At 40.7% G+C, this 243,793-nt stretch overlaps 2 protein-coding genes across 6 annotated transcripts; both read right to left on the bottom strand.

The window, feature by feature from the left end:
• Positions 1–3,094: 3,094 nt before the first annotated feature.
• LOC134340248 (spermatogenesis-associated serine-rich protein 2-like) lies at positions 3,095–129,266 on the bottom strand. Of its 5 annotated transcripts, none has more exons than XM_063037254.1 (13): positions 128,754–129,266; positions 128,373–128,549; positions 67,166–67,245; positions 62,983–63,091; positions 59,262–59,311; positions 52,235–52,496; positions 49,923–50,132; positions 44,086–44,221; positions 30,096–30,154; positions 23,530–23,639; positions 15,324–15,426; positions 8,651–8,871; positions 3,095–5,386 (listed from the first exon to the last, which is right to left on the bottom strand). In XM_063037254.1, exons 2-13 carry the CDS (start codon positions 128,395–128,397, stop codon positions 5,075–5,077), a joined length of 1,677 nt encoding a protein of 558 aa, XP_062893324.1. In that variant the 5' UTR covers positions 128,398–128,549; positions 128,754–129,266; the 3' UTR covers positions 3,095–5,074. The 5 variants fall into 5 exon arrangements, with proteins under 5 accessions (XP_062893324.1, XP_062893326.1, XP_062893325.1 ...); XM_063037256.1 differs by having other exon boundaries at positions 52,244–52,496; XM_063037255.1 differs by having other exon boundaries at positions 129,108–129,253.
• A 40,331-nt stretch (positions 129,267–169,597) lies between these two features.
• On the bottom strand, positions 169,598–175,679 carry dnajc22 (DnaJ (Hsp40) homolog, subfamily C, member 22). The gene is made up of 3 exons (XM_063037285.1): positions 175,629–175,679; positions 173,287–174,285; positions 169,598–170,532 (listed from the first exon to the last, which is right to left on the bottom strand). Exons 2-3 carry the CDS (start codon positions 174,127–174,129, stop codon positions 170,347–170,349), a joined length of 1,029 nt encoding a protein of 342 aa, XP_062893355.1. The 5' UTR covers positions 174,130–174,285; positions 175,629–175,679; the 3' UTR covers positions 169,598–170,346.
• Between the last annotated feature and the right edge of the window lie 68,114 nt (positions 175,680–243,793).

Here is a 243,793-nt window from a genome sequence, read left to right as displayed (position 1 = left end):
CTCTCTGGACATCCAAGGTTCTCTATCTTTCCATCCCCATCCTTCCTTCTAACAGGAGCATACCCCTCCTGTACTTGGTGCAATTGATCTTTAAACACCCTCCACGTTTGATATGGACTGCCAGAGAAAAGGTGTTCCCAATTAACTCTTCTTAACAATTTAAAACTCTCCCACAAAAACCACACCTATCATCATCTATAGCTAACCTGAAGGTTAAGGAGTTGTGGTTACTGTTCCGTAACTGTTCACTCACCGCAAGGCTGGTCACCTGGCCAGGCTCATTACCCAGGACCAGGTCCAGTATGGCCCCTCCTCTCATTGGACCATCCACATATTGATTTAAGAAACTTCCTGGATACACTTGACAATTTTTGCCCCATCTAAACCCCTTGCACTAAGAAGGTCCCAGTTTGTATTAGGGAAGTTGAAATCTCCCATGACAACAACCCTATTATTTTTACACATTTCCTTAATCTGATTACATATCCATTCCTCAATGTCCAGCTGGCTATATCGATTTTGCCTTTCAGTACTTTCCATCACATCTACCTGTCCAATCATTCCCTTACTGGCCTGCGGCTCCATTTCCCAGTTCCTTGAAAATCTAGTTTAAACTCTCCCACATAGCATCAGCAACTCCTAGCCACAATATTGGTTCCCCACCAGTTCAGGTGCAACCTGTTCCTCTTGTACAGATCACCCTTCCCCAGAAAAAATTCCAATGATTCATGAATTTGAAACATTACCCCCTGCACCATCTCCACAGTCACTCATTCATCCGTGTCATCACCACATTCCTACCTGCATGACCCTGTGGCACAGGGAGTAATCCAGAGATTACAACCTTGGAGGTCCGTCTCTTCAGCCTCTTTTCTAACTCTATATACTCACTGCATAGGATCTCTTCCCCTTTTCTGCCAATGTCATCAGTGCCAATATGCACCACGACTTCTGGCTGTTCCCCTTCTCCCTTGTGAATATCCTGCAGCTGCTCTGATACATCATGTACTGCAGCACCCAGGAGGCAACACCCCATCCTGGTGTCTCTCCTGTGGCCACAGAATCTTTCTGTCCCTGTAACTATCGAGTCCCCTATAACCACCACATTTACCTGACTTTACTGTCAATCCTCCATTCCCTCCAGCACTTGCAGAATTTCTTGTGTAAATAACAGATGAAACCCAAGTTTTTCCAGCAATTGGTGCTGTGAGGTGAATACCACCCTTAAGTGGCTCTTACCAGCTTCTGAAACCTAAAATATGCATTGCAATTCAGTCTTGATAATGTAGCTCAAACTCTGGAAGCAAAGTAACCACCTTTTCCCTACTCCCCATTAAAACAAATGCAAAGAGTGGGAATTTAAAAAGAAAGTGATCACGGTCATAATATTCTCCTCTAATAGTCACTGCAAGGTCCTGACATCCTTTCTGAATGATAACACTCAGAAATAGCCAGCCAGTGTCTAACCAGTGATTTATACAAGTTCACTAAAACTTGCTTGCTTTCGTATTCTATGCTTCCCTGTATAAAGTCAAGAAACAATTATTTTTTAAAAAAAATAGCATTATATACCACTTTCAAATACAATCCTGCAAGATCTCAATTTCTGCTCTCAAAGTTGAATCAATTAGTTTATAATGAGCCAGATCAAGGTAGTTTTGGTCAGCTGCTCTGAGGTAGGTCTGTGAATCTCAGGTAGATTTCCTAGCCAGATCTGGGAAAGAAAACATCAACTTAGTCAGAGATGTATAACATGGAAACAGACCCTTTGGCCCAACTCATCCATGCTAACTGTGTTTTTAAATGTTGCTAATATGCTTGACTCAACCACCATTTCTGGCAGCTCATTCCAAATACCCTTTGTGTGAGGCTGCCCTGATGTCCCTTTTAAATCCCTCCCCTCTAATGCCCTCTGGTTTTTAGCACCCCTCACTCCCAGGGGGGAAAAAACCTACGTGGTTTCTCCCAACGGCACCATGGTAGCGTACCAGTTAGTGCGATGTTATTGCAGCTTGGGGCAATGGAGTTTGGAGATCAGTCCTGGCATCCTCTGTAAATGCATGGGTTTTCTCTGGGTGCTCTGGTTTCCTCCCACAGTCCAAAGACATACCAGGTAGGTTAATTGGTCATTGTAAATTGTCCCATGATTGGTTAGGGTTAAATCAGGAATGTGGAGATGGGGGGTGGGGGGGAAAGAGGGAGAGCTGGTTCCTGTACAGTGCAGTTCAAAGGGCTGAAGGAGCCTATTCTGCACTGTATCTCTAAATAAAATATAATCATGATCCTAAATACCACTATCAGATCACCCCTCAACCCCCTAGGTTCCAGGAGAAAAAAGTCCTAATCTATGCAACCTCTCCTTGTAACTTAGGCTCCCAAGTCCAGGCAACATCCTGGTAAATCTTTAAGATTCTTTCTAGTGTAATTAACATCTTTCTTGTTACAGGGTGGCTAAAACTATACACAATACTTCAAGTGCATCTTCACTGCCTGAAGCCACCTTGCTAAACACCTTCACCACCCCAAGTTGCCACTTTCAGCTAACTGTACATGCACTCCTAGGTCCCTGTTCCATTACATTCCCCAGGGCCCCATCTTTCATTGATCTGAATGAGGATTCTTAGTGCTGTATAACAGGATAGGGCAAGGCAATCCAGTTTAAAAAAAATTATTTGTGGTTTTAATATTCCATTCATTCTAAATAAAAATGAAAACATTAAGTTCAAATATCCCTGAATACAATTTCTGATAAAAACTTTAACAGGAGGAGAGGCCCTGCCTCAGCCATGTCCCTGTCAAAGGCAGTCAAGTGTTCTGGGCATGACCCAAGGCCTTGCAACATCTTCCAGCTTATGGGAGCAGTTGCGGTCACTTTGGTCCTCCACATCTAGCAAGGGGGAAAGCTGTATGTAAAATACAAGATTAAGTTATCCCATTGATTCTTCTATAGCACACCCTTCCATTAAATGTCATCTGACATCATATTTAAAGATAACAGTGAAACACTGTGTTGAGTCATGTTTGTTCCCAACCCACCCCAAAGATTGTATAAAACTAATGAAAAGGACGAAAAGAGCACAGTTGCACAACAAGATTAGTTTAGAATACAGCTTCTTTATTCATTAATTAAATTTTAAATACATGACACATGTCAAGAAGAGACTGGCACTAAGAGGGAGCAGCAATTCCACTGCCTGAAATGCAACCTTTATGTACTAACATTCCATAAATTGGAGGATTCGGATTCAAACATGTAAATTGGAATCAAGTTTAAGAAAAATAATTTCCAGAGCTGCAACTGCACTCTCAATTATTGGTCTGGTCCCAGGTAAACAGCATTACATTGCTGAAATACTAGAAACAAAATGCTCCCAATGAATCTGTGGCATGATCCCTTGCTTTAACACCAATGTAGAGGTTAATCATAATAATTACACTTAAACTAGCTAATTCACACTTTAGAACGACTTCTATTCATTTGATACAAATTTAATTTGAAAAACTTAGGCTCTTGTTTTTCTTGCCATTATTCGGAAATCAACATTACTTGTCTGAAGAAATGAATTGACACCAACTCAATTTGAAAGATACATTTTAACATAGCTCTCAATTTAAAAAATATGAATTAATTCCTGTGCTTCACATTTCAACCTCAATTAGTCTGCATTACAGGCATAGAACGGGGACAGTCTTAATCACCCCTCATGACTAATATAAAGCTAATCAAAGCAATCAGGCTACATTTCTTTTGTTATATCACCTGTTTCTGAGAAATAAAAGGAGGATTTTTAAAAAAAAAAACAAGCAAAATAAAATCTTCTGGATAGGTCAGTACTCCAAGGACATCCATTCGTGAGGTTGCCTGTTTTATGCTTTTTAATTTACTGGTGGTAATGGAGTTTGGAATTTGAGATGATGTTGCTCATGATCAGATTTCCCTCACACTTGGGTCTTAGTGGTTCAAGGGCATCTCAGACCTGCAGCAGTTTATTCTTCAAGGGTGCATGATAAATGTTTAGCAGCATCACACACACTCCTGCTACCCTGACATACAAATTACATTTTGGGAGGAAATTCTGGATCACTTCAGATGTATAGTGCCAAAAGTGGACTTAAACTTGTCAGAGGCAGATGCATTTCTATTCTGGAAGAACTACAGAAACACTATGCAACAGAACAGTGGCCAATACAAGTTAATAACAACAGATACAACAAACTTTCTATCAATTCTTCTGTTCACACAAGTTTCAACTACAGTGGTAAGTAGTTTTGCCTTTACATCCACACTAAATTTGTGGGACAGAAATTTAACATTATGGCAGGAACTGCTCCTGAAAGGTAACATAGTGCGTCTGTCATATGCCATCCTCTGCTACCTAGCAGCAAGGCCCTGGCTCAGAATTCAGCCTTTCAACTACAACGTAAGTGTAAAGGGAATTCACTTTGCATCTATGTCTATAGTGACAGAGTGAATACTAATGTGAATAGGAAGGGATGCTGATCTGGCATCCTCTGGCATGTTGTCTTCAGCACACAAAATACACAGTTCAGAATGTTCACTAAAACAGTTTTATCCAAATACATCACCATTATCTGAAATAAGACAAAACAATCATATGCCCTGCTTCAATCAGTGATTTCTATAGACCTATGGCAGCAAAGTTTGAAGGTCTTTGGTCCTTTGTTTTGTAATTGTGGCCTGGAAAATTAAGCGGCTGTGACAAATACTCAAGGTCCAAGGCACTTTCATTCTGAACAGTTTGAGGTACAGTGATTTATTGGGGATGAGAAAGCATGAGCATGTGAAGTAAAGCGAACCAATCTGGCAATGACAGATCAAGCAACAATGTCTTAAAGAACATATCTAAGGTACAGCTAAGTGCTGCTCCCTCTTCCAGAGGAGATTAACAACTTCAAGACATTATCAATTCAAAAACTTGGTGAACATTTGGAAAATTTAATCTAGAGAGAAATAGATCAAGATAAATTCAAAAGGTGGCAAACACAAGGTAAATGTAAACTCATTTTTGGGGGTTAATCTGGATGGTGATTTGTTAGTAGATATCAGAATTCTTCATGAGTTCGCAGGAGCTTCATTTCCACTTGACCTTGGCCTACGTTGAGGGAGGGCATTGGCAGGAGCAGGAGGTAAAGAGGGCTGCCTGGAGGCAGAAGCCATAGCTGTGCCATTTGGAGCAGTAGAATCCGCTTGGGTCTTCTCAGTATTAAAGCTCTGACGTGTGGGATGACGATTGTAGTGAGTCTTGGAGTAATTCCTGGGTCCATTGCGGTACTGTTTCTTATTATCATTTCTTCCATTGTGGCTTTGGCCACTTACTCCATTCTCTCTAGATCGGTAACCTGATCTCCTGTTTCCATGAGGCACCTATAAGGGCAAAACACTTCAATTAATCGATACACTTCGTATTTTAATCCCTCCTAATATCTCCTGGTGCCTCTTTGTATGTTTACTGTTAGTCAATTTAACTCATATGTCCATGGATATTATTGTCTACCCAAATGTGGAATGCATTTCCAGCAAGTCATCTGCAATCTCAAGAACACCAACAAATGTTTGCATTGGGAAGGGAAACAATGGCAGATAACAGAATGTTTCATATTCAGTGCAGTAAATACAAAGATTATAGCATTGCCCCACTCTGTTTTGGGTTCCATGTATACCAGCTAAAGTACAATACTGCTCAGGTGGATATTCCTCATCTACCTTCCTAAGTATAACTGTAAGATATACTTCTAAATGTGGAATAAAGTCCACTACCCTGTGCCCTACAACTAACTGCTATGCCCTAACCACAAAAATAACTTACATTTATGACCTTTAACATGTACAAAGGCTTAAGTGCTTCAAAGATGTAATCAGAAATTAATGTATGCTTAAAAGAAAGTTCTCGAGTCTCAATCCAACAGACGTGCGGAAAACTGAGCTGTTATAGAGTCCATAGCCTCAGCCTCATTAATGTTGTCAGTCTAATATATCTGAGCATTATCCCAGCTGGTTATCTTAAATAATCCAGGTTTGTTTGGATGAATTTGTGAACAAATGAACAATCGAATTCCTGAACTGAAACAGTTTTGTAGATCACGAAGTTTTAAACAGAGTTCTTCACATTTCAGCTGATTTTTTTTTTTAAAAACACAGATAACTCACTGGAATAAAATGTGTGGTGCATTTTCCAGTTTAATTCCAACATTTGGCAAGTTAGACAGAGTTTACACACTAGAGCTGCAGAGGGAAGCAACCAGAGTGCCAGGGCTGATAGTGGACTGGTTGTGGGGAAAGATGTTATTAAGCCTACATACAAAGACTAATGTTTGAGCTGTGTCTATTTCAATACAAGGAGTATTACAGGAAAAATGAATGAGCTCAGTGCACAGATCAGTATGTGGAATTATGACATTGTAGCCATTAGTGAGAATTGGTTGCAGGAGGGGCAGGACTAGCAGCTCAGTGATCCAGGGTTCTGTTGTTTTCGATATGATAGGGTGGGAGGGATTAAAGGGGGAGGGATGGCGTTACTAGTCAGAGAAAATGTCACGGCAGTGCTCCATCAGGATAGACTGGAGAACTCGACTAGTGAGGCTTTATGGGTGGAACTGGGTAATGAGAAAAGTATGAACACGTTAATGGGGTTATATTATCGACCACCTTAGTCTGCAGGATTTAGGGGAACAAGTTTGTAGAGAGATTGCAGACTGTTGCAAGAAACACAAGGTTGTTATAGTAGGTGATTTTAACTTTCCACATTTGACTGGGACTCCCATACTGTAAAAAGACTAGATGGGATAGAGTTTGTAAATTATGTTCAGGAAGGTTTCCTTAATCAATATGTAGAAGTCCCAACTTCAGAATGTGCAATACTAGATCTCCTATTGGGGAATGAATCAGGCAGGTGACAGAAGTTTGTGTAGGAAACACTTTGCATCCAGTGATCATAATGCCATTAGTTTCAAGGTAATTATGGAAAAGGATAGGTCTGGTCCTCGAGTTGAGATTATAAATTGGAGAAAGGCCAATTTTGATGGTATCAGAAAGGATCTGGCAAGTGTGGATTGGGACAGGCTGTTTTCTGGCAAAGGTGTGCTTGGTAAGTGGGAGGGATTCAAAAGTAAAATTTTCCAGAGTACAAAGTTTATACGCTCCTGTCAGAGTAAAAGACATATAGACAAGATTTAGAGAACCTTCGTTTTCAAGAGATATTGAGGCCATGGTTAAGGAGGCCTGTGACTAGTGGTGTGCCGCAGGGATCGGTGCAGGGTCCTTTGGTGTTTGTCATCTATATCAATCATCTGGATGATAATATGGTAAACTGGATCGGCAAATTTGTGGATGACACCAAGACTGGGGTGTAGTGGACAGTGAGGAAGCCTATCATGGCTTGCAGAAGGATTTCGATCAGCTGGAAAAATGGGCTGAAAAATGGCAGATGGAATTTAATGCAGACAAGTGTGAGATGTTGCACTTTGGGAGGACAAACTAGGGTAGGCCTTACACAGTGAATGGTAGGGCACTGAGGAGTGTGGTGGAATAAAGGGATCCGGCAATACAGGTTCATAATTTATTGAAAGTGGTGTCACAGGTTGATATGGTCGTAAAGAAAGCTTTTGGCATATTGGCCTTCATAAATCAAAGTACGAGTACAGGAGTTGAGATGTTACGTTAAAGTTGTACAAGACCTTGATGAAGTCAAATTTCACCTACCTACAGGGAGGATATCAATAAGGTTGAATGAGTACAGAGAAAATATACCAGGATGTTGCTGGGACTTGAGGACCTGAGTTAATAGGGAAAGGTTGAATAGGGAGGACTTTAATCCCTGGAGTGTAGGAGAATAAGGGGAGATTTGATGGAAATATACAAAATTATGAGGAGTATAGATAGGGTAAATGCAAGCAGGCTTTTTCCAGTGAGGTTGGGTGAGACTAGAACTAGAGGTCACGGATTATGGGTGAAGGGTGAAATGTTTAAGGGGAACTTCTTTGCTCAGAGGGTGGTGAGAGTGAGGAACAAGCTGCCAGCAGAAATGGTGGATGCGGGTTTGACTTCAACATTGGGAGGGGTATGATGGCTATGGTCCAGGTACAGGTTGATTGGAGTAGGCAGCACAGACTAGATGGGCCTGTTTTTGTGCTGTAGTATTCTACAGGCAACTGAAAATGAACAATTATATATTACATTGTAGCAATATGAAAACATTTTTTGAAATCATGAAAGTGGTGGTAAATTAATATTTTAGTCTATTCATTTCACTTTTTGATAAAGCATTTGAACGAATATTGTTCACAGAGGAATTCAATATCTCTCTAAAGTTTTAAGAGACCTTTTCATTATCCTATAGCCAACCAAGACTGACAGATTAGGTACTTCCCTTGAGTTCTCTAAATTCACCCGTAGACCCACGATAGTGGTTTTAAATTTGCGCTGCCGTTTTGGAAATTAAGTTCACTTCAGCTCGATGTCCTTTTGCACTACTTGAAATTGCTGAACTGAGAACTAACAACCCCATCACCATGTTCTTGAGTGATTCATAACAATGCACCAACTCAAAACAATGCAATTACAATTATATATGGCTCTATGTGAGATGGGCATGGAGAAATCAAAGACTGGCAGAACACCAGCAGTATGTACCGATCGATTTGATGGGAAAATCTGGTTTCCATAGTTTGTTGCGGCAGTGGAACCATCCCCCGCACCATTTCCTGAAGACTGGTTGTTCTTTGCCGTTTTAGTAAAAGTAGGGTCTGCTGAACAGTCAGTTGTAGCTGATGTATCACTCCGATTTGTTAAAGACACAGATGACACAGAGCCACATCTTGATCTGGCAGAGTAATTATTCTTGGGATGAGATACTGTAACAAAACAGAACACACATTAGAAAAACTAATCTTTAGTTTAAAAAAGCCTTGAGCTGAAATATGGTTGGAATCCAAACAATTGGTTCACATTTACCAGCCTTAACTGCCCAAATATTACCTCCTGCCCATTCACTTCCACCTTTTCTCTCCAATCTTTTGCCTCCTTCCCACCTACCCACAGCAAATATCCAAAATTTGAGATCCACCATTGGAAAACTCCGTACCTCCCAATCCCAGAGAGGGAGGATATTGAATGGTGTGGAGGAATCAAGAGACCTTAGAGTGTTTGTGCCCAGATCCTTAAGAGTAGAACAAGTTGATAAGGTGTTTAAAAAGACATGCAGAACGCTTTCATTCATCAGCCGAGGCACAGAATAAATGAGTAGGATGGTTATACTATAAACAGCCCAAGTTAGATAACAGCTTCAGTGCAGTTCATTGTTCTGGTCTCCATGCTACAGGAAAAACATGATTGCATCGGAGAGGGTGCAAAGAAGATTACAAATGGGATTCCAAGACTGGGAAATTACAGGCATGAGGAAAGACTGTACAAACTGGTGTTTCCTTACAAACAGAGGAGGCTGAGGGGGACATTAATTGAAGTGTGCAAAATTCTGGGGAAGCAACCTATAGTAAATAGGAAGAACAGTTTCCCTTTGCGGCAGGGATCCAAAAAAAAAGCAGCAAAACAAGGGGGCAGAGACTTAAAGTAATTGGTGGAGGATTAGAGGGAAAACTGGTCGAGTTCTTGAACTTACTGCTTGAAAGGGTTGACAGAAACAGAAACCCTCACTACATTTAAACAGTCCTTCGATGCATACTTGAAAAGAAACCAGGTACACATACTGAAAATCAAATCTTTTCCTTCTGATAAAATGTGCCAGTGATAAACAAAGTTATTCAGAATGCTAGATATGCAGAATTCTATATATTACGATTCCTCTCCTTCTAAATCAGTAAAGAACCATTCTTCAGGAAATGTTTCCACTGCCAAAATTTCCACCTAACTAGTCCTCGAGTCACCAAATGCTCTCTACAAGCATTCTCTGCATATAATCTCATGAAAGATCAGTGACCTAGTGTTAATTGCTTGATTGTCCATGAATGATGCCTGATTTATTGGGAGTTCCAGCATTTGGCCTATTACGCTTCTAATTCTTATTGCCGATTTTCAGAATCTTCAGCATTTTTATTTATGAAAGTACCACTTTTATGATAAAACCCAATCTGAAAAATTTTTAAATAGAATATTACCCTGCAGTCGGATTTACAAATTTTAATTGGTCTTTTGCTGGCTTTTTGTATTTTTTGTACAGCTGTGAAATTATACCCATAGGCAAACAGCCAGTGAGTGATACATAGATGTTAACTAGTGGTCATGCTGAGATCAGTGTGTTGAGTTGCAGGTACTTACTGCTGACTGAAAACATAATAGTATAAAACCAAAGCATTTGACCGGATAACCCCTTCAGGCCAACCAAGGATGCTCTGCAAACTGCCCACTGTGCACACTCAACTGCACGATTAAGTGCCCTTGTGATTGGTTTATGATCAAGCAAAAATGTATGATTTAAAAATCTAGAGCCACAGAATAATGCAAAGCACTTGAAATGAACTGAACACTCGGGACGGTGCCCACAAACAATAATGCAATTAATGGCCAGTCAATGCTTTTATTGTTTTTTTTTCAGGTAGAAATATTGGCCAGAACATAGTTTACTCTTCAGATTGGATGACTGGATCTTTTCATTCAGATGAGCAGACAAAGGTGGCTCCTAACACTCACTGCTGCACTGAAGTGTCAGCATATATTACACATCCAAGTCCTTTTGACTCTACTTGGCTAGACAGCTATTGCTAAATTAAATGCAGTACAAATTTTCACTAGGAGGCATCTTAAGTTTACAGCAAAATACTGAAGTCACTGTTTCAGATCCTGTCCTGTTTTTGATCTGGTACTTCAATATTACCGTGAATTTACTTTGCATGATACAGGACCATAGTATTTTAAGACTTTTTTTGTCTCATACTACAGCTGTTTTGTGTAAAGTTACATTTACAGCATGGGAATATCAGTGTTTGCTTGCCAGTCTTGCCCTCAGACTAAATTTTTGAGGTATTTCCACACATTTGTTCAGTTTTGAACACTTGTCAGTGCTTGGAACACGCATCGTTTTAAGCATTCAGCATTTGTTTACTGCAGAATATTGCGCTTTTCTGCGCATGCAGAATTTGTGCGTCACTGTGCGATCGAGTAGCTTCCGCTGCTGGCTTGAGATAAAATTGCATGATGCCAAATAATTGCTTCCTATCTTTAGGCAGAGATGCACTGCAGATATTGTTCAACTAAATTATACTAAAGCATAATATAAAAGCATAGATACAGAATCAGGGAGCAAGAAAGGGAAGAAAGGCCAGACTCCATAACAGTTCCAGGAGTAAGCAATTCATTTCAGGAATTGCCAGCCTGAGGCTGCTGAATTAAGCAAGGCGAATCCTAGTAATTCTGAAGACTGGAGAGAAATCAATCACCAGGTTTGTTTGTTTTTTTTTTAAAAGTAAATGTAACACGCACAACAGATTCTTTGATAGATTCTTTGTGAGAGCAGGTTTCTCACTGAGTAAATTCTCACTCTGCAAACTATGGGAAGTGCAGTGATTTTGCCGCATGTGCACACTGGAGAGAGCTTTAAATCTTTCAAAACTCATGTCCCATGAAGCTGGCACTCTGAAAACTAAATCTTGGACTTCACGTGACATGATATCTGATATCCATGAAAAAAAATAGATGAACCATTAATTGAATATACCATTCTCACTCTCTTCAAGTATCTTGAACAGGGAATTGCCTCAAATTTGTGCCCATTCCATGTTTTAACCCCTCCAAACAGTATTCTACTGCTCCCACAAAAAATGCGCAGTCACAAATGACATCTTATGTAACTGTCACACCTTGTCTTCCTTAACTCATTGACAACCATGAGTTTAGATGCCCTCAACATTCTCCTCCACCATCATTATTTTATCCTGCTGGCTAGCACCACACTTGGCTGTTTTCAATATCTATACACTTATCCACAGTGGCTTCTCTTGCCCTGTGTCACCACAGGCAGTGTCCTTGACCTTCTATTTCTTGCCCACACCTTTGTCAACACCATCCCAAAATATCGTGCCAGAAGACAGACAACTCCATTTCACCACCTCAACCCTGACTTATTCACCATCTTCATATCGAGAGGCTGCTTATCTGAAGTCCAGGATAATCTTAAATGATCAAGGTGACTAGAAGTAGTGATCTTTGGCTTCAAAAACTCTTTTTGCCAACCATTCCAAACACCTCCCTGGCAACTGCCTGAGGCTTAACTAGACTATTTGCCACCTTAGAGCCACACTGACCCTGGATGAGCCAAAGATTATGTATCTCCACCATTAAGACCATCTATTTCAATTTCCATAACGTTGCCAGTCTTTGCCCATGAGGGATCATACCTGGAGAAAGTGAGCAATTTCAAGCTCCTGAGTGTCAACATCTCAAGGATTTATCCTGGGCCCAACATATCGACGCAGCTACAAAGGTGGCATAAAAGCTGCTATATTCCATTAGGAGTTTGAGGAGATTTAGTATGTCACCAAAGAGACTTGCAAATTTCTAAAGCTGTACCGTGGAGAGCATTCTAACTAACTGCATCACTGTCTGGCATGGGTGGGTACTGCACAGGATTGAAAGAAGCTACAGAGGTTATAAACTTAGTCAGCTCCATCATGGGCACTAGCTTCCGTAGTATCCAGGATATCTTCAAGGAGTGATGCCACAAAAAAGCACATCCATCAATAAAGACTCCTGTCACTGAAGACATGCCCGCTCCTCACTGTTACCATCAGGTAGGAGGTACAGAAGCCTGAAGGGACACTCAATGATTCAGGAACAGCTTCTTTCCCTCTGCCAACCGATTCCTAAATCGACATTGAACCCATGAACACTACTTCACTACTTTTAAATAAAAAAAATATATACACATACGGTAATTCAGTTTTTTCCTCTACGTATTGCAATGTACTTCTGCCACAAAAACAACACGTTTCACAACATGCCAGTGATATTAAACCTGATTCTGATGTCTCAGCTAATTTGTTGCTGAAATTCCACTATCTATAAATTTGAAGTCATCCCAAACTTTCCGGCCTACTTTGTCAATTAGTACCAAGTCTTGTTTACCAACTCTCTCATGCCTGTTAATCTGCATTGGCTCCCTGTTTTAACGATGCCTCAGGCTTAAAATTCTCATTTTCAAATCTGTCAATTGTCTCATTCAAATTCTTATTTCTGTAATTACCTCGAGTCTTAGAACTTGAGATATCTGCGCCCTTCCAATTCTTGCCTCTTGTTCATCTCCAGTTTTATTACCATGCCCCAGTTCCTGCTAAAGCCGTAAAATGCAATTTTCCCACAATCTCTTTCCCTCTCCAACCTCAAATGGCCAAGCTTTCTGCCAGTGTGCCTTGGTATCAATTTTAATTTAAAAAATTCACCAAGTTTTGTTTTATTGATCAATACAACCTGTTGCAGGGAACTCTTGCTAGCTTCCAGCTTCAATTTGGACACATTCATTTAGGGTAATGCAAAGCAAATAATGAAGGGCATCACTGTCAAGTACTACACAAAATGCTGGAGGAACTCAACAGGACCTACTGAGTTCCTTCAGCATTTTGTGTGTTGCTGCTTTGGATTTCCAGCATTTGCAGAATTTCTCATGTTACCGTCAGATCCCATACTGGCACTCAGTTTTTAATACATGTATTTTTTTTCCCTTGCCCTTAAACACTTGAAACAAGCAAGGAGTGCAACAAAAATTAACATTCACTTATTATCCCCGAATGTTTCATCTTTTGTCCTTCAGATTATTTTATCTTTACAAGCCATAACCCGCTAAAAGTCAAGGATGACAACCACACACTGCTACTTATTTGTTCCTTCTGATGGTCAAACATGATCAAATGTAACTTTTGAAATTACAATGAACTAGTTGTATATGGCTCCGTAGCTTTTCTGGAAGGAATTATTTGTGGCTGCAAAAACACTGAGTAGCTTCCAAGATTACCATATCAGAAATATAATTATCTATGCTATGCTTGAAGAAATGTTACTTTGTTTTTCCTTCTGAAGCTGTCAGCACCTTTCAGAAACATCCAAGGTCCAACAGCAAGTAATATTTCTCATCAATTTAGCTGTTCTGCAAGATCTATACATATTAGGCTCTCTTGCAGATTTTAACAAGGTCATGTCTCACTGCACTCTGCGAAGACTTACCAACAAAAGTACAGCATATAGCCTCTCACACACACAGCACACAAACTGAGGCTTGGTCAAAGAGATGGGTCATATGAAGCACCTTTGAAGATAGAAAGATGGAGGAACTCAGGGAAAATCAAGGACTTTGCAAGCTATAGGCTCTGATGCCACTTGTGATTAAAATTGTGGTGATGATAGAAACTATAGGAGGATAGGATAATATGAGAATTTTAAATTGCTTTTGGTGAAGCAAAGCCTTAGTGTTGTGCACAAAGCAATGCATTGCAATACTGAAGCTTCAAACGCAACAAAAGCATGGATGAGAGCTTCAGCAGTAGATAGGCTGAGACTTGGACACAATTCATTCACTAGCTTAGAGGATAAGCTAGTGATATGGAGTCTAAAGCTCATTATGGGTAAATATGACAAGAAGGTTTCAACCTGTATTGCTTAGCCTCAGGTATCAGGCATAGGGAGTTGGCCAGAGGAGACAGATTGTGACAGGGAAATTAAGAAAGTGACTTAATTATTCGCAATGAGTTAGAGGATACTGCTATTCTCTTAGTACTGAATGCTGGACAAGTTGTTTGATAGCTTGGGGCCAGTGAAGGGTAGAAGCACTGAGGGAGAGTTGACTGTTATCACCCTATGCATGGAAAATCAATGCAGTGGCATGCATGAAGTGAGGACCACAGCTTGGGAAATACCAGAGGTAAAGAAATGTGCATGGGAACTATGGCAATGCTGGCGATTCTCTGGGTACAGCAGGTAAGAATGTAACCAGCCAAATGCCCCACCCAAAGAAACCAGTCGAGAAGGAGAAGATGGCATGGTCAACCACAAAGATTGAAGACAATGAGAATCACAGTTATACAAGACCATTAGTATCCTCGATGAGCTCTAAAATTGGAGAACTTTGGCATCATAAACTGAAGAGTCAGCAATTCAACCTCAGTTAAAAAAAAAAGCCTACAAAGTTGGCCCAACTCAGAAACCACAGAAATCTGATGCTTGTAATCAGTTCTAGTCATTTATTCCAGCGGCTTCAGAATGAACTATACAGATTAGAAATGCTCGATGTCCCACCTGCAAGATAGATTTAAATATCAAATATTATTTAAATAACTAGATGTCATATGACCAAGCCTCAGCTTACCTTGTCCAAAGGCTTGGATACTTGCTTTCAGTTCTTCCACATCACAGGTGAACTGTGCACAGCGGCCCAGGTCTTCATCGTATTTTCGTTCACTAACGAAGTGCTAGAATAATACATTTAAAAACACTCTTGCAGACAAAGTCCAGGCATATGGCAGCTTAGCTTTTTAAAATTACATAATAATTCTGACTTGTGCTATTAGCAATTTGAATTAATAGACTAGTGTACATTTCTTGACAAATATTTAAAAAATGAGCCACCACTGTTTCATGCAGCTGTCAATTCCATTTCAGAATACTAAGTAAACAAAAAAGGTAAATCAAAGACAAATTCAGTGTTTATCACATCCTAGCCCTGTTTAATTAAGTGCCCACATTTATACCATATACAGTACAAACACCTTTTGTTTAATGCTTCTGAAAGGTGCAGACAGCAGGTAGTTGGTGACACCAAGAAAGTTTAAGGGTGGGACAGGGGCTGCAGGACTCCCCCATGACCATTCCCCTCACTAACAAGCATCTTGTTTTAGATACCATTGGGAGGTGGTGGGGCAGTGGTTCGGCAGGCCTGTGGTACAGTGACTGGCTCTGATGCACAGCAGGGAAGGTTGAGACAAAGAGCTGGAGACTTGCAATAGGAGACTTGATGGTCAGGGGACAGGAAACTATGTGGCAGTGACCAAGACTCCAGGATGGTGAGTTGCTTCCCAGGTGCTAGGAATAGGGATGTTTCTGAGCAGTTGCAGAACATTTTCAAGGGGGAGACTGAGCACCCAGGAAGTCATTGTACAAGGGTACCAACAACACGGGAAAAAAAAAGTGATGAGATCCTGCAGAGTGACTATTGGTAGTTAGGTAGAGGATAAAAGCAGGACCTCAAAGACAGTAATCTCTGGATTACTGCCAGTCCTACACAGTCGTGAGGGTAGGAAGAAGAGGAGGATAGAGCAGGAATAAGAAGATGGGACAGGAATAGGAGAATAGGGCAGATAAATGCGTGGCTGAGGAGCTGGTTTAAGAGTGAGGGATTCAGGCTTTTGGACCTTTGAGATCTCTTCTAGAGCAAAGATGACCTGTACAAAAGGCACCTGAATGGAAGATGGAGCAAAATTCCAGCGCAGAGATTTGCTATTACTGCTTGGGATGATTTATACTTGTCTGGCATGGGGGTGGGAGGAAACAGCACTGTGGCAGATGAGAAAGTAGAGTCAAATCTGAAAGTTAAAGTAGCCAGTATGCAGGATAAAGAGAGGAAGTCTGATAGGTTAAACTTGATTTACTTTAATGCAAGAAGGCTGACAAGTAAAGCAGGTGAACTCAGTATGGACAGGCAAATGGGACTGAGGTTCTACAGATATTACAGAAACATGAGGGATGAGCAGGACTGGCAGTTCACTGTCCCCGGGTACAGAAGGCTACAGACACAAGAGAGGTGGACGTAAAGAGGGAGAACTGCATTTATGATTAGGGAAAACATCATGATCTTAGAGAGAATATTCCTGGGGAATTATCTAGTGAGGCTATATGGGTAGAAATTGAAAATAAAAAGGGGATGATCATCGTGATGAAATTGTTCTACAAGCTCCCTCAATAGTCAGTGGGAATTGGAGGTGCAAATATGTAAGGAGATTGCAGATAGCTGTGGGAACAACAGGGTTATAAGAGTTGATGATTTTAAACTTCCCTTAATATTGACTGAGACTGCCATAGCGCTGAGGATTGGATGGGCAGAATTTGTTAGATATGTCCAGGAAAAGTTTTTACAAGCAATATGTAGAAGGCCCTACTAGAGAAGGGGCAACATAACCACCTCCTGGGGGATGAGTCTGGTAAGTGGCTGAAGCAATGGTGGGGGAGCACTTTGGGATCAGTGACCATAATTCTATTAGTCTTTAGATAATCATGGAAAAAGATAGGACTGGTCCTCAAGTTAAAATCTTTAATTGCGACAAGGCTAATTTTGATGGCATTAGACAGGAATTTGCAAAAGTTGATTGGGAGAGTGTTTACAGATAAAGGAACAGCTGGCAAATGGGATGCTTTTAAAAACAAGATACAGAGAGTTTAGGGCCAGCATGTCCCCATCAGTGTGAAGGCGAGGCTAGCAGGATTAGGGAAACTGAATGGTTCCTTATTGTTTAACCCAATTAGGGACGAGAGATTTGACCAGGGAAAGGAATGTTCAAAGTAATATATACCACCATATACAACTCAGATTCATTTTCTTGTGAACGTACACAATAAATCCAAAAAAGAAACAATACAATGAAAGACTGCACCCAACAGGACAGACAACCAATGTTCAAAAGACAACAAACTGTAAAATACAAAAGAGGAAAATAAACAAATAAACAATAAACATCAAGAACATGAGATGAAGAGTCCTTGAAAGTGAGTCCATAGGTTATGGGAACAGTTCAGTGATTGGGCGAGTGAACCCCTCTGGTTCAAGAGCCTAATGGTTGAGGGGTAATTACTGATCCCGAACCTGGTGGTGAGAGTCCTGAGGCTCCTGGACCTTCTTCCTGATGTCAGCAGTGAGAAGAGAGCATGGCCTGGGTCGTGGGGGCCCTGAGACATTGAGTGAAAGTTTTACTTGGTGTCATTGGTAGGATATGGCATGTGCTCAGGGAGTGGACTGGGAAGCACTTTCCTCAATATTGACTTTAGGGCTTGCCTCAATGCCACAAATATCTGGCCAGAGCAGGTGGTCAAAGGACTTCACTCAGCGTCTTTATCAGGTGTGGATGTCACAACTGAAGCAATGCAAATGCCTCCAGATCAGATTAAGATGGACAATGAAATAGTTAATAGTTAAGTCTGGGTTGACTCGATTGCCTTTGGGTTGGATTTTAATATGCCGAAGCAGACTTTACTTTCATAAGGTAACACATAAAAGATTAATAAGATTAAGAGGAGGGGAAGTCTGTTTATATTTAGTAGAAATGATTAGCTGGGCAAACTTGAAGACAAAGGAAAAGGGTATCGAGCATGTGAGTTGCATAAAGATTAGTTCTGTATCACTGTTGGTCACAATGATTTTTAAGACTCTGGAATAAAAATTAAAACTTATAAATTTGCAGGTATCAAATGGGGAAAGAGTCCACAATGAGATAAATGTCCATTATTTATTAAATTAAACAAAAACCTTAGAAATGGAAAAGAATTTAACTTCTGGTAACATGGCAACAAAATCAAAAAGGGTGATGATACAGGACTGAAGGAGTTATATTTGAATGGACGCAGAATAAGGTAGATGATCTTGCAGCACAGTTAGAGATTGATAGGTATGACGTCCTGGGCATCACTGACTGGCAGCTGAAAGAAGATAGTTGGGAGTTTAACATCCAAGGATACAAAATGTATCGAAAGGACAGGTGGTAGACAAAGAAGGTTGCGTGGCTCTGTTGGTTAAAAAAAAAATGAAATCAAATCCTTTGAAAGAGGTGACACAGGATCAGAAGATGTAAAATCCTTGTGGGTAGAGTTAAGGAACTGCAAAGGTTAAAAAGTTCCAGATGTGAGTTATATACAGGTCTCCGAACTGTAGCCAGGATGTGGTCTACAAATTACAACTGGAGATAGAAAAGACATGTAAAAGGGGCAATGTTACAATAGTCATGGGGAATTTCAATATGCAGGTGGCTGACAAGGGAAGTCAAAGCAAAAGAGAGCATATAATATAGCAAATATTAGTGGGAAGCTAGAGGATTGGGAAGCCTTTAAAAAACAACAGAAGGCAACTACAAAAGCCATAAGGAGAAAAAAAAATCTAGCCAATAATATAAAAGAGGATACCAGAAGTGCCCCCTGCCCCCAGATATACAAAGAGTGAAAGAGAGGAGACAGTAGATATCAGACCGCTGGAAAATGACACTGGAGAGGTAGTAATGGGGGACAAACTTAATGAGCACTTTGTGTCAGTCTTGTGGAAGACACCAGCCAGAAATTTGAGAACGCTGGGGGGGAGTTGTTGAAAGTGCTTGGGAAGCTGAAAGGTCTGAAGTCACCTGGACCAGATGGACTCCAGGGTTCCGAAAGAGTTAGCTGATGAGATTATGGCGGAATTAGCAATGATTTTTGAAGAATCAATAGATTCTGGCATGGTTCCAAATTGCAAATGTCAATCCACTTTTCAAGAAAAAGGGAGGCAGGAGGAAATTAGCCTAACCTCTGTGGTTAGGAAGATGTTGGAGTCAATTGTTAAGGATGAGGCCTCAGGGTACTTGGACACACGGTAAAATAAGCTGTAGTCAGCACGGTTTCCTTAAGGGAAAATCTTGCTTGACACATCTGTTGGAATTCATTGAAGAAATTCTAGGCAGGATAGACAAAGGAGTCGGTGGATACTGTTTACTTGGATTTTTGAAGGCCTCTGAGAAGGTACCGCATATGAGCCTGCTGAACAAAATATGAACCCATAATATTATAGGAAAGATACTTGCATGGATAGAGCATTGGCTGACTGGCAGGAGGCAAAAAGTGGGGATAAAGGCAGCCTTTTCTGATTGGCTGCTGGTGACTAGTGGCATTCTGCAGGGGTCAGTATTGGGACCGATTCTTTTCATGTTATATGTAAATGATTTGGATGACAGATGTGATAACTTTGTGGCCAAGTTTGTGCATGATACAAAGATGGAGGAGTACGAAGTCTGCATAAAGACTTAGATTCGGAGAACAGGCAAAGTGGCAGATGGAATACAGTAAGGTCATGCACTTTGGTAGAAGAAATAAAGGTACACATTATTTTCTAAACAGGATGCAAATTCAAAAATCAGAAGTGCAGAGGGACTTGAGTCCTCATGCAGGATTCCTAAAGGTTAGCTTGCAAGTTGAATAAGTGGTAAGGCAAATGCAATATTAGAATTCATTGAGAGAACTAGAATATAAAAGCAAGGATGTAGTGCTGAGGCTTGAAAAGGCACTGTTGAGAACCTCACTTGGGACTATTGAGAGCAGCTTTGGGCCCTTTATCCAAGAAAGAATGTGCTGACATTGGAGAGGGTCCAGAAGAGGTTCACGAGTATGATCCCAGGAATCAAAAGGTTAACCTATGAGTGTCTGGTGGCTCTGGGCCTGTACTTACTGGAGTTTTTTTGGGGGTTGGGGGGGAATCTCATTGAAATCTACTGAATATTGAAAGGCCTAAATCAAGTAGACATGGACAGGATGTTTCCTACAGAGGGGGAGTCTAGGACCAGAGGGCACAGCCTCAGAATAGAAGGATTTCCCTTCAGAACAGAGATGAGAAGGAATTTCTTTAGCCAGAGGGTGGTGAATCCGTGGAATTCATTGCCACAGATGGCTGTGGAAGCCAAGTCATTGGGTATATTTAAAGTGGAGGCTGATAGGCACTTAATAGTAAGGATGTCAAAGGTCATGGGGAAAAGGCAGGAGAATGGGGTTGACAGGGATAATAAATCAGGCATGGTGGAATGGTGGAGCAGACTCAATGAGCAGAATGGCCTAATTCCACTCTCATGCCTCATGGTCTTTTGGTCTAAATTATGACATTAATAGACGAGATTGGGCATATAGTTAGCAAATGTATTTTAGCAGTTAAGTTTGCAACAATACATATTGATAGGTGGAATATGGTTAAATATTACCTGAAAATGAGAATCTAAATGGGTAAAGGAACAAGTGATAATAGATGATAAATACACAAATCATTAAACGTAGCAAGGTTACTAAAACAATCAAACCACACAGAAGCACTTATTTCTCAAAAGATAGGATTGAAAAGTAGAGAGATAGTTAATTTTTTAAAAATTGAACATTGGTTAGATGACACTTGAAGTACTATGTACAATTCTGGTCACCAGCGGGTGGAAAATGGATTTGCAAAGATCATACCATCTAGGTGCAATTACATCCATCATTACAAGAATAAATTAGGTCTCTTTACTCACAAAAGAATGTGGTGAGGTGATCCAGTAAGTTTTAAAAATTAGTCTGTTTTGTTGCTACCAAGAACAAAGCCGAGAGTTTCAAAGAAATCAAATAGGTCATTTATTCAGAGAGTGAAAAGAATGCTACCACAGGAAGTAATTGAGGAACCAGGATACATTTAAGACACAAGCAGAGGATGGACAAGAGATGATTTTGCTGCAAACTCAGAAGCATGAGAGATGGATGTGGATGTGGACTGGTTAGACCAAATGGCCTATATCTATACTTTATCCCCTATTTTTAAGAAAATCTAATTTCCTCAGCATGGTCATCCTATACCTTAATGAGGACCATTTATTACAGTGAAAACTGCAGTTTTCGTTTACAACCTTGATACCTCGATGAAATTTGTTTTAACTTCTATTTAAAGTGTGCCTTACCAAGTCCTTCACACCATCCCAAAGTAGTCAACATACATTTTTAATGTGCAGTCATTTTTGCTGAGAAAAGCAAATGCAGCAGCGATTTTGCGCACAGCAAAGTTTCTCCAAACAGCAACGGAATGAGCGGTTAACTTACTCTTGGAGGAATTGATCCTGGAAGAAACTTTGGGCAGAATAGTGGCTACCTTCAAACAAGGTGTTATTTAACATTCATCTTAACAGGCAGATAAGTACTTTTTGAAGGATACTGCCTCAGCCAGCACAGCACTCCTAAATCCTGTATTGAAATGTCCATCTAGACCAGATTAATACACTCATGTCCTAGAAAGAGATTAGAACCCACAAACTTCAGTTGAAGATGAAAGTGCAAGCAGGGATAAGTCTATAGTTCAGATTGATTTTGATGTTCAAAAATGATGCCATTTAGACTAGGAGCTGCGTGCCTTTTATAAGACATTTTATAAGACAATTATTGGATGATAATTGCTTTCCAGTTGCATTTCTTCCATCAGGTAAGGACTCCAACATTACCACAAAGCACCAAGCACAGCAGCAGAAGAAGAAAAAACACAAAGCCACAGAGAATGCTTTTGTGCACTGTCTAAATTTTGGATGTTTTCAACTGTCTAGGAGCTTATTGCAAATAAGCTAGCACATGCTAAGCAAGTAGTGTTTAAGAGCAATCTCTTTAGAATATTATAATAAACCTATCGAATGTTGAAAGGCCTTGATAGAGTGGACGTGGAGAGGATGTTTCCTATGGTGAGAGCGTCCAAGACCAGAAGACACAGCCTCAGAATAGAGAGGGTATCCTTTCCGGATGGAGATGAGAAGGAATTTCTTTAGCCAGAGAGTGGTGAATCTGTGTAATTCTTTGCCACAGGCAACTGTAGAGGCCAAGTCTTTATGTGTATTTAAGGCAGAGATTCATAGATTCTTGATTGGTCAGGGCATGAAGAGATACAGGGAAAAGGCAGGAGATTGGGGCCGAGAAGAAAACTGGATGAGCCATGATGAAGTGGTGGAGCTGACTTGATGGGCCAAATGGTCCAATTCTGCTCCTATATCTTATGGTCTTATAATATAGTAAAGGAAGCTATATTTATGACTTTGATTGTGGGAAGCTATTTATAGAATTGTTTTTGTATGTGACAAATAATAGCCATGTTGTCTTGAGACAGTACCATAATCGATCCACCATCCCCATGGCTAACAGTAAACAAAATTTAGCAAGGTGCCTAATACTTGCTATTTAACTACAGAATATTGTGCAAGATTAGATGATGGAATGACAAGATTTGGATTCACAAGGACGATATGAAATCCAGCCAATAGTTAAAATATGAAAAACCAAAAGATCAGGTTAATTAATCCTCAATAAGGGCAAAATTGGTAAAATTACGTTTTACATACATGAAATTGATAAATATTCAATCAAACAGAACTTAAATTGGCCTGTGGCCCATCATGAAGATAGGGTAGAAATGACTCAAGTCACTGAGAAGCAGTAAGTGCTCAGAATAGAATACAAGAGTACAAGGAGTGCAAAGGAGGCTTGAGGATTGTCAGTTTTATTCAGCGCAACAGTTCCACATTTTTCAATGGGTTATTATGAGAATACAGGAAAACCAGAGAAAAACTAGGTCTAAACAGAAACTGCTTCACAGCTAAGTTCAAATAATAAAAGGGCAATTACTTGGCTAGTCCATATTCTGTATCCATGAAAGGTTGACTATATGGATTTCAAATTGGAGTGTAATGATTAAAGATAGTTATTGGCATAAAGGCAATAAAATAATATACAAAGCTTGAAAAATGTTGCGTATTTGTGAAGCTTTATCATGATGCTTGACTAAAATACAATAAGTTTACCTTAATATCGGCTCTGAGTTCCACAAGCTGCTCCTCTGACATGCGGACTGCATTGTCAGTCAGTCTCTTTAATGCTTCAGCTCTCTTCTGGCGGCTGTCCAGGATTTCAACTAAGGGGAAGCAAGAGCACATTATTTCGTGGAGGCTCCCACTAAAGGGAACTAATCCACCTACAGTACATCAGGACCAAGGCAGAGTTAGAAAATACCTGATTTAATAAACAAATTATTAACAAAGCAGGTCACATCTCAGTGGAAACTACATGCCTTTAAATGGCTTAAAACAAGGCTTTTGTAAACAGCAGTTCTAAATTTGGGTAGAGGTGCTTCACCATCTCAATAAATAGTATTTGATTTATTGTTCAAAAGTTATTCAACAGCAACTGAACTCATCACATCTATCACCTCAACTTGGCCTCACAAAAATCTTATAAGGTGCGCATTAGAACAGGGATGGCAGAGGAGTGCGCTCATTCTCCATCCTGGCTCCAAGAGAACCAAAGATAACTTCATAAAAAATATTAATTTACAGGTAGTGGATATTGATGTGAAGGTCGGTATTTATTGCCCACAAGCTAGAGGTTTCCAATCATTTTTATGTCATGGACCAACACCATTAAGGGGTCCGTGGACCCCAGTTTGGGAACTCCTGCAATAAGCTAACAGCTCTCAAGGTCACGATGGTCAATAACTTTCTCGAATCACCGCAGTTACAGGATTTTGATCGTGATGGTATTTCCATATCAGGATGGCGTGGACTTGCGAGAAGCGGAGGTGCTTGTGTACCCATTGCCCTTATGGAAGGATTGCAACTGGGAGAGGTGCTGCCAGAGTACCCAGGCTAGTAACTGCAGTGCACTTGCAGACAGTACATGCTACAACAGCGACGGAGTGAATGTATACGTAGACATTTGGACCAAGTTTTTAGAATTAATGTAAACAGATGATAGCGATGTGGTTCATCAACCATAGGCACTGTAGGGTGCTCTGACATGGTGGCAATAAATAAGATCCATTCAATAACCTCAAATGGATGCTGGTGTTTAAAAATCTGATTAGCAAATAGTAAGGTGAAACTGAAAGCCACTTAGGCAGGTGGAAAAGTTTCTTTCAACCTGGTCATCTACTTCAACTGTTTATAATGTTTACATCTTTACATCAGTCTCAGGAAGAAAATATGTTTTGCCACTTTGGAAGTAACACTACCATCTGCTTAAGCTGGTAGAAATCAATGCCAATAAAAATCTGATAATCAGGCATCCTTGGGTCCTTGTTGGTGCCAGATTAGCAGATTTTCTAGATTATGGCATTTTATTGCAATTAATACTCCAGCACACTTATAATACATTTTTAAAAAAGTGTTGCTGATATGCAAGTTATCAAAGGCAAAAAACATGGCTGCAGTCACCGAGCACCTGAGTGTAAGGGTGTTTGTTAGGTGCGTCAAAAATCAAACTTACAAAAATTAGCGAAAACAGTGAAAAGAAAACTGCCAATATTTACAAAATGTTTTCTACTAGAAAACACAATAATAGCTGTAAATAATTCAGAAGATGTGCAGCTTTGGTGGCTGATGGCTGGGTGGAGCTGTTCTCTGATCCTGGCAATTTTCTTGCAAACATTTTGTCACCAAGCGAGGAGACATCATCAATGCTCTGTTAATTGTGCTGCGTCCTCCAAATGCATGGCCTTTATATAACTTGCAATCAGCCGATTTCTGAAGTCATTTCAGAAACTCAATTGCAATGTGATGACGAAACCTCGTTATTGGTTGCATGACAAACTCTGTGTTGTGGTCTGGAATTTTGCCCACATTGGCTCATAAGTAGCATTGAGGTCTATGTTTTTGATTACAGAATCGTCTGCGGAAAACTACCCTTCCAGGAATTCTCTCGCATGCCGCATGTTTGCTTGCGGCATGACTTTTACCGATGCCCAGTCAAATTTGTGCCACTCTCAATGTTTACAGCCAGTTGATGTCCATGGATCCTTGTGGATAGTTTTCTCCCAGTTTGGCCAATGTAATATTTGTTGAGGTCCCCACACTGGATTTGTAGACCACATTGGTCTTATCTAACAGCTTGGTTTATTCTTTTGGTCTGCAAAATACTCTCAACATTGCTATTGCCTTATATGTTACTGAAATTCAGTCTTGGAGCAGTCAGAGCTGTCATTTCTGAGATATTTCGAATGTACGGAAGGAGAAACTGTTTGACTGCTTCTTGGTTGGAGCTTTGTCGACCTCATATGAAGTTCCGCGGGTAACCCTTTCGTGCGACACAGCGAACAATCAAATGCACAAGACAAGCTGTATCTAAACTTTGTTCTGAAGATCGGAGATCCGCCGAGGCATGGCAGAACTTAAGGATTAAGAGGAGAAACATCTTTTTAAAGTATTTTCACGAAACAAATACCTGCGCAACTTCATAAGATGCCTACTAGGTTGACAATGCACCAAACAAGAAGCGGCCAAACAGCTGTCCTTCCATACATACAAAACACCTGAGAAATGCTGGCCTGACTGCTCCAAAAACAGAAATTCAACTGCACACAAGCCAACAGCTTGAGGAGAGTACTTTGCAGACCAAAAGAACAAACCAAGCTATTAGACAAGACCAATGTGGTTTACAAAATCCAATGCAGGGACCTCAGCAGATATTACGTCAGCCAAAATGGGAGAAAATTCCACAGGGATCCATGAACATCAACTGGCTGTAAAGCAGTGTGACCAACTCTGCCTCATCTCTACCCATGAAGATCAAGAGGGACATCTGGCCATCAGTGAAAGTCATGGAGAAAGCGAACACATGGTATGCAAGAGAATTGTTAGAAGCGTGCTTTTCACAAACAATTCTGTAAACAAACACGTAGACCTCCCCCGTCTTACTTATGAACCAATGCAGGCAAAATTCCAGACCACAATGCACGAAGCTCGTCACACAGCCAATCAGTGACGAGATTTCCTCCCCACATCATAACTGAGTTTCCAAAATGAGGTCACATCAGCTGATTGAAAAGTATATAAAGGCCAAGCATTCAGCGGAGGCACCAGCACACTTATATGATATCTCCTCGTATGGTGATGAATCGTTTGCAAGTAAGTTGCCAAGATCGGAGAACAAAACCCAACCACAATAATAGCTCCATATTTTGTCCAGTGTGAACTCCTGGTAGTTTTGTACAATCTGTTGTACTGAGAACAATGAGCCCTGCTTTTTTTTTGGCAACAGAACATGTCATCTTTAATTACCCACAAAGTTAACTTAAGACTACACACAAATCAGAATATGATGCATCTCACAATGTAGTTACAATCACATTATAAAACAGAAGTATCTAAATACAGAATACAAGTACACATTTACATATCCCCATTACGAAAGAAATGGAATTTTCACCGCGTATGCTGGGAAAGGCACCTTAAAGCCAACCTGAGCACATCAGTTCGGTTTAAGATCCATTTTGAGAATATACCGGGCATTGAAGCGTGTACAGTCAGCGCAGTGACAGTAGAAGTGCGTGTGTCAAAATGTGTGAGTAAGAGTGTGTACACCGAGCGCTCTCTGTTACAGTTGTATTTTAGTATAATACATTTTAGTGAACAATGCGCAGGCAGGAATCAGGGCCGTGAGTTGGAAAGGAATGCTGGTAACAAACAAGTCGGCTGGTCGCGCAGTGAGATCAGTGCCGGGCTTGAGAATGGAGGTTCCCGAGTTCGATCCAGTGAGAGACCACCCCCGAGCGCGCTTTCCATCCGTGCCGGGTTGATCGACCCCGCAACACGGCCTCATAAAGTAATACTGCGGAATGTCTATGCGAGGAGTGGTGCCCCACACAGCCTTCTGACTTGCGCCTTGTAAGGCATGAAAATGCCCGATGCTGGCCTCTCAGGCCTGAGTCAATATCATAGAAACATAGAAAATAGGTGCAGGAGTAGGCCATTCGGCCCTTTGAGACTGCACTGCCATTCAGTATGATCATGGCTGATCATCCAACTCAGAACCCTGTACCTGCCTTCTCTCCATACCCCCTGATCCCTTTAGCCACAAGGGCCATATCTAACTCCCTCTTAAATATAGCCAATGAACTGACCCCAACTGTTTCCTGTGGCAGAGAATTCCACAGATTCACCACTCTCTGTGTGAAGAAGTTTTTCCTAATCTCAGTACTAAAAGGATTCCCCTTTATCCTCAAACTGTGACCCCTCGTTCTGGACTTCCCCAACATCGGGAACAATCTTCCTGCATCTAGCCTGTCCAATCCCTTTAGGATTTTATACGTTTCAATAAAATCCCCCCTCAATCTTCTAAATTCCAACAAGTATAAGCCTAGTCGATCCAGCCTTTCATCATATGAAAGTCCTGCCATCCCAGGGATCAATCTGGTGAACCTTCTTTGTACTCCCTCTGTGGCAAGAATGTCTTTCCTCAGATTAGGGGACCAAAACTGCACACAATACTCCAGGTGTGGTCTCACCAAGGCCTTGTACAACTGCAGTAGTACCTCCCTGCTCCTGTACTCGAATCCTCTCGCTATAAATGCCAGCATACCATTCGCCTTTTTCACCGCCTGCTGTACCTGCATGCCCACTTTCAATGACTGGTGTATAATGACACCCAGGTCTCGTTGCACCTCCCCTTTTCCTAATCGGCCACCATTCAGATAATAATCTGTTTTCCTATTTTTGCCACCAAAGTGGATAACTTCACATTTATCCACATTAAATTGCATCTGCCATGAGTTTGCCCACTCACCCAACCTATCCAAGTCACTCTGCATCCTCTTAGCATCCTCCTCACAGCTAACACTGCCGCCCAGCTTCGTGTCATCCGCAAACTTGGAGATGCTGCATTTAATTCCCTCGTCTAAGTCATTAATATATATTGTAAACAACTGGGGTCCCAGCACTGAGCCTTGCAGTACCCCACTAGTCACTGCCTGCCATTCTGAAAAGGTCCCGTTTATTCCCACTCTTTGCTTCCCGTCTGCCAACCAATTCTCTATCCACCTCAATACCTTACCCCCAATACCATGTGCTTTAAGTTTGCACACTAATCTCCTGTGTGGGACCTTGTCAAAAGCCTTTTGAAAATCCAAATGTACCACATCCACTGGTTCTCCCCTATCCACTCTACTAGTTACATCCTCAAAAAATTCTATGAGATTCGTCAGACATGATTTTCCTTTCACAAATCCATGTTGACTTTGTCCGATGATTTCACCGCTTTCCAAATGTGCTGTTATCACATCTTTGATAACTGACTCCAGCAGTTTCCCCACCACCGACGTTAGGCTAACCGGTCTATAATTCCCCGGTTTCTCTCTCCCTCCTTTTTTAAAAAGTGGGGTTACATTAGCCACCCTCCAATCCTCAGGAACTCGTCATCACCATTATCATGAGGTCCTACAGAGCACAAGAATGGGGCCTGGCAAAGCAGCCGCTATTGTGATTGCCAAACAGTTATAAAGTAGATTACCAGAGTTTTACTGTGGTTTCAAATCCAGATTAACATCTTTTCCTTCTATTTCTATCAACTTAAGATAAACTGTTTAGAACTATAGTCACCGATCCAGGCTATAAGAAAAAAATGAAATTGTAGCCATAATTATACTCCTTGGGCCGATGACCGTAATATTAACCATGGGACTCTTGCACACCATTAAGGTTATTGGTTTACAAAGAAAAATTAAAAATCATCACTTGATACTGATCACAATAGCAAGAAACAGACAACTACCAAGACTGAACTAAGCTTCAGGAAGGGAGCCAGCCTACGCCCCACGCTCACAAGGGAAAACAAATGATGGAAAATACTGCACAATTCATTGCAGTACTGTACTCCCTTTACCCCCTATTATGTAATCCCATTTATAATCTCAAATGATCAGCATTATCTCCCATCACTGAGTTTCAATTTACTGCTTGAAACCTGCCCAGCAGCAAAATACTGCCATAAATCCCATGTAAAAATTTAAATAATTATTTGAAGTCTATCTGTGAGCTAATTTAGTCATTTCAAGATGAATGATGTTTACCCCCGACTGAAATGCTCCAGCTGGAGGCTTAGCAAAAACTCAAGAGTCTGGCATGAGATGAATTAATAAATCACTCAAGTGAGGTTTCTGTTGAGTATTTGTTCTAATAAGGTAGCAAACATGGTTCTACTTTCTTAATTCTAAATTGGTTAGGATCTGCAATCAATTGAAAATAATGTTCACTTATTAATATAGATTGCGTACAAACTGAAAACACTTGCTCTTTAATAGCACCTTTTACACCCCTTTATGGATGCTGAAAATCAATTTCCAGCTGACGAATTACAAGAAAAACCAGAAACATCATCCTTATACGCATACACATTGAAATATTGAAACTTAAATGGAATATAGTACACTTTACTATGCCTTAGGAAACTGGTCTGCATTGATTTGAAAGGAGCCACTTCATACAGCTTTAACTAGATTATAGATCAGAGTTTAACAGACCAGAGGTATTGAGTACTACAAACTACCAGAGTGATGATACTCCTGAAAAGCGATACTATATACTGTAAAATAGTCACTTACGTGCTGCTGCTTTGACTTTATCCATTTCCCCAAGAAGTGCCACCTCTCTGTCCATAAAACTGCAAAGAAAGGAAACAAGACTTATTTACAAACTTTTCTATTTATTACAGAAGTCAGACCTCACTGGGATGCAGTTCCTAACCACTGGGATCAGACCTCAGCGCCATTCTGAATATTTGAAAAGGACCAACCAGATTTTTAAAAAATGTTTAAGGATAGGACAATTTGCTAACTGAGTGTTTATTTCTTTTTTTTTGTTGTGACAATGAAAACAATTTTAAATTTTTGATGTGAAGTAGTTTAACTTTTTTTTGTGTTTGTGCTATACAATGAAAATAGAATTCATATCAATGGTGATAGTGCTAATAGCCCAATTTTCCCATTTTACCTAAAGGTTACAATGATTCAAGTGGTAGTTGTCCTGCTCAAAATACAGACAATTGATTTCATTCCTACTTGTGTGCAGCTTGAACCCATTCCTCAGATAACTGAAGGCAAACAAAGGTGTTTGGTGATGAGTATTAATCAGAGCTGGCTATGCAGAAGGACAGCCAGCCGGAAAAGGGAAATAATTTGCACTTTCAAAACAACACAGCAGAACATTGATCCATCCAGGAAAGGGAGAGGATATTCAAATACCGTTTGTTTCATCAACGTGGGCTTGATTTATCTAAACCTCACTTTTGAATTTGATAAAAAGAATGGTTGAAACTGTTTCAAAACCTTGGATTGTTGATAAAACCACAAACAAAATTTCAATCATGAATGGATTCATAGTATGTCTGGTATACAACAAAACATTTACCAGAGAGATTATTTCAAGGTTTTAATAAAACTGTTTACTTCAGCTGCTGTTTGAATGCAATTCCAGTAATCACATTCCTTGTTGATCAATTTAAATGTAATGCATGTGACTCCTCTTAAAAGATGAAAAACATATTTCATTATTTTTGCTCCTATCACAGTAGATCAACCACTATCACTGTGCAAGAACAGAAAATAGCCCCATAATACTACGGAATCTTAGATTTACAATTTTCATGAATCAAAAATAAATCAACAATTCATAAGGAATTTGAAGCAAATATTTGAACAAATTTGTCTTTCATAGCACCAATGAGATACAAATCAGAGCATTACAAATACAGCTACAGAAATCGCCTTTATTATCTTGTTTGTGTGAAGGGGTGTTTTACTATTGGAAAAACACTCATCCCCATTTTTAGCTCCTAGATTCAAGCATTTGCAGGTAGGTGAATACAACTGAATGAAAAGTAAAGCTCCCTCATCCCCGCACCAACACTTTGCACGATGTTTTTCCATTTCCCATACCAATTTACTTCATTGATTGGAATGCTACTATGTTAATTGAAGTTTGTTTCGCCTTGAACCCGTGCCCATGGGGAACTGGTTTGGTTATCTGAATTAATTAAGAGTTAGGAAGATTTTGCATTCTCTTCCAACAACACCTGTGGCAGCTCCTAATGGATATGTTGTAAGTTCTGGGCTCTGTCAAGCTGCTCTGTAATTTGTTAATGTCAATGTTTTCTTCTCCTTTCTTTGAAGCGGTTATGGATTGGGGTGCATGAGTGAAGGTGCCAACCATGAACTAAAAAAACTGACGCTGGAGTTATTTGCTTTTCAGGTTGTGGGAAACATTGACTCTCAGCTTCACCTGCAAACGTCACCCACGCACACAGGGACTAGGATTGTGTCTACATTACTGGTTCCTTTTCTGGAAGCATTGGAGCTTTTATTCAATTTCACCCCACGTTGCTATTCCAGTAACTTAGACATTAGGTAGGCTACGACCCCAATCATGCACATAACTGATGCGCCATCACTTAATGTACCATGGGAAGCACACATTTCAGAACAGACTAACCATGGTATTTGGCTAGGGTCCCTTAGAATATGTAAAAAGCTTGTATTTCTAACTCATCTAATGGATATAAAGTGTAATATGATCATTGCAGAAGACCTGTCACACTTGCTATTTTTCTCCCCCAAGAACAAGTCTCCACTTGACTAGCCCGTCAACATCTTACAGATTTTTCTCATTTTGCTCCATGTCAGCAGCAAGACAATTTGCTGAAGGTGGTGAAAAACACATTGGCTGGTATCAAACACAAAAATCAACAATTACAATTAAGGGAAGGGACAGAAGCTGTTTTTCGTTTGAGAGAAGAGACTCACTTGCATAAAACACCATTCACCCTTTGGTGTATTCAGTCTTTGTTACTTACATGCTAAATAGTTGTAATCTCATCCACATGGGAAATAAATCCGGCTAAGTGCAAATAATGTCAAGAATTAATCTGCAATTAGGAATTCTGGGATTCTCAATTATAATACTCAAACAATGACAAAATATTAATTTGTGTGTTTTGAATGGATAAAAATGTGTAGTTGTATGGATTAGAAAGTTGAAGTAGTACTTAGGTAAACATGCAGTTGGTGCTTTTGTAAGATTACTCCTTTCTCTGAATTTACAAAATGTTAAATACATTTTCCAATGAAAAGTCTCAACACAAAGCCGAGAAGCAGGAAACAAAACAAAAATGGCTTACAAATAGGTTAACAGGATTCTTTCTAGATGATTGTTCCTCTCCCCGTGATTAATGAGACCTACACAAAATATGTAAGCACTAGAATATTTGCTTTAAGTTACCGAATAAGAGTTACTATTGATGGAGTGACCTGTAAAAACAAGTAGACTTAAATTTTAAATGTCACTTATACTGCAAGATCTGTCACTTTGCTACTTTGATTGCAAGATAATTATTGGTTTCCATCCATCGAAGACTTTCTTCAGCTGATCTAAATATCAAAGGATTTTAATATATCCCCCATCATGTCTTCCTAAAAGGTGCCATTTTACAGTGCAGCAATGCCTCATTATTGTGCTCGAATATCAAGGATTCATACCCTTACAGTCAAGATATACAAAACTTGCATACACACCGACTACTTTATCTGCTAATTCATGTTCCTGTATTTGGTTCTGGTATTGTCCGCTCAATATTGTTTCTCTCTTTGATCCCCCACCCACCTTCAACTTTCCTTCTCTCATCTCCACATATAATGCCCTCCCTGCATCTGGCAATTCAGAGCTTAAAATAACTTTAGGATGATGCGCCCAAGAATAGAACTTCTGGAACCCAAATGAACAGACATTACTTGGGGCATCCTACCCAACTCCACAATGTCCGGCAGGCCAACACTGCAAATTGTTAGATAGTTTGGCTCAACAATTATCAGATAGTTCTTCTGCAGATACCCCTTGGGGATCCTAAGTACCAGCCACTTCAACATGCCCGAGCTATCTGCAGTAGTTAAGATGGGGCTCATTGCTGTATGGATGAATTTCAAAATTGACATTGGACAAAAGTTGCCCACAAATGGTCTGCCATTTGGGCACACAGAGGAGTGGCCACGACATACATGAATTTTGCAGATGACAAAAAACTGGTGTTGTGGGTAGGTACAAGACTCTCAGGACTCACACCAGCAGGTTCAGGAACAGTTATTACCAGAGGGAATTACCGGAAGTTGGAGAATTCAATATTCATCCCTCCCCCTCCCTGCCCCTATCCCAGTTTCACTCTGCCCCCTCCCCCAGCTGCCTACTACCTCCCTTATGGTTCCGCCTCCTTCTACTACCCATTGTGTTTCCCCCATTCCTTCTTCACCTTTCCTGCCTATCCCCGCCCTGCTTCCCCTCCGCCACCCCTTTACCTTTCCCCTTACTGGTTTTTCACCTGGCACCTACCAGCCTTCTCCTTCCCACCCTCCCCCCACCTTCTTTATAGGGCCCCTGCCCCTTCCCTCTTCAGTCCTGACGAAGGGTTCCGGCCCAAAATGTTGACTGATCGTTTCCACGGATGCTGCCTGACCTGCTGAGTTCCTCCAGCGTGTTGTGAGTGTTGCTTTGATCCCAGCATCTGCAGAATATTTTGTGAATACATAGTATAGTTTTCTAAATACTAGTGAGGAATCATCTGGAACATGTGCTGTTTTGGTCATTTCAGAAAAGAAAGGACAGGATTATTCCAGAGAAGTTGAAGAGGAGATTCACCAGGATGTCACTTATGGAGTCTCAGTTGGCATAGAGGCTGAGGGGTTTGGTTCTAATAGAGGTACTCTATACAAATGTCTTCTGTGATTAGATTACAGCCTTCAATTTGTGCCCTCTAATTCATTTAATTGCAGTAGCTTTAGCTATCAATCACAGAAGTGATGCAAATTTAACTGAAATAATATGAAAAATATGGAACAGTAAGACTTTAATCAACACAAGTATTAACCTAACAGAATACAAGTGATTGACAGACAGCAGTAAACTCTGTCCATAGCAGAAAATGTTTATAACCAGAGGGCATTGATTTAAAGTAAGCAGAAAGTAGTTTAAGGGGATACAAGGAATCTTTTATCCTCATCTACAGCATGGTTAGAATCTGGAACATGCTTCCTGAGGGGGTGGTCAAGGGTAGAGACTCAACATTTTAATGTCTGCATGAGGACTTGAATTATCAAGACATGGAAAGTTACAGACCAAGTATGAGGCAAGTATAGACGTGTACATTGGTCAGCATGGACATGTAGGCTAAATGGTCTGCTTTTGAGCTAAGTGACTTATATCAGAAAACACTGAGGTCTTGAGGTATGGCGGGGGGGGGGGAGAACACCCTCTTAGTCCGCAGGATTTAAGAGGAACAATGTAGAAAGATCGCGATTGTTGCAAGAAAGAAAGTGGTGATAGTAGGTGATTTTTAACTTTCTACATAATGACTGGGACTCCATTACTGTAAAAGGACTAGATGGGATAGAGTGTGCCAAATGTGTTCAGGGAAGTTTCCTTAATCAATACATAGAAGTCACAATGAGAGAGAGTGTAATACTGGATCTCCTATTAGGGAATAGTGCAGGTGACAGAAGTTTGTGCAAGGGAACACTTTGCATAATGCCATCAGTTTCAAGGTAATTATGGAAAAGGGCAGGTCAGGTCTGCAGGTAGACCTGAAAGGCTAATTTTGATGGTATCAGAAAGGATCTGGCAAGTGTGGATTGGGACAGGTTGTTTTCTGGCAAAGGTGTGCTTGGTAAGTGGGAGGCCTTCAAAAGTGAAATTTCCAGAGCACAGAGTTTGTATGTTCCTGTCAGAATAAAAGGCAAGTATACAAGGTTTAGGGAACCTTGGTTTTAAAGAGATATTGAGGCCCTGGTTAAGAAGGAAGTCAACAGCAGGTATAGGTAGGTAGGAAACAAATGATGCACTTGAATACAAGAAATACAAGATAACACTGAAGGAGGAAATCAGGAGGGCTAGAAGGCAGCATGAGGTTGCTCTAGTAGACAATGTGAAGGAGAATCCCAAGAGCTTCTACAGATATATTAAGAGCAAAAGGATTGAAAGGGATAAAATTAGTCCTCAAAGATCAGAATGATAATCTCTGCATGGAGCCAGAAGAGGATTGGGGTGGGGGGAGGGGGAGAGAAAGAGATCTTAAATGGATTTTTTTACATCTGTATTTACTCAGGAGATGGACACAGAGTCTATGCCTTGAAACTGAAAATCCCACAAAAGGTAGTGGATTTAGCCATACATCATGGGTAAAGCCCATGCAACCACTGAGCACATCTACATGAAATGCTGCCTAGAAAAGCAGCATCCATCAAAGATCCTCACCACCCAGGCCATGCTCTTTTCTCACTGCTGCCATCAGGTAGAAGGTACAGGAGTCTCAGGACTCGCACCACCAGGTTCAACAGTTACTACCCCTCAATCATCAGGCTCTTGAATAAAAGAGGATAACTACACTCATTCCATTTCAGGTGTTCTCACAACCAATGGTCTCACTTTAATGACCCTTTATCTTGTTATTTCATTCCCATTTATTGCTATTTATTTATATTTGCATTTGCACAGTTTGTTGTTCATTGATCCTGTTTACAGTTACTGTTCTATAGATTTGCTAAGTATGCCAGCAGGAAAAAGAATCTCAGGGTTGTACATGGTGACGTGTGTGTACTCTGATAATACATTTTACTTTGACTTTGAGATGGAAGTGAGACAAAGCAGCGGCGAGATCATGGACCCTATACAGATTACAGAGGAGGTATTTGCTGTCGAGGCATATCAGCGGATAAATCTCTAGAGCCAGACAAGGTGTTCCCTCAGACCCTATGGGAGGCAAGTCTAGAAACTGCAGGGACCCTAGCAGAGATGTTTAGATCATCCTTACTGGAAGACTAGCTAATGTTGTTCCGCTGTTTAAGACAGGCTCTAAGATAAACCAGGAAATTATAGGCCGGTGAGCTTGACATCAGTACACATATTTGGACAGACAGGGATTGATCAGAGATGGTCAGCATATCTTTGTGCAAGGTAGGTCGTGAGTAACCAATCTTATAGTGTTTTTGGACGAGATTACAAGGAAAGCTGATGAAGGTAAGGCGGTGGATGTTGTCTACATGGACTTCAGCAAGGTCTTGCGTTGGATGCTGGTCAAGAAGGTTGAGTTGCTTGGCATTCAGGGTGAGGTAGTAAATTGGATTAGACATTGGCTTTGTGGGAGAAGCCAGAGAGTGATAGTATAAGGTTGCCTCTCTGACTGGAGGCCCATGAGTAGTGGTGTGCTGCAGGGATTGGTGCTGGGTCTTTTGTTGTTTGTCAGAAAAAGGGCTGGATGATAATGCGGTTTAATGGATAAGCAAATTTGCGGATGACACCAAGATAGGGGGTGTAGTGGACAGCAAAGTTTACAAGCGGGATCTGGACTTGCTGGAAAAATAGGCTGAAAAATGGCAGATGGAATTTAATGCAGACAAGTGTGAGGCGTTGCACTTTTGGGAGGATCAACCAGGGTAGGCATTACACTGTGAATGGTAGGCCACTGAGGAGTGCTGTAGAAGAGGGATCGGGGAATACAGGTCCATAATTCATTGGAAGTGGTGGCACAAGTCATAAAGGCGGCTTTTGGCACATTGGCCTTCATAGATCAAAGTATTGAATACAGGAATTGGGATGTTATGTTGGCGTTGTACAAGATATTGTTTAGGCTTAATCTGGAATACTGTGTTGAGTTTGGTCACCTATCCACAGCAAAGATGTAAATAAGATTGAAAGAGTACAGAGAAAATTTACAGGGATGTTGCCAGAACTTGAGGACCTGAGCTACAAGGAAAGATTGAATAGGTTAGAACTTTATTCCCTAGAAGTAGAAGTTTGAGGGGAGATTTGATAAAAGGTATGCAAAATTATGAGGGGTATAGGTGGGGTAAAACACAAGCATGCTTTATCTACTGACGTCATGGGTTAAGGGTGAAAGTGTGGTGAGTATGTGGAATGAGCTGCTAGCACAAATAGTGGATACAATTTTGATTTCAACGTTTAAGAGAAGTTCAGATAGGTATGTGGACAGGAGGGGTACAGAGAGCTATGGTCTGGGTGCAGGTCGACAAGACTAAGCAGATTAAATGGTTCAGCATGGACCAGATGGGCTAAAGGGACTGTTTCTGTGCTGTAGGTTTCTATGACTCTGTGTAGCCAGATATGGACTAACAGACTCTTCAAATGTATGTGACAAAACAAAAATCAGTAACTTCACAAAAAAGCACACACCACAACCTTTCTTTTAAAAAAAAGCTCACTGAATATTTAACATGAATATGCAGGAATGCAGATCTGTTAAAGTCACTTGCCATTCAGACAACTTTCAGATCCTACAACCTACAAATGTACGATTTCCTCTCTAAAATCTATCCCACTAGGCTTCTACTGTCTTGCAGTTGACTTGGATTTACTGCACAACTGTTACCCTTGGTGAGTGAACCTGTTGGATCAACCAGAGAGATTGTGTTACAATTCTGTGGAAAAAGAAAGAACAACAAATGGTAAAAGTGTCTATCTAAATATTAATACTAAGGGATAAAATAAAATCAATAGCGAGCTGGCTGGTTTGGACATCTATCATTGCATAACTATATAAAAGGGAAGATTACTGAAATATCCACAAAACAATTTATTTTATCTGACAGGTATCATAATTCTTTTGTTAACTGGATAAAATGGCTTCTAACTGTTGGCAGGTCACTAAATGTCTGTTTTGCCAGTGTTCTATGTTTCAATAAACTTTCAATTAAATTTCCTTTGTGTGTAATAGATATGTAAAGATACTACAGTAAAATGGATTACAAATGTAGAAGGTGCAATTTCAAGGGGAAATCTCATCATAGAAAGCAATTGGGGCAGTTTTGATATTATTGAGACCGACAAATAAAATGCAGTTGATTACAAATAAATGCATATTCACTCTGGAATCAAAGGTACAACATCAAGGGAGTTTATACATTAAACTATTTTTCAAGGATGAAACAGTCTGGGAATAACATGCTTATTATACATTCTAAATGGAAATTGAAACCATCAAACTGAACTGTCAAACTATTTAAATTTACAGCAAGTAGATTTACTGAACCTATGGGAAAGTTAACCAATTGCTTTGGTAACTGAATAAGAGTAGAGCACATCACAAATAGATTAACTGCCCATTTTAAATTTGATTTTCATAATTGTTCAGTGATGGATCGCTAGATTAATACATAACGTGAAGATAGTAGAAATCAAATGCTTTTACAATAAGGAAGCGGGAAAAATACCAGTGGCATAAGAAAATCCAAAACAGAGGAATTATATAATTGAGAAATAGTATCTTAGCTGGATTTGTCATTGGTGGATTTAAGCAGTTGGTTTTCTTTTGAGAACGTCACTAGCAGGAAAGATAGTGGTGGGTCCATTAATGTTGTCTAAAAGGGCTTCCCCAAGTTATCTGATTAGTCTCTGCATAACATATTATAATTATAATCATAAATTAGTGTGATTTTAGGAACAGTTGTGACATATTGGTTAGAAAGTGGTAGATGGCAGGGCTTGGCCAAAGATGCGATCAGTGGAACTTTCAGATTTTCATCAGGTACATCAATTACCTAGATGAAGGAAAAGTAAACTATCTAATTATGCAAGTGACATGGAAGGAAGCATTAATCATTTATGCAATGTTATAAAGAAATACAAATCCAATTACTGTGCAAATTACTGTCATGGCTGGAGGTCAGTATGCACAACGGCAAAGTTTGAATCCAAAAATGACAGAATGTTTTCTTGTGTTAAGAGCTTAGTGACTGGAGTATGCTGGTGAACATACTCATATCACCAAAATGAAAAATAACAGGTACAAAAAGGTGAATAGATTTTTGGCTTTTAGGTCAATAGGGAGAAATGTTTCTGTTCAGCAGTCTTGGCCAGATGCAGTCCTACAGTTTTAAGCACTTTCATTCATATTGATATGAGGAAGTGATGGAACAGATTCCTTTGACAGAAATTTGCATAAACTTGTGGCAGATGATCATAAAAAGTAGTACCTAGCCCACTCTACATGCAATTCTAGTTGGCCCAGCAAACAGAAGCACAAAGGTGAAGAGAACATTGGGACAAACTGACTAATTGAGGTGCCTAGAATGGCATCACAGTACCAAAATAAGGCGTCAACCAATCAGGATGGACAAGGAGAAACTTCTTCACCATGATCCTGACGAACCTTCGGCATTTTCTACCCAAGAACGCTGTAAAGACTCAGCCAATAAGAGAATTAAGGAAACGGGATTAGTGCAGGAAAGCGGAGCTGATGTAATCGATCAGCCATAACAGCCATAAACGAAATGGTACAATAGACACAAGGGACCAAATGGCTACTCAGGTTATTTTGACTGCTCTTATTGAAGAGAAAACATGTATTATTTGATCAATTGCTGACGAGATAAGCAGTATTGATAACCATGCATTGGCATTTACCCTGTACATCTACAGTTTTGGCTCCTAGTCACAAGGTATTTTCTGCTCTTCTTCGTCTTCCCACAAAGCAAAAAGATTTATTCTGCCAATGTATCATATTAAAGAAAAGCACTCCGTGCAACAGAAACAAAAAATGTTGTGTACCAATAGGAAATTCTACAGGATATACATTTTACTTTTATTGTTGTCCCGTCTGATTTCCGCACATTTGGCACATCACAAGGCTGATGATTAGCTTCCAAATATCTGGCAACATCATTAAGTTAATGCCTGCTGGGACTGGAGCATCTAGTTACAAAACTGACTCCCCTTTCTCTGAATCCCATTGCTCTGTAAAACTGAAGCTGCAGTATTAAAGTTCACAAACGTTTAGTCACAACACGTCAAGCAATATATCCAGTGTGGGGCCCGCCCTTCCACTGGATTTAAGTTTCATTTTAATGGAAATCACATGACATTTGTGGAACAGGTTGGTTGAATCAAGTTGTTGCTTGGCAGATAGGCACAGATTACAGGTATCTTGAAGACTAATATAACAAAGCAAACAATCCCACATGGAATGATGAACTACAATAACCATTAAATATGGAAAACATTGAAAAGAATGACACATGTAATCTGCCTGTCACTGTTATATCTTATTAAAAATTGAATGCTTCAATTTCTTGAGTGAGATTTAATAGCCAAGTGTTGGCTTTTGATTTTATTATTATGGTGTGGGTTATTATTACCTTGTCCTAGGAGTATGAAGGACTGCAGAACGCTTTTGTTCTACAGGATACAACTTCAGTTTCCATTTTTTCACATGACATGGGGTGGGGGGGGGGACGTGGGGAGCCATATGCCCCAATCAACTTTATGCTGACTCTCAAGAGTAATCCCATTAATCCCTCTTCTCATTGCTACCATCAGGGAGGAGGTACAGAAACCTGAAGGCACACACTCAATGATTCAGAAACAGCTTCTTCCCCTCTGTCATACGATTCCTACATGGACATTGAACCCATGAGCATTACCTCACTACTTTTTATTTGTTTTTGAACTACTTATTTCAACTTAACTATTTACTAGGCATGTATATACTTGCAGTAGTTCAGTTTTCTCTATATTATCATGTATTGCATTGTACTGCTACTGTAAAACTAACAAATTTCACAGCATATACCGATGATAATAGAGCTGATTAATCACATTGCCCCAATTATTCCCCAACACTCAACTACCCACAAACCTTCAGAGGGTAGTTTGCAGTAACCAATTAACCTAGCAATCAGTGTCTTTGGGGTGTTGAAGGAAACCAGCAATCCACAGGGTCACAGGAAAAATGCGAAACTTCACACAGACCGCAGACGTCAGGACTGAACTCAGGTGACTGGAGCTGTGCAGCAGCAGCTCCTCTTCTAGTTGCACCACTGTGCCTCCCAAATACCCAATTCCTCTGGGTTGCCTCTTAGCCAGTGCAACAAACCAATGGCATGTAAACAAATAATCCTTTTATCAAGTATCTGTTGCAACATTAGAGAATAAAAGTGACACCTAACTGCAGTCATCTTTGCAGGGCAAATTTAGAAATAGGTACTTCTTTCCGGTTATAATTATATACATTTTAAATTGAATCCATAACAAATGCAGTTGATTTTCACAAAATTCACATGGTAATCGTTTTCAACACCAGGAAAACTTTACTAATTTTCGTAAAAAGGATAAGTTAGAGGGCAATATTTCACTTCAGGATCACACTGGGTTTTTCCTGTACAATTCACTCAAGCTGTCAGGCAACAGCTTATGGTCTTACTGCATCCAGAATGACCAAAGGGAATTTGTTGAAGTTCTAAAGTAATTTTCCCATGTTTTGTTTGAAGATTTTTTTTCATGAAACAGAAAGTACTTAAGTCCCATCTATGACAAGGTTAGGTGAAAGTGGGAAAATGATTAGTTACAGACTACCCTCATACACCACCATGAAAATAGACCACAGAGGTTTATCTTATGACATAGCATTTATTTAACATTCTTATTGTTCAAGGAACTTCCATTAAAGAATCAAAGCTCTGAGATTTACTTGGCCAAATCTTATAGTGAGAACATTATACAGTGTTATTCAATTTATCTGAAGATTTCATGTAGTATATGGTGATATAGCTTCATAGCATGCCTCTAAAGTACCAGTGCACTCTGCCTTTGATAAGATCTTGTGTCTGGCAGATTCACCTATTGGGGGAGGGTTCACTGATCTATCATCATTTTAAACAATGGGCTGGGCAGTGCTAATTGGTAATAGGTATAGTCAAGTGTAGACTTAGGGTCTTGAATGTCTCAAAAAGCCAAATTTAATGGACATCCTTTGTATAAATATTTGAACGACTAATAGTTATAAAAAGCACATCAAGAGTAAAATTAAAATTAGGATTGGGAAGAAAAAGAGCAGTGCAATCCCACAACATTTGGAATCAGAATGCTCTCCCGCAGCTCTCCTTTTGACATCTCAAATTGCAGTACAATTGTTGAGATCACTAATTCACAACTTAATACATAAATACCAGCAACAAGTCACGAGCCCTGGACAAGAGGCATGTAAAAATCTTGCAAAGCTTTTTTAAAAACAGATAAACACCAAACACCAGCTTGTAAAAGAGTGGGTAGTGAACAATTCATTTGTCATGAACACATTCCAGAAATGAGTCGACAGTCTGTGCAGGTTTAATTTTAAATAAGACGGTGGTTGGTTCATGACAAATTGGTTTAGATGCAAATGAGCTGGACAGAAACAGGATATGCTGGATTTTCTTTCCATTGGGACGAGGAGGCTGAAGGAGAGAATCTAATAAAAATTGAGGGGCATAGATGGGGTGAATAGTGAGATAGTTTCCCTTCTAACAGATGTCTAAAACCAGAGGGCACAGGTTTAGGTTGAGTAAGAGGTGTAGAGGGGATAGGAGGAACACACAGTCTGAGAGTGGAGTTAGGTAGTCTCAAAACGTTTAAAAAAAAAATCAAGATCAGCACTTGAATCACCAAGCCATAGAAGACTATTGAGCAAGTCCTGGTAAAAGATGAGCAGAGATGGGGATTGAACAGTCAGCATAGGCAATGTGCAAAAGTGCTTGTTTCTCTGCTGTTTGATGCCAAAACTTGAATGGCCATTATTTTCCTTCCAGAATCTTTTCTGGCAACTATTGCTAGAAAATATTTATAAAGAAAAGTCAGGAAGGTTTTCAGTAATTGGAATGCCTCACATAGCTGGCAGCCTGTTAGCGCTAAATGTTAAAGGTCACATGAACTGTCTCTCAGGAATTCAGGGCAGGCGTGAGAATAAGAATTGTGAGGCGGTGCTGATATACTAAAATTAAACTATACAGGATCATGGCTTTAAAATCTTGGGAAAGGGAGTTCCTTCTGGTGCTCCACAAGTGTAATTTTGTTTACACTTGCTGAAAAGTCTATTTATCCAGGTGTGGTCTGACAACAGGATATGATTAAACATAAGCACCCATCAAGGATGTATGTTGCAAAGACCCGAGGAAATCAAGATCTTTATATTTATACAATGCCTTTGATATTACACTTTCCTTGAACATCCAGATGCTGCTCAGCACACAGTTATCTTACTTTGGGCAGTTTATGAGGCTATTCCAAGCTGGAGTCCATAAAAGCAGAGGGGCATCTGATAACATGAGAAGATCCTTAAAGGATGAATTCTTTCACTGAGGCAAGTTAAAAAAACACATCAAAAATACAAACAAATCTAATACATTGGCAGTAACTCAATAAGATCAATTCAGCAGCCTCAAGCAAAGTATTGAGAACACCAGAAAACTAAACAGTACATTGGTAGAATGCAGACTTTGTTATTAATATCATTTAAAGACATTTCTTAATGAGGATCCCTTCACCTTGCTGAACGAGATGTGACTTGAATTTAGCAAAGAACCTGTTAAACATGTAAACTGTTTACTGTTCTTTAAATGTCACAGATCCAACCCTCTTCCATTCCAATCAACAATGAAACAAAATACGTCAAAAAAAACCTTCACAATTCAGGAGATTACCCGATTAGTTAATTGTAATAATATTTTACTTCTATCCTTTTAATACATTGCAGCCTAACAAGCAAGGCAAAAATCATGATTGACTTACCAGTTCTGTATTTCAGCAAATGCCACTTTCATTTTCTTTATAGAAACATCTATTTCCTCTTTAATAACTGTCCGATATCTGGCTAGGGATACAGTGCATCGCTGAAGGTCTTTTGCTGACTTTTCTATATTTGTACCTTAAGAAAACAAATGAAAAATTAATTCTAACAATCTATATAAGCAAAGTACTTCAGAATCTGAGAATACAGAAAACAAAAATGCAAGAACTCTTCAGCCCTTCTAAGTATAACTGCTTCTATCAACATACCATCAAAAGATAAAGGGTGGGGAACTTTAAAAAACACATTGCTAACATGGGAGAAACAGTTCCTACGAGAGTTCCCACAAACAGTAATGTGGCAATGACCAGATAATTTGTTTGTGATGCAGGTTGAGGGACTTTGGCCAGTATGTCACGAGTTCCCTTCTTGATCTTTTACATTTAGAGCCTTGTAACATTTATCTTCTACTTTTAGAGCCTTGATTTCGAAAGACAGAATTCCTGATGGTGCACCACTTCCTCAGCTTTGCACCAAGGAGATTTCTGGTTGCTTAACATATTCTACTGGGAAAGCACAAAAGATACTTATTTTCAATTGACAGGACTTTCCCCATGCAAGGTCGCTTGAGCAAGGAATAATAGACACCAAAACAAAAATTAAATCAAACCCCAAAAAACCATAGATGCACTTGGATCTACCAGATACCATAAAGTCTGACAAGCAGCATGAACCAGTTCTACAAGATAAATAGATTACAAGATTCTCTATGGGCCTGGTCATTGGATAAATGCAATTTTGTGTTAGGCAGCACAACAGATTGTAAGTGGAATAAAGATGTCTAAAGCTTGAACTAAATAACCATTGAGAAAAAAGCCTTTGGGAAATAGTACCAAAGAGAACTTGTGGGGGCAGATAGTGAAGATGTGGGATAGAGGAGAAAAAAACAACTAATTATGCCTATGCAAGGTTTCCAAAACTAAATATGTTAAAATGATCTTGCTTTAGAAATCATGACTGTTTTTGCAGACAAATATTTGCAAATAAGGGCATGTCCAGGGGAAGATACTGTCTGGATCCTCTCCCGAGTGTAGCTGTGGTTGAAGCTCCAGTTTAGAAATCCATTATAGATTGTCTGTTTCTCTACAAAACATGAGTTACAATCACAATACTTTGCGTACCTGAAATAAACTCAGGCCATAATAAACTGTAGTCATGAACAGGACTGACAACCTGAACAGATGTGCTCAGTGTTGTAGAGGCTAGATTCTGGTATGGAGTATACCACCTATGTTAAACCCACTGGTCTGCATGCCATTACAATGTATCAAATCCAACAGCAAGAGCTATAGCATTCCACCAACAGGTAAATACAGAATTTACGGACATTAAAGGCATGTAAAACATTGGTGTTTAAACATTAAAGCCAAATATTGAAATTCTTTAGTTATTTGCTAAAGAATTTATCAGAACATTACTTAAGCATGCAGCTTTCAACCTTTACTCCAAAAACAAACAAAATGCATCTATTTAAGCTCCCAAATAACAGATTGGTGTATGTCTGAACACACAGGAACACTAGGATCCGGGCACAAACAAATTTGACAAATAGGTTTTTCTATTCAGCATTTGTCAACCATGGTTAACAGCTGGTCAACAACTTGTGAATAAGTCATGGGCACAAAAAAAATTTTAGAAGTCAGTTCTTGAAAAGTGAATTTCAATAAATTCACTAATGAAATATTCAGCAAAATAATTGGCCTCAGTTTTACACATTGAGACTAATTGAATTACCCAAAAGAATGTGATCTCAGTTTTGTTTCTGAATGAATAAAGTAGCTATCAATCAAAAACAAATAATTTTGCTCAATTTACTGTTGCTGCTGCGACGTAGAAGGGCAGTGTAAATCAAACATTTTCCAGCTGCTGTTACTTCCCATTCAGTGCCTCTGCTCAAAATAAAACCTGCGCTGTTAAAATTGTTACTCAGATAATTCAATTAGAATAAAGTAGCCGGCACCATGTCAGGCAAAATATGACCAATGTAAGTTAATTTTCTCTTCTGGAACATAATGGAGAAAAAAAATTGCTGTGGCATGAATTACACAAAGGGAGTACCATCAATTCCCAACTTCTTTACTTATTTGCTTATGAAACTGATCACCATGTATTTCTTTTTCAGTGACCAGAAAATATGCCCATTTTCTTTCAATAAATAAGATGGAGATTTCAACTTGAATGATTTTTTTTTAACGAGTTGAGCTTTAATAAGTTCAAACAACCCAGCAATGGTGTTGCACCTCAGATCAATCCAGCAGAAATAGTAATTTCAGAAGTACAGGACAATGATTACTTTAAAAAGAAAATAAAACAGCCTGTACAGTTCTTTTGTTAGTCATAATTCAGAAGATAATAGGCAGGCCAAGATGAAAAGCAACTGACAGATCAGGAAATGTATGACATGAATAGGGACCTACACCCTATATTTTACAAAATTTATAGTACTGTGTAATACAAACCTGATAGCTCCGGTTGCATAAACTTAGCCAGCAGCTTAATGGTCCAGTAATATCAAATAATAAACTTGGCAATTTCACACCTCACAAAATCTGTATAACATGCACAGTTTTTTCCTCTTTAGGATCAAGACACAATGCTAGTTTTGGATGGAATTGTTTGACAGTATTTGAAACCTGGATATAAACTATTGACAGGAAGGACACACTTACGTTGATGTTTAGGGCAAAGTTGTGTGCTTGGAATAGACCAGATGGAAAATTTACTTCTGGTGGCATTCTCACAATTACTCAAAATTGATGCATTACTTTTTCTTTTGAGAATCAACCTTCCAAATTTTCCATGAAGAGTCTATTTGTAAACAGGGGGAATTTGTACAATCTAGTACATTAAGGGGAGCTTGGTTACTATCTCTATTTGATGCTAAACATTGGAATGAGTCCGAAGTCGGGGAGGCAGTTTGTTTTATGACTATTTAAAGTGATCAATGTGCAAACATGACTACAATTGGTTATATACATACCACTGTGATATAAAATCTTAGCACAGACCTTTAATCCTTTGGTTAAACTATTTCGTGCAAACTGGGAAAGATTTTAGCAAGTTATCACAGAAGAAACAAACTTTATGCATGTTGCCTTGCCAGTTAAGGCTTTTGGGTATTTAATTAACATTGGAAAAATTAACCAGCGATCAACTCAAATTAGGGAAGTCAATTCTCAGTGCATTATATCTAGGTAAACTTATTTGTAGACTCTCTAACAACTAATTGTGCTTCTAATATTAACAGACTATTGTTTAAATGGCAGATTGAAAATATCTAATCAATTTCAAGTCATGTGCAGAAGCCTGGAAGTACTGCATGTCTGAAATTTAATTGACATACAAATTGACAATAAGCGATGATTTACCATGTGTTTTTGAGATGTACAGCATGGGTAGTACCCACAAAATGTTGGGAGGAACTCAACAGGCCAAACAGCATTTATGGAAAAAAGTACAGTTGACATTTTGGGTCAAAAACCTTCAGCAGTCTTGCCAAAGAGGTTTGGCCCGAAATGTCGACTGTACTTTGTTCCCCCATAGATGCTGCCTGGCTTGCTGAGTTCCTCCAGCATTTTGTGCGTTGCTTGGATTTCCAGCATCTGCAGGTTTTCTCTTGGGTAGTTTTCATACACAATAAAACAAGAATCCAAATAAATCTCAGGATGATCACAAGCAATTTGTTAGAATACTGCACACAATGGACATGTACTGTCAAACTAATTAACAGTGGATATGGGTTTGAAACAAAAATGCTCCACAATCTAAAAATCCCCAAGGTAGCAAAACTACCTTGCAAAAGATACTTTACAAAAGTTCAAATGTGTGATTAATGAGGTTAGAGGTAATATAGCTTGTTTAAAAACAGGGACATTTAACCTGCAGCTGAAATATAACTAATTAACCTGGAAGTGCTTAGTGCCAACAAGAGTGGCAAAACTGGGATAGTCATGATATCTACACCAAAAATATTCCAGGAGTTAAAATATATGGCAATATAAAAATGGAGCACAAAGCTGCAAAACGTTGTCATGAATTAACAACTTTACCTGTGATGGTATATGATGTATTCCTGTTTTCAGTCTTAGCACTGAAGTAGAGGTGCAAGGAAACAGTGAAAAAGCCAGGACAGGATTATATCAAATATTCAGATGATATGTCAAGGTAATCACGTATCTCATGGTTAAAAGGAGATACTGTCAGAGCACACGTGGCGCAAACACAACAGATGCTGCAATTGCATCTTCTGGTCTTGCACGAATCCAACAGACAACATAACCCTTGGCTTCCCACAATCCTTCAGTTAAATGTTGAATTCACCCAAGAAAAAGTTGCTCTCAGAATGCTGCCATTTTTATTCAAAGATAGATCTTAACAAAACTGGACTGCTTTAGGAGTGCAAGATCAAGAGGGGAAACAAAAAGGTGCGGAAAAGACCTACATCAAAACTGAAGTTAAACCCACCAAGGAAAGATGAAAAGGCTGGGTTTCCACACTTTCCCTTAAACCTGGTCATCCAAAACACATTATGCCCCAAACTGCACCAAATCCCACCCACTGATCATCCCTCTGCTTTCCACCCATGGTTAAGCAGAGCCTCGATTCTCATTTTTATTTTCAACGCCTTCAACAACTTCACTTCTTTCTGTAGCTGCATCCAGCTGTAGATCTCTTCAAGAAATCAATCTCCCTCCCTGAACCTCTGCACTTTTGTTCTCCTGTGTAGGACGTTCCTGAAATCTTGACACTTTTTGACCAACATTTTCTTTATTAGCCCAACTTGATAACATTCTTCTGAAAATCATGGATGCTTATTATGTTAAAGGCATTTTACAAATACAAGACAGCAATAAAAAAAATCATCGAAAATTTAAACAGGAGGCCACTCAGCCTGTCATGTCTGTGTTAACTGAAGAGCTAAGGGCCACAGGGCTGAAGGTCACAGTTCAAAATCACATCCAAGGACTATAGGTGTGGGGGGAGAATTTCTGCTTCTACAATACAAATTCCAGGACCTCCAATCTGACTAGGTGATAAACTATTTTCCTCATCTCCCCTCTAACCATTCTTCCAATTACTTTAAATCTATGTGCTCCTCTAAAGGGAAACTAGTCCCTCCATTTTGCTCCCAACCATTCCCGATTAATTTTATACATTTTCATAAAATCTCCATCCAGCTTTCTTTATTCCACCTCACCATCCAAGGAAAATAATCTTAGCTTATCCTATTTTTAGTAAGGCATTCGACAAGGTTCCCCAAGGTAGGCTCATCCAGAAAGTCAGAAGGCATGGGATCCATGGGAACTCCTGGTTTTGTTCTTTCCCACACATGCAAACACCTTGCCCAGTTTTTCAAAGCATTTGTGAGAAAGAACAAAACTAGGAGACTATGAGTAAGATCGACAGCAAGGAAAAAATAAAGTGGTAAGAATGCAGAACTGACTTATGGTGTACTTGAGAGACAGACATTTAAGCAAAAGCTATGAGGGAGAAGCATTACACAGAGGATGGATGGACAAGGGCTCAACTAAAGTGTAAATATAAGGCAAGGACTGGTGGTGCTGAATGCACCACTTCTCTGATGTATATTTCATGTTATTTTATAAAAAGCAAACACTACACTTGAAGGCTACACAAGTTTTCTCATACACATCTTGATTCAACACACCCAATGACTGGATACCTTGATACAACGAACATTTTTGTTTCCAAATTGGCCCTTAAGTAGTAACAGAACTAAATTTAAGTACTTTAAGCCACTTTTGCAAATACCCCTTACCTATTTTTTTATTTTTAGGTGGCACAAATCCACTGTCACCTGGCATGACCACGGGGAGGGAGGCAGAGGACAGTGATCCTGAAGAAACATACGATCTGGACTTGGCTGCGTTGCTCTGTCGCTGTATTCTAGAAGAATGAGAACTATGGGACTGTTGATTAGGTTGGAACTTTGATTCTGCTTTACACTTCTCATTCTCTACTGCAGATTCTGAAAAAGATTAGTTAAAAGAATTGTCAAGGTGAATGTCGTAGACCAAAACATACATTTTCCGAGTCAAATATTTTGAATTTCAAAAATCAAAATCATAGAGTTTTGAATTTTTCTCATCATTAGGTTATAGATACAAATCATTTAAAAACTCAAAGATTTAGTCTTTTCAATACAGGCTATAGCAAATATCGTGACTTTTTAAGCAAGAAAACCACGCCCTTCAAAAATTTACCTGAAAGAGCTGCTTCTTTTTTAAAAAAAAACTAAGATGGATTTTAGTCTAAATGAAATGTACAGGGAGCAATACACAAGCAAGCAGTTTTCTCCCCTTCAAAGGGAAAAACTTGAGGGCGCCTGAAGTTTAAGCAGATACAACAGTTAAGACTACACATTCAGACATACCACCTTATTGATACAGTAGCAAAAATAATTGGCCTATATGTTAGATGACAGTAAGTTGCATAGTAATAAAATTCACAAAATCAAACCTTCACAAATGATTTGCAAAAGGTTAATTCACTGTTGATGTTGATGTTTTAAAAATTTGTTCAGGCAGTCTCCAGATTACAATAGAGCTCCATTTGTAACCCGAACAGTTTGTAATTTGAATTTGAACAAAAACAGTGCTGGAGAGGATCAGAGGGAAAAGCTGTGGTGAGAGCTTTGGTGAGCAGCCAGCCAGCCAGCCAGACTCCCCAGCTCAGAGTGTGCCAATGAGTCTGCTCAGTGCTCCCAGTTCTGCTCAGCTTGACTCAGCCCCATTTGTTGTACTTGGAAGTGGGGTATAGGGGGTGGGTGGCGAGAGAAAGCCCCGATTCCATCTGGCAGAAGATGCCAACAGCCCTATGGCAGCTAATAAGCACATTCTATATCAGTCACCCAAACACTCGTTTGTACACGAAGTGTTTTTATGTCCGGTATTTACAACCTGACATATAATCGCACATGTACAAAGACGCTTTAAGATGTATTAACTTTCAATTTCTGCACTATCTTGTGATAAGAATATTTAGGAATTTAAATATCATCAACATTCATTAGTTATTATTGATGAGAACCTGGGAGACCAAAAAAACATCATAAAGCTATTATTAAATTTTGTTTTGCAGTGGATTGGTGAGAAATAAACTACAGAATATACATTAAAATGTTAAAATTAAAATGAAATTTACTTGAGGTTTCATAACAAAACCAACACTCGGCACATACAGCACACTTATGTACAGGATCTTTCTTTTTTGTTAAATTTAAAATGGCTTCTTTGTTATGTTATACTGGGGAATGCTGAGAAAGTCTCTAACTAGACAGTTGCTTGGGTTATTAGAGATAGCAGGGTGCTATTAGCCAGTGGGTGATCATGTATCGTTTTGTTTTCGGATATAATGCTGTATCATATGACTGTGGACGGCTTTTTGGCGGGGAGTGGGAGGAGAGACGGGGAGGACGGCGGACGTGTGGAAAGGCTCTGGTCGATCACTTCGGGTGGTCCTGAGCCGTGAGTCGACGGGATCCGGGTGGTCGTCCGGATTCGATTGAGCTCCAACGGTTGCACACGAAGAACTTGGACTTTGATAAGTGTTGGCGCCTTTTTTTTCCATTACTTCCCTTTCTGTATCGAATTTATATTAATGTCATAGAATTAGTAATATCTATAAAGTGTACTTGTTAAAATTTACTGGGTGTGCTGGCTGATGATTGATGTTTGGGCTTGATTCGGGCGGCAACCGACCCTGTGGGGTGCGTTGAGGCGGGTGCTGGGTGGGATTTCCCCTAGACATATACGAGCCAATGTAACTGAGAGTTACACTTATAAGAAAAAAAAGCTATTTTGTTAGCGCTATTGTTTATTGCATGCAGGTGCTGGAATAGTGAAGCCAGAGTGCACCATCATTAACAAGTTTCAGTGTTATATTTAGTTCAGTTTGTGCGGAGTAGAACATACTTTCATATTAGAGTTAACCCACTACCAAAAAACAAATCTGGATTCTTAAATTTATTTGTGAGAGATCAAGAATAACAAAACATTGAAGAACGAACTTAAAAATGGGCACAGAAGGAAATATAATTAATCAATTAGAGTGACATTCAGATGCATCGACCTATTATACCATTAATTTCAGGAGTCAATGACTCAGACTCGTCCAGCTCTTGGGCATCCACTGAGAAAGTCTCCAGGTGCTCACTGAGAGAATCCACTGACCCATCTTCATTCACAGATCCATTGATGTGATAACCGTTTATTTCCTCCTTCTCCGAAGAAGCTGCAGATAATTCACCACCACTAGCTGCATTTTTTTCTGGCTGCAGTGGTTCTGGTTCTGCTTCGACTTTTGGCTTTGGTTTAACCTTCTTCTTTTTGTTCTAAGTATTTGTTAAAAAAAAAGCAGATACTTAAAATACTTACAACTTTTAAGACTTCAAATCCTTAAGAGAATTCTTTTTTTGACATCACAACTAGCTACGGCAAGTTTTCACGAAAGCCTTTGCTACACGTGAAATATGTTTTCTTTTCTCTGCATCTAGTGTCAATATAAAAAGTGCCTTTGCTGTATAGGGATCAGGTGCAAGACCAGATATCTCCTTGCCTGGCCCCCAGACTCACTCATTAAATGTCATTCCTTCAACATTTCCATTGTGTGCACCATTACATAGTTGTTAACAGACTACCCAGTTTAAAGCAAGATTATATTTATAGCCTCTGTCTCATTTCAACATTGTCAGATCATAGACCCACTTCAACTAGATCTCTTTGATGATATATTGAAAAGATCAAATTTGCTGGATGTGAATCTAGATTGCAGAGGTGAAAGGTCTTTATTAATTCCAAGGGTGAAATACTTTAAATTGCTGCTTTTCCCGTGAAGGAACTTCCAAAGTTCTTCATGCAGCAATAGATTTCTGAGTCAGAGTAGTATGCAGATTGGAGAGGAACCTGCAGGTGCTGGAACTTCAATGAACCTAGAGCACATGCTCTTTTTAGTGGTAGAGGTTATGGGTTTGTGGGTTGTTGTCAAGATAGCCTAGGCTTTGGAAATGATACATATCATGGCCACGATGCAGTAGTTGTGCAGGGAGTGAATATTTAGAGTGGTAAATGGGGTGCTTTGTTCTGGATGGTTTTCAAGCTTTTTTACAAAAAGACTGATTTTATTTCTTTGCACTCATCCAGGGAAGAGGAAAGTACTCCATTAGGTTTCTGATTTGTTTCTTGCTAATGCTGGAAGAGCTTTGGGATTTTAGGTTACTTACCACAGGATACCCAGCCCTTGACCAAGTACGTACTTTGCTGGTCGAGTTGAGACTCCAGTTAATGGCGGTATCCTGACATTGATGCTACACAGACTTGGCAATGATGCCATTGATTATTAGCCTTGTAAAGTTAAACACTTTTGGTGGGGTATGGTCACTGTCTTGTATTTATTTATGTTACACTCATGTTACTTGCTATTTATCAGTCCATGCCTGTCTAGATTTTGCCAGATGTAGGCACAGGTGGACTCATTTATTGAGAAGGAACCAAAATAGCCAAATCCATATGGATAGAGAAATTTTCATGAACTAATTGCATATTGGTTAGAATTAAACACATACAAGTGAAGTGACCAAGTGGGACAAGATATTTTATTTGCAGGTCTCTTAAAGGGCAAATATTCAATTCCAGCATCTGTCACAGGACAAATACATAGATGCTAGCTGGAGAGAAGCACTGGAACAAGAGGCTTGCTTGCTCATGTATGTGCAAAAGTTATACAAAATGAAAAGATCAAAGGTTATTGGAAACAGTATCAGGCAAAAATAACAGCAAGATTTAATGAAGGGCATAATTCAACAAATCTTCTTGTGGTTGGTAGGTGGGGAGGCTGTTGGTTAAGGCAAATGGTGTGATGAATTAAAGTTGCCTTTACATCTTGAAACTTTGTACTTGAATCTAACCCATAAATCCACTAAGGTAGGAGCCTTCTCTTACGCTATCTGGAAAAATTAAACACAGTAAACTTAATCAAGTTCCTACTTTACTTAACTCCACAGCACCAATTTAATTTGGTATATAAAAAATAATTTAAGCAGGAAAAGAAAAAGGTGGCCAGTAAATTAAATACATATTGAGATACTGAATAAAAGCTCATACAACTTGGGTAATATTTGTAGATATTAAACTGAATTTTCTTTCAAAAAAGTGAAGAGTTGAGTGCAAATGAATTACAAGACACAAACTCTGCACAGGAGTCTAGTCAAGATCAAGGCAATTCCAATAATAAAAGGGAATTGTCATTACTAAATTTCTTAATAATTAATAGGATTCACTCAATGCCACATTCTATACAGCATTACTAGAACTCTTGTTTCATTCAAAAGATGTGGGTGACACTGCAAGAGTGTCATTTACTGCCCATCCTTAATTGTACTTGAGATGTTGGCAGGAGAGTTTTTGAACTGTTGAAGGCCAAGGTATTCCCACATATTACTAAGTAGTGACTTCCAAAGTTTAAATCTAGCAATGTCAAACAAACAAGTATTTCCAAATTAAGACAAGTACAAGCTGCATAGAAGGGGGAAAGAGATGGAGAACAAAGGGTATATCTTGATGCAGAGATGGAAACGGAGAAAATTAATTAGATTCAAGATTCGAAATTGTTTCATGTCATTTCTAGTGCACAAGTGTAAAGGAGAGCAAAATAATTGTTACTCTGGCTCGGATGCAGCACAATAAAAACAGTAAGAACACAATAACAAAAACATAATAAATATAAACAGCTTTATACATAGATTAATTACATGTCCATAAAATGATGTTGGGCACGAATATCTGCACATAAGGTGACAGACAGGAAATGATAAATAGTGGTGGCTGGGGTGTGGAATAGTGGGATAGTTGGAGGTGTTGATAAGCCTTACTGTTTGGGGAAAAGGTATTGTTTTTAAGTCTGGTGGTCCTGGCGTGGATGCGATGTAGCCTCCTCCCTAATGGGTGTGGGACAAACAGACCATGAACAGGGTGAGTGGGATCTTTCATAACGTTAAGCAAATTAATGGCAGCAAAGAGGGAGTTGCGAAGGTTTGTTCATGGTAGCTAAACTGCCAGAAACTAATAGGAGAGAACTTAGAACTGAAGAAAGAACAAAACAAAAACAAACCATATTGCAACTGAGATAGCAGTTTGTGGAAATCTGAAATAAAGGAGAATGCTGGAAAAGCCCAGAAGGCCAGGCAGTGTCTGTAGAGAAAGAAAAGCCAAGTTATTGTTACAAGTCAGTGACTTTATATCAAAACTGGTCAGAAATTGAAAAGCATAAAAATAACAGATGCTCAAAATCTGAAAAGAAACCCCAGAAAGCTTCAATGACCAAAAAATTATAAAACAAGAGAAGCAGGAGAATAAACTGCAGATATACAAGTGTAACTAAAGTAAGCATTGGCCCCTTAGATGTGAGTGAGGAATTAAAACAAGTAGAGAAATGACAGATTCTAAGTAATTATTTTGAACCAGTCTTCATGGTAGCCAAACCATCCAAAGAATGATAGATAATCAAGGGGCTACAGGGAGATAAGAATTTAAAAATAATCAGTCACTTGGACAGTACTAGGTAAACTAATGGGAGCTAAAAGCTGACAATCTCTTGTAGCTGATGGCATCCTAGTGGCTTAAAGAAAGTGGTTACAAAGATAGTGGATGTATTGGGTGCAATCTACCAAAATTCCTCTCGATTCCAGAGGGGTCCCAGAGAATTGGAAAACAGACTTAATGCTGCCTTTGGACAAAAAATGAGACTGAAAGCTGGAATTTATTGGCTAGTTAGCCTAATGTCTGTCATTGGGAAAATGCTAGAATTCATTGAGGAAATAACAAGGCATTTAGAAAATCTAAAGGCAATCCAGTAACGTGGTCTTATAAAAGGGAAATAATGCTTGATGAGTTTTATTCCTGTTCCTTGAGAATGCAATAAATGTTGTTTTAGATTAAAAGTCAATAACCAGTGGAATGCCACAGAGTTTAGTCCTATACCTAGACTTTGCAAGGAAAGATGATAAAGCTAATTGTTATTAAAATGGAGTGAGCCTATAAAATTGGATACAAAGGCGTCTCGGAGTTCTGTGCATTAACATAAAGGGTTGACATGTAGGTGCAACAAGGGATTGAAACAGCCATTATCATATTGAATAGTAGAGCAGGACCAGAGGCTAGTTGATCTACTCATACTCCTGTTTCGTATGCTCTTATGAGCAAGTTCTGCCAAACAGTGCTATCAAAGGCACAGATCACACACACAGTGGCATGCAAAAGTTTGGGCACCCTGGTCAAAATTTCTGTTACTGTGAATAGCTAAGCGAGTAAAAGATGACCTACTTCCAAAAGGCATAAAGTTAAAGATGACACATTTCTTTATTATTTTAAGCAAGATTACTGTTTTATTTTCATCTTTTACAGTTTCAAAATAACAAAAAAGGAAAAGGGCCCGAAGCAAAAGTTTGGGCACCCTGCATGGTCAGTACTTAGTAACACCCCCTTTGGCAAGTATCACAGCTTGTAAGTACTTTCTGTAGCCAGCTAAGAGTCTTTCAATTCTTGTTTGGGGGATTTTCGCCCATTCTTCCTTGCAAAAGGCTTCTAGTTCTGTGAGATTCTTGGGCTGTCTTGCATGCACTGCTCTTTTGAGGTCTATTCAGACTGTGAGGGCTGCGGCAAAGCCTTCAGCTTGCGCCTCTTGAGGTAGTCCATTGTGGATTTTGAGGTGTGTTTAGGTTCATTATCTTGTTGTAGAAGCCATCCTCTTTTCATCTTCAGCTTGCTTTTTTTTAAAACAGATGGTGTGACATTTGCTTCCAGAATTTGCTGCAATTTAATTGAATTCATTTTTCCCTCTACCAGTGAAATGTTCCCCATGCCACTGGCTGCAACACAAGCCCAAAGCATGATCGATCCACCCCCGTGCTTAACAGTTGGAGAAGTGTTCTTTTCATGAAATTCTGCACCCTTTTTTCTCCAAACATACCTTTGCTCATTGCGGCCAAAAAGTTCTATTTTAACTTCATCAGTCCACAGGACTTGTTTCCAAAATGCATCAGGTTTGTTTAGATGTTCCTTTGCAAACCTCTGACGCTGAATTTTGTGGTGAGGATGCAGGAAAAGTTTTCTTCTGATGACTCTTCCATGAAGGTCATATTTGTGCAGGTGTCTCTGCACAGTAGAACAGTGCACCACCAGTCCAGAGTCTGCTAAATCTTCCTGAAGGTCTTTTACAGTCATGGGGGTTTTGATTTGCCTTTCTAGCAATCCTACGAGCAGTTCTCTCGGAAAGTTTTCTTGGTCTTCCAGACCTCAACTTGACCTCCACCGTTCCTGCTAACTGTCATTTCTTAATTACATTACGAACTGAGGAAACGGCTACCTGAAAATGCTTTGTTATCTTCTTATAGCCTTCTCCTGCTTTGTGGGCATCATTTATTTTAATTTTCAGAGTGCTAGGCAGCTGCTTAGAGGAGCCCATGGCTGCTGATTGTTAGGACAAGGTTTGAGGAGTCAGGATATTTATAAAGCTTTGAAATTTGCAACACCTGGCCTTTCCCAACAATGACTGTGAACAAGCCATAGCCCTAACAAGCTAATTAAGGTCTGAGACCTTGGTAAAAGTTATCTGAGAGCTCAAATCTCTTGGGGTGGCCAAACTTTTGAATGGTGCTCCTTTCCCTTTTTTCCCCTCCCACTCTAAAATTGTACAAAACAAAAATAATACACTAATCTTGCTTAAAATGTTGAAAAGAATGTTTCATCTTTAACTTTATGACTTTTGGAGATCAGTTTATCTTCTACTCATTTAACTATTCACAGAAACAGAAATTTTGACCAGGGGTGCCCAAACTTTTGCATGCCATTGTAATTGGTAAATTTTCCACACTGAATCTAATCGGAATCCATGCCATTTTATGTGGTATCAATGTCACATGTATTAAGTGTGAGGACAGGACTTGCTTTCCACATGGGATTTGCAGTAGTTACAATTAATACTGTCCTCAATCCTTTTTTGTTACTAGCATCACTGGAACATACACAAAAGACAAAGTATGAAAAATTACTTTTTCATTAACAAAATTACATTTGCAAACATGAGCCACCTTCATAAAATATTGATTCTTCACAATTGGAGTACTGTATTCAGTTCTAGGCAATTCACTTTAGGAAATGTGCAACATCTTTGGAGGGGGTGTAGAAAAAATTTACAAAGATGATTCCAGGAAAGAGGGATTTCAATTACAGGGAGAGTCTTAAGAAACTGGTACTATACCTCTCAGAAGAGAGGGGGCTGTGAGGGGGATCTGTCTGAAGTATATAAAATTATTAAGGGCATAGACTGAAGAGTCAAACTGATCCCACTGATAAAAGAGCCAGGAGAGGAGCAACGTGGTAGTGCAGTGGTTAGCACAATGCTTCAAAGTACAGGTGACCTGGGTTCAATTCCCGCTGCTACCTATAAGGAGTTTGTAGGTTTTCCCCGTGACTACATGGGTTTCCTCCTACAGTCCAAAGACATACTGGTTGGTAGGTTGATTGGTCATTGTAAGTGAACCTGTGATTAGGGTTGAATTAAATCGGGGGATTGCTGGGCAGCTTGGCTCGAAGGGCCTATTCCATGCTGTATCTCAATAAAAATAGAGCAGTGGAAACTGAATGGGGGTCACTGGTAAAATAATTGAGATGAGGTAACACTTTCACACGAGTAGTTTGGGTCTGAAATGTCCTAAGGTAGCACCAGAGCTAATAGCGGAAAAAGATTCAACCGTGGCTTTCAAAAGAAGGAATAGTACTTGCAGGTATATAGGAAGAGCACATGGTGCTGAAACACTTAGTAAGAATTGGTGTGGACTCCAAGGGTTTAATTACTTCCTGCATTGCAACCATTTTGCAATCTTATTCCACTACAACAGTTGGTTGCTTTAACCACTGCTTACAACTTTCCAATTAGAAAGTTTAAAGATAATTGAAAATTAATTGGGAGGCAGGGAATTGAATTGAGATTTGATTGGCAAGATGCAACATGGGTCTGAAGTACAGATCAACCATAATGATTCAAATAGAATGGCAGAGGAGCTTAAAAGCTAAGTGGTTTGCTGTTTTTATATGTTCCTTACCTTCTTTTTCCCTGTTACATTCCATTCTTTTAAAACCTCTGTAGCATAACCTTGAATAAATAAAAACACAAATCATTAAGTTACAATTATTCAAAAGTAGCATCACCAACTGCATTGTGAAATCTTTGAATTAACAAAAATTTATTTGAATTGTTATCTTATTGGCACAACCACAATTTGTACTATGTATTTTTTTTGCTGGTGATGTTGATTTGGTGTTTTAGAATTGCGTAAATGCTTTCACATTTGGCAAAACCACAAAATGATTATTAAAAAAATTATTAAATTCACACACCGCAGATATTTGCAACACATCTGAATCAAAAGGATTTAGTTGAAGAAAATAGGATGCTGATTTGGGCTCTTCATTGGTAACCACTATCTGTTCTAGTTAAGGCTTCCAAAAAAATGACAATCCAAGAACAACAGAAAAATTGTTCTGCTTTTTCAAGGACAAAATGTTATGCTTTTTCTGTTGAAGCAGATAAATCAATTACTGAAATGAATAATATTCTGGGAAAAAAAGTTTCTAATATCTTTCTGAAGAGCTGTCATGGAACAGAAGATGGAGGGAGTTGGATGTTAGTCTTTGATTTCCAATACTTGAATTCAAATCCAACCCAAATTAACAAAAAGTAGAAACCTTTGTCTGTTTGCCTCTAAATTGCTAAGTATAGTAAGATTCAATGTCTTTCTAGTGGAAGCAGACACTAAGCATCAAACCATCCTGTTTCAGTATCAACAGAAAACGCTGGAGACACACAGGTGGTCAGTCAGCATCAACGGAGAGAAATAAAATAAATTTTCAGATTAATGACACTTCATTGGAACTCAAAAATTGAGAAAACAATTGTGCTTTAAATTGCAGAGGGGGAAAGAGTGGAAGGAACAAAAGGGATGTCTGAGAAGAGTGAAGACCAAAGTTGTCAAAAGTAATCCTACTTTTAATACTAATGGAGACAGAGAAAGGCAAAACAAAAAAATGAAAATGAAAGGTAAAATAAGGTGCTGTTCCTTGAGCTTACATCAAGCTTCAATGGTAACACAGGAAGCCAAAGGTAGAGGGAAAGGTCAGAATGGAAACAGGGCAGAGAACTAGCACCTAGTGGCTCAAGGTTACCCATTCAGATTGAACAGAGGCTTTCTGGAAAGCAATCATTCTTCAACTTCAACCTGACACATTGACTCTACTTTTCTATCCATGGTTGCCACCTGATCTGCTGAGCATTTCCATCTTTTCCTGCCTCATTTCCAATTACCAGCATCTTTTATGTACTTCTACCGCAGAAGCTTCCACAGATAACCAATCTTCCATAACTTCTGCCATCTTAAACACGCCACAGCCTGGCACACCTTCCCTTCCATTCCATGTTCAGCATTCCAAAGGGACAGTTTCCTCTGCAACTCGCGAGTTCACTCCTATATCCCTACCAACCACTCCTCAGCGCCTTTCCATGCCATGGCAAGAGATGCCCTTTTTCTCTTCTTGCCATCCGGAGATCAAAAGTCCTTCCAGGTGAAGCAACAGTTCTCTTTTATTTCTTCCAATTTAGTGTATTGCATTTAGTGCTCACAATGTGTGTGTGTGTGTTTTTTTTTACAGTGGAGAAACAAAATGCAAGTTGGGTGACTGTTTTGAAGAACACCACTGCTTAGTCTGCAAGGATGACTGATGTTCCAGTCAACTGTCAATTTAATTTTCGGTCATACTACCTGCCTAAACTGTTGCAACGATGCCTAAAGCAAACTTGAGAAACAGCACCTCACCTTCCTTAGGACTCACCATTGGGCACCCGCTCCCCCCGCCACCAAATATATTGTCGTAGCTTTCAGTTTTAATTTGTTCCTTGCGTTCTTTTCTCGGGCAAGAGTTCCCAACTTGGGGTCCAAGGACCACGTGCTTAATGGTATTGGTCCATGGCATAAAAAAAGATTGCAAGTCCCTGCTCTTCAGTAATGTTTGCTTTGACAACTTTGGTCTCCATTTTTTGCAGGAATTCTGCTTCACCCTGCCCCATGCTTACAACTTAAAATATGTTTGCTTTCTCACTTTCAGTTCCAAGGAAGGGTCATTGACTCGAAGCACTGGCCATTTCTCTGCTTCATGCTACCTGACTTGCACCATTGTCTACTTTTGTTCATTCTGCATCTCCAGTTTCTGCAGTTTTTTTTGCTTCCATTTCAGCATTATTTGGCAGATCAGGCACAAGGACAGTGAGTGTAGGAAAGGGAAATACCACAGCAGTCTGTAATGTCAAAACTTCTATATAGAAATAAGGGAAAGTGGTCTGAATAGGTCATTCCAGTTTGGATCTCTGGTTAGTATCCAAGATAATGTATGGATTTTAGCTTGAAAATGTAGCTATGATTTATGTTCAACATCTTTTTTGACCTTTGTTCAAACCTTAAGCAAAGTTTTTTTGGGGGGGGGGGAAGGATTATTAGCTGGGAAAAGAAAGCAAAGCACAGAAATTTTTGTTCATAAATCACTGACAGCCCACTAGGAAATATTCTGACAGGAGGAATTCTATAATAGTACAGTGAATAGGAAATAACCCTTTGTGATGGTTGGCTGTTTCATAGCAGAATTAATTATGATGTTCACAGAAAACAACACTTAGTGAGAAAATGAAATTTGAAATAATGAACATAAATTCTGAAATTTTAATGCCAGTTTATCTGGGTAAGGCGAGTTTGCAGTTACATTCAGTACAAGTACCTAGAATCAACTGCTGATTTAGACCAGTGGTTCTGAACCTTTTCTGCTCGTGGACCACATGTGACTTCATTTATCTCTGTGGCCCCCACTCTCCACAGTCTCCGTTAGTCGATAAAGTTTTTTTTTGGTCATCTGTATTAATTATTCTAATATAGTCAACATTTGTTTTAACCAGTTATAGGTATATGTTAAATATGTTACAGGTGTATAGAGTTGACGTGGATAGGCTGCTTCCATTGAGAGTAGGGGAGATTCAAACAAGAGGACACGAGTTGAGAGTTAGGGGGCAAAAGTTTAGGGGTAACATGAGGGGGAACTTCTTTACTCAGAGAGTGGGAGCTGTGTGGAATGAGCTTCCAGCAGAAGTGGTTGAGGCAGGTTTGATGTTGTCGTTTAAAGTTAAATTGGATAGCTATATGGACAAGAAAGGAATGGAGGGTTATGGGCTGAGTGCAGGTCGGTGGGACTAGGTGAGGGTAAGAGTTCGGCACCGACTAGAAGGGCCGAGATGGCCTGTTTCTGTGCTGAAATTGTTATATGGTTATAAAAATAAAGCTATTTCAAATCTCTGAACAGAATACTTTATATTTGCCCATTCATTTCATTCAGGGTTCCAATTAAATTATTGTATATAAATCAAAAAGAAATGAGTATGTAAACATCATCAGAAACTCGTGCCTCCCAATTTCTGATTTTAGAACACAGCTTCAGATTACGGGTTGGAGCTAATGTGGGACAGAACCCATTCTAATTCTACATTAGCTAAAGGATGATTACTATTCAAAATACTAATTGTGTCTTATTGGGTTTAATGTGTCTTTTAGTTTTAACCAGCAATTGAAGTTTGCTTGCAACCCAAAGAATCACTTAACACTGATGCTTTACACATCTTAGTTCTAAGCTTTCGCTCTCTTTATGCTTAATTTCAATAGGTATTGTCTACGTGCTTAGAGCAAGATTGAAGTTAGTTGCATATTCAGTATGTGGGGAAAAAAGGCTTACCTTCCATAAAAGCTTGCACAGCTTTGTCTACACAATTGTCATAATGTTGCAATACCAAAATGATCTCATTGTTACTCCTGTTAGGAACTATTGCACGAACAGCAGTAATCTGAGCAATAAAGTACAAACACATAACAAATTATATCAAAAGATTGTCTAAAAACAATTCTAGACAACATTGCATAAAAAGACAACCATTCATTTTAATCTCTGCTGCAGTACACAATGACTTGAAAGTATTTACTTAAATTTGTAAGGTGGCAAGATACAAACTCTTATTCTGATGTGAACAATGGCATCAAGGACATTCAACAGATATAAAATTAACTTCAGTACAATCGAGCCAATAGAGCATTGGCAGCATGGACTTCACTCTATTTAAATCATTCAGGGCCCCAACAGTCCTTCCAGGTGAGGCCACACTTTACCTGTGAGTCGGCTGGGGTGATATACTGCATCCTGTGCTCCCGATGTGGCCTTTTATATATTGGCGAGACCCGACGCAGACTGGGAGACCGCTTTGCTGAACACCTACGCTCTGTCCGCCAGAGAAAGCAGGATCTCCCAGTGGCCACACATTTTAATTCCACATCCCATTCCCATTCTGACATGTCTATCCACGGCCTCCTCTACTGTAAAGATGAAGCCACACTCAGGTTGGAGGAACAACACCTTATATTCCGTCTGGGTAGCCTCCAACCTGATGGCATGAACATTGACTTCTCTAACTTCCGCTAAGGCCCCACCTCCCCCTTGTACCCCATCTGTTACTTATTTTTATACACACATTCTTTCTCTCACTCTCCTTTTTCTCCCTCTGTCCCTCTGAATATACCCCTTGCCCATCCTCTGGGTCCCCACCCCCCCGCCTCCTTGTCTTTCTTCCCGGACCTCCTGTCCCATGATCCTCTCGTATCCCTTTTGCCTGTCACCTGTCCAGCTCTTGGCTCCATCCCTCCCCCTCCTGTCTTCTCCTATCATTTTGGATCTCCCCCTCCCCCTCCAACTTTCAAATCCCTTACTCACTCTTCCTTCAGTTAGTCCTGACGAAGGGTCTCGGCCTGAAACTTCGACTGCACCTCTTCCTAGAGATGCTGCCTGGCCTGCTGCGTTCACCAGCAACTTTTATGTGTGTTGCTCTATTTAAATGTTCATTTCCATCCAGCTTTGTGCTACTGCCCATAAATTACATCTCCTTTACTTCTAAATTACATATTATAAGCAATGATTTGTTTAAACATTATCACCAGTATTGGGGATCCATTCAAATGGCATAATAATTACCTCAAAAGATAAAATTGTAATAAAAAAAAATCCCATCATGTTTCAAAGTTTGGAGAAAACCAACCCCAGAGTGGAAGAGTAAAATTGAATAGCTGTCTTAGTGATCTAGAAATATCTGAATTAAAGATTTTGGGAGGATGGTAAAAGGAAATAATGTAATCATAAATGAAGCACTAAACTGTTGAATAGCTGGCAGTGATTTATATCCTTAATTCCTAAAAAGAGCATTACAGTTTCTAGTAAAAAAAAATGTTATTGCTTCATGGGGCTTGTTGAAAGGACATCAAGAAAATGTGGACAGGAGTTACCTGAATGGACATGAGGAATGGAAACATGTTTTCTGAGACTGAAATACAGATTGGTTTTAAAATTACTTTGCATGTGAAAAGGAAAACAGATTTCAGAGAAGCAAACCTTCTTGAAAGTTGTACGTGATGCGTTTTAAAAAAACATACGAGCCTGCCTGTTAATATTTTATTACTTGCTATTGATATAATTAATCCAGTTGAATGCGATAACACGAGTGGAAAATGAAGAAAGATTGGAGATGAGACTTACTGAGGTAGGCCATATTACAAGGGGAGAATAAAAACTAATCAACCCATTTGCTTCACAAACAAGAGAAAATCTGCAGATGCTGGAGATCCAAGCAAGACACATAAAATGCTGAAGGAACTCAGCAGGTCAGGCAGCATCTATGGGAAAAGGAGAGTCGACATTTCAGCCCTTGTTTCAGCCCGAAATATCAACTGTGCTTCCCCTTCTCCCCCCACCGCCCCAATAGATGCTGCCTGGCCTGCTGAGTTCCTCCAGCATTTTGGTTTTGTGTGTGTGTTGAACCCATTTGCTTAGTACAGGGGCTAATAACTGAGGGAGTATAGAGGAAAGAGGAGGAAAACTAACATTATCTAAAGGCAGGAGGGTTCCAGAGCCCACTGTTTAAATAGGAGTTTGGGGCAGAATTCCTTGTCTGATTTAAAATTTACAGGGCTGTAGATATGCTGAGAGGTTGTGTTAGGTTGGGTTGCACTTTTTTATTGAGGTGCACAGGCACAATGGGCTGAATGGTCCTACCCAGCATCACACATCTTTGTCATCTTTGACCAGAATGGTCTGATAATTTGGGACGAGATTTATCAACTTATCCAAGCTTTTGAAGTGTCAGAATATGGATCGCCATGCCTTTCATTTCATACACCCCTTTTAAAATTGTACCAGTTTGTCATATTCCTCTTCATTTTTCCAAAATGCACAAGCCAATCTTCATTGCTGTTCAGCATCAGGACTGCATCAGTGATGGATTTCCAGCAAAACTGCCTTCCTATTTTCAGCAGCAAGGTCACATTAAAGCTGGCAGCAAGTCAATTTTATTTCATTCAAGAGACTGAAAACTTTTCTTTGGAAGAAGAATAAGCATCTAAATCCAATAAAGTTTCACAAAGTAAAGCTGAGGACTGCAACAGAATGCAAATTGAAACGGAGTCCTGGAAACACTCAGCAGGCTAGGTAGCATCTGTTGAGTGGTTCCAGCACTTTATTCTTTTTTCAGATTTTTACCACCTGGAGTTTTTCAACTGATTATACATATTTATTTCAGTTCACTTTAGTCTACTTTATGAATTGCTGATGGTACTGCTGAGAAAAACACAGAAAGAGTAAGTGAGCTTAACGATGCAAGGAGAGGACCAACATCAGGCCCATCAGAGTGCTTAAATGGTGATATAGTTTTAAAAAAAAAAGGGCACTTTTTAAAGAATTGCTGTTACAAACCAAAAGGAATTGCTATAGCACTAGATATCCTGAATGTTTTTGGGGTCCTACATAACTCACATTTCCTAAGTTGTTGTTCATCAGCCCAAGTACATACAAAAACAATTACATGGAATTTAGCTCATTTTTTTGGCATGTTTAAAAGATGTAAAAGTATAATATATGACTCTTAATATAGATTTAAGCAAATAAATACAGGGCTTAAAGACGTGTTATTCCAACAAGTTGCATTTCTAGGTCGACACAAAATGTAGTCTTAATTTCCACCCAATGTACAGACAATTCTCATCCTTGAGTTAAACAAAATATACATCATTCATCTACATTAAATAGTCTTGGAGTTCCAACCAGAAAAAAATGTTATAGGAACACCACAACATGACAATGATCCATCTTCATTGTTTAAACCATGGTGGACACTCTCAGGCTCACATTGTTCTAAGCTAGCAAGCTTGAAAGCAATATGCTTTCAGTTCGAAAAGCACTCTAGACAAGCATTTCCCAAAAAAAAAGTGCCACATAAATTTATAACTGAAATAAATTTAGATCTAGAGCAATGTATAAAAAAATTAAAATTTGTTTAATAGTACTGTTAAATATTTTTGCACTATAAGGTTCAGAAGGGCTGTTAACAACCATGGACAGGTCAATATGCCCATCATGGCTTAAAAAGCTTAATTAAATTTAGTGCAAGTAGTAAGCAAAATTCTAAAATTTCACAATAATGTAAAGGACATTTAACCAAACATGGGTTATGAAATGTTATGAAGCATCATGGCATTTTGTTAAACATGATATATAAATATGTATTGTATTCAATGTCATGGTGCAGTCTCCCTTACACTGAAGAAACCAAATGCAGCTTGTCTAAATAGTTTGTAGACTGCCTTCTTTCAGTAGGTAAGATGAACTCACTCACTTTTTATTTTAATTGTTCACCTCACTTCCACTCTGAACCTTCCCACGTCTGGCTCCTACATTGCTCCAAGCACCAAGGAGAGCTCAAGGAACAGCACGTTCTCTTCCAAAAGCATTTTTACTTTGTTTCTGATTTCCAACACTTCCAGTTTTATGTTGCTCCAATAAATGCAAGCTGTTGTTTGAAGCTAGATACATGAAATACCATTACCTTTTCCTTTATCTTGTCATTGGATCCGCCCTGGGCCATCACAGCTTTGGACCGTGTGTCAAACACAACTCCAGTGGGATCTGTTCAGGAAAGGTTCACAGAATTATGGATTTTCTTCTATCTATTTCACTTCTGTATGATCTCGCTGCAATTCTAACACACTCAAACAGACAGATACAGTGGATTCTGGTTAATTAGGCCATCAGTTAATCAGAGCAGCTGCTTATTTGGGACAACACGCAAAAGAACAAAAACTAATTGATTAAGTAGCTAGGAGTCCCTTCATTTATTTGGGATACTATGCTGCTTAATTTGGGCAGGAGACTTGCTGAACAGTTTCTAACTAGCATCATTTGTGTATAGTGGTGGGGCCATTACACACTATACTGTGGTTTTAAAATAGCATCAGGTGTGAGTGTGAGTGTGAGTGTGAGTGTGAGTGTGAGTGAGAGAGATAGAGATATATATATATATATCTATCTATCTATCTCCATTTGGGCCAATGGACACAGATTCAAAAAGCAATTTTTGATAATTGATTTTTTAAAATCTTGACTAAAACATTTCAGACTCTTGCCAAGATAACACTAGCTGAAAAAATTTTACCCACTGGGCCAAATTAAAAAGGTATCAACAATCATTTTGAATGTTATAATGAAATTGAAAATTTAGAGGGTGCATTCGCCGAAAGCATTGTATCAAAACAACAAGGTGGGAAATATGAAGATGACACACCTAAACTTCAGCTAGTGACTACACAGGATGCCAGGAAATTTATTGTTGGATTATTCTGTTACTTCATGCAAGAAGGCTATGAAGGCAGTCCATTATCTGCACTAGGTGTCTGTGCTGATTTTGTTCATTTACAGTCAATCAAAAGAACACGGCAGCATGCACTGGATGAATTCCTCCATGGGTAATTATTGGAAATATACAGTTTAATAGTACTGATATTGGAAGTATTCTAATTTGTTCTGTACTTCATTTAAATACATAATTTGTTACTTACTCCATTAAATGCTAACTGGCTGCATTACAGTCTGGTATGGGAACACTAATACCTTTGAGTGGAAAATCCTAATAAAGGTAGTGGATTACCCAGTACATCACGGGTAAAACCTCCCAAACATTGAGTACATCTAGATGAAATATTGCTGTAGAAAAGCAGTATTCATCAAAGATCCTCACCACCCAGGCCATGTTCTTTTCTCATTGCTGCCATCAGGTAGAAGGTACAGGAGCCTCAGGACTCACACCACCAGGTTCAAGAACAGTTCCTACCCCTTAACCATCAGGCTCTGGAACAAAAGGGGATAACTACACTCATTCTATTTCTGGTGTTCCCACAACTGATGATTCACTTTAAGGACTCTTTATCTTGTTATTTCATGCTCTTGTTATTTACTGCTATTTATTTACATTTGCACTTGCAGTTTGTTAATCCTGTTTACAGTTACTGTTCTATAGACTTGTTAATACAGAAAATGAATCTCAGAGTTGTATGTAGTGACATGCATGTACTCAGATAATAAATTTTACTTTGAACTTTTAAATGGCAGTTGGTCTTTTTAAAAACTCTCTCTTTAACTACTTCCATGAAACTTTGGCTAATTGGGGCAGTCACTTAATTGGTTCCAAAGTGTCCCAATTAACCGGACTCCACTGTACTTGGTATAAACAATGAAGAAACAAAATTAGCTGCTCTGTATTCAAACTTAAATATCAGAGAGAAAGCGACATTATTTTCTTACTCAGACACAGTAACGGAACTCTGTTCTGTGGTGACACAGACGTCCCTTATTGAAACACCACTATTTGCTGAAGGATGAAAAGCTTTGAAATAAATAAAAGGATCTTTTTAAAAGTACATTTGTCCCTTGTTAAATGATGCCAGGGCAATACAGTCCTTCATGTGGGAAATAATGAAGTTTGGCAAATATTGGCAGATCAATTCAATCAATTACCAGGAAAAGGTGGCTTCATTTTTAGATCCTTCCATGGTCTTGTTTGAACTTGAACTCTATTGTGAAGGCCAAGAGAAACAGCTGGTACTTCTGAAAAGCTTGACCTTTTGCTCAAGCCGTTTTATAAATGCACCATTCCTTGTTTAAAAAAAAATTCTTAAACCTTTTTACCCCCTAGTTGTACCTTAAGTTCCTTCGTAAATGGAGATGCAACACATCAGGGATTATGACTCTACAGGTTGAATTAGATTATTTCAGACAATAGGGTATTGAAAACAATTATGAAAAGTCTCCTAATCTCAATTTCCAACAAACAATCTGCCACATGGAGCTGTTTTTGTATCTTATCAAAAGCACAGCACCCAGTAATTTTCATCTGTTCTTTATATTGTTTTCCTACCTGGCCAATGACATACTTTGAGTTGTCCTGAAGTACTAATACATTCCTTAAAGAAAAATTACAACGTGCATATTTTTATCAACAAAAATTCTAAATGTGCAGCTTTAAATTTGAAAGAACACATGACAGAACACATTGGCCCTTAATGTAATAATCTTGTCGACTGTAACAGAAGTTGCAACACAGACATCGAATGAATAAATAGAAAAGTTACTTTGCAGTGATGCAGAGTACAGAACGTGCTTGGTAATGTGAACATTCAGCTGAAGAAAAATTTTGTAAGGTTAACCTATCTTTACCCAAGACCACAGGAAAGTTGGGTTTCGATCAGCTTAGTCTGAAGCTATTTTTCTTTTAAAGTTGATTGGTTTTAGACAGTTATATAGTACAGAAGGATTCCATTGGAGGAAATTATCTGAAATTTGGCAAGTGGCAGGATGGCACACTGATGTACCTATATCAATACTTGTAGTGTGCTCTCAGCGAAGGAGGGGAGGCAAATATCAATGATTCAAGTAGCGGGAATCTTCTTAGAATAGAAATATGTCAGTATAACATAAATTATAGTTTCTGCTCCCTACTCAAGGGTGCAGTAGCTTCTATTACAAGGAAGACTCCAGAAAGGTGAAAACTATTGGAAACCATTTGCAGTCGATACAAAAGTAGGTGGAAGGGCAGGTAGTGTTGAGGAAACCGGGTGTCTGCAGAAGAACTTGGACAGATTGCAGGAATAGACAAAGAAGTGGCAGATGGAATATAGTCCAGAGAAGTGTGAGATTATGCACTTTGGTAGAAGGAATAAAGGCATGGACTATTTTGTAAATGGGGAGAAAATTCAAAAATCAGAGGTGCAGAGGGACTTGGGAGTCTTCATGCAGGATTCCCTAAAGATGAACTTGCAGGTTAAGTCAATAGTAAGGAGCAAATGTAATGTTAGCATTCATTTCGAGAGACCGGGTATATAAAGACAGGGATGTAACGCTGAGGATTTATAAGGGATTGATCAGTCCGCACTTGAGAGCAGTTCTGGGCCCCTTATCTAAGAAAGGATGTGCTGGCATTGGTGGGGATCCAGAGGAGGTTCACATGATCACAAGAATGAAAGGGTTAACACAGGAGCAGCATTTGATGGCTCTGGGCCTGTACTCTGAGTTTAGAATGGGGGGGGGGGAGGGGGAGAGAGGAGGAAGAATCTCATTGAAACCTATTGAATATTGAAAGGCCTGGATAAAGTGGATGTGGAGAGAATGTTTACTACAGTGAGGGAGTCTAGGGCCACAGGGCACAGCCTCAGAATTGAGGGATGTTCATTTAGAACAGGACGAGGAGAAAATTTCTTTAGCTGGAGGGTAGTGAATCTGTGGAATTCTTTACCACAGACGGCTGCGCAGGCCAAGTCATTGGGTGTATTTAAGCCAAAGGTTGATAGGTTCTTGATTAATCAGGGCGCCATAGGTTACAAGGAGAAGGCAAGAGAATGGGGTTGAGAGGGATTCTAATTAGCCATGATGGAATGGCGTAGCAGACTTGGTGTGGCAAATGACCTTGGTCTACTCCTAGGTCTTATGGAACCTTACTGATATAATAGCTGCTTTATACAAGGTCATGCAGCATCACAGGGCTTGGGAAGGAGAATGGGGCTGGGAAACTTGCATTTTCAGTAATTATGAGATCTTACAAGAGGTGCCACAGTTTTTGTCCTTGTGAAATTGTAGGTTATAGATTATTGGACCTTATTAGCTTGCGCTAACCAGCTCCAAGGCCATGTATGAAGAAATTAGTAATTCAAGAAAATATTAAGTGCTTTAAAAGAAATGAACTTCCCAATTTGAATTCCAGGGTAAAACACAGCAAAAACACACAACTCACTTTAGTCAGAAGAGTGTTGGGAGGGGAACATTGCATGGGAGGAAAACAGAAATAGAGACTCACATTTGGGCTTTAAAAATATTTAAGATGTTTTAATAAGAAAATCAAACACAGAAGATACTAGTGGATGCTGCATTTATGAATCACATTCATCCATCCTGATTTGCTTTCTGCCTTCCTGAATAATGAATTGCCCATAATAAACAAAACTGACTTCAAAGTTTAAAACTTAAAATTACAGACTGTATACAAATGCAAGCAATAAGTTCAAAGTAGATATGCATCTGAGTGTAGACTTCAGAAAGGGTAGGATGAGGGAACACATACCAATTTCATAGATGGGTCAGAAATGGAGAGCATGAGCAATTTCAAGTTCCAGTGTGTTAATATTTTTGAGCACCTAACCTGATCCGAACATAGCGATACAGCTATAAAGAAGGCAAGACAGTGGTTGTATTTCATTAGGAGTTTGATAAGATTTGGTGTCACCTAAAACATTCACAAATTTCCTCAGATGTACTATGGAGAGCATTTTGACAGGCCGCATCACCATCTGGTATGGGCGGGGGGGGGGAGGGGGCTACTGCACAAGATCGAAGTAAGCTGCAGAGAGTTGTAAAATTAGTCAGCTCCATTATAGGCATTAGGCTCCGTAGTATCCAGGACATCTTCAAGCAGCGGTGCCTCAAAAAGGCAGAGTTCATCATGAAGGAGGTACAGAAGCCTGAAGACACACACGCAATGATTCAGGAACAGCTTCTCTCCCCTCTGCCATCCGATTTTGCAATGGACATTGAACCCATGAACACTACCTCACTACTTTATTTTATTTCATTTCTGATTTTGCACTACTTATTTAATTTAACTAATTTAACTACATATACTTATTCATATTTGTAGACACACAGATGCGCATGCACAGACACACACCCTTGTATTCTGAGGCTGGACTGCCCCACTATAGGATATGACCTGTCCACATCCACTCTATCGAGGCCTTTCAATATCACCCACACCACCCCCCCCCCAAATTCTTTTAAGGACCAGAGCCATCAAACGCTCTTCATACATTAATCCTTTCATTTCTGGAAGCTCTCCAAAGTCAGCAGATCCTTTCTTAGATAGGAGGCCCAAATCTGTGCAAAAAACTCCAAGAGCAGTCTGATTAATGCTTTATAAAGCCTCAGCATCACATCCTTGCTTTTATATTGAAGGCCTCTTAAAATGAATGTTAACATTATGTTTGCCTTTGTTACCACTGACTCAACTTGGAGTGAAGCTCAGTAGGACTAGTGAGAATAAGCGTTCGGCACGGACTAGAAGGGCTGAGATGGCCTGCTTCCGTGCTGTAATTATTATATGGTTATATGAAATTGGTAAGGGCACACTTTATGTGCTTAGTAGCTCCATAAGTATATGGCATACACCCAGTGGACCGTGTTATCCAGATATTCAGAACCAAAAAAAAAGAGATACAAATCAAAGACTCACAGACCAGTAATGCAGAGAATGCTTAAAGTTTTACAAGATGCTATTATTTTTCATCTGAAGTGACGTCAGTATGGTTTCAATAATAAGTTATTTCAGAGGTACAAAATAAAATGCGATTTAAGAAACATATCTTCACTGGAGACATTGCTCTATATTCAGAAAATACTGAATTTTTGCATTGATATTAAAGAGGAATTTCCATGGAATGATCAACAAAATAGTTATATTGAAAACAAATCTTTCCCGGTTCTAATTTAAACAAAACATCACTAACGTGACATTGAAATACACTTGTATTCTCTCACTCCCCTCACGTTGCCTGATGTGGCCATTCCCAGTGCATTTTAAATTCTGCATTTGCTGGCTTTAACAATGGTGATTAGATGACAGACAAAAACATTTGAGCATCAGATGGAGAAATATGCAAATTTTTCTCAAAATCCAAATTTACTATTGCCTTAAGAAATGCCTCATCTTTTCATGTGCTTTTGACTAAACGGATCACTGAAAAGCAACCCATGGACAATATCACACAACTAATTCAGAAATACAAAGCAACTTATGCTGACAGAGGTGCATGCCTACAGAGATGTGCTATGAAGTCAATTGGTTACTTCAGGGTTTGGGTGAAGAATAAAATAAGCTTGCTAATGACCAATCTACAAAGTACACAAAATGAACAAGATCTATTCTAAATAAGACCATAAGATATAGGAGCAGAAGTAGGCCATTCAGCCCATTGAGTCTGCTCTGCCATTCAATCATGGGCTGATCCAATTCTTCCAGTCATCCCTACTCCCCTGCCTTCTCCCCATACCCTTTGATGCCCTGGCTAATTAAGAACCTAGCTATCTCATGACACAAAGACATAGTGATTCCAAAATGATTTTTATCTTTGAACATTCACTTGTTAAAGATTTAATAGCAAGGCACTTAGAAAAATTTGTGATAATCAGGCAAAAATCAACATGGGAAATCACACTTGACCAAGTTATTGCCAGTCCTTGAAGTTTTGGACTGCAAATTGCAGGGGACTGTTTGATATTCTATGCTTAGATTTCCAGAAGGCATTTGATAAGGTGCCACATCTAAGGTAATCATGCAATTTAAAAACTCACGGCATAGTAGATAATAATTGGCATAGACTCAAAATGAGCTGGTTAACAGGAAAAAGACAGTGGGCATAAACCCTTTTCCTGGTTGGCAAGATGAATCAAATGGTGCAGGGGCTTCAAATTTTTTTTTACAATTTATACTTAGATGAAGGTATAGAGGCTGAATTCACGAAAAACAAAGATAGGTAAGAAACTGAAGGATATAAAAAGCTACTAAAAGATAGATCATGAGTGGGTACAGATCCGGTGAAGAGGATTCTGCAGAAACAGCATTACTGGCATTTTTCCAGTGCCATGAGGTATTTGTTTTAGGTAGCCCAGGCCTCATAAGCAGTAAAAATGAATATAAATTAATACAGTTAAATAAAATTGTAGGTATCAAGAATGTTTTTACTATTTATTATATTTCTTGGTCACCCAAGAGTTTAGAGGCATATTTCTGGTTATTTGGTCTTAATGAATAACAGCACAGTACAGGCCCTTCAGGCCACGATGTTGTACTCATTTTTTAACCTATACCAAGATCACTAACATTTCCCTCCACATAGCCTTCATGTTTCTTTCATCCATTTGCCCATCAAAGTGTCTTAGATGTTCCTGATGGATCTACTTCCACCCCTGGCAGTGCACTCCACACTGCCACCATGTAAAAAAATCAGCCTCCAACCCCACCCCCCCCCATAGTTTTCTCCAATCACCATTATGCTGTCCATACTATCTATGCCTTTTTAATCAACTTACACACTGCTCATCCTCCTTTGTTCCAAAGAGGAATTCCCCAGCTTGCTCAACCTATCCTCATAAGACATGCTGTCTAATCCAGACAGCATTCTGGTACATCTCTTCTGCACCCTCTCTAAAGCTTCCACATCCTTCTTATAATGAGGTGACCAGAACTGAGCACAATACTCCAAGTATGGTCTACCAGAGTTTTACAGAGCTGCAACATTTCCTCGCAGCTCTTGAATTCAATACCCTGAATAATGCAAGTCAACATATCATACGCCTTCTTTTGAGGGATCTATGGACGTGGACCCCAAGATCCCTCTATTCTTCCACAATGCTCAGAATCCTGCTATTCACCATGTATTCTGCCTTCAAGTTTGACCTTCCAAAGTGCATCACTTCACACTTTTCCGGATTGAACTCCATCTGCTATTTCTCAGCCCAGCTCTGCATCCCATCAATGTCCTGTTGTAACCTATGACAACCCTCTGTACTATCCACAACACCACCAACCTTTGTCATTTGCAAACTTACTAACTCACTCTTCCATTTCCTGATACAAGTCATTTATAAAGTTCATAAAGAGCAGGGGTCCTCGAACAGACCACTGCAGAACACCACTGGTCACTGATCTCCAGCCAGAAAATGACCCATCTGCGATCTTGTCTTCTGTAGGCAAGTGAATTCTGAAGCCGCACATTCAAGTTTCCCTGGCTCCCATGCCTCCTGACTTTCTCAATGTGCATATCTACCATGGGGAACCTTGTCAAATGCCTTACTAAAATCCATATACAACACATCCTCAGCTCTACATTCAGTTTGTTTCGTCACTTCCTTGAAGAATTCAATCAGGCTTGTGAGGCACAACCAGCCCTTCACAAAGCTATGCTGGCTATCCTAAATCAGACCAAGCTTCTCCAAATACTCGCAAATCCTGTCTCTAAAAATCTTCTCCAAAAGTTTTCCCACCACTGATGTAAGACTCACTGGTCTCTATATCTATGACCTTTCTTGAACAAAGGAATAACATTTGCCACTTTCCAATCTTCTGCTACTACACCTGGAACAAAGATCACCAAAGGCACATCTCTTCTCTTGTCGTGATACATGTTGGTACCAACAACATAGGCAGGAAGAGGGATGAGGTCCTGAAATGTGAGTTTCGGCAACAAGGCAGAAGACTGTAGAACAGGACCTCAAGGGTGGTGTTCTCAGGATTGCTGCCAGTGCTACGTGATAGTGATGGTAAGAATTAGAGGAGATGGCAGTTGAATGCGTGGCTGAGGAGTTGGTGCAGGGGGCAGGGTTTTAGATTTTTGGATCATTGGGATCTCTTCTGGGGAAGGTGGGACCTGTACAGATTGGATGGGTTGCACCTTAACTCTAAGGGGAGCAATATCCTTGCAGGTAGGTTTACTAGCATGGTTTGGGAGGGTTTAAACTAATTTGCAAGGGGGATGGGACCCGGAGCGATAGAGCAGTGAAAGAAGTGCATGGAGTAAAGCCAGATCTAACATACAGAGAGGCTTTGAGGAAAGAGAAACAGAATAAACGGTGTAAAGACAGTAAGGTAGAAGGGCTGAAATGTGTGTACCTCAATGCAAGAAGCATCAGGAACAAAGGTGATGAACTGAGAGCTTTGATACACACATGGAATTATGATGTAGTGGCCTTTACAGAGACTTGGCTGGCACCAGGGCAGGAATGGATTCTCAATATTCCTGGATTTCAGTGCTTTAAAAGGAATGGGGGGGGGGGAGGAGGGGTGGCATTACTAGTCAGGGATACTACTACAGCTACAGAAAGGGTGGGTAATGTAGCAGGATCCTCTTTTGAGTCAGTATGGGTGGAAGTCAGGAACAGGAAGGGAGCAGTTACTCTATTGGGGGTATTCTATAGGCCCCCTGGTAGCAGCAGAGATACCGAGGAGCAGATTGGGAGGCAGATTTTGGAAAGATGCAAAAATAACAGGGCTGTTATCATGGGTGACTTTAATTCCCTAATATTGACTGGTACCTGATTAGTTCCAACGGTTTAGACAGGGCAGAGTCTGTTAAGTGTGTCCAGGACGGATCCCTGTCACAGTATGTTGACAGGCCGACTAGGGGGAATGCCATACTAGATCTAGTACTTGGTAATGAACCGGGTCAGGTCAGATCTCTCAGTGGGTGAGCATCTGGGGGACAGTGACCACCGCTCCCTGGCCTTTAGCATTATCATGGAAAAGGACAGAATCAGAGGGGACAGGAAAATTTTTAATTGGGGAAGGGCAAATTATGAGGCTATAAGGTGGGTGTGAATTGGGATGATGTTTTTGCAGAGAAATGTACTATGGACATGCGGTCGATGTTTAGGGATCTCTTGCAGGATGTTAGGGATAAATTTGGCCCAGCAAGGAAGATAAAGAATGGTAGGGTGAAGGAACCATGGGTGACAAGTGAGGTGGAAAATCTAGTCAGGTGGAAGAAAGCAGCATACATGAGGTTTAGGAAGCAAGGATCAGATGGGTCTATTGAGGAATATAAGGAAGCAAGAAAGGAGCTTAAGAAGGGGCTGAGGAGAGCAAGAAGGGGGCATGAGAAGGCCTTGGCGAGTAGGGTAAAGGAAAACTCCAAGGCATTCTTCAATTATGTGAAGAACAAAAGGATGACAGGAGTGAAGGTAGGACCAATTAGAGATAAAGGTAGGAAGATGTGCCTGGAGGCTGTGGAAGTGAGCGAGGCCCTCAATACTTCTCTTCGGTATTCACCAATGAGAGGGAACTTGATGATGGTGAGGACAATATGAGTGAGGTTGATGTTCTGGAGCATGCTGATATTAAGGAAGAGGAGGTGTTGGAGTTGTTAAAATACATTAGGACAGATAAGTCCCCGGGGCCTGACGGAATATTCCCCAGGCTGCTCCGAGGCGAGGGAAGAGATTGCTCAGCCTCTGGCTAGGATCTTTATGTCCTTGTTGTCCATGGGAATGGTACTGGAGGATTGGAGGGAGGCGAATGTTGTCCCCTTGTTCAAAAACGTAGTAGGGATAGTCCAGGTAATTATAGACCAGTGAGCCTTACGTCTGTGGTGGGAAAACTGTTGGAAAAGATTCTCAGAGATAGGATCTACGGGCATTTAGAGAATCATGGTCTGATCAGGGACAGTCAGCATGGCTTTGTGAAGGGCAGATCATGTCTAACAAGCCTAATAGAGTTCTTTGAGGAGGTGACCAGGCATATAGATGAGGGTAGTGCAGTGGATGTGATCTACACGGATTTTCGTAAGGCATTTGACAAGGTTCCACACAGTAGGCTTATTCAGAAAGTCAGAAGGCATGGGATCCAAGGAAGTTTGTCCAAGTGGATTCAGAATTGGCTTGCCTGCAGAAGGTAGAGGGTCGTGGTAGAGGGAGCACATTCCGATTGGAGGGTTGTAAATGGCAGGATACTTGGTAGTGTGGAGGAGCAGAGGGATCTGGGGGTACATGTCCACAGATCCCTGAAAGTTGCCTCACAGGTAGATAAGGTAGTTAAGAAAGCTTATGGGGTGTTAGCTTTCATAAGTCGAGGGATAGAGTTTAAGAGTCGCGATGTAATGATGCAGCTCTATAAAACTCTGGTTAGGCCACACTTGGAGTACTGTGTCCAGTTCTGGTTGCCTCACTATAGGAAGGATGTGGAAGCATTGGAAAGGGTACAGAGGAGATTTACCAGGATGCTGCCTGGTTTAGAGAGTATGCATTATGATCAGAGATTAAGGGAGTTAGGGCTTTACTCTTTGGAGAGAAGGAGGATGAGAGGAGACATGATAGGGGTATACAAGATATTAAGAGGAATAGATAGAGTGGATAGCCAGCGCCTCTTCCCCAGGGCACCACTGCTCAATACAAGAGGACATGGCTTTAAGGTAAGGGGTGGGAAGTTCAAGGGGGATATTAGAGGAAGGTTTTTTACTCAGAGAGTGGTTGGTGTGTGGAATGCACTGCCTGAGTCAGTGGTGAAGGCAGATACAACTAGTGAAATTTAGAGACAGGTATATGGGAGGCAGGGTTTGAGGGTCGGCACAACATTGTGGGGCGAAGGGCCTCTACTGTGCTGTACTATTCTATGTTCTATAATCTAATTCTATAGCTCTAGCAAAACTGCCTGCAAAGACATTGGTCACTTGAGGTCAGGTGTAAACCATCCCTTTTGTACAAGTCATAACTTTCCCAGAAGAGAGCTCAATGATCCACAAATCTGAAACCCAGCCCCCTACACCATTTCTTCAGCCACACATTCATCTGTCAAATCACCCTCACTGGCATGTGGCACAGGCAGCAACCCAGAGATTACTACCCTGGAGGTCCTGTTTTTAGCTTCCTACCTATGTCGCTGCTACCAATGTGTACCACAACTCCTGGCTGCTTACCCTCCCCTTAAGGAGGCTGTGGGCCTGATCTGAGATGCCCCTGACCCTAGCACTTGAAAGGCAACATACCACCTTGGAGTTTCTTTCATGGTGACAAAATGTCTTGTCTGTCCCCCTAACTACTGAATCCCCAATCACAACTGCTCTCTTGCAGCTTTCACACTGCACTGTCTATTCCCTTTCCCTCTTCTACTAGTTACCCAGCTACCTACCTCCTGCAACTTAGGGCTGACTGTCTTCCTGTAGCTCCCACCTATCAACTTCTCATTCTCTCAGCTTCAGTTCCAGTTCCCTATCATCATCTGAAAGGAGCTGCACCCAGATGCATTTATCACAGATGCAGCCATCAGGTCTCCCAGATCTCCCACATCTTGCAAGAGGAGCACACCACTGCTGTATGATCTATTGTTGCTGCTCTAACTGGGTACTAGTAAAGAAACAGAAATTTGACAGAAACCTCAATCTATCCGCCACTTCTTCTCACCAAAGCCTCGGTTCCCCACAAACTGCCCTATTCCCACATTCGCTGCTCAGCTTACACCCAATTCTATTTATTGATCCCTGGCAATTACCTACTAACCCAAAAGGCATCACGTCTAGCAGAAAATTCCAAAAGTCTTCTTCAGGAATTTACAATACAAAGTATCTCACAGCCCAATGGAAGGGTAACACTTTTGAAATCACTACCCCTGCACACTATGCAAAAAGAATTTATTACAGGCTGTACCCACACTCCTTAGCAATGGTCAAGGGTGCTCCACAATGTGATTAAGCTGCACTATGGTCAAATAACAGGAGTAAAACTTGCAGCCAATGTAAAACCTTTGTCACCTGGAAAGTGAACATTAAATAAAAGATGGCAATGGAGAAAATAAATCCTCAGCAGTACAAGTTCTGGAATAAATAAGCTTCAAGAGAACTATACACAGTGGAATTCCATATTAATGATCAATTTACTCCAAATTGATACATTTCCAAAATTCTCTACAGGAATGTTCCTGGGACATCAGTCCCAATAAAATTGAACCCCGATTGCTCTATTTTTATATAACACTCAAATATTTATACTAATTGTAGCTTATTTTGCAATTAACAATACAAGCGAAGACTGCACAGACTTAAGTTTTTCAATCTGATGGAAAACATCTGATCTTAGAGTGTATAAGGTTGTATAAGTGTATAAGGAAAAGGAACAGATTAACACAAAAAGCAAGGTGCTGGAAACACTCAGCAGACAGGCCATCCCTGTGATGGGAGAACAGTTGACAATTTGTCTGATTTGTAGGGCATTTGCAGTTTTATGCTTTTAGTTTAATACAAGGTAATTTTAAACATAATGGTGGGAGCATGATAAGAAAACATCAGTTCAAACTAGTAAAAGATTAGTCTCAAAAAAAATTTTATTTCAGGAAATTATTCTTCACGCAATGTGTAATGAATGGAATAGATTTCCAAGGGAAAAAATAGGCAAAAGGTAGTCAATCTTTCATTTAAAAAAAATACTGGAATAAGAAAGACAGGTGAAATGGACTTGTTTATTTGTAACCATCTTGTTAAATGGAACAAATAGCTCCAAACATACATGACTTTAATCAGGATGTAAAATTTCACAAAAGTAAACAGGAAACTGGTAAAAGGTGTCAGGGCAGGAGTCATTCAAGAAAGATATCAGGGGTGAGATTTCCAAAATCCGGATATGCTTGGATGCCATGAAGAATATTAGCCTGGCAATGCAAGAAATGGAAGCTCATTAATCATTTCATTGATTAATATATTAGTAACAATATTATGGACTTAAGGAAAAAGAACAAGTCCTGTTGCTTACTTACATGTATTTCTTGCTTTACTGCAAGAGACAAATTGAAATAAATGGAGCATTTTAGAAAACCTGCTCAAAAATCATTAACCTTTTGAAAAGACAATTGGAAAATACATTTCTGAATATTGTTGTTATAACTGTATTGCATCCAAACACCGATATATACACCAGGTCTGCAAGAATTTCAAAACGTATCATCCAACATCATGTCTTCTCGCAGCTGCTTCGCTGGCACCAAGCCAACGTGGGATGTTTTTTGTGAAAACATCTTGCTGCTTTTGGGTTGTTAAAAAAAAACAATTTGCTGCTTCATTTGGCAGTAAAGATCATCACTATACATCTTTTAATTATGGGTGGGGCTAAAAGGATTGAGGGGTAGCTCTGCATGCCACAAGGCAACAAAATGTTTACACATGCCAACTTAGGCACGTGTGCCACAGCTTCGCCACCCCTAGACTGGAGAATTACGAACACCACAGTGGTGAAATTAAGCGAAAATGATGATGATGATGACGACGACGACGTCAACCCAGACCTGAGAGGCCAGCGTCGGGCATTTTCATGCCTTACAAGGCGCAGTCCGAAAGGCTGTGTGGGATGCCACTCCTCACACAGACATTTCGCAGTATTATTTTACCAGGTCAAGTTGCGAGCTCAACATCAACCCGGCACGGATGGAGAGTGCGTTCGAGAGCGGTCTGTCACTGGATCGAACTCGGGAACCTCCGTTCTCGAGCCCAGCGCTGATCTCACTGCACCACCAGCCGAAATTAAAAGGATGTATGCAAGTTCAAGTAAAATCATGAGGAAATAAAAGATCTTTTTATAAATGTGGAAAGGTAGAGTGATAATTAACAATGACGAACCTCTAGCCCACTGTTCTACTCTCTCTACACCCATGACTGTGCGGCTGGCCAGCTGGTGGCGCAATGGCATCAGTGCCGGACCCCAGAGCGAAGGCTCCCAAGTTTGAATCCAAGTCGGGCCACCCCCCAAACACGCTTTCCATCCATGCCGGGTTGAGCATCGAGCTGGTCACTTGGCCTCAAAAAAAAAAAGGGTCGGGTCAGGAACGTTCGTATCGTGACCCGGTTAATCTGAAAGGACACCAATCCTGACACCACGCGCCAGACAAGAATGGCTGACTGTCTGGTGCGACCTGCCAAAAAAACTGTGTGGCTAGGCACAGCTCAAGTGCCATCTATAAATTTAATGACTGTTGGCAGAATTTCAGATAGTGTCGAGAAAGTGTATAGCAGCGGGAAATATCAGCTGATTGAGTGGTGTCACAACAACCTTGCACTCAATGTCAGTAAGACCAAATAATTGATTTTGGACTTCAGAAAGGGCAATGAGGGAACACAAACCAATCCTCATCGAGGGATCAGATGTGGAAACCATAAGCAGTTTCAAGTTCCTGGGTGTCAACATCTCCGAGGATCTATCTTGACCCAACATATTGATACAGTTACGAAGAAGGTATGACAGCAGTTGTATCTTAATTAGGAGTTTGAGGAGATTTTGTCTGTCTATTGCAGGTGTACCATTGAGAGCATTTTAACTGGCTGCATCATCGTCTGGTGTAGTGGGAGGGGAGCATTGAACAGGATTGAAATAAGCTGCAGGAAGTTGTAAACTCAGGCAACTCCATCATGGGCACCAGGCTCCCCAGCATCCAGGACCTTTAAGGAGTGATGCCTCCAAAAAAAAAAGGTGGTGTCCATTATTAAGGATCCCCAACATTCAGAACATACCGTCTTCTCATTGGTACCATCAGTGAGGAGTATAGGAGCCTGAAGGTACACACTTAACAATTCAGGAAGCCACACACACAGTAAATTAGTCTTTATGTATTGCATTGCACTGCTGCTACATAACAACATATGATGGTGATTTTAAACCCGATTGTGAAGTGTAAAGCCTATTAGAGAGGAAGGCAGAATTTGTGCATGGATATAGCATACAGAGACAAGGTTCTACATTAACACCTCCCATTTGACTTAATAAATAATCCATTAGAGATCAAAGCTGAGAATATAGTTAACTGATAAAGCTGACTGACATCAAAACTACTAATCTGCAATAGAGTGGGAAATTTCATTATTTTTCAGATTTTATCCTGCAAGTTTGTTCATGAGTTTTAAGTGGACTTTGAAAAGCAGCTCAGGAATAACCAAGAATTTCTTAACTGCTAATCTTTTTTTTAAACATATTCTGTATTATTTCAATTTTCAAAGTAAAAGTTGTATTACAAGAGTGGTAACATATTTAACAAATGTGAGAATTTAACCTCAGCAAGACTAAGGAGAATCCCACGACAGGTACAGAGTGGGTCCCCTTGGGGATCCATGAGGTAACTAATGTGAGGAGCCAGGTGATGGAGGCAAGGTTCCAAATGGTTCTCATCTGTAATTACCAAGGAGAAAGACATGGAAAATTCAGAGCTCAGGGATGGGTGCATGGATAATCTGGAGCAGAGCAGTATTAAGGTTGTTTTGAATGTTATAGGATATTCAAGGGCTGATAAATTCCCAGAGCTGGATGAGATCTATGAGTTGCTATGTGAAGGGAGGAGATATTGAGGGTCTGATGGACATTCTTGCATCTTCATTTTCCACAGGTGAGGTGCTCAAAGACTGGAGGTGAGGAAAAATGTTCATACATTTACAGGCAGCAGAGATAAGACAAGTAACTATAGGCTAGTGAGCCTCATATAGAAACATAGAAAATAGGTGCAGGAGTAGGCCATTCAGCCCTTCAAGCCTGCACCGCCATTCAGTACGATCATGGCTGATCATCCAACTCAGAACCCTGTACCAGCCTTCCCCCCCATACCCCCTGATCCCTTTAGCCACAAGGGCCATATCTAACTCCCTCTTAAATATAGCCAATGAACTGGCCTCAACTGTTTACTGTGGCAGAGAAATTCACGTCACTGTAAGGAAATTATTGGAAAAATCTTAAGGGAAGGATTAATACACACTTGGAAAGGCAGAGATTGATCAGAAATAGATCATGGCTTTATGAAGGGGAAATACTGCCTTACTAATTGGATGGAGCTTGAGGAGATAAAGATTGCCAAAGGCAGTGTAGTAGTCCTGTCCATATGGACTTCAGTAAGGCATTTGACAAGATGGGTCCAGAAAGTTAGGGCATATGGGACCCAAGGTTTGGTAACAAGAATGGAGGATAGCATTGGTAGGATACTTTTCAAATCATTCATCTGTAACCGGTGGTATACAGCAGGAAAATGCTGGGATCCTCTTTTGGATCTACTGTATATTAATGACTTGAACGTGAAAGCAAGAGCTATAATTAGTTAAGTTTGGGGATAACAAATGTTGGTGGTCTTGTGCATATTGAGAAAGATTGACCAAGGTGACAGAGCATTGGCAAATAGAATGTAATGTAATCCTGATAAGTATGAGGTCCCTGGTCCCCATTATCTTCTTTTCACTATGGATGTTCAGTCCCTATACACCACCATCCGCCACAAGGAAGGTCTCATAGCTCTCCTTTTCTTTCTGGACACCAGACCTAACAGTTCCCCTCCACCATCACTCTCCTCCATCTAGCAGAACTTATCCTCACTCTAAATAATTTCTCCTTTGGCTCTTCTCACTTCCTTCAAACAAAAGGGGTAGCCATGGGCACTTGCATGGGTCCCAGCTATGCCTGCCTTTTTGTTGGCTACGTGGAACAATTTACATGTTCCAAGCCTACACTGGTATCACTCCCCAACTCTTCCTGTGCTACATCGATGACTGTATTGGTGCTGCTTCCTGCACCCATAATGAGCTCGTCAACTTCATCAACTTTGCCTCCAACTTCCACCCTGCCCTTAAGTTTACCTGGTCCATTTCCATTTCCTGCCCTTTCTCGATTTCACTGTCTATTACAAACCCACAGACTCTCACGACGACCTGGACTATACCTCTTCCCACCCTGTTACTTGTTTAAAAAAAAAAAAAAAAAAAAAAAAAATGCCATCCCCTTATCTCAATTTCTCTGACTCTGCCATATCTGCTCCCAGGATGAGGCTTTTTATTCCAGGATGAAGGAGAAGTCCATCTTTCCTTACTCTTCCTCCACCATCAATGCTGCTCTCAACCGCAGCTCTTCCATTTCACGCTCATCTGCTCTCACCCCATCCTCCCGTCACTCTATAAGGGATAGGGTTCCTCTTGTCCTCACCTACCACTCTACCAGCCTCCATGTCCAGCACTTAATTCTCTGCAACTTCCATCTCCAGCGGGATCCCACTACCAAGAACATCTTTCCCTCTCCCCTCCCCCACTTTCTGCTTTCCACAGGGATTGCTCCCTACATGACACCCTTGTCCATGTGTCCTTCCCCACTGATCTCTCTCCTGAAACTTATCCTTGCAAGTGGAACAAGTGCTACACCTGCCCCTACACCTTCTCCCTCACTACCATTCAGGGCCCCAAACAGTCCTTCCAGGTGAGGTGACACTTCACCTGTGAGTCTGTTGGGGTCATATACTGTATCCAATGCTCCTCCCTATATATCGGGGAGACCCAACGCAGATTGGGAGACCACTTCACCGAGCACCAATGCTCCACCAGGACAAGCAGGATCTCCCAGTGGTCATCTTAATAGCACTTCCCATTCTGATATGTCAATCAACGGCCTCCTCTACTGTCGCAATGAGGCCACACTCAGGATGGAGGAACAACACCTCATACTCCATCTGGGCAGACTCCAAACTGATGGCATGAAAATCGATTGCTCAAACATCTGGTAATTCCACCCCCCCCCCCACCACCATTCTCTCACCTTATCTTCTTGCCTGCCTGCCCATCATCTCCCTTTGGTGTTCCTCCCTCCTTTTCTTTCTTCCACGGCCTTCTATCCTCTCCTTCTCCAGCCCTGAATCTCTTTCACCAATCAACTTCCTAGCTCTTTACTTCATCCCTCCCCCTCCCAGTTTCACCTATCACCTTTGTTTCTCACTTCCCCCCCAATCTTTTCAATTTTTCCTCCAGTCCTGCCGAACAGTCTCAGCCCAAAACGTCAACTGTACTCTTTCCCATATGTTGCCTGGCCTGCTGAGTTCTTCCAGCATTTTGTGTGTATTGCTTGGATTTCCAGCATCTGCAAGTTTTCTCTTATTTGTTCTTAAGTGTGAGGTGATGCATTTTGGAAAGACAGAGGTAGGATATGTATAGTAAACGGTAGGGTGCCAAGGAATGTGGATGAACAGCTACTTGCCTGAAAGTGGCACCACAGGTCTACAGGGCAGTGAAACCAGCATATGGCATGCTTACTTCATAGATCAGTGCATATAATATAAAAGCTGAGACATTTTGCAATTTTAGTAAATACAGGCTAGGCTGCACTTCAAGTATTGTGTATAGTTCCGGTCACTGCACTGGAGGAAGAATATAGCTGTGCTGGAGAGGCTACAGAGGAGATTTATCAGTATGTTTCTAGGATTGGAGAACTGCAATTATGGGGATGGATTGGATAGATTGAGCTCATTTTGCAAGGAAGCCAAGGGGTTAGAGGCACTGATAGTGTTGATAGTCAGAATCTTTTTCCCCAGGTAGGGGTATCAAATACAGGAGGGCAAAAGTTTAAAGTGAAAGAAAGGAGATTCAAAGTTGATTGATTTATTTTTATTCTATTTATTTTTTTTATATACACACACGATACATGCTTCAAACCTTCCTATTTCTGTTCTATGCGAATCTTATGATTCTAGTGTTTGAAGCATCAGCACAGTTTACTAGAAGAATTGTTAAAGTCAGTACTAATTAAATAAAATAACTTTCTTTACACTGATTATGGAGATCAACCAGTATATTTTTTCTACACAGTTTGGAATTCCTCCAAAAGTTCAGAACTGTGGAGAACATAATAGACAAAGTAGTAGTTCATATCATTTATAAAGTTAACCAATGAAATGATGCAATAATGACTACACAGTTTTTCTCCAAGCTTACACAGCAAAAATATCTGCCACAGGGAACATTTTATAGGAGGGGCATGGTGAAAATGCAAAAAAGCTACATCTTTTTCTAGTGAGATAAGTTACAAAAAAAATCTGAACTGTCTCTTGATCGTGAAACCAAAATAACTATGTACCAAAACTTAATTTCTCTACTTTAAGAAACTTGCCCACTTTCTCAGTAACTCTAGAACAATCCACTCTGCACAGCTCTATTGAAGATTTGTACTGTAACTCTGCATTTTTATAAGCATTTTGAATAATCTTTGGGTGTTTTCCAAATTTCGCATTATAGCTGGGCACTTCAGTTCCTGTTTGGCCTGCTTCTAATTCTTGTACTTAAGACTATTGACATTTTGCCAACAAGGATATTGCATCCCCCTCCACTGAAGGAAAGCATTGTATGGACTCATCATATTGGATCATGTTTGATTATTCAATACCTTGTGCTTTAGAGCCTGGATTTTTCCCTTGATCCATGAACTACAAAGAAATTCAAAAACAATGAAACTGTAAACTAAAAAACTCCACATTTTCTATGGTACGAAAGATAAATTTGTGCAAAAACATACTGATCTAAATTAAAGATAAAATTAGAAATGCTCAATAAATGCACAAGAACAAACTGAATTAAAAAACATTGACATTAACTTTTAACATCCAACAATTGAATCCTTCTGAATGATGCAATTTTTAAATGCTATGATTGACCAGGATTATAGATTATTATTTCTGGTCTATGTTTAAACCCTACTTTCATTCAAATAGTCTTTGCCATGAGGACTATAAATGACAAGAACAATTGGCCCAATTAGTTACAAAGTGATGTCTGCTGCCCATTATGTGATTGTAGCATTCTGTTGAAATCCATTTCAAAAGAAAACCTTAGTTATCAAGTATTTTCTTGAGCAAATTTTTTTTCTAGTTTAAATTCAAATAGCAAAGCATTCTAAAACCTAGTACAGTAGTTTGAAATAGGAAGAGAGAAATTAAAATTGGTGAGGAGGAAGAGAACAACTTGTATTTCAAACCACAGTATAGCCATCGTATTTCAAAGTACAAAAACAGACTTATGGAAAGTCAATGATATTTTTTACTCTGCTGATTAATTTGTTATGAATAAAAATAGTAAAAGCATGTCCAAAAAATTATTGGTAATGATATACTGGAATACAGAATAGAGATGAAATTGCTGTTGACGTCTAGAAAGAATTGCTCTAATGCATACTGTCAATAGTTACCTTATTTAGCTCTGCATATCCAGATAAATGATTTATGAACCACAATCTAATAATATCATTAGCCCAAACACCAAGTTGCTCTGACGTACAGAATTATTTTGATGCATATCGTCAATAGTTACTACCTTTCTCAAACACGGCACACTAAAGTGACCTTCTGACAGGAACCTTTATTCTATTATCAACATTTTAGAGACAAAGTCAAGTTAATACAAGTATACGTCAACAATAAGTACCCACCTAGCAACCGGAACAACAATTGCTCTACCTATTCTGAAATGTTGTGTAAACACCAGAACCGGAATTGGCCAATTAACTTTTCAAGATGGTTTTGCTATTCATTTAGATCCTGGTTGACCTTCATCTTAATTAAAATCTCAAAATTTCAGTCTTGCAAATTTCTGATGAATCACTTAGTTTTTTTTTTGAAGTGCAGGTTCTTTATTTCCACAGCCCTTTTTTGAAAATGTGTTTTGTGCATTCCCTCTGAACTCAATGGTGTTTAGCTTTAAGATTCTTCTACAGGAGGGCAGATCTCTTGTAGATGTGCGATATTTAGCATCACATTTCATGGATTAAAAAAATCAAATTTATGTTACGTGTCTTTATAATCTAACCTTCAAAGCCATGTCATTCTGATGCAACTGAAATGTACAAATTCTATTACCAATATATTCCTCCTGAAATGCAGTATCCAAAACTGAACAGTTTTTCAGATGAAATCTGACCAATGCCAAAGAACGAATTCCTGCCTTTTGTGCACTAGCCAGATAAAAATCCAATATTTGAATAGTTTGACTTCGTATATGTGCAGTCTTTAATGATTTGTTTTGTTTCATAATGCAGTCAATAACATGGGAGGAACCTTGTATGATAGTAATCAAGTATACAATCCACTTCTATCAATTCAACAAGGAGATCTAATGTTAATCCACTGGATAAATAAAATGCAGAAGTTGGTACCAACAAGTAGTTCCTTTAATAACTGGCACTTATTTGACTGATCAGCAAATTAACACAAAAGTTCATTCTAACAGCTTTCCAAATCTATTCATTTCTACGCAATTCAAACAAGTGAATCTTTGATAACAAAGTAACCAGTTTGGATTTCTATCAGCACAGGTGCACCACAAGGCTGTGTGCTTAGCCCCCGTTCCAACAGCTTTACATTTGTTAGTGTGTGGCTAAGCACAACTCCAATACTGTATTCACGTTTGCTGATGACACCACTTTGAGGGTCAAATCAAAGGTGGTGATGTATTAGCAGATAGGAGGGAGATTGAAAACCTGCTTGAGTGGTACCATAACAACAGCCTCTTACAAACAAGATCAAGAAGCTGATTATTGACTTCAGGAGAAGGAAACCAGATTTCTGTAAATCAGTCCTCATTGGGCGGGGGGTGGGGGGAAGAGGTGGGAGGGAAGAGAGAAAATCAGAGGGTCAGCAACTTTAAATTCCTTGGCATTATTATTTTGAAGGACCTGTCCAATTATGAAGAAAGCTCAGCGGTGACTTCACTTCCTCAGGAGCTTGCGAAGATTTGGCATGACATCTAAAACTTCGACAATCTTCTACTGATGTGTGGTGGACAGTGGACAGTATACTGACTGGCTGCAACAGAGCCTAGTATGGGAACACCAATGCCATTGAATGGAAAATTCTACAAAAAGTAGTGGATACAGCTCAGTCCATCACGGGTAAAGTCCTCCCCACCACTGACTATGTCTACATGAATTGGTGTCACAGGAAAGCAGCATCCATCATCAGGGACCCCCACCATCCAGGTCATGCTCTCCTCTACCATCAGGAAGGTGCTACAGGAGCTTCAGGACCCACACCACCAGGTTCAAGAACAGTTATTACTCCTCAACTATCAGGCTCTTGAACTAGAGGGGATAACTATACTCAACATCACTTGCTCATCACTGAACTGTTCCCTTAACCTATGGACTCACTTTCAAAGACTCTTCATCTCATGTTCTTGATGTTTATGCTTATTTATTATTTCTTTCTGTATTTACACAGTTTGTCATCTTTAGTGCACTGGTTGAATGCCCAAGTTGGTGGGTCCTTCATTGATTCTGTTATGGTTATTATTCTATGAATTTAATGAGTATGCCTGCAAGAAAACGAATCTCAGGGTTGTATATGGTGACATATATGTAATAAATTCACTTTGAACTTTAAATCCATCCTTAAGGAGATTGTGCAGAAGTGAATTGATTTACCAAACCTCATCAAATGCAACATCTTCCTTAAAGCTCCAAATGAACAGCATTACATCTGACTCACTGTGGCTGACTGCACAATTAGTTCATGAAATACTGAAAAAGAGCATCTTACAGGATGCAACTGACAAATTCAACTGACTTTTTGCTTCCAAAATGCAAATCTTCAGATTTTAATTAGCATTTTAACATGAATTTTCAACCCAAAGTAAAAAAAATTCCAACAGCTGTTTTAATTCACTACTGTAAACACTCAGCGCATTGGCATCTTTGGATAGATACTATGAAAAGGTTTTTGATCTAAAATATTTAATTGTTTCTATCTTCACAAATGCTCTCCGACTTTCTGGGCATTTCCAGCATCTTGCATTTTGATTTCACTATTGGTTGATTCTTCTTAGAAAATTTGAAGCACAGTGAACAGTATTCAATCCATTTTGAAAAGTTCTCCTCACAAAAGACACCAAGAGCTGTTCTCACAATGTTCGCTAAACAAATACTAAAAGATTCTATTGTCGTACCTGAGTAGAAGAAAGAGAGTTCTCAGTGGGCTGTCCAAAACTTCTCTCCGAATACAAAACCAATTTCAAAGCACTTAAGCATAAACTTCTTTGATGCTGAAGGTACAAATGTCTACAGATGTTGCTACTATAGCCAAATGACATTTTTTTAAAGACTATGCAGCAGAGATCAGAGCAACACACAAAATGCTGGAGTCAGCAGGCCAGGCAGCACCTATGGAAAAAAAGTACAGGTCGACATTTTGGGCCAAAACCCTTCGGCAGGACCCTTGTTTATACAGCAGAGATCAGTAGTTTTGTCTTGCAGAAATCTAGTCTTCTGGTACCTTACCCAGTCACCAAATAAGGACCCAAAATAAACATGCGTCAGGATATGCACAAAGAAGGAACCAGTAAGGCTGAAATCACTTCCAACCTTCATATCTTAATTTATCAGTTCATTTTCACGAATGTACAGTTGCAAGTTTGTGAACCCTTGCAATTACCTAGTTTTCTGCATTAATTACTCAAAATGTGGTCTGATCTTAATCTAAGTCACAATGATCGACAAACATAATCTGCCTAAAATAATAACACGAATAATAACTTCTTCACACAGAGAGTGGTGAATCTGTGGAATTCTCTGCCACAGGAAACAGTTGAGGCCAGTTCATTGGCTATATTTAAGAGGGAGTTAGATATGGCCCTTGTGGCTAAAGGGATCAGCGGGTATGGAGGGAAGGCTGGTACAGGGTTCTGAGTTGGATGATCAGCCTTGATCATACTGAATGGCGGTGCAGGCTCGAAGGGCCGAATGGCCTACTCCTGCAAACAACAGGAATTCTGCAGATGCTGGAAATTCAAGCAACATACATCAAAGTTGCTGGTGAACGCAGCAGGCCAGGCAGCATCTATAGGAAGAGGCGCAGTCGACGTTTCAGGCCGAGACCCTTCGTCAGGACTAACGAAGGGTCTCGGCCTGAAACGTCGACTGCGCCTCTTCCTATAGATGCTGCCTGGCCTGCTGCGTTCACCAGCAACTTTGATGTATGTTGCTTGGCCTACTCCTGCACCTATTTTCTATGTTTCTAATTGTTCTTCTTCTCGTCAATACTAAGTACATCATTGAAACAATTACAGCCTACGTTTAAAAAGGTATGTGACCCTCTGGGGTAATGGCTTCCACAAAAGCTATTTGGAGTTGGGTGTTTCAATCAATAAGATGAGATTGGAGGTGTGGGTTGTAGAGGTGCCCTGACCTATATAAAAAAAGACAAAGTCAGGTTACTGACAGAGCCTGCACTTCTCAAGAATTATGTTTATATATACCACGCCTCAATCAAAACAACTTTCAGAGGACCTTAGGAGAATTGTCAAGATGCATGAAGCTGGAAAAGGCTACAAAAACCATTTCTAAAGACCTGAGTGTTCATCAGTCCACAGTAAAAGAAATTGTCTATAAATGGAGGAAATTCAGTACTGTTGATACTCTCCCTTGGAGTGGGCATCCTGCAAAGATCACACCAAGAGCACAACATGCAATGCTGAAGGAGGTAAAAATGAACCCGGGGTAACAGCAAGAGACCTGCAGAAATCTCTAGAGCTTGCTAAAGTGTCTGTTTATGTGTCCACTATAAGAAAAACAATGAAGAATGGTGCTTGTGGAAGGACACCACAGCGGAAATCACCGATCTAAAAAAAAACAATGCTGCATATGTTAAGTTTGCAAAAGACCACATGGATGTTCTACAACACTTCTAGGACAATGTTCTGTGGACAGATGAGACAAAAATTGAAATGTTTGGCAGAAATGTATGTTGCTATGTTTGGAGGAGATAAGGCACTGCATGCCAAGACCAAAACCTCAACCCAACTGTGAGGCATAGGAAGGCAGATCATGGTTTGGGGCTGCTTTGCTGCCTCAGGGCCTGGACAGCTTGCAATCGTTGATGGAACAACGAATTCAAAACTGCATCAAGACATTTTACAGGAGAATGTTAGGGCAGCAGTCTATCACATGAAGTTTAATAGAAGTTAGATAATGAAACAAGACAATGATCTGAAACACAAGAGTAAATCAACAACAGAATGGTTTAAAAAGAAAAATTGTGTTTTGGAATGGCCAAGTCAGAGTCCAGACCTTAATCCAATCGAGATGGTGTGGCATGACCTGAAGAGGGCTGTTCATGCAAGGTATCCCAGAAATACTGGTGAAATGAAACAGTTTTATATGGAGGAATGGTCTAAATTTCCTTCTTGTTGTTGAGCAAATGTGATCAGCAGCTACAGGAAACGTTTGGTGGAGGTTATTGCCGTTAAAGGAGTTTCTACCGGTTATTAAATACAAGGGTTCACATACTTTTTCCAGCCTGGACTGTGAATGATTAAACAATGTATAAAGACATGAAGCATACAATTATTCATGTTATAGCTTAAGCAGATTGTGTTTGTCTATCATTGTGACTTAGGTTAAGATCAGACCACATTTTATGAGTAATTAATGCAGAAAACTAGGTAATTGCAAAGGGTTCACAAACTTTTTCCTGCAACTGCAAGTCAGTTCGCTACCTGCATTTCTATGCTTAACATATCTTAGAAGAAAGAGCAATCTGATAATGCCCATTAGACACAGGACTATTTCCATATCTGAAGTTCTTTCTGGTATTCAAATACAGCATTACACAAAACCCTGCATCACATTTAAATCAAGCAAATTATCAGAAAGCAGATTTTAAAAAGATATTGTACAGAAAGGAGTCTTTAATAACAAAGTATACATATGCTGTGTACTTTAGATGTATGCTCATAGAACCAGACACAATTTATTGAGGAATAGCCACACCTTGGTTTATGCTTCTTTAAATCCCTGAAGTGGTCAATCAAGGGAAAGCAGAGAAAATATAACCACTCACATGCACTGAGAAGATTTCTGTCCTGAACTGGGAGTCACTGCTCTGGGGTTCCAGACAAGACACTGGAGTTGTTGGCTGACTTTAATACTAGTCAATGAAAAATAGTTTTGCAGAAACTGCTTTAACTGAAATAAATTCAGTAAACATTAACAAAATCTATATGCTACCCACCTGAAAAGGCCATATTCAATTAACCAAATTACTTAGGTGTAAGTACCATTGATTACATTCATGTGGAAAAAAATCAAATTCAGATGACTTCCCTGGTGCCCCTGTGCTTTTTTTTTAGCAAGAGGATTCTTTATTGGATACGTCAATTCTATGAAAGACATTCCTATTGATACCATAACAAAAACAGATACACTGAGCATAGGATCTGCAAATATGTTTTCCCACAGTCAATATTAACTTTATTACCTCTGGAGATAATTTCCTGGTCTGTTTAAAAAAATTACAAAGTAAATCATCAGAACTTCTAACTATTCCTGACTGATCACCTTTTCATGATCTTAAAGTCAGAAGCTATCAACTTCCACAAAGTATTTACACGAGACACTGAAGTAGCTTTTCCTTCTGAAATAACCATGTGACTATACCCTTCAGCATTTTATAATATACAAGAATAGAAGCTGAAACTACTTGGATATTCTCTTGCATTAACCACACATTGTAAATAAAAATTATCCCCAAGAGAACCTGCCATGCATTTGATATTGAACATGAACACACACACAAACACACAAAACTCGCATTTCAGACTCCCATGTGTTCCTTTGAATAAATTTAATCTACTGAAGTTATAAAACACAACAGTGTCGATGAGGTTTTTTAAAAAAATAAACTGATCGGTTGAAGTGCAGCAAGACGTTACAGGTTAAAAAAAACTCAGTGAGGGATGGTAAGTGAAAAAAAAACACCATGTGCAGAGACTGTAGAGTTTTAAAAAAAAATCAGAAAACGGAAGAATTCACAGGTTCATAAAGAGTACCAGGTGATGATAATCATAAGAAAGCAGCAATGGCTGGCTACATTGGAAAGACTGAACCATTTGATTATACAACAGATAACTGGATTTTATATACTGAATGAATTGTAAAGTATTTTGAAGCAAATGAAATAGCCAACGAGAAACAAGTACCAATTTTGCTGACTGCATTGGGTTTAAAGGTATATAGCTGCTTTGAAGTTTAACTTCTACAACTAAAACAGCAGAAATGTGCTTTGTTGATATTGTGAAAGTAATGCAGGAACATTTAGAACCAAAGTCATTACAGATTGCAGAACACTTTAGGGTTCATAAACAGAATCAAAAAGAAGGGAGACCAATTCAGCACATTTGGCTAAATTGAAATGATTGTCTGAGCACCAACAGTTCAGTAATGGGCTTAATGATGCACTGAAAGATGGTTTCGTTTGTGGGACCTTCCAAAAAAGCATTCAAAAAATGGCTCCAACTAAAGCACAACTTACATTTAAAAGAGCAGTTGAAATCACTGTTTCAGTGGAATCTGCAGAGGTGCAACTGAGTTGCAGTCAGGAATGAAAGTGAGCGTGAACAAAATTGCAGCACCCAGATGGAAGCCTGCCTGGCCAAACAAATTGTGTCACTGTTGTGGCAGGTGCTCACATACACCAGACCAATGCAGGTATAAAGGTGAAACTTACAGAAAATGCAACAAAGTAGGACACAAAGAACATGTCCAGCAGACAAAAATAAATGGACCGCACAGGGAAGAGTAGAAGCTAAAGTCAAGTTGCAGTTTCAAAAGGAACACTAATCTGCATGCTGCTGATGGAAAATCTGATAATGATGAGTGACAGGACTGGCTAGCTTTGAGACTTACAATGTGAAAGCTAACCATCGACAAGCAATATGGGTTACATCAGAAGTGAATGGCAAATTAATTAAAATGGAATTGAACACTGGGTTGGCTGTTTCAGTCATTCCATAAAATGAGACTGAATGGCATTTCAAAGATACTGAAGCCTGCAGATATCCAACTAAGAACTTGTCCTGGAGAAAACCCATCTCCCGTGGGAATGACATTTGTGACAGTGAAATACAACAACCAACAAGCCACATTGAATTGAGCTTGTATGTGGTAACAACAGAATGAACAGCCTTGTGGGGCCATTATTGGCTGAGTCAACTACAACTTGCTCTGCAATTTGCATGCCACATCCCCTGCAATGAAGTCACTTGAAAGCAAATTAAGGCATTGGATGATGTCACAACTGTCTCCACACCAAACTCCATGAACCATTCCCCAACAGAGGGCAAACAGGTGTTGGTGTCAACCTCTTTGTCTCTGGTTGGAAATCATATTGGACCAAGGAAGTACCATGCTGCTTAGAGGAATCGGGAAAGTGATAAAAGCAGTGGTCTGACAACAACTGTTTTTGTAGGCAACATATCTGAGAAAGCTTCTGATATGCTAACCAGGCAGTTACTTGTGAAATGTGGCTTGGTTTTAAGTTGGAAGAGAGTTCAGGGAGCTTCAGGAAAGTTGCAAGTATTCGGCTTTTGTGAGTATAAAGAAACAGAATCTCCTCTGTGTGTATTAAAGTTATTGCATGAACTTCAAGTGGGAGATAAAAAGCTGCTGGTAAAAGTAGATGCAAAGACCAAAGCCCAGCTGGATGAATGGAAGGCCAAACAGAAAGGAGTCAATGGAGATAAGAAAACATGGAGGATTTGTCAGATGATGTTGTAGATGAGGAAACCAAAAGGAGAGATCAGACTGTAAAGGATGCAATAAAAAGATTAATGAGAGATACTCTAGTGAACTAAATGCACCTTCCCAAGATCAAGATGCACAGACTAGAAGAAAAAAAATGTCCAGAGCTGTCAGAACCACTTCCTGCAATCCCAGAGTCAACTCCTACAACCACCACAGAGGAGGCCCCAGAACCTGAGATCGTTTCACAGCCACTAGTCTCACCTGCCAAGCAGAGTGACCACTCTTGTCAGGAAAGACATTATCCCACAAGAGCAAGAAATCCTCCACAGCGATTAAATCTTTAGGCCTGTATGGGACAATTTAAAATTTACTATGCCGTGGATGTTGTCAAGTATTGTATATTGAGCATACTGTAGTAATGCATTTTTATATACAGCTGAGGGAGGAATGTTGTGCATTTGATATTTCAGAAATATGAGTAATATTGTTAAACATAAGAGTACCTTCACTAGAAGTTGAACGATGAGATTCCATTACTATAAATTGTTTTTAGATTTTGTAGTAAAATGATTTTGTTTAACTTTACATGCAGAAAGTCCAAATATCTGACAAAATGTGGAAAATACTTGAGGCAGGGAGAAGAAATCAGATTTGGCAAGGCTGCAGATAGCATTTAGCCAAAGAACAACATCCATAATTAAAACTGAAAAATCAGAAGAATTATTTTCTTTGACCAACAATTCTCTCCAGTAGGTTTCTTTGCTCCTACGCTATCTGATGCTCATTTTTTTGTGTGGAGTGAGGGGTTGAGCCCAAAGTACTGGTGTTGCAAAATAATAATTTTTCTCCATTATATTTGGTTGGACACCAATTTAACTGAAATGATAACTAACTTTAAGGCTATTCCTTTTGTCATACTGCACATCAACTCCAACATGTGTAAAACTGCAGATATGAATCTTTCAATTGGTTGCCTTATATCCAAAGGACCTCTTTCGTTTGAAATCTCCTCGTCATCACTGACACAAAAGGACACTTTGCTTTTAACAAGTAATATAAGTTGATGTGTTACAGTGGCATGCAAAAGTTTGGGCACCCCTGGTCAAAATTTCTGTTACTGTGAATAGCTGAGCGAGTAAAAGATGAACTGATTTCCAAAAGGTATGAAGTTAAAGATAACACATTTCTTTAATATTTTAAGAAAATTTATTTCCATCATTTACAGTTTCAAAATAACAAAAAAGGAAAAGAGTCCGAAGCAAAAGTTTGGGCACCCTGCATGGCAGTACTGAGTAACACCCCCTTTGGCAAGTATCATAGCTTGTAAACGCTTTCTGTAGCCAGCTAAATCTTTGGCCACACATTTTAATTCCACATCCCATTCTGAAATGTCTATCCACGGCCTCCTCTACTGTAAAGATGAAGCCACACTCAGGTTGGAGGAACAACACCTTATATTCCGTCTGGGTAGCCTCCAACCTGATGACATGAACATTGACTTCTCTAACTTCTGCTAATGCCCCACCTTCCCCTCGTACCCCATCCGTTATTTATTTATATACACACACATTCTTTTTTCTCTCTCCTTTTTCTCCCTCTGTCCCTCTCACTATACCCCTTGCCTGTCCTCTGGGATCCCCTCCATTTTCTTTCTCCCTAGGCCTCTTGTCCCATGATCCTCTCATATCCCCTTTGCCAATCAACTGTCCAGCTCTTAGATCCATCCCTCCCCCTCCTGTCTTCTATCATTTCGGATCTCCCCCTCCCACTTTCAAATCTCTTACTAGCTCTTCCTTCAGTTAGTCCTGACGAAGGGTCTCGGCCCGAAACATCGACTGTACCTCTTCCTAGAGATGCTGCCTGGCCTGCTGTGTTCACCAGCAATTTTTGTGTGTGTTGCTTGAAATTCCAGCATCTGCAGATTTCCTCATGTTTGCGTTTTTAAGTCTTTCAATTCTTGTTTGGGGGAATTTTCACCGATTCTTCCTTGCAAAAGGCTTCTAGTTCTGTGAGGTTCTTGGGCTGTCTTGCATGCACTGCTCTTTTGAGGTCTATCCACAGATTCTCAATGATGTTTAGGTCAGGGGACTGTGAGGGCCATGGCAAAACCTTCAGCTTGCACCTCTTGAGGTAGTCCATTGTGGATTTTGAGGTGTGTTTAGGTTCATTATCCGGTTGTAGAAGCCATCCTCTTTTCATCTTCGGCTTTTTTTACAGTCAGTGTGATCTTTGCTTCCAGAATTTGCTGGTATTTAATTGAATTCATTCTTCCCTCTACCAGTAAATGTTCCCCATGCCACTGGCTGCAACACAAGCCCAAAGCATGATTGATCCATCCCCATGCTTAACAGTTGGAGAGGTGTTCTTTTCATGAAATTCTGTACCCTTTTTTCTCCCAACACACCTTTGCTCATTGTGGCCAAAAAGTTCTATTTTAACTTCATCAGTCCACAGGACTTGTTTCCAAAATGCATCAGGCTTGTTTAGATGTTCCTTTGAAACTTTTGAATAGAACTTTTTGGCCGCAATGAGCAAAGGTATGTTTGGAGAAAAAAGGGTGCAGAATTTCATGAAGAACCCCTCTCCAACTGTTAAGCACGGGGGTGGATCGATCATGCTTTGGGCTTGTGTTGCAGCCAGTGGCACGGAGAACATTTACTGGTAGAGGGAAGAATGAATTCAATTAAATACCAACAAATTCTGGAAGCAAACATCACACCATCTGTAAAAAAAAAAGCCGAAGATGAAAAGAGGATGGCTTCTACAACCGGATAATGAACCTAAACACACCTCAAAATCCACAATGGACTACCTCAAGAGGTGCAAGCTGAAGGTTTTGCCATGGTCCTCACAGTCCCCTGTCCTAAACATTATCGAGATTCTGTGGATAGACCTCAAAAGAGCAGTGCATGCAAGACGGCCCAAGAATCTCACAGAATGAGAAGCCTCTTGCAAGGAAGAATGGGTGAAAATCCCCCAAACAAGAATTGAAAGACTCTTAGCTGGCTACAGAAAACGTTTACAAGCTGTGATACTTGCCAAAGGGGGTGTTACTAAGTACTGCCATGCAGAGCGCCCAAACTTTTTCTTCGGACCCTTTTCCTTTTTTGTTATTTTGAAACTGTAAAAGATGGAAATAAATTTTCTTGCTTAAAATATTAAAGAAATGTGTCATCTTTAACTTTATGCCTTTTGGAAATCAGTTCATCTTTTACTCACTTAGTTATTCACAGTAAAAGAAATTTTGACCAGGGGTTCCCAGACTTTTGCATGTCACTGTATGTGATTATTCCTTTTTATTCAGGAAATAGTTATTGCCACCTAGCTTCAGAAAAACAATGTGAACACCTTTATTTTTTTAACCTTTTGTATTAACCCAAGACAAGTTGTATTGCAAAAAAAAAGAACGGTCCTTTGAATCTTAATAATAAAAATAGAATTACTAAATAATGGAAAACCAATTTTGCCTTTTGACGGTAAAACATACAAGCTTTTCTGTAGTTTTTCATGAATTACATTTTCTGATGAGAATAATTTTTGCTGAGCAGACCAATACTTACAGACTAGCTGATTGGTACTACATACTTCATAATAAGACTGAACATAGAAAACATACAGCACAATACAGGCCCTTCAGCCCACAAAGCTGTGCCAAACACATCCCTACCTTAGAACTACCTAGGCTTTACCCATAACCCTCTTTTTTTCCTAAGCTCCATGTACCCATCCAGGAGTCTCTTAAAAGACCCTATCGTTTCCGCCTCCACCACCATTGCCGGCAGCCCATTCCACACACTCATCACTCTGCGTAAAAAACTTACCCCGACATCTCCTCTGTACCTACTTCCAAGCACCTTAAAACTGTGCCCTCTTGCGTCAGCCATTTCAGCCCTGGGAAAAAGCCTCTGACTATCCACACGATCAATGCCTCTTATTATCTTGTACACCTCTATCAAGTCACCTCTCATCCTCCATTGCTCCAAGGAGAAAAGGCAGAGTTCACTCAACCTATTCTCATAAGGCATGCTCCCCAACAAAAAAGGATCATGACAGGATGCAGATAGGCTTCACTTTGTAAGAGAAAACAGATCTAGGAGCCACTGTTGGCAAAAAAGGAGTCACCTATTTAAGGTAGCTGAGGTGACGTTTTTGCTCTCAGAGCAAATCTTTAGAACACTCTTCCTCAAAGGATGGTGGAATCAGAGTCATTGAATATTTTAAGACAGAGATAGATAGATTTTTGATAAGGTAGGGAGGTGAAAGGTTACCAGGGGAAGGGGAACATGTGGAAATAAGGCTTCAATGAAATCAGCAATGATTACACTGAATGACAGAGCAGGCTTGGGGGACCTACTTCTGTCTTAGTTTATTTGTATGCAACATTTACCCTCTTTATCAAAGCAGGTATACACCTTCAAAGGGCTCAATGCCATTAGCAACATTATTAGTTGGGGAACACAAATATTAGGTTAATTATATAGAAGTATAGAAGAACTAGATTAATCTACATAAGAACTGAATTAATCAAGATCTCCAAGCCAGTCCTTTTTGCTCTGCCCATCAATAATATTTTTCTAAATTGAAAGGGTGGGATGTATTTCCCCAGGTGGATCTTGTAAAAATAACGAACATCCAAAAAAAGTTCAATGGCACCTGCCAGCTCCTGATAGAACATTTTGAACACAGGAGATAAAATGTAAAAATGTAGTATTTTAATGTTCATTTATTTTCATATAATTACTAAAAGAATTGTCTCAAAAGTAACAAGGGACACTTGGACTCACACACAATTTAAATATGAACAATGAATTCTTTCAAAATGTGCAGGATGTTTGAAGACAGCAATAACCAGATATGATTGAGTAATAGCCAATAAATTAATTCAATATATTAATTTGATGTCATTTCTTAGATGATAACGTAGAATACCTTCACAGGCTAATTTAATTATGTTGATATTCAAATACAATTTGTGCTTGCAGTCCAAATTAAATTGATTCTTAAAAAAAATCAACTTACAGACTTTTCCACGTAAATTAGTGCAGTACTTATCAACTTCTATGGCTTGCTTAACCCCTGACTGTCCTCCCCCCTCCAACTTTCCTCTGGAGGAAGTGCATTCCAGTATAATTGTTTTTAGAAATTGTAATGCCACATCCACATTCCCCTCTCAAAGCCATCAATACTTCAGAGAAAATGAAAAATAAACACTTTTGTTCCCAGTTTACTAATTATCAGTGCACCTGCCAAACATAGTCAAGAATTTAAGATCAAATACTTTTCATTCATCAGATTTCTCTTCCACAATTGAAGATAATGAAGAATTCTACATTTAGGCTTTGCCGATGATGGTTGACAAGTGCAAACAGATTTAAATTTTCAACAAGTGTAAGAAACAATTTTAGCCAGACAATGCAGGTGAAAATTACCAACTGAGTGCAGTTTCAAGACAGAGTCCTCTAAAGGACATTATTATCGTTGTTGCTGGAAATTGTTTCACAACTATGGGAGTGAATGTTTAATTAACATTTGTTAACTCTAACTACTTAATTTGAATACAATATACATTTCATAGTTCAACTATCTAAATAATTTTGTTGAAGTACATGAAATTACTTAAAATAAATAATATTTAGTCAAGCAGCTGAAGTTACCAAATTACTTTCTGCGCAGGTGTTCATTTTAATATAAACACATAAGATGGCCGGAACCAGCTGAAAATAAGTTGTAACCACACAAAGCTAACAGATTTTATTTTTTCCACCGAGAATCAGTCATGTTTAACTGAGATCAATTTTTAAAACAGCAATTCTCCACCTCCTTGATCTTGTGCTACACATTTGCAGCAAGTAATTCTCCACATTTCTTTTTGTTTCTAACTGCAATAAGTGGCAGTGAACAATGTCTAGAATAATCTCTGCGCAAAGCAACTCCAAGAAAGGTAATTGGAACGTGGTTGGGGATGGATGAAGGTGACAAGAAAATCATTTATTTGGATTTGGAACTAAATGTCCAATCACTTTCAATGGTAAGCAAGTGGTGTCCTTCTTTTGGGAGTAACTCAGTTTGTCATTATCTAGTTAAGCGTCCGCCACCTTTTCATTACTTTTACAACTACCATAAAATCTGCATGTCTTTATATTTCGTCTAACCCAGAATTAATTGCCATTAATTATACCAAGTTATTTTAAAGAGAGATCAGATATTAGGTTATACAGGTTGAGTACCTCTTATTCGAAATGCTTGGGGCCAGAAGTGTTTCGGATTTTGGAACATATATTAAAACAGCTTAGGATCACCATCATTTGTGACTCAATGTATGTGCTACTAGTAATCAGTCTTTGTGTAATGCTCTTAAGCTTTCTACTGCTATGCTGTGAGGTCATTTACATTAGCAGTTTTCTGTAAAAGCAGTGTGCCATGCTGGAAAGTGTCTTTTTGTTTCGGCTAAGATAAGGACACGGTGTCCAACTTAAGAATGTGAGTCAGCCAATCATAATTGTGGGGAAGAGTTTTCTGAAGGACAGTAGTCTGGTTCAGGGCTTTTGGCAGGAGCTGTGGTGGACTGGGACAGGAGGGAAGATGCTGCAGAATGCCATTGGAAGGAGAGTCCTCATTGTACAAAGTGCTTTGTGCAGATGGATGGCTCCAAGGAGAAAGGGCCAATACACCCGAGAGAGCGCCAGTTTGTTTGAGTTGGATTTTGAGGGAAGATCAGAATATGGTATGTGCTTACACACAGACCGTGGCTCCAGCGTGTAAGTAAAAGACAACTCCAGTATGTGCTCCAACAGTCTTGTGCACATTGGACTGGCTTAACTGTAATGGGCGCTTTTATTTTCTTTTACTTTTCTCTTTCCTATTAACTGTTCGATAATGCTGAAATTTGTAACTAAACTTTATTTATAATTTTATGTGGTGTTTGATCTATTATTTCTGGCCAACCCACAATTCTGTATGGGCAACATTTACACAGCATTCCTGTTTTGTTGAACCTCAAAAATATAGACCCTAGATGTACAGTTGAAGTCAGAAGTTTACATACACATTAGCCAAATACATTTAAACTCAGTTTTTCCACAATTCCTGACATTTAATCTTAGAAAACATTCCCTGTCTTAGGTCAGTTAGGATCACTACTTTAAGAATGTGAAATGCCAGAATAATAGTAGAGAGAATGATTTATTTCAGCTTTTATTTCTTTCATCACATTCCCAGTGGTTCAGAAGTTTACATACACTTTGTTAGTATTTGGTAGCGTTGCCTTTAAATTGTTTAACTTAGGTCAAATGTTTTGGGTAGCCTTCCACAAGCTTCTCGCAGTAAGTTGCTGGAATTTTGTTCCATTCCTCCAGACAGAACTGGTGTAACTGAGTCAGGTTTGTAGGCCTCCTTGCTCGCACACGCTTTTTCAGTTCTGCCCACAAATTTTCTATTGGATTGAGGTCAGGGCTTTGTGATGGCCACTCCAATACCTTGACTTTGTCCTTAAGCAATGTTCCCACAACTTTGGAGGTATGCTGGGGGTCATTGTCCATTTGGAAGACCTATTTGCATCGAGCTTTAACTTCCTGGCTGATGTCTTGAGATGTTGCTTCAATATATCCACATAATTTTCCTTCCTCATGATTCCATCTATTTTGTGAAGTGCACCAGTCCCTCCTGCAGCAAAGCACCCTCACAACATGATGCTGCTACTCTCCTGCTGTACGGTTAGGATGGTGTTCTCCGGCTTGCAAGCCTCACCCTTTTTCCTCCAAACATAACGATGGTCATTATGGCCAAACAGTTCAATTTTTGTTTCCAGAGGACCAGAGGACATTTCTCCAAAAAGTAAGATCTTTGTCCCCATGTGCACTTGTAAACTGTAGTCTGACTTATTTTTAAAATGGCGTTTTGGAGCAGTGACTTCTTCCTTGCTGAACAGCCTTTCAGGTTATGTCGATATAGGACTCATTTTACTGCGGATATAGATACTTGTCTACCTGTTTCCTCCAGCATCTTCATAAGGTCCTTGCAACACTCAACACACTGGAGGAACTCAGCAGGTCAGGCAGCATCCGTGGAAACGATCTGTCAACGTTTCGGGCTGGAACCCTTCGTCAGGACTGAAGAGGGAGGAGGCACAGGCCCTATAAAGAAGGTGGGGGGGGGGAGGGTGGGAAGGAGAAGGCTGGTAGGTGCCAGGTGAAAAACCAGTAAGGGGAAAGATAAAGGGGTGGGGGAAGGGAAGCAGGGAGGTGATAGGCAGGGAAGGTGAAGAAGGAATAGGGGAAAACACAATGGGTAGTAGAAGGAGGCAGAACCATGAGGGAGGTGATAGGCAGCTGGGGGAGGGGGGCAGAGTGACATAGGGATAAGGGAAGGGGGAGGGGGAAATTACCAGAAGTTGGAGAATTCTACGTTCATACCAAGGGGCTGGAGACTACCCAGATGATATATGAGGTGTTTCTCCTCCAATCCCTCCCTTCCTCCATCCCTATTGTTTGTACAGATGAACGTGGTACCTTCAGGCACTTGGAAATTGCTCCCAAGGATGAACCAGACGACATCATTTTCTGACCTCAATCTGATAGAAGATCTGTGGGCAGAACTGAAAAAGCGTGTGCGAGCAAGGAGGCCTACAAACCTGACTCAGTTACACCAGTTCTGTCTGGAGGAATGGAACAAAATTCCAGCAACTTACTGTGAGAAGCTTGTGGAAGGCTACCCAAAATGTTTGACCCAAGTTAAACAATTTAAAGACAATGCTACCAAATACTAACAAAGTGTATGTAAACTTCTGACCCACTGGGAAAGTGATGAAAGAAATAAAAGCTGAAATAAATCACTCTCTCTACTATTATTCTGACGTTTGACATTCTTAAAATAAAGCAGTGATCCTAACTGACCTAAGACAGGGAATGTTTTCTAGGATTAAATGTCAGGAATTGTGAAAAACTGAGTTTAAATGTGTTTGGCTAAGGTGTATGTAAACTTCTGACTTCAACTGTATATTGTTTTGAAAGGTGGCCTTCTCACTGCTGAGTCACATGGCTGCTAGCGGAACTAGCTGGCGAGCCAAGTTTGTATATGAGTCTAGTGAGAGGGTTACATTTGTCTTACACTTGTTCATGTACTGATACAGCCATTCAGCTTCCCTGCCAGATTTTCATCAGGGACGACCTTGGCAAACTCAATGAATTTCTGTTGCTTTGTGATCAGCAGATACTTTCTCACCACAAATTTAAAAAAATTTAATGTCATGCCCTTTCTTAAATTTCTGCATCCTGCCTGCTGAATATTCACAATTACCTTTAATTTTCAAAGCTCATTGTGATATATCTTTGTTTCATGATCAGCATACCATTAAAGTAGTATATGTTCACTCCAATACTGATGAATTCACTCTTTCAATACGTCAAGATCTTCATTTTAACTTTATGCAGGTTTTTAAAAATGTTTCATAACTTCTGTTCGTTACACAAGTGAGGTCACTTCCCAGAAATGTCTCTGATGTGCAGAGACCTACCAATCAGCTGGGAACCTTCCCAGCACCTTGTGGAATTTTCCATTTGTGATGTCACGTCAGCGCTCAAAGAAACTTTTGGATTTTTGAATTTCAGTTAAAGGGTAGTCAATCTGTAGTAGCTACGAGTAGACATTGCAAAAAGAGAAACCAACTAAGAACTAGTCTGTCTGATTCAGTTTTCAAGCAGTCTGCAGAGTATCAAAACACACCTTGCTTGACCATTCAGTTCATAAACTTGACTCAAATTTCTACCTGTATTCCAAAGTCCTGCTCACTCATTACCCATCCTTTCCATGTTCTAATATAGATTTTCGAAGTACCCTCTAATCTAAATGTTGCAGTGAAATTTCCCCCTTTATACTCACTTAAAAAAACGAATATACTAAATACCTCTCACAACATGCATACTATTTAAAAACATGAAAATGAGCCAAAGATTTCAATGGCTCATGCATGTTGTGTTGCTTAAACCCTTAGCCACTAATCTAGAAACATGGCAAAATCTTAAAAGGATCACTCCAAAGAATAATTGAATAATCAGGTCAAACACAAGGTAGCCCATTTTCTCCTTTTTGTTTACATTATCTGGACCAGCTTCAAGTATGTTGGATGAAATATAATAGAAGAGACTTTTGAAAGTGAATCACATCACACAACCCTACCAGAGCTGCTACCTTCAACTAACCTTATGACAAGCTTCTCCACTTCATGGCAATTCCAAGATGTGAAGTTTTAAATTAAAATAAATGCTTTAAATGTCTGGACCAAGACCAGACCAATTTTGTTAATAATTGCAGCCTACTTCTCTTTGAACAAACCAGTCTTTGTTCAAATGCAGACTTTAAGGCAATAAAATCACTGAGAGGCTTAACTGCTAATAGATTTTGCTGCATCTCTTTGAAAACAAATTGTAGAGGGTTTTAGAGGTTTAAAATATCTTAAAAGCACATGGCACTGAAGTAATTTACCAACATTACAAAAGGGCCCAAAAATACCTCCTTAGCTGTCGGACTGGTGCCAGACGATTGGAGGACTGTTAACATACTGTTGTTTAAAAAAGGAAGACATTAAATAGTTACAAGTCAATTTGTTTTAAATCAGTGGTGGCTAATTGTGAAATTTAATTACTGACAGAAAAACCTTCATTTAGAACAGTGCCAATTAATCAGGGACAGTCCTCTTGGAATAGTTAAAGGTCTGCTTGACTACCTTTATTGAATTTTGAGGAGGCAACAAAAACTTAAGGACAATGTCTTTGATCTAGTCCACAGGGACTTCAGCAAGGCTCCATATTACAGGCTGATCAGAAAAGTAAAAGCCCATGTCAGACATCCCACCTCTCCCGGAAGTTCCGGGAGTCTCCCGCATCTCAGTAGTGGCTGCCTGACGCCCAGAAATTATACACAATATCCCGGAAATAAATTTTTTTTTGAGGGGGAGAGGGAGAGGGACAGCGAGCATCCTGATTGGTCTCTCTTCGTGCTAAGAGTGGTCCCCAACCACCGGGCTGCGAGGAAACAATGTGATTTGGCGATATGAAACGATATGAGTCAGTGGCACCTTTCCTCATTCCCTGTCACGCACTGTTAAATTTTATCGCATGCGAGGTCATCAGTGACCCGAGACGAGCAAAGGAATGGGTCCGTGGCCCATTTGTGAATGCCTCCGGTGAATCATCCATGTCAGCGCGGGAAAAAGATCAACTCCTCGAGCTTGCAAATGACGGCGGGCTGAAAAGTATGTTTGACAAACATCTCTGCTGGCATTCCAGATCAAAGTCAAGGCTGAATATTTTGATAGAGCCGCGGAAGCACTGAAAACGTTGCTTCCATTTCCAACATATCTCTGTGAAGCGGAGTTTTCTGCAATGAATGCAATGAAAACTAAATTGTGGAATAGACTGCACATAAGGAACCCCCTTCGAGTATCGCTGTCTCCCATCACCCCTCGATGGCACCATGTTGTTGCAGGGAAACAAGCCCAGGGCTCCCACTGATTCAGCGATATTGGTGTTGCAATGATTTTATACGTTCATACGGGGAAAATATGTGCTGTGTGTTTAATATCCAAACGTTACTTAAAATGCTATGATGCGATTGACTTATCACCTATATTCCAGTTGTGATTAACACACCTGTCCCCCGTCGGCCGGTCCGCAAGAATATTGTCAATATTAAACTGGTCTGCGGTGCAAAAATGATTGCGGCCTCCTGCTAAGTAGACCTATCAGTTTGACAGTGTTGCTGGCTGCACTGTTTGCAACAGTGACTTTTCTATTGCCCATGGTGGGTTAAAATGTAAAAGACATGTTGAGGTGAGTTTAACAGGTGACATTCGTTCATTAGCATAGCTAACGTTGTTTAAACTAGCTGGCAAGCTGCTAAGGAGCTACGCTATTGATGTCTTACTTGATGAGGCCAAACTCCCTGTAGACTTGCTTAAAGTTATAATAGAATAAACATGATAATATAAGTACATATTTTAATGTCAAATTTTCTGCATATACCCAACTTGGTTTACAGGTCAGACAAAATCACTAAATGAAGTATTACATACACCCTTGGAGGTTGACCATTGGGGGTGGGAGGGATATGGGGTTGCAGTGGGGGGTGGGGGTGCTACCTTCCTGAAATGAGTTTTTGCAGGCTGGGATGTCTGCTATGTGAAACAGAAGGTAACTAATCTTTAGATGATTCTATAAATCACTTCCAGCTACACACACTGGGGAAAAAAAACACACACACACAGCATGCTGTAACATTATCAATGAAACCTATGTTTTAGCCCTAATAAAAACAGAAAATGCTGGAAATGCAAGTCAGTTAGCTTTTGTGCAGACATGGTGGTAATATTTAGCCTGAAAATCTTTGATGTAGGATAACAAGACAGGAGCTTAGGATGATTCCCAAAATATTTGATAAAATGCCACATAAATTAAGAGCCCATGGTATTGGAGGAAATGTATTAGAATAGTTTGAAACAGGCTGCATAGAAAACAGTTGGAATAAATGGATTCTTTTCAGATAGGAGGATGTAACTAGTAGAGTATTCCAGGGATTGGTTCTTGGTCCCCGATGCTCATTATTTACACTAATAATGTGAGGAAGCATGAGGTCAGTAAGAGGAAAATGCAGATTATCTAAAGGGACAGAGACTGCAAAGTCATTAGTTGTTCCAATGCACGAATCACAGAAAGTTAGCAGGCAGGTCCAACATAAGAGTTAAGGTAGCAAACGACATGTTGGCCAGAGTGAAAGGGTTAGAACTTAATAACTGTTACTGTTGTACAGTGTGTTGAAGACACACCTGGAAAACTGCATAGTTTTGGTCCCCTTGCCTAAAGAAGGGATATCATAGCATTGAAGGCAGACTACAGGACATTTACCTGCCTAATTTCTGGGGTGACAGGGTTGTCGTATCATGAGAGATTGCAGAGTTTGGGATGTACTCCTTGGAGCTTGGAGGAATGAGCAGCCACTTTATTCTTCATACAAGATCCTAATGTTGAGATGTTCACAAGAGGTGGTAACTACAAACCAAGGGGCAGACATAAACTTCTGTACATAGAAATTTATTCTCTCAGAGGGCAGTGAATCTCTGGAAAATTTTGCCCCCAAGGTTGGTGGAGGCCAAATCATTTTCAGTCCAGTACAAACCAAGGTAGAACATACAGGGTTAATGGTAAGGCAATGAGGAGTGCAGTAGAACAGAGGGATCTGGGAATACAGATACAAAATTCCCTAAAAGTGTCATCACAGGTAGATAGGGTCGTAAAGAGAGCTTTTGGTACATTGGCCTTTATTAATCAAAAGTATTGAGTATAAGAGCTGGAATGTTATGATAAGGTTGTATAAGGCATTGGTGAGGCCGAATCTGGAGTATTGTGTTCAGTTTTGGTCACCAAATTACAGGAAGGATATAAATAAGGTTGAAAGAGTGCAGAGAAGGTTTACAAGGATGTTGCCGGGACTTGAGAAACTCAGTTACAGAGAAAGGTTGAATAGGTTAGGACTTTATTCCCTGGAGTGTAGAAGAATGAGAGGAGATTTGATAGAGGTATATAAAATTATGATGGGTATAGATAGAGTGAATGCAAGCAGGCTTTTTCTACTGAGGCAAGGGGAGAAAAAAACCAGAGGACATGGGTTAAGGGGAAGGGGGGAAAAGTTTAAAGGGAACATTAGGGGGAGCTTCTTCACACAGAGAGTGGTGGGAGTATGGAATGAACTGCCAGATGAGGTGGTAAATGCAGGTTCTTTTTTAACATTTAAGAATAAATTGGATAGATACATGGATGGGAGGTGTATGGAGGGATATGGTCCAGGTGCAGGTCAGTGGGACTAGGCAGAAAATGGTTCGGCACAGCCAAGAAGGGCCAAAAGGCCCGTTTCTGTGCTGTGGTTTCTGTGGTTTCTAAGGTTTCTAAGATGGCACTGAGCTGCAGTCTCAATTGAGGTTGTGACTCAGATTTAATTGATTTTTAGGTTTGTAGAGATAGTTTTGGGACAGAAAAGGGAGGCAAGGGGTCAGATTAGAGCTTTAGGGATGTTCTGTGTTGTCCTGCTGAACATTGTGGGCACGCTATGTTGGTACTAGAATGTGTGGCAACACTTGCAGGCTGCCCCCAGCACATCCTTAGACTGCGTTGGTTGTTAATGCAAATAACGCATTTCATTGTAGGTTGTGATGACCATGTGATAAATAAAGTGAATCTGGATCACCAGATGTAGTTTGGATGGAGGTAAATACTTGAAAGATCAAGGAACTGAGGGTAATGGGGAACTGGCAAGAGAAGTGAGGTCAGTACAGATCACCATAGATCAGCCATGATCATGTTGAATGGTATGAGGGGCCTGCTTCTATTTTCTTCTGAAGCCTTTCCCCTCCATTGTGTAATTTGACCCCAACTTAAATTAATGACAATCTTGCTTTTAAAATACGCTTGCCCAACCCCCCTCCAACTCAATGCACACCCAGCGACGCCAGACTATACAATGCAAAGTTCATCATTTCTCTTTTTTCTCCTATCCTCTTTCTCCATCCCCCTCAACAGAATATTTCCTTGCCATATACGTAGAGTGCAGCTTGAACTTGTTCGGCATGCAAGTTTAGCCACAATTTTATGAAATAATTGTAACATTGTAATAATTGTAAATAATTGGTTTAAAATACTTTACAGGTTTCCTCCCACTATCCGAAGGTAGAGCGTTCCTATGAAACGGTTCGTAAGCCAGAATGTCGTAAAGCAAAGAAGCAATTACCATTTATTTATATGGGAAAATTTTGTGAGCGTTCGCAGACCCAAAAATAACCTACCAAATCATGCCAAATAACACACAAAACCTAAAATAACAGTAACATATAGTAAAAGCAGGAATGCTATGATGAATACACAGCCTATATAAAGTAGAAATACTTCTCTACAATCATTGTCGCACTGTTCACGGTAGCGAAAATCTCACGAAGTGCTCTCGGCAGAAACACGGTGCAAGCACTCTTGGCAGAAACACTCTCTCCAGTAACCTTTAAGCTATGAAGCTGCCAAATCATACCAAATAACATGTAAAAATACACAGCCTATATAAAGTAGAAATAATCTATATATAGTGTAGCAAGTGTCGGCCCAGATTAGAGGCAATCGCCTCTGATCTGGGCCGACATTTACGTGCCAGGCGGCACCTAATTAATTAGCTTGTTTATTTCTGCTTTTTTTCTTAACGATGTGCTGGGTGCGTCCCGGCTACTGCTGCATTCTCCGCGGCAATGTATCAGTCCGCGGCCCAGGGGTTGGGGTGGTGGGGCACTGGGGTGTCATCTCATCATTGTCTGTTTCCATTAGGGCAGGCAGGTCATCTTCTCCTATGTCTGCTTGCCTCGATGTTGGTCGAGGTTCATCGTCTGGTGTGCAAGGCTTAAAAAACGTCAGTATGCTTGACTGATTAGCCTCGTGCATCTTTCTATCATACAGTTCTTTGTAAGCACTCAAACCATCCTGCAAATATGCCCTAAAGCAACGTACCCTTTCAAAATTAAAGTCGTACTTTTCTGCAATTATTGCAGCGAAAATCTCATGCAGTTGCTTCACATTCAATTCCTGGACGACTTCACTTTCGGTCCGTTTGCTACTGCATTCGGTTTCGATTGTTATCCTTTCCTCTTCCAATTGCATCAGCTCTTCATCTATCAGTTCTTGGTCATGGGATGCCAAAACCTCTTCAAGATCATCTTGTCAACTTCCACAAGCCAAACTCACTGTCCTTACTTCGTTCACCACGATCGAAACGCTTAATTATATCTAGTTTTATGCTAAGTGTAACACCCTTACAAGCTCTTTTAGGCTTTTCCAATACCTTAGAACTCATCTTGCTAACAGATGCTCACAGGCACGTGTTTAAGCAATGCCGACTAGAATGTCGTTCCGAATCCAGGGGAGGAACTTGGCTGCTCGGGGCGCGTGCTGCTTTTTTTGTAACAGTGAAAACACCTTCTGTTAGCGAAAACAGGTAACTAATGTAGGTCTTTCGTAACAGCGAGGTTTCGTAAAGCGAATGTTCGAAAAGTGGGGGACACCTGTATTTCCAAACCCCTTGTCAGGCTTCTCTCGAACACACAGGGCAAGGCCGGCATTAAGGCCAGGACCAACAGGCTCTGGGATAGCTTCTTTCACCAGGCCATCTGATTTATCAATACACATTGATCTGACTGTACAGTAGCCAATTGCACATACAATCTTAGTGTTTGGGCAATATCCTCCCACATTTCCCTTCCTTATTGCTTGTACATTGAAACAGAGATGCAACAAAGATTTTTATTCCCCATGTTGTCAGATGGCTGTAAGAAATAAAATTCTAATTCTAAATCTAAAAAAAGACATTTGCCACAACATATTGTCCAAGCACCAAACACACTTCTTCATGAGCATCTGAAATTCTTCCGTGAACATTACCAAATGTTAAATTGTTTGAGGAAAGAACTGAAAGCTGATAGCATGCAAGACATCAGCAGGCTTTTGGCAAAAAGTGAATATTAAGAACACCTCTAGCAAATGAAAGGAATATTCAAGACCTTGTTCGAGGTAATTGGATCACTTTGGCTGAGTAAGCTAACAAGCATCTTGTATGCAAAATAGCCCAGGATCCTCATTTTATGAGATGTAGAGCAATACATGTCACAGTTATATTTCAAGAAGTCTGTACATTGGAAAAAAACATTGACATTATAGTTACTGAGGCCACAACCATCTTGTATGAAAGTACACTGTTGAAAATATAGAATGGTTTCACATGCGGGACAGAAAAAGGAATGACAAATCTATCTGTGGTAAAATGAAACTATATTTCACCACACCTGCAGATGATTTACAAATAGAGTCAAAGTGCATTTCATTGCTTCTCACAGGAGAGCAGCAAGCAAAACAAGCATCCAACTTTGCTAGGATTATTAACTACATTCGTAGCATTTGAGGACACCATATTTTCACTTGACAATTTGCGACCAAAGAAATGCCACATTCAAGTAAAATACACAATACTGGTTATTGCATGATATCCAGAAGGGAGTGACAACATTCATTTTGCAGCAAAACACTCAAATAACTAAGCCACTGTGTTTTGTTTGACCATATAGCTCCTGACTCACTAGATCACTTGAGTCCTGTGGTCTTTTGCAGACCAACTCCAAGAATTCTTTACAGTGTACATGTCATCACACCCATTAAGAATCAGTTCTCATCACCAACCAACAGCTGTGGAGAGAAGTAACCAAAGTGAATCCTTTCCTGGATGAGCTCCCTGATCAACTGAGCAGGGTAGCAAACAACACACCCTTACCAATCACTCCTTTGGTTCTTCCTACATTCTCCAAACTCAAGGAGTAGCCATGGGCCCCAGCTATGACTGTCTATTTGTTGGAATAGTCCATGTTCCAAGACTTCCCTGGTAGTACTCTCCAATGCTTTCTGAGCAACTTTGATGACTACATTGGCACTGCTTCATGCACCCATGCAGAGCTTGTCAATTTTATCAACTTTACTTTCAACTTCCACCCTGCCCTCAACTTCAGTTAGTCCATTTCTGACATCTCTCTCGATCTGTCTCCATCCCTGGAGACAAACTGTTTAACGACATCTTTTATAAACCTACCGATTCCCACAGCTATCCTGACTACACCTCTTCCCACCTTGTCTCCTGTAAAAATGCCTTTCTTTTTTCTCAGTTCCTTAGTCTCTGCTGCCTCTATTCTCAGGATGAAGCTTTCCTTTCTAGGACATCAGAGATGTCCTTCTTCAAAGAATGGGATTTCCCTTCCTCCACTATTGATGCTGCCCTCACCTGAATCTCCTTTATTTCCTGGACATCCACGCTCACCCCATCTTCCCACTGCCTTAACAGTGATAGAGTCCCTCTTGTCCTCACCTGCCACCTCATGAACCTCCACATCCAACAAATCATTCTCCACAACCTCCACCATCTTCAACAGGATCCTACCACCGAACACACCTTTATCTCTCCCCAACTCTCCGCAGGGATCACTGCCTCCATGATTCCCTTGTCCATTTGTCCCTCGCCACTAATCTCCCTCCTGACACTCATCCCTGCAAGCAGAAGTGCTACACCTGTACATTCACCTCCTCCCAACCTCCATTCAGGGCCCCAAACTGTCCTTCCAGCTGAGGCAACTCTACACCAGTGAATCTGCTGCTGTTGTCTATTGTATCCAGTGCAATTAAAGATAGGTAAAGGTCAACAATGAAATAGCGGATGAACTGAATAAGTATTTGTCATCGGTCTTCACGGTGGAAGACACTAGCAGTATGGTGGAAGTTCCAGGTGTCATGAAGTGTGTGAAGTTACCATTACTAGGGAGGTTTTTTGAGAAACCAAAAGGTCTGAAGGTAGACAAGTCACCAGGATCAGATGGTGTACACCCCAGAGTTCTGAAGAGGTGGCTGAAGAGATTGTGGAGGCATTAGTAATGATTTTCAAGAATCACTGGATTCTGGAATGGTTCCAGAAGACTGGAAAATTGCTAATATCACTCCACTCTTCAAGAATGAAGAGACGCAGAAGAAAAACTATAGGCCTGTTAGCCTGACCTCAGGGAGTTGGTTATCAAGGATGAGGTCTCTGTGTACTTGGAAGCACACGATAAAATAGGCCGCAGTCAGCATGGTTTCCTCAAGGGAAAATCTTGTCTGACAAACCTGTTGGAATTTTTTGAAGAAATAGCAAGCAGGATAGACAAAGGAGAATCAGTTTACTTGGATTTTCAGAAGGCCTTTGACAAGGTGCCATACGAGGTTGCTTCACAAGCTATGAGCCCATGGTATCACAGGAAAGATTTAGTATGGATAAAGCAGTGGTTGAGTGGCAGGAGGCAAACAGTGTGAATAAAGGGAGCCTTTTCTGAGTGGCTGTCGATGACTAGTGGTGTTCCACTGGGGGGGGGGCGCGGGGGTCTGTGTTGGGACCGATTCTTTTTATGTTACATGTCAATGATTTGGATGATGGAATTGATGGCTTTATTGCAAAGTTTGCAGATAATATGAAGAATAGTTTTGAGGGGCAGGTAGTTTTGAGGAAGTAGAGAGGTTATAGAAGGACTTAGATTTGGAAAATGGGCAAAGAAATGGCAGATGAATACAATATTGGGAAGTGTATGGTCATGCACTTTGGTAGAAGAAATGAAAGGGTTGACTATTTTCTAAATGGAGAGAAAATACAAAAAAAACCTGAGGTGCAAAGGCATCTGGGAGTCCTTGTGCAGGTTTCCCTAAAGGTTAGTTTGCAGGTCCAGTCTGTGGTGAGGAAGGCAAATGCGAGGTTAGCATTCATTTCAAGAGGACGAGATTATGAAAGAATGTCATGTTGAGACTTTATAAAACACTGGTGAGGCCTCACCTGGAGTACTGTGATCAGTTTTGGGGCCCTTATCTTAAAGGATGTGCTGAAACTGGAGAGGGTTACAAGGATGTGCATGAAAATGATTCCAGGATTGAATGACTTGTCATATGAAGAGTGTTTGATGGCTCTGGGCCTGTATTTACAGTAATTCAGAAGAATGAAACCTATCAAATGGTGAAAGGTCTTGTTAGAGTGTATTTGGAGATGTTCCCTATGGTGGTAGTGTCTAAGAAGACCACAGGACACAGCCTCAGAATAGAGGGGCATCCTTTTAGAACGGAGAATTTCTTTAGACTGGTGAATCTGCCGCATTCTTTGCCACAGGCAGCTATGGAGGCCAAGTCTCATGTACATTTAAGGCAGAAGTTGATAGATTCTTGATTGGTCAGGGCATGAAGGGATATAGGGAGAAGGCAGGAGATTGGGGCAGAGAGGAAAATTGGATCAGCCATGATGAAATGGTGGAGCAGACTCAATGGGCTAAGTAGCCTAATTCTGCTCCTACATCTTATGGTCTTATCTGGCAGGACTGCTGATGACTGTCATCAGTGGAAAACAAATGCATTTAGCCAGGGTGCAATTTGTTGATCCATGATCCAGTTAATAGTTTAAAGTTCTACAAAGGTGACTGAATGTCTGCATGTATGAATACACTTTCTTCTTTTCCTTTGAGTAATTACCTTATACATAAGTAACTTGTAACTATGAAAGTGGTGTTCTACTGTTCACACAGAATACCAACATTTTACATTGAATAATTCTTTCATCCAACTGTTTGTAAAAACAATACACCTCACTACTTCTAACTCAGACAAGTTTATTAACAAGATGCCCCCATGGTGGCTACAGCCAGGCGTGTAGAAGACAGACAGATTTGAGTGTACTGGATGTCCCTGAAAAGCTTTTTCTCTTGAAACTGGCTGCAAACTACTGTATCTCACCAGGGCAAGGTATTAAGATATAGTTCTGGCTCTTGGCCAGAACTGCTGTCCTGTCACACCCTCAGAACACTCCTCCTCCCCTTTTGGCTGAATGGAACCCACTGGTCTCAGGTGCCTCACCTTTTGAAAAGCAATCTGCCACTAAATTCCAGTTGCTCATGCTCTGCGCCTCCTTTATCAGAGCTGATTCTACATGGGCAGATATGATGCAGCATCTGTGCCTGCAACACAAATCTACATGAATTCAGAAGGATCAAGGTTGCTTGGATGCAGAGGCCCTGTGCTACCAGACTCATACAAGCATTCACCTAAAGCGACTGCCATCTCCTCCTTCCCTTGCTCTTTTGAAGAAGCTGCATCTCCCCTCTATACACTAGTTCTTGTTACAATGACAAAGGGTGAGGGGAAAAAAAACAAGTACATTTGTAAGCACAAAGGTTGCTACATGAAAATGAACCAGCTAGGTGTTCGCTTGAAAAAAAAGACTAGTCAGGTGAATGTGAGCAAAGGATAACTACATGTCAGACAAACATGCATAATCCTATAAGGGAGTGAGCTTTCAACAATTCCAAGAGTAAGTGGCATTCTCTCAAATATGATAAGTATTCTTTCAAATTAGTATGCATGTCACAGAAGGTCCATCACCAGCTTCAAGGATAGTCAGTAATTCCTGCCAACTTTCACTTACGAAGTACATTTATGTATGTTGGTTGTTAAAGTGTATGCTTCTCTAATGAGATACATTATGGAGTGGGGGTCATTGTTGTGTGTATTTGCAAGGTTGAGTACATTGATTTTTGTGAATCCATTTGTAGTTCCTAATTTGTTGAAGTAGGGAAATCGTTTCATTTTCACTCCCAGCCGTTTCTGGCATCTCCATGCCTGAATGCTTGAAACCACAGTGAGCATAACAGTTCTGAATTGCCTTACTGCTTATTACTCAGCAATTATCTGTGACAAAAATCACTGTTTTTCAAATACAAACACATTCAAGTTACACTATTTAAAAAATGTTTACTCTAAAGGCTGATTTATACTTGTGCGTTGAATGTACGCCGTAGCCGTGAACCCTACACAGTATCTACGCCGAACCCTACACCGTAGCCTAACGCGCACCTCTCCCAAAATATATATGCGTCGCGACGTCGCAGACCACAACAACTGTGATTGGTTCGCTTGGTAGCATTGCATGTCCTCCTACGCTGCAATAGCTTCCCATTGGGCGACTGAAGGGCAGGGAAGGAATTTTGGCTGCAATGCTTTCCATAAAGCTTTACAGACCTCCGAAATTATGGAGGACCCTGTGCTTGATGCCAGTTTGTAGCTAGCTGCTACGGTCTGTTGACTTCCACCTGAAGCTAAAACTCGGATGGTGATTGCCAGTCTCTGAGTATACTGTGCGTACACTGATGTGAAATAAATGGTTGGAGACGATGAACCAAATCGTCAAATCTACCTGCTGACATCTGAAAATATTTGATATTCATTTCCTCGTCCATGTCTCTCAGTGGCCGGACAAGCACAGAAAATTCACCCTCCTTCAGTTTCAGTCGCCATTGTTTGAAGTTTGAGTTTCTTTGTGTCGAGTTTCAACACGAAGACACTCAACACAGTGGCACAGAAACCCCACCGCCAAGTAGCGTTTTGGCGGTGAATTGCAGAGAGACAGAGACATACTAACGCACAAGTATAAATGCTCTCAACGGCGTAGGCTACGGCGCAAGCTAGTACGCACAAGTATAAATCAGCCTTTAGTGTAATGTCTAACGACCTCTCGTCAACAGTCTCCTGTCCTATTAGGCTACATAATGTTCCAAATAAACAAAGGGAATCCTGGCTATTTTCTCATTTAGTTTTTAAGGGTTGCCCCAAATTAGTGCTTGTCCCAATTAACTATATTTGCTGGCTTTGTTAATTAAAGTATTAAAATATCATAGACAAAATCTGCTGATGTTGTTTCCTTTAGGTATAGGGCTCAATGTCTAACACATTTGTACAATTTTAATGAAAACAATATTAGACAGAAATAAGGAAGCAATTTCCAACATCTAGCACAATTCAAAGGACTGCTGAACCAAAAAAAAATTTAAAAAAGTTTTTTCCTGAAAAGTTTTAAGTTGGAAAATGCAATCTACAGCTACAGTGTATAACAATTTTGTTGCTAAACTATTCCATGTGATAGATATTTAAATCCTAATTATCTACTCTACATACAAGACTAGTTTACAGTGTTACGCCAATGAACCATTAAATTTAGTCACTGTGACGTAGTAGTTCAGCCAAACTACCCACAAAAGTCAAAGAAATTGTGAGAAAGTGACCAGGTACCCAATTTTAATAATGTTACTAAGAGGAAATTATTTCCTTGCTGTTCTTCAAAATACCGACCTGCTTTAAGCAGGCTTCACTTATCCAGGTGCCTAAGAACATGGCAACCTGCTTCACAGACCATCATCCAGTCAATGATGAACCTCATCAACTGCTGCCTGAGAAGCAACAATTTGCCTATTGGAGCAATAGGTCCACAGCAGATGCCATCTCATGGGCTCTTCACTCACCCTGGAACATCTGGACAACAAAGATGCATACATCAGGATGCTCTTTATTGACTACAGCTTGGCTTTCAATACCATCATCCCCTCAAAACTAATCAAAGTTTCAGGACCTTGGCCTCAATACCTGCTTATGCAAATTGATCCTCAATTTCCTCACTTACAGACCTTAGTCAGTTCAGATTGGCACAACACCTCCTCCATGGTCTCTATTAGCACAGGTACACCACCTGGCTGCGTGCTTAGCCCTCTGGTTCTACTTGCTTTACACCTATGATGATGCGGCTAAGTACAGCTCTAATGTCACATTCAAATTTGCTGATGACACCATTGTCGTTGGCTGAATTAAGGGTGGTGATGAATCAGCATGTAGGAGGGAGATTAAAAATCTGGCTGAGTGGTGCCACAACATCAACCTCTTACTCAATGTCAGCAAGACTGAACATCTAATTATTGACTTCAGGAGGAGGAATACAGAGGTTCATGAACCAGTTCTCATTGGGGGAAAATCAGAGGTGGAGAGGGTCAGTAACTTTAAATTCTTGTGTGTCATCATTTCAGCAGATCTGCCCTGGGTCCAGCACGCAAGTGCAATTACAAAGAAAGCACAGCAGCAGTTTGCAAAAATTCAGCATGACATCTAAAACACTGACAAACATCTACTGACTGGCTGCATCACTACCTGGTTTGGAAACACCAATGTCCTTGAATGGAAAATCCTACAAAAGGTAATGGATATGGCCTAGTCCATCTTAGGTAAAGCCCTCCCCACCACTGAGCACATCTACATGAAACACTGTCACAGGAAAGCAGCATCCATCAAACACCCCCACCACCCAGGTCATGCTCTCTTCACAATGCTGCCATCAAGTAGTACAGGAGCCTCAAGACTCACGCCACCAGTTTCAGGACCAGTAAATACCCTTCAACCAAAATGGATAACGTCACGCAACTTCACCTGCCCCATCATTGAAATTTTCTGACAACCTACGGACTCACTTTCAAGGACCCTTCATCGCATGTTCTCAGTATTTATTGCTCATTTTTTTTTTATTTGGATAATTTGTTGTTTTTTTACACACTGGTTAAATGCCCAAGTTGGTGCGGTCTTTCGTTGATTCTACTATTATGGTTATTATTCTATTATGGATTTTTTGAGTATACCTGCAAAAATAAAATAAAATCACAAGGTTGTATACAGTGATAAACAGGTACTTTGATAATAAAGTTACTTCGTACTTGAACTTGGCAAATAGTGCCATGGAGTCTTTCAGGTCCATGAATAGATCTTTCCCCTTCTCTGGCAGAGACTCAAAATTGAAAATGACTTGCTTCCAATTGAGTTCTGAGGAACAGAGATGCCCACATGCAAATTCTTGTAACATGGGATGGCCATTACAGACCAGCTCCCACATCACCTTCACTTAGTTCATTGGCTCTGAGGTCCAAGATTAATGGAGACCAGGCTCTGCCATACATGCAATGTCTGACCATACCCTTTTCTTCTGCATCCTTTTTTTTTTGCATTGCCCTGCCCTGATCCTCTCCCTCCTTCGGTTCATACTTCAGTCTCCCTAGCTCTATTCTCCTCTCCCCAATAGCGAAATCTTTATTTACTTAATTCCCCCTAGATTCTACCATTCACTGACTCACACCCTTCCTGGCCTTGGGTTACCATGTATTCTGAAAGACCAAATCTGACAATATTGTCTCAGTATTGCACTGGGGCATTTACAGCACTGTGCAAAAGTCTTAGGCACATGTAAAAACGTTCTGTAAAGCAAAGATGCTTTCAAAAATAATAAGATGAAAAGCTTCTAAATATCAATAAATTACTGTAAAGAGGATTAAACAGTAAAAAACTAAATCAAATATTTGGTGTGACTACCCTTTGCCTTTAAAACTGCATCAATTCTCTGATGTACACTGTTGTGCAGTTTTGTAAGAAAATCAGCTGGTGGGTTGTTCCAATCATCTTGGAGAACTTGCCACAGTTCTTCTGCAGACTTTGGCTGTCTCCCTTGCTTCTGTCTCTCCAGGTAGTCCCAGACAACCTCGATGATGTTGAGATCAGGGCTCTGTGGAGGCCATACCATCTGCTGCAGAACTCCTTGTTCTCATTTTCATTGAAGATCATCCTTTATGATCTGGGCCATGTGTTTGGGGCCATTGTCCTGCTGCAGAATGAAGCTGGGACTGATCAGACGCCTCTCTGATGGATAAGAATCTGCTTGTACCTCTCAGCATGGAGGAGTCCATTATTTCTGACCAGATCACCATCTCCATTTGCAGAAATGCAGCCCGTAACGTGCAGGGAACCTCCAGCGTGCTTCACTGTTGCTGCAGACACTCATCCATGACGCAGTCTCCAGCTCTTCTGCGGACAAACTGCCTCCTGCTTGAGCCAAAAAAATGGACTTTTGTGTTTTTCTGCGTAGGCGAGTCTCTTGGCTTTGCTTCCACTTCAGAGGAAAGTTTTTTCACAGCAACTCTTCCACGAAGACCACTTCTGACAAGACCTGCCCGGACTGTAGAAGGGTGTACTGTACTTGGGTTCCAGTGGTTTCTGAATACAGAGCCAATAGCGGTGCTGGACAACTTCTGATTTAAAAGGGACGTCAGTCTGATGTATCTCTCGTCTGCTGTACTGTTTCCATGGCTGACCACTGCATTTCTGGTCCTCAACCTTGCTCGTTTATTTGTGCTTCTTCAGAAGAGCTTGGAGTGCAGCTTGAAACTCCCGTCTGCTGTGAACTTTTGTTTGGGAGAGGCCTTGCTGATGCAGGATGACCAGCCACCTTGTGATTTGTTGCTATGCTCACTCATGCCGTGGTGTAAGAATTGATGATCTGAAGGTTAAACTGTCACATCCTCACCTGTTAGTATAGTTGCCCTTCGCGCAGTGTGATTCCTTCTACACCTGTTTCTGTGAATCAGTTTATTTTATTCAACTCATTATGTCATTGATCATTAGCATCCTGTTTGTCATCTTTGTTTAATCATGCACTGGACCACACACATACAAAGTAATCAAGTTTTCATTTGAAAAGTGGTCTGTTACTTAATATATTACTTTAACAAAATACAAAAAAATTCTGTAACATTTAATTTTTTGGAAAATGAATGTTTGGAAATCTAAAAATGTCTCTTTTCTATTGACACTAATGCAGAAGACAATAAATAAACATCTAAAACTAAATTTAGATGAAAAATCTAAGGTTTGCACAATAGTGAATGTTCAAGTTCACTTCGTAGAACTTGAATCAACAGTCAGAGCTGATGAACAACAGCATCACCTGATACATTAGATTTCTGTAGTATTTTGACTAAATTTGACTGCAGGTTTACTGGTAAATTCATTCTCCCATAACAATTGGACAGACACATTCATAGGAAGAACTAATACAATAGTGATATATTCTGATCCTTAGTTATTGGATTTGTGATTTATCCTTGATTTTGTATGCTATTCAAATGCATTCTCTTCTAACTTCTGTCAAGACAAACTGAAGGAATGAACCCAAGCTGGCGTGAGAAGTATTTAAGGTGGAGGTAGGTAAATTTTGAAAGGACTATTGGCTAAGGGGAACTGACATAAAATGAATTGAGGTAATCATAATTCAGCCTTGATGGTACTGAACAACCACGATGGGCAAGTTTGAAGAACTAGATAGCACTTTTTCCATACTTTTTTGTGCATTAGGCACACATTTCTACTGTTTTAAAATTAGTCCGGCTGGCCACCTTTGAGTTGAGCCAACTCAATTTGAGCAAGCTTTGTGTAATGTTTCTACATTTCCAGCTTATTCTCATATCACTCTCTCTAGCTTTGGCCAGGATTTTACGCTAACAGAATCAGCCTTTTTTTGATTGAATAAATCAAAATTATTCTATTTGTGTGTTAACTTGAATGTTCCTCATTGGTATATTTGATTCATTAGGGTCATGATAATTGATGTGAATGGACAAAGCTGGATAGAAGCTATTCCTAGTTTACATGATAGCGCGTTGACCTTTAGAGTCCATGGCAATTAGAAAACAATACAATCGCCAAAGAAATCCAAGCTGCTGTTGTTTATATTGTTGTTGCTTTGTTCTGATCTATGTGAAGCCAGTAAGAAACTGGTGCAAATTTGCATTCCTGATATTCTATATTAGATTGGGTTTAATGCATCATCTGAAGAACAGCATTCCCTCGATTTTGACAATGAATTTTGACCCAAGATAATAACTTTCTTTTGCATAGATGCTGCCAAATCAGTTGAGTTTCTTCATTTCAGCACTCTATTGTTGTACTATTATTAACATAGGTTATTTGCTCTAATACTTGGAGGACTCTATCCAATCTTGTGGTTCAGAGACAGTCATGTTATCACTGAGAAGCTGATACCTGTTAAGATTTATTATTTTAATCCAATATTTTTGCTCTTTTAGAAAATAGAATAGGATTTGTGGACCTTGCATTTAAACTCAAATTGGTTTATTATTGTCAAATGCAGCGAAAAACTGTTTTGCATGCTATCCATACAGATCATCTCATTACAACAATGCATTGAGGATGTACAAGAGAAAACAGTATGAGAATGCAGAATAAATTGTTACAGTTACAGAGAATGTTCAATGCAGGCAGACAATAAAGTGCAAGGTAGATAACGAGGTACAGAGTGGTGTCAAGAGTCCAATACATCATACCAGGGGACCAAGGGACAGAAGATGTCCTTGAGCCTGGTGGTACATGCTTTCAGGCTTTTGTATGTTCTGCCCAATCTGGAAGGGGGAGGTGGGTAGGGAAAAGGAGAGATGAATGGGAGGAGTCCTTGATTATGTTGGCTCTTTTCCAAGGCAGCTTGAAGAATAGACAGTTCATGGAGGGAAGGCTGGTTTCCGTGATCTCTCTCACTCACTTCTCTTCAGGGTAAGGAAATAAAGAGGTACTTCAAGAAAAGGAAAGCAATTGTATTCAATGAGAATACAATGTTTACCTCAGCCAGAAGGAGCCATTCTACAGGAATGTACATTACATCAAAGTTCGAATTGTGAAGCAACCAGATCAAGTGTCATAAGATATTGTGGTATCTCTCATTTCATATTAGACAAATTCAAAGTTATGACAGCTTAAAGAATTCACAATTTCAATGAAGATAGAGGAGGGACGGGGAAGCACCTTGTTTAAAAATATCTTTCAGACTTTGATAACCACAAAAGCTTTGCATGTGCAATGCACTGGTTTCATCACTTATTAGCAGGTAATTACACCAGAAAATATCTAGAGGATAAGATGGTATCTCTCCCACTTTTCATAGGACTGTACAAATAATATTAATCAATTTTGAAAATAGCTACTTAAAGTTAATAAACTATTAACCAAGGAACATTAATCCAATGCAACTGAACAATTAATGAGCTAATGAAGTTCCATCCACTGTTTAAATATTACCTAAATCGAATACATTCAAGCATTTTCTGTTTTAAATGTGTTCATTTTACAGGTCAAATTTAAATAGGTCTATTTGCATCCTGCCAATTGTCAGTTTTGTTTATCTTCTTTGTGCCAAGCTAGATTGAGCTTTTCAACAGTTAATAGCAATTGCAGAGTTTTAACTTCACAAGTACAATTAAATGAAACAAACATGGTTTGGCCCATATCCCACTTCTAAACCTTTCCTATCCCAGTACCTGAGCTATATGAAGATAAGTGTTGGTTAAGGAGGCAGGATCGAAGGAGCATATTAAAAGGAGGAAAGAGAAGAGAGGGCAGTTTACAAAAAGAATTCCAGAGCCTAGGGCCTAAACAGTTGAAGGTACAACTACCAATGGTAGAGGGATTAAAGTCTAGGATTGAGCAAGAGGCCTAAATTGGATAGACCAGAAATCTTGAAGAATTGCAGGTGCAGAAAAAGTTGCCACTTTCAGGGTGCGCAAACTACAAAATATTCACGTGCTACGTGAGTTAACAAAAAAATAGGCTTGACCACGTCTTGAGCAATTTTCACTTCAATAAGCTGCTGTTATTTTTATACAACGAAATTCTAACGGACAAGTAAAAATCAACAGCTAAATAAAGTTGATTAATGATTTACCAATAGCCAGCAAGTAATCTATTGATTACTTCTGACATTAACCAGTATGTATACTGATAAAGCTGATATTGAATATATTGTTGGCAAGGATTCTAAGTTCCAATTTTCCAGACATAACCAACAGAATTCAAGCAAAATCCATAAAATCACTTGATAGCCATTTTCTGCAACTGAAGGGTGAACAAAATTTATCAAAGATTTTACAATCTGAGGCTAGACAGTACTTGAACAGTGGTTCCAACGTAGCATAAAATACCGGACTTCAATCAGGATTGAATAATGTTCAACTCATCCTGTTGTTACAATATTTTGCAAGAGTGAACATGTTAAGATCATTAGCACAAAAACTTCTTCAGTTTCAATGTAAGCTTTTTTCAAGCACCAATTTTAATTTATGATCTACATTGACAAGGTGCAGTCAAGGTAACAAATAACTATGTTTTACAGCCTTCAGGCTTGCATAAAGATAGATGCCAATATTCTCCCAGTAAAGCTTAAGTGCAGATTTGATATTAGAAGATGGTTATGGAATTCTAAAAACATTAAATGCATGCACTTTAGTTATTAAAAAATTATTAGCCTGCTTTATTTCTTTTTAGGATGTGCACAAATTGTGTATTGCACAGTGACAATGTTACAGTCAAGAAAACTAGTGGCTATAAAGCTACCAGATTTTACAAGTCGAATGAATGGATTATTGTTCAGTGGTTAGCTTATTGCAGATATGTTCTTGTATTTAATTGCAAAACACCTGACATACAAATATAAAGTTCAAATAAAAATATAGATATCCAAATATTTGTGAAGCTACCTTAGTTGAATCAGATTGTATGAGAATCACTGTGCAAATTTCTTACATAGTGGAATAACCAGTTCAATGTTAAGCAATGCTACAGTAGACCTGATGGTTATAATGATCCAATAGTGCTTTAAAAATGAAGTTGTGGACCATCACATTCCAAAAGATGGTCTCCAATTCAGCAGTGTGCATTGACAAACAGGAGCATTAAAAACCAGGAAGCTGGAGTTAAGAACAAGAATGAGACGAGTAAAGCAAGCACATGAACTATGAAAGGAAAGCTTTACGTAAATATAGTCAAAAAGTAGTTTGCGCATCACAGAAATATTTGAGCTGTGCATGAGGCTCTGCAATCAGTTGACTTTGCTACAAGTAGATAACACATTCCTTACAAAGCAGAGGGGTACTTTGTTTAAACAAACCCTCCAAATTATTTATATAAATATACCACACTATAGGTGTTAAAAAGAGAATGCCTGCTTTTTTTTAAAAACTGCACTGTATACAATTGCTGACTTTGAAAAGCAAATGTACACTCAGTGGCTACTTTATTAGGTACATCTGAACACCAGCTTGTTAATGCAAATAGCTAATCAGCCAATCACGTGGCAGCAAAAGAGCATGCAAACATGGCCAAGAGGCCCAGTTGTTGTTCAGACCAAACAACAGAATGGGAAAGAAAGGTGATCCAAGTGACTGATCGTGGAATGTGCTGGACAGGGTGGTTTGAGCATCTCAGAAAATGCTGATCTCCTGGGATTTTCACTCACATCTCTAGAGTTTACAGAGAATGGTGCGAGAAGCAATAAAGTACCCAGTCAATAGCAGTTCTGTGGGTGAAAACGCCTTGCTAATGAAGTCAGGAGAATGGCCATGCTGGTTGAAGCTGACAGGAAAGCGACAGTAAACTCAAATAATCATATGCTATAACAGTGGTGTGTAAAGGAACATCTCCGAATGCACATGTTGAACCTTGAAATGGATGGGCTACAGCAGTACAAGACCACAAACATATGCTCAGGAGCCACTTTATTAGGTATAGGAGGTACCTAATAAAGTGACCACTGATTGTAACTCGTGCTGCAAACTAATAAAGTTTAGCACTAATCAGCAAATGATCAGTAGAAACACATGCACAGTAATGAATGATGCATTCAATACACTGACCAAATTGTTAAAAGGCAATGCTTCCTTCACTGTTCATCTTCCAGCTTCTCGGTAGTTCATCACTTTCTGTTGCAGTCATATAACCAGTCATTACACAAGAAATCATCTTTTTGACAAAAAAAATTACTTAACTAGGTGCCAAAACAGAATGGAAAAGGATGAAATAACAGGATAATATTCCCACCAAAAGAAAAATGGAGGAGGAAAAAAAAAGTGTTTTAAAAAATCTGCCGTTTTCTAAGGTACATCTTCTGGACCAGTATCACCTGTGCTGGCATGAAATGCAAGAGCCTTGAAATCTTGATCCAATCACCCTTCTCAACCATTTAGCCTCATGTGTCAGTACTCACCCCCCACTACTTCCACTGCCTAAAAGACTTGTGATATTTGTTGCCTTTGTATTTTTTAAGTCTAAATTCATTAGTCTTGCAAGGTCAGCTGACTTATTTGCTATTTATTCCCAGCACAAAGTCTTTCTTACAAACTGCAGTTTACTATTTCTACACTGAACTTAACATTTGTAATGAATACAGCGACTAGAACTTCCTCTATTAGTGAGCCAATATGCTGATTCAAAAAACTTTTGAGCATAGGGTCTAACTGCTCTACAAATTGCGCTCTCAAAAAATTCTCCTGTCGATAATATACACCCAGAGTCTTTCCCTTCCAAGCTTGAGAAACTGAAGTTTGTCAAAATTCGTTAACTGAATGGAGTAACAACACCTCCAAATCAAAGAGCTGTACTTCTGAAATAATCTTAAACTCATTTCTGGAAAATAACTCTTTTCATATAGTAAATTAATGTGACAATAAACAGATGGTGCTTTTAGAAAGCGGATTTAATACAAAATGACCAGGTACTTTTGAAGATGACTAATTTGAAGGGGAAAAAAAACAGATAAATTAGTATTAGAGAAATGCACGTCTTTTATTCCTTTAAACTCACCTTTTTGATTCTGCTTTTTAGCCATTGCCGTTTTGTTTCTTTAAAGTATGTAGCAAGCGAGTTCGACTTACTAAGCGAGAGCTCAATAACCACCCTTTCAAGTCTTCCAAGCAGAAGATGCAGCTTCCGTTAATAAGTCCCTTCCTCTCAGTAGCGCTTCTGAAACGTCTTGGAAACCTTGCAAATCGGCAATAATCAATCAGATCATTTGTGTCTTATCTATTACAGGCTGTCAGGAAATTTTTGCAGGATTAATGAACACACCCGTCTTTAGTTCTCTTGCGATCAGATTAGAACATTTAAAGCAACCTAATAGCCACGCAAGTGTTTTACAAGAGAGAGATAGAGAGACAAACAACAGGGACAACTGAATCTAATTACCAGAAGGGGTTGTGTCACAAACACAGCCTTTCTTCTTGGGGGGCGATTCTGCAGAGGGCCCAGTGGGCAGTCAGTACTTTGTGTCTTTTTGTCTTACAAAGACCCCGACTCCCAACAAATGAAGCTTCCAGTTAGTCGCCAGCTTCCCGTTACTCGCCAGCTTCCCTTCTTCGTCTTCAATTGCTTTCTTTCATTTTCCACATCAGCTAGTTTAGAAGGGAACCTTTAGGGTCTCTTTCTGCCGGTTCCCCCCACTTAATTAAAACAGCCAGGTGGTCAGTCAGCCTGATCTCAACAGGGCTATCTTGCAGTCTCAGAGAATCTAAGCCGAATTTTCTTGAAAAACTCACTCACCCAACTGGTGATCTTCCAATTGTTGAGGCTAAAAAAAATGCATTAAATCATTCATTTAATTTGAATTCTAAAGACGTGAACCTTCCTCTGGACAACCAACACCAGAAGCACTTCTCAGTATGGGACTCGCAACAAGCAAGGAAAAAACTCTCAGCAACTCGGCTACACAGCTCACTCCCCATACGTCACTTCCGGTTGATGGGACAAACCATTGGCGAGAATAGCCGAGTGGTTCCGAAGTTGAAAGAGAGAGAGAGGGAAGGATGGCGAGGTAGGTTTCGTTAAAGTGATGAGGGTGGAGAAAGACTTCCAATGCCAAAACACAGAATCAAATTGATTTGAATTTAGTTGGATGTAGCCTCATTTAATCACTCTTTCGTATGCTTCTTTTCAAAATCTGCGTTACTTATGTAAAACGTAAGTATTAAATAGATAGTACTTAAAACAATTGCAAGATAGGAAACAAGCCACTTCGTCAGTTGCTGTAAGGATCTAGAAAGTTCAAGAATGTTGAATTCTATATATTTTCTGGAACATTTTCGTGACTAGACACCAACTCATCCAAGGATAGGGATGATATTTTGGGATACGTTTTTCTTCGTCTCTTTTGAGATAAACAGGAAATCAACCTTATTTTTGATACACAGTTGAAGATGTCCACGCTGCCTTCAGCCAGTGTGTGGCCGTTCTGAGGGAGAGCAGCACCACCTGCCGGGACCAAACCCACTCACTTTTCCCAAGGTACCAAGTGGGAAAAAATTACGATGCAAAAAGAGAGTCCCATCCCATCCTGTCCACGTTGGCTCCATAATCTGTTCAGACTAAAAATAAATATGAAAAATACTGCAAACAGTCAGCTCTTATTCAGATATGTTTTAAATGTGGCGAGAATTTCAACCTCCATCTTCTCAGGCAGTAAGTTCCAGGTGCACACCAGCTCCCCTCTAACCCTAGCAATTGCTTTAGATCTATGCCCCCAGCCACCGACCTTGTCTTGACCTTCCTGTAGTGTGGTGACCAAAATTGTAGACAATACCCTAGCTGTGGCCTAACTAGCATTGTCTACTCTTGTAACATCAATCCTTTCTATTCCTTAAGCCCCTAAATGACCACTTACTCAAGCTATTAGCCAGAAATTCGAGAGTACTTGACAGTGTCGACTTCAAGGTCACATCACCAGGTATTCTTTGGCTAGCCTCTCCAAGAAGGTTGACCAGCCCTGAGGCTTTGACAGACTTGTGGCTTTGTCACATGACTTCATATGTCTTTTAGGCGAAGATCCTCCCTCTTCCATGGATGAGGGCTTTGGAGCTTTTGTTGGCACTTGTGTAGCTCTGGATATTTTACAGGATGTGCTTGCTCACCCTGTAGGGTGATGTAATTGGTGGAAATACACAGAATTCACAAACACTAGATTTGAGTTGGGGTACACTTTAAAAGGCTGGTCTGCCGTGATGAGGTAATTATGTACAAGACTTTTACTGCACTTTGTGTTCAGATTTTTTGGTGTTCAATAAGTGACCTGCTTTGTTTTTTTCTAAACATAAAAACCTACAGCCCATGCCCAACCCTCCCTGTGCAGCCAGGCTTGGGACCATACATAGCTTAATACTCTTTGTTGGTCGGGGTCGACCATGGATGTTGCCAGTCAGTGTTGAACTCAACATAGAACTGGCTTAGAGACTTTAGTTCCAGATTTTTCTTCGGGGGTTACTCCTGAAGTCTTCCACATGAGTGGGTCAGGATACTAGGCAGCAGAAGTTTGAGATCAGAGCTTTCCTTCTCCTAGTTAAGCTGCCAACCACAGCTGATGAGCCCCATTTGCCCAAAGTGGTTGGTTTGAAGGTACTGATAACCCGCCTTTGCCCCTTCTCCTATCTGTAGAAACAGTTCTGCTGGGCTTAGTAGCTAAGCCACATATGAAGGCCAGGAGCTGGACTTAGTTGTCAGAGGCTATTTGAAATGCACGTTATTGCAGAGTCCATTGCACAGCTAAATTATTAAGGCATCTTACATAATCTTGACTCATTTACCTTTATACATAGATTAATGCGTGGGTGATCCAATTCAATCATGTAGATAAAAAGCAACTATATTCTTTGATGGGACTATCTCGGGCAAGAGGATATGATCCTAAATAATAGCCCATTCAGGAAAGAGGAATCCGTTTTCCATATAAAGTTAAAGAAATCTAGAACTCCCTTCATCCATAAAGGTTCAAGATTGCTTAATGCCACTTCCAGTACACTAGTGTAAAGGAAAATGAAATAATTGTTACTCCAGATCTGATGCAGCACAAAAAACACAATAAGATAAAGAACACAATACTAATAAAAAACACAATGAATACATAAGATAGCTTATAGATTGATTGTATATCTATAAAGTGATGTTAGGCACAGGAGTGTCTGTACATAAGGTGACTGCAGGAAGCAATAAAGTAGTGGTGGTTGGGGGTGTGGTGGGTGGAGGTGTTGTTCAGCCTTACTGCTTGGGGAAAATAACTTTTTGAGTCTGATTGTCCTAGCATGGATGCTATGTAGTCTCCTCCCTGATGGGAGTAGGACAAACAGACCTTGAACAAGGTGGCAGGGATCTTTCATGAAGCCACTAGCCCTTTTCCAGCACCTTTCTGTACATATGTCTTTGATGGTGGATGCGTTGGTGCCAGTGATGTGTTGGGCAGTTCTGACTACCCGTTGGAGAGCCTTTCTGTCTGCCGCAGTACAGTTTCTGTACCATGCAGTGATGCAGCTTGTTAGGATACTTTCTACTGTGCATCTGTAGAATGACTGGAGTATAGATGTGCAAAGTCCAGCTCCCTTCAGCTTCTCAGAAAGTAAGGGCATTGGCAAGCTTTCCTGATTGTGTAGGATGTGTTCTGGGACCATAGGAGGTTGTGCAAGATGTGCATTTCCAGGAGTTTGAAACTGTTAGCCGTTTCCACTACTGTGCCCCTGATATGGAGAGGGGTGTGAGTGATGCAAGTTCTCTTGAAGTTGATAACCATCTCCTTTGTATTGTTGACATTGAGGATGAGATTTGCCTGGCACCAGGCCTTAAGTTCTCCCACCTCCTCTCTGTAGGCTGTCTCATCACCTGAATGACATGCAAACAAAAGCTTTTCACTGCATCATGTGCCGATAATAAACCAATTACCAGTTACTTTCAAGATAGACTACCAATATTTTTAAAATTTCATTAAGTCTGTGCATGTGGTTTGAAAGTGAATTGAGCTATAGAGCATGAATGATCTGAATCTGTTTCAACACTCACCTATTCCAGTGCTATCATGGTTGCTTTCCTTCTTCATTCTGCAGACCTGAGGTCTTTCATAACTCAGCTGCAGCTCTTCCAAGCTTTCCCCTGACATCACTGATTTAGATTGGCTTCTGGTTCACCAGCACCATAAGAATAACGCACATCCTTTTGTTTGCAGTTCTCTACTGCATTACACTTGCTTGTTTCAGTGTTTCTGTAAAGTGGCTTCATGAGCATCTGATAGCTGAGCCATCAGCTGCATGGTGTTATACTTTGGAATTCCCTTTCTACATCTTTTCCTTAAAGTGGTCCTTGAAACCTAGTTTTTAGTTACCTATCTTAATATCTTCTTCCTTGGCCTTTGCAGATTTTGGTTGATCGCACTTCTTTGAAGCACTTTGCGAGCTTTCTACTACCTTAAAGATATTTATCAACACAGATTGATTTTCTTGTGGGTAACCACGGTAAATATAAGAAATACAATAGAATCAATGAAAAACCACACCCAAAAGGATGGACAACCAACCAATGTGCAAAAGACAATAAACTGTGCAAGTATAAACGAAAAGAAAAAAATAATAATAAATAAATAAGCAATAAATATCGAGAACATGAGATGAAAAGTCCTTGAAAGTGAGTCCATAGGTTGTGGGAGCAGTTAAGTGATGGGGGCGAGTGAAGTTGAGTTAAGTTATTCCCTCTCGTTCAAGAGCCTGATGGTTGATGTGTAATAACCGTTCCTGAACCTGGTGGCGTGGGTCCTGAGGCTCCTAAACCTTCTGCCTGATGGCAGCAGCGAGAAGAGAACATGGCTTGAATTGTGATGGATTATCATGGATGCTGTTTTCCTGTGATAGCGCTGCTGTGTTTTCTTCATAATGGCACTTACGTGCTGGGCAGATCCTCTGAAATTATAACACCAAGTTGCTGACCCTCTCCACTTCTCATCCTCCGATGAGGAGCGGCTCATGGACTTCTGGTTTCCTCTTCCTGAAGTCATTAATCATCTCCTTGGTCTTGCTGACATTGTGTGAGAGGTTGTTGTTATGGCACCACTCAGCCAGATTTTTAATCTCCCAACTATATGCTGATTCATCTCCACCTTTGATTCGGCTAATGATAATGGTGTCATTAGCAAACTTAAATATGGTGTTGGAGCTGTGCTTAACCTCACAGTTATAAGTAAAAAGCAAGTAGAGCAGGGGACTAAGCACACAGCCTTGTGGTACATCTATGAGGAAATTGAGGATCCAATTGCACAAGAAGGTATTGAGACCAAGTTCTTGAAGCTTACTGATTAGTTTTGAGGGGATGATGGTATTGAAAGCCAAGCTGTAGTCAATGAAGGGTATCCTGATGTATGCATCTTTGCTGTCCAGATGTCCCAGGGTTGAGTGAAGAGCCACTGAGATGGTATCTGCTGTGGACCTGTTGCTCCAGTAGGCAAATTGGAGTGGATCCACGTCACTTCTCAGGCAGGAGTTAATAAGATTCATCACCAATTTCTCAAAACACTCCACCTCTGTGGTTATAAGTGCTACTGGACAATAGTCATTGAGGTAGGTTACCCTGTTCTTCTTGGGCACTAGTTGAAGCCTGCATGAAGCAGGTGGGCATCTCAGACTGCTGAAGTGAGAGGTTAAAGATCTCAGTGAACGCTCCAGCCAGGTCTTTAGTACTCGGGCCAGGTACGCCATCTGGGCTAAATGCTTTCCATGAGTTCACCCTCCTGAAGAATGCTCTCACATTGGCCTCAGATACTGAAACCATTGAGGGCTGTGAGAGTTCGTGAAAGTGCCTCCATGTTTTGATAGTCAAACCGAGCATAGAAGGCATTGAGCTCGTCTGGGAGCAAAGCCTTGTCACCTATGTCGCTTGCTTTCATTTTGTGGGACCTGACAGCATTCAAGCCCTGCCACAGCTGTCGAGCATCCTTCAGTGATGCAAGTTTGGTCTGGAATTGCCACTTTGCATGTGAGATGACTGTCTGGAGATCATACCTGGACCTTGGTACGACTGCTTGGTCACCAGACCTGGATGATACTGAAATGGCTGTCAGCAGATTGCGGATGTCTTGGCTCATACAGGGTTTTTTGGTTGCGGAAGGCTCTGAATGAGTTTGTGGGGGCACAGTCTTCTACAATTGTTTTTATAAGGTTTGTGACAACCGTAGTGTATTAGTTCAGATCCTTTGATGAGTCCCAGTCCTCCAACTCGAAACAATCCCATAGCTGATCCTCTGCCTCCAGCGACCACCTCTCTGTTGTCTTTATCTCTGGAGCCTTGTTCCTTAGCCTAATCTTATATACAGGTAGGAGGAGGACAACCAAGTGATTAGATTTCCTGAAATGCGGTCTAGGCATGGAACGGTAGGCATTGCTAATCATAGTATAACAGTGATCAAGAGTTCAAAGTTCAAAGTAAAATTTATTATCAGTGTATATACATGTCACCACGTACAACCCTGAGATTCTTTTTCCTGTGGGATACTCAGCAAATCTATCGAACAGTAACTGTAAACAGGATTAATGAAAGAGCAACCGCATAGGAGACAACAAATGGTACAAAGCAAATATAAATAAATAACAATGAATAACAAGAGCATGAAATAACAAGGTAAAGAATCCTTAAAGTGAGATCATTGGTTGTGGGAACACCTGAAATGGAATGTGTGTAGTTATCCTCTTTTGTTTCAGAGCCTGATGTTTGAGGAATAGTAACTGTTCTTGAACCTGGTGGTGCAAGTCCTGAGGCATCTGTACCTTCTACCTGATGCAGCAATGAGAAAAGAGCATGGCCTGGGTGGTGAGGATCTCTGATGATGGATGCTGCTTTTCTACAGCAACATTTCATATAGATGTGCTCAGTGGTTGGGAGGGCTTTATCTGTTTTGTACTGGGCCAAATTCACTACAGTGGATTTCCCATACCAGGCTGTAATGCAGCCAGTCAATACACTTCCACCACACATCTGTAAAAGTTTGTCAAGGTTTTTAATGATATGCCAAATCTCAGCAGGCTCCTAAGAAAGCAGAGGTGCTGTCGTGCTTTATTGTTTTTTAGATTTATTTTTAGATTATGAGGACACTCAGTCCTCGTTTATTGTCATTTAGAAATGCATGCATTAAAAAATGATACAATGTTCCTCCAGTATGATATCACAGAAACAGAGGACAGACCAAGACTAAAACTGACAAAAAACACATAATTATAACATATAGTTACAACAGTGCAAAGCAATACCGTAATTTGATAAGAGCAGACCATGGGCACGGTAAAAAAAAAGTCTCAAAGTCCCGATAGCCCCATCATCTAACATAGACGGTAGAAGGAAGAAACTCTCCCTGCCATGACCCTCCAGCGCCGCAAACTTGCCGATGCAGCATCCTGAAAGCACCCAACCACAGTCCGACTCTGAGTCCGTCCGAAAACTTCGAGCCTCTGACCAGCCCTCCGACACTGAGCACTGAGCACCATCCTCTGCTGAGCGCTTTGACCCCGTCCCGGCCGCTGAGCAACAAGCAAAGCTGAGGATTCAGGGCCTTCCCCTCCAGAGATTTTGGATCACACAGTAGCGGCGGCAGCGAAACAGGCATTTCAGAAGTTTCACCAGATGTTCCTCCGCGCTCTCACGTCTGTCTCCATCAAATCAGAATTGTGCACGGCATCCTACTTGACAGATTACAGATATCATTCACCGGAGTGGCCGCTGCGCTGTGTTGCGCCGCCATCTTCTCCTCCTGCAATTACATTTATATGATGTATCCAGGATATATCCTCTGAGACAGCGACACCCAGGAATTTAGAGTTACTGATCCTTTCCACCTCTGATCCTCTGATGAATACTGGCCCATGGACCTCTGGTTTCCCTTTCTTGAAGTCTACAATCAGTTGCTTGGTCTTGCTGACATTAAGTGAGAAGTTGTTGTTATGACACCACTCAGCCAAATTTTTCATCTCCCTCCTGTATGCTGATTCATCACCACCTTTGATACAGCCCACAACAGTGGTGTCATTAGCAAACTTGAGTATGGTGTTGGAGCTGTACTTAGCCACACAGTCAGAGGTGGAGAGCACAGCTCAAAGCAAAGCAAAGCATATCGCTCTGTGCACCTGTGCTGATAGAGATTATGTAGGTCACCTGGTGCTGCAGGTGATGTGTTGAATGTAATAGGGCAGAGATTTCTTTGAACAAGCCAGACTGAAGTCCCTGATAATGATGCGAAAGGCATTGGGGTAGGCTGTATCTTGTTTGCTAATGGCGATGTTCAGTACCTTGACAACCTGCTTAATATTGGTCTTTGGCGGTATGTAAACTGCGGTCAGGATGATGGAGGAGAACTGTCTTGGTAAGTAGAATGGTTGGCACTTAATTATTTGATGTTCCAGGTTAGGGGAGCAAGAGTGTGACAAGACCACTATTTCTGAGCAACACTATGAAAAAGAGACCCCTGCCTTTTGCCTTCTCCGAATCAGCATTCCAATCCATTTGCTGTATTGAGAACCACTTGGGTCTTCTCAATGTATCCTGCATGTCTGAGGTGAGCCGTGTCGCCATTAAACACAGAGCACAGCAATTCTTCATTTCCCTTCCAATTCAGCAATCTTGCCCTTAGGTCTTCAATCTTGTTCTCCCTCAACTGTATATTTGCTAATGAGATGCTGGGTAGAGGAAACTTTATTCCCCGGCATCTTAGTCTGGCTTGGAGTCTACCATTCCTCCTTCTCTTTCGGCCGTGGTGATGTACCTTCATCTGCTTAAAGGTGCCGTGCCTGCATGCTTGAGAATTAAGTCCACTGAGTTCTTCAGAAGATTGTGAGGTCACTAGTTTGTTAAGACAGTTCAAAAACGTGTTACTTAAAGGGAACCTACAAGCTGCAGGTTGCAGTGAGAGTAGTTCAGAATAAATATATTTAGATGTTTTGTAAGCTGCCCACAACACATCACTGTGTTTCACCAGCGCCATCTTGCTGTTGTAAACCTGTGAAAATCAACCAGTACAAGTTGATGTCAGGGCTCCATATCAAAAAAGGAGCTAACTACTGATTTACAACATTGCTAGAGTCACTACATGACAGCCCCACCATACAGTTGAGTTGTGGCTGCTCAGGACCAGGCATTGGGGTAGGAGTAGCTCTCAAGGCACACAAGTGTGAACCTTAACATCCTTGTAATTGAAACCACGTCCCTAAAGGCCATATTTACTGGGGCTCCAGGTGTTTTGCTTGGTTAAGTTGAAGTGGCAATGAAAGGGAATGGCAAAAGAGATAAAGAGAAGCTTTACAGAATAGGTTATAATATTGACAGAAGTTTAATGGCCTCATTCATTTGGTCAAGACTAGTGGAGACAGCCACCAAATTCATCTGTCAATACAAGCATCACTGCACACACACTTAACATCGTTTCAGCATTTAGACATATCTCATACCTCACACACACACACACACACACACACACAACAGTTTAATCACTACAGCCAATTCAATCACACATAATAAACATAATCATTAACTTCCTTCTCTCCGACAAAAGGTTGAGTCCTTCTGGTTGAAAGTAGGCTCATGGAGGCAGGTAAATAGCTTGAACAGATAGTTTTCCATAGTATCCTTTAAGTTTACCAAGACTTTGCATTCCTGACTTAAGCTGCAGTATTGGAACAACTTATTGGTGAATTAGGAAGGTGATGCTATCACCACTGTATAGAACCAGACATAGAATCAGAATTAGGCCATTCAGCCCATGAAGTCTGTTCTGCTATGTCAGGGGTCCCCAACCTTTTTTGCACCGCGGACCGGTTTAATATTGACAATATTCTTGCGGACCAGCCGACGGGCGGGGGGGGGGCGCGCGGTGATTGGTGTTCAAGTAGGGTTGCCAACTTTCTCACTCCCAAATAAGGGACAAAAGTAGCAGTCAAATACGGGACACTTGTGTTTACCCCGAGAAAGACTACCATGACCATGAAGCCTTGCGCGGGCACCTGTGTGCGCATGCGTGACGTGCACATACATGATGTGTGCATGCGTGTACGTGCCAATTTTTTCTACAAATTGGTTTTGGCTTAATCTTCCCGATTCTGTTAAGTGAGACTACACTGTATATACATTATTTCTACTTTATATAGGCTGTGTATTTATCATATCATTCCTGCTTTTACTATATGTTAGTGTTATTTTAGGTTTTATGTGTTATTTGGTATGATTTGGTAGGTTATTTCAAGTTCAACAGTGCGTGACGGAATGAGGAAAAGTGCGTATCATTTGATATCACCAAATCATATCGTTTCCTTGCGGCCTGGTAACACATGCTTTGCGGCTTGGTACCAGCCCAGTGGTTGGGCTATGTAGAGAAACCTCGTGTAACTGTGCTTTTGTGACATTGAGTGAAAAAATATCTGACTGGCTGGCTGTGGAGATAGATGTCCTGATTTTCAATTGAATCTCTGAGTGATGAGGTATGCTTTCACTGCATGTCCAGAGAGATTCTTACTTTCTTGCTACCTATATTCATTCTCTTTTCCCTTTTCTCCCCTTGTTTTAACACCTGTTATCCCATTTGCTGTGCAGCAAGCAACAGCTATGCCCTCATTACAGCTAGATTGTGGAGCAGACAACGACATCCAGGGATTCAAGCAGTCTTTCGGTACACTAGACCCAATCTACTGTACTGTATTTAGTGATCACAATGTGGTCTCAGCATCATTGCAGAAACCACATGCAGATAGGGTTACCGTTTTTCAGAGCAGCTGCATTCAGTCAACAAATGCTGACCCTGAGCTTATTATTACTCACTTGGTTAATTCTACATCGTGCTTCCACTATGGACTGTCTGTGGCCTTTTGAAATGTTATAATGAGGCCTGAAAGAAACTTGAGGAATATCTATTTCTCTTGATGATGACCTCTAGTTTTCTTTAATATGCTTTGTTAAGTTACTGCCTATTACGCTACTGGTGTTTAGGCCAGCAACGAAGGTCCTCCATCTCTGTCTGCCCTTGGCCATTGTTATGTTCTGTAACTCCAAAGCATAAAAATAATTGCAAGAAAAAGACAGGATCCCAGGAGAATGTGATAGAGTCATAGAGAAATATAGCACACAAACCGGCCCTTTGGCCCACCTAGTCCATGCTGAAACTATTTAAACTGCTTACTCCCATTGACCTGCACCCGGACCAAAGCCTTCCATATCCCTACTAACCATGAACCTATCCAAACTTTGCTTAAATGTTGAAATCGAGCTTGCATGTACTACTTGTGTTGGCAGCTCGTCCCACACCCTCACAATCCTCTGAGTGAAGAAGTTTCCCCTCATGTTCCCCTTAAACTTCTCACCCTTAAACCATGACCTCTGCTTATAGTCCCACTCAACCTCAATGGAAAAAGTCTGGTTGCATTTACTATACTCATCATAATTTTGTATATCTGTCAAGTCTCCTCTCAATTTTCTACGTTGTAAGTATACAGTCCTAACCTATTCAATCTTTCAATATAACTCCGATCCTCCAGATCCATCAGCATCCTTGTAAATTTTCTCTACACTCTCTCAACCTTGTTTACATCTTTCCTGTAGGTAGGTGACCAAAACTGCACACAATGTTCCAAATTGGGCCTCACCAACATCTTATATAACATCCCACCTTCTGTACTCATTACACTGATTTATAAAGGCCAATGTGCCAAAAGCTTTCTTTATGACCCTATCTACCTATGACACCACTCTCAAGGAATAATGTACTTGTGTTCTCAGATCCTTTTGTTCTACTGCACTCCTCAGTGCCCTACCGTTCACTGTGTAAGACCTACCCTGGTCGGTCCTACTGAAGTGCAAAACCTTGCACTTGTCTGCATTAAATTCCATCTGCCTGTTTTCAGCCCATTTTTCCAGCTGGTGCAGATCCCTCTGCAAGCCATGATAGCCTTCCTCACTGACCACAACACTCACAATCTTGGTGTCATCCGCAAATTTGCTGTTAACCACATTATCATCCAGATCATTGATATAGATGACAAACAACAAAGGACCCAGCACCGATCCCTGCGGCTCACCACTAGTCACAGGCCTCCCACATCTCCCACAAAGCCAATGTCTAATCCAATTTACTACCTCACCCTGAATGCCAAGTGACTAAACCTTCTTGACCAGTATCCCACACAGGACCTTGTCAAATGCCTTACTAAAGTCCATGTAAACTACATCCACTGCCTTTCCTTCATCCAGTTTCCTGGTAACTTCCTTGAAAAACTCAAAAAGATTGGTTAGACATGACCTACCATGCACGAACCCATGCTAACTACAAACAAGTGTTGCCATGCTAACTATCCTTAATCAGTCCATTTCTATCCAAATACTAATATATCTGGTCCCTTAGAATACCTTTCAATAACTTTCCCAATACTGATGTCAGACTCACCGGCTTCTACGTTACTTCTTTTTGTTTAGAGCCAGTTTTAAATAGAGGAACAACATTGACTATCTTCCAATCCTCTGGTACCTCTTCCTGTCACTAAGGATGTTTTAAATACAGTGCCTATAAAAAGTATTCCCCCCCCCAGAAGTTTTCATGTTGTATTATTTTACAAAATTGAATCACAGTGGTTTAAATTTGACTTTTTTTTGACATTGATCAACAGAAAAAGACTCTTTAGTGTCAAAGTGAAAACAGATCTTTACAAAGTGATCTAAATTAATTACAAATATAACACCAAATAATTGTTTGCATAAGTATTTACCTCCTTTAATATGACACGCCAAATTATCACTGGTGCAGCCAATTGGTTTTAGAAGTCACGTAATTAGTTAAGTGGAGTTCAGTGTGTGCAGTCAAGATGTTTCAATTGACTGTGTTAAAAATACACCTGTATCTGGAAGGTCCAACTGCTGGTGAGTCAGTATCCTAGCAAAAACTGCACCATGAAGACATAAGAACATTTCAAGCAACCCTGTGAAAAGGTTATTGAAAAGCACAAGTCAGGAGATGGATACAAGAACATTTCCAAGTCACTGAATATCCCTCAGAGTACAGTTAAGTCAATCATCAAGAAATGGAAAGAAATTGGCGCAGCTGTAAATCTGTCCAGAGCAGGCTAACCTCAAAAACTGAGTGACCGTGCAAGAAGGGGACTAGTAAGGGAGACTACCAAGAGACCAATGACAACTCTGGTGGAGTTGCCAGCTTCAGTAGTGGAGATGGGAGAGACTGTGTATACAACAACTGTTACCCAGGTGCTTCAACAGTTGCAGCTTTATGGGAGAGTGGCAAAGAGAAAGCCACTGTTGAAAAAAACTCACATGAAATCTGGGCTAGAGTTTGACAGAAGGCATGTGGGAGACTCTGAAGTCAGCTGGAAGAAGGTTCTGTTGTCTGATGAAACCAAAATTTTTGGCCATCATACTAAATGCTATGTTTGGCATAAGACAAACACCACACGTCATCAAAAACACACTATCCCTACCATGAAGCATGGTGGCAGCTGCATCATGCTGTAGGGATGCTTCACTGCAGCAGGCCCTGGAAGGCTTCTGAAGGTAGAGAATAAAATGAATGCAACAAAGTACAGGGAAATCCTGGAGGAAAACCTGATGCAGTCTGCAAGAGAACTGCGACTTGGGAGATTTATTTTCCAGCAAGGCAACGACCCTAAGCGTAAAGCCAAAGCTACACAGGAATGGCTTAAAAATAACAAAGTTAATGTCCTGGAGTGGCCACGTCAGAGTCCAGACCTCAATCCAATTGAGAATTTGTGGCTGGACTTGAAAGGGCTATTCTCTCATGATCCCCATGCAATCTGACAAGAGTTTGAGCAGTTTTGTAAAGAAAATAGGGGGAAAGTTGCTATGTCCAGATGTGCAAAGCTGATAGAGACCTATCCACACAGACTCAAGGCTGTAATTGCTGCCAAAGGTGCATCTACTAAATACTGACTTGAAGGCGATGAATACTTATGCAATCAATTATTTTGCGTTTTATATTTGGAATTAATTTGGATCACTTTGTAGAGATTTGTTTTCACTTTGACATGAAAAGGTCTTTTTCTGTTGATCAGCATCAAAAGTGCCAAATTAAATCAATGATTCAATGTTGGAAAACAATAAAACATAAAAACTTTCAAGGGGGGTGAATACGTTTTATAGGCATCTCTGCTAGGGCTCAGGCAATTTCTGCAATTGCCTCCCGTAGGGTCCGAGAGAGCACTTTGTCAGGCCCTGGGATATTTATTCATCCTGATTTGCATCAGGATAGCAAACACCTTCTCCTCTGTAATCTGTACAGGGTCCATGAAGTTGATGCCACTTTGCCTCACTTTGATAGACTCTGTATCTGTTTCCCAAGTAAATACAGATGCGAAGAATGCATTTAAGACCTCCTCCATATGATTTGACTCCACACATGGATTACCATTCTGGTCTTCCAGAGCACCGTTTTGTCCCTTGCAATCCCTTTGCTCTTAACATATCTGTAGAATCCCTTAGGATTCTCCTTCAACTTGTCTGCTAGAACAACTTCATGCCTTCTTTTAGCCTTCCTGATTTTTTTCTTAAGTGTTCTCTTGCACTTTTTATACTCCATAAGAACCTTATTTGTTCTACCTGCCTATGCCTGCTATGCACCACCTTTTATTCCTTAAGCAGGACCTCAATATTTCTTGAAAACCAAGAGTTCCTACACTTAGTATTTTTACAGGTATGTACAAGCTTTGTACTCTCAACATTTTGTTTTTGAAGGCCTCCCACTTTCCAAGTACACCTTTGCCAAAAAACAGCCTGTTCCAATCCACACTTGCCAGATAATTTCTGATGCCATCAAAACTGGCCTTTATCCAATGTAGAAACTCAAACCGCGGACCAGACCTATCTCTTTGCAAATTTACTTTGAAATTTTGGCATTGTGGTTACTGAATGCAAAATGTTCCCCAACACAAACTTCTGTCACTTGCTCTGTCTCATTCCCTAATAGCAAATCCAGTATCACACACTCTCTTATTGGGACTTCTTCGTTTCATTTTTACTTTGGAAAGGAGCGCACGTATGATGTGGTAGCGTCATAACACATGCAGTTCACGAAGTTTTACATATAACCCATAATGCATTATTTGAACGAAGAATGCTTAATCAAACAATTTTTAAAAAATATTATTCAAATATTATTGAAATATTAAATACACAACACTCCTCACTGCTTTGATATAAACTCGAACTCAATGTAGACTGCATCTCAACTATGCACAGTGTATTATATAATACAATACTATGTAGACATCCACAGCATAGTAAGTTTTAAATTGTCCTATTCAGGCCTAAAGAATTAATCACAGTGGAGAATTTCTTTGTCTTGTGGAATACATCTTTCCTGACAAAGATGGTCACTCTGCTTCTGGCTGTAAAACAATCTCAGGTTCCGGGGCCTCCTCTGTGATGGTTGTAGAAGTTGACTCTGGGACTTCAGGAAGTGGTTCTAACACCTCTGGACACCTTACTTCTGGATGTGTTAGCATCCGAAACATCACATGGCAAGCTTCACTGGATGATGTGGATCATAATATGTGAATACAGTGTCTGACATCACAATTTCCTTTACTTTTGAAAGCCACCTCACACTGCTTTGTTCATTGCCATTTCTTCCTGATCTGTGGTAATGAGTTCAAGGGGTGGAGCACAGTAGCCAGGTTTGGCGGGAATGTCATAGAGTAATTGATGAATAATAAAAACGACTGCAACAGTGACACACCCTTTGTCATTGGGGGAATCCACCACAGCTTAATTTTTCTCAGCACAGTTTTGTAAATTCTTGTGGGTCAATGGTGTAACCACAGTAAGTGATGCTTGGTTTAAAGAATTCACATTTGTTGCATCATGCTGTGAGCCCATAATCTTTTAATCTTTATAAATCTGTCTTGAGATTTTGGAGATGTTACTTGTCATCCTTACAGGTAACAATGATGTCATCCATGTAACACTGAGTGCCTGGGCAGCCTTGCAGCACGTGGTCTATAGCTGTCTGCCAGAATGCAGGTGTAGATGCTGCTCCAAAAACAAGCCTATTACAGTGATAAAGCCCTTTGTGTGTGAGCAGAAGGTATTGATCTTCTTTCAGTACTGGGTTGATGGTGACCTTAAAATGATCATGGCTCTGGACAGACTCATTCTTCTTGGCTACTGGGACCACTGGCATTGCCCATGGGCTCCACTCAACCTTGGACAGAATTCCTTCAACCTCCATGTGATCTAGCTCACTGGCTACTTTATCACAGATGGTGTAAGGAGATAGATGGGCTGTGTAAAACTTGGCATTTTCTTTTAACACTATTTTAACCTTGATATGCTTGAGTTTTAAAATGCCATTCTTTGAACACTGCTGTGGCATCATCCAGTACCTTTCTTAATTCACTATCAGTTGACTTTAATGGTGGATGGATCTCCAATCAAGTTGTAGTTGTCTCAGCTAATCACTACCCCACAATGTTGGCCCTCCTGTTTTTATCACATACAAGCCCAATGTAGTTTGTTGGATGTTGTGTTTCATGGTTATGAATGTAATTTCCACAGGAGTTATCTTTTCTCCCCCAGTATAAGTTCTTAATTTACTTCGAACTTCCACCCAGCTCTCAAGTTCACTTGGTCTATCTCAGACACTTCTCTCCCTTTTCTTGATCTCTCGGTCTCCATCTCTGGAGACAGACTGTCCACTGACATCTTCTACAAGCCCACTGACTCTCATAACTACCTCGACTATACCTCTTCCCACCCTGCTACATGCAAAAATGCCATTCCATATTCCCAGTTCCTTCGTCTCCGCCGCATCTGCTCCCAGGATGAGGCTTTCCGTTCCAGGGTATCTCAAATGTCCTCTTTCTTTAAGGATCGTGGTTTCCCTTCTGCCATCATCAATGATGCCCTCACCCGCATATCCTCCATTTTCCACACTTCAGCCCTCACCCCATCTTCCCGTTACCACAACAGGGACAGAGTTCCCCTTGTCCTCACCTACCACCCCACCAGCCTCCGGATTCAGCACATTATCCTCCTCAACTTCCGCCACCTTCAACAGGACCCCACCACTAAGCACATCTTTCCCTCTCCTCCCCCTCTGCTTTCCACAGGGATCGTTCCCTCCGCGACTCCCTGATCCACACGTCCCTCCCCACGGATCTCCCACCCGGCACTTATCCCTGTAAGCGTAAGTGCTACACCTGTCCCTACACCTCCTCTCTTGCCACCATTCAGGGCCCCAAACAATACTTCCAGGTGAGGCAACACTTCACTTGTGAGTCTGTTGGGTCATCCATTGCATTCGGTGCTCCCAGTGCGGCCTCCTCTACATCGGTGAAACCCGACACAGACTGGGCGACCGCTTTGTCGAGCACCTCCGCTCTGTCCGCCACAACAGACAGGATCTCCCGGTTGCCACCCACTTCAACTCTGCTTCACATTCCCATTCAGATATGTCCATACACGGCCTCCTCTACTGCCATGATGAGGCTAAACTCATCATGGCAGTTGGAGGAGCAACACCTCATATACCATCTAGGTAGTCTCCAGCCCCTTGGTATGAACATTGAATTCTCCAACTTCCAGTAATTCCCTCCCCCTCCCTTCCCCTATCCTTATGTCACTCTGCCCCCTCCCCCAGCTGCCTACCACCTCCCTCATGGTTCCGCCTCCTTCTACTACCCATTGTTCTTTCCCCTATTCTTTCTTCACCTTTCCTGCCTATCACCTCCCTGCCTCCCCTCCCCCACCCCTTCATCTTTCCCCTTACTGGTTTTTCACCTGGAACCTACCAGCCTTCTCCTTCCCACCTTCCCCCCACCTTCTTTATAGGGACTCTGCCCCTTCCCTCTTCAGTCCTGACGAAGGGTTCTGGCCTAAAATGTTGACTGATCGTTTCCACGGATGCTGCCCGACCTGCTGAGTTCCTCCAGCATGTTGTGAGTGTTGCTTTGACCCCAGCATCTGCAGAGTATTTTGTGTTTAAGTTCTTATTTGAATATCTGCAGGCTTCAGTTTAATAACTTTGAAATACCATTCAAACTCATTTTGTGGATTGACTGAAACAACTGACCCAGTGTCCAATTCCATTTTACCACTTGACCACCTATGTTCCATTAAGAATGCACCCTGTCAATCCAATCTCTACTTATAACGACAGCCCCCTATCCCAGGGAACATCTTGGTGAATCTCTTCTGCCCTCTATTACTGCCATATCCTTGCTGTAGTGTGTTGATCAGAATTGTACACAATACTCTTAAGTACAAACTGCAACATGACATCCCAACTCTCATACTCAAAGCCTTGGCCTATAAAATCAAGCAATGCCTTCTGTACTACTCTGTCCATCTGTGTCGCGGCTTTTAGGGAACTATGAACTTGAACCCCAAAGGTCCTCTGTTTATCAACATTCCTTTGTGCCCTTCCATTTACTGTATTTGTCCTAAAGTATTTGACTTCTCAAAATGCATAATCTTGCACTTGTTGGAATTAAATGCTTTCTGCCTCTGCTCTGCCCACTTTCCAGATGATCTATGTCCTGCTGTATCCTTAGATAACCTTCTTAGCTATCTATGACTCCACCAATTTTTCTGTCAATTGCCGGCTTGCTAATCATACATTCTCATCCATATTATTTATATATATTACCAACAACATATTACTATTTAACTATTTATGGTTTTATTACTATTTATTATTTATGGTGCAACTGTAACGAAAACCAATTTCCCCCGGGATCAATAAAGTATGACTATGACAAAAGTTCTCACACTAATCCCAACAGCACTCCACTTGTACGTATTTCCGGTCAGGAAAACACCCATCCACCAGTACCCTCATTTCATTCAAGCAATTTGGATTCAGTTTTCCAACACACCTTAGATCCTTTGTGCTCTAACTTTCTGGGCCAGACTACCATGTAGGACCTTGTCAAAAGCCTCACTGAAGTCTGTAAATCAAATCTACCACTCTCCTTCATCAATTTTCTTAGTTATTACATACCTTTTTGTTTCCTGATAACTGTTCATTTATAGAACAACATCTTTTGATATATCCTCTATATTTCTTGTCAGAATTTTAAAAATGGTATTTTGTGCACAATATATTTCAATGTAGGGCACTGTTTGTGTTGCCTCTTTTTAACTGTTTTTATGGGTCGGGGCCTCTTTCATTCAGTTAATTTATAATTCAAGTACCTTTTATCTTTAACTCCTTCTTCTGTTTTTAGTACTGTTGCTATTACTCAACTGCCCATTTAACTTAAGTGTGTTTACTTGTGCTGCTTTGCTTCCCAGAAAGATCATCATTCATGGTTCGATGTAGAACATGCTAATGAAGGAAACAATCTAAGTTTTCTTTTTTTATCTTAAGCTGCATTTGGATATTTCAAATTTAGAAATCTCTTATTACTGCAACTGTGTTATTACTGTAAATATCTCTAAATTAGCTTGATTTCTTTCCCTCTATAATGTTATCTCAATATGGTAATGAGATTCCTTTTTCTTTCTTCACTGAAGGTGGTCTTCCCTTCACAATACTTATTCTTATTGAAAGAGCATTAAGTGAATTTGGATTCATTTTTCTTTCTTAATGTCTCCCCATGTGCTGTCAGATAAATTTCTCCCTTGAGTTTAATGCTTTAAACTTACACCCACGCCTTTATCTATTTTTGGTTCCATTGCTACCTCTTGAACTCATTTATGCCAGATGCTTCAATTGTCTTCCTTGGTAACTTAATTAAAGATGTTATTATACTCTACAACAACATGGCTGGATAGGACTTAAGAAAACTGGATTTTGCTACCATGCAAAACATTGCAGGGAAGTAAATTGAAAACAGTACTTGACAAGGAATAGCATGGAAAATGGGATATATTTAAAACTGTTATGCAGTTTTATGCAGGACAAGGAAATGAAGTATGTTTACCTGGAACTTTTTATGCACTTGATCTAAATGGAATACTCACAGCAGTTTTGTACATGGCTGTGGGAGATTATTTTTCTTATGTTTTTTCATTTCTTGGCTTTCAGTGTGAAATTTAAACGCCATGAATCCTGGGCCTTCTGGAACTGTGCACTTCCAGTAATCTGAATGATCTCTGTGCATTAGGAGCTCTCAGTGGAGCTTCCCAAATGGAAATTTGTGTCAGTTCTGACAGTTTTGTCTTCAAGTAGCAAATGAAAGATGACAATGAGCACCTCACATGTCTGACAGACAATAGGGTATCAGAGATGGGCACTCGGGCAAGCTTTGGAGTGCCTGCCCTCTTTACTCTCCAAAGAGATAAGGCGTCACCAGTGACGCCAGTGAAATCAAGACCATCAGTAAATATTCATGGCATACTTCTCTGATCAATATCTCTGACCGAGATCAGCCCTTCAACTAATGGTAGAATAGGTTTTCACCTCCAAGGCCTGCTACTGCAGCCAAACGTCATGTTTACTCTGCTTGTTTGCGGGATACATTTTTGTGGCAGCAAAGGCAAACGTACTTTACACACTGATTAATGTCAATGACTGTCAGCAACCTGTACACGTATGTATGGAGGTGCATGGTACCATCCACGTATACACCCGTGGAAGTACTCATTTCTTTTAGCAGTAGTTTAAGCATGAAAACATAATAATGCATAGAAACTTTTTGCTGCAAGATAGAATTTCTAAAACATTATGTTTAAGTAATGAATAAACCTAGCAGGGTTTATTTAGAAGACCAAGGCTTAAACAATTAAACTAAATTTTCTCTGGAGGAAAGGAAATTGAGGAACTACTGTGAGAACAATAGTATTTAAAATAATATAATTATATATATTTATAATATGATATAATAGTATTTAATGTTGTAAATGCATAGGTAATTAGACATTGGATGGGAAGCAATAGTACGAGAATTGAGACTGTGTGCTGCCTGAAATTATAATTGAAGTAACCATTTTTGAAGAGACTGAAAATGAGGAGAGAGATAGCAAGGCAGCAGAGCTTGTGGAGGAAGATTGAGACATCGAGGTGAATGCAGAAGGCGAGTGAGAGTTCAGTGCCAACTGCCTTTCTTTTGATCGCTGCCGAGAAAGAGTCTGTGAGCAGCCTATAGTTGAGTGACTTGCTGTGGCAGGTGGGTATGCCTCTCTGGCACGTGTGGTGTCCCTCTCTTTCAATTGTTATGTACCCCTAGGGGTCATAGTTTTCTATGGACTATAGCTTTTAAAATGAGAGAGAGAGCTGTACAACACAAACACCTTGTTGTTAGGAGAGAGAGGGGTGGAGTCTGTCTTTCAGCTCGTGTTTACACTTTTACAAGGACACTGACTACTGCTGTCAGCTTCTGGGTTGCCATGGAAAGAGAGAGAAGTGGAGTTAAATGATGGACAATCAATGTTATGGTTTCTCTGCAGCTTGTTTTGAATATACAAGGACATGCAGACATACACAGTTAGAGTCAAGATGGATTCGATCAATGAAAGACACCAGTGAGTGAGGTCCTGGTTTAAACTTTCAGTAGCCCAAAAGGGGTGAGTTGAGATCGATCCTGAGTATTGATAAATGACTCTCACAAGTTATTCTGCAACTAGAACAAGTTTGCAGGAAGAGAAGAGGGGAGAGGAAGGTTTGAAACAGAAGAAACTTAGTGACAAAGAGGTCACTGTTTGGACTCTCTCTCTAAGTAGCCCGTAAGGGTGCGTTTGAGTTCCATTCGAATACGAAGGTGTGACTGTCACGTAGTTAATCCACAAGACTGGGTTCTCTGGCGGGGGGAGTACCTTTGTGAATACCACTAGTGTGTTACCCTTCGTTTGGGTGTGGTAGTTCACTGAAGAAAGGCAACCCTGCGCCAAATCACTGTTGGAGTTATTTCGTATGTCGTGGAACTGGATAAGTGCCTATCACAGTTGTGTGTTTGGGTAACCTTGTGGAAACTACTTGTGTGTGATAATCCTTGCCTGGGTTAGTAGTTTTACCACTTGAAGATAGTACCTCAGTGATAGACTACTGTTGGTGATAATCCATACGTGGATTCTGTTAGGGTATCCTGTGGCCACCACTTTGGGATGACCCGTGGCTGAATTCGGGTGTGGTACCACTTGTGTTGGAAGGATATTCATTGAAGATCACTGTCGGTGATATTTCGTGTGTGGAGTGGAACAACTTTGGAGATAAAACCTACTACTATTGTTATTTTGTATTGCTGTCGTGGAATCTGTGGAATATCGACGTAATTGTCTTCTCTCGATATTTACCCTGGTTACAAATATTTCTCTTCATCTCAACTCAGTACCACAAACTGAACTGAACTTTACTTGTCACTGTAAGACTGTATCTTTTTACCCCTAGGCTTGAAGAAGCTTGGTTTCTATATTTCCACACTTATATACATATAATCTTTGCTAACCTGTTTGATATATCTGAATTTATATTACTGTATTGCATAGTTACTTATAAATACTATTAGTTAATAGCAATACCAGACGCCAAAGTGTTTTCCATTTCTGCTGGTCCTTTAACCCGTCACGGGGTACGTGACACAATGAATGTTGGTGACATTGGAAGATGGTATCGTGGTTCTGTACTTATGGACTGTGGACTTTTTCAGACCTATGGTTTTTATATTCTGTGTTTCAATCGCCTGTTTCTTTTCCGTTTTGTTGCACGAGGGGAGGGGGTTTGGGGGTTGATGTTCTGTTAGTTTTTTTGTGTGGGGAAGGGTTTTTTTTTGTGGGTCAATGTACCTGTCCATTTTGTGCAGGGGGAGGGAGGTTTTGGAAGTTGATGATCGGGATGCCGTTCTTTTCTGTATGGTGGTGGGGGGGAGGGAGTTTGATGTTTCTCTTGAATGACTTTCATGTTAATCCTTTGTTTCATGGTTATCTGAAGAAGACAAATTTCAGAGTTGTATATGGATACATGCTTTGATAATAAATGAACCTTTGAACCTCTTTCTTACCATCCTCTCACTAATATCACTGAAATACCAAATTAATTCCAAAATGAGCTTCATAATGCTCGATGAGATTGCTCATGTGTGCTTCACTTCTCATTACTAAAACAGCTGCCAGGTGCAGAATAGCCATCTGTTGATTTGTTAATAACTTGATCATGAGCAGAAAGGAGAATCCATGTGTATGCTCTGAGTATATAATTTACATCTGTTTCTTAAAAACTGTCATAAAATGGTAAAAAGATTTAGTGGGAGGTCAGTTTTCTTTTTAAATACAAACACAAGAGATTCTGCAGATGCTGGAAATGCAGGGCAATACACACAAAATGCTGGAGGAACTCAGCAGGTCAGGCAGCATTTATGGAAATGAATGAAACAATCAATATTTTGGGCCAAGACCTTTCTTGAGGATTGGAAAGGAAAGGGGAAGATGCCAGAATAAGAAGGTTGGGGGAGGGGAAGGAGGGCTAGCTAGAAGGTGATAGGTGAAGCCAGGTGGGTGTGCGAGGGGGATGAAGTAAGAAGCTGGATGGTAATAGATGGGAAAAGTAAAGGACTGGAGAGGGAAGAATCTGATAGGAGAGGAGAGTGGACTGTGTGTGAAAGGGAAGGAGGAGGAGCACCGGGGGAGCTGACAGGCAGGTGAAGAGAAGAGGTAAGAGACCAGAGTGTGGAATTGAAGAGGGAAGCAAAAAAATTATCAGAAGTTGGAGAAATTGATGTTCATACCATCAGGTTGGAAGCTACCTAGACAGAATATGAAGTGTTGTTCCTCCAACCTGAGAGTGGCCTTATGTGACAGAAGAGGAGGTCATAGACCAACATGTTGGAACAGGAAGGGGGACAGGTTTTAAAATGATTGGCCACTGGGAAATTCCACTTTTTGCAGATGGAGCAGAGGTGCTCAACAAAGCGGTCCCTCAATCTACGTCAGGTCTGACCAATGTAGAAGAAGCTACGTTTGGAGCTCCGGATACAGTAGACAACTCCAAAAGATTTGCAGGTGAAGTGTTGCCTCATCTGGAAGGACTGTTTGGAGTCCTGAATGGAGGTGAGGGAAGAGGTAATGCTACCAGCAACCACATCTCCTCCATTTCCCAGACATCCGTGCTCACCCCATCTTCCTGCCACCTTAACAGTGATACAGTTTCTCTTATTCTCACCTACTACCCCATGAGCCTCTGCATCCAACACATCATTCTCTGCGACTTTGCCATCTTTTACGGGACTCTACCACCAAACACATCTTTACCTCCCCCTCCCAACTCTTTGCTTTCCGCAGGAATCACTCACTCCATGATTCCCTTGTCCATTAGTCCTTCCCTGCTAATCTCCCTCCTGGCACTTAACCCTGCAAGCAGCAGAAGTGCTACACCTGCCCATTCACCTCCTCCCTCACCTCCATTCAGGGCCCCAAACAGTCCTTCCAGGTGAGGAAATACTTCACTTGCAAATCTGCTGGGGGTCTACCGTATCTGATGCTCCCAAGTGGCTTCCTCTACATTGGTGAGACCTGTCGTAGATTGCGAAGTGCTTTGTTGAGCACCTGCATTCCAACTGCAAAAAGAGAAATTCCATCCATTTTAATTCCTATCCCCATTCCCATTCCGACATGTTGGTCCATGGCCTCCTCTTCTGCCACGAAGATGCCACTCTCAGGTTGGAGGGGGAACACCTCGTATTCTGTTAAAGGTAGCATCCAAACCAGTGGCATAAACATCGATTTCTCCTCATTCCCTCTTCTTTAATTCCCCACTCTGGTCTCCTATCTCTTCTCTCACCTGCCTATCACCTCTCCCTGGTGCCCTTCTTCCTTCCCTTTCTGAAATGGTGCACTCTCCTCTCCTATCAGATTCCTTCTTCTCCAGCACTTTGCTTTTTTCACTCATCACTTCCCAGCTTCTTACTTCATCCCCCTTCACCCCTCCCCACCTGGCTTCACCTATCACTTTCTAGCTTGTACTTCTCCCACTCGCACCCCCACCTTCCTTTCCAGGCATCTTCCCCTTTCCTTTCCAGTCCTGATGAAGGGTCTTGGCCTAAAATGTTGACTATTCATTCTTTTCCATAGATGCTGCCTGACCAGCTGAGGTCCTCCAGCATTTTGTGCGTGTTTCTTTGCAATAGGTGTTTTTGTCAACACTCCCATTTAAATTTTACTCAGTTTCCTTCTGCACTGAAAGCATTAACCATGTGCTAGATAGATAGATACTTAATTGATCCCAAAGAAAATTAATGTGTCACAGTAACATTAGAAGTGCACAAATATACAAATATTAGAAAAGAAGTAAGAAAGAATAAAAAATAAGTTACCTCAAACAGTCTAACAGGAGGGGTCATTGCTTGCATAAGACCATAAGACAAAGGAGCAGGATTAGGCCATTTGGCCCATCAAGTCTGCTCCACCATTCAATCATGGCCAATCTTTTTTTCCCTCCTCAGGCCTATTCCCTGGCCTTCTCCCCATAACCTTTGATGCCGTATCCAATCAAGAACCTATCCACTGTAAATGGCCTCCACAGCTGCCTGTGGCAATAACTTCCAAAATTCACTACCCTCTGGCTAAAAAAATTTCTCTGCATCTCTGTTTTAAATGGATGCCCCTCTATTCTGAGGCTGTGCCCTCTTGTCCTAGAATCCCCCACCATGGGAAACATCCTCTCCACATCTACTCTGTCTAGGCCTTTCAACATACGAAATGTTTCAACGAGATCCCCCCGATCCTTCTAAATTCCAGTGTATACAGACCCAGAGCCATCAAATGTTCCTCGTATGGTAACCTTTCATTCCTGGAATCATCCTTGTGAACCTCACCTGGACCCTCTCCAATGCCAGCACATCTTTTCTTAGATGAGGGGCCCAAAACTGTTCACAACACTCAAGGTGAGGCCTCACCAGTGCCTTATAAAGCCTCAGCATCACATTGCGCTCTTATATTCTAGACCTCTTGAAATGGATGCTAACATTGCATTTGCCTTCCTCGCCACCAACTCAAGCTTCAAGTTAACCTTTAGGATGTTCTGCACAAGAACTCCCAAGTCGCTCTGCATCTCAGATTTTTGGACTTTCTCCCCATTTAGAAAATAGTCTGCACATTTATTTCTACTACCAAAGTGCATGACCATGCATTTTCCAACATTGTTAGATTAGATTAGATTATGAGGACACTCAGTCCTCGTTTATTGTCATTTAGAAATGCACGCGTTAAAAAATGATACAACGTTCCTCCAGAATGATATCACAAGAAAACACAGGACAAACCAAGACTAAAACTGACAAAACCACATAATTATAACATATAGTTACAACAGTGCAAAGCAATACCATAATTTGATAAAGAGCAGACCATGGGCACAGTAAAAAAAGTCTCAAAGTCCCGATAGACTCATCATCTCACACAGATGGTAGAAAGGAGAAGCTCTCCCCGCCATGAACCTCCAAGCGCCGCCAATTTGCCGATGCAGCACCATTGGAAGCACCCGACTGCAGTGGACTCTGAGTCTGTCCAAAAACTTTGAGCCTCCCACCAGCCCCTCCAACACAGCCTCTCCGAGCACCATCCTTTGCCGAGCGCTTCGACCCCACCCCGGTCGCCGAGCAACAAGCAAAGCCAAGGACTCGGGGCCTTCTCCTCCGGAGATTCTGGACCACACAGTAGCAGCAGCAGCAGAGCAGGCATTTCAGAAGTTTCACCAGATGTTCCTCCATGCTCTCACGTCCGTCTCCAGCAAATCAGGATTGTGCACAGCACCCTACTTGACAAATAACAGACATCGCCACCGGAGTGGCCGCTGTGAGCTGCATCGCGCCGCCATCTTCTCCTCCCACCTTGTATTTCATTTGCCATATTCTTGCCCATTCTTCTAATCTATCTAAGTCCTTCTGCAGCCTACCTGTTTCCTCAACACTACCTGCCCCTCCACCAATCTTCGAATCATCTACACACTTGGCAACAAAGCCATCCATTTCATCATTACAGCATGAAAAGAAGTGGTCCCAACACCGACCCCTGTGGAACACCACTAGTTACTGGCAGCCAACTAGGGAAGGATCCTTTTATTCCCACTCACTGCCTCCTACCGATCAGCCAATCCTCTAACCATGCCAGTAACTTTCCTGTAATGCCATGGGCTCTTAACTTGGTAAGCAGCCTCATGTGTGGCACCTTGTCAAAGGCCTTCTGAAAGTCCAAATATACAACATCCACCGTATCCCCTTTATCTATCCTCCATGTAATGTCCTCAAATAATTCCAACAGGCTCATTATAGACTAATGGCTGAGGGTAAGAATGCCTCATACAGCACTCTTTGGAGCAGCACAGTTGTCTTGGTCTATTACTAAAAGTGCTCCTCTGTTCAGCCAAGATGGCATGCAGAAGGTGAGAAACATTGTCCAGAATTGCCAGTATTTTCCATAGGGTCCTTTGTTCTACCACAGCCTCCAGTGTGTCAAGTTTGAGTCCTATAACAGAGCTAGCCTTTCTAATCAGTTTATCGAGCCTGTTGGCATCACCTGTGTTGATGCCATTGCCCCAGCACACCTCCACATAGCAGATTGTACTGGCGAGGTACTTGTAGGTCCTCACCACATCCACATCCTCACCATCAACAGTAACAGGGAGTAATGCAGGCTTAGTCTTCCTGAAGTCCATCACCATCTTCTTTGTCTTACTGATGTTGAGCTAAAGATGATTCAGCTTGCACCATTTGACAAAGTCCTCCACCAGGGCACTGTATTCATCCTCCCATCCTCCCTTTATACACCCAACTATTGTTGAGTCATCAGAGAATTTCTGCAGATGACATGACTCAGTGTTGTATCTAAAGTCCAAGGTATACAGGACAAACAGGAAGACAGGCAATACAATCCCCTGTGGGGCTCCAGTGCTGTTCATAGCCATGTCTGACACACAGCTCTGAAGCTGAACAAACTGTGGTCTGCTGGTCAAGCAGTCCATTATCCAGGATACGATGGAAGTGCCAACCTGCGTTGAACGGAGCTTTACCCCAGCAATGAGGGCTGTATGGTATTGAAGGCACTTGAAAAGTCAAAAAAGCATGATCCTCACAGTGCTGTCCTGCTTATCCAAATGGGAGTAGGCTCTGTTCAGCAGGTAGATGACAGCATTTTCGACTTCAATGTACTCCTGGTTGGTACACTGCAGGGGATCGAGGGCTGATCTGATCAGGGGTCAGAGGTGAGCCAGGACCAGCTTCTCTAGGGTCTTCATGATGTGTGAGGTCAGGGCCACTGGATGATAGTCATTCAATGCTTTCGGTTGGCCCTTCTTGGGTACTGAGACCACCCGTGACATTTTCCACACAGTCAGGACCCTTTCCAGGCTGAGATTCAGATTGAAAATGTACTAGAGAACTCCACACAGCTGCTCAGCACACTCCTTCAGGACCCTGGGTCACACCATCCGGTCCCAATGCTTTGCCATGTCTGAGTTTCCCCAGAGCCCCTCTCACCTGCTCAGTAGTGAAGGTGAGTCCATGATGACCGGGCAGTTGGTGGAAGGTAGGAGCTGGGGGAGGTGAAGATCGGGACATTATCAGTTGGTATGTGGAGGTGTGGATGGTAGGCGCAGGGCAAGGAGGGGATGTAGACAGTCGTGACCCGAGTTGTTCATCCACGTGTCGTACTGGATGGGGGAGTGGGAGGAGGGGTGGAATTGGTGCTGGGGGAACATTGAGTACCTCGGCACCTGGACTGGTGTGCTGACGGGGGGGGGGGTGTGAACAGGGAATTGGTTTAACTCACTAGCCCATTCACAGCTGCATTCTGAGGCTCTACAGCTGGGCTGATTGAAACCAGTGATGTTCTTCATGCCTCCCCACACCTCCCGTGTGCTACTCTGCCCGAGCGGTAACACCTAAATGAAATAATGAGGCTTAAGAATATGACTTATAACTTTACAATTACCATTAATAATCACCAGGCAGAATAGATGCCAAACTTTTAATTTGATCCAGATGGGGAACCCTAACATATCTAGACACAGAAGAAATCACTGAAAACTGTACAAAGTAGTGATATTTGGATCTTATTTAAACCCAGGTACAGCCTTGCCTTCCTCCTCCCTACCCCCTGCTAGCTCACAACTTCCCTACCAAAACCAAAATTCCATAGCCCATTCTCCTCCAGCTCCTCACACCAACATCCCAACACTAAGCTCCACAGCCCCATCTGCCCCAGCCCCATATACTTGCTAACACGAAAATCCACAACCCTATCTCTCCCAGCCCCACATAGACATCCCCTAGCTGTACCCTTAACCCTAATCCTAATGTCCAGAGGCCCACATACCCCAACTAATTGGGACCGCACCCAACCCTGGCCACACACCTACAAACAAGCTTATCTAACTCCAGGTCTCATCCTCCCCCTCTCTCCTCCCATGGGGAGGCCTGCATCTATATCTCCCAACTCTACCCCTAAACCTAACATCTACAACCCTCCCTACACACCTGAGCTCTCTCCCTACCGGAGGGCCAAGTTCACCCCACATCACCAGTTCACCCCTATCCGCCACAGCCCCACATACCTCCCGACACTAAATTCCACAACCCTATCTCACTCAGCCACACATAGACATCCCCCAACTCTTCTCTTCCCTTCCCTTCCCTTCCCTTCCCCTTCTGCCTGAAGCCTTGCCTGTGTCCTCCCCTGTATTGCTGTCAAGTTCTACTGCCGGAGCAAGACCAGAACCTTGATGTGTCTAGATAAGGAACTGTCTTGTATTGTTTGGAACCGTCTCTGTGTCCACGTCTTCGCTAGGTAGGTCCGGCCGTTTGCCGCTACCTAGTATTGGGAACCGTCTCTATGTCCACGCCTTCACTAGGTAGGTCCGGCCGTTTGCCACTACCTTGTGTTGGGAACCATCTTGTCATGTTCAGTATTCTGTGTATGAGTCCCGGCGCTACGTCCTGTTCCCAAAGAGGGGTCTTGGCTCTGTGTTCCTTGTTCCTGTCTCCCAAGACCAAGGCTCTGTGTTCTGCATTCCTGTCTCCCTTGACCAAGTCAAGGCTTTGTGTTCTCGTCCTGTCCAAGTGCCTCGCCTAGCTCAGGAGTACCTCGGCCCACCCAGGAGTACCTCAGCCAGCCCAGTGCTGGGGTTCCCTTGTCCTGTCCAGGAGTCTCACGTCCAGTCCTGTTGCCACTCCTCGTCCTGTAGCCATGTCTTGTCCTCGCCTAGATCAGGGGTCCGAGCCCGAGTCAAGACCCAGGTTCCGGGTCCCTGTCCAGTCTCTGGCTCGGAGTCCTTGTCCAGGTTCCAAGTTCCTAGTTCCTCATCCAGGTCCCGCTTTCCTAGCCAAATCCCAGCCCAAGTCTGTGTTCCTGTCCCAGCTCTCTAGTCAAGTCCTGTTCCTAGTACTTCAGTGTCTGTGTCTTGCATTTGGGTCCGCTCCCAGCGCCCCCCTTATGACAAATCCTAATGTCCAGAGGCCCACATATCCCAAGTAACCCAGACTGCATCCCGACCAACCCTGACCACACACTTACAAACGAGCTAACTTAACACCAGGTCCCATCCTCTCCCTCTCTCCCCGTACAGTGAGGCCTGAATCTCCATCTCCCAACTCTACCCCTAAGCTTAACATCTACACCCCTCCTACACACCCCCATAAACCCAAGCTCTCTCCTCACCAGAGGGCCACGTTCAGCCCTCAGCACCATCAGTTCTTTCACTCTCCCTCTCCCCCACTGCCGGCTTCCGCACAAACCCTCTCCACAAGTTGGCGCACAACCCCCAAATCACAGCACCCATTCCCAATATTAAAACCCCTCCAACGTTAAACATGAGTAGTAACCCCACCATCTTAACATACTGATAACTTTAAATTTTAAAATGAATTTGATGAGGAGGAAGATCCCAATGAAGGCAAGTGGGGGATCTTGATAATGAAAACATGGGCCAGAAACAAGGTGGCAGGGTTGTACCGTGGAGAGCATTCTGACAGGCTGCATCACTGTCTGGTATGGAGGGGCTACTGCGCAGGACTGAAAGAAGCTGCAGAAGGTTGTAAATCTAGTCAGCTCCATCTTGGGCATTAGCCTACAAAGTACCCAGGACATCTTTAGGGAGCGGTGTCTCAGAAAAGCAGCATCCATTATTAAGGACCTCCAGCACCCAGGGCATGCTCTTTTCTCACTGTTACCATCAGGTAGGAGGTACAGAAGCCTGAAGACACACACTCAGCGATTCAGGAACAGCTTCTTCCCCTCTGCCATCCGATTCCTAAATGGACATTGAAGCTTTGGACACTACCTCACTTGTTATTAATATACTTCTTTAATCTTCTTTAATATACTTTTAATATTTTAATATAAAATATTTCTGTTTTTTGCACATTTAAAAAAATCTATTCAATACACGTAATTAATTTACTTGTTTATTTATTATTATGTTTTTTCTCTCTCTCTGCTAGATTATGTATTGCATTGAACTGCTGCTGCTAAGTTAACAAATTTCACATCACATGCCAGTGATAATAAACCTGATTCTGATTCTGAAGTGATATGGCACCTCCAGTATGAGATCTACAAATACTAGAGGGATATATTTCCCACTGCCTGCATAATCACAGAGTACAGCTTCACAAAGTGGATCACCCATCCAGAATTTCTCTTAGATGGATATTGTATGAAATGCTGAACACAATTATTTTGTATTTGCCAAAACAGACTAGAGTTTTTGAGCTGAGATTCCAGTCACGTGTTCATGATGTTTTTTAAGCTACTTGTTTCCACAGTTCCTGAACTTGTACTTGGCTTAGCTCTTTCTTTTTATGTATTTATTGATAAATTGTGAGGTTTGGGTAGCAAGACCAATATTTAATAGCCATCTCTTATTCCCTGAGTGGTTTGTTAAGCCAGTTCAAAAGGCAGTTAGATTAGATTAGATAATGAGGATTCGCGGTCCCCTTTTATTGTCATTTAGTAATGTATGCATTAAGAAATGATACAATGTTCCTCCAGTGTGATATCACAGAAACACAAGACAGACCAAGACTGAAAAACTGACAAAAACCACATAATTATAACATATAGTTACAACAGTGCAAGCAATACCGTAACTTGATAGAAGAACAGACCATGGGCACGGTAAAAAACATCTCAAAGTCTCTCGAAAGTCCCAACATCTGATGCAGACGGTAGAAGGAAGAAAACTCTCCCTGCCATGAGCTTCCAGCGCCGCAAACTTGCCGATCCAGCATCCTGGAAGCACCCGACCACAGTCCGACTCGCAGTCCATCTGAAAACTTCAAGCCTCCGACCAGCCCTCCGACACCGAGCACTGAGTACCATCTCTGCCGAGTGCTTCGACCCCAACCCCGGCCGCCAGCAACAGGCAAAGCCAAGGATTTGGGGCCTTCCCCTCCAGAGATTCTCGATCGCACAGTAGCAGTGGCAGCGAAACGGGCATTTCAGAAGTTTCTCCAGATGTTCCTCCATGCTTCTCACGTCTGTCTCCATCAAATCAGGATTATGCACGGTACCTACTTACAAATACCGATATCATTCACCGGAGAGGCCGCACGTGCTGCGTCACGCCGCCATCTTCTCCTCCCTCCGGAGGAGTAATTCATATTCTGGGTCTGGATCATGTATAGCTTAGTCTGGGTTTGGATATGAATGCATCAGATGAGTTCTTTTGAAGGTCTGGAACTTTCTGGTCACCATTACTGAACTAGCTTTTCTTTCCACAATTCAGACTTAGATTTCCATTTATCGGGTGTTGTTGGATTCAAATTTATGTCTTGGAGTCATCATCCAGGCTTCTAATGACCAGACCATGCCTCTGAATACCGTTTCTTATTCAGTTACTTCCACCTTTACGCAGACTATAGTGGTCCCGTGAAATGTTGTAAGGTATTCCTATCTTAAATCCACTGCCATGCTGAACATGGTCCAAGATGGTGATGTTTGAGATCAGCTGACAAGCTAGTAGCGAAACTTACCCTTATCTCCACTGCTGAAACTCTCATTTTATGATCTGTATTCGATCATTCCAAAATACTTGGAAAACTACCATCTTTACATCCCATAAACTTAAGCTTGTCTTAAGATGAAGGGCTACATGGAAATAAAAAGAGGGGGATAGGCCTAATGCAATTGCTCCTGAGTCTGAGATGAACTTGATGGGGCAAATTCTCTCCTTCAGTGTTGTTATATATCACAGAAGGAATCACAACCAGAAGAAAAATTTCAGAGTTGTATACTTCAATAATAAAATGAACCTTTGAATCATGCCTGCTCCCCAGTCTCCTCTTTGGGCTTTCAGCAAGGTCATGATACTGCTCATCTTTGCTTTCATTATCATTGCTTTCACCTGAGTATGGTAAAATTGAAGTCAGCAAGCATGAAATGGAAAACACTTCAATGACTAAAGTTATCCCTTGCAAAAATGAAATGGTTATGTTTATTGGAGGTCAATTTTTTTCAGGCCCAGGACATTCAGGAATTCCTGTAGGCAGGGTTGTAGTCCTAATCATCTTCAGTCTTTCTTCCATCACATGATCAGATGAGGGATGTTTAATGATGATTATGCAACTCAGCAAATGAAAGAGTCCATGGCTGCATTTAGCAACACCCAATCAACATTTAGCCATGGGCTGGTTTATGGCACAATGTTACTTGTCACTTAAGTGTCAGGCAGTGACCATCTTCAACAAGACCTGCATTGGAAATTCAATGGCATTTCCATTACTGGGTTCCCAACTACCAACGTCTTGGTGATCACCACTGTTCAGAAATTCAACTGGATAAACCACATAAATACCATGGCTACAAGTGGAGACCAAAAACTGGGTATCCTACAGCAAATTAGTCTCCTGATACCTTGGAGCATTTCTACTATCTGCAATGCACAAGTAGGTTAGGTTAATTGGTTATTGTAAATTGCCCTTGTGGGTGGCTGGAGAATCAGAGGACTTTTATAAAAGAGTAGGGTACAAACAAATAAGTAATTAGGGAAATGTCACTGATAGAATATCTGACGGCTGCCATAGACTTGATGGGCAAACTGCATCATGTCATAAGTAATAGGAGAAAAATCAGAAGCATGATGGAATACTTTTCAGTTGCCTGGATAAGTGGCATTCCAACAACTTTCAATAAGCTCAACACTATTCAGAACAAAACAGCCCATTTGATTGGCATACTATTAACTATTATAAGCTTTATTTCCACAACCATTGCATAGTGAATGCATTGTGCACATCTACAAAATGTGATGCTTTAATGAGGAATCAGATCTGCAACGGCTTTGGTTGAGCTACACATTAGTGAAATGATCAAGCCATTGAGGAGGTAGAAGGGAAGCAGGGACTGCAGGGCTAAAAGAATATTTGATATTAACATAAATAACTCGTACATACTGTAAACACTAGAAGGTCTGCAGGTGCTGGAAATCCAAAGCGACACACACAAAATGCTGGAGGAACTCAGCAGGTCAGGTAGCATCTATGGAAATGAATAAACAGTCTACATTTCAGGCTGAGGCCCTTCTTCAGGACTGAAAAGGGAGGGGGAAGATGCCAGAATAAAAAAGGTGAGGGGGGGGGTGAAGGAGGCTAGCTAGAAGGTGATAGGTGAAGCTAAGTGGGTGAGAGAGGTAGGCTGGAGAAGGAATCTGATAGAAGACGAGAGTGGACCATAGGAGAAAGGGAAGGAGAAGGAGATCCAGGTGGAAGTGATAGACAGAAGAGATAAAAGGCCAGAATGGAGAATAGAGGAAGAGGGGAGGGGGAGGGAATTTTTTTTTACTGGAATGAGAAATTGATATATATGCATCAGGTTGGAAGCTACCCAGACGGAATATAAGGTGTTGCTCCTCCACCCTGAGGGTGGCCTCATCTTGGAACAAGAGGAGGCCGTGGACCGACGTGTTGGAACAGGAACGGGAATCAGAATTAAAATGTTTGACCACCGGGAAGTTCCACTTTAAAGAAGCAGCCCCCCCCCCCCCAATTTACAACGGGTCTCTCTAACGTAGAGGAGGCCTCATCGGGAGCACCAGGCACAGTGGGTGACCCCAGCAGATTTGAGGGTGAAGTGTTGCTCGCTTCACCATTGGAGAAGGTTTGCTTGCCAGCAGATGGCACCCGTGCTTCGCAGATGATCAATAGGAAACATTTTAGAAGAGTAGAAAGCATCCAGTTACAAACCAGGAAAATAAAAATGTGACTGCTTTGCTCATTTCAAGTAAAAGTATATTTAGAATCTAGAGAACAATCAATACACTGATACAAGTGCAGTTTGGAACATGACCAACAAAAGACATCAGTGCCTTACAAAATCAGATACTCATGTACTATTGATAGAGCAATTAGTACTGATGTCACAGATGCAGAATTCAGGCATATATTTTTGAAGAATTGTACAGTTAACATTAAACTATTACAGGTGCTGGCTTATCTGGGTATGGTACTTCATTGTATGTGTTGTTTGCCTGCCTTGGACGATATTTTTTTGTTCATATTCTAGCTTAGAGATATGCATGGCACTGAGCAGATACTGTTCTGATGTAAACATGATAAAATTGATGCAGATGGCAAGAGAAAGCACGGTAATTTGGAACTGTATAATAATTACCAGTATAAACTGTTTCCTTTCAAGACTAATTTGACATAACAAGCCAACAGATGATGCAAAATTAAGTTATGAAACAATGTAGTCACCTCCAGACACACATGAGAAAAGATTGCTAACAGATAAATTACTTCTTTTCATGAATAAAAACAGAGAATGTTGGAAACATTCAGCAGGTCAGATAGCGTCTGTGGAAGAGTCTTCATCCTCAACTGCTGACTCTAATTTCTCTTTCAAGAGTCACTGTCTGACTTGATAAGTATTTCCAGCATTTTCTATTTTTATTGCTGCTTTGCAGCATATGCAATTTTTTTGATTCTCATTCAGTTCCTTCATACATGACACTGTCGTTTTGGACCCTGATTTAAGCATACAGTGCTCGAAGAAAATCTGTTGGAATGTCCCAGACAGTAGTTCCAGTCTTTCCATTGACCTTTTGTTAATGCACGAGTGCATGATTTTAACATGAGGTCCATGGAGTCAATTTAGGCATCAAATTACTAATAATTTATATAAAATATTTGTATTTTCAGTTTACATTTGCGTTATTTCTTTTGCTGTGTGTAAATGAAACATATACAGTGGTGTATTTTCCTGTGAAATACAACAGAAGACAATGAGTCCAATCTTTTCTGTGTTTGAAGTAATTTTGATCAGCAGGACATAATGATGAACAGCAGTCTGACAACAGACAGACAGTGGAGGGCTTAAGAGAGGTAGTTTTGATGCCAAGTTGTGTGCTTTTAGTAAATGTGTCTGTCTAGTCTCTTTCTTCAGATTGTTTTGTCATAAAACAGCATACAGATTATAAAAACAGAAAGGACTAAGAATAAATGACTGGGGAGGGGGGAACAACTGAGGTTACATGTGTGAGTGGAAATAGAAGGTATTGCAGGAAATTCTTTTACTATAGCTACATACATAAGAGTGCAACCAGTTTGACTTTGCTGGAAGATGGATGATAGCCATTGGAGGCGTATGAAGTAATGAACGTTATCATAGATTATGGACAGATCAAGGAAGATGAAACATAGCTTACATGGTGGTTAACATTAGCATGGTGAGGAAAAATTAAGGTGTGTAGTTTGCTAATAATTTGAGAAAATATCTATGCACAACACTGTAACTTATCAGGAAGAAAACGTTGCTAAAGGCCAACGTGACTCCTAGACTTGAAGGCCTGCATCCTGGAGGCCTAAAGTTTCTAGAGATAGTGTATGCAGTGGTTATAAGCAACTAAAAATCACTTGATTATGGAGAGGATTGGAAAACAGTAAGATTTAATGTTCCTATTCAAGAAAATTAAATCATTAGAAAGAGGTGATATAGGATCGGAAGGTGCAGAATCTTTATGGGTTGAGCTAAGGAATAGCAGGGGTAAAAGGACCCTGATGGCAGTTATTTATAGGCCTCCAAACAGCTGCAGGGATGTGGACTACAAATTACAACTGGAAATAGAAAAGGCTTGTCAGAAGGGCAGTGTTATGATAATTGTGGGGGATTTTAACATGCGAGTAGATTGGAAAAATCAGGTCGGCACTGGATCTCAAGAGAGAGAATTTGTAGAATGTCTACGAGATGGCTTTTTAGAACAGCTTGTTGTTGAGCCCACTAGGGGATCGGCTGTACTGGATTGGGTATTGTGTAATGAACTGGAGGTGATTGGAGAGATTGAGGTGAAGGAACCCTTAGGAGGCAGTGATCATAACGTGATTGAGTTCACTGTGAAATTAGAAAAAGAGAAGCTGAAATCTGATGTGTCGGTGTTTCAGTGGAGTAAAGGAAACTACAGTGGCATGAGAGAGGAACTGGCCACAGTTGTCTGGAAAGAGACACTGGCGGGAAAGACGGCAGAGCAGCAGTGGCTGGAACTTATGCGAGAAATGAGGAATGTGCAAGACAGGTATATTCTAAAAAAGAAGAAATTTTCGAGTGGAAAAAGGATGCAACTGTGGTTGACAAGAGAAGTCAAAGCCAAAGTTAAAGCTAAGGAGAGGGCATACAAGGAAGCAAAAATTAGTGGGAAGACAGAGGATTGGGAAGTCTTTAAAACCTTACAAAAGGAAACCAAGAAGGTCATTAAGAGAGAAAAGATTAACTATGAAAGGAAACTAGCAAATAATATCGAAGAGGATACTAAAAGCTTTTTCAAGTATATAAAGAGTAAAAGACAGGTGAGAGTAGATATAGGACCGATAGAAAATGATACTGGAGAAATTGTAATGGGAGATGAGGAGATGGCAGAGGAACTGAACAAGTATTTTGCATCAGTCTTCACTGAGGAAGACAGCAGGATACCGGACACTCAAGGGTGGCAGGGAAGAGAAGTGTGCGCAGTCACAATTACAACAGAGAAAGTACTCAGGAAGCTGAATAGGCTAAAGGTCAATAAATCTCCTGGACCAGATGGAATGCACCCTCGTGTTCTGAAGGAAGTAGCTGTGGAGATTGCGGAGGCATTAGCGATGATTTTTCAAAAGTCGATAGATTCTGGCATGGTTCCGGAGGACTGGAAGATTGCAAATGTCACTCTGCTATTTAAGAAGGGAGCAAGGAAGCAAAAAGGAAATTATAGACCTGTTAGCTTGACGTTGGTGGTTGGGAAGTTGTTGGAGTCGATTGTCAAGGATGAGGTTACAGAGTACCTGGAGGCATATGACAAGATAGGCAGAACTCAGCATGGATTCCTTAAAGGAAAATCCTGCCTGACAAACCTATTACAATTTTTTGAGGAAATAACCAGTAGGCTAGACAAGGGAGATGCAGTGGATGTTGTATATTTGGATTTTCAGAAGGCCTTTGACAAGGCGCCACACATGAGGCTGCTTAACAAAATAAGAGCCCATGGAATTACAGGAAAGTTACATACGTGGATAGAGCGTTGGCTGATTGGCAGGAAACAGAGAGTGGGAATAAAAGGATCCTATTCTGGTTGGCTGCCGGTTACCAGTGGTGTTCCACAGGGATCAGTGTTGGGGCCGCTTCTTTTTACATTGTACATCAACGATTTGGATTATGGAATAGAGGGCTTTGTGGCTAAGTTTGCTGACGATACGAAGATAGGTGGAGGGGCCGGTAGTGCTGAGGAAACGGAGAGTCTGCAGAGAGACTTGGATAGATTGGAAGAATGGGCAGAGAAGTGGCAAATGAAGTACAATGTTGGAAAGTGTATGGTTATGCACTTTGGCAGAAAAAATAAACGGGCAGACTATTATTTAAATGAGGAAAGAATTCAAAGTTCTGAGATGCAACGGGACTTGGGAGTCCTCGTACAGGATACCCTTAAAGTTAACCTCCAGGTTGAGTCAGTAGTGAAGAAGGCAAATGCAATGTTGGCATTCATTTCTAGAGGAATAGAGTATAGGAGCAGGGGTGTGATGTTGAGGCTCTATAAGGCATTGGTGAGACCTCACTTGGAGTACTGTGGGCAGTTTTGGTCTCCTTATTTAAGAAAGGATGTGCTGACATTGGAGAGGGTACAGAGAAGATTCACTAGAATGATTCCGGGAATGAGAGGGTTAACATATGAGGAACGTTTGTCCGCTCTTGGACTGTATTCCTTGGAGTTTAGAAGAATGAGGGGAGACCTCATAGAAACATTTCGAATGTTAAAAGACATGGACAGAGTGGATGTGGCAAAGTTGTTTCCCATGATGGGGGAGTCTAGTACGAGAGGGCATGACTTCAGGATTGAAGGGCGCCCTTTCAGAACAGAAATGCGAAAACATTTTTTTAGTCAGAGGGTGGTGAATCTATGGAATTTGTTGCCACGGGCAGCAGTGGAGGCCAAGTCATTGGGTGTCTTTAAGGCAGAGATTGGTAGGTATCTGAGTAGCCAGGGCATCAAAGGTTATGGTGAGAAGGCGGGGCAGTGGGACTAAATGGGAGAATGGATCAGCTCATGATGAAATGGCGGAGCAGACTCGATGGGCCGAATGGCCGACTTCTGCTCCTTTGCCTTATGGTCTTATAGTCTAAAAGTGGAGCCAGAAAGTAAGAAACTATTGGCCAGGTAGTCTAACATCTGTCGTTAGGAAAATGCTAGAATCCATTATCGAGGAAGTAATAGCAAGGCATTCAGAAAATCAAAAGACAACCCAGCAGAGTCAATATGGTTTTATAGGAGGGAATTAATAATTGACAAATTTATTAGCATTCTTTGACAATGTAATAAACAGGGTGGATAAAGAGGAACTAGTAGATGTAAGAGTATTTGAATTTCCAAAAGACATTCAATAAGGTGCCACATAAAAGATTACTGGTCAAAGTAAGGATTAGGGAGAAAAACATTGGCATGGATACTTAATTGACTAACAGAGTGAGGTTACTTTTGGATTGAAAGTCAGTCATCATGGAGTGCCATGGGGACCAGTACTGTATCTCAACTGTTTATGGTCTATATTAATACCTTAGGTTAAGGAACTGAGTGCATTGTTGTTGAAGCAAAGATAGATGGGTTAATCAAAATGCACAAAGGTAGGTTAAGTGAGTGTGCCAAAAGTTACTAGACCGAATATAAGATGGAAAAATAGGAGCTAGAAGAATGATAGAGCTAATTGTTATTAAAATGGAGTGAGTCTATAAAATTGGATACAAAGGCTTCTGGGAGTTCTGTGCATTAACATAAAGGGTTGACATGTAGGTGCAACAAGGGATTAGAAATGACTAAGGGAATGTTGAACTTTATTGTAGAGGACATGTACTATAAAAAAAGCTACTGTACACCTGGAGTACTGTACAGTATACACTTTGGTCTCCATATTTACAGAACCAAATACTTCCATTAGAGGCAGAGCAGATAAGGTTCACAAGGTTAATCCCTGGAATGAAGAAAAGTCAAGCTATATTCATTGGAGTTTAGGAAAATGAAACATATGTGATTCCAGGAGTGATTAACGGGGTTGATACTGAAAGAATGTTTCTCCTGTGGGAAATGAGTTATAAGGGACATAGTTTTCGAGTAAGGAAGGAGTAACTCATTTAAGATGGAGATGAGAAGAAACTTCTTCCAGAGGGCTGTGATTCTACCCCAGACAGCTGTGGAGGCAATCACAGAATGAATCCAAGGGGGAGATCGACAGAAATTTGAACTTAAGGATCATATTGAATGTTGAAGTGGCACAAGGAGCTGGTTTTCAGGATTTTAGTATATGGACACACAGCCTAAAGGGCACACTTTTCTGAAACTATTAGCAAAGATTTTAATAGTGATATTTACCATCCATTATATGATTGTAAAATATTGTTGTCCATTATTCCTCTATTTATATAACAAGTACCTTTGAAAATTTTCTACATTCATTTACATCATTGAAGATGCAAATTTAAATCTGAAAAGAAGTCCATGACTAAAAAATACTCAGTGCTGGTAAACCAGAAAAAAAAATCTTAAGATATCAGATTTTAAAATGTTTTCACTGGAATAAGTGAAACCTCCCCCTCGTACCCCATCCGTTATTTATTTATATACACACATTCTTTCTCTCTCTCTCCTTTTTCTCCCTCTGTCCCTCTGACTATACCCCTTGCCTATCCTCTGGGTTTTTCCCCCCCTCCCCCTTTTCCTTCTCCCTGGACCTCCTGTCCCATGATCCTCTCGCATCCCTTTTGCCTATCACCTGTCCAGCTCTTGGCTCCATCCCTCCCCCTCCTGTCATCTCCTATCATTTTGGATCTCCCCCTCCCCCTCCAGCTTTCAAATCTCTTACTAACTCTTCCTTCAGTTAGTCCTGACGAAGGGTCTCGGCCCGAAACGTTGACTGTACCTCTTCCTATAGATGCTGCCCGGCCTTCTGCGTTCACCAGCAACTTTGATGTGTGTTGCTGGAATAATTGTTGCTTTTTAGGACAGAGATTTCAAGAACTTTCTTCATCCAGTGAGAGTTGAACCTGTGGAATTCTCAACCCCATTAAAAGAAATGAGGTATGGTTATCGTAGCTGAGGAAATCATGGCATACAGGGAGAATGCAGGAACGAGATACTGAATTAGGATGATCATTTGTGATTATATTGAATGCTGGAGCATGTGTGAAGTGCAGAATGGCCTACTGTTCTTTTTTTTTATATGATTCTAGTTTCAAACTTGACTCAAGCTCCAAAAATAGAGGTTTCTTGAGCCTGATGTTTTTTTGGACAAGAAAACATGCTCAGAAAAGCATCTGGACTTGACTGATGAATGAACTAATTCTAGGCAGATATAAATAAGAAATCCAGACAATGATATTCTCATCTGACTACCTTAACTTGTAGAATGTAATCTTTGATGTGAGAATTAAGGGAGAATGCATTGAACTATAATGTAGATGGGGCATAAATACTCCAGCTAACCTAGAGAACAAGGAAAAATAACTGAAGATTTAGTCCCAATTCATCCTTATTTAATGCCACAATTTTAACAAATTTATATCATAAATGGAAAGCAGCCATAAAGCCAGGAATCTTGATATTTTATAAATGATATCACAGCTCTTGAGTGTCTCTTGTCTGCTTTTTCGTAAGTACTTCATATGCTGCCTGTATCTCAAGAAATTGTTGTTCTGCTTCATTTAAATTATGTCGGTTGTGATCAGGGTGCCAGCGTTTCACCAACTCTCTATAACTTTTGTTAATTTCTTCCAAGGTTGCTTCCTGGCGTAGTCCCAGCACCTGAAGTTTAAAAATAAATACAAGTCTTAATTTAGAAAGCAATAACTCAGAAAGACCAGTATGCTGTTTAAAATATTCCACTGCATTACTTGCAAATTGCTTTGCATCCTCTACAAAGCCAGAGAGGGCAAGATCTAACCAGGAATAGGAAATTATATCACAATGAATTACATTCTTTGTCACTTCGTTAAACAAAAGACAGATTTTACTAGATGTTTCATCTGGGGAATATCTGGGATTAGAGTAATTAAAATTACATCTGTTTTAGAAAAGCATCTGCGAGATTGGCTAATAAAATCATGGGGATGCACATCTTCAAAATTAGTTCTTTGAACGAATGGGCCATTTATTGCAGAAACAAACAAATATTCTGTCATACAGGAGAAGAAAAAATGCACCCCCTTTTAATACAAAGAAACAAAAAGGTTTGAGATGCACCATCATAAAATGTGCCACAGGCTGACAGACTCCATGTGTGTTTATGCTGTCAGACCTTCCACACTTCCTGCCCTGTCCCTGCCTGTCCTGCCTACTGAACTCACTTGCTCTAACCTCGATGTTTACTTCGACTTTCTCATCTGTTAGACTACTACTTTGGGTACCACCACCTGTCAGACTACTTTAAACCCACTCTTTTCATATATCCCCAGAAGCTCTTTCTATTCATTTTTAGATTACTTGTCAGTTTTCTCTCATAATCAGTTTTCTGTTTCCCTACTAGCTTTTTAGTCTTGTTTTCAAGTCTTGCCACTTTGTGTGCCTGTTTTTTTAAATTTTTAATTTTAATGTTAATCTCCTTTGTCAACTAAGCATAGTTCATCTTTCTCGTGAAATCCCTCTTTCTAATGAGAACACGTTTCTGCTGAGCACTATGAGCCAGCTGCATAAGTAACTGCCACTGCTCATTCACTAAACTATATCTTAGTCTATTTACTCAATCCACTCTGGACGACTATACTTTCAGATCCTTGTAGTTGAGCATACTTGTTTTGGATTGGAGTGTTTACCCTCAATTAATCTTACTTCATTGCACACAACCAAATCTAAAAAAGACTGTTTCCAAGTAGCTTCTTTAACATACTGCTCTCAGAAGCAATCCACAATGAATTCCATAAATTCCTCTTCCAAGGTACTTTGCCAGTTTGATTAGTTCAATCAACATGCAGACTGAAATCACTGATGATAATTACTGCTCTCTTCTTACGTGTTGATGATAATTCCCCATTTATGCTTTGTCCTGTTGAGAGGCAACACTTTTGGGGCTCTGTAGACTACTCCCACCCATATCTTCATTTCCCTGCTATTTGTCATTTCCACTTAAACTGATTTCATATCACCATCCACTTGATATTGTCACAAGTCAGCACCATGCTCAAAACTTCCTCTATTAACAAATACCATTCTACCGCTTTTTACCTATCTATGTATTCTTTTTGGAATATTGAATAACCTTGAATACTGAATTCCTAGTCCTGGTCATTCTGCAACACGCTTTTGTAATACATGTTAGGTCAAACTGATTTGTGACTATTTATGCCAAATATCTTGTTACAAATGCTATGTGCAATCAGATAAAAAACCATAATCTTTGACTTTTTTGTAGTTTTAATTTACTCTGGATGCTGTCCAAGTTGCATGCCGTCTTGGACAATGTCTCCCATCTACTACATAATGTACTGGTTTGGCACAGGAGTACATTCAGCCAGAGACTCATTCCACCGAGATGCAACACTGAGCGTCATAGGAAGTCATTCCTGCCTGTGGCCATCAAACTTAACAACTCCTCCCTTGGAGGGTCAGACACCCTGAGCTAATAGGCAGGTCCTGGACTTATTTCATGGCATAATTTACATATTACTAATTAACTATTTATGGTTTTATTACTATTTATTATTTATGGTGCAACTGTAATGAAAACCAATTTCCCCCGGGATCAATAAAGTATGACTATGACTATTCACTTTCTGAAACACATTTGCTAATATCTTGTGCCTCTTCCTGTCGTATGTTGATTTTCATTTCTGCTATAGCATCCTATACCGCTGTTCTCTTATTTGATTTTGATTTAGTAACCTTCACGTCACTTGAACCTTACTCACCCGCAATTAATTTAAAGCCCAGATATTAATCTTATTTATGCAGTTAGCCAGGTTACCAGCCCAGCATGGATCAGATTAAACCCATCCCAATGAAACAGCTTCCTCCTTTTCCAATACTTGTGCCAGTGCCCCATGAATTAGAGAACATTTCTCCCTCATCAAACTTTGAGCCACACCCATTAACTACTCTAATCTTATTTACCCTTTGCCAATTTGCTGGCTGATTGGGTAATAATATGGAGGTCATCACCTTTGAGTTTTGCTTTTCAATTTTGCCTGTGCTGTTCATAATCCCTCAACAGAACCTCCTTACTTGTCTTATCCATGTAGTTAGTGCCTATGTGGATCTTCCCATTCCTACTCCAAAGTTCTTCTCCAGCCCAGAAGAGATGTCCTTAACTCTGACAGTGAACAGGCAAAACAGCTTTCAGAAGTCTATGCGTCTATAGCAGAGATCAGTGTCTGTTCTCCAAACCAAGCTATCACCTATGATTGTAGCATTTCATATATATATAAAATATTCCAGATTTCAGTACAATCTGTACATTGAGAATGGAAATAATTTCAGTTGGAGTGTAAAACAGACATGCAACCTAAGGTGGAGGAAGAAACAGCAATCTAGACCAATTAGTATTATTAATTTGTTTATAATTACCTTGTACGCTAACCTTTCTCTTTCAGTCTTTATGGAAGTGATAGATGCAAATAACTTTTCCCATTCCTGATTGTAACCATAGCTTAATCCAGTTCCACCAGTGGAGAGCTTCCATGCATGATATGGAAGAAGTAATATAGATTCAAAGAGACCACCGACCAGTGGGAATATTCGGAGTGAATCCAGGATAATATTAATGGTGTCGGAGATGTACGTTATTGTAACTGTAGTATTGTGAAACATACAATAGAAGATTGGCATTGTGAAAGCCAGCCAAGCTAAAGCTAATCTGTAAAGTCGCACCCTTAAGTTGTCTTCCGTGTCGCTTGAAGTCTTGTAGAGGCAGTGTTGCATAGAGACAACACTAGCAACAATACTGATGGGTATTGTTGCAATGGGTCTGCCATAGAATATGATGGAAGTAACAATGGAGGCTATCATTGTTGCCTTTATATCGGAAGTTTGCTCACCAACATTAGCTACAAGGTGAACACCCAGTGTGATAGCAAGCGGCAAGACCATGATGTAGAAACCACTTAATGGAGATAGACTTATGAGAGCAACGATACCAAAGTAAACCCCAACTACAAATTGGCCAAAAGTTCGGATAATTTTCATTGATGGTTGTTTATCTCTTTTCCTTTGAGTCTTTTTGTGGCGCGAGTTTGCATTTTGCACATACTTTGGCAAATGCCAAAACTCACGAATCCACCCAAACCCAAATCCACCAAATGTCACCATCCACAGTAAGGCATGGCTATCTCTCCCAAGGTAGATGTGATGGAGACCTAAAGGTCCACCTAATGACCAGAGAACATAAGTGATCACCAAACTTTTGATCATCTCCACAGCCAAAACTGATAAATATTGATGTCAAAATTTGAGGATTAGGAAGACTCTGCTTTATAGTTCAGTAAAGGAATTGACGGATCTGCCCATATCATTGATTGGGTTCTTGATTGAAGCATGTCTTTAGCCTAGACTTTCATCTTACACAATCTGAAGAAAAACAGAATGAATAATAAGAACTTGCCAATCAACAAATGGTCAGGTCTACATTTGTGCATTCCAAATAGAAGCAATTTTCATTGTAATGTGTGGAAAACAAACAGCCTTTACCAAATATATTTTTATCTACTAAATGCTGGCTTCAAAACCTCCCAGGCCATGGGTTATATGCTTAGTATGAGATTAATACTTTCTATTTCATACTTGAATATTTCTAAAAACCTTGAGTAAAATGTGTTAATACTTGAGTTTTAAGGAAGCCAACTGTGTGCAGGAGTACTGCTGAAACTCCGCTGGTTGAAACCACATAGATTACCTGTAACACGCATTGATAAACATTACACCATTTTTCCAGATCAGAGAGTTTGCTTGCAGGGTAATCTGAACCTGAATGGGACATGCCGGTCTGTGGTGAGGGAAACACCTCATTAAGTTCCATTGTGCCTGGATTGTTAATAATTAATAGTGCTTTGGAAAACTGCAGACTATCTTGGTTAGGTGTAAGATTATTTAATCTGTCACAGAGGACTGTTTTGGTTCTGAATTTACATCAGCAGGCCACTCTAACATGATGTTGTCTATCAATCCTCCTCCTCCACCGCCCCCCCAACTTTCCCAAATTGGTCAGAAAATTGACAAACGTGACTTTGATCCCACATAAGGCAGATAACAAATTCTGCAAACACCTCATGAGAATACAGCATTTATAAAGTACGCAAGCCCATTGCTAGGTCTCAGTGTAGGACATAGATACCACCAGCTGAAATAATGATCCCAATGTTCTCTTAGTAAAATCCAAAGATAAGCATGTGTTTACTACAATGTATTGCATAGAATAAGGTTCCACTGCATTGCTGCAACTTTCAGATTTACAAACATGAGAACATCTGCAGATGCTGGAAATTCAAGGCAACACACACAAAATGCTGGAGGAACTTAGAAGGTCAGGCAGTATCTTTCCATAGATGCTGCCTGACTTGCAGATTTATATAGTTTTCAATATACTGTATAGTACAAGGTAACAAAGCTTGTCTAAAAAAGAAATCACATTTAATATTAACACTGCTGTGTCAATTTATTACGATTTACAAGCTCATAGGGTTTCAACAGTCTATTAATTAGGTTTGATTTGGGTAGACCCATGAAAAAGGATGGCTCCTAACTTAAGAGGATAAACTTTGCCTCCTCAAGCAAAACTTGGTCTTTCATTTACATAAACTGAAAAATTTAAGTACTTAGCATACAGTACATAAGTAATAGTCTTAAGAGAACAATCAATTTAAGAGGGGGATCAGGCAACTTTGAAACAAGAGAACATTTTAAAACATGCTTACCAGACAATGTAGTGTAACTCTGATTAAATCCAAAAGACTTTTGCCCCCTGAGGATTAATCTTGTGTTGACTCAGAGCAGTTCATTATTGCGTAAAATTACAATAAACTGGAATGTAGCATTTTGCAACAACTTACTTCACAATAGTAGAATATTAACTCACTGGGTGCAAATTCTAAAGGCACTAAACAGGTCAATGAATAGAGTCAATTTTAATGATAACCCTAATCAGCATGAACCTTAAATCAGGTTAGAATTTACTTTAGATCTGTCCCAAGGTAACCTTTGAGGTATTTGCAGTTTAAAATAAATTGTATTTTGAGCACAAATTGTTTCAGTACAAGGACAAAAACATTTTATATATTTTTAATGCTAGAAGATGAGTAATAATAACTTGCACACTAGTCTTTTGAGAGCTGTGCACTTAGACAAACAAACCCCTCTGTATCTCAGAGGTCTGTAATCACTCACCACTTCTACCAGGAGGTTGGTAACCAGTGGTGTTCTGCAGGGATCTGTTCTGGGACCCCTGCTCTTTATGATTTTTATAAATGACTTGGTTGAAGAAGTGGAAGGGTGGATTAGTAAGTTTGCAGATGACAGGAAGGTTGCTGGTATTATGGAATGTCTAGAAGGTTGTCGTAGGTTAGCATGGGGCATTGATATGATGTAGAACTTGATTGAGAAGTGACAGATGAAGTTCCATATGGAAAAGTGTGAAGTGATTCACTTGGGAAGGTCGAACTTGAAGGCAGAATATAGGATTAATGGCAGGACTCTTAACAGTGTGGAGGAACCAAGGGATCTTGGGGTTCAAGTCCATAGATCCCTCAAAATTACAGTGTCAGTTGATAGGGTGGTTAATGTTATGTTTTGTAAATCCAAAACATTAAACTAATTGAAAGGAAACATGGAGCTGGGAATGCATGTCTTAGTTTCATTTTTACTTTAAGAGAGGCATGCACTTATGCTGTGGCGGCGTCATGACGTGTGCCATTCAGTTACTTTTACATATAACCCATAATGAATTATTTAAACGAACAAATATATACTGTATGTTTATATACAGTAAACTATATACTACAACTACTATATGGACATCCACAGCACAGTAAATTTTAAATTGTCCCATTCAGGCCTGAAGATTTAATCGCTGTGGAGGATTTCTTACTCTTGTGAAATAACGTCTTTCCTGACAAAGGAGGTTACTTTGCTTGGCAGGTGAGACTCATGCCTGGGAAACAGTCTCAGGTTCTGGGGCCTTCTCCATGGTGCTTGTGGGAGTTGACTCTGGGGCTGCAGGAAGTAGTTCTGACAGCTCTGAATACCTTTCTTCTGGATGTGTTGGCAGCCTGAACAGTGCAAAGCAAGCTTCTCAATCTGCTGATCTATCCCAGGCCACCAGACAAAGCTTAGAGCCTATGATTTCATTTTGACCATGCCTAGATGATAAGCATGAAGCTCCTCCAACACTTTAGCTCTCAGCTTGGATACTACAACAACTCTCAATCCCCACATAAGGCAAACCCTGTCAGGTGCAAGTTCATCCCGCTCTGGTAAAAATGGGGGAACTGGGATTTCTGCTGCATATTCCAGTTCTTTTGGGTTGCCATGTAGACCTGAGACAGTGTGGGATCCTTGCTGGTTTCCCTTTGGATCACCTCTGCCATAATAGGGAGACTTTCGATTTGCATTAGCGAGAATGCGTCAAGAGGAGTGTCCTCTTTTGTAAATTTTTCAGGTATTTCATTTCCCAAGAGTAAACAGGACACTCCATCAGCATTTCCATGATTAGTTGTCCTCTTGAATTTGATCTTGTAATTGTGTCCTCCGAGAAACAGAGCCCATCTCCGCATTTGTGTTGCTGCTGTTAGTGAAACACTCTTCTGTGGATTGAAAATGCCCACTAGTGGTTGATGATCAATAAAGAGGGTAAACTCCCTCCCATACAGGTACTGGTTGAAATGTTTTACACCCCAAACCAGACTCAAGGCTTTCTGTCAATCTGTGTGTAATTTTTTTCTCTGCAGCAATAAGGGAATGTGATGCAAAGGCTATACAGCGTTCACTTACATCACTTATGATATGTGACATGGCTTCACTTAACCGTAAGGTGAGGCATCACTGGCAAGTTTCACTGGACGATGTGGATCATAATGTGTCTGTTGTCATATTTCCTTTACCTATTTGAAAGCCATCTCACACTGCTTTGTCCATTGCCATTTCTTCACGATCTGTAGTAATGAGTCCAAGGGATGGAGCACAGTAGCCAGGTTTGCAAGGAACCTCATATAGTAATTGACAAATCCTAAAAAGGAGCACAGCTGTGACACTTCCTTTGGCCTTAGAGCATCCACCACCACTGCTTTAATTTTCTTAGCACACATAATTCTTGTGCATCGATGGTGTAACCACAGTAAGTGATGCTTGGTTTAAAGAATTCACATTTGTTTCATCCTGCTCTGAGCCCATAACCTTCTAATCTTTTTAAATACTGTCTTGAGATTTTGGAGATGGTCCTTGTCATCCTTACTGGTAACAATGATGTCATCCAGGTAACACGGAGTGCCTGGGTAGCCTTGCAGTGCCTGGTCCATAGCTCTCTGCCAGAGTGCAGGTGTAGATGTTACTCCAGAAATAAGTCTATTTTAGCAATAAAGTCCTTTGTGAGTTTTTATGGTGAGAAACTCTTTGGATGTTTCTTCCATTTCTATCTATTGGCAGTCCTCACCTAAGTCCACTTTTCTGAAGTGTTTCCCTCCAGAAAGGTTTGCAAAGATATCCTCAATCCTGCGCAGAGGATATTGATCTACTTTCAGTACTGGGTTGATGGTGACCTTGAAATCACCACAGATCTTGACAGGCACATTCTTCTTTGCTACTGGGACAACTGGTGTTGCCCATGGGCTCCACTCAACCTTGGAATTAATTCCTTCAACTTCCATGCGATATAGTTTACTGGTTAATTTATCTCTGATGGTATAAGGAATTGGACAGGCTTTGTAAAACTTGGGTCTGGCTTTTTTATTTAACACTATTTTACCCTTGATATATTTGAGTTTTCCAATACCATCCTTGAACACTGATGTGGCATCATCCAGTATCTTTCTTAATTTGTTTTCAATTGACTCTATTACAGGGAATCTGATATGCAAATGGTGGATGGATTTCCAATCAAGTTGTAGTTGGTTTCAGCCAATCACATCCCCACAATGCTGGCCCTCCTGTTTTTATCACCTACAAGCCCAATGTGTCTTGCTGGTTGTTGTATTTCACTGTCATAAATTGGATAGTACAACAACTCTCAATCCCCACATAAGGCAAACTCCGTCAAAGGTAAGTTCAGCCTGGTAAAAATAGGGGATTGGGATTTCTGCTGCATATTCCAGCTGTATTGGGTTGCCATGTAGACCTGAGACAGTGTGGGATCATTTCTGGTTTTCCTTTCAATCATCTCTGCCATTGTAGGGGTTCTTTTGATTTGAATTAGGGAGAATGTGTCCTCTTTTGTAAATTTAGTTGGATATCTGCAGCCTTCAGTTCAGTATCTTCGAAATGCTGTTCAAACTCATTTTCTTCTTCTGACTTTTAATGGCGGTTGGCAGTCCAACTTAAATGTGCCTTACCTTATCACCACCAACTCGACTGGAGTGTGGTGTAGAGAACTGGGAAATAAAACCTCTACTAGCTCTTTATTAAATGAAAACTAAATTACCCCCAAAAGTCCTAAAGATTGTAAATAATGAAAGACAACTAATTTTGTAGAATAATAGCCAAGTCAGTGTCCAATTCCATTTTAATTAATTTGCCGTTCACTTCTAATGCAAGCCATTTGCTTGTCTAGTGTTAATTTTCATTTTATAAATCTCAAGGCTATTGTCATTCTCATCCTTATCAAATTTTTCAACTGCATACAGATTAGTGCTCTTTTTGAAACTGTAACTCGACTTTGTATCTTCTGTACCCTTCTGTACCGGATGCAGCGATTCAGATCGATGGGTTTACTATACACCATCAGGGTAGACCTATAGAGTCTCTCAAAGGCAGAGGTGGAGGAGTATGCCTCATGATCAACTCTTATTGGTGCACAAATATATCAGTGTTGTCCCAATTCTGCTCATCAGACCTGGAATATCTAGCAGTAAAGTGCCGTTCTTTTTACCTACCACAGGAGATTTCCGGGATCATTTTGGTAGCAGTATACATTCCACCTCAGGCCAATGTCAAACAGGCTTTAGATGATCTGAGCAATGGGATCAACGTGCACGAAACAGTGCACCCTAATGTCTTCACCATCGTTTTGGGGGATTTTGACCAGGCCAGTCTGAAAAAAATCACTAAGCAACTACCATCAACAGATCACTTGCAATACCAGAGGAAACAATACACTGGACCATTGCTACAACACCATCAAGAATGCCTGCCGTGCTATTCCACGCCCTCACTTCGGGAAGTCTGATCACCTAGTTGTACTTCTACTCCCTGTGTATAGGCAGAGACTGAAGACTGCAGCACCAGTAGTGAGGACCAAGAAGGTATGGACAAGGGAAACACAGGAGCGCCTACAGGACTGCTTTGAATCGGTGGACTGGACTGTATTCAGGGATTCGTCTTTGAACCTGGGTGAGTATGCAGCAGTTGTTACCGACTTCACTAAAACCTGTATGGATGAGTGTGTGCCTACAAAGACTTACTGTACATTCCCAAACCAAAAGCCATGGATGAACCAGGAGGTATGTTGTTTGCTGAAGGCTAGATCTGTGGCATTCAAGTCTGGCAATCCAGGTCTGTACCAGAAAACCAGGTATGATTTGCGGAGGACTATTTCAAGGGCGAAGAGACAATTTTGAACAAGGTTGGAGGTGACATTGGATGTACGGCAACTCTGGCGGGGTCTGCAAGACATTATTTTCTATAAAGCGAAACCCAATAGCATGAATAGCAGTGATGATTCACTACCAGATAAACTCAACGCCTTCTGTGCACACTTTGAAAGGGAGAACACAACTACAGCTGTGAAGATCTCTGCTACACCTGATGACCCTGTGATCTCTGTCTCAGAGGCCGATGTTAGGCTGTCTTTAAAGAGGGTGAACCCTTGCAAGGCGGAAGGTCCCGATGGAATACCTGATAAGGCTCTGAAAACTTGTGCCAACCAACTGGCGGAAGTATTCAAGGACATTTTCAACCTCTCACTGCTACGGGCGGAAGTTCCCACTTGCTTCAAAAAGGCAACAATTATACCAGTGCCGAAGAAGAATAATGTGGGCTGCCTTAATGACTATTGCCCGGTAGCACTCACATCGACAGTGATGAAATGCTTTGAGAGGTTGGTCATGACTAGACTGAACTCCTGCCTTAGCAAGGACCTGTAATAGGTCAACTGAAGATGCAATCTCAATGGTTCTCTACATGGCCTTAGACCATCTAGACAACACAAACACCTATGTCAGGATGCTGTTCATTGACTATAGCTCAGCATTTAACACCATCATTCCCACAATCCTGATTGAGAAGTTACAGAACCTGGGCCTCTGTACCTCCCTCCACAATTGGATCCTTGACTTCCTGACCGGAAGACCACAATCTGTGCGGATTGGTGATAACATCTCCTCCTCACTGACGATCAACACTGGTGTACCTCAGGGGTGTGTGCTTAGCCCACTGCTCTACTCTCTATATACTCATGACTGTGTGGCTAGGCATAGCTCAAATACCATTTACAAATTTGCTGATGATACAACCATTGCTGGTAGAATCTCAGGTGGTGATGAGAGGGCGTACAGGAGTGAGATATGCCAACTGGTTGAGTGGTGTCACAGCAACAACCTGGCACTCAATGTCAGTAAGATGAAAGAGCTGATTGTGGACTTCAGAAAGGGTAAGATGAAGGAACACATACCAATCCTCATAGAGGGATCAGAAGTGGAGACAGTGAGCAGCTTCAAGTTCCTGGGTGTCAAGATCTCTGAGGATCTAACCTGGTCCCAACATATCGATGCAGTTATAAAGAAGGCAAGACAGTGACTATACTTCATTAGGAATTTGAAGGGATTTAGTCTGTCAACAAATACACTCAAAAACTTCTATAGCTGTACCGTGGAGGGCATTCTGAGAGACTGCACCACTGTCTGATATGGGCGGGGGGTGGGGGGGGGGCTGCTACTGCACAGGATGGAAAGAAGCTGCAGAGGATTGTAAATTTAGTTGTCTCTATCCTGGGTACTAGCCTACAAAGTACCAAGACATCTTCAAGAAGTGGTGTCTCAGAAAGGCAGCGTCCATTATTAAGGACCTCCAGTATCCCAGGCACTCCTTTTTCTCACTGTTACCATCAGGTAGGAGGTACAGAAGTCTGAAGGCACACACTCAATGATTCTCTGCCATCTGATTCACAAATGGGCATTGAACCTGTAACATTACCTCACTTTGTTAATAAATATTATGTCTGTTTTTGCACAATTTTTAATCTATTCAATATACGTATACATGTTTCCCCGGCTATCGAAAGTAGAGCGTTCCTATGAAACCTTTCGTGCCGAAATGGCGTAAAGCAAAGAAGCAATTACCATTAATTTATATGGGAAAATTTTTGTGCGTTCCCAGACCCAAAAAATAACCTAACAAATAGCACATAAAACCTAAAATAACACTAATATATAGTAAAAGCAAGAATGATATGCTAAATACACAGCCTATATAAAGTAGAAATAATGTATGTACAGTGTAGTTTGACTTAACAAAATCAGGAAGATTTAGCCAAAACTGATTTGTAGAAAAGAATCAACATGTACACGCATGTGCACACACCTGCCTGCGCAAGGCTTCACGGTCATGGTAGTCTTTCTCGGGGTAAACACAAGTTTAAAGTGGGCATCTTTTTTTGCAAAGGCGAAAATCCTCTTTCGATTAGCGAAAACAGGTACTAATGTAGGTACAAGGAATTCTGCAGATGCTGGAATTTCAAGCAACACACATAAAAGTTGCTGGTGAATGCAGCAGGCCAGGCAGCATCTCTAGGAAGAGGTACAGTCGACATTTCGGGCCGAGACCCTTCGTCAGGACTAACTGAAGGAAGAGCCTACTGTACCTCTTCCTAGAGATGCTGCCTGGCCTGCTGCGTTCACCAGCAACTTTGATGTGTGTTACTAATGTAGGTCTTTTGTAAAAGCGAAGTGGCGTGAAGTGGGAGACACCTGTATTGTAATTGATTGATTTATTATTTTTTTTTCTCTTCTGGATGTATTGCATTGAACTGCTGCTGCTAAGTTAACAAATTTCACAACACATGCCAGTGATAATAAATCTGATTCTGATATCTTTCTCTTCCCTGTGCAGACCATTTATTTTTGTCTTCCCAACATATTTTTTGTGTGTGACCTACTTTGTTGCATTTTCTGCAAGTTTCACCTTTAAATCTGCATTGGTCTGGTGTATCTGAGCCCCTGCTATAACGGTAAAACAATTTGTTTGGCCAGGTCAGTTTCTGTTTAGACGTTACAATTTTGTTCACACTCACTTTCATTCCTGATGGCAACTCAATTGCGTCTGTCTGCTGTTTCCATTAGAGTCACAGAAAAGTACAGCGCAGAAATAGGCCCTTTGGCCCATCCAGTCCGTGCTGATCCATTTAAACTGCATACTCCCATCAACCTTCGCTGGGACCATAGCCCTCCATACTCCTACCATCCATGTACCTATCCTATCTTCTCTTAAGCATTGAAATCGAGCTTGTGCTGGCAGCTTGTTCCAACTCTCATGACCCTCTGAGTGAAGAAGTTTCCCCTTAAATTCTCTTTAAACTTTTCACCTTTAACCCTTAACCCATGACCTCTGCTTTTATAGTCCCACCCATCCTCAGTGAAAAAAGCCTGCTTGCATTTACCTTATCTATACCTCTCATAATTTTGTATACCTCTATTAAATCTCCTCTCAATCTTCTACTTTCTAAGGAATACAGTCCTCACTTATTCAACCTTCCCTTGTAACTCGGGTCTTCCCAGACCTGGCAACATCCTGGTAAATTTTCTCTGTACTCTTTCAACTTTATTTACTGTAGGTAGGTGACCAAAACTGCACACAATACTCCAAATTAGGCCTCACTAATGTCTTGTACAACTTCAACATAACATCCCATCTCCTGTACTCAATACATTGACTTATGAAGGCCAAATATGCCAAAAACTTTCTTTATAATCCTATCTACCAGTAACACCACTTTCAATGAATTATAGACCTGTATTCATAGATTCCTTTGTTCCACCACACTCCTCAGTGCCCTACCATTCACTGTGTAGGACCTACCCTGGTTGGTCCTATGGCAGTACAACACCCCACACTTGTCTGCATTGTTCAATCTCATTTTTTAGTCCATTTTTCCAGCTGGTCCAGATCCCTCTGTAAGCCATGATAGTCTTCCTCACTGCCCAGTACACCACCAACCTTGGTGTTATCTGCAAATTTGCTGATCCAGTTAACCACACTATCATCCAGATTATTAATATAGATGACAGACAACAATGGATTGACACAGCTGTTTCAACTCCTCTTCTAAGTGTAAGTTGTGCTTCAGTTAGGAGCCATTTTTGAATGCTTTCTTGACTCCACTGAGATGCAACACAGAGCGTCATAGGAAGTCATTCCTGCCTGCGGCCATCAAACTTTAGAACTCCTCCCTTGGAGGGTCAGACACCCTGAGCCAATAGGCTGGTCCTGGACTTATTTCATAATTTACTGGCATAACTTACATATTACTATTTAACTATTTATGGTTCTATTACTGTTTATTATTTATGGAGCAACTGTAATGAAAACCAATTTCTCCTGGGGTTAATAAAGTATGACTATGACTATGTAAGATTGCACAAACTAAACAATCCCTCAGTGCATTATTAAGCCCATTAGTGATCTGACAATGTTCAGACAACTTCTTCAATTCATTCACGTACACTGAAATGGACTCCCCTTCTTTTTAGTTTCACTCATGGAACCTAAAGCATTCTGCAATCAACAGTAGCTTGGTTTTAAGTGTTCCTGCATTACTTTCATGATATCAGCAAAGTTAATTTCGGGTGCTTTGGTTGGAGCAGTTAAACCTCGAAGCAAACTGTATGCCTTTGAACGTAATGCACTCAGCAAAGCTAGCACTTGCTTTTCATTGCCTTTTTCATTTGCTTATTTCACTCAGTATACTGTATAATATACAGATGAACGCACCTATCTTTACAAAATAGCCAGCCATTTCTGTTTTATTTTTATTTATGATTATTATCACCCAGTACTCACTGCTTATGAACCCATGAATTCATCTATTTTTTCTGCCTATATTTTAACTCGCCCATCTCTGTCCGTTCCCAAAGCACGTACTGCGCTGTTTTTTTACTTGACTATTTCTCACTGTGCTTCAACAGGTGGGTAGTTGATATGGGTTCATTTAAAACTTCCTCAATGCCACTGTTATGTTTTGTAACTCCAACACCTAAAACTAGCTGAAAGGAAACAGGGAGCTGGGAATGCGTCTCTTAGTTTCATTTTTACTTTTAGCAAGGTGCACACATATGATGTGTAATAACGTATGTCATTTACACACTTTTAGATATAACCCGTAATGAATTATTTAAACAAGCAAAGAATGCTTACTCAAACAATATATTTACAATATTACTAAAATATTACTGAAGTGTCAAACACACAACAGTTTAGAAGGCTTATTGTGTGGTAGTCTTCATTAGTTGGGGGACTGAGTTCAAGAGCAATGAGGTAATGTTGCACCTCTATAAAATTCTGGTTAGACCACACTTGGAGTATTGTGCTCTGTTCTGGTCACCTCATTATAGGAAGGACATGGAGGCTTTAAAGAAGATGCAGAGGAGATTTACCAGGATGGCGCATGGATTAGAAAGCATTACCTCTTGAGGATAGATTGAGTGAGCTAAGAATTTTCTCTTTGGAGAGGAGGATGAGAGGTGACTTGATGGAGGTGTATAAGATGATAAGAGGCATAGATCAAGTGGAAAGCCAGAGACTTTTTTCCCAGGACAGAAATACGTGGCTAATAAAAAGGGGACATAACTGTAAGGTGTTGGGAGGATAGAATGGGGGAATGTTAGAGGTAGGTTTTTTACACAAAGTGCAGTGGGTGCGTGGAACACACTGCCATGGCTGGTGGTAGGGACATTTAAGAGACTCTTAGACAGGCACATCGATGAAAGAAAAATAGAGGGCCAGGTAGGAGGAAAGAGATCTTGGAATAGGTTAAAGGATTCACAGAACGTCCTGGTTCAAAGGGCCTGTACTGTTCTATGTTCTATGTTAAGTAGGGTTTTTTTTTAATACTTTCCTTCCAAAATGGGTACTTTCATTTTTCCCACATTATACCATTTCCCAGATCTTTGCCTATTCACTTAATCTATTTATATCCCTTTGTAGCCTCCTTATATTCTCTTCACAACCTACCTTCCACAAGACCATGAGACATAGGAGCAGAATTAGGCCATCTGGCCCATCGAGTCTGCTCCACCATTCAATCATGGCTGATCCTTTTTTTTTCTCCTCCTCAGCCCCAGTTCCTGCCTTCTCCTCATAACCTTTGATGAAGATATGTACTTTCCTACATATCTTTGTCTCAAAAGCAACTTGAAGAGCCATATCTTCAGTCCCTTCATCAAAGTCATAAGGCCCTAATACCAATCTCTGTGGTGCAGCGCTCATTACTTCTTGCCAATCAGATAATGATTCATTTATGCCTAATCTGTATCCTGTTGGCCAGCCAATCTTCTATCAACATCAATATGCTACTTCCTACATTATTAGCTTTCCTTTTCCAAATTAATCTTTGATGTGACATCTTAGCAAATGCCTTCTCTCTAGGTATGATACGTCTGCTGGTTCCCTTCTACCAACAGCATTTGTTGCTCCTTCAAAGAACTCAAAGTTGTTCAAACCTAATTTTTCATTTACCAAAACCATGCTGACTTTGCCTGATTAACTTTCTGAGTGCCCTTTTATAATGTTTCCCCCAATGCACATTTAAGAAATTTGGGTTGTAATCTCTCTCCCTTTTTGAGTCATGTTACATATCATATTCTGTTTTCTAATCTAATAGAATTTTATCTGAATTTAGGGAATTTTGGAAAATTAAAACCAACGCATCAATTATTTCACCAGCTACTTCTTTTAAGATTCATGGATGAGGTTTGTTGGGACTTAAGGACTTGTCAGTCTGGAGTACCAACAATTTACTCAGTACTACCTTCCTTCCAATTCCAGATTTAAATACATAGTATTTTTGGGATTTTAATTTTATTCTCAATAGTGAAGACCAATACAAAATACCCATTTAATTCATGACCATCTCCTTATTTTCCGTGATTAAATCCCAGATGCTTTTTCAAAAGGACCATCACTCACTTTGTCAACTCATTTCTTTTTCAAGCATCGAGAGAAACTTTTACCATCTCTTTTCAGCTTTCTGGCTAGCTTTATCTCATACTATACTTTTTATTTTATTTTATTAACCTTATAGTCATTATTTGTAGCTTTCCATACCCTCCCCATCCTATGTTTTATCATCAGCCTTGTGAATTATATGATTATTCTTTAAGTTTGATCCTATCATTAACTTTTTTTACTTAATCACATTTGACAGGTCCTCTCCTTAGACTTCCATATTCATTGTAATGTATTATGTGTTACTTGAAAGATTCCTTTAAATGTCTGCTGCTGCACCTTGACTGACTGACCCCTCTACCTAATTTACTGCAACTATCTCTGCTTCCATGACTAGATATTTCTGAAGATGAGTTACTAAAGTGAATGTTCGTCCAGTAGAAAGTGAGGCTGGGTAATCAATAATATAAAATAAAGAGATGGCAATGAAATAAACCGTTATGTTGCTCAGATCTTTGGGTGATATCCCAAAAATTGGGAGTTGAAAGAAAATTACAGTCAGCAGGAGATTAGGAAGAACAAATTGTTGGTGCTCTGGGCTAACAAGGCCCCAGATCATGATGATCTTCATTTTTGATTGGAATTGGTAATGAATCGATCTGTTGGGAGCAGCTGACAAAGAGTTGAATTTCTTTTGGAAAAAAAAGCTTTGAAAGACGCAAGTATGCGGAACTGTTTGAGTTCCAACAGTTGAAGATTCCTCTGCCCCATGCTTACCATGTTGTATAGTTTCCCAATATGCCAGAGTCCTCACCAGTTTAAAAGTAAGTCTGGAATGTTAATTCTCCTTCAACTCGGGTTCTGGAATTTTGATTATATTGAAATAATAAGTGCATTTAATAACATGATTATTCTTTGGCTTTTAAATTTTACTTTGTAATTGTAACCTTTATATATTCAAATAGATAAACCTTCAATGGAGATCGGATAATCATTATTGGAATTTTCAATTTTCATTACAGAATGAATAAACTGTAAGAGAACAAAGATTCCGTATCTGATCAAGGTACAATGAATGCTATGTGTCATGACCAGGAAGAGGTGGGAGTGAGATTTGTACAAATAGATGAGTAACACTCTTAGAGATCAATTAGTCCTGTTGAGGTGTGGTTGTCCCATGCTCCACTTCTGATATTGAATTACATTAAACAGAAGAATGTACTCGAGAAGGAGCTATAATACAACTGGCTAATTCTGTGATAAGGCTCCGTGCCAGCAGTGAAGTCCTGTAAAATAAGCTCTGGTCAATTTGAAAAGTTTGAGGAAAAATACCATTCAATATCATTAATATAGGCTGCAAATTGGACAGTTCAAGGCTTCAGTTGTTATTGCTCATCTCTCTTGCAAGGTACACTTATGAAAATAAGAATGCAACAGAACGCTTTTCATGGGTCAACGAAGTATCTTTCAAAGTTGTTTTGAATGATTTTAATTAGTGTTATTAACAAGATGAGATGTTGATAAACAACTAATGACACCTCAATTTATAATTTTCTTTTTCATGGTATGACAACAAAACTAATAGAAGTAAGTGACAACTTTTTCTGCAAAAATTGCTGAGTTTTGCCCAGCTCATTAGAAATAAATAATGACTTAGTAGGCAAATTATAAAATTTACAAAAATGCAGTGACTAAAAATGAAATATACAGTATTTTGTAGGAAAATAAAATAACATGTTCAATCTAAGCCTGCATTCTATACTCCTAACAGGATATAGAACAGGACTTGTTCTTTTCAAGTCTCATATACTTTTCACATTTCATATGACTTAAATCATTGTGTCTTAATGTGTTCAATTTTTTCAATTGTTCCATTAAAAAAACTAAATCCCTGCTTCAAGACCCTTCTCCTTCCATGCTTTATCCAACACCAACAATGTGGTCAAATGATGTGCACAGAAATTTCTGCCAATATTTCCCTTAAGTTGCCAGCTGGGAAACTATTGACGCATCCTACCTGTTGGTTAACTCCCAATGAGATTTGGAATCAGATCTGACAATTTTGGCTCATATTTTTGTGTTTGTAAACTTTTATACACAACTTTAGTTACATTCATAATTGCTTTGCCAAATGAATAAAATTCAGTCCTGACACAGGGTTTTGACTTGAAGCATTGACAGTTCCTTTCCCCCCCTTCAGATGCGATAGGGGTCTTTTAAGAGACTTTTGGATAGGTACATGGAGCTTAGAAAAATAGAGGGCTATGGGTAGGCCTAGTAATTTCTAAGGTAGGGACATGTCCAGCAAAACTTTGTGGGCCGAAGGGCCTGTATTGTGCTGTAGGTTTTCTATGTTTCTATGTCTGTTCAACACCCTGACTTCCTCCAGTAGATTGCTTGTAGCTCCATATTCAAGCATGCGTAGTCTTTTGTATTGCAATAAAATTTAAAATCTTGATTATGTGGAAAATGTGGTGTATACTTTCATATCTGGTAAATTTCTGGAATTTTTTGATTTTAATAATGTTCTTGTCTAGGCTAGTTAACCTCTGAAGGTGTTATTGACTAGTACCAGTTTGATGGTGGTGGTGATTACCTGTCTCCTCCTCCTGAAAAAAAGAGTGCATCTTGCAATGTATCCAAGTCATATAGTAGCTATAGCAGAATAACTTGGAGTATGAGTAAACTGTGGTTTTTGAATCTTAGAGTCGCGCTTTGTCAGGATTGATGATGGGAAAATGAATATTAGGTAGGTAGGTGTAGAGATTGATTGTTTTTTGTTACGTGAATGGTGGAGGTGTAGAGATAAATGGTTTGTAAGGCTAGTGGTGTACTAAATAATGGGGGGTTTAGAGAGGTCAGATAGGAAGGATTTATTTCTCTAAGTCAATAACTAGAGAGTATAGGTTTAAAGTATTTTGTAGGAGTAGAAGGGAATTGCTGAAATATTCTTTTCTCATTTATAACTGATAAGGGTCTGTTACTTGGCACTTGAACATCAGAAATATGATATCAGAAACTTCCATCACATTAAGAAAGACTTGGACATACTGTAATCTACAAAGCTGTAGACCATGAGATGAATAATGGGATTAAAATGGATAGCAGTTTGTCAGCTGATGTTGACTCAATGGCGCACTGGTGTTCATCCATGTCATACATATTTAACATTCTATGCTGCATTTATTGGGAGAAGAGATTTGATGGTGTCTTGATGACACACGTGCTAAATGCTTAGGCTTCCTGGTGTTTCCCTCTTTCCATTAATACCATTCATGATCTCCTTCCGCTGGCATTTTATGGTGGACCTGGTTAGCTTTCTGGACCCTTTGGTGGAGCAGAATATCGTGATGTGTGTTCTCCATCCTGTTCTGACTTGGCTTTGCAAAGTATGGAAGTTTAAATGGTTTCCCACAGTGGATGGAGGCAATGGGCACATTCTCTTTAAGGGATTCAACCATTAATCAATGCAAGCTCATGTAATTACACTTTGAAAATAAGCAATCGTATCTTCATCTACATGTTTGGCACTGGCTCAATGCTACAATCTTGATGAGATAAAAGCATGGATTTTGTTTGTAGTGAAATTGGTACAAACTAGATATACGTTGTGATTCCAGCACATTTCAACCCCATTTTTCTGTGGAGAAATGTTCTGTTTGTGAGACCCAGCTGTGCAAATTAATTGTTTCCTCTATTACAACAATAACTTCATTAATTTTAAGGTGCTTTGTGATGTCTTAAGGTCATGAAAAGGATATTATAAATAGAAGAATTTCTTATTCCATGAAAGTTTATGTTCTAGCCTTTTTTCTCTATTTAAAATAGACATGATTTGGTTCTGGTGACATCATCGTCCAGAATAGCAGCTTAGATCAACAGCTCCTCTGGAAAAATGCATATTTTGCCCCATTAATCCATCAAATATAAGATCTTTCGAAAATATCTGAATTGATAAGGGGGGCAAGAATGGGGAGAAAGAATGGAAATAAAAAAAGCATCACTGCGGAACCTATGGAAGAGAGAGGTACAACACACGGCTCTCCTACACGTGCACGTGGCGGCGAAGCTGACGCTGGGCCTCGTGCAGAGGAAGCGGCAAATATGATAAGGATTCTGTAAGAGATAAGGTAGGTCCAAAAAGATATAAAACAGCAACTCAATGATATAAAGTCAGAGCTCGCCAACGTCAATCAGAAAATAGCGATGGCAGAGACTCGAATTGAAGTGGAAGATTGCGTGCAAAATGTGGAACAAATACTAAGTAAGACAATAAAAATATTAAATCAACAGGAAAGTAACTTGCTTGACCAGGCGGGAAGATCGTGACGGAAAAATATCAGGATTTATAATGTTCCCGAAGGAGCGGAGTGTCATGGTCCCTTCTGGCAATCGCCCACCTTGCCATTTATCTCAGCAATTGGGCCTCAATCACCTCATTTAATTTCCAATCATTCCCAGGTTCCACTAACTACACACACCTGCTTCCCATCAGAAACTGTGGAATAAAGACCCTGTGATCACAACAAGGAGCTGCCAGTTCATTGGTCGACTTGTGTATGAGTAACCTCGTTCTCAGTTCTAAGAGCATCGTTCCTGAATTTGCTACTAAAACCAAGACTCCTGGTAAAGACTCTCTTGGACACCAATTCCATGCTCGGTACCACTGTAATGCCTCCCGACTAGGCCTCCGCGCCCGTGTTCAGCACTTGGGTTCGTTCCACCACCACGTCCTTGCAACAGAACGAATTGGCCACGATGAACCCAGCGGACACCGATCCCGTACAACAGGCCCTGGCCAGCCGGGGCTGCCTGTTGGGTGCCCACGACCAACTACTTCGGGAGATCACGGAAAGACTTTGACACTATCCACAAATGTGCAGAAGGTCAGTGAACAAGTGGACCGGGTCTCTGCTTCCTTTTCTCCGTCCCCTCCTAGAACCCCGGCTACCCAAACTGCACCGCTCGGGACGGCCTCGCCCCTGGAATCAGCAACACCATCCCCTCGAGAGCCGTATGTACCCGAGCCTGAACCCTACGCCGGGGACCTAGGTAGGTGCCAGGCCTTCCTGTTGCAATGCTCCCTAGTCTTTTAGCTGCAGCCATGTACCTACACTTCCGATAATTCAAAGATTGCGTACACCATGGGCTGCTACGAGGGGATGCCTTGGCTCGGGCAACCGCGATATGGGATAACCAACCGGAGGTTTGTTCTTCCTACTCCTCCTCTGTCACTGAAACGAGGAAAGTATTCGAAGAATCCATTCGCGGTAAGGATGCCGCGAAACGGTTGCTTACTCTTCGTCAGGCTTCGTGAAGTGTGGCGAAGTATTCCATTGAGTTCCGGACCTTAGCCGCAGACGCCGGGTGGAATGATGAGGCCCTACAGGAGGTGTTTCAACAGGGCCTCTCGGACACGATAAAGGATGAGTTGGCCACAAGGGACGACACGGACTCTCTGATCTCACTAGCCATTCGATTGGATTATCGACTTCAGGAGCATCAAAGAGAGAGACAAACAGTCGCCCCACTCCTTGGGGAAGCCCACAGTTCAGCTTACCAGTCTCAGCCAGCCCCCCTTCCCCAGCCGCTCCCAGTGTGTCTCCTGCTCCGACCGTCCCCACCCCCCTGAGGGAGGAACCGATGCATCTGGGACGGAACCGTCACTCCCCGGCTGAATGAATTCGGAGGTGGAGAGCTGGGGATTGTTACTATTGTGGCCAGCCGGTACATTTCCGGGATACCTGCCCTCAGCGGCCAAAAGGGACGGCTCACCAGTGAGAAAGGGAGCCCTGGTGAGCTGAATGATACTCCCTTCAGCACCCCAGACTCGGATGCAGATCCCGGCAACCATGAATTACCAACAACTGTCCTTGTCCCTATCTGCTTTGGTGGATTCCGGTGCTGAGGGCAATCTGCTGGATGAAGAGATAGCCACCCAGGCCGGGATACCTCGCGAGCTGCTAACCACCCCCCTGGAGGCCCGGGCCCTGGATGGAAAACTGCTGGCTTGGGTGACCCACTGTATGCCGCCCCTGACCTTGATCCTATCCGGCAACCATCAGGAGGTGGTACGATTCAGTCTCATTCATTCACCTCAAGTCCTGGTAGTGCTCGGGTATCCATGGCTGACCCAACACAATCCCCATATAGACTGGTCTACCGGGAGGATAGCCAAATGGAGTCTGTCTTGCCATGCCAACTGTCTGCGGTCAGCCCTATCTCCCAGAGAAGCTACCGTGACCCTGCCTGTTTTGGAACCCCTCGACTTGTCCCGCGTCCCCACAGAATACCATGACCTGGGACAGGTATTTAGTAAACAACAGGCCCTGTCCCTGCCTCTGCACCGCCCATATGGTTGTGCCATCGACCTTCTCCCTGGGGCCTCGCTACCCACCAGTCGCCTTTTTAACCTATCCCGACCGGAGAGAGGGGCAATGGAACAATACATTAGTGAGTCCCTCATGGCAGGCATTATCAGGCCTTCATTCTCCCCGGTAGGCACCGGTTTCTTTTTTGTAGAAAAGAAGGACGGGACGCTTCGCCCTGGTATCGACTACCAAGGCCTAAATAATATAACAGTTAAGAACAATTACCCTCTACCCCTCAGCATTTGAACCACTGCATGGAGCCACCATCTTCTCAAAGCTGGACCTTTGCAACACCTACCATTTAGTCGGGATAAGGGAGGGAGACGAATGGAAGATGGCCTTCAATACACCTCTGGGCCACTTTGAATATTTGGTCATGCCGTTTGGCCTCACCAATGTTCCTGCCGTTTTCCAAACCCTGATCAATGATGTACTGAGGGACTTTATCAATCGGTTCGTATTTGTTTACCTTGACGATATCCTGATATTTTCTAGCAGCCCCCAAGAACACGTACACCATGTCCGTCAAGTCCTCCAGAGACTGTGGGAAGTCCAGTTATTTGCAAAGGCGGAGAAATGCGAGTTCCACGTTCCTTTGGTCAGCTTCCTAGGCTATATCATTGAAAGTGGGCAGGTAAAAGCAGACCCCGAGAAGATCCGGGCAGTGGAGGAATGGCCTAGACCCACGACATGCAAACAACTTCAACAATTCCTGGGGTTTACAAACTTCTACTGCAGATTCATCAGAGACTACAGTCGAGTGGCGGTCCCCCTTACCCGGCTTACCTCGCCTACCACACTGTTTTGCTGGGACTCCGAAGAGGACTCGGCATTGACCGACCTGAAGAGGCGTCCCACCACCGCTCCCATCCTGGTCCATCCAGACCCATCCCGTCAATTCATTGTTAAGGTGGATGCCTCTGACTCCGGAGTAGGAGCGGTCCTATCCCAACAGTCAAGGTCAGACGAAAAGCTTCACTCCTGTGCCTTCTACTCTCGCCGACTGTCCCCTGCCGAGTGGAATTATGACGTGGGGAATTGGGAACTGCTGGCGGTCAAACTCGCACTGGAATAATAGAGGCACTGGTTGGAGGGAGCAGAACACCCGTTTGTGGTATGGACTGATCATAAGAACCTGGGGTATACTCGGACTGCCAAGCGATTGAACTCCAGCCAGGCCCGTTGGGCATTATTCTTTGGCCAGTTCAAGTTCACCCTCACGTACCGTCCAGGATCCAAGAACGGGAAGCCGGACACACTATTCCGCCAGCATGACTCCAAGGATGACACCTCTGGTCCCGAGACTATCCTCCCACCTTCCTGCGTGGTTGCCACCCTCACTTGGGAGATCGAGGCTAAAGTAAAGGAAGCCCAGTGGGACGACCCCGACCCGGGTAATGGACCCGGTGATCGCCTGTATGTGCCCCTCTCCATCAGGTCTCAGGTTCTCCAATGGGGGCACACATCCCAGTTCGCCTGCCACCCCGGGAGTGATCGGACCCTGGCTCTCCTGAGGAAGCACTTTTGGTGGCCGTCCATGGAGGGAGACACCCGTTCTTATGTCTCAGCTTGTTCCATCTGTGCCCGGGGAAAAGTCTCTTATTGACCAACTGCGGGACTACTTCATCCTCTACCTGTCCCTGGTCATCCCTGGTCACACATCGCCTTAGACTTCATCAGCGGTCTACCCCCTTCCTGCGGAAACACCACAGTCCTCACCGTGGTAGACCGATTCTCTAAGGCGGTGCACTTTGTGGCCCTCCCTAAGCCTCATTCCTCTCAGGAAACCGCAGATCTTCTCATCCGCCGCTTCTTCCACCTCCATGGAATCCCCACGGACATCGTCTCCGATCGAGGTCCCCAGTTTGTCTCGCAGGTATGGAAGGCCTTCTGCCAAGCCTTGGGTGCGTTGGTCAGCCTGTCATCCGGCTTCCACCCCTAGATGAACGGGCAGACGGAACGGGTCAACCAAGACCTGGAGGCGATGCTACATTGCGTAACGGCAAGCAGCTCATCGACCTGGAGTGACCACCTCCCGTGGGTTGAGTACGCCCACAACTCTCTGGTGGGCTCTTCCATTGGGAGGTCTCCATCCGAGTGCACCCTGGGGTACCAACCCCCGCTGTTTCCTGAGCAAGAAAAAGAGATTGCGGTACCGTCGGTTCAGGACCATATTGATCGGTGCCTTAAGATTTGGGAGGAGATGCGCACAGCCCTACTCAAATCAACAAATCGAAATAAGAAGACAGCCGACCGACACCGCATCCCGGCGCCGGAGTACCACCCTGGCAGATGGTGTGGCTTGCCTCCAAGGACATCCCGCTCAAGAACGAACATAGAAAACTCGCCCCTCACTTCCTGGGACCATTCAAGGTTGAAAGGGTAATCAATCCCACAGTGGTCTTCCTAAAGCTGCCTAGATCCATGCGCATCCACCCAACCTTTCATGTTAACCTCTCAGTTAAAGCCAGTTTTTGTCAGCCCTCTGTGTCCCCCTGCCGAGACTCTCCCACCTGCCCGTATCATCGACAACCATCCGGCATACACCGTCTGACGACTACTAGATGTGCACCGTCGGGGCAGGGGTCTCCAATATTTGGTGGACTGGGAAGGGTAAGGTCCAGAAGAGTGTTCCTGAGTCCCCCGCTCCGTCATCCTAGACCTTCCCTCATCCAGGATTTTCATCGGGACCATCCGGACAAGCCGGGAGGATCGCATGGAGACTCCTGTTGAGTGGAGGGGGGGGGTGGTGGTGGATACTGTCATGGTCCCTCCTGGCAATCGCCCACCTTGCCATTTATCTCAGCAACTGGGCCTCAATCACCTCATTTAATTTCCAGTCATTCCCAGGTTCCACGAACTACACACACCTGCTTCCCATCAGAAACTGCAGAATAAAGACCCTGTGATCACAACAAGGAGCTGCCAGTTCGTTGGACGACTCCAGTGTGAGTAACCTTGTTCCATGGTTCTTAGGACTATCAGTTCTAGGTCTAGCATCTTTCCTGAATTCTCTACTAAAACCAAGACTCCAGGTGAAGACTCTCTTGGACACCAATTCCACGCTTGCTACGACCATAACACCTCCCGACTAGGCCTCTGTGCCCGTGTTCAGCACTTGGGTTCATTCCACCACCACGTCCCTGCAACACGGAGGGATTGTCGATGATAGACTTTGTAGACAAGCTGCTGTGGGAAGTGCTGGAGATTCCCCCGACTATGGAGATTAAAGTCGAGAGGGTGCATCATTCGCTTGTCCCGCGGCCTCCCGGAGACAGAGAAAGTAAACCGCGCTCAATAGTACTTAGATTCCTTCGATTCAAGAGCAAGGCGGAGATTCTATGAGGGGCCTGGGGTAAGAAGAGGGTGTTTTGGAACGGGAAGTTAATATATTTTGATCATGATTACCCCCCGGCGGTCCTACAGAAGTGGAAGGAACATTCCGAAGCGAAACAAATATTAAAGCAAGAAAAGATTAAATTACAAACCCTGTACCCTGATAAACTGAGGGTATTTTACCAAGAAGGAATGCGACTGTACCAGACGGTAGAGGAGGCGACCACAGACATGAACAACAGAGGACTGTTCATTAGCGTGGTCAAACCAAGGGAAAGTCTGGATGAGCAGTTGTCCCAAGCTGCTTGGGAAATAGTAAGAGAACCTAGAAAGCAGGGGACGTGAACAGGACGAGAGAAGGATATTAGGAAGAGACTGTCGGTTCTCCGAGGGAAGCCCTCACCTCCTCCAGAAGAGCCATAAGGTTTGGCTAACTTTAAAAATGCTGATAAACTAAACGGAAGCAAAAATAGACGGTGATATACCTATCTCGAGAAATACGTGTTATAATGTGGATTTTATATTACTCAATTAAAAAAAAAATTCATCCATTCTTTCCTTTTTCCTCACCTAAATGAGAATATATACATGGGAGGAATACACAGGGAAATCATTTCTGTGTAATGGACATAGATTTTTTTACTTTATAGTTACTGCAGCGGGGCCCTCAACCCACAGGTCGGAGGGGCTATCCGCCACGGCTAGACTTTTCTTCTAGCCCAACCCAGGGTCATCTAGAGACCCCAGCCTTGGAATCACACCTTTGTTACCTTTTTTATTATTCACGATTCTTGGCTCTTATTTGTTCAGGCAGTAGATCGATTAAGTTATATTCTGCAAATTTCAAAGATATACTAACAGATAAATACACATGGCTGAGGACAAAGTAAAATTCATTTCTTTTATTGTCAATGGGCTGTTGAATCCAGTCAAGCGCAGTAAAATTCTATCAAAAATGAAAAAAGAACAAGCCCATGTAGTGTATTTACAGAAAACTCAAGTGATAAAGAGCATGGAAAATTAAAGAGAATGGGCTTCACTAATATGTTTTTCTCCTCATATAAATCAGGACATAGAAGAGGTGTTGCTATTCTCATCTCAAGCAAGCTAAATTTTGAAAAAGTATTCGAAATGGGAGATAAGGAGGGCAGATATATTCTGGTAAGGGGGAATATAGATGGAAATCCAGTTACTTTATTGAATATATATGCACACCCAGGAAGTGATATTAGTTTCTTCCAGAAAATTACTAATATTATGGTAACAGAAACAGAAGGTCTCTTGATCTGTGGGGGAGACTTAAATTTACAATTACAACCAAAGTTAGACTCTTCCAATAGAAAAACTTAATAAACAAAGTCTTTACAGAAGAAAGTTAAGTCTTTTTGAGGAGGTTGGTCTAATTGATATATGGAGGGACCTTTTCCCCAACAGAAGGGATTATACTCATTATTCTACCCCCCCCCATTCTGTATATACAAGAATAGACTATTTCATAACATTTGGAAAAGATAGAGACAAAATAATCACCTGTGGAATTGGGACAATAGATGTAAGTGACCATGCACCTATATATTCATCTGTTGATTTTGACCTACAACCAAAGAATACTAATTGGAAACTAAATGCAAGTCTACTCAATGATCCCTATTTTAAGGAACAAATTGAAAAAGAAATTGGTCTTTACTTAGATTTCAATGATAATGGAGGGGTTTCACCTCCCATTCTATGGGATACTCTGAAGGCTGTCTTAAGAGGGAAAATTATAGTGATATCTTCATATAAGAAAAATATAAGGAATAAAACATCAGAGGAATTACAAAATAAGCTGAAGGAACTAGGGAAAAAAAACACAAATTGAGTTTGGCACAGGATAAACTAGAGGAAACAAAAAAAATTAGGAATGAAATTAATAGTTTGGCTACACAAGAAATTAGAAAAAATTTAATGTTTCTGAAACAGAGACACTGAAAGTGGATCTAAATCTATGAAAATACTGGCATGGAAACTGGGAAAAAAAGATAGCAGAAAATACAATTCATAGAATTAGGGATCCAAGAACAAAAGTGATTTAAAAAAAAAAATAAGCTAAGTGAAATTCATGAATATTTTGAAATGTTTTACGAAACTCTATATTCCAAAGTTCCAGGGGGAAGCATAACCCAAATTGACACCTTCCTGAATTCTTTAGAGTTACCCACTTTAAGCAAAGAACAAAGTAGAATGATGACTGCTGACAACTGAAGCTGAACTAAAAACTGCAATTAGTAGGCTTAAATTAAGCAAGTCACCAGGATCAGATGGATATATGGCTGCGTGGTATAAAGAGTTTAGAAGTGAGTTAATTCCTGTTTTACTCCCCACACTGAACTGGGCTCTAAGAAAGGCGCAAATGCCACCCAGCTGGAAGGAGGTGATAATCTCAGCTATACCGAAAGAAGGCAAGGATAAAATGGAGTGTGGGTCTTTTAGACCAATATCTGTTCTTAATGTGGATTTTAGAATATTTACCTCCATCATGGCCAAACGATTAGAAGATTTCCTACCTACACTGATAGATAATGATCAGACAGGTTTTATACAACAACACCAAACACAAGACAATATACGAAGGACACTTCACATTATGGATCATATAAAAAAATGAAATTGAAGCAATAGTGATGAGCGTGGATGCTGAAAAGGCATTTGATTCAGTTAATTGGAATTTTATTTACAGAGTTTTACATAGATTTGGTCGACATGACACAATTATTAAAACTATACAGGCACTATACGACAATCCTACTGCCAGGATTAAAATCAATGGATATTTATCTAATAGTTTTACCCTAGAAAGGGGCACGAGACAGGGTTGTGCATGGTCACCACTACTCTTCACATTATATCTGGAACCATTAGCTCAATACATCAGACAAAATGAAGATATCAGGGAAATTACTATTAAAGGGACAGAGCATAAATTGGCCTGTTACGTGGATGATATGTTGGTCTATCTGGGGCAACCAACACACTCTTTACCTAAATCGATGCAATCCTTTGAACAATATGGCCAATTATCAGGTGTTACGTACCCCGTAACTGGGTTGCCAAACCAGCAGAAATGGATCACTCAGTTGGAGTCTGGAGTACTAGAACTAAGAAAGTTTTATTAAAGAAACAAGCAACACAGTAATCGAAAGGATAATAAATGCAACAATTCAACAATGATAACCACACATGTGCACAGAATTAAGATAACAGCATCAATCAAGCTCTATCGTTGTCTAGGGGTAAATGACCAATTTCAAAATGACTCAAAGTTCAGTCCAGTTAGTAGTTCAGTTCGCAGTAATCGTTGCCATGGCGATGGACAAGGTGGGGGAAGAGAGACATAGAATAGGAACAACTCATCATTCAGCACAGCTTCACTCACAGACCGGCGAGATTGCTCACGAGCAACTTTTGGGCGGGTCCTTGGTGATGTCACCTGAGGTCACCGACTGTGACCCCTCCTCCAGATGCGGTCGATCCTCTGCAGTGAACCCGGCACCCAGGCAAGGGCGGACACACACCGGGTTCCCGCTGATCGTACCTTTCCACCCTGGTCGTTGTCTGGTACTTCTCACCCACTCGTGAGAAGCGTACCGCTTCCAGGGTCTCGTTACCTCGGGTGGCGTGTGTGTCGCCTTAGCGAACCTGTCCCTTTTTATCCCCCTGCTGGGGTATCGCCTGTCCATCACTTCAAACAGTTCAAGGTTCAAAGGGGGGAGCCGCTCCAGACAGCTCTCTCTCCCACATCCCTTCATTACACATCTCCAGACGCTGCTCCATTGTTCCTTATCTCTCCTTCCCCTGAGGGCAGGTGGCAGACCAACTGCTGATGCCACTGATGCTAGCCCAGGCCAGCAAACATCTTAATTTTATGTGTATTCTCGTAACACAGGATACAATATCAACATAGATAAAACCCAACTATTTTCATATAACTATAGCCCACCAAGAGAAATTGAAAGTAGATATCCTTGGGCATGGCAAACAGAGTCCATCAAATATTTGGGCATCATTACGCCAAAAGATTTGGCAAAATTATCAGAATGCAATTATCAGCCTATATATAATAAAATTAAGGAAGATATAACAAGATGGAACCTAATTCCTTTTCTTGGTCTCAGTTCAAAGATTGAATCTATTAAAATGAATATACTGCCCAGACTACTATATCTCTTTCATACCCTACCAATAGAGATTAACCAAAATCAATTCAATGAATGGAACAAGATGCTATCAAGATATATATGGAAGGTAAAAGGTCTAGGGTTCATCTCAAAACTTTGCAATCAGCCAGGGAAAAGGGGGGATTGGGCCTACCTTCTCTTAGAGATGATTATTTTGCAGCACAGTTGAGAGCCGTGATATGCTGGTGCAACCAATCATATGATGCTCAATGGAAAAACATTGAGGAGAGGATACTTTCCATCCTCATACAGGCAATTTTGGCTGATAACAACCTACAAAGTTACATAAATAATATTGACAACCTGTAGGTGAAATGGACTCTTAAAATATGGAAAACTATTATAAAAGAATATAAACTAGAGAGAGACATTGCAATTCTAAAATGGTGTGCATATGACTTGGACTTTACGCCGAATAAACTGGATGCTAGATTTAAGGACTGTACAGCTAAAGGAATAACAGCTATTTGCAATATAATGAAAGAAGGAACACTCTTCAGTTTTGAAATGCTCAAAGAGAAACACTTATTAGAAAAACAAGACTTTTATCGATATGTACAGATGTGACAGTATGTTAATAGGATGGTTAAAAATGTAACCAAGGCAAGTACATGTCTGATAGAGCTATTTAGAAAAGCATATAATTCAGACAACGGTAGTAGAATAATTTCAAGCGTGTATAAGGGTTTGTCAAATCTTAAAACATATTCGACTTCATACATTAAAACAAAATGGGAGAAGGAAGGAGGGATAATTATATCTGAGGAAGACTGGACAATAATATGGAGGTATCAATGGAAGTCTACCAGTTCACAGAAATGGAGGGAGTTTGGGTGGAAAAACTTGATAAGATATTTTATTACACCTTCTCAGAAATCTTATTATGATAGTAACCCCCCTGTTTGCTGGAGAAATTGTGGAAATCAAAATGCAAACCATTATCATATTTTCTGGGAATGCCCCATTATCAAAGACTATTGGAGTGGGATACATAATGCCCTACAAGACATCTTTAAATGTGAAATACCCTTAGAGAGTAAGACCATCATTTACAAAATGGAGAAGATAACAGCATCTGTTAATCGTAAGTTGGAACAATTTTATTCATACTGGGAAAAATGGTTTAACTACATAACACCTCATAGGCCTGATTTTATTCTCACAAGTCAATGAATATGTTGTGAAAAAAAAATCACTCCCTACTCTGTACATAGTTTTCTTCTTTTGATTGTTCTTTCTTTCCTCTCCTTTCTATAAGCGTATACCTCAGATAAGTATTATGTGGAGATTTGTGACAAATATAATTATATGATATATATGTACAGGATCTGAATACATCTTATGGAAATGTTTGTCTGATGATGAAATTCAATAAAAAATAAATTACAAAAAAAAGACATGATTCATACACAGATGAGTAGAGAAGCTTGGTAGAGACCTTTTCATTTAATGTCTCATTAAAGCAGAAAGTAATTTGATTGAGTTGTAGAGTAAGCAGTAAACGTTTAAATTGTGACAGTAACCAATGTTTTTAAAATCAAGCTATTGGTTTTTGTTTTGATCATACTTGAAGTTAGAATAGCCCTGTTTAAAATGGTCTTGAAATTAATCTTGACATCTTTAGAAGGAGCAGGAGCCTAATTCTAATCAGTACAACTACATAATAGGCAATTGGGTTTTAAATGCAATTATCTTGTTTTGTAGCAATTAACTGAATGCTAACAAAATTCCACAATTAATTAACACAAATTTGTTAGACTGGGATATTTCAATTGGGATAGACAGATGCTGCAACCTCTCTGTGCTTGCTTAAAATCAGTTATCTCATTGACAGGATGGACTAATATATTGCAAGTGTGTGCCAATCTGCAATTTAATTTACTTCCCAAAGGATGTGTGTGCACCATGTCTTTTAGCAGCTTGACACACTTTTAGTTATTTTCTTCTAATAAATGTTCAATAACTGATTTAAAAGGACTTCTAATGCTCTTTTAGATCTTTACAATTAATTCCTTGGGGGTATGGATCAGGAAATGTTTTTGCCTGATGTAAAAGTGATTCCAACCTTTTCAGAGAAAGAATGCGGCACTGGAATAATACTAGATATTTTTGGAAATATACGATGGATTTGTTATATCTTAAGGAGAAAAGGGGGTGTAACATTTCAGACTGTGTTCCTCATGAGTTAATTGAAAATTTCTTACAAGTTCTGATGAACTCATTACATGCTCACAGCAATCTGTTTTTGAACAGATTTCCAGGATTTATAATTTGTCTTTAAAATTAAACAATATATATATATCAAATTTTAATGAGGGAAGGGTACAGCTACATTAGAGTCAGTGCAGAAAGGTTTTATTTGACTAATATCTGAAATGGACAGATTGTCATTCATATAAAGAAACGTTGGATAGGCTAGTCTTGTATTAGTTAAGAGTTCAGAAGAAGAGGGAACTTCATTGAAACACATAAGAATCTGAGTGGTCTTGATAGTAGAGGCGGAGAGGACATTTTTTGGTGTGGGAGAACTTAGAAATAAGGGGTCAGCAATTTAAAACACAGATGAAACAAAAATATTTCTCCTCGAGGATTGAGAGTCTTTGGAATTCTTTTCCTCAAAGACTGGCGGGAGTAGAGACTATGACTATTTTTAAAGCAGAGGCAGACAGATTCTTGATGGGTAAGGGGGTGAAAGGTCATTGTTGGTAGATTGAGATGTGGAATTGTGATCTCTCCTATCCCTAATTTGTACATTCATGAGAAAAACATTTGTTTTTATGAAGCGACATTTGTATAAAGAGCTAAATTTTGATTTAACTATTTCATGTGGGACTACAGTATTAAGCATGAATGGGGTTGGTTAGGTATACTACCTTGATTCAGATAACAGATTGGTGCTCTATTAAGGTTATTCTGGCTGAAGTAAATAATATTATTTGTACTTTAATAAACATGGTTTAGCTGACATGTATACATTAAACTCAATTCCCAGAAGATAGATTTATTTAGAAGGTAATGGAGGTTACTGAAAAACGCAAATTGCATTAATAAAGCTTTTTTTAAACCGCAAATGTTCTATGATACATGCATTTAAACTTATATATTCACAATAACAAAATTCTTTATAAGTTTACAGATTCATTTGACAATTCATTGTAGCATTCTTCACTAGGTGGCTTCATAAAAACCAAAAAGTTTCAGTTTAATTTGTCCAGAAGACTTATGCTTTTGTAGTTTTCATTAAGTACTTGGATGTGTACAAACTCAATACTAAATTTGAAGGAAAATGACCCTACCTCTGAACCAAACAAAGCTTAATAGGAGCAGCATTAATCATTGGGAAATTGATGGGATTGTGCTTAATGCTGGTTTTATTCCCAGCTTATTTTTAGACTCTATTTAAGTCAATGGAGCATAGGAATGGAAAGGATTCAACCCCCCCAGTGGTCCAAATTCCATCAATTTCCATTGGGGAAGGGGGGAGAATGTCGACTCAGACCATGAGAGGCCTGCGTCGGGCATTTTCATGCCTTACAAGGCGCAGATTGGAAGTCTGTGTGGGGTGCCACTCCTCGCACAGATACTAGAGCAATGTGCGGTTAAGTGCCTTGCTCAAGGGCACAAACACGCTGCCACAGCTGAGGCTCAAACTAGCGACCTTCAGATTACTAGACGAATGCCTTAACCACTTGGCCACGTACCCAACACAAATTGGGGAACTTAACTTATAATTACCTCTGTGACATTTTGGAACTGTAAATTTGAAACATGTGAATGATATTTTTGTTGGTTCATTTCTAATTGCACATGTTTTTACCTTGTTAATGTAAGCAATTTTCTATTTCAGTAAAGTAACACCTTTTAATACTATCTAAGGGAACTGATGATATTTAAAGTACCGTCATTCATAATTAACCTACTGACGTAAAAACGTAGTGGTCCTACTTCAATTATTTTGCTCTAAAAGAAGTGATGGTTCTTGAGTAAAGCTAATTTCCATGTTCCATCAACCTGCATGAATTTAGAGCAAGGGAATGAACAGAATAAGTAAAAGAAAACAAGTTAATATGATGTATTTGGAAAGAGACCTTCCATAAGGTACAACACAAGATGATTGAACAGAATTAGAGCACATGACAATATCCTGGCATGGATTAAGGATTGCTTAGCTGTTGGAAAACAGATTGTCAGAATAAATTAGTCATTTTTGGGTTGGGAGGTTGTCATTGACAGGTTGCTGCAAGGATCATTGCTAGACTTTGGCTATTCATAATCTATATTAATGATTTGGATGAGAATATCATGTGTAATACATACAACGTTGCTGAAGTTATAATGCTTGGTGGCAATGTAGATGATGCACAGAACCTTCTGGGGATGTAAACAGGTTAGCTGAATGGACAAATGGAATATAATGTGGAAAGATGTGAGGTTACCAGCTTTGGTAGGTAAAATAGAAAGACAGAATATTTGTGATAAGTGGTAACAGATTGAAAGGTGTTAGTGTTCAGAGCAACCTGGGAGTCCTTGTCCATGAATCACTGAAGGTTAATACACAAGTATAGCAAATAATTTGGAAGACAAACTGTATGTTGCCTTTTTATTGCAAAAGGATTTGAGTACAAGAGCAGATACCTCTCACTTCAATTACATACACCTCTGGTGAGGGTGTACAGTATTTGGAAGAATTTGTAAAACTTCTGATCTCCCTATCTAATGAAGTAAATACTTGTGATGGAGAGAAGGTTCATGTTCTTTGTTACCTGCTGCTGAGGTAATGAACGGTGGATCAGATACAAGCAGCAAAACAGCCTATTCCTGCTTCTGTGTCTCATGCTCCTGAGATACAGTATTTTAGATTTTTAGATTATGAAGACCTGCAGTCCTCTTTTATTGTCATTTAGTAATGCATGCATTAAGAAATGATACATTATTTCCTCCGGTGTGATATCACAAAACACAGGACAGACCAAGACTGAAAAAACTAACAAAACCACATAATTATAACATATAGTTACAACAGTGCAACAGTACCATAACTTGATGAAGAACAGTCCATGGCACAGTAAAAAGTTCAAAGTCTCTCAAATGTCCCACATCTCACGCAGACGGGAGAAGGAAGAAAAACTCTCCCTGCTATACCCGACCATGGTCCGACTCTGAGTCGCCCAAAAACTTCAAGCCTCTGATCAGCTCTCTGACACCGAGTACCGAGCAGCATCTCTATCCAAACGATTCGACCTCCATCTCGGTCGCCAACAGCAGGTAAAGCCGGGGATTTTGAGGCCTTCCCTCTGGAAGATTTCCGACCGCGCAGTAACAACAGCAGTGAACTTGCGTTTCAGAAATTTCTCCAGATGTTCCTCTGTGCTTTCACGTCTGTCTCCATCAAATCAGAATTGTCCACGGCCCCTATTTAACGGATACGATATCATTTTCACCGGAGGGCTGCGCATGTGCAATACACTCCAATTACTTGAACTATTGCATGCTGACTCTGCTCGGTCTTTTTCAAAGTTTTCAGCAGGGCTGACTTTTCCTGATCAGAGAGCTGTGGCAGTTTCCCTGATAAAGTCATGTTTTAAATACAATCGGGCTTGTATTGATGTAATTGATTCCTGATTTGCAATGAATCATAAGGTCTATCTGGTTTAGGCAGTGAGCCATAAAGGTAGCCTGCATCATAATTTCAGCAGGAGTGGGTAAGTAAGCCAAAACACTCTATTTTAAAGACATTGTTAGATTGTTCATTCCAGGCAGGGTGGGTTAAAATTGATCTTGCTGTATACAAATCTCAATAGTGTGCCCCTACAGGTGTAATAGATATATCAATGAGTGTGGTAACCAACCCAGCAATTTTAACAAAAAACAAAAAATGCTGGAAATACTTGACAGCATCTGTAGAAGAAGAAATACAGTCAGTTTCCATGTTGAATCACAAACAAGAGAAAATTTGCAGATGCTGGAAATCCAAGCAACACACACAAAATGCTGGAGGAACTCAGCAGGTCAGGCAACATCTATGGAAAAGAGTACAGTTGACATTTTGGGCTGAGACCCTTCCTCAGTTTCATGTTGATGAGCTTTCGTTAGAAAAGTTAGAAATCACAGATTTGGGGAATGGGCAGAGGAGGTGGGGTTAAAGAGAACCAAGGGAATTTTTTGATAGAGACCAGAAGAGACTATGTGACAGAATAATAATGGTGAATGCTTATTAATTGCAGCTGATCTATCTAGAGGAGATACAAAGGAGGAGATGGTTGGAAGTACAGAAAAGCGGGGTAAAAACAATTCTGGAATTAAGATACAAAAGCTATAGATGCTGGAAGCCTAAAACAAAATAGAGAATGCTAAAAGTGCTCATCAGGTCAGGCAACGGAAGCAAATCGGAGAGACTGGTTATCCAAGGTGTTGATTTCATTGTTATGTCTTGAGAGATGCCATCGGCCAAGTCAGAAGGTGAGACAAAAAAAAAACAGAACATAGAGAAAGCTTAGAGAGTCAAGCAGCATCTGTGATGGCAAAGGGAGTATGTCAATGTTCTGGGTCAAGGATTGAAAGAGAAGAGGAAAAATTACCAGTTTATACCAATATGAGGGGGAGGGGCGGGACAAAGTGTAAGAGATGTAACCAGATATGTGTGGTGTGTGTGTGTTTTGAAGGGGGGGGGTGTAGGTAGAAGAATGATGGGCAGATGGAACTATCTGGGGGAGGGGATGGGAAGGGTGAACAAAGGGAGGAAAAACGTAGGTCGATACTGAGTAGGTGTAAGAAGAAAACATCAAGGTGTGATTTATCTGAAACTGGAAACGCCAGTGTTTAAATTACTGGATTGTGAGCTTCCCAATGGTGAGGAGGCCCCTCCTCTGAGAATCCACTGAAAGCCTTTGACAACCAGCAAAACTGGGGCGGGGGGGCTTTGCTGACTGTAAAAGCTGTGAAGGATTTTGAGTTTTTATATGTCCATCCAGAGCCCAAAAGCAGATTAGACGAGCACATTCTGCTTTATGTATCTGTCATTCCTTCAGTGACAATGATATTAGGATAAAGTCAGTTGTTCCTTAATTGCTTCACCCTTCATTTCACGGTGGGGTTTTTTTTTTGGCTGTATTCTTTTACTATCTAAAGAATACAATCAGGTAACATAGCAATGTTTCTTGCAAGGACTTCCCAAGCTCTGATCTTCGCCAGATAGAATGAGAAGGACAGCAAGTACATTATGTCCAAATTCTTCTCCAAATCACAGTCCCACCAACCTGACTCAGTGACATTTTTTGCAATTCCCTTCATTGTCAAAATCCTGAAAGTCTCTACCTATTAACAGTGCAAATTCCTTTACACGAATTGCAGCTGTTTAAGAATACAAGCAAATAGGATCAGGAGTAGGCCATAAGGCCCTTCAAGTCGCCCCACCTTTACTATGATCACAGCTGATCAATGCTGGCCTCAATTCCTCTTCTGTGCCATTTCACATATCCTCTGTTCCTCGGTCTACCACCTCTACTTTAAATGCTTCTAATCTAATGATCCAGCTTTCATCCTCTGCCAGGGAAAGCCAACCATCACTTTCTCAGGCCAACTGGACTGGACAATAGAAAGTGGCTATGACAATCATGGCCACTTCCCCAAAATTAACTCTGAATATCTTAAAGCTTTAGTAGAATTTTAAACTCTCTCATTTGTTAAAACACAGTAATACTGCTGATTGTTTTATGTCAAGGGGAATGAATCAAACCAATTCAGTTCAATTTGAATCACCCAAATACTAACGTCATGCTCTTTCCTGCAACTCTCAAACCTTGACAGCTCTTATAAAATGTAGATTGAATGCTGCTGCTGTCTCTGTATAAAAAATTAATAGCACTGAAAATGCCAGCAATTGGAATATTTCAAAATTATACAGTCATGAAGATATGTTAGTTTACTGTGTTTACACAGGCTTCACTGTGTTATTTCAATAATTTACATAGATTACTGAAGGTCAGACAGCAAAATACAATCCAATTTGTACTAATTCATTATTAAACAAAGCAATCTACCGGCACTGGGAGGAATTGGCAAAGATTTATCCTTCCAATTGCTTATTATAAAGTGGAAATATATTCAGTAATTTTGAGCATATAGTATGTGATTTTAATGAAGTGATGCTGAATTTTGTTACAAAATTAGGAAATAATAGATTTTAGAAAATCTTTTAGAAATTTTGTGAATAACTTTAATAGGGAAATAGCAATAAAGAGCCAACATCTCGCAGTCGCCTCTAGCCCCCTTCCCTCCGATGAGGATATGAGGCACGAGGTCTCTTCGCTATGCTGAAGACAATTAATTTCTGATTTTATTAAAAAGAATGCGGCATTGTAATATGTTTTAAAATATGAGGGTTAGAAATGCACGAGAGCAAAACTAGCTTATGAATTATATTCACTGGATAGCTTGCTTGTATCAAATTCATCTCTCTGCCACTTTAGCTGAGAATTTAACTCAGTTAATATAAAACAATTATATAATACTCATTTTTTATGGCATGAGGGAATGGAAAGGTATAGGGTAGGAATTGGAAAACAGGATTTAAATTAAAAAATAAAACTGCTTTTAGTCCTTTTATTTAACAGTCAAGAAAGCCTGGGGGTTAAATCTGATAATATTTGAAAATGAGCTCAGCAATTTCAATGAATGACTCTGACTGATGGGTTCTGCTGAAAGATTATTGACCTGTAATATTGTTTCTCACTCAACAGGTGCTGCATGACCTGCTGTGCTTTTCTGGAATTTCTGTTTTTTATCATCTAGTATAATACCAACCAACTTGACTCAACCAGCCCTGTAGAATGATTGTTATATCTTGCTAACATTAAGCATACTATTAAGTGGTCAGACAGTAGTAATGGCCTAATACTGTGAGTGGGTGCGATTGGTTAAGAGGTGGCCTGCACATCTTAAAGCGGAGATGGAGACGCTAGTGATTGTATTTGCTGGGATCTGGAGCGAGAAAGCAAACTGCTGCAGGAACACAATGGTCAGGCTGGCCATGACTGGTATAGCTAATGCTGACGATGTGGTTAACAGTGAGGCTGAAACTGTCTGCAATAATTACATTCTAATTCCTTTTATATCACTCCTTTTCCATCAATGCATACTCATTTCAGATTTGCAAGTTGCATATGGTGTAACTTACATTTCTCAACTCCACACTGCTATTTCTTCACACCCCCCCCCCCGCCCCCAGCACAGCCTGTTCCTTTTCCACTTCAGAAACCTAAGAACTGCAGCCCAATGATGTAATGCAGGGTGAGGAATGGATGATGAAGAAGTGTTTTTAATCAGTTTAACTCAAAAACTGACAAGGTGTATAATAGAGGTAAGCTATTGAGCACAGGTGCCCTACAGCCAAGGTTGGGAACAAGGATAGTGCATGTCCCAGCTTTCCAGAGGTAGAGTATGTACATGAGTTTTGCTGCAAACGACTCATGATATCAGTTAGGGCAGGCTACTGAAGAAGAGGTGATGTGTCTATTCATTGAAATGCTTCGTGCATTGAAAACGTCCCAACTGTCGAGGAGCGTGGAAGGGTTCAAAACCAATTTGCCATGGAATTCTGAGAAGAGCTTGAAGTTTGTACTTTCCAATCTCGAAGAGGTGGTGACTTCATTTTGCACACTTTGGACCCAACAAGGATGGCCAATGCCGTAGCTTTCTTTGCAAAATGGCATGTTGCTGCACACAACACATCAAGTGCTCACCTTGCTATTCGAATGTAAAAAAGGTTTCTGCATTTATCACCATTTCAGGCAGTGGGTTTCGGACCACCACCACCACACAGAGTGAATAAGATTTCCCCAGCTCTGCTGATTTTTTACTGTTACCTTGAACCTATGCCCCCTCATTTTCTGCTAAGGGTACCATGCCCTTCCTTTACACTGTGTTTAGGGATATATAATTCATAATTTTATACAACTTGATTAATGTTCCCCTTGGTGTCCTTTGATCCAAAAGAAAGAATTGACCCATCATAGCCAAGCTTTCCTTTGGCATAATTCTAGTAAGCCTTCTCTGTACTATTTTAAGTGCTATCACCCTTTTCTAATGTTGTGACCACAGCTGTATGCAAAAATCTAGCTGTGGCCTGGTTAGTATTTTATACGGTTCTGTGTCAGCCTCCCTGGTCTGATATTCGAAGTACATTTATTGTGAAAGTATGTCCAAATTATACAACCTTGAGATTTGTCAGCTTACAGGCAGCAACAAAACAAAAAACCTGTAAGAACCCAATAAAAAAAAAGACCAACATGCAAAGCACAGAGAAAGAAAAAAGCAAACCGTGCAAACAATAAAGCAAGCATCAGCACTCAGAGCGAAATTGAGTCCATAAACCTGAAGCCTGGGGCAGCCAGAGCAGGCCCATAGCCTCAGCCTCAGTTCATCACACCTGCGGCAAATTGCCATGAAGCTCAGAGGCAATAAGCCCGGAGCAGGGCAAATTGTCATGAAGCACAGCCTCAGCGGCGAGGAGAGGGGAGTAAACATTATGGAGCAGAACTGGCCCCACCCCTCACCTCTGGTACCGGCACCCTGCCTTTTCAGTCCATCTAGCCCAGTGTTTAAATTGCCCAAATGTCTGGTCGTTCCGCGCACTGGGACACGGACCCTGCCGCAGCGCTACAGTCTTGGCCTGGGCCCCATGTTCTGGCCCATGCTCTACTTTTCCAAACCAGCCCAGAGGTTAGATGGATCCAACCTCACTCCTGGTTTAGGTGAACTGGCTCCAAAAGAACTCTGCTCCACTCTGCCACCTCCATCTCGAACATGCCTCAACCTCGCTCCAGCCACTTAAACATGCCTTGACCACGCTCTGACTCCATCTTGCACCTGCGGATCAGCCTCACCTTCGCTCGCCTCGTCATTGTTTGTGATGATTGTTTACCACAATTTTCCACAGAAAAATTGTTGTTATTATTAGAGTATTTAGTTGTATTTCTTGCTTTGAAGACCTCCAGTAAGCTGTTGCCCAACTTCAATGGCACCATCTTAAACCAGAAGATGATAAAGGCAGGTACCCCATTTGCCTTTTTTACCACCTTCTCTACCCTTCAGTCTACCTTAGGGATCCAGTGATGTGCACTGAGGCCCTTCTTTTTGCTCTACATTTATCAGTATTCTACCATTTGTTGTGTATTTCTTTGTATTGATTGTTTTAACCAAGTGCTTTATCATATACTACTTCAAATTGAATTCTATTTGCTGCTTTTCTCTGCACTTCATCATTCCACCAGTGCCCTTGCTTTTGGCCTATTAGCCAGTCAGCCTGGATGGCTGTTATGAATGTCTCGATGACACAATTCACAGCTAAACCTTCTAGCTCCTTGAGGGCATCATCCAAAGCCAGGTGCTACAACCATTGGCGTAGCACTACAGAGTAGAATTACTGTATAGAACATTGACATGATTTAGTTTACAAATTTAATTGGAATGTTTAATTTGTGCCAACTTATATTTTCCATTGTAGCCAAGTGGGCACTAAAAGTTAGTGACTGGGGTACTAGAGTTACAGTTACTGGAGTTGTACTTCAAGTTCTTCTGGACACCTCTGCTAAAAGGAGGTTCCTCCTCTCTTCCACTCCCGCCTCCTGCTCTTCAACAACTTGCTGTACAGCTGGTGGCAATGGCTATGCCCTCGTCATGGAGAGATTATGCATTGTGCAACACACCACCACTAATCGTACACCAACTCTGCTCTTCTAGATTGCTCCAGGCAGTAGATACAGTTTTCTTGAGCAAGCAAATGGTCACTAATTTTCCTAATGTTAACATAGCTTTCGCTATATTCAGGTTACCCATTCTGAAGTGGGATGTCCACAAAAGTTATTAGCCATTTTGACTGTAATTAGTTTTTGTTGCTCTGTAGCCACCCTTTGACTTGTTTTGTGATTCCAAAGTAGCTAGCCAAAAGGCTGCCAAAAATGTTGGTGTCAGACGTTTTCATGTATGATCCTCTTCTAATTATACAAACAAAGTCAATTCTCTTCCTGATGGTGTCTGACAAGAGAATGAAATGTTGTTCGGTGTCTTTGAATAAGGGCTGTCATTGGTCTCCCTGATACAAAATGTTTCAAATCTCTCTAGCTACAACCTATGGTGATAAACTTATATTGCCATAATCAACTTGGCTGCTTTCACAAAATGGTGTTCACTTATCTGAGGCTGCAGTTGTACTGAAAACAGATAGTAGATTTCAGTGAGGATACCTAAAGGAAACTTGAATGGCTGGTGCATTCTTTGCTGAGGTTAGGCTGGAAGAATTGCTTCTGGGTAGATCTGACTCTCTATTGAATGCTCTTTTTCTTCTCCTCCAACTGACGTATATACATACCTTCAGTGGCATTCACTACTCACCAACTTGTTATGCTGCACAAATTGCACAATTATATATGCTACTGTAGACACCATTTCAGATCAGTAAGGCCTCTTGTAACGGCCCAAAATGGGTACTATCCTGTCTAATTTTGCTCGTCTTGTCAATCGAACAATTTTGAACACCTGCAGCTAGAAGTTTCTAGCTTTTTACCCACAACTGCCATCTTTGTTGAACCCTATGTAACGAAACTAGCAAGGAAGCAGCAGAACTAATTGCACTCCTTGCCAAGCCCCACCCCAGTGCCTGAGCATTGTCTTTGAACTTAATTGTATGTTTGAAATCATTAACCATCTCCCAGTTTATATTAGATCTGCTACATTATCTGTCCTTGGAATTGTATATCTACAGGTTAAAAAATATACAGGGGAAAAGTAGGACAATTTCTTTAGTGTGTTATTTGTAGCAGTGTTATAATCATATTTTTTCTATTTTGGGTTATGATGTTGCAGAAACAGGACAGTGTAGCTGGAAATTCCCATGGTTTTTTTTGTAAAATGTACATGTGTTCTTCTAAATTTCTAATGTTATATAGGTGCCTTTCTGTCATTATTGTTACTATGTTGAAATGCTAGTTCGGGCAGTCTGAGGCCTGACAGATTGAGCAGAACATTCCCTTAAATGGCATAAGACATATTACTGCATCCAAACAATTAGTCCATCTTCCTAATGTTTCTCCTCTGGCCCGTTAATTTATTTTACAACTATTTTGTCAAATGTTTTGTGATATTTAATACACTTCGGGTATTCAGCTTCTAGTTTTAGTTTTCTGTAGCTGCTGGTATACTGTATTGAAATGCCTTTTCTATTCATTGTGCTGATTTTGTAGGTGGCGCAAATAGAAATGGATATTAGATACACAGGAAGGTAAAACATAAAAGCAGAACTAGGCTATTTGACTGCTGATGTGTGGTCCCCTGTTCAGTAATATGGCTAATCTTCTAACTTAACAGTATACTGCACCCTGTATCCCATGATTCATTTAATATCAAAAAAACCTATTGATCTGTCTTGAATATACTACACTTCTGGGGCCTCTTATAACCTCACAAAATTCTAAGTTTTGTCAAACATGATTTCTCTTTCATAAATTCATTTTGAATTACAAGACCCGTGGTCCAGAGTTTTCTTTGCACTCTTCTGCAAAAACAAACAGTTTTCTTTCAAATTCTCTGCTATTTTTGTATTCCCCGATATAATTTATCTTAAATCAAGCTGTACGGGGGCCTCATTAACTTTAGCTAATCCTTTTCCTTTTACATATCTATGTTCATACTCTTCTGCAAGCTCATGTCCTGTGATTAAAATTCTACTTACTTTGAGAATCCTCCCTCTCTTTACATATTCTTGAAGCTTCATTTCAATAGAATCTACAATTGAGCATTCAGATTCCCAGACAGTATGTGGCTGAAACCCATTTCCTTTGCCTCCCAAAATTTCCCAATGGAGCCCCCTATCCATCAGCTAAAATTGACACCATAACTCATTCATCATCTTCTATGATACTAACTATGAAAATAATAACAGTATATACTGTATGTAATAATAGCATCTGTGTGTCAAGGAGCATTTATATTTCTCAATTCCTTAAATTCTCAAACATAACCTGCACTTTTCTGAAGTTTTTCTTAAGCAAAAAAATAACTATTGACCTTATCAATGCACCTGAGCTTTCATGAAGTGCCTGTGATTACAGTGGTATATGGCTACCTCAGTAAGTATGGTAAAACTTATGCCATTCCTGGAGCCATGTAGAAACATAGAAAACCTACAGCACAATACAGGCCCTTCGGCCCACAGTGCTGTGCTGAACATGTACTTTAGAAATTACTCGGGTTACCCATAGCCCTCTATTTTTCTGAGCTTCATGTACTTGTCCAGGCGTCTCTTAAAAGACCCTATCGTATCCACCTCCACCGCCGTCGCTGGCAGCCCATTCCACACACTCACCACTCTCTGTGTAAAAAAACTTACCCCTGACATCTCCTCTGTACCTACTTCCAAGCACCTTAAAACTGTGCCCTCTCGTGCTAGCCATTTCAGCCCTGGGAAAAAGCCTCCGACTATCCACACGATGGATGCATCATCTTGTACACCTCAGTCAGGTCACCTCTCATCCTCCATCGCTGCAGGAACCTTGCTATTTCTCACTTGGGGACCACGGATAGACTATTATTATCCAAAATGGGGGGAAAAAACTGCAGGCTCTGCAAATCTAAAATATCAGAAAATGCTGGAAGCACTCAGATGGTCAGGCAGGGTCTTCAAGCTGAAGCATGAACTCTGTTTCTCTTTCCATAGATGCTGCCTGACCTGCTGAATGTTTCCAGCTATTATGGTCATTATGTACTATGACCACTCACTTTGTGTCATATCACAACCAGCTAAGTTAAAGGAATAAGAAGAAAGCTTGACACGTTTATGCATACTGTAAAAATTGATGTCTACTTCACAGTAAATAGGAAACCTTTCATCAGAGGATGACTTGTAGATTTACATTTTGACCTAGATAGCACATTTGGAATTAACTTGATAATCTCAAGGAGTGAAGGCAGAAGAAATCATATCTATTTAAATAAGAGGTTGACATCCTTTTGCATTTTAATCGGAAAGCTTCAGATTTCTACTGATAGCTAAACAATACATTGCACTGACAGCAGCGAGTTTATGATCACTCTGTTGGGCTTTTTTTTGGAGAGCTAATAACACAGCCCTATTGAATTGAAAAGAAAGTTATCGCATCCAGTTGTCACTTGAGTGAATTCTGCGACAAAGACAATATAACCTGTCATTAACTCTTCGATTCCAGATGGAATTTTTAAATGAAAATTATCAGATTTAACATAAGAGAAATAGGAATCCATTACAGTGGGGCGTTCAATACCATTATTCCCTCAGGATTAGTCACCAAGCTTCTAAACCTGAATCCCTGTATCTCCCTCTGCAACTGGATCCTCGACTTCCTTACCAGACCACAGTAATAACATCTCCTCGCTGACAGTCTACACAGGCGCACCTCAAGGATGCATGCTCAGCCCACTATTGGTATGGACACCACGTCTTGAAGATATCCTTGATGGTGAGGAGACCACACCAGGGAATCTCAATCTTTTTAATGCCATGGACCCCAGGTTAACAACCCCTGCTCTACACCCACATCTGTGATGCTAAACACAGCTCAAATTCCATATACAAGTTTGTGGATGACACCACTGTTGTTGGTAAAATCTCAGATGATGACGAGGAGGCATACAGGAGTGAGGTTGACCAGTTGATTGAGTGGTTTCACAACAACAACCTTGCACTCAATGTCAGCAAGACCAAGGAATTGATTGTGGACTTCAGGAAGGGGAAGTGGGGAGAACATAGACCAGTTTTCATGGAGGGGTCAGCAGTGGAAAGGGTGAGCAGCTTCAAGTTCCTGGATGTCAGCATCTCAGAGGATCTATCTGGGGCCTGATACATCGATACAATCACGTCAGTGACTCTACTTCATTAGGAGCTTGAGGAGACTTCGTATGTCACCAAAGAATCTTGCAAATTTCTATAGATGTATGGTGGTGAACGTTCTGACTGGTTGTATTAATGCCTGTATGGAGGCTTCAATGCACAGGACAGCAAGAGGCTGCAGAGTGTTGTAATTTTGTCAGTTTACGTCTTTGCACTGTGCTGCTGCCACAAAACAACAAATTTCATGTTACATAAGACAGTGATAATAAACCTGATCTGAATCAAATAATGAAAAACATCTGAGCTATATTTGTCTCTAGGAAGAGGTACAGTCGACGTTTCAGGCCGAGACCCTTTGTCAGGACTAACTGAAGGAAAAGTTAGTAAGAGATTTGAAAGCGGGAGGGGAAATCTCTTACTCACTCTTCCTTCAGTTAGTCCTGACGAAGGGTCTCGGCCTGAAACGTCGACTGTACCTCTTCCTAGAGATGCTGCCTGGCCTGCTGCGTTCACCAGCAACTTTGATGTGTGTTGCTTGAATTTCCAGCATCTGCAGAATTCCTGTTGTTTAAGCTATATTTATTCTTCCTTGAAGTTGTTGGCAAATTGTTCTCTTTTTATCCACGATTGCAAGTTGGTCCTGCGTTGTTTACATTTGGTTTGAAGAACTGTGCACTCTGAGGGCTGAAGCTTCACTGTCCTGTCCGTGCTTAACCCACATGAGAATGTCAGCATATTCCCAAAAGTAAGATGCTGTGCTTCCACAAGTTGTCTAACTCAGTATCTCAGCTAATAATAGATGAACAAGGATGATTAACCTTAGTTTTTACAATTTCCCAATAAATTCCATTTGTTTTGTATGTTTAAAAATATATGCAAGGCTCGAAGATTCGAAGTGCATTTATTATCAACAAATGCATAAATTATGTAACCTTGAGATTTGTTTGCTTAACAGGCAGTCACAAACCAAGGAACCCAAAAGAACCCAGTTTAAAAAAGTAAGACCAACTCCCCAGTGCCCACAGAGAAAGACAGAGGAAAAAAATCAAAACAAATCATGCAAACAATGGAAGCAAGCAACATCAACAGCAACAGCATTCTGAACTAAATCGAGTCCTTAGATCCAAATCCCTGGAGCAGCTTGAAGAAGGCCCAAAGCCTCAGTATTCAGTTCATCATATTAGCAGGGCAAGTTGCTGAAAAGTTCACAGACGTGAAGCACAGCCCAAGCATCTCGGAGAAAGGAGCCTCCAGACTATCAGAATATATGGTTCTCAATTTTGAAAAGAAAAAGCATTGCGTATGAAAATGTCAGTCTAGCAATGCTGGCATATCTTTTTACATGCTATATGCATCGTGATGTCTCTGCATAGGAAAGGAAGTGAAGGCAGTGTAATTGTTTTTTTAAAAGAAACCTTGTTCAACATCAGCAGGTACTGCCTTGAGGTTAGCAGTGTTTATACTGCAACTAATGTCGTTCTTCCATGTCTAGTTAGATATGAACCAAGGACAACTACTGAAGTTGGAGATTATTGATCAAAGGTCGACTTGGCTGAACAATCAATGTATTGCTTTTTAAAATCAATAATAGAGCTTCTCCCATTCCCAAATGCACATTCCCAGTTTCGCCAGATTTATTTTGTAGGTGGGGCATGGGGGAGGTGGTTTTTTTTATTTTATACTAAAATTATTTTTAAAAACTATTTTAAATTGGCAATAAGAACGGACTGTAATGATCCTCATATCCTCAAAGTCTTATCTGCTGTGATGCTGGTCAAGTCAGATATCTATCCCTGCTGGGACCTGACTCACTTCTGGATAGAACAACTTTCTGTTTCAATAATAGTTGGTTTGCAACTTAATTATATTACTAAATGTCATTGGCACTTATCTTACTGGTGCCTGCTAGGAGTTCTGTTATTTCCATCCTTTATGCCTTAAAGCTGCTAGTTTAAGGTAGTGATTGTGCAAAGTTCTCTCTTCAATAAAGTCATGAAATTCTGCTTCCATGGAATCAGAAAGTCAGTCTTTAATGCCCATTGTTTCAGAGAATGAAAACAGGAATTACATCGGATGCAGAAAATAGAAACAGGCCATTTAATTCATGCAATTCAGGTGTTCATTCCTGCCTCCTCCTGTCTTCTCTCATCTAAATCTATCTATCCAGCTCTCAATTTCTTCTTCATGCCTCCTTAAAATATATCTGTCCTATTCATTTAAACTATTCCCTGTAGCAACAAGTTCCATATTATCATCACTTTCTTTTAAAGATATTTCTTCGTTTTTCATTATTGAACTTCTTGGGTAGCCATCTTACATTTGTGACCACTAGTTGTGCTCTTCTCAACTAATGGAAACATAGCTTTAGGTTCATGTTCACATAAACTGGAAGTGTCAATTCCACTGGGCAAGTCATTTTGGTTGTGGATTGAAACGGTTACCAATGGGCCATTCAAATTGAAAATTGTCCTGAATTTTGTGTCAAGTCCTGGATGTGCACACTGTGGAACACAAGTAATAAGGACTTATTGACTTGGGGTCAAATCTGTTAGTATGCCGAGATGCTGGACTCCCCCTGAAGTCTAATAGGAAGGCCCATTCTTACTGGAATTCCCAGTGATTCCTAGTGAATCTCCACTCAGATCCTATGCCAGGTTAAACTGAGTGGAAATCTTCTCTAACAAGAAGAAGTTAAGTAGACTGAATCTATATTGTCTGGAGTTGAGAAAAATAAAAGGTGATCTCATTGGAACATACACAATTCTTTAGTGGTTTGACAGGTAGTTGTGGGGTTAATGCTTCCCCTGGTTGGAGTGTCTAAAATCAGGGTCACCAGGTCTCAAAATAAGGGATCAACCTTTTAAGATAGAGGTAGAAAGGAATTTCTTCACTCATACAGCTTAAATCTTCAGACTCTTTACTGAAGAGAGCTGTGGAAGCTTATTCCCAAGGTACATATATTCAATCGAGAGATCAGTATTTTTTTTTAATATTAAGTGAATCAAGGAATCTTGAATTAATAGAGAAAGTAATCTTCAGGTAAAAGATCAGTCATTATTTCAATGGATGGTGGAGCATGCATGAGAGGCTAAATGACTTACTGCTTTTATTACTTAGGCTCTTAAATCCATTCCATGGCATGATTGTTATCTATTGAGCTATAGCTGACAAATGCTATTGCATTATAATAAAAGCAGAATATTCTGAGAAAATTTAGTAGGTGATTAAAAGTATCCAAATATTCTTGTACACGAAATACCAGTAAACTGTTCTGATGAAGTATCTCAGACATAAAACATCAACTCTTGTTTCTTTCTACAGATGCTGTCTGACCAGTTAGGTTTTTACAGTATTTTCTGCATTTGTTTGCATCTTTTCTAGTTTTTAGGTTTTGTTACAGTTTGTGTTTAAGAATATGTTATTACAACCTAGACTTCTGAACAACACGTTAACCACAACATTTTAAAACCATTTTTGACTAAATCCACCAATCTTCCCCTCCAATTTGACAGCCACACTCAATTGTCACTCTCTTGTAGCTATATCTGATGCACGAGTCCTTTAAGCATATATCTCTACCGGCAGTGTTGGATTGCTGAACTTTCCTTTAATTTCTATGTTGCTGATGTAGCAATAGATGAGCATTACTTTTCAATGTCTGTTAAGATAAAGCAAAACAATAAACCTTAGCTGCTTTAGATACAAATTTCAATAATCATATTGGCCTTCTTTAAGTTGAATTTCTTATTTCTGATCAAGCTTTGTGTAATATTTGCATCTTTCTCTCAAATTCCTTGCTTCAGCTCTAGTCCAAATTCTGTGTGAATTGAACTAGCCATTTGCCTGACTGAATAAATCAAAATAATTATATATAAATGTCAGTTTGAATTTGTGTCTCAGTGGTAGTTTTGATTAATTAGAGGCATGATATTTGATGTTAAAACAGTCTTGAAAAAGGCTGAGTAGAATTTGTTCATAGCTTGCATAGCGTCCTAGGTGGTGATCTGGCTGTAGAGTTCATGGCAATAAGAAAGTTAAATTATCTCCAAAGCAATTTAGTTATGCTTCTTATTGTATTTATATTGTTTTGTGTACTGGTCTCTGTGTAGCCATCAGGAAACTGCTCCAAACCTGTATAACTGATTATTCTGTACTTGCACACCATATCAGAATGTGAGCAGGCTGATTGCTGAATAAAACTGGTAAATAATTAGCAGGCTATCACAGGGGCTCTTTGTCCTGACAGTACATCTGACCAGCAGAAAGGTGGGTTTCTACTGCCGTCAGCTGTGTGACAATCAATTGCATGAGTTTATGGTTCTGAGGACTGTGGATTGGGTGTGGCCCGAGTATTAAAGGCAAAAGTCATTTGAACTTTGCTTTTAATTCTTTGAACCATAACCATTGTGAAATTTGAAAAAAACATGTTGGGATTTCTTAGAATCTCTGATACTGTCACACTCAATATTCAAAATATCCAGAAAGTACCTTATCCAGGCATTAAATATTAGAAAAACAAATTGCACAGACCTGTTCAAATCTTAGTACAAATTTAAGAAATTATTTCACTGAATATCTTGAAGCAAAAGTTTTGGAACCTGCCAGTCATACAGTGGGGCTTGGGATTCAATCAAGTGTGACATCACATGAAATTGACATTCCCAGATGACACTTAAACCAAATGAATCACTTCACCCTCAGTCAGTTTGTCACAATTATTCAGACATCACAGCAGTGAATTGTTTTCTGAAAATATTCTTTTCCAAACTCAGGGGCTGGAAGGGCTTTGAGTCTTTGACCTTGAGGTCCATTCAAGGATGAAGTTACAGAACATTGAGGACTTGGGAGGATGGAAAGTAAGTGTTTGTGCTTCTTGTATTGTTAGCAGAATGCTGTAACTTCTACTCCAGAAACCTCTTTACCATGACGACTGAATTACAGTGACAGAACAAAAAGAAATGACAGTGCAATATCTCAAGGATAATTTATTCATAACCTTAGAACACCCCAAAATACTACATGAAGAAATGCTTCAGAAGTACAGTCACTATTGTACTGTAGGAAGTACCATAAACATCAATGAGGTAAACAGCCATAATCCCCTTCAGAAATGCCAATAACCCCTTGGAGAAATCCCCTGCACCTCTTCAAATATTGCATGGGATACTATTATGTATCTAGTATATGTAGGTTCTAGAAAGAACCATGGGATAAGTAACTGGTTAATCTGTTTTGAATGTGTTGAAAGAGGAATATTGACCAGAACAACGGGGCAGTGCTCCTGCTCTTTTTCAGACAGCACCACGGAATCTTTCATTCCTCCAGTGTTTGCTTGGTAGAAGACCAAGCTGGACCAGGACAACTTACCAACAATTCTACAGTCATGCCACTCAGGGACTTGGGTTGTACTGTTATCTTTTTCTTTGTGACTTTATGTCTCCCTGAAATTGTACCCAGGTGTGTTATTTGTACTGTGTGCTATGTGCAATGTATTGTGTTCTATTGCTAATGTCTTTTGCATCTTAGCCCTGGAGAAGCACTGTTTCATTTGGCTATGTTCATGTAGGTTTGAACTTGAACTTGAACTTGAACTGGATTTCCATATGAGAGGGCTTTGTTTCAAAATCTCAACTAAATAAATATAACTCCTTCAGTAATACGCTGAGTGGGCACTGAACTCTCAATCTTAGATTAAGTGAAAGAGTGCTACTTCTGAGCAAGGGCTGACAACTATCAGAACAGATTAGAACAAACTTCACTTTACTGGCATGAATCTTTATCGTTCTATGGTTGATGTGGAGTAGGTGGAAAAGAAAATGGACTTAATTCATTCTTCGTTTTGCTCTATTGCCTGAAAAACAAAGTTACAGGAGTAGTAATAGATAATAAATTAAGCTAGAAACCACATATAAATTATGTCAAAGCAAAAATGTCAAAATCTATTGCAGTACTGTACAAAGCGCAAGATTTCTTAAATCAGGAATCTTTGTCTATACTATACTGTTCACTTATAGTCCCATACATGACTTACTGTGTAGAGGTATGGGGAAATACATACAAAACAAATACAAACTCAATTTTTCTACTCCAAAAGAAAGTCATACAAATTGTAAATAAGATAAGTTATTATGAGCTAACCAATCCACTATTTATTCAAAAAAATGTAAAAAATCATTGTATTTCAGTCAGAGTGTGAATCTATGGAACAGTTGCAGTGAGAATTTAAAAACATGCACCACACTTAACAAGTTTAAAAAATTATTTAATGAACAAATATAAAATACATGATTTAAAATGAATGAGAGTAATGTAAATAAATGATACTTGGAATTGGATTTTGTGTTAAAAGATTATGAAATGTTTTGTTTCGATGTGATGATTGACGCCAAATATGTTGTTGTATAAGTAAGAGGGGTAGGCGTAATAAGCTGTAGCTACAGCCTACACCCTTTCGGTCTGTTTTAAAAAATATCTATGTTTTTTTGTTGTAATTTTGTCCTATGATATTGTCGTTGAAAATGATGCTTTTTGTGATGTTTGTACTGACTGAAATAAATTTCATTCATTCATTCATTCACACACTTAAATCTGCACTTTTTTCATGGGTACAAATATTTATAAAAATGTTTTTATACAGTGAATGCACTACTACTAGTTGTAAGGCAGGTACAGTTCCAGTATTTAGGAGTAAATTGGATAAGTATCTGTAAGGGAAAGAATTTGTAGGGCTATTAAGACCATAAGACATAGCAGCAGAATTAGGCCATTCAGCCCATCGAGTCTGCTCCACCGTATGGCTGATTTACTTACCCTCTCAACCCCATTCTCCTTTAGTCCTTTCAATATTCAGTATGTTTGCCAAGGTTCCCCATCACTTTTCAAAACTCCAGCAAGTACAGGCTCAGAGCCTACAAATGCTCCCCATATGTTAATCCTTTCATTCCTGGGATCATTCTCGTAAACCTCCTCTGGACCCTCTCCTGTGCCAGCACATCGTTTCTTAGGTCTACTCCAAATGTGGCCTGACCAATGCATTATAGAGCTTCAGCATTGCATCCTTGCTTTTATATTCTAGTCCTCTTGAAATGAATCCTAACATTGCATTTGCCTTCCTCAACATTGACTCAAATTGCAAATTAACCTTTAGGGAACCCTGCACAGGGACTCCCAAGTCTCTTTGCACCTCTGATTTCTGAATTAGCTCCCAGGAATCAATCTGGCGAACCTTCTTTGTACTCCCTCTATGGCAAGGATGTCTTTCCTCAGATTAAGGGACCAAAACTGCACACAATACTCCAGATGTGGTCTCACCAAGGCCTTGTACAACTGCAGTAGTACCTCCCTGCTCCTGTACTCGAATCCTCTCGCTATAAATGCCAGCATACCATTCGCCTTTTTCACCGCTTGCTGTACCTGCATGCCCACTTTCAATGACTGGTGTATAATGACACCCAGGTCTCGTTGCACCTCCCCTTTTCCTAATCGGCCACCATTCAGATAATAATCTGTTTTCCTATTTTTGCCACCAAAGTGGATAACCTCACATTTATCCACATTAAATTGCATCTGCCATGAATTAGTCCACTCACCTAACCTATCCAAGTCACCCTGCATCCTCTTAGCATCCTCCTCACAGCTAACACCGCCGCCCAGCTTCGTGTCATCCGCAAACTTGGAGATGCTGCATTTAATTCCCTCATCCAAGTCATTAATATATATTGTAAACAACTGGGGTCCCAGCACTGAGCCTTGTGGTACCCCACCAGTCACTGCCTGCCATTCTGAAAAGGTCCCGTTTATTTCCACTCTTTGTTTCCTGTCTGCCAACCAATTCTCTATCCACATCAATACCTTACCCCCAATACCGTGTGCTTTAAGTTTGCACACTAATCTCCTGTGTGGGACCTTGTCAAAAGCCTTTTGAAAATCCAAATAAAGCACATCCACTGGTTCACCCCTATCCACTCTACTAGTTACATCCTCTCTCTGGAATTGGATCCTCGAATTCCTAACCGGAAGACCACAATCTGTGCGCATTGGTGATGATGTATCCTCCTTGCTGACGATCAACACTGACGCACCTCAGGGGTGTGTGCTTAGCCCACTGCTCGACTCTCTATATACCCGTTTGAGCTATGTTTAGGCATAGCTCAAATGCCATCTATAAATTTATTGACAATACAACCATTGTTGGTAGAACCTCAGGTGATGACGAGAAGGCATACAGGAGTGAGATATGCCAACTGGTGGAGTGGTGTCACAGCAACAACCTGGCACTCAACATCAGTAAGATGAAAGAGCTGGTTGTGGACTTCCAGAAGGGTAAGATGAAGGAACGTATACCAATCCTCATAGAGGGATCGGAAGTGGAGAGAGTGAGCAGCTTCAAGATCCTGGGTGTCAAGATCTCTGAGGACCTAACCTGGTCCCAACATATTGATGTAGTTATAAAGAAGGCAAGACAGTGGCTATACTTCATTAGGAGTTTGAAGAGATTTGGCATGTCAACAAATACACTCAAAAACTTCTATAGATGTACTGTGGAGAGCATTCTGACAGGCTGTATCACTGTCTGGTATGGAGGGGCTACTGCAGAGGGTTGTAAATCTAGTCAGCTCCATCTTGGGTACTAGCCTACAAAGTACTCAGGACACCTTTAGGGAGCGGTGTCTCAGAAAGGCAGTGTCCATTATTAAGGATCTCCAGCACCCAGGGCATGCCCTTTTCTCACTGTTACCATCAGGTAGGAGATACAGAAGCCTGAAGGCACACACTCAGCGATTCAGGAACAGCTTCTTCCCCTCTGCCATCCGATTCCTAAATGGACTTTGAATCTTTGGACACTACCTCACTTTTTTCTAATATATAATATTCCTGTTTTTGCACGATTTTTAATCTAGTCAATATATGTATACTGTATAAAGTATATGGAATAAGATTTAGTTATTTATTATTTCTTCTATATTATGTATTGCATTGAACTGCTGCTGCTAAATTAACAAATTTCATGTCACATGCCGGTGATAATAAACCTGATTCTGATTCTGATGGGCTGATGCAATTCTTCCAGTCATCCCCACTCCCCTGCCTTCTCCCCATACCCTTTGATGCCCTGGCTAATCAAGAACCTATCTATCTCTGCCTTAAATACACCCAATGACTTGGCCTCCACAGCTGCTCCTGGCAACAAATTCTACAGATTTACCGCCCTTTGACTAAAGTAATTTCTCCGCATCTAAATGTTCTAAATGGACGTCCTTCAATCCTGAAGTTGTGCCCTCTTGTCCTAGAATCCCCTACCATGGGAAATAACTTTGCCATATCTAATCTGTTCAGGCCTTTTAACATTTGGAATGTTTCTATGAGATACCCCCCCTCATTCTTCTGAACTCCAGGGAATACAGCCCAAGAGCTGCCAGACGTTCCTCATACAGTAACCCTCTCATTCCTGGAATCATTCTCGTGAATCTTCTCTGAACCCTCTCCAATGTCAGTATATCCTTTCTAAAATAAGGAGACCAAAACTGCACACGGTGCTCCAAGTGTGGCCTCACGAGTACCTTATAGAGTCTCAACATCACATCCCTGTTCTTATATTCTATACCTCTTGAATTGTTTTTGTTTTGATTCATATATTGGAAATTGGCATCACTCACAGGACCAATACTTATTACCCATCCTTAATTGCCTTTTAGTTGCTGATGGTGAGCTGCCACCTTGAACTAATGTAGACCGTGTTGTGAATGTGCTCCCACATAGCTGTTTTGTGGGGAGTTTCAGGACTTATTCCCAGTGACAAGGAATGAATATCGTTACAAGATTTTGAATGGAACTTGTACATGGTTGCATTCCTGGACACCTTGGGCCCTGTCCCCTCATGGGTTTGAGTATTTACAATATATTTTGTCGATGGTATACACAGCAGAGGGGGGTTTGAATGTTTGTCATTGTTTAGTTGTGAATGCAATCAAGTGGACTGCTTTGTCCTGGATGGTGTAAAACTTCATTAGATGTTGGTGCTACACTCATCCAGGCAAGTGGAGAGCATTCTATCACATTCATGACTTGTAGATTGCGGAAAAGCTTTATGCAAAAAGAAGGGGAGCCCCAAGCCAGTTCACATACTTTACCTCTTCTGCTACCACTTTCCCATACTTCCCGCTCCCCTCCACTAGCCTGTCCTTCTCTGAATATGAGCCCATTTTGTCAGAAGGGCCCCGTCACTGTGCAGGCCCTTGCCACAATGGATGGAGCTTCCTGTTGGGGGAGCCACACAAGGAGAGTCTGTATTTCAAATGACAACAGCAAGCACTGCTGACTGCTCTTCCCCCTCTATGCAATGGGGAATTGGGACAGCGTTTATTCAAATAGCAGTTGCTATTTGAATACTAAGAGCCTAGTTATGGGAGAATAGAAAGGCCACAGCATACAGTACTGCTGCAAAATAAAAGTATTGTGATTGGTTTCTGGGTAATATGCAGTAACCACTATTTGGGTATGGTTGCAGACCAGTTACATACTCAGAGGTTGAAAGCCTTTGGAATTGTGGAATATTTCATGCTTCAAATGTTGCCAGTTGCATTCAGATTCCAAATTAGCACCACCTGTGGTAAATCAACATCAGGTCACCTCCTCAATTTCTCTTTCATGGCGCACACTAAGACTGTTGAAAAACCTGCATGTCTGGGAGCAACAGAGTTTGGCTGAAGCTGAGAATTCAGGATACTGGTAATACTTCTATTTTCCCTCCCTGGAGATTACAAAACTGTGATGAGGTGTGCATACAGTAACGGAATTTATCGACAATGAAACAGGCGCTATCAATCACTACCAGACCAGTAAATAATTAGTAAGTACTTTAAATAGTATAGGCAGGATTTGGGGTTTTCTTTCTGCTGCTAAAAACCAGGTTCTCAGTGTGAGTTGTACCCATGTTGTGAGCTGGATTTAAGTCCAATTTAGTACCACCTGTGGTAAATCGACATCATTCAAGCAATAACATCAGGGTCTATGTACTTCCTTTGTGCATGAGCATTGCATTCATGAACAGCCTTCCCGATGTGGCAGTCGGCTTGTGTTGCATAATACATGAATGTTGCATCTTCACAGATCCAATATTTTAAAAATGTATTCATAGAACGTGAATGTTACTGGCGTGGCCAGTGTTATTGCACACCTAAAATTCTGCTGAGAAGATTGTTGTGATTAAGCTTTTTGAAATGGGCGTCACACATAAAAGTTGCTGGTGAACACAGCAGGCCAGGCAGCATCTCTAGGAAGAGGTACAGTCGACGTTTCGGGCCGAGACCCTTCGTCAGGACTAACTGAAAGAAGAGCTAGTAAGAGATTTGAGAGGGGGAGGGGGAGATCCAAAATGATAGGAGAAGGCAGGAGGGGGTGGCTTCATCTTTACAGTAGAGGAGGCCGTGGATAGACATGTCAGAATGGGAATGAGACGTGGAATTAAAATGTGTGGCCACCAGGAGATCCTGCTTTCTCTGGCAGACAGAGCGTAAAGATGTACTGTAAAGATGAAGCCACACTCAGGTTGGAGGAACAACACCTTATATTCCGTCTGGGTAGCCTCCAACCTGATGGCATGAACATTGACTTCTCAAACTTCTGCTAATGCCCCACCTCCCCCTCATACCCCATCCGTTATTTATTTATATACACACATTCTTTTTCTCTCTCTCCTTTTTCTCCCTCTGTCCCCCTCACTATATCCCTTGCCCATCCTCTGGGCTTTTCCCCCCCTTCCCTTCTCCTGGGCCTCCTGTCCCATGATCCTCTCGTATCCCCTTTTGCCAATCACCTGTCCAGCTCTTGGCTCCATCCCTCCCCCTCCTGTCTTCTCCTATCATTTTGGATCTCCCCCTCCCCCTCCCACTTTCAAATCTCTTACTAGCTCTTCCTTCAGTTAGTCCTGACGAAGGGTCTCGGCCCGAAACATCGACTACCTCTTCCTAGAGATGCTGCCTGGCCTGCTGCGTTCACCAGCAACTTTGATGTGTGTTGCTTGAAATTTCAGCATCTGCAGAATTCCTCGTGTTTGCATTGAAATGGCCATGTTAGTTTGGTAAATTAAGTGGCTTGCTGGACCAAATTCAAAGGTAGTTTGTAGCCAGCTGCGTTGTTCTGGGTCCTGCAAGGCTAAGCAAGGACAGCAGACTTCTTACCCTAAAGAGCACCAGTGAGCTAGATGTCATGGTCATTGTCCCTCATAATAGTTCTACATTCTGAATTTATTTAGTTAACTAAATTTATGCTCTCCAACTACAGTGGAGAGTTTTAAATATCATTCCAGATTACTAGTCCATGACATTCAATTACTTGTCCAATAACATATTTACTATATTACTATGCCTCAAATTTCACAGCCTATATCTCAGCCATTAGCACCCATGTCTTTAGGTGCAAAGGCCCTGAGCTCCGTCTCAGTCTTTTTCTTCCTCTTTTAAGACATTCCTTAAAAATCTGTCTGGATTTGCACAGATAACCAAGCTTTTGGGTATCTGTGCAAATCCAGATTTCTTGACGTGATTGTAGTATTGAATTTTGTTTGATAACGCCCCTGTGAAGTGTCAAGTGACACTCTACCACAGTAATAGTGCTCTATAGATAAGAGGAGTTGTTGTTCCTTTTATATCAGTTAAGACCATAAGAGCAGAAGATATACAGTAGGGGCAGAATTAGGCCATTTGGCCCATCGAGTCTGCTCTGCCATTTCATCATAGCTGATTCAATTTTCCTCTCAGCCTCAATCTCCTGCCTTCTTCCTGTATCCCCTCATGCCCTGAACAATCAAGAATCTATCATTCTCTACCTTAAATAAACATAAAGACTTGGCCTCCACAGCTGCCTGTGGCAACGAGTTACACAGATTGACCACTCTCCGGCTAAAGCAATCCCTCCTCATCTCTGTTCTAAAAGGATGCCCCTCTATTCTGAGGCTGTGTCCTCTGGTCTTAGCCTCTTCCAGCATAGGAAACATCCTTTCCATATCCATGCTAACAAGGTTCGACAGGTTTCAATGAAGTCACCCCTCATTCTTCTGAATTCTAGTGAATATAGGCCCAGAGCCATCAAACGCTCTTCATATGACAAGCCATTCAATCCTGGAAATATTTTTGTGAACCTCCTTTGAACTCTCTCCAGTTAAGCACTAATAGATGCTGCTGAGAGGCAAATAAAGTCCTGATGGTTTCCTAGACTTTTCCAGTATAACCCTGAGATATTTGTCCCGATCAATATGCAATACCACTTTCATTTAATACATGCTTTTGTTTTATGGTCTATGTTTCACACTGATTATTTTATGCTGATTCATATCGAGCTGCTTCATTTGTCTATTGGACCTTTTTCAAAGGTCTGAAGATAAATTTGACGCAGTTACTCAGAAATGCCAATTTTTTGATTATTTCTAGGTGCTCAAGCTTATAAAATCATCCCTCAATCGTTCAGAATCTTGATGAGTTGTTAATTATTTGCTGCTGCTCTTATTCTGGTGTGATCTGTAAATTTGTCATTTCTGGTTAAAATGTTGTCTTCAGAGTTATTAAAACTGGCAAATGGCATATTTTGTTGATATGGCTTTAGCTTGAAAAAGCTTACTTTATGTTTGCAATTTCATAGTTTACTTCCTAAGAAATTCTATTTTAGCTATTAATTTCTGATGTGGATCTGTGTCAAAAGCCTTGTAAAAATCTAGGAATAAAATATTATTTACATTTTTATATCAACTGGGTTAGTACAGTACAGTGCAATTCAGATGGGTACCGCCAAAATGAAAACCAATTATTGCTGAATGTGGGCCTACCTGTACTTTAAAATGATAGATTTTTATATATTAAGAGATATGAGGTTGGCAGTAAAGTGAGGGTGTGGTAAAAGAACAGCCATAATCTAAATCAATACCATCATCCCCAGTGATTTGATACCATCATTTAGCTTGGCATTCAGTACCATCATCCCCTGAAAACTAATCAATGAGCTTTAAGACTTTGGCCTCAATGCTACCTTGTGCAATTGGATCCTCAATATCCTCACTTCTAGACCACAGTCAGTTTGGATTGGCAAAATCATCTCTTCCACAATCTCCATCAACACAGGTCTACCACAAGGATGTGTGCTTAACTCCCTGCTCTACTTGCTTTCTTTCTTTCTTTTCAAATCTTTTTATTGTTATATAATACAAAAGAAATAACACGAGTACATTGAAGTAACAACACTTACAATGTCTCAAAAAAGACATTATCTTAAAGATTGAAAAAAAAAATTTGTGATAACAAAAAAAACCTACTAAGCAGAAAAAGTGGGAAAAAACCCCTATTAGGTGTACAACCCCGGAGCCATGCGTCATACAAAAAGCTTCTAAAAATAAACATGAAACCACCAGCAAGAAAAGAAAATATACCAAAAAATTTACAATTAGATTGTGGAAAGAATCTATCAATTAGCTCAAATGATAATAATGAGCAAATGAGCTCCATCTTTACTCAAAATCAAATAAAGGTTCAGAGGTTCGACTTCTAATTTTCTCCAAACTAAGACACAACATCACTTGAGAGAACCATTGTGACAAAGTGGGAGCTGATGTATCCTTCCACTTCAACAAAATGGCCCTCCTAGCTATCAATGTAACAAATGCAATAACATGTTGGTCAGACACAGAAATACCATGAATATTTTGAGGAATTATTCCGAAAAGCACAGTTAATTTATTAGGTTGTAGATTAATTTTAAGTGCTTTAGAAATTGTTGAAAAAACTGACTTCCAGAACTGTTTCAATACAGAAAAAGACCAAAACATATCTGTCAGTGTAGCTGTCTCAGTTTTACATCTATCACAATAACTACCAACATTAGAAAAGATTTTAGAAAGTCTCTCCTTCGTCAAATGATAACGATGTATAATTTTAAATTGAGTCAATGAATGGCTAGCACAAATTGAAGAAGAGTTAACCAACTTCAAAATCCGCATCCTACTTGCTTTATGCTATGACTGTGAGGCTAAGCACAGCTCCAATGCCATATTTAAGTTTGATCACAACACCACTGTCATTGGTCGAATCAAAGGTGATCACAAATCAGCATATAGGAGGGAGATTGAAAATATAGCTGAGTGGTCAAACAACAACAACCTCTTACTCAATGTCAGCAAGACCAAGGAGCTGATTATTGACCTCAGGAGGAGGAAACCAGTGGTCCATGAGCCAGTCCTCATCGGGGTATCAGAGGTGGAGATGGTCAGCAACTTTAAATTCCTCTGTGTTACTACTTCAGAGGATCTGTCTGGGCCCAGCACCTAAGTGTCATTTTGAAGAAAGCATGGCAGGGCCTCTACTTCCTTAGGAGTTTGCAAAGATTCAGCATTGTTATGTTTTGTAACTTCAAATCAATAAACTAATTCAAAGGAAAATAGGAGGGCTAGGAATGGGAGTCTAACTTTGTTCTTTACTTGAAGTGGAGTGCGCACTTATAGAAACATAGACAACCTACAGCACAATACAGGCCCTTCGGCTCACAAAGCTGTGCCGAACATATCCCTACCTTAGAACTACCTAGGTTTTACCCATAGACCTCTATTTTTCTAAACTCCATGTAGCCATCCAGGAATCTCTTAAAACACCCTATTGTATCCGCCTCCACCACCGCCGCCGGCAGCCCATTCTATGCACTCACCACTCTTTGTGTAAAAAAAAAACTTACCCCTGACATCTCCTTTGTATCTACTCCCTTAAAACTATACCCTCTCGTGTTAGCCATCCCAGCCCTGGGGAAAAGCCTCTGACTATCCACAAGATCAATGCCTCTCATCATCTTTTCACCTTTATCAGGTCACCTCTCATCCTCCATCACTCCAAGGAGAAAAAGCCAAGTTCACTCAACCTATTCTCATAAGGCATGCTCCCCAATCCAGGCAACATCCTTGTAAATCTCCTCTGCACCCTTTCTATGGTTTCCACGTCCTTCCTGTAGTGAGGCAACCAGAATTGAGTACAATACTCCAAGTGGGGTCTGACCAGGGTCCTATATAGCTGCAACATTACCTCTCAGCTCTTAAACTCAATCCCACGATTGATGAAGGCCAATGCGCCGTATGCCTTCATAACCACAGAGTCAACCTGCTCAGCAGCTTTGAGTGTCCAATGGACTTGGACCCCAAGATCCCTCTGATCCTCCACACTGCCAAGAGTCTTACCCTTAATACTATATTCTGCCATCATATTTGACCTACCAAAATGAACCACCTCACACTTATCTGGGTTGAACTCCATCTGCCACCTCTCAGCCCAGTTTTGCATCCTATCAATGTCCCGTTGTAACCTCTGACAGCCCTCCACACTATCCACAACACCCCCAACCTTTGTGTCATCAGCAAATTTACTAACCCATCCCTCCACTTCCTCAACTAGGTCATTTATAAAAATCACAAAGAGTAGGGGTCCCAGAACAGATCCCTGAGGCACACCACTGGTCACCGGCCTCCATGCAGAATATGACCCATCTACAACCACTCTTTGCCTTCTGTGGGCAAGCCAGTTCTGGATCCACAAAGCAATGTCCCCTTAGATCCCATGTCTCCCTACTTTCTCAATAAGCCTTGCATGGGATACCTTGTCAAATGCCTTGCTGAAATCCATATACACTACATCTACTGCTCTACCTTCATCAATGTGTTTAGTCACATCCTCAAAAAATTCAATCAGGCTCGTAAGGCACGACCTGCCTTTGACAAAGCCATGCTGACTATCCTTAATCATATTATACCTCTCCAAATATTCATAAATCCTGCCTCTCAGGATCTTCTCCATCAGTGCACCAACCACTGAGGTAAGACTCACTGGTCTATAATTTCCTGGGCTATCTCTACTCCCTTTCTTGAATAATGGAACAACATCCGCAACCCTCCAATCCTCCAGAACCTCTCCCAGCCTCATTGATGATGCAAAGATCATTGCCAGAGGCTCAGCAATCTCCTCCCTTGCTTCCCACAGTAGCCTGGGGTACATCCCATCTGGTCCCGGTGACTTACCCAACCTGACGCTTTCCAAAAGCTCCAGCACATCCTCTTCCTTAATATCTGCATTCTCAAGCTTTTCAGTCCACTGCAAGTCATCCCTACAATCGCCAACATCCTTTTCCATAGTGAATACTGAAGCAAAGTATTCATTAAGTACCTCCGCTATTTCCTCTGGTTGCATACACACTTTTCCATTGTCACACTTGGTTGGTCCTATTGTCTCACATCTTATCCTCTTGCTCTTCACATACTTGTAGAATGCCTTGAGGTTTTCCTTAATCCTGTCTGCCAAAGCCTACTCATGGTCCCCTCTGGCTGTCCTAATTTCATTCTTAAACTCCTTCCTGCTAGCCTTATAATCTTCTAGATTCAAATCATTACCTTGTTTTTTGAACCTTTCGTAAGCTCTTCTTTTCTTCTTGACTAGATTTACAACAGCCTTTGTGCACCATGGTTCTTGTACCCTACCATCCTTTCCCTGTCTCATTGGAACGTACCTATGCAGAACCCCACGCAAATATCCCCTGAACATTTGCCACATTTCTTCAGTACATTTCCCTGAGAACATCTGTTTCCAATTTATGCTTCCAAGTCTCATAGTTCCCCTTACTCCAATTAAATGCTTTCCTAACTTGTCTGTTCCTATCCCTCTCCAATGCTATGGTAAAGGAGATAGAATTGTGATCACTATCTCCAAAATGCTCTCCCACTGAGAGACCTGACACCTGACCAGGTTCAGATCAAGTACAGCCTCTTGTAGGCTTATCTACATATTGTGTTAAGAAACCTTCCTGAACACACCTAACAAACTCCACCCCATCTAAACCCCTCACTCTAGGGAGATGCCAATCAATATTTGGGAAATTAAAATCTCCCACCACAACAACCCTGTTATTATTACTCCTTTCCAGAATCTGTCTCCCTATCTCGATGTCCCTGTTACTATTGGGTGGTCTATCAAAAATACCCAGTAGAGTTATTGACCCCTTCCTATTCCTAACTTCCACCCACAGAGACTCCATAGACAACCCCTCCATGACATCCTCCTTTTCTGCAGCCGTGACACTATCTCTGATCAACAGTGCCATGCCCCCACCTCTTTTGCCTCCCTCCCTGTCCTTTCTGAAACATCTGAAGCCTGGCACTTGAAGTAGCCATTCCTGCCCCTGCACCATCCAAGTCTCTGTAATGGCCACAACATCGTAGTTACCAGCTCTGATCCACGCTCTACTCTCTTCCGCTTTATTCATAATACACCTCGCATTTAAATAGACACATCTCAAACTATCTGACTGAGCGCGTCCCTTCTCTATCACCTGCCTATCCTCCCTTTCGCATTGTCTCCAAGCTTTCTCTATTTGTGAGACAAACCCCCTTTCCTCCATCACTTCAGTTCGGTTCCCACACCCCCCCCCCCGTAATTCTAGCTTAAACTCTCCCCAATAGCCTTAGCAAACCTTCCCACCAGGATATTGGTCCCCCGGGATTCAAGTGCAACCCGTCCTTTTTGTACAAGGTCACACCTGCCCCAAAAGAGATCCCAATGATCTAGAAATCTGAATCCCTGCCCCCTGCTCCAATTCCTCAGCCACACATTTATCCTCCATCTTGTTCTATTCCTGTACTCACTGTCACGTGGCACAGGCAGTAACCCCAAGATTACTACCTTTGAGGTCCTGCTTCTCAACTTCTTTCCTAACTCCCTGTAGTCTGTTTTCAGGACCTCCTCCCTTTTCCTACCTATGTTGTTGGTACCAATATGTACCACGACCTCTAGCTGTTCTCCCTCCCACTTCAGGATATCATGGACGCGATCAGAAACATCCCGGACCCTGGCACCTGGGAGGCAAACTACCATCCACGTTTCTTTCCTGCGTCCACAGAATCACCTGTCTGACTCCCTAACTATAGAGTCCCCTATCACTGCTGCCATCCTCTTCCTTTCCCTACTCTTCTGAGCCACAGGGCCAGACTACCTGTCTATTACTCCTTTCTACCTCCTTGCTCTCCCTGACCAGACGAAGGTCATCTAGCTGCATCTCTAGTTCCCTAACGCGGTCTCTGAGGAGCTGCAGCTCGACACACCTGGTGCAGATGTGGTTGTCCGGGAGGCCGGGAGTCTCCAGGACCTCCCACATCTGACACCGAGCACAAAAAAGTGTTCTCACACACATACCCTCTGTCTTTATTTTAAACAGATAACCTACCTGGCCTCGACCCCTTATTGCCTAAGCCCCATTGAGCCAAAGCCTTCCTACTCTGTCTCCCACTACTCCATCGCCCACTCCTCCGATGCCCGCTCTGTAAATCTGTCTTCCTTTTAAACTCTTCCCACTGTTCTCACTGGCCGATCTCCATGCGCTTGTGCAGTTGTGCCCCGTTCAAACTGCTGAAGAAATAATCACGTGAGAGCATCATGATGTAAGCAATTCATGTATTTTTACATATAACCATAATGAATTATATAAATAACAAAGCATGGTTAATCAAATAATAGATTTACAAAATTACATAAATATTACTGAAATATTGAATACACAACAGGCACGACACCTAAAACTTTGATGAACTTCTTTAGATGTGTGGTGGAGAGTATATTGACTAGCTGCATCACAGCCCCATATGGAAACACCAATTCCCTTGAACTAAAAATTCTACAAAAAGTAGTGGATACGGCCCAGTCCGTTCGAGGTAAAGCTCTCTGCACCATTGGGCACATCTTCACAGAGTGCTGTCGCAGGAAAGCAGCATCTTTCATCAAGTCCTCCACCACCCAGTTCGTGCTTTCTTCTCACTGTTCCCAGGAAGGAGGTCCCACACCACCACAATCAGTTATTACCCCTCAGCCATCAGGCTCTTGAATCAAAGGGGATAACTTCACCCAAGCAACACAAACAAAATGCTGGAGGAACTCATCAGGCCAGGCAGCATCTATGGAAAAGAGTACAGTCGACGTTTCAGGCTGAGACCCTTCAGCAGGACTGCTGAAGGGTCTTGACCCGAAACATTGACTGTAAGTGTCCTGCTGAAGGGTCTCAGCCCGAAATGTCGACTGTACCCTTTTCCACAGATGCTGCCTGGCCTGCTGAGTCCCTCCAGTATTTTGTGTGTGTTGCCTGGAATTCCAACATCTGCAGATTTTCTCTTGTTTGTGATTGGATAACTTCACTCGCCCCATCACTGAATTGTTCCCACAACCTGTGGACTTCCTTTCAAGCACTCTTCATCTCATGTTCTCCATATTTGTTGGTTATTTATTTATTGTTATTATTTCCTTTTTTTCTTTTATATTTGCACATTGGTTGTCTGTTCATCCTGTTGGGTGCGGCATTTCATCAATTCTATCATGTTTCTTGGATTGTCTGTGTATGCCTGCAAGAAAATGAATCTCAGGGTTGTATAGGATGACATATATGTATTTTGATAATAAGTTTACCTTGAACTTTGAATTGAATAGCAGAGCAGGCACAAGGAATCAAATGGCCTACTCCTCCTTTCTTGATTTTTAAAATGTTTTTTATGTTTCCACAATAAACCACTGTAAACATTGATTAATAATTAATAAAAGGCGGGAGGAGAGAGCAGCACGCTGTGCGTGCGCAGCCCTCCGGTGAAAAATGATATCATATCCGTTAAATAGGGGCCGTGGACAATTCTGATTTGATGGAGATGGACGTGAAAGCACAGAGGAACATCTGGAGAAATTTCTGAAACGCCAGTTCACTGCTGTTGTTACTGCGCGGTCGGGAATCTTCCAGAGGGAAGGCCTCAAAATCCCGGGCTTTGCCTGCTGTTGGTGACCGAGATTGAGGTCGAATTGTTCAGACAGAGATGGCGCTCAGTACTCGGTGTCGGAGAGCTGATCAGAGCTCGAAGGTTTCGGATGACTCAGAGTCGGACTGTGGTCGGGCATGGCAGGGAGAGTTTTTCTTCCTTCTCCCGTCTGCGTGAGATGTGGGACATTTGAGAGACTTTGAACTTTTTACTGTGTTCATGGACTTCTTCATCAAGTTATGGTATTGTTGCACTGTTGTAACTATATGTTGTAATTATGTGGTTTTGTTAGTTTTTTCAGTCTTGGTCTGTCCTGTGTTTTGTGATATCACACCGGAGGAAATATTGTATCATTTCTTAATGCATGCATTACTAAATGACAATAAAAGAGGACTGCGTGTCTTCATAATCTAATCTAATCACCATGTTGCATTGGCAACAACTATAGATTATTTTAGCATCCTGAATCCCATAACAAGTACTGTCAGTCATTCGTTATCATGAAATTCTGATAAGATGGCAATGCACTCGGACGCAACGGCCACTCTGGGTCCAACCAAGGGTGCAATTGTTCATCCTTTATGTCTTCTTTATGATCGCAGAACACTGCTATGAACTTCAAGTAGCACGGGTCTACCCCATCAGCAAGTTGCTCGATAGCAATGGAGCTGAACGTATGATGTACCATTGTCGTGTTGTCGCCTGGACTTGTGGCATGCCATTGTGCTGTGGCAGTGTGTAATCCAACAAATGGAGCAAGTGATTGTCTTGTACATTTTTCTTGTGATTGCTAGAACTTGTGGGACATTGGTAATGTAAAATACTGCAAGTCCAGTTCACTGGTTCATTGGTGAGGCTGACGGTGGAGGAGCCATTGCCTCGGTTGTGGCATGGACTAGGCCCGCCTGCTGCAGTCACCTGTTGCAGCCATCCAGGAGAGCAGATGATGAGGCAGTGTGAGAGAGAGCAGAGGCCTCTGCACTGGGTTCGGGGTTGGTCCCTCCCATTGGTGTTGCTCTCCAGGGTTTGCCCGGTGCTGCCCCCTGGAGTTTGCGTAGTGGAAGAACAAACTGGTCCTGGACAACATCACATGTAGAATCAATCTACAGACTGTGCTACACAGGACTTGGGCTATATATTTTTTTTCATGAGGCTGTATGTTCTCTGCTATCATAACTATATGTTCGATGTGGTATGTGTTGTCGGCTGTTTGTAATGTGTTGGCCCCGGAGGAACACTGGCTTGGCTATATTCGTATATAGTTGAATGATAATTAAATCTTAACTTGAAATTATCTGAGTTGATTGGACAAAACTAATGGAAGGCACTGTAGAGTAAACCACGTAGGAAGGAAACACAATAACATATGCACTTCCATAAAATTTACAAAGGATGAATTTCTTTGGACATCAGGAATTTTGGTGTACCCAAATTTCCAGATAATGTGGAGGGCTACATAACAAAAGCAAAAGAATATTGAGATTTGTGGGCCCCAAACTAATCTTTTGCATGATGTCCTTGGATGTTGAGCTCTTTGGTGAGAGTGATGTCCTGGTTACCCCCAAGGATCATAACAGTGGTTACCTACAAACTTTTGTATTTAATACAGCTGTTTCCTTCAGACTGGGAATCATTAGAGATATCTCCTGTCAAAGGAAGTAAGATCCTAGTAACATTCAGATCTGTTGGAAAACCATGGTTTCCTTGATCAGCAGGGAGCAGGTCCTGTTGCAGGAGGTACATGGATATACAGGAAACTGCAGTGGTCTGTGGAAGACTGGATGAAGAAGGGCACACTGATCTTTAAATCAATCCAAGGAAATGAGACTTGGTCAGTACAGTACAATAAGCTAGATATCACTTCTTTTCAGTAGACTCCTCTCATCCAATGTCTTCTCGTTTCTTGTACTGGTTGTCAAAAACACTGCTGCCCTCTTGTTGCAACCTCTTGACTCATATAAACCTTGGCAACAACAGAATCCAAGGTAAGTGAATAAGGGCTTGCTAGTACAGAAACTCAGAAAGGAGCAAACTGTAAGCCCTCTTAGTCATCTAACAGACATCCTGTGATCCACTTGCCTGCACACGAATGTCTCTTTATATATATAGCTTTGAGTGAATCTAAGAATCCTGTTAGGATTTACTGATAGATTGGACACAGGGCAGGACTAATGTGATTTTATGTTAAAGTGTACAGCTAGGCACAATTAAACTTGGGCTTTGGGCACAAAACTCTGAGAAGGGAGCAGAGACTGCTATACCACTTAAAGTGTTATGCTTAATGCTATTAATTTGCACCTGTTTTTAAATCTGATTTTGTATTCTGAACAATTGCACAGGACAGAGCTTTAGTTATGCATGCCAGTTGATTAATTCTGAGCTTGTTTTCACTGGCTAAACCTTTCATTAGGGCTAAACGTCTGATGAGGCAGAGTGATTGCTCTGTGCTCGCTTCTCGCACGCTTGGCTGCTGCTGGGCTTCAAGATTTGCCCACAGGAGAGGAACAGCACCTCCATGATTGATCACTAAAGATGCTGGCAGACAGCAAAAGGGACCCACTAAGGCTTTTAAAAATGACAGACTGACCCCAGGGGTCATAGGTCAAATGATTATGTAAAGAGATGACACAGAATATGAGTCTTCAGGGTGATTCTTAGTCTTTAAATCAGGATCGGATTAAATAAATTACCCCAAGGAAGTTGCAGCAAAAATTAAACATTTTAGTACCTTCAGAACATTTCAATTTCAGAAAAGAGAGTTTAATATTAAATAGGTATTTACAATTCCTTTCAACACTTCAATAAATAATTTATAAACCTTGTGATTGAAACTACACAATTTTAAGAGAAAAATCATTGTGCAGGCAGCAACACTGGGCAGATTTTATTTACACACATAAACACTATTTTTTATTAATTCTTCTTTCTTACTCCAGCCGCCTCTGAATGTTCAACTTTCTTGCAAGGGGGAGGGGAACAAATAAATGAAGGGTCTGATGAATAGCTCACAAGCACCTTAGATTCTACTGAACCTCGTGTTCACTCCATACGATTCCTGAGATAATAGGAATGGATACAGGCATGGAACCTTATATTGTCATAAAGCTGTACGACCATGGTATTGAAGTCTCAGGAGTGTGGTATAGGACATACAGACAATATGTTTCCTAATCTGACACCATTCCTGATCGACTAAAATATGAGTGCTAACATTGTCAAAATATGTACCCCACTTATTGAGATTCTAATTTGAAAAGGACCTGCCAGACAATGACGAAATAATGCATTGTTATTTCTGACGGATGGAGAGGAAACAAACAACAGGAGGAAAGTTAAAAGCTTCACATCAAGGTAAGTAATTTTCTTGGTATTTGACCTCCATGAAATCTTTACTCCAAAGATGCTTCCTGACTTGCTAAGGTCCTCCAGCAATATATGTATATTACTCAAGATTTCCAGCATCTGCAGTTTATACTTTTCCATTAAGCTACGGACAGAGAAATACCATATGGATGTGTTAAACTTTACACATTCCTTGAATATTAATTTCTGGACTCTTATTGCTTTTCATTAGGGATGGGAAAATGCTTACATTTACATGTAAAAAGTTAAAAACTCCAAATAATTACATGTCAGCTAAATAAAAGGATGAGATCAATATTAAATTATTTGAGCACCCAAGAGAGGTGGTATTTCAATTATAAATTCAATTGACCAACAACAGAAATCTTTCACAACAGGAACCAATTTCTTGTGGATGGTATAAATTGTATTATGATGTGTGCACCTGAATTTGCTGATATTTCTGGGTGCTGGTCATCCAAGTAAGCCAGTCACTCACCTTACACTTGCCTTCCATCCTGGTAGGACTTAGCACCACAAAGTAATGAATGCATTCCAAAAAGTTGTCAGCAGATCATAAGAGGTGGATGTGGCATTATGATACCAGAAATAAATGTATACTTAGCTTCTTTTTCCTGCTGCCTATCTTCACTGAGATCATCCTTTATAAGCAGGCATTGGTCATAAAGCTACCCTCAGTACTGCATTGATTGTGCAGTCACATGGGATTGGCAGAGGAGAATTAGCATAAAATACCCCTACTTGTTTCTGTATATCCTTATCACACAAGAAAATCTAATTTCTCTCTTACAATGCCCAGTGCCTGCTCAATCAACACAATGCTGAAGATAACTGGCCCTCGGGTTCTGTACCCAGTGTACACTTGCATTGTGGGGAGGGGCGATACTGTAGAATTAGAGGGGATTCGAGGGGGACCTTTTTCACCCAGAGAGTGGTGAGTACCTGGAATGTACTGTTGGAGAGAATGGTGGAAACTTCAGTGCTAACAGCTTTTAAGAGATGTCTAGATGAGCACTTAAATCACTTCGGCATTAAAGCCTCCAGGCTAAGTGCTGGAAGATAGGATTCATACAGATGGGTGCCCAATGTCAGCATTGACATGGTGAGCTAAATGGCCTTTTTTCATTCTGTATGACTTTACAATATGAGAAGAGGTAGATGCAAGAAGGTGAGCCAAAAAATAGTAAGTGCATTTTCCTTTCCAGCATTAAGTGAAATACTGAAAATCTCCCAGCAATAGAATGGGATAAAGTTCTGACAGCACAATTCCTTTTCCCTGCATTGTCTGCTCAGATGTTAACCATTACCTGCATGCAAGATATGTGCAACCCCTGCCTCCCACCACCCAGAGATGAAGATCTATTTAATATAGTCCTTTAAATTTTAAAGTCTTGAATTTGGAAAATGTTTCAAGTATCAGCAATTATTATTCAATATAATTTAATGTCAATTAAAATTAATGAGCAATATTTCAGGAGAGATGACAAAGATATCTAGTTAACTGATTTTTTTTGGGGGGGGGTTGGAGTAAGTTTGTTGTCTTTACCTCATCTCAGCCTACATGTGATTCAAACCCACACCGATGTGATTGACTCACCTGGTCTCTGAAGTTGTCTAGCGTTCATTTCAAGGCAGTTCAGGATAAACATTAAATGTTCATCTTGCCTGTGATGTTCACATCCTGAGAATGCAAACAACATCTTACAACTCAAAACTGGCCATCCATGAAGTCCTCCTGACCAGCTGCAACAGCAGTAGCATTGCACTTGCCACAATCTGTCACTCTACCACTAAGCCAAGCGACCAATTCTAGTCCAATTAAGGATATCATTGAAGCAGCACTAAGGTACCAGGTCCTTTACTACCCTCAGTGTTGTACCTTTGATGGTGATGGAAGTCGGCAAAGCAGTGGATCCAGGAGTAGGCTGAAATAAGGCCTCTGGTTTGTCTAAACCGATGGTGAGGCCAAACAAATGCAAGGCTTCTGCAAACCTGTCAATAAACAGTTGCAGATCAGACTCCGTGTGGGCCATTAGAGCACAGTCATCCACATAGAGTGCTTTGAGGATGAGTCTTTTAACTGTCTTAGATTTGGATTTTGTCACGTGCGACGTACATCAAGCAATGTTCCATCAAGTCTGTACTGTAAGAACACCCCATGTTCAAGGTTCCTGACCGTGTGGTTGAGTACATAGAACATAGAAATTTACAGCACATTACAGGCCCTTCGGCCCACAATGTTGTGCCAACCATGCAACCTACTCTAGAAACTGACTGGAATTCCCCTAGTGCATAGCCCTCTATTTTTCTAAGCTCCATGAAACCATGCAAAAGAAGAGATTGAACAGCACGGAGGGTGGCACACACCCTTGCTTCGCATCGTTTGGTATATTGAACAGCTCTGAGCTTTGCCTATTTGAAAGTGAAAGTACATATTGTTAATTTGCTGAAAGGGCTCACTGCTAACATTTGTGATAAAGACTGTGGTCCTTTCGTTACCTGATGTTCACATTGGGGCTTTCTTATCTTTGTTAACAGGAGGAAAGTTCTTCTTTGCATAGACAGCTGACAAGAATGCAGCTTTAAATGTGCATGTTACAATAAATTTAGCTGTCAAATCAGATATGATGGTTGCACATTGTTTTAAATCTCCAATCTGTATTATTAATGAGGATTTTTTTGCTGTGATATGCATAAATTGCTAATATGCTATTTAATTAAAAATATCAAGTTGACAAGCAATGAATACTTCAAAATACTCAACAGTATAAAAGATTGAACAAATATTTAACATGTATTCAGTTTTATTGTTGCATTTGTGCTGGTCTTCTGG

Source organism: Mobula hypostoma, chromosome X1 (assembly GCF_963921235.1).
Source record: "Mobula hypostoma chromosome X1, sMobHyp1.1, whole genome shotgun sequence".
NCBI classification, from domain to species: Eukaryota; Metazoa; Chordata; class Chondrichthyes; order Myliobatiformes; family Myliobatidae; genus Mobula; species Mobula hypostoma.
This window is presented reverse-complemented; position numbering and strand designations above follow the sequence as displayed.

Bases quoted from the DNA above. Each gene is read 5' to 3' on its own strand.
- LOC134340248 (XM_063037254.1), bottom strand. From the start codon at position 128,397: ATGGCTAAAAAGCAGAATCAAAAAG. The intron at 23,640-30,095 runs GTAAGTGACTAT...GCTTCCCCTTAG, and splicing joins TAAAGTCAAAGCAGCAGCAC to TTGAAATCCTGGACAGCCGC. The intron at 5,387-8,650 runs GTACATACTGCT...TTGCCCTTATAG, and splicing joins TTTTCCCATCAAATCGATCG to GTGCCTCATGGAAACAGGAG.
- dnajc22 (XM_063037285.1), bottom strand. From the start codon at position 174,129: ATGATCAAAAGTTTGGTGATCACTTATGTTCTCTGGTCATTAGGTGGA. The intron at 170,533-173,286 runs GTAATTATAAAC...TTTAAACTTCAG, and splicing joins GAGAAAGGTTAGCGTACAAG to GTGCTGGGACTACGCCAGGA.